The 233,328-nt window shown below is 34.4% G+C and overlaps 17 protein-coding genes, 5 long non-coding RNA genes, 1 other non-coding gene and 1 pseudogene across 36 annotated transcripts; 18 read left to right on the forward strand and 6 right to left on the reverse strand.

Annotated features, from left to right (window-relative positions):
• Positions 1 to 2,730: 2,730 nt before the first annotated feature.
• Positions 2,731 to 3,971, forward strand: LOC149743340 (uncharacterized). The gene is made up of 4 exons (XR_016385143.1): positions 2,731 to 2,861; positions 2,916 to 3,051; positions 3,446 to 3,502; positions 3,875 to 3,971. It is a non-coding gene; the product is annotated as an uncharacterized LOC149743340 (long non-coding RNA).
• Positions 3,972 to 5,172: 1,201 nt separating this feature from the next.
• On the reverse strand, positions 5,173 to 6,702 carry LOC149743341 (uncharacterized). The gene is made up of 2 exons (XM_089879432.1): positions 5,644 to 6,702; positions 5,173 to 5,288 (listed from the first exon to the last, which is right to left on the reverse strand). The coding sequence occupies exons 1-2, from the start codon at positions 6,537 to 6,539 to the stop codon at positions 5,282 to 5,284; spliced, it is 903 nt and encodes a 300-aa protein (XP_089735558.1). The 5' UTR covers positions 6,540 to 6,702; the 3' UTR covers positions 5,173 to 5,281.
• A 381-nt stretch (positions 6,703 to 7,083) lies between these two features.
• On the forward strand, positions 7,084 to 9,905 carry LOC149743342 (uncharacterized). Its single transcript, XR_016384865.1, has 4 exons — positions 7,084 to 8,148; positions 8,216 to 8,274; positions 8,329 to 8,364; positions 8,703 to 9,905. It is a non-coding gene; the product is annotated as an uncharacterized LOC149743342 (long non-coding RNA).
• A 347-nt stretch (positions 9,906 to 10,252) lies between these two features.
• Positions 10,253 to 16,696, reverse strand: LOC149743343 (magnesium transporter MRS2 homolog, mitochondrial-like). Its single transcript, XM_089875997.1, has 12 exons — positions 16,447 to 16,696; positions 16,309 to 16,367; positions 16,194 to 16,230; positions 15,908 to 16,020; positions 14,745 to 14,936; positions 13,867 to 13,997; positions 13,348 to 13,461; positions 12,760 to 12,919; positions 12,164 to 12,246; positions 11,744 to 11,861; positions 11,176 to 11,295; positions 10,253 to 10,606 (listed from the first exon to the last, which is right to left on the reverse strand). The coding sequence occupies exons 1-12, from the start codon at positions 16,511 to 16,513 to the stop codon at positions 10,334 to 10,336; spliced, it is 1,467 nt and encodes a 488-aa protein (XP_089732123.1). The 5' UTR covers positions 16,514 to 16,696; the 3' UTR covers positions 10,253 to 10,333.
• Positions 16,697 to 16,915: 219 nt separating this feature from the next.
• On the forward strand, positions 16,916 to 26,846 carry LOC149743344 (uncharacterized). 6 transcript variants are annotated; one of them, XR_016384853.1, is made up of 22 exons: positions 16,916 to 17,071; positions 17,343 to 17,474; positions 18,247 to 18,503; positions 18,560 to 18,652; positions 18,997 to 19,160; positions 19,298 to 19,383; positions 19,635 to 19,732; positions 20,026 to 20,141; positions 20,549 to 20,598; positions 20,675 to 20,798; positions 21,815 to 21,845; positions 22,155 to 22,202; positions 22,605 to 22,655; positions 23,093 to 23,129; positions 23,461 to 23,497; positions 23,909 to 23,959; positions 24,408 to 24,458; positions 24,870 to 24,909; positions 25,403 to 25,480; positions 25,964 to 26,002; positions 26,197 to 26,238; positions 26,591 to 26,846. XR_016384853.1 is itself a non-coding variant. In XM_089876024.1 (11 exons), the coding sequence occupies exons 2-10, from the start codon at positions 17,372 to 17,374 to the stop codon at positions 20,776 to 20,778; spliced, it is 1,071 nt and encodes a 356-aa protein (XP_089732150.1). In that variant the 5' UTR covers positions 16,916 to 17,071; positions 17,343 to 17,371; the 3' UTR covers positions 20,779 to 20,798; positions 21,029 to 21,308. The 6 variants fall into 6 exon arrangements, 2 of the variants coding, with proteins under 2 accessions (XP_089732150.1, XP_089732134.1); XR_016384854.1 differs by lacking the exon at positions 22,605 to 22,655; XR_016384855.1 differs by lacking the exon at positions 21,815 to 21,845.
• On the reverse strand, positions 26,646 to 35,065 carry LOC149743345 (lysosomal cobalamin transport escort protein LMBD1-like). The gene is made up of 16 exons (XM_089875965.1): positions 34,876 to 35,065; positions 34,114 to 34,290; positions 33,529 to 33,589; positions 33,163 to 33,257; positions 32,696 to 32,763; positions 31,651 to 31,742; positions 31,214 to 31,287; positions 30,957 to 31,085; positions 30,328 to 30,480; positions 29,814 to 29,878; positions 29,231 to 29,333; positions 28,640 to 28,744; positions 28,117 to 28,260; positions 27,548 to 27,632; positions 27,193 to 27,296; positions 26,646 to 26,845 (listed from the first exon to the last, which is right to left on the reverse strand). The coding sequence occupies exons 1-16, from the start codon at positions 34,933 to 34,935 to the stop codon at positions 26,735 to 26,737; spliced, it is 1,626 nt and encodes a 541-aa protein (XP_089732091.1). The 5' UTR covers positions 34,936 to 35,065; the 3' UTR covers positions 26,646 to 26,734.
• Positions 35,066 to 36,336: 1,271 nt separating this feature from the next.
• Positions 36,337 to 56,271, forward strand: LOC149743346 (dual oxidase 2-like). Its single transcript, XM_089876147.1, has 31 exons — positions 36,337 to 36,455; positions 37,360 to 37,440; positions 38,967 to 39,128; positions 39,460 to 39,782; positions 40,138 to 40,279; positions 41,951 to 42,117; positions 43,499 to 43,574; positions 44,925 to 45,036; positions 45,437 to 45,515; positions 45,725 to 45,880; positions 46,432 to 46,545; positions 46,858 to 47,036; positions 47,381 to 47,505; positions 47,836 to 47,982; positions 48,305 to 48,456; positions 48,911 to 49,072; positions 49,339 to 49,524; positions 49,840 to 50,047; positions 50,238 to 50,331; positions 50,658 to 50,833; positions 50,892 to 50,958; positions 51,325 to 51,500; positions 51,820 to 52,050; positions 52,250 to 52,433; positions 52,838 to 52,961; positions 53,360 to 53,539; positions 53,851 to 54,009; positions 54,567 to 54,725; positions 54,971 to 55,126; positions 55,494 to 55,622; positions 56,009 to 56,271. The coding sequence occupies exons 1-31, from the start codon at positions 36,374 to 36,376 to the stop codon at positions 56,129 to 56,131; spliced, it is 4,611 nt and encodes a 1,536-aa protein (XP_089732273.1). The 5' UTR covers positions 36,337 to 36,373; the 3' UTR covers positions 56,132 to 56,271.
• Positions 43,007 to 43,096, forward strand: Trnai-uau (transfer RNA isoleucine (anticodon UAU)). Its single transcript is given in 2 exon segments — positions 43,007 to 43,044; positions 43,061 to 43,096. It is a non-coding gene; the product is annotated as a tRNA-Ile (tRNA).
• Positions 56,156 to 62,908, forward strand: LOC149743348 (D-2-hydroxyglutarate dehydrogenase, mitochondrial-like). The gene is made up of 11 exons (XM_089875977.1): positions 56,156 to 56,645; positions 57,338 to 57,476; positions 57,765 to 57,848; positions 57,906 to 58,008; positions 58,684 to 58,877; positions 59,471 to 59,639; positions 60,166 to 60,342; positions 60,763 to 60,872; positions 61,211 to 61,376; positions 61,764 to 61,893; positions 62,436 to 62,908. Exons 1-11 carry the CDS (start codon positions 56,440 to 56,442, stop codon positions 62,563 to 62,565), a joined length of 1,608 nt encoding a protein of 535 aa, XP_089732103.1. The 5' UTR covers positions 56,156 to 56,439; the 3' UTR covers positions 62,566 to 62,908.
• Positions 62,909 to 63,026: 118 nt separating this feature from the next.
• On the forward strand, positions 63,027 to 66,935 carry LOC149743349 (microfibril-associated glycoprotein 4-like). Its single transcript, XM_089876054.1, has 6 exons — positions 63,027 to 63,977; positions 64,251 to 64,381; positions 64,764 to 64,860; positions 64,992 to 65,088; positions 65,141 to 65,208; positions 65,818 to 66,935. The coding sequence occupies exons 1-6, from the start codon at positions 63,665 to 63,667 to the stop codon at positions 66,102 to 66,104; spliced, it is 993 nt and encodes a 330-aa protein (XP_089732180.1). The 5' UTR covers positions 63,027 to 63,664; the 3' UTR covers positions 66,105 to 66,935.
• A 3,322-nt stretch (positions 66,936 to 70,257) lies between these two features.
• LOC149743350 (uncharacterized) lies at positions 70,258 to 97,157 on the forward strand. 2 transcript variants are annotated; one of them, XR_016384844.1, is made up of 16 exons: positions 70,258 to 73,748; positions 83,003 to 83,471; positions 85,696 to 85,783; positions 87,257 to 87,431; positions 88,488 to 88,620; positions 89,237 to 89,309; positions 89,638 to 90,188; positions 90,488 to 92,303; positions 92,530 to 92,863; positions 93,164 to 93,484; positions 93,754 to 93,904; positions 94,383 to 94,509; positions 95,047 to 95,134; positions 95,613 to 95,834; positions 96,308 to 96,389; positions 96,713 to 97,157. XR_016384844.1 is itself a non-coding variant. In XM_089875912.1 (16 exons), exons 1-16 carry the CDS (start codon positions 72,525 to 72,527, stop codon positions 96,717 to 96,719), a joined length of 5,871 nt encoding a protein of 1,956 aa, XP_089732038.1. In that variant the 5' UTR covers positions 70,259 to 72,524; the 3' UTR covers positions 96,720 to 97,157. The 2 variants fall into 2 exon arrangements, 1 of the variants encoding a protein (XP_089732038.1); XM_089875912.1 differs by having other exon boundaries at positions 70,259 to 73,748; positions 95,047 to 95,144.
• A 339-nt stretch (positions 97,158 to 97,496) lies between these two features.
• On the reverse strand, positions 97,497 to 101,688 carry LOC149743351 (peroxisomal membrane protein PEX16-like). Its single transcript, XM_089876042.1, has 8 exons — positions 101,442 to 101,688; positions 101,284 to 101,368; positions 100,668 to 100,804; positions 100,265 to 100,345; positions 99,930 to 100,038; positions 99,338 to 99,523; positions 98,756 to 98,960; positions 97,497 to 98,097 (listed from the first exon to the last, which is right to left on the reverse strand). The coding sequence occupies exons 1-8, from the start codon at positions 101,547 to 101,549 to the stop codon at positions 97,971 to 97,973; spliced, it is 1,038 nt and encodes a 345-aa protein (XP_089732168.1). The 5' UTR covers positions 101,550 to 101,688; the 3' UTR covers positions 97,497 to 97,970.
• A 119-nt stretch (positions 101,689 to 101,807) lies between these two features.
• LOC149743352 (cancer-related nucleoside-triphosphatase homolog) lies at positions 101,808 to 103,055 on the forward strand. The gene has a single exon (XM_089876090.1). The coding sequence runs from the start codon at positions 102,086 to 102,088 to the stop codon at positions 102,665 to 102,667; it is 582 nt and encodes a 193-aa protein (XP_089732216.1). The 5' UTR covers positions 101,808 to 102,085; the 3' UTR covers positions 102,668 to 103,055.
• Positions 103,048 to 124,889, forward strand: LOC149743353 (huntingtin-interacting protein 1-like). 3 transcript variants are annotated; one of them, XM_089875929.1, is made up of 25 exons: positions 103,048 to 103,190; positions 105,034 to 105,097; positions 106,348 to 106,490; positions 106,764 to 106,820; positions 107,505 to 107,582; positions 108,086 to 108,162; positions 109,124 to 109,185; positions 109,949 to 110,089; positions 110,467 to 110,600; positions 111,436 to 111,546; positions 113,474 to 113,650; positions 115,549 to 115,732; positions 115,990 to 116,078; positions 116,658 to 116,832; positions 117,137 to 117,310; positions 117,842 to 117,949; positions 118,408 to 118,455; positions 120,254 to 120,384; positions 120,756 to 120,925; positions 121,092 to 121,185; positions 121,556 to 121,656; positions 122,107 to 122,212; positions 122,561 to 122,752; positions 123,179 to 123,307; positions 123,468 to 124,889. In XM_089875929.1, the coding sequence occupies exons 1-25, from the start codon at positions 103,125 to 103,127 to the stop codon at positions 123,555 to 123,557; spliced, it is 2,901 nt and encodes a 966-aa protein (XP_089732055.1). In that variant the 5' UTR covers positions 103,048 to 103,124; the 3' UTR covers positions 123,558 to 124,889. The 3 variants fall into 3 exon arrangements, with proteins under 3 accessions (XP_089732055.1, XP_089732047.1, XP_089732065.1); XM_089875921.1 differs by lacking the exon at positions 103,048 to 103,190 and adding an exon at positions 104,397 to 104,552; XM_089875939.1 differs by lacking the exons at positions 103,048 to 103,190; positions 118,408 to 118,455 and adding an exon at positions 104,397 to 104,552.
• A 1,079-nt stretch (positions 124,890 to 125,968) lies between these two features.
• LOC149743354 (lysozyme g-like) lies at positions 125,969 to 127,622 on the forward strand. The gene is made up of 3 exons (XM_089876102.1): positions 125,969 to 126,267; positions 126,557 to 126,636; positions 127,204 to 127,622. Exons 1-3 carry the CDS (start codon positions 126,099 to 126,101, stop codon positions 127,516 to 127,518), a joined length of 564 nt encoding a protein of 187 aa, XP_089732228.1. The 5' UTR covers positions 125,969 to 126,098; the 3' UTR covers positions 127,519 to 127,622.
• Positions 127,623 to 127,915: 293 nt separating this feature from the next.
• Positions 127,916 to 128,974, reverse strand: LOC149743355 (uncharacterized). Its single transcript, XR_016384862.1, has 4 exons — positions 128,920 to 128,974; positions 128,729 to 128,817; positions 128,117 to 128,148; positions 127,916 to 128,032 (listed from the first exon to the last, which is right to left on the reverse strand). It is a non-coding gene; the product is annotated as an uncharacterized LOC149743355 (long non-coding RNA).
• Positions 128,975 to 131,049: 2,075 nt separating this feature from the next.
• LOC149743356 (complement C3-like) lies at positions 131,050 to 160,511 on the forward strand. 4 transcript variants are annotated; one of them, XM_089875914.1, is made up of 49 exons: positions 131,050 to 131,191; positions 131,520 to 131,722; positions 131,964 to 132,062; positions 132,581 to 133,325; positions 133,961 to 134,104; positions 134,698 to 134,806; positions 135,145 to 135,234; positions 135,479 to 135,636; positions 136,336 to 136,423; positions 136,632 to 136,763; positions 137,013 to 137,058; positions 137,533 to 137,626; positions 137,929 to 138,037; positions 138,262 to 138,394; positions 138,643 to 138,767; positions 139,411 to 139,471; positions 139,896 to 139,978; positions 140,664 to 140,768; positions 141,125 to 141,217; positions 141,587 to 141,775; positions 141,964 to 142,027; positions 142,490 to 142,650; positions 143,177 to 143,297; positions 144,026 to 144,191; positions 144,727 to 144,813; positions 145,402 to 145,428; positions 145,814 to 146,164; positions 146,677 to 146,768; positions 147,270 to 147,415; positions 148,136 to 148,187; positions 148,489 to 148,664; positions 149,486 to 149,621; positions 149,963 to 150,035; positions 150,350 to 150,486; positions 151,062 to 151,146; positions 151,546 to 151,705; positions 152,008 to 152,249; positions 152,855 to 153,039; positions 153,884 to 154,029; positions 154,484 to 154,661; positions 155,133 to 155,278; positions 156,024 to 156,153; positions 156,683 to 156,837; positions 157,195 to 157,319; positions 157,704 to 157,814; positions 158,448 to 158,548; positions 158,928 to 159,040; positions 159,488 to 159,573; positions 160,201 to 160,511. In XM_089875914.1, the coding sequence occupies exons 4-49, from the start codon at positions 133,249 to 133,251 to the stop codon at positions 160,427 to 160,429; spliced, it is 5,817 nt and encodes a 1,938-aa protein (XP_089732040.1). In that variant the 5' UTR covers positions 131,050 to 131,191; positions 131,520 to 131,722; positions 131,964 to 132,062; positions 132,581 to 133,248; the 3' UTR covers positions 160,430 to 160,511. The 4 variants fall into 4 exon arrangements, with proteins under 4 accessions (XP_089732040.1, XP_089732039.1, XP_089732042.1 ...); XM_089875913.1 differs by having other exon boundaries at positions 132,002 to 132,062; XM_089875916.1 differs by having other exon boundaries at positions 131,520 to 132,062.
• Positions 160,512 to 160,641: 130 nt separating this feature from the next.
• LOC149743357 (uncharacterized) lies at positions 160,642 to 167,336 on the forward strand. Its single transcript, XM_089876077.1, has 6 exons — positions 160,642 to 162,653; positions 163,333 to 163,374; positions 163,430 to 163,588; positions 164,361 to 166,238; positions 166,518 to 166,647; positions 167,186 to 167,336. The coding sequence occupies exons 1-4, from the start codon at positions 162,504 to 162,506 to the stop codon at positions 164,601 to 164,603; spliced, it is 594 nt and encodes a 197-aa protein (XP_089732203.1). The 5' UTR covers positions 160,642 to 162,503; the 3' UTR covers positions 164,604 to 166,238; positions 166,518 to 166,647; positions 167,186 to 167,336.
• A 154-nt stretch (positions 167,337 to 167,490) lies between these two features.
• Positions 167,491 to 174,279, forward strand: LOC149743358 (apoptosis inhibitor 5-like). The gene is made up of 12 exons (XM_089875989.1): positions 167,491 to 168,396; positions 168,790 to 169,117; positions 169,540 to 169,736; positions 170,411 to 170,572; positions 170,844 to 170,951; positions 171,334 to 171,447; positions 172,020 to 172,198; positions 172,447 to 172,600; positions 172,956 to 173,021; positions 173,095 to 173,117; positions 173,434 to 173,537; positions 173,734 to 174,279. Exons 1-12 carry the CDS (start codon positions 168,325 to 168,327, stop codon positions 173,802 to 173,804), a joined length of 1,578 nt encoding a protein of 525 aa, XP_089732115.1. The 5' UTR covers positions 167,491 to 168,324; the 3' UTR covers positions 173,805 to 174,279.
• Positions 174,280 to 174,832: 553 nt separating this feature from the next.
• LOC149743359 (deoxycytidine kinase 2 pseudogene) lies at positions 174,833 to 176,621 on the forward strand (annotated as a pseudogene). The gene has a single exon (XR_016384859.1). The product of XR_016384859.1 is annotated as a deoxycytidine kinase 2 pseudogene (transcript).
• Positions 176,620 to 216,396, forward strand: LOC149743360 (E3 ubiquitin-protein ligase MIB1-like). Its single transcript, XM_089875918.1, has 28 exons — positions 176,620 to 176,805; positions 177,428 to 177,569; positions 177,970 to 178,141; positions 178,969 to 179,098; positions 179,469 to 179,640; positions 180,383 to 180,516; positions 181,169 to 181,245; positions 181,706 to 181,802; positions 182,141 to 182,230; positions 183,359 to 183,425; positions 183,799 to 183,864; positions 186,273 to 186,406; positions 186,869 to 186,976; positions 187,453 to 187,531; positions 188,297 to 188,415; positions 189,037 to 189,188; positions 201,468 to 201,600; positions 202,050 to 202,136; positions 205,535 to 205,669; positions 210,504 to 210,679; positions 211,210 to 211,350; positions 211,626 to 211,724; positions 212,202 to 212,343; positions 212,882 to 213,007; positions 213,527 to 213,605; positions 214,232 to 214,347; positions 214,997 to 215,197; positions 216,084 to 216,396. The coding sequence occupies exons 1-28, from the start codon at positions 176,689 to 176,691 to the stop codon at positions 216,222 to 216,224; spliced, it is 3,432 nt and encodes a 1,143-aa protein (XP_089732044.1). The 5' UTR covers positions 176,620 to 176,688; the 3' UTR covers positions 216,225 to 216,396.
• On the forward strand, positions 183,875 to 185,197 carry LOC149743361 (uncharacterized). Its single transcript, XR_016384864.1, has 2 exons — positions 183,875 to 184,615; positions 184,876 to 185,197. It is a non-coding gene; the product is annotated as an uncharacterized LOC149743361 (long non-coding RNA).
• On the reverse strand, positions 184,794 to 185,439 carry LOC149743362 (uncharacterized). Of its 2 annotated transcripts, none has more exons than XR_016384861.1 (3): positions 185,300 to 185,439; positions 185,146 to 185,221; positions 184,794 to 184,927 (listed from the first exon to the last, which is right to left on the reverse strand). It is a non-coding gene; the product is annotated as an uncharacterized LOC149743362 (long non-coding RNA). The 2 variants fall into 2 exon arrangements; XR_016384860.1 differs by having other exon boundaries at positions 185,140 to 185,221.
• On the forward strand, positions 205,752 to 210,021 carry LOC149743363 (uncharacterized). The gene has a single exon (XM_089875953.1). It carries the CDS (start codon positions 206,610 to 206,612, stop codon positions 209,517 to 209,519), a length of 2,910 nt encoding a protein of 969 aa, XP_089732079.1. The 5' UTR covers positions 205,752 to 206,609; the 3' UTR covers positions 209,520 to 210,021.
• Positions 216,397 to 233,328: the final 16,932 nt, after the last annotated feature.

The raw sequence follows: 233,328 nt of genomic DNA on the forward strand, positions 1-233,328 counted from the left end.
TTTGGATCTAGTTTTTATTGTGATGTTAAACAAGTTCAGTTTGTTACTTGTTTTAAAATTGGTTAGTCGTCCTTTACTCTGCATCCCGTTCCACGCTTCTCAACGCACCGCGTTTTCCGCTCCTAGGGGTAATTATTGTTTGCGCTTCTTTGCCCGTTTGCGGCAATAGAATCTCAATTCGCAGGAATAGTTTCTAGAGGTAGCGGTATTTTTCTCACGGCTTTCTGTACCCTGTATCTGTGTTTCTGTATACTGTAATATGAATGAGATTTATAAAAGTTATTTTAATTTTATTGCTTTTGTTAATAGAAATTTAAGTTTATGGCAGTTATATGTTTGTTTTACAAACGAACTTTTGATTACTAATGAACTGTAGTGAATCCCGCTGCTTACAACGAGAAATTGTGGTGCCTTTAATTATAAGTACCGCGCGCGCCGTCTTGTGAACCGCATTCCTACGTTTCTCGTTTTAGTTCTGTTTGCCACGTTACTCGGTTTCCTTGTGTTGCTTCCAGTTGTATACTGTATTTAAGTTGGTGTATGCATTTTTTTTGATTGCTTTTAACTTTTTAAGTTTGTTTTCACATTTAGTAGGAAAGGGGAAGATGGGACACCCTTTCAATATATTTTCTCGTCCCATCAGGTAGTAAACAAAGAACTTTCAAAGAATCATATAACTGTATTCTGACGGCTTCTTTAGACCGCTGTTTATTGTTTAAAACACGATCAGGATATTTGGATATTATGTGCCAAAGGTGTCCCATCTTTCCCCACCTTACTATATAACTCAGCATTCAAATTGAGCATCTAATTATTATGCTTTTTAAAATTAGTGAAAAAATGCCTTTGCCGTGCACTATGTTGGACCGTGAGAATACTGTCGAATAGTATTGTAACATTTGATTTTATATGATCTTCAAATGGCTTTTAGTATTTCTGTGTTTAGGTAATATGTGATCGAAGGACTGCCATTAGATCAGTGGTTTTTAAACTTTTTTGTATGCTTCACTCTTTTAACAAAGATTCTTATTGGATTTACCCCAAAAATGTAATATGACGCTCGTTTATTAAAAAGCGAAAACTACTAATTACACCAGTTATATTAATGCGACGAATGTGCTACCTTTTTGGCAACGAGTTGTTAAATGTCTTGTAAAGTACCATAATTGGCACAATTTTTCTGTTCCGACTGATATGGATTTTGATAGGTGGCTCATTTACCCTCTAAATACGAGAATTTACCCCCAGGGGTAAATTGACCCCAGTTTAAGAAACCCTTCATTAGATAATATTGATAAATTTTGTTGATTATTTTACCAATCTGTTTCCTAACTGAAACGATCACGTGATGCCTCAATTGATAACTTCCCGCGATGTTTCTGACTAACCACATTGTAGTTAAAATCTGCGTTTCAGATTACTTTATTAATTCACATAGTAAGCATTTATAAATATAAACTGTTGAATTAATGAATGTAACTTAATTATCCTCGCTTGGTGGGCCAACAAGAGTCGTTATACCACAGGTGTTTTTTCATATACCTCGTGCACTCTTCGAGTTATGGTGTAACTTTGTGGCTATACATTTAAGTCTCGCTGGCAATTTGTACAGCTTTGCTGCGTAGAGAATCACCTATGTAAAGCTCGCGTTAATTGGTAACACGTGTTGTAATCTATATACATATTGACAAAAATTATAAAGTATATAGTAGGGTGGGGAAAACAGGACACTTTGTTAGACAAGACTAGCGGTAATTTTAGGGTGGGGAAGATGGGACACTTTGTTAGACGATACTTTTTTATTTTATTTTTACGGCCCTCATAATGATAATCAGAATAACAATGTTCCAGAATTATTTAACACCCGTAATATATAACGACTTGCTGTTTCCTCATGAAGCGAGGTTACACAAGTTACATAAATTAAACCAAAGTTTACAAAAATAGTTATAAAACCTCACTGTGTGAATTAACAAAGCAATCTAAAATGTGGACTTAATTACAATGTGGTTAGTCAGAAACATCGCGGGAAGTTATCCATTGAGGCATCACGTGATCGTTTCAGTTAGAATGAAACAGACCTTTCTGAACTTTCTTATTAAAAGCAAAACACTCATACAAACACATAAGAAAAGTTATTTTGATTAGGAATAATAAACTACCGTGTCATCAAACCCGTCAAATGTTTATAATTTTTGTCAATAGAAAGATTGCAATATGTGTTAGTAACGTATAGAAGTGTGGGGGAAGATGGGACACCTTTTCTTTCTATTTTCTCGTCCTATTTGGTATAGACAAAGAACATTCAAAGAATTATAAACCACATCCTCCAACTCTTATAAACCACTAAAAATTGTTTAAAACACGATCAGGATAATTGGATATTACGTGCTAAAGGTGTCCCATCTTCTGCCACTATACTATAAAGCTCTATGTAAGTGATTTTCTACTCAGCCAAGTTGTACAATAAAAAAGCACAAATTGTCAGCTAAATAAATAACATTTATTGTATTTTTTCAACCCGTTATCAAACTGTAATCTGTTGTAAACTTTTCGATCCAAAAATCATTTAATTGAGCTTGTGTAACTGAATGCAACCACAATGGTGCATTTTTTTGAAACAGAATAATCAGTAATAGTTATCATATCAATATTATCTAATGGCAGCCCTAAGATCACATATTGCCGGAGCACAAAAAAACTAAATGCCATATGCCGATATCATTTCAGGAAAAAACAGAACTAGTTCTGCTTAAATAAAAGCGTTTCGGAAATGTTTACGCGTTTAATAACAACAACGCTCGTTATAAAAGGCGATGAGTCCTGGCGAGAAAATATCTCTTTCTTCAGAAAGCAACAAAGTGAGTGGTTGGTTTGTTTCACTTGTGCATTGTGACAAATATTTGTTTCTGCAGATGAATAAGTCAGCGCTTCTCCTCTTGCTTGTCATCGGAATTGTATTGATTGTATCTCCGAATGCAGATACGGGTGTTTTAGCTGCAAGTACTCGTCGTCGTAGACGTTGGGTTTATGGCCATAAGGTTCAAAGCGGTGAGCATAATAAGATGATAGTGTATTTGACTAGAACGCTTAAAAGCTTCACTGCAAATGTCAATGTTAAATAGGCATTTATCATAACCTTCTATATATACTAGTTAAAACCTGCAAACCAATGCTGCAATTCATATGTATAGTAAAGTGGAGGAAGATGGGACACCTTTTCATTCTTTTTTTTAGTTTCGTTTGATAGTAAACAAAAAATGTTCAAAAAATTATTAAACCGTTTCCTCACGACTCCAATATACCGTTGTTTTAAACACGATTAGAACATTTGGATATAATATGTGCTAATTGTCCCACCTTCTTCCTCATTGCTATAAGTTTGTTTCACAAATCACTTTTTTAAATGAAAGAATATTAATTTTATCTCCTATTGCGGATACAGGTGCTCCAGTCACTCGTCGTCGTAGACGTTGGGTTTATGGCCATAAAGATCAAAATGGTGAGCATAATAAGATGATGGTGTGCGCAAGTGTTTGACTAATACGCTAAAAGCTTCACTAAAAATGTCAATGTTAAATAAGCATTGATCATTACCCTTATATACTTTTACACGATTGTTTCTATATATTGGTTATAACTTGCAAACGAATGTTGCAAACCGTAGACCAAAAAGGAAAATGACAATTACTTAACTGTAAAGGGTTACGCCATATGTTTGTTTCGCAAATCACATATTCGAATGAAAGAAACAACAAACATTATGCTCATGCCCCACAGTTTACGGCTGTTTTTTTTGTAATTCGTGAGAATAACGTAAACAGCGTAAACGTAACTCCTCTATCTTAATTCATGACACTTTCCACCATTTCAGTTCAAGAATTGATGGAAGACCAAATAAATCGACAATAGTCAAACGACTTGAAATGCCCAATACTTGCTGTCAATATCAATAAAACAAGATAAAAATATACATGTCTTTTTTGTTTTAAGCAATCTACAGTAGGGTGGGGTAAATGGGACTGGGGGTAAGACGGGATTTTTTAAAATCCCTTTTTAGGGTACCAATCTGATGTTGGACAAAAACAAATGTTATAGTATTGTTTGAAAGTATTCTTATAGCCCAACAAAGTGCGCGGCGGTTACTGTTGTTAAGTATTAAAATTCGGTGTTGAACAAATGCAGCATTTTTTCAATGGCTAAAAAAACATAGAAATGAGATGCTCATTTTGAATGCCCGCTGAATCATAATAAAACTTTCGAAATTTTGTAGCTTGCAAGTTTGAATCTCAGTTTGAATTTGACTCATAAAAACTAGTGTTAGTTTTGTCAGAAAAACTGAGATGCGTTATAGGCAATATGTGCTTCAGTGTCCCGTCTTCCCCACTGTGCTATACATCTCGTGCCTTATGTTGATTTTACCATCTTACGAGTTGTGCCACCTTACGAGTTACCAAGTATGTTACTTTGTAGGTGATTATTTTTTTGTGTATTTTAGATTTTTTATGTGTGCCTGATAAATTTGACAGCCCATTAGTGTCCACTGGGTTAGAGCAATAGGGTTAGGGGTAAGATTGAAAACAAAATGAAACTGTTTGGTTGCGTCTAGTTTCATGTGTGTACGAATGTATATACGGTATATAGTTTCGCTTTCCTAACCTTTTTCTTGTAGATTCGTTCTCGATTAAATGAATGAATGAATTCATTCCATCCATTCATTTTTTTTAGAATGGACAGATGGATGGATAGTGTTTTAAACGCCGCCCGCGTCCTCGTCCTTTTTTGTAACAGTTGCCTTGACTTTAGATTTAGTGTGTATGCTTAGTTCTGCAGCCTGATATTCGTCCTAGGCTTTTCATCATGTATTTTTCCTATTTCAAATGTATATGGTAGGCTGGGAGTAGACGGGACACCTTTAGCACATAATATCGAAATAGTAGGATGCGTGAAGATAGGACATCTTTTCATTCAAGTTTCTCGTCCAAATTGCTCGTAAACAAAGAACATTCTTATAATTATAAAACCATTTTCCCACGACTTCCATATAGACCGTTGTTAATTTTAAAACACGATCAGGTTATTTAGATATTATGTGCTAAAGCTAAGGTGTCCTATCTTCCCCCACAGTATACTATATATCTGTATATTCTAGTTTGCAATAAAACAACCCAGTAAGCCGAAAAACGACTTTATTTTTGAAATGCAACTCTGATTACGAAGTAATGTGTAAAAGAAGCTGTGGTCGTTGTCTATGGTTGTTTCCAGCAATTCAACACGGAGCTTACTTGCTGTTGTGAATAAAAATTGCAGTTAAAATCTAAAATTAAATGAATTGATAAAACGTTATCCTCTCGTAACTGCGGGGAACCTACAGACACTATAACACAGTTGTTCTGTTTCATACACTATGCCCGTCCACGAGTTTTGTAACTTGCGAGTGATTGTTATTTTTATTATTGCTTTGACAATATGGACACCTTAGATGTATAATAATGAATTGGAGCAATTGCCGTTAAGTGTCTTGCTAAAGGGCACATATGCCCAAAACGATAGCAGCCTAGACCCTCTGGCAAGAAATGGTTCCCCACTTGCCTAAACGCCAGATAATTTAATAGTCTGGAACACTAATAATTATAACATTACCTTTGCTTTAGTTGTCCCTTGATGCACCCCTTGCATCGAATCATCATGAAATCATTAACCGGGAGATTGCTTTCGCTACTTTCCTCTGCAATTTCATCCGGCTGTTGCTCGTCTTGATTTTTCATCTGATTATCGTACCAGCTATGGGGTTCACTGTTGTCGTACCATTCGTGGCCTTTAGCATCGTACCAGCTGTGGGGCTCACTGCTGTCGTACCATTCGTGGCCTTTAGCATCGTACCAGCTGTGGGGCTCACTGTTATCGTACCATTCGTGGCCTTTAGCATCGTACCAGCTGTGGGGCTCACTGTTGTCGTACCATTCGTGGCCTTTAGCATCGTACCAGCTATGGGGCTCACTGTTGTCGTACCATTCGTGGCCTTTAGCATCGTACCAGCTGTGGGGCTCACTGTTGTCGTACCATTCGTGGCCTTTAGCATCGTACCAGCTGTGGGGCTCACTGTTGTCGTACCATTCGTGGCCTTTAGCATCGTACCAGCTATGGGGCTCACTGTTGTCGTACCATTCGTGGCCTTTAGCATCGTACCAGCTGTGGGGTTCACTGTTGTCGTACCATTCGTGGCCTTTAGCATCGTACCAGCTGTGGGGCTCACTGTTGTCGTACCATTCGTGGCCTTTAGCATCGTACCAGCTGTGGGGCTCACTGTTGTCGTACCATTCGTGGCCTTTAGCATCGTACCAGCTGTGGGGCTCACTGTTGTCGTACCATTCGTGGCCTTTAGCATCGTACCAGCTGTGGGGCTCACTGTTGTCGTACCATTCGCGGCCTTTAGCATCGTACCAGCTGTGGGGCTCGTTTTGTCCCCCTTTTTTCATTGCGGCTGAGCTGACATAGCCAACCACCAGGCAGAGAACTATCAACATTTGATTTACCATCGTGTCTGTTTATCTGTTGGTAACTCAACCGCTGTGCCGGCCTTTATATACATTTTTCCTTGGCACAAATCTAATTCAGCAATTTCATTTCCGAAAGCGTTTGTAGAATTAGTTGTTCATTTTATTTTGTTCAATTCTTCATTGATATTATTCGAACCATACAAATAATTCATGGAGTATAGCTATTGTTTCTTTTAATGATGCATAACTACGGCAATTGTGTCATTCCGGACGTTTCGATACTTTCGGCTAGTTTGGAGCGAAAGCATTGTATGAATATTAATTAAAACAAAACCACAATATTCCCATATATTTGCGTGCGTCATTGTAACATGATACTCAATTGAATTCGAACTATCAAAGAAGTTTCGCCTTTCTATACCAGCAGAATTTATTTTAATTTTGTTATTTTAATTTAATTATGTAATAAGAATAAAAATCAGGATATTTTTGACAATTTTTTTGACAAGAATTATAAAACCGTATCCCCACGACTTCTATAGACCGTTGGTAATTGTCTAAAACACGATTGGGATGTTTAGATATTATGTGCTAAGTGTGTCCCATATTACCCCACCGTATTATAAAACTTGAAAAGGATTACAAAGGCATGAATAACTCAATGACACTGATATTAAATGTAAAACAGATCCCTTTGTAGTTAAATGCCTTCCGGTATAATACCTCATCCGTACAGAATAGAAACAATGTTAAAACTAACTTCGCGCCTAAAACGACAATCCGAAATCTCGAATCGCTGTGAACTTAGTTTGTTACGTCACAATGTTAAGCTGACGTCACAATATTCCAGCTATTCAATCCTCGAAGCTGATTGGTCAGATTGCTCACGTGACTGACGCCTTGCACCAGCTGATTACGCCCGCCTTGATTGCTCGGCGCATAAACCGCTTCTTTAAGAAAGCTAGTTACACGTTTCAGTTCAGATTCAGTTGGTTCCAAACCAGGGTACAAGTCAGAAGGTTTGAAGAATATTTCTTGCAAGACTTTAGTTAAGTATTATTTCATTGCATTAATATTATATTATATATCACAATATGTACTGTATTATATTATAGCTTTTTCTACTATATAATAAACATTAATGTAATAGCTGTTTCATATATCATAATATAATGATACAAGTTCTGTGCCTGCGGTATTGCGTTTTAAGTTTAGATTATGCATTTTGTTTTCGGAATCGCGACGGTTCTATATTACGTCACTCCCGACGTTAAAACGCAATATCTCGATTCGCAATCGCTGCGGTTTGTTACGTCACAATCCAACACAATCGTTTACATTTCGCTGTCTTCCGCTCGAAGTTACGTCATTAGTTTCGCGTTACGTCATAGCTGATCCGCACGAGTTGGTTCTACGCGTTCGTTTCGCGATGTTTTTTTTTCATGGGGCCCCATGCGCGTTTTGCGTCGCTACCAGGCACATTACTTGTTTATTCTTATTATATTTGCGCTATGAGCGCGAAGCAAGAAGATCAAGGAATCGGTAAAGTATAAATCACAATTGGCATTATTACGTACATAAGCTCTTTTCTAGAAACTTCAACTGTGACGTCACGAAGTGGTGGTGACGTAACAGAAGAACCCACTTCGTAAGTTCATTTTTTCGTCACAATTTTCAGAATGCGTTGAATGGAATTTAAAGTTCGAGTTTTACAGATCCTGGTATGTGACGTCACAGAGGATCAAGCGAGCCGTGGCACGAAGGAAAAATTAAGGTAATTATGACGTAATAATTTAAAAACTGTTAATTAATGTTTTCATTGCCACAGAAGAGTTCGAATAAAGCTCCAGTGGAAACGCGCAAGGTATTGTATATTATCATGGTTTATAATTTTATACGATAATTTTAGGGTCAATTTTATTGTAGAATAAACGTATGTGAAATTAGTTAACTGTTTGACTGTTATATAAACAGTACAACGGCGTACTGGAGATATAGTAGAGTGAAAAAATATTCTTATTGTGTTTTAAACAATTAACAACGGTCTGTGGGAGTCGTCAGGATGCGGTTTTATAATTCTTTAAATGTTTTTGGTTTACTACTAAATGGGACGATAAAATATTGTCCCATCTTTCCCCACTCTAGTACAGGCCGTGCTATTATACGTAAATTACCTGTGACGTAACTATTCTACCTTTGCAGACGAAAAACAAAGACGAAGGCGCCGATAATGGATACACGGTTTGAGAGTTATATGCATGAATTGTGGGTTACTTGTATGTGTGTATGTGTGTCTTGTCTGCGCTGCTGTATTCCTATTCTGCTGGGTCTAATGTTGCCGGTTATTTTTAGTCAGTCACTACTATAGTGCATTTTGCATGTCACTGAAATATATGCAATGAAACTATAGAGAACATCTTGCTGGATCGGATTTTGTTGTTGTACAAATCTTTAAGCGATTTCGTAATTTTCTGATCGCTTGGTAAGAACGCTATGTTGGTACACAATTACTCGAGTAATATTAACACGCAGTATAATATGCGCATAAATAAGATAGTAGCCTTTTTAAAATAATTTAATATAAATTTTCCCACGTCTAATTTATATATTAAAACGTCCTGTAGTGCGATTGGGACGATGGCCACGTCACAATTACGCTACGACGTCGATACGGTGGGTCAGAGCATTGTCCTGACCCTGCGTTCGGTGCGGTTACGTCAGTATTGATTGAGTTACGTCACGGTCAGGTTGTTGCGTAGAGGTCGCCGCCAGTGATGCTACGCTAGATATTTAGGTCACTGTCAACGCGGTTCGCTACAGCCTGATTTAGTTTCTTAACGATCGATGTGGTGCGTAACATCCGGACGTTATTATATTGTGTGAAGATATGACGAGAGTATCGCGGTACCAACATGGCGACATTCAATACAGTGTACACTGCAGATGATTATCCTTCAGGATTTGAACTATAATTCCTTTGTATATGTTTCAATGATTATGTCCGCGTTAATTAGTTTTTGACCATGTCCCCTTTTTGAATGATTGAGCTGTTGTGTTTGTTGCATGTTTGGCACATGTATGTCGCTGCACTCGTTGTACTATTTTTGTCTTTTTGGTAGTGTGTTATTTCATGCACATTATCTATGTGGGTCGTTGTATTATTTTTGTCAATATGGTTTGTTTTACCTTGCCTGAGTATGGCAAGGGGTTTCTCACCAGAGTAGAAACCCACTACCATTGGCTGGGGGCTTGTCGTGCCGTAGTGGCTTTCCACCAACGCCAGCCACATAAATATGAAGGTATTTTAATCCTATTTCCATTTTTCAGAAGCTTCAATAAAAGTCATCACATTTAGTTTGTTGTCGAACTACTTCGTACTGTTGCAAAATAAAATACCAAAGTAACTTTTCTACTTTATGGCTTACTGGTATCGGTATCAGAATCTTGATATGTCATAGAAAAGTGACGTCAGACCTACATACGTCACTTTAAAGAATGACGTCATTTTGTTTAGTTCTGCATACGTCACTTTAAAAAATGACGTCATTACGGCATTTTGTTTAGTTGTTTGTTATGGCTAATACAATTCCTATGCGAAAGTTTACTTTTTACCGGTGTGACCAGCATAAAATTTCGACTTTTTTATTTTAAAATGTGTCTTGGTTTTTATCATTTTTTTATAATGTAACGTGCCCATTCATTAGAGCTCAACTCTCTTGTTATGTCTGATTTTATTTCAGTTTTAAAACCACTTAGCCATACCGTTATTTTATTAACTTATAAGAAAAAGAAAAGAATGAACAATATAAATAAATAACTTTCACTTTACTTTATCACGAATAGCAATGGTAATATTTAACATGGTTCTTATCATGATTTAACAACCCATGTGTTCCTAAGGGCTTCATGCGCTTGGCCAGCAGTTTTCTGTGCAGTTCGTTATTACCATGTGCTTGAAGTTTGTTGTTTTGAAGGGATTGAAAATCTTGAAGTTTGTTGTTTTGATGGGATTGAAAATTTAAAACGCTTGTGTCATCTTTTATAGGTGGGGTATGGTTAGTTGATGACTTTGTTCCATTTCCGCCCTTTGTACCAGATGGGCCACCCTATATCATATAAAGCGTATTTCATCAAGGGGTGTTCAGACCTTAATATTTTAAACTAGACTATGTAGTGTTCTTTGCTAATGACATTGGTAGTAACTTGTAAGCAGGCACGGTGTGGTATGTGAAACAGAACACCCAAGTTATAACCACTGTAAGTGGCTTACCATTCGAGGATAAATCAGTTGCATTTAAAATAAGTGCCACAAAATCAAACACCTATTTTGTATCCACAATATGTCTGGCGCAGTGTCACAGTTAGTTAGCGTGCCAGTCGCTAACACTAACGGGTCCAAGACTCGTCAGTCGTCACTGTTACCACTGTGGGCGTTCTTGAGCAAGACACTTAACGGTAATTTCTCTAACCCAGTGATCACTAATGGGTTGTTTAAATAGTGAGCCAAACAATATATATCAAAAACAATCACCCACAAGGAACATACATGGTAACATTGCCAAGAGGTGTATGAAAAAGAGCATGGGTGTTATAACTACTGTCTTTTTCCAGTCACGCTATAACACTGTCTAATTTTGGGAAAGTAAGTTAAATTTATTATCCAGACATGACTCACTTTTGTCACTGACGAGGAGCCTCTTAGTGGAGCATCCCGAAGTTTACGGAGCAACATCCTCCAAAAGATCCCGGCTCCGGCGAACATTAATCCTGATACAGCCCAGAATGCAGTAGGATTCTGTAAGTTTAAATTTTGTTACTAAGATACTTTGGTGCATAGACTCCATGTGACTATATACTCTAGGGTCTAGTATGGTGTAAAGCCATCAGGCCTTAACAATATATACTAGGTGTGAAGTTTTAATGCTCCTACTATTTAACATTGTTTATTTCAACCCAGTGGTCAATTAATGGGTTGTCAAAACTGTCAGTCATAGAGAAAACAAGCCAAAAAAACAACCACCAACAAAGTTGGACATGTAAATAAGAAATAAATCATCACCCACAAAGTTACATATAGTAAGCGGACTCTAAACGCAAGCAATACCAACTGTTGGTTCCCCAGACACAAACGGCTAAATAAGTTACATTCATTAATTCAAATTGAGCATGTATAATAGAGCGGGGAAGATGGAACGCTTTCTTTACCTTACAATATCAATATATTATTAGTTTCTGTTACTCACTTCTTCTAGTGAAGAATCCAAGTTCATCCCAAAAGCCATCCCCAGCATCCCGAAGAGCGTGCAAGAGAACATTCCCATCGTGAGTTGTAACTCCAAACGCAGAAGCAAATTTCGATGGCTGGTATGAAAAATATAAAACTGTCAATGATAGTCATAATTTTGGCCATAATAGGCCAATTCTGAAAAAATACCATGATCCATTGTGTGCCACATTGCGGGTCTGAATTTTTAAGTTTTGTTTTTTTGCTGGTACCACACATCATAAAGCAGGCTTTCCTTTAGCGGCATTGTAATATGTGCATAGATATGGTTATAGGGGCTTATAGGTGTTTTGCAACTGGCAATAGTTTCAAACCTCTTGATCTAATCCAACATAACAAAGCAAAATATTCAACAGTTAAGTTAATTAAAATTAATCACCTGTCCAGGTTAATTAAAATTGCAGTGTTGGAATTATCTATTGCTTCCTTCAACTCAGCTACTTTGTTACCAATTTCTTCTCCCTTTAGGTAATGCATGGGATATGAGGTATGCAAAGTTTCTCAACAATATGCAGAACAGAAAGCATGAGTTTTTAATTAATAGAATGAGAAGCATAATAGCAGAATCTTTGTTAAGTTTTAATATTTTTAAAATCGAAAAGTTAAGATTTTTTAGAGCATATACTTTTTAATATTACTTGAATTTTTTGTAATTTACATTTATTGCAGTAAGATGTATAATACTGTGGGGGAAAATGGTACACCTTTCCATTTTTATTTCTCGTTCTATTTGATAGTAAACAAAAACATTCAAAAAATTATAAAACCGGAACTCCACGATTCTCTAGACTGTTGTTAATTGTTAAAAACATGATTAGGATATTTAGATATTATGTCGTGAAGGTGTCCCATCTTACCCCTTCAAACTATGTATAAAACAACCACTTGCAGCACCACGGCATTCAAAAATGGTTTATTACTACTGTAGCAATCCTAACATACTGCTACATAAACAACCATTTAAAACATATTTACGCTTCTTAAAAAAGTATCCAATAAAGTTTCCATTTCATCTTGTAGATTGATTTTATATTTGTGGTGAATTTCCCTCATGGCTGCACCGCTGTGTCGCAAAGACACGTTGGAATTTTCCTTATTTATTGCCGAAGAAAAAATAAAGGCATCGTACATTGACCTATAGGGGTATGTTTTTATAATAGATTAGTTAAAGCTCTTGGGGGCCGTTAAAATGCAACATTTGAAACATATAGTACTGTGGGTAAGATGGGACACATTTAGGATATAAAATCAAAATATCCTGACCGAGTTTTTTAAACATTTAACAACGGTCTATAGGAATTGTGAGGATACGGTTTTATAATTATTTAAATGTTCTTTGTTTACTACCTCTTGGGGTGGAAAAATAGAATGAAAAGGTTTCCATCTTTCCCCCACTTTACTATATGTAGGGTAGTTAAGTATTATTGTAAAAAAGTCTAAATACTATTTTAAATGCCTGGAAATGGGTGTTTCTGAAGAATGATCAAATATATACAGGGTTTAGGAGTTTGTACTTTATTTTGATGCAACTAAAAGACCCCCAAAGTTACGTCCATGCATTACCGGGTCTCGCCCTCTCCTACAGTGATGCACAAATCCCGAATATCATCATCACAATCAAGTATTTCTTCCAGTGTTGCGCAATACTCTCGAACAATAGTGGCAAAAGCATTTAACCTGCAATTAAAGGGAGAATAATTTTTGTTCTAAGTGGTCAAAAATGAATGAGGGCTTCAGTAAAAAATGCCCATGTATAGGCATAGCCAAATTGGCCTGCATAGTAATGCTGGGTGTATACGTTATCACGGTAAGGACACGTTCGGGCCTAAATCTCAGTTCCCATGGCCTGCTACGCTGCAGGCCTCACCCACATAGAATAAATGAAAGGGAAAATGGTTCCAAGTTATGCTGCAGGACCTTATTGTAGAATATAATTACAACTGACCAAATTTAAACTGTTAAAACGATCTAACAATACCCTGGAAAAGGTAGTTTAAAATTCCTAACAATTTTTTATTTAGATTTATCTATAAGTTGCAGCCAGAAAAAAAAGAATTATTTAATAGATAACACTAACAGTACCTTGTGCTGTGGTTAAGCAATATATGAACCAGGGATCTGTCAACACCAAACTGAGCAGGGTCTGTAAGTGTTGTGAGCAATCTCTGTATGTCAGGTTCAAGTTGGGATAACTTGGTTGTTAAACTGTTTATCTGAATAAAAAAAAAGTTTAGCGGTAAATTCATGACTTAGTACGAAAAAATTGATATTACATTACATAGCTAGTGTAACGTCTACTAAAACATAACATAATCCTTTAAGATCAAATTAATTAAAACAATAAAGATAAGAGAATTAGCTGCAAAATGACCACCGTTAAAAACTTAAAATATTTAAAAATTAGCAAGCAATCCTTTATTTAGGATTTTTCATAGAATTGTAATGAATAATCACTGATAAATTGTAATTTATCATTAAATTAGTGTATTGTGTATCCCTGTCCTGTGCTTAATGTTTGAGTGGTAATTATCTTTTTAATGAATGAATGAATGAAGCAACTTACTTTATCCTCGCGTGGCCAGAAATCGACAGTCGTTATCACACGGGTTTAACACCTCCTGCCAGCTTACGAGTTACCATGTATGTTACTTTGTGGGTAATTATTTTTTTGTTGATTCTTTTTCATTTTTTTATGTTTGGCTGATAATTTGGACAACCCATTAGTGACCAATAGGTTGGAGCAATTGTCGTTAAGTGTCTTGCCCAAGCACACATACACCCACAATGGTAGCAGCGTCGAGTCTTGAACCCATTACCTCTGGGTTACAGGCAGGCGCGCTAACCAGTGTGCCACGGGGCCGGACAATAATTTTTCTACCTTGGGTTATTAAAACTAAGGCACCTATGTTTATCATACATGCGTTTTATAATACAACACATGCAACTATTGATCATCTTACATTGAATGTAAATACAGCTTCCAAGACTCTGTATTCAAAAGGTAGATTAGTTGTGTAGAGTGTGGAGCCAGTTATTAGTGCAGGAAGGTTGTTCCATAGCTTTGTAAATATTTCATTTTCAGGAGAAACGTCTGAGTGGAGAGGGGGGTCAATCAGAAGCACGGCGTCTGTGCAAATTATTGCTTTGAGGTTCTGAATAAAAACAACAGATGGTAAAAGTTTAAAAACTTTAAAATTTAACAAAACTGTTTGAAGTAAAATTTATAATTTTTTTTGGGCAGGGTAAAATTGTAAATGAAAGTATGCGAAAGGTATATATTATGTGTTTATGTAGATATGTACAAATTGTTTTCAGGTTTTGTAAATAAAAGAGAACAAATTTTAGCCAATGAAAATTATGCAACTTGTATTAAGTATATGATATTGCTATTTAACAGCATAGAATATAACCAACAGAACAGTGTTAAGGTGGTTGTATACAGTATCCGAAATCCGTCCATTTTGTCTGTTTTGTTCGAATTTCGCTGCCGCATGCAGAACTCGGAAATGGGTTTGCATACAACTTCGCAAGCGAATTCGAACGCCGGATATTGTGTACACCTTTAACATTTCATTTTAAAGTATGTAAACCAAGTTATGTTCAGTTAAACAAAAAGAAAAATGATAGGTTGCAACAAGTTTTACTAAAGTTATACTATATAAATAAATAAACATAACTTGCCTTATTCTCGCATGGCTGGAAAACAACAGTCGTTATTACACACTGGACTGCAGAGTATGGCAGGTGCACGCGAGATTTTTTTACAGACTATTGGTGATGCACGACACAATTTGTCCCACGCGCGCCAAATAATTAAACAAAGAAAAAAATAGGAATAAATTAAGTAGGATTTCCTAACGTGGCTTGAAAATGTACATGCTTTGCACACAGATTTTTAATGATAGCACGCGCCACGCGAAAAATAACCGTCTTGCACGCGCAAGATCTCGTCAGGAACTGCCATACTTTGCAGACTGGATTACACAGGTGTTCTGTTTCATACACTTTGTTCTAACTTACGAATTACCATGTATGCAACTTTGTAGTTTAATTGTAATTGTTTTTTCATATATAAAATTTTTTTAATACAATAGATATAAATGTAAAACGAAAATGTAACCACCTGAAATCGAACAACTATCTTCTTATTACGCACTGCTACCATATTGACGTGCTGAAATCTTAGGTCTCTTACTGTTAACCCAAGCTCATGGTATAAGGAGGATTTTGTTACTTCTGTAATTATAAGTTATGTTATTGAAAAAACAATAGGAATTTGTGAAAATAAATGGAGATTTAATTTAACAGTAACATTCAATTTTAAAATCCTTTCTTTATTTGTATTCACAAATTTGGGGCAAAGCGGTAAAACAAAACACAATAATATAGGTCCAAGTAGTTCAACTCACCAAATGAACTTCGATTTCCATTTAAATCCACAGAAAACTGTAAAACAAAAATTTGTTTGAAGCAACTAAAATTCTATTCTATAGGATCTAGATAATGAAGAAAGACAAAACTTACTATTTTAAACTTGGGAATTTTAGTTGATACCATCTTCTTCTGTGAAATGCCACCTTTGCCTAAATATAACACCTTTTACCATTAAAGCAATGGGGAATAGTATGTTTTTAAAAGAAAATTTACTGTAATAAAGCTTACCCGTATTAAAACGTCTAAAACCAGCGGAAATAATACCATGTATTCTCCATCTGGAATAAGTAAACATGGCACATGAGCATTAAATTAAATATGATGTTAAAAATGGGGTAAAGCCTTTTCTTTTCTTTGAGAAACGGATATGGATTGGCAAATTTTGTCAACATTACAAAAAACGCTCTTCCACATTTGGGGAATACCCGTTAGATAAAAATCGCCGATTTTATCACAGTGTTTCCCAACCTATATATTAGAATAATCTTTTAAATCTGTTGTAGCATATTTCACGTAAAAAGTTGATACAGAAAACAAATAAATGATCACGTTTTTAGAGCACCAATGTTGATTTTTATTTTTTTTAAGTAAACAAGTAAAAATAATAAAAAATACCTTTTTCTTAAAAAAAACAATCATTTAAAATAAAAAAATGCACTAAAATTGTAATTTAATTAAAATTACTCCAAAATTTAATAAAATACATGCTAAACTTTTAAGTGAGCGGTAAGTTTGTCGTAATGGGCGGAGGAACATGTATTTAACACGTGATCAAATGGCGCGACCATCCGCAGTTCCTCGTGGCTCACTTCATTTGAAAGAAGCTGTCACCGTAGTTGTTGGGTTTTCTGCGGTGAGTTCATTTTATTTATTCTTGTGAATTTTTAACGGTATTGCCTCGAGAAATTGAGTTTTTTTTATCTGGGGAGTAATGAATATCTTGCTTTAAAAGTGTTCCGTATGTCTAACTGATATTACTAGTTCATAATTACTTTGGAAAACGTATTGGCCATTCGTATCGAAATTTTACTTTGAAAATGCCCCAAAACACCCGTGTCTTATGAACCTAACAGTATCTTATTGTTTTTTCTTAATTCGTTTGTTAGGGTTATTCTATTTTTCAGCTATAAAGTGAAATCGTTACAAAAAGAAAATGACCGACTTACCAGTTGATTCGAAATATTTGCCCGAATTAATGGCCGAGAAAGATAGCATTGACCCTTCGTTTGTTCATGCTGTTCGTTTAATATCTTCTGGTTAGTAAATGTTACTTTTACAAAAAGTTTTTAGTGCTAGTGAAGAATCCTGTTGGCTATTTTAAAGTTGATGTCATTTAGTGTAATGGAATGTGTATGGTGCATAATAAATCTTCAATTTGCGCAAGGTTGTGGATATTTTGATTAATTCAACCACAATCGATATTTAACCATATCTTAAAAATAGGTAGCCACACCCAATAATTGACCAAGAGAGTTTCAACTAACCAACTTTTGGTCGGGTACCTCAAAATGCTTTTTTAAATGTGGTCAAAAAACTATTCTTCTACACAAAATACAAATTTGCAAATAAGTCAATGTTTTGCTCAAAAGTTTAAAACATCTTGTACAACACAAAAAGGAGGGCCTGAGTTTTTACCCCAAATAAGTGAAGGGGTGGTGGGAAATTGGGTAAAAATTGTTTTTACCCTCTAAACTATTTTTGAATAGTTTTCCTCTACTAGTTTTCAACCACTCCCCTTAGCCCATGGGGGTTTAAGCAAGTGCATTGTTTTCCTCCGTCCCTCTTTTTTAGTAATCAGTTTCCCTTTCTTCCTACGTCCCTCCTTTTAGTGTTGTCCAAATTTTCAAAGAATTGGCTTTTTGCAAAAACAAGCGACACATGAAGTTGCTGTAAGCGCGTTCCTTTGTCCTCCGCTTAAAAAAAAAATACCACTAAGCTAAATAAAACTGTTTCATAGTAATGGAACAAGATTATATTAAACAAAAATTCACCAGTTAAGTTTTACTTGTATTCCCATAACTTCTACAGAAATTGAAAAGATTAAAAACCCACCCCCACCTGCCAAACCATCAAACAACTCCAATGACCCGAAAATGTTCAATATTTACGACGACAAATACCCCAAAGTGGAATGCAATATTCGAATCCCTGTTAACGAGTTTCCTCGTGTCAATTTTATCGGGCGATTAATCGGACCCGGGGGTTCAACGTTAAAGGGAATCCAGGAAGTCACAAATACTAGAATCGCGATTCTGGGCAAAGGGTCATTACGGGATAAGAAAAAGGTATAAAAACTAATGATTCTGTAAAAGGCACTTTCTTAATATTTTTTTAATTGAAGGCTGAAGAATTAGCAAACAGCAGCGATGTAAAATACAACCATCTAAAATATCCTCTCCATGTAAGGATTAGTGCAATAGGATCTGTTGATCAGGTAAGCCAGTATTTGTAATTAGTTTGTTTTAGATCTGTTAATTAAAAACTGTAATTGTTCTTTTTTTTGTATACAGTTCATACTGGTCCACACACCTAGCAGTAATCTATTTTTCCCCAAAAATCTGCTTAATTTTGCTATTTTTAAGAAAATCCACGCAAGTTGTTTGTAATTAAGCTTACTGACACATTAAATAATCAAAACAATCGCTTAATAACATGAAATACAATCTTCCGCACAAAAAAAAACTGATTATCCAGTCTGCTTAGTAACCTGGAGTTCTGCTAAACCCTGAAAAAAATACCTTGGATGTTCATCAATTTAACCAATATTATTGTCCATAGGCTTACATGAGCATCGGGCGAGCATGTTCCGAGGTTTCCAAACTCCTCATGGTAGAAGATGAGGATGAATACATCGCGGCTGGAGCAGCAGCCATGTTGCAAGCAAGAGGAGGAGCAGTTGGAGTTGGAGGAGGGATGCGCGGAGCAGGAAGAGGAGCTCCACGGTAAGTTGACATAAAACTTACACAGAAAGTGCCACAAAGTTGTGGTAACTCGTAAGTGGGCATGAGGTGATGCCTGTCGGTTGTATCAGTTCCTCCATATAGAATATAAACATTTTGTTTGATTGTTGAATTTCTAGTGGTGTTCGAGGTGGAGGAAGAGGGGCTCCTCGTGGATCACCATCTGGAAGTAGAGGATCATCAAGGGGTGGAAGAGGAGCACGGGGTAATGTTTTGGTTGTTTAATAACATTTGTTTTTTTGGTATAAACATGCATTAAAAGTTACACAGGATGTCTATTCTGAGGCTCTTCTAATGTTATGCACATAATTTGAAATATTTTATCCAAGTTTCAGCTATTTATGAACCAAATTATGAAACCTAAAAGTTATTTACCTTCTTCACACTTCCGTAAGCTTTCAGATTATAATATAACAATTGTATAGGTATAATAATTATTCCAATGTATTATAACAGGTGGTACACGAGGTGGCATGAGAGGTGCAGCCAGGGGTGCGGTAGCTTCAAGATTTCCAAAGGCACAAATTCAAGCTGCTGATTCTTATGTTAATCAGGTATATTTCTTCAAAATTCTAAGATTTAAGCTAAATCTGCCCAAGCTTTTTAATTTTAATTTGTTAGTTTAAAAAATCAATGCCGGTTTAGAAATTTTAGAACCTTTTTAAGTTTTTCCAATTGGAATTAAATTAAATACATGGCAAAGGTACATTCTAGTTAAAGTAGTGTTTTACATAAATTTTTTGGTTTTCAAATCAGTTGTTTTTTTCTCATGTATACATTATTTATTTAAATAATGATTGGTTTTTATGAGTTTTTGGTTAAATTTGTATTGCTTTTTAATTCACAGGCATTAGAATACGCAGAAGCTGGTTATGACGTATACAGTGAATATGCTGAAGCTGCTGCTTATGATCCGTATGGTCAAGCTACTGAAGAAGCTTATAATGAATCATATGCTGATGGGTAAGATTAATGTTTGTATAATACGGAGGGGGGAGCCATTTTATTAGATTTTCTTGTCGCATTTGTTGATAAACAAGGAATTATAAAGAACGAATTATTATATTTTACAACTCGTATAGACCGTTGTTAATTGTTTAAAACATCATCTGGAAACTTGGATATGGGTGTTAAGGTGTCCCATCTCCCCCCACCTTACTATGTTGGATAAGCATATAGGATTCCATGTTGGCTGTTATGTGCCAAGCTATGGCCAGAAATGTGCGAGAACAATTTTCTCTCTGAACCATTGTATAGTTTATATAATAAGCTATTCTTACTGATATGAGAGAAACAATTATCTAAACATATTTCATTAAAATCACAGTCAATGTAAGTAACTAATGCCTTTTTTTATTATCCAATTACAGTGCGTATGGTGTAACAGATTCCTACGATGCATATACCTTTGCTGATTATGGTAAGTTGTACTGCTTTAATTTATATGTTTTTTTTAGTTTCCGAAAGTTTTTTGAACCATTTTTTTTAATTTTTAGAATCTTATGGAAATGGGGCAGAGTCGTACGTGCCAGCCAAACCAGCATACCGGGGTAAAATACGGGGGGGTGCTCGTGGTAGAGGGGCAGGAAAGCCATATTGAGACTTGCCTTGATGATTCAGGCAAGGAATTATTCTTAATGCACTCATGTCTGTAGCATCTGAGTAAGCTGGAAAATTCAAACCTTTATAAACATTGCGTATTTGAAGACAATTGTCCGTGAACTGCTAAGATTTAAACTTGTGAAAATTTCATCCTAAAACTTGAACGCTTAAAAAAACTTAAATTGTTAATATTTTAATGTGTAGTATAGCAATTAATGCATTTTAAAACTTACTGTTTTCTTTTTCAGTATAAACTGACGCATATGGGAGCTAATGTTGAAACCCTTAGCATATTAACTAACCCTATAATCATCAAAAACTCAAATTCAGGCAAAAATATTTCTCAAAAAACTACGCACTGCCAGTAAAATATAAAGAACCCATGCGAATGGTAGCATTTTAAATAAGGAAAACTATCAATAAAAACTGAAACAGCAATCTTCAAAGTTAAAAACTGTCAATAACGTCATTTTGAAAAGCGTTTTGTATTATTATCTAAATGTTGTAAATAAAAAAGCTTTTATAATATTTGTTTCACTCCTGAACACAATTATGAAAAAGACTCCACTTACAAAATCGGAAACAAAAAAGATTTTAAAAAATGGTGACAACCTTCAATTGAAACAACAAAACCTCATCTTTATGGTAACTAGTTGTAAAGGGCAGCAGATAAAACATTTATAGCAAACACTAAAAAAAGGTAAAGTCTTAATGTTGGTATTTGTACATTACGGATTTTGAAATAAATTTCTAAAAAACTTCCGTCACCTAAGTTGTATTTAATCTTGAATCAAAATGGTTTAAATCTCAATAAAATATTAAATAAGTTTTTAATCCAGTCAAATTGTTAATGTAGAATATAAAATTTATAGTTTATACTGTTTTTTACTCTGTTCTGTATTGGATTTGTAATGAAACAGTTTTTTCCATGTGTTTTGTATTAGTTTAATACTCTTACCGTTCTGTATTGTATTTATTTCCAATAAATGTTTTCTAATTCTACATTAATACTCAAATTTCATTCTTTTCGTTAGGTTTTCTCAACCAAGCTGCAAAACATACAAAGTAAGTTCTGTTTCGTTATCTTACTACTCAATCCATCTATGATGAAAACCTTCTTTCCCCGTCTTAAACAAAACTGATGAAAATCAATTATTTTAAGCTCAACTAAACTGAGGTGGCTTTTATTTTTAATGGTGGCCAAACCATTGCTTTAGATTTTGCTATTTAGTTCTGTTATGTTGAATTTATCATTCAAAAAATCAAGCCTCGTGTTAGGTACATTATAATAAAGCAAATTTGGCCACTACTGTTTTAACAAATCAACATAAAATGGGTGTTTTCATTCAACTAATTTCTAACATTATTTAACAGATTAATGCTAGCGGTTCTGTAGAGAAAGAAACTGCCCATCCATGCAAGGTAATATTGAATTTAATATATTTACCTTTGACTACTCGTTGCTTTCAATGATGAAAAACTTTCTTTCCCCGTCTTAGAAACAAACTGCTGATAATTTATTATTATAAGCTCAACTAACTGAGGAAGCAACACTAATATATATAACCCAGTGATTAAAACCCAATGACCAAATTGAAAGCGATAAATTGTTAACTTTTTGACTAACAAGAATAGTTCCATAATTTCATTATTAGTTTTTAAACATTCTCGAGTCTTGGCTGACTTTAGAATACATAAAATTGTTTAAAGTATATAAAGTTAACGAAAATCTTGTAATTGAGTTTAAAAATAATAGAAATTCTATGTTTTGTAGTTAACTTCCATTAGTGTGTTTCTCAACTAATTTCCAACTTTATTCAACAGTTGCAGCAATGTTAGCAGTTTTGTAAAGAAACAAACGTCCATCTGTCCAAGGTAACATTAAATTCAAACATTGATTTCTTTAACTTTTTGACTACTCGTTGCTTTCAATGATGAAAAACTTTCTTTCCCCGTCTTAGAAACAAACTGCTGATAATTTGTTATTATAAGCTTAACTAACTGAGGAAGCAACACTAATATATTTAACCCAGTGATCAAATTCAAAGCAAATTTTTTCCTATCTTTTCACCTTAACTGGTGCTTTTTAAACATTTTTTTCTTTTGGAAAGTAATCACTTAACCAAATTTTAAAAACTAATTCAATTTTACCCAAATCCTTTTATAAATTATTGTTTTTTTTAAGGGCAAAAGTTTTTCAATATTCTTGTTTATTTTTATACTTTGAATTTATTGGGTTATTTGACATGGTATAATCACACATAAGTTTGTTCATGTAAGGACATTTAACTAATCTACTCATTGCAATTTAGAGAGAAAGTTCAAGTTCAAGCTTATTGGGACTCAAAGGTAACTGTAATTTAAAAAACTAAAAATAAAAAATAACCTGTGTGTTCTTCTGTCTAATTTTTAAAAAAAGTTGTGTTCTATTATTTTCTGCATCATCTGATAACCAAAAACTTGTTTCATTAAGTTTTTTGGGCACATTGATGCCATAAAGAGTGAGAGTGACAAATTAGGGGGCATTTTATGTTTCCTCATATCGTCTTTCATACATTTAACCAAGTTGTCTCCTTTTATGCTAATATGGGTTTAAAAGTTGAATTGTAGCTGTTTAATCTAGAAACTAATTTCAAATTTACGCTGATTTTTAAAGTAATATTAGAAATGACATTTTCAGATTTCCAGATTTGAGCGGCAGAAACCACAAGAAACAAGTACGTTTATGTTATAATTTTTATCATATAGTACTGTGGGGTAAGATAGAACACCTTTAGTAACTTAATATTTGAATATCCTGATCTTGTTTTAAACAATTAACATCGGTCTATGGTAGTCCTAAGGACAGAGTTATATAAATTTTAAAATGTTCATGGTGAGAAAATATACTAAGAAATAAAATGGAATGAGAAAATTTAAATGAAAAGGTGAAATGAGATGAGAAAATATACTGAAACGGTGTCCCATCTTACCCCACCCCTACTGCAATATTTGAAATGATGAAAACTTAACTCTCTCACTGAGCATTCAATGAAGATGACTAGAGTCGCTGATCAAATTATTTCACCTCGTTAAATTAATACAAACTAGTATTAATTGCATATAATAAATTATACGTTGTTTTGCAGGTGGTATAATATTGAAGTTTGATTTTGGACAGAGAATCGAAATCTAGAATGGTATGTTTTAATGTAGAGTTGTTTATTTTTAGAATTACAAGTTAAAAAGCAGTGGTTCTTTACTAGAAATATACCTATTGTAAAAAATTGGGGTGTATTTTCAAAATTTTGACTATCTTTATAAAATTTGACAAGTTTAATGCACTTGTAAAGTATGTTTATACAAAATTTTGTTTAGTTCTGATTTAAATTCTAAAAATTGCTACTGAGCAAACATTAAAAATGGAATGGTATAGAAGTTTAGGAACCGTTGCTCCATATTAAATACATATGTAACACCAATCATTATATCATGTATGTTATAATTAAAATATTTGAAATGATGAAAACTAACTCTCTCACTGAGCATTCAGTGAAGATGACTAGAGTCGCTGATTAAAATTTTTGCCATGTTGATATAAACTAGTGTTAATTGCTGCATTTATTCTAAATTTCTAAAAAATTTCAGATAGCAGAGCTAGAAATGAGAAACTTCAAAGCAAGTTTAATATATGGATAGGTATGCGGAGTTACTTATATTTAAAATTGTGTTATATAATATATAACCAGTATTTCATACACTATTTATACAGTAGGGCAAAGAAAGTGGGACGCCTTTTTATCATATTTTGTCATCCTATTTGGTCGTAAACAAAGAACATTCATAGAATTATAAAACTGTATCCTAACGGTTCCCATAGACTATTGGTAATTGTTTAAAGCATGATCAGAATATTTAAATATGTGCTAAAGGTGTCCTATCTATCCCCACCATATATTAAATACAAACCACAATGATGAACCTATCCTAAGCTCAACAGGACAGACCATGTAATGGTGATACCCATTTCTTCATTCTGAGTGGTTAATGTTTAACATATAATTAATGATTTTACTCCTAGGATTTTTTGAAACCCTTTCTTTTTTACAGATGCAATCCGTCTTCATTTTGGTGTCACTATAATTAAAAGGTATGTATACCATTAATAAGTGCGAATTTATCAAAACTGTGTTTTTTGGTAATGATTTAAAAGTGGCATACCAACGAAAATTTGTAAATAGATAGTTGCTCAAATGTAATCTAAAGATACCACCCAAGTTTCAAAAACGAAACTCCTAATGAAAAAAGTGCGTGTAAAAAAACCTGCTGGATTAAAAATAATTTGGTCATCCAAAAATGCATGAAATTTCAAAAATGTACTTTGGTTAATATTTGAGCATTTCTATTAATACACAAATTTTGATTTTTCTTGTTGGTATGCCACTTTTTTATTACAGCTTACTAATGCATTATCCACTGCTATATATTAAATACAAACCACAATGATGAACCTATCCTAAGCTCAACAGGACAGACCATATAATGGTGATACCCATTTCTTCATTCTGAGTGGTTTATTAAATTTTTAATATTTTTAAATTTTTTTCGAGCTGAATTTTTTTTAAAAAAAGCTTCTTTTACAGACAGACTCAGACTCAGTTCTTTAAGTGAACTTTATTTATGAAAACACTTGAAAAATGTGGTCCTTCTTTAGTTCAAAGGTATGTACGTTTCTATTCTATGTGGGTAAGGTCCCATGGCATTTTCGGGTAGGATTGACCCATTATCCCTGGTATTACATTAGTACAGAATAAAAGCTCCCAAACCAAGCATATAGGATTCCATGTTGGCTGTTATGTGCCAAGCTATGGCCAGAAATGTGCGAGAACAATTTTCTCTCTGAACCATTGTGTAGTTTATATAATAAGCTATTCTTACTGATATGAGAGAAACAATTTATGCCACAGTTGGCCCATTTGCCCCAAAAATAAAAAACAGAAAAATTACCCAATTTATAGCTCTGGAAAACAATTACCTAAAAGTTATGCCGGAGTTGTCTATTTCCCGGAATAAAAAAAATCCATTTTTTTACACAGTTTTTCTGTGATATTAAGTTAATACTGCCCAAGATTTATGCCAGAGTTGGCATGTTTTCCCAAATAAAAAACATTACTGAGTTAATTACTCCTAATTTTCTAACACAGATTTTCGGTCACGTGATGGTGATTTTCTCTTTGTTAAAGGTATGTATTTTAATGTTTATATTTCTATCCAACTATTTGATTGCTTTGATGAAAATTGACTTGCCCTGTCTTACTGTATGTATGACGAGACCTAACGATTGATACTCATTTATTCTGAGCATTTTTACATCACTGATAAACTACCATTACTGGAATATACGAAAACCTCACAAAAATGTTGTTTTTTTTCACAGAAATGAGCATCTGTGTAATTTCAGAACTGTTTGAAAAAAAAGGTAAGTTTTATAATATCAGGATGGAGGAAGATGGGACACCGTTTAATTTTGTTTGTTCCTCCCATTTATTAGTAAACAAAAAAATGTTTAAAAAAGATTATACAACCTTATTCTAACGACTCCGTTAATTGTATAAATACGATCTGGTGATTGGGTATTATGTTGTAAAGGTGTCCCATCTTATTCCACCCTACTATATTTTTTATACATTGGTTAAGTTTCTTATGATGACATTTTGCACTACGACATTTATGTATGACGAACTTGGGAAATAATCTGAAGAAACTTAAATATGTTGTATCAAAGCAAATTTTCATTAACCTTAAAAATATTCACCGTACTTATGTTACAGGTTTTATAATCTTCAAAGGTTAAACTTCTCGATGATAAAAGAAATACACTGTACATGAAATGGCCAATTTTATTGACATTAAAACATCGACATTAAAACGTGCAACTTTTTATGACTGAATAAAATTCCACAAAATATTTTGTTTTAACTTTGAACCAAGTGTTCTTGGCTTTCACTTCGCATTTGATTCAGTAAATTCTCGGCTGCTGTTTTCCGGAATCGGACGACCGAGACAAAAAAGCCAATTACAAATACCTGCAAGACGGAGAAATCTTTCATTAAATTATTTGTCCTAGCGTGGACCGGTAAATTTTTATAAACAAATTTTTGGCCTGGTCGACTTTTAATGAAAATGTAATTATGAAAAAAATGTAGGTAACTTTGCTGCTGTCTTTTGATATCTTGCAGTTACTGATATAAAATAGTAATATATCTGGCGAACTACCACTGGTGTATATAGGATAGAATTAAAGTATACCAATGGCTTGCTTTTGTCATGGTAGTTTTCATTGCATGCCTATTAGCAAATACAATCTTTTTGGGGTATAATTATTTTCACTTGGGTAAGATTTTTGGTATCTTTGCACTAATAAGTTACATACCAAAACTAAAAGCCAGTTGCTAGAGTAGAAAACCGCACCAAACACCCACATTCTGTAGAAGAATTTGACTTGAAATGACATGAACCTTGTCATTGTACACTCATCTAAAAAAGATAGAATAATTAAAACAACTTGTTATCTATCGGTGACATAGCACAGAGCTCTAACCTATTTGTCACAAAGTTACGTAAATGGTAAGTTGGAAGCGGGCACGAGATGTATGAAACGGAACACTGGTGTTATAAAGACTGTTGTTTTGCAACCACACAAGAACAAAGTAAGTTGCATTCATTCATATTTTTACACTTAATAGTGAAAAAACAGTTTTTACAACAGCCCCTGAACAACTAGTAACCTGCTGGTGATTCCAAGGTACATGGCTTCAAAGAGTTCAATGAGTTTTCCATTGCAACAGTCGTCCAATTAAGCTGGGTTTCAACCTGAAAAGGGATTGGTTTATTGTATTGAGTAAATAAATATAACTTACTTTGTTCTCGCGTGGTCGGAAAATGACAGTCGTTAAACATGGGTGTTCTGTTTCATACACCTCGTGCCAGCTTACAAGTTACCAAGTATGTTACTTTGTGGGAGATTATTCTAACCAACTGTGCTACAGCGTCAGAATAAGTCTACATGGTGGTGTAAACATATTGGTACGGAAGTTCAGTAATTTTTAAGAGGTTCGAAAATCCTATTTAGCTATATTGGACAATGTGTCATGTGGGGCTTACTCTTTGTGAATCTACATTTCCCAAACACCAGTTTTTTTACCTCTAATGTTATATAAGAATGTGACTTATTTATTGTACCTCAAACACCAGTTTTTTACGTCTAAAAATTGTGACTTATTTAATGTGGTGGAGTAACAGCAATCCTTATAATGTTTCTTCATTGCAAATACCCAAGCAACAAATGCATATTCACCTGATAAGTTTGTGTTCCGTACATTGCATACTGTGGTGCAATAGAATACACCAAAGATATAGAATACATGACCACAGTAGCAAATATAAAACTGCTGTATAACAGAGCATGGGGAAGGGTGTTGTTCTTTCTTAAACTGTGAACCTGCAGATATGAATTTGTAACAAAAAACAAATTATACAAATAACTTTCTTTCAACTAAATGTAAATTGTTTTTACTGTAAGCGTGTTTTAACAGCTGTTGTTTTGTCGCTATGTCCTGTGTTTTTGTTACAATATATGTAAATATTCGCTACCGTAATCGAACAGACGAAAAAAGTTATATATAGTAAGGTTGGGGAAGATGGGACACTTTTAGCACATAACATCCTCATCGTGTTTTAAACAAATGACAACAGTCTATGGGAGCCGTGAGAATACGATTTTATAACTCTTTGAATGTTCTTTGTTTACTACCAAAAGGGACCAAAAAATAGAATACAGTGTTCCATCCTTCCCCTTCTTCTTATATATTATAACTCACCCTTATCCAGAAAAACCACAGACCGAGATGCTTCATACCAACCATGGTACTAAATGCAAAGTAAAACAGAATCCCTCCAAGTAAGACATAGTGAATTGGAAAAGCCTTGTGAAAATAGCATTATATTAAATGTGACTTATTCATTCTCGCATGGCCAGGCAATGATAGTCGTTATAATAATAAAGAGTGTTTTGTTCCTGCTTACAAGTTACCGTACATGTAAGTTTGTGTGTGATCGTTTTGTTTAAATTTTTCATTATTCTATGTATGGCTACATTTTAGACAACCCATCAGTGATGGTTGGAGCAAAGTATCTTGCTCATGGACACATAAGCCCTCAATGGAAACAACAGCAACAAGCCTCGAACCCGTATCCTGCAGTTTAGAGGCGAGCGCTCTAAACTTATAGAAATTATTTACTTTACTTAGTCTCCACAGATATCATATCACATTATGAGTTCTACAATTTGTCTGAAACAAAAAAAATCCCTAAAAAATATTCACTCACTAAGTAACATACATGGTAACTCGTAAGCTGGCATGAGGTGTTACTTTTAATCTATAGACAAGTTACTTTTAATCTATACTTACCCCATGACATAGCAGCAACAACTCATATACAGGATTAGGGACAATGTATTTATCAGCTAGGTATCCAGTGTTGCTTCCATATGAAGATATCCATCGATTTATGCTGGTAAAGGTAGTTGGCAAAAAAGTAATGAAAAAACACTATATGTGTGAGGTTTTATGGTATCTAAGGAACCTGAGATTTAGGCCAAATGGGGCAGGCCAAGATATATTGTGTTTAGGTTATGGGAAATGCCATGGGTCCTGGGGTTTAAGCCATGGGAAGTGGGGTTTGGCCAGGTAGGACATGCCAAGTGACATGGGGCCAGACTTGGCCCAAACAGTATAAAAAAAGAGGTGGTCTTAAAAAACATACTTAAAAACTACTTTTTGGTTTGATTATTAGTTTATTTTGAACATTGCCAACTTTTTAAAATTTTAGAACTAAATACAAATTAATTCAATAATAATCACTTTTAAGATAATGTTTTCGATAAAATAGTTTAATATTTTTATATTTTAGGCATATATACAAAGAAATATGATTGCCTTGCTGACTACTTATAAACTGGACACATGTGTGCAGTGTGTTTATACAACTTACTTGGTTAATACAATTGTGACAATGATCAGCCATGAGAACAGACAAAGGACGACTCCGGTTGTAATCTGAAAAGAGTTAAGTATGCTGTCATTGTGGGCGTATGTGTCCTTAGACACTTAACAACAATTGCTCCAAGCCAGTGGTCATTAATGGGTTGTCCAAATTGTCAGCCATACATGAACAAAATAAAAAAATCCAAAAACATAATCATCCACAAAGTAACTTATATGGTAAATTGCAAGCTGACAAGATGTGTATAAAACATAACACCCATGTTTAACGACTGCTGTTTTTTGGTCCCGAAAGTTACTTTCATTCAAGTATTTAAATTTTTAATATAAATGGTTAAAAGAGTGTTCGATTTAGACAACCCATTAATGACCAATAGGTTGTCTTGCCTAAGGACACATAGGACCGCAACAGTAGCTGCGACGTGCTTTAAACCCATAACCATTGTACCACTACAATATATCAGACATCATGGTATAATGGCAACAGACATTGTGTATCATACTTGCAACGGTCGTAAAAGAATGTTCAATCTCGTCCAACAAGAATAACTTCGATGTCGTAAGTTCTCACTCTCCATTTGAAGCTGATTAAGTTGGTTGGAATAAAAACAAATTCTTTGCTCGTCGTTTTCGCTGACATTTCTGTTTTCTTGATGCTGGTAAAAAAATGACATATTTATCCATAAAATGACATATCTATCCATGGTATGACATATTTATCCATAAAATGACATATTTATTCATGTTAGTGACGTGCAAGTTGCCCAGTGGTTACAGGTTCAAGGCTTGACACTGCTACCATTGCGGGCGTATGTGTCCTTGGACAAGACAACAGCTTACATATCTAAATACACACGCCCACAATAGTAGCATCACTTGGCGTTGAACCCGATATCCTTAGGTTGTGGCACAAGCACCCTAACAAACTAGACATATTTGCTATTATTGGCAAAAAACAATATTATGTACATATATCTTTAAAAAGGGAACTCTAAAGACCATTGTTTTTTTTCTGCTAATTCGTATTATTTTTTTAAATTTTTTTTAATGTTTTTTTAGGTAATAATATAAACTAAACTTCCAAAAATTTTTAAAAATCTGAAATTTAAAAATGTTTGTTTATTTCATATACCGCTTGATCTGAAATATCTTCGATCTGTTGATTTATTTGTGCAAGAGATTCCTCTATGCCTTGTTGCTCTCTATCATCATTAGGACGCCCTTTAACTAAATTAACAGGCAGGATTGCCATTCCAAATGCCTGGAAAATTATTTAGAATTAGAATATTTGGATATTATGTGGTAAAGGTGTCCGATCTTACCCCGCCCTACTATATATTATACAGTGAATATTGTTATAGCATATATTGTTATATACAAGCAACTTACAGTGTATATTATGCAGTGAATCATCCCGATCAATAAAACACAATTTATTGCCGAAATCAAACCATCTTCAATTTCTTGGAGAATAAAAAGAAAATGTCAGTGAAATTTGGTAAGTAGTCCCCTTTTCATATTTATGTATGAATGTCAACTATTTATCCTCACATGGCAGGGTAACGACATACGTTGTTACCATAGGTGACCTCTTTCATACACCTTGTGCTTGCTTATAAAATGAAAAACTTCAAAACAAAATATAATTGCCAAAAAAATAATTTTTTACTATTAAAAAAATTAAATACATTTTAAACAATTAGTAAATTTTCAAAACAAAATATCAAAACAGTTCAAATATTAGAACTTGCAGAAAAGTATTTTAGTGGCTCCAGGTCTGTTTTTATATAGAGGCATAGAGCTGGTAAAATAGCATACAAACATACTGCGATATGGTAAATCCAGTTGTCCGATCAAGTTCAATTGTTTGTATGTATTTGTGTCGCTTGCTGGAATACTTCCCATTGAATATGCTATGCTGTAAGATCATTGAGAATTTGAATAATATAATAGGGTGAAAAATAACTAATAAAAGTATAAAGTTAATCATTCATTTTTTATTCATGAGAAAACCTGTATATAGTAGGGTGGGGAAAATGGGACACTTTTCATTTTATTTTCTCGCCCATTTGGTAGTAAACAAAGAACATTCAAAGAATTATAAAACCGTATCCTAATGACTTCCATAGACCGTAGTTAATTGTTTAAAACACGATTAGGATATTCGTATTGTGTCCCATCTTACTCCACCCTAATATATACAGTAAATGTTTGTACTTGAATGAATAAATATAACTTGTTTACCCTTGCGTGACAGGGCAACAACAGTCGGGCAAGAGGTGTATAAAAACTAAATACCCTTGAGTGTTTCAGTAAATAGAGTAACTTATTTATGTATTTACCCACGCATGGCTGGCCAAGGATAGTCGTTATAACACGGGTGTTTAGTCTCATACACCGCTTATGAATGTGTAACTTTGTGCGAGATTATTTTTGAATATTTTTTGTTTTTATGTATGAGTGTCAATTTGGACAAGCTATACCTAACAACTGTTGTTTTACCGTTACTACCCGTCTTTTCGCTTTTTATCAACTCTCTTGTTCTTCGTTATCGTGACCGAAGAGACCAAATAAATTTTATTCATTCAAAAAAAAAAACTTACACTGTAATAACCAAAAGCTTCTGAAACAGTGTATCATGGCACCTACCTTAAAAACCAAAACCATCAATATATACCAAGAAGGCATGGAATATTACAAGGTATATTATGTAAAATAAAAGTTCAAGCTTTTTAATTTAGTTTCCACAAAACAGAAACCGAAAATCTATGTTTTACCCAAACAAAAATAAAAATTCAGAAAACAACAATAGAGATTCTGGTATAAAAAAAACATAATATTATTTTTAATAGTTTTAAACAGATGATTTACCTGACAATGATAATAGCCACCAGTACCACCATAGGAAACAACGAACACATAAGACCCCGAAAAATATTCTGAAAATAAAAATTCTGTGGTAATTATTCAGGGGCAGATACAAGGGGGGGTCACAGGGGGACCTGAGATTTGGTCCAGAGGTGGCCCATCACCCCTACTACCAAACTGCTACAACCTAATAGCGACCACCGGGTTCAAGCAATGTCTGTGCAGTATCTTTCTCAAAGACAAGTACGTCGACAATGGTAGCAGCGAAGAAACTTGAACCCATAACCTATGGGTTATTATGCAGGCACACTAACCAACTGTGCTATGGCGCCGGTCTGTTCTATACGACCACAATGGTAGCAGTAACATGCTTCGGACCCGGTACCCTTAGGTTACAATGCAAGCACCTAACAACTAAGTTATACTTCTTTCTAAAATGTAAAAAATTATTCGAGTATTATTTTACTTACCCATCTAGAAGATTCAGCTGTCCTAATAGCTTGGTATGAAAAATAAGTTATTGGGAAAATGATGACCAACAACAACAGCAACAAGCCATAAACACCTGAGATACAAAAATATGTTAACAGATAAACCACATATGGCATCTTAGTTTTACATTTCAAAAAAAAAAAATTTTAAATGATGGAAAATCGAAAAATATAAAATTTTGTATTTTTTAAAAAAATTATAGAAACTAATATTTTTTAAAATCTAGCAAAATCGAAAATGCATTGAATTTTTATTATTTTATGCACAAAAAGTTAGAGAGTGTAAAAATTGGTTTCAAACAGTTGGCATACAGATAGAAAACTAACTAGGTAAAATTTGTTTACCATAATAAGTAAACAGCAGCATCTCTTCCATTTTTGCAATAGATTGATTTGTAGCCCATGCCTGTAACAAATTTAAGTGATTAAAGTTGAAAACAAATCAGATTTATTAAAAAATTAAAAAAGAAATTGGTAAAAAAATTCGGCCCAAGAATTGGTACACATAAAAATTAAAATGAATGCAAATTATATTGCATTAGTTAACATTGCTTTGGTTTTATTTAAAAAAACTAACGGTACAGAAGTTCTAACTTACTGTACCGTTTTTTTTTAACAGGGCGTACATTTTATGAATAATAATATGCCTTGAAGAGACACTTTATATTTTAATTTAGTTTGTCTCTTTTTTGTAGTAATAACAAAGGAGGGTAAGATTTATAATAAAAAATGACACTGGCGAAAAATTCTCTGGTACATTACAGATTAGGCTGGTGGGAAGTGTCAGAATTTGGGTTAGGGGTCAGTGGTTATAGGGTTTACTATTTCAGTGTTAGTGGTTAGGGGTAAGCACATAGCATAGCGAAGGGGAAGGATTCTTTACTTGCCCTAAAAAACCGAGCGACATACAAGCTTGAAACATACTTATACCTGTTTAATGCCCATGTTTGATTTAGTCGAGGAGACGAAAAATATGTCAGTTAAGATCAGAACTACAAGCAGGATGGGTATAGTAGTTAGTAGGGCAAAAGCCACTCCACACACTATCGAACATCTGGCACTGCTAAGGTGATACACATAGTAGGAGATAGAAAGGACCAGAACAACCTGTAGAATTTAAAATATATAGAAAGTAACCGAAAATATATAAAAATTTAAAAATATAGTGAAACACATAGTATGAGCTAGGATATGAAAAGTACTAGAACAAAATGTAGAATTAAAAATATATAGAATGGAAAATATAAAAATTGGAAAAATATAATGATACACATAAGAGATAGAAAGTACTAAAACAAGCTGTATAATTTAAAATAGAGATTTATTGGACATTCAGACAATGTGGCACAGTGGATAGCCTGTCTATAACACGGAGGTAATGGGTTCAAGGTATGTTGATGCTATTATTGTGAACTTATGTTGTTTTTTTGGTAACAACTCAGCAATTGTTTCAACTCAGTGGTCACTAATGGGTTGTCCAAATTATCAGCCACACATAAAACAAAAAAAAAACTCTTAAAAAATTACTCTTAAAGTTACACACATGGCAACTCGTAAGCGAGCTCGAGGTGTATGGAACAGAACACATGTGGTATAACAACTATCGACCTATCGTTGCCCCGTCGCGCGAGGGTAAATACATAAATAAGTTACAACTTTCATCGAAAGATTTAAAACACAGTAAATACTTACCGTTGCGACAACGGGAAACGGTAACCATATAGCTAGTGAATTTTGCCAAGGAATATCCATCTTACGTCATACCGTTACAACTTATTCCAACACAATTACTCACTTGACTGTTTAACAAGTAATATGTACACAAAGTAACAAATATTGAAAAACAGTTCTTTGTTTGTTTGTTTTTTGTTTCGGGGAAATCACCCATCTCGTATCTCTTGTACTGTATAGATATCTAAATTGTTATGAGTGGTATTCGCATTTTGTTGGTTAAGTCAGCAATTAATCACTGTGTAATGTTCCTTAACAAATATTTTGTACATTATTAAGCTGCCTTCGATGTCTTACAATTAATTTCATTCATACAATACATTCTATTTATAACAAGAAAGCCAAGCTATAATGAGTGGACACGTATTAAACTAATCTCAATAAAACAAACCAGAAATAACTAACAGTCTAACAGAGCAAGTTTTAATTGCCATTAGTGGTGGAAGAGCGGTATTTAAAATGCATTTATACACGTATTATAATTCATGAAACTTATGATGTATGAGGATTAAGTGATTGGTAAAGAATATATGTAAATACGCTTTGTACAACTTCTGCATGTGTTGGCTTGTACACTTACACTAGCTAATCTTGTCTTTACCAAAAAACGTTTGTTTTGGAGAATTTGACTAAATATAACCCTGCAGTAATTAGGTACTGAAAACTGTGGCCTCCGTATGAATTGGTAATAATAAACCTATATTACCACCTACGTGCTCAATAATAACTACTATATTAAACATAGATATATGGAAACTCGTATAAACGTGCACAACGCCCTGCCTGTCATCCCTCGCCATCTACTTATTTACGTCATGAGGTTTCTCCTGAATTATGTAACCACTAGAACAAATACTGACTCCAGAGAATCCTTACTCAGAGGAATCCGAACTGAGCAACCGCCGGTATATTTGCATATAAAACACTAGAGAAAAAATGCAACGGTATAAAAAGCGAAAAAAATCATACTCTGTATTATAAGATTTATAAAGTCTATACGCTCTATATGCTTTACGATCTTAAGAGCCGCTAAGCGCTTAGGCTTTTTGAAACCTATACGCTATTTTAACCATTAAAATCTAAAAAATAAGATATTTCAGTCTGGCTTATAGACTATGTCTGGGTTTTTATTATTGAGTTTTAAGGTGCAAATAATTCCTTCTGACTCGTTGCTTTTTGATTTTTTTCCTTTTTTTAGATAGTAAACGCTCCGCGTTATTTTATTTTATCGGATAACTTTTTTAGTATAGTTTTATCAACGGAAATTTTAAAAATTGCTTGTGCCCTAAACTAGTGCGGTTTAAATAAATCGAGTATGATGGTTCTAAATATAGTTAATATAGTAACCGGATATTATTTATATAAACCTGGCCATCATAGTCATTTACAAGCACCTTATTTTAAAAGCAATAATTTGTTTATAGATATCTTTTATTTTGAGGTTATCACGAAACAGAGTATGAGTACTTTGCGTTTTAAAACTACAGTCTGGAACATCTTTACCACAGCGCTGTTGATTTGCACGGTTTACGGCACTGGAGGTAAGAAATAATAATATAGTAGGGTGGGGGAAGATGGGAAACCTTTTTATTCTGTTTTCTCGTCCCATTTGGTAGGAAAAAAGAACATTTAAAGAATTATAAAAGTATAGTCTCACGACTTCCAAATCGTTTTTATTGCTTGAAATATGATTCGGATACTTGGTTATTATGTCCTAAAAGTGCAAAAATTTAGCGTAAATATCAAGAGCGATGTTATGCGTAACCGAGAAAAATCATGTCCATAACAATATTTAGTCTGCGGGATATCTCGCACAAAATGGCTTCCTCAGTCACTTATTCAAAAAGAATCACTTAACTGTTATTTAACTTAACTTTATTTGTCCGCTGAGTGCAATACTTCACATGTTGCTGATAAACGACAATAACTTGAATATTTTCTCACTAACGGCAATAAAAGTTGCAAAAACACATAATTCTTGCGTATTACAGAGAACCATATAATAGAGCCAATACCTTAACGTTACGCGGCATGTTAATTATATTTTATCTTCGAATACAACACCAAAAATAAGAATAGATTAGGAAATACTGAAAGTGATAAGGAAACAAAAAAACAGCATTTGTTAACACGGAAGGAATACATTCTTTATAAAAATCTTTTAACGAACGTTATCAGTTTTAAAAACAATACCGCTGTAGATAAACTATAGAGAAGCATTACTTATAAAGTAGTTTGGAATAAGACGGGACACCGTTAGCACATAATATCCAAATATCCTGATCGTGTTTTAAACAATTAACAACGGTCTATTGGAGTCGTGAGGATACGGTTTTATAATTCCTTAAATATTCTTTGTTTATTACCAAATAGGATAGAATAAAAGGTTGTCCCATCTTTCCCACCCTACTATATGTTCTTTATATATGTATTTATAAATAACAGGACGAGCGGCCGACAGTAAAGAATACCCGAGTTTTAATGGATGGTACAACAACCTTGCTAATCCTTCATCAGGTGCAACAGGTAAAAACAGATTTCACTTAAAATACCCATAAAAATATTAATTGTTTCATTTGTGGCTTTGTATGCGGTTATGTAAAAAAACGTATTTTTTGTAAAAAATGCATAGTTTTGGCTTTCATAAACGATATATAGGAATATTTTTTTACGCGACAAATATTACAACAGACAAAATATTTCGTTAAAACTTAGCAAATATAAGGAAAATAATAAAACAATGAAAAACACGCTTAATATATGTAATGCATTAAGTCACGCACAAAAAATTTTTTTTTTCACGAAATTTTTCGTTGCTTGTAATTTTGTCACCGGTTATTTTGCATACGGAACCAATCCAGTAACATTTTACGTTAAATATCGAATATTTCCGGATATACTTTTACAATACCTTTAAAATTACTGTTAAGTCAGCGTATATTCCATTTTCTCTTATTCCTATACATTTCATTAAGCTTCTAAAATAAATAAAGTACAATATTTCACTATTTGTCTTTCACGTTACGACACTGTGTTGACAGTTCTAATTAACCTTGTTGCATCATTCTATTACATCTCAATACTATACATGTAGTACTGTGGGAGAAGATGGGACACCTTGAGCACGTAATATCCAAATATCCTGAGCGTTCTTTAAACAATTAATAACGGTCCATGAAAGTCGTAAGGATATGGTTTTATAATTCTTAGAATGTTTTTTGTTTACTAAAAAATCGGACAAAAAAATGAAATGAAAAGGTGTCCCATCTTACCCCACCCTACCATGCAATAAATCATGACTGTACTAACGATAAATGACAAACAGGGTAAATCCTGTCTCTTTCTTCTACATAAATCTTACTACTTTAAATTAAACACTAGTCAGAAAAACAAAAGCTATGGGGAACTATTATGGCACTGGCGTTATACATTTGCATAAATACACATTCAATCCTACCTTACATTACTTTTCGTGGAACACGAACTCGTGCGCAAGAAAATACTTAGAAATTATTTGCATTGCTCTTACGACGTATAGCGAATCTTTTTTTCTATTTTAATTTGTATGTCGCGCAACTATCTTATGTTTGGACTTTGGTACAGCCTGCAGAGAAAAGACCTCAGACGAGACATCGCTTTATGGCAACCGTTATGACAGCAACAGCAGCGTTTGCTTTTTGTTACGCCGATTAATATGGCTTCCATAACTGTGAAATATACGCTCGCCTAATTTAATTCCCTGTGGAAGTCAAACAGAGATGACTGTTAAACTCTTGGTCTTTAATATATTAAAGTTTAATAATATTTAAGCAAACGTTTCGGCGTCCGTCCTATACCATATTATGTTACCGCATGTGCTAAAAAAACGTTTCACTTTTGTCATATTACATTTACTCGTGAGTGAAAACATAACGGTAAAAACCCGATTTGTTTGCCTTTTATATGATTAACGTTTAACTCGCTTTGTTGGAAAGTTAAAGCACAATAAATAAAGGCTCCTATGACGTGTGTGCTTCGTCCCATATACAATATAACTGTTTCTTTCTTTACAGAAACCGCGCTCACGCGTCGCCTGAAATCTCATTATGAAGATGGGGTGTATGCACCTTCCGGCTCTGGGCGCCCAAACCCACGAACGTTAAGCGTTGAAATCGCCAGCGGTCCATCCGGCCTTCATTCGTATGATAACAAAACTACATTGTTCGTCTATTTTGGTAAGTATTGTGGTAGGGTGGGGTAAGACGGACCCAGTATAAGTACAGAATATCTAAATATCCTGATCATGTTTAAAACGATTAACAACGGCCTATAGGAGTCGTGAGGATACGGATTTTTTATATTCTTTGAGTGTTCTTTCTTTACTACCAAATGGGATGTAAAAAAAGATTGAAAATGTGTCCCATATTCCCCCTCCATACCATTATTAACAATAAAGTAGTTTTATAATCCTCTCTACCAGACGAAAATATAGCATGCAGAACGAAATAAATTTTAAATTCTGAACTTGAAAAAACAAAATGTTTTACAACTTGAATTACACGGCAGGGCAACACATCATTAAAGAAATAGTTGAAAACTCCCGGCAAGGTTGCCCGCCCGAGTATTTCTGGATACCGGTGCCTGAAGGGGACGAAATATTTGACCCTCGGGGCGACGGAAACATCCGTTTACCGTACCATCGTTCACCCTACATAGCTTCGAACACCGGGTACACTCCTAACCACCCTAGAGACCAGCTAAACGAAGTAACTTCGTTTCTTGACGGAGATAGCATATACGGGTCCACTAAAGCATGGTCTGGAGAACTTAGACTCCGCAAACAAGATTGTCCTGAGAGATTGTTTACTTCCAATATATTTGCAAGCAAGGTAAAGTGATGGTCTCAATATATGTGTGAAAAACTGGTCTTAATTTATAAAAATAAAAAAATTTTCTTACAGATTTTTTGGGACTTTTGCGCCACGTTATAGTGACTTAATTGGTTGCCATATTTTTTACGTACATCTTGAATCCTATGCTTTTTACACCTCTTGACTGAAATCATAAAATGATATATATGTTCATGATTTTTTTACTGTTTTGTTGAACTTTTAAAAATATGAAAATTTGTCAAAACTAAAATTTGTCAAAACTAAAATTTGTCAAACTATAAAAATTTGTCAAAACTTTTAAATTTGTCAAAACTAAAAAAATTACTGTTTTGTTAAAAATTTTGTTTTGCAGAAGAACCCGACAGATTGTAGAGGCGAGTTGAGATCAGCGGACGATGATGGAAAACTGCCGATGCGAAATACTATCGGCCTTCCACTCCAAAATCCGGTTGTTCCGGTGTACCACGAATTGAGGAACGCGAAAAGACTCTTCGGTAAATATTTTAATTACTTGAATAAATAAATAAATGTGATTTGTTTTATCCTCGCGTGCCCGGAAAACGACAGTCGTTAAACACGGGTGTTCTGTTTCATACTCCTCGTGGCAGCTTACGAGTTACCGTGTATGTTACAACCCTTTGGTAAACGGTTTTAATTGATGTTTCGTTTGTTTTTTGAGTTATTACGACTGTTACTTAAATTAATCCATACTACATTACGACTGTTACTTCATTTATTTAGTACCATGGGGTAAAACGGGACAAGCACATTAATATCCAAATAGCACATAATACCCAAATATCCGAATTGTGTTTTAAACAAAAATTAACAACGGTCTATGGGAATCGTTGGTATACGGTTTTATAACTTTTTGTTTATAAAAATGGAGCGAAAAGTTGTGCCATTTTCCCCACTATATATTATATTTGAATATAACAGTCGTAATATTGAACGTGGGTGATTTCGACTTCCCAAGCTTTTTTCTCTTTGTTTGCCGCACGTAGCCATCTATTCCCAGCGTAATTCCGCCTCCACATATGACATATTTAATGTACATATATAGGCCTTGCTCCAATGTATCAGTGTCGCAAGTAGTTATACGGAATAAACTGTATGCATTTACACTCGATGTTAGAATGCAAACACAGAGTATTTGTTCGTCTTTCCTTGAAACCAAACCCAATGCACGGTATCGCACGTACACAACAAATTCACATTTCCTTTTTATTTAAGCAAATAGAAACTCGGAAATATTAAGAAAAAGTTAATAATTCACCTTCGGACAGTTCTACGAATTTCAAAACGCCTGTGTTTTACCGCATAGGGAACTTTTATCCCGAGATTCGAAGTATTGGTTCATATACTTGCTTAACAAACCTCCTAAACTAATATACATATTGTTAAGTTAGACCGATAGCGGTCATTCTATGTTAACTTATCGTTTCGTCTTGATATTTGTTTTTTGGCGCGTGGCAAATAGTAGTTATAGCGCGCTTACGTCTGACCTTCATGAATATATGAATGTAACTTCCTTTATCCTCGCGTGGCCGAAAAACGACAGTCGTTATAACCCGCGGGTGTTTTGTTTCATACACCTCGTGCCAGCTTACGAGTTACCATTTAGGTTACTGTGAATATTTTTTTTTTATATTTTGTCTGACAATTTAGACAACACATTAGTGACCGCTGGGTTAGAGCAACTGTCATTAAGTATTTTGACCAAGGACATAAGACTCGCTGCTACTAAGGGCGTATGTCTCTTTGAGCTAAGCGCTTACGGGCAATTGCTCCAACCCAATGTTTCATTATGAGTTAACTAAATCATCGGCCATACATTAAAAATTTCCATCAAATAATCACCCACAAGTTACATGTATGTGGTAACTCAGAATAGATAGCAATGTATGAATACATATGTTCTTATAATGATGACTATCCATGCCCCGCCACGCGAGTTATGGTACTGTAGGGTAAGATGGGCACATAATATCCAAATATCCTGATCATGTTTTGACAATTAACAACGGTCTATGGAAATCTAGAGAATATGGTTTTATGATTCTTTGAACGTTCCTTGTTTACTACCAAATGGGACAAAAAACTAAGTAGGTGTCCCATCTTCCCCAGTCTACTCGATATATTTTATTTCAACACACTTGTTTCAGCTACGGGCAGTCGCACCGGTAACGAAAATCCGTTTCTCCTTACGATCGGTGTCACGTGGTTTCGGCACCATAATTGGTTGGCACGGCAACTAAGGGACAACAACCCTGATTGGTCAGATGAGCACGTGTTTATGGAGTCCAGAATTCGTAACATTGCGACTTACCAGGTGATTTTAGAACAATATTGTGGATTTGTTTGGGAATTAAACACGACGAATGTTTGAGTAAATGTAACTTATATATTGTCGCGTGGCGGGGCAACGACCGTCGTTATAACGCGGGCGGTCCTGTTTCATACACCTCGTATACGCTTACGAGGTACCCCCTATGGAACTACATAGCTTAGAAACCAATAAACTGTGCAATAATAAAGTAATGGCGTGGTTCTGTTTGGAAATCAAACACGACGTCTAGGCGAACGAGTGTGACATATTTATCCTCGCGTGGCGGGGCAACGACAGTTGTTATAACACGGATGTTTGGTTTCATGCAATTAACGTGACCGCTTACACGAGTTACCATATATGTAACTTTGTGAACTTTTTTTTCGGAAAAGCAAGATTTTTTGTGTTTTTATTGGTTTTTATAATTTAGACAGCCCATAAGGGACCACTAAGTTGGTGCAATTGCAGTTAAGTGTCTGCTTAATGACAATCACACACACAAATGGCGACAGCGTCGAGCCCGGAAAAAACTTATTTTGTTTGGAAATAAAACATGACGTAATCCGCCTACGCAATGACTTAATGACATTATGACGTAATCAGACCACGGAACCAAATCAAACATAACGTAATTGCTCACACAATATGTAAGTACTTGTTGTCGCAATAAAAAATCCTTTAATTACTCGTTATAGGACGTTTTAATTTTAGTTTTAATATATTTTACTTGGAAATTAATAAAAATTATATATTTTGAAACGTTTGTTTGCTCGTTTTTTGGTGCATTTTAACCTTTCGATTTTCTCACAACAAAGATGAATGTAACGACTGCGCATTTTTTTTAATAGTCAACAGTTTTGTAATCGTCAGAATGCTTTATCAACTGTCGGTAGCTTCAGTGGCGCAATCCGTTAGCGCGCCGTACTTATATAACAGTATCGGAGACATGCGGAGGTTGTGAGTTCGAGCTTCACCTGGAGCACTCTTTTGTCCGGCTTTGTGGAATAAAATAGTCTAGCCTAAAGTTAAGGGGTTGTAGACTTGACGCTACTACCATGTTGGGCGTGTGTGTCCTTGGGTAAGACACTTAATACTGGCAATTATTTCACCCTAAAATAACCACCGACAAAGTTACATATAGTAGGGTGAGAGAAAATGGGACACATTTTTATTCTATCGTCCTATTTGGTATTAAACAAAAAACATTGAAAGAATTATAAACAAAACGTATCTTCACGACTTCCAAAGACCGTTGTTAATTGCTTAAAACACGATCAGAATATTTGGATTTTATGTGTTAAAGGTGTCCCGTCTTTCCCCGCCCTATTATATGTGATATCTCGTAAGCAGGACGAAGTGTTAATATTTTTAATGCTCTTCACAGAAAGTATTCTTTTACGAGTGGTTGCCCATCTTACTCGGGTCTTGTCCTTCGTGTGAAGAAATACCAAGATACACGGGTAGGAGATTAAGTGTTTTTTAAGCACGTTAGTGGTCATATAGATTCTTTTTCGTCGAACAGTTGTTCTTGTTGTTGTTGTTGTTTTTTTGGACGACTTTTTTCCGCACTTACCTCAATTTTCAATTCCTAGCATTTATTCTTTATTCTCTTGATTGAAATCAAACCATAATATATATTTATAATTTTTAGACTGAATTTTCAGATTTAAAACCGCACGATGAGCGATTAATTAACGATTACTTTCCTCATGCACTTTACATAGCGGAAACACTGTCTGGCAGTTTGGCGGGAAACAACGGCAAGTGTTTTATCCACACAACGATTCACGACTGAATCAAACAATTAGCATTTAAGTGGGGACGCATTAAATGCACTACTCTTATACCGTATTATCATTAATCGTAATTGAAACATTATTTTTAATTCAACATCATATGATTAATATTAACTTCTAACATTACCTAATTACTGCGTGATTACGGTTTGTCAAAATTCATGAAAACAAACGTTTTTAAGCGACGACAACGTTAACTTGTGTAAGTTTACAGTAAACACATGGTACAGGAGTTGTACAAAGCGTATTTACACATATTCTTTACCAATCACTCAATTCTCATACGTCAGTTTCATTAGTTATACTACATGCGTAAATACATTCTGCCTACTGCTCCACAGTCACCAATGTCGACTAGAACCCGTTTTGTTGGTTACTTCAGATTTGTTTTGATCGAGCCCAGTCGACCGTTGTAGTAAAAGGATTAATTAATACAGCAGGGTGGGGGTAGATGGAACACCTCTTCATTTTGTTTTCTCTTTTTATTTAGTAGTAAACAAAGAACATTTAATGAATTATAAAACCGTATCTTCACGACTTCCACAGACCGTTGTTAATTGTTTAAAACACGATCCAGCTATTTGGATATTATGTATTAAAGGTGTCCCATCTTTCCCGACTCTACTATATTATGGTAATTAATTTAAAACGTGCTCATTCATTAGATCTGTGATCTCTTGTATTAAACACTTTTACTCAAGTTTAGTTCTCTTTGCTGTTTTAACAATCTGTTCTTCGTTACTGTATTCGAAGAGATAAATACATTTTATGGCATACTTACTTAAAACAAAATTACTTTTTTACTTTATTAAACATTGTTTTTTTAAATTATTAAACATAAATGGCTTGTTTTTGTCTACTAGGTGTAGCGACCACGCTTATTTTCTTCCAAATAAATTTAAATACGTTTTTAACTGTAAGCGTGTTTTAACAGTGGTTGTTTTGTGGCTATACATCCTGTCTTTTCGTTTAAAATAATTTAAAGTTCCTATTATTCCTTTTTTAAATGGACAGGTTATCATGCGTCAGTGCCCGTGGGAGTAAGCAACGTGTTTCAAAGTGCTGCCATGAACTACCTTGATACCATGGTACCACCGGGAGGTTTTATTCCGAAAACTTTCGACAGGTTCGTTTTGGAAGCCTCCATGTTATATGGGCCTAGTAGTCAAATTTGGGACGGGGGAAAATGGGACGCCTTTCTATTTGCTTATCCCATTTGGTAGTAAATAAAGAACATTCAAAAAATTATAACCAGACCGGCCATTATTATCTCATAGACCGTTGTTAATTGTTTAAAGTACAATCAGGATATTTGGATATTATGTGCTAAAGGTGTCCCATCTTACCCCAAACTACGTAAAAATAAAGTTGCCTCTGATTTTTACACCCAGTGTATAAAACAACATGATATTATACTTTGATCGCGACGTTTTCCCCATATATGTTATAAAATCCCAGTTTTATTAAAACCGAGTATGCGCTCTTTATAAATACCCCACTCGGTAATTCCCCATTTTTCTTTCCAGTTCAAAACATGGTTGTAACTCCAGCAACTCGGACGAGATGGATAAATGGAGAACCTGCAACACGTATTGGAATTCCGACGTGAGAAATTGTCTCTTTTTTAACTGAATTAACTAAATACCTCTAATCTTGGCTTCCGCTTTAAACAATTTAACTGTAAGTGTGTTTTAGCAACTGTTGTTTTGTCACTATATCCTGGCTTTTTATTTTAAAATATTTCTAAATCTTTGGTTTTTATAATCTAAGAGACAAATAAAATTATTATTACTAATATACCACTTTTCTATTAGGAATTATTTGAGAATGCTACCCCGTTTAATATCATGTATGGTATGATGGGTCAGATGGCGGAATCTGAGGATCACATTATATCCGAAGATCTTCGAAATTCCTTTCACAGTTCAATGGAGTTTTCAAGAACTGACAAAGTTGCAACAATTATACAGGTAAATCCACAAAGTTCTACTCTATGAGGGTAAGGTCTCATGGCGTGGCACGCTATAGGTCCTAGGATTCAAGCCAGGACTGGCTCATTACCCAAACACCTGTGGTGCTACCGCATGGAAAACCAACAAAGTTGCTTGTGTGGTAATTTGGGCACACAGTATGTATAACAGAACACTTTTGTTATACATACTGTCGTTGCCCTGACATGTGAGGATAAATAAGTTACATTCATTCAACCCTAATGAAGTCCTACAAATGGGTGATAGAACGTTAAATCAAATTCAAAGTTTTAAAGACCTAAGGAGTGTAAAACGACTATATGATACAAATAGAGTGGAAAACCAGGAAATAATAGTAATTGGGCTTAAAAAAGTTGCGACAATTATACAGGTAGACCCACAGAGTTAGATATGTGGTATCATGTAAGCAGGCCCAAGGTGAGGAAAAACAGAACAGCCGTGTTATAACGACTGTCATTATCATGGTTTTTTAATTGTTCAGATATATTGTATTTGTATTTATATTAGGTTTAATATTTTTGTATATTTAGAGGGGAAGAGACCATGGTCTACCAGATTACAATACTGCAAGAGAAGATTTGGGGTTAAAGAAGAAAGAAACTATCAGAGATATCAACCCAGACCTGTTTAAAAAAGATGAAAAAGTGAGTGTAAAAAAGGAGAAAAGGATCTTATAGTTTGACCCAGTTTGCCTTATATTTAACATGTAACTATAGTGTATATGTTGTGTTCAAAATTTTGAAGACTTTTTTTATTTTTTGTATCTGATGGACAAAATTAAAAGCAAGAATTTAAATTTCCCTAAATTTTTTTCCTGAAAATAATTTAAAGAAATTTGTAATGTATACAATACACCTTTCAATATTTCGGAAGCCTTTTATAATTTTGAGGTCACAACTCGTTTACTAAATTATTTTTTCATTTTTTTAAATATTTAAAAAAATCTTTGATTTCAGCTTCTTGAAAGATTGCATTCTCTTCATGGGGGATCTCCCAGTAACATGGATATCTATGTGGGCGGTATGCTTGAGAGCAAAGATGGAAGACCGGGTGAACTTTTCCGATCCATTATCCTTGAGCAAATGGTCAGGTTGCGAGACGGGGATCGATTCTGGTTCGAAAACTTGAATAATGGGTGAGAACGTGAGATGTTTAGATAATTTTCATTATTCTTTTTGGCTTTTTGGTCTTGTTGTCTTAAGATGACGGCTACTTTTTGGTCTTTTTCGGTTTATTACCAACTACAGTACTGCAGATAATTCAAAGCTTTTAGAAGGATTGTGAAAAGTAGTTTTGACAGAATTATAGCTTAAATATTAATACTCTATGCTCTCCTTATTTCTAAAGTCTGTCATTATTTTTTAGGTATAAATAACGTCTTTACTCTTATGAACATAGTATTGGAAGAGATGAATAAGAAATTGATTTTATGATAAGCTTCTTAAAACACTATATATTTTACTTTTGTTTCTCACTAAGGTTGTTCACTGTTGACCAAGTTAACGGCATCTTTAACGTAACTTTCCTTGATGTTTTGTTACGAACCTACCCGGAGCTAAATCTTGCTGGAAACACAGCTTTCAATCCTTTTATTTGGAGTGAAGGTAGATGCGGTTGTAGTTTTTAGTTTTATTTCTACTTTTTTTTCCTTTTTTTCTATTTTTAGTTTGACATTTGTTCAGGTTTACCTTTTGTTTTTGTTATTTCTCCAACTTACTGTTTCATTTTTTTTCTGTTACCTTTTTTAGTTTTACCTTTTTTAAGTTTTAATGTTTTTGGTTATACTTTAAAATTGTGTTTGCTGTTTATGCTGATGATAAATGGCAAGTGGGCTTAACTTATTAACTTTGTAGTAGTTGCAGAAAACAAAAAATATGCTTAAGTCAAACCTCAACACTATTTTAATGCCATTTTTACAAAGGTTTTATTTACAGAGAGCAACAAGCATATATGTAGGCAGCCATACCAGATGACAGGGGATAACATGACATCATGCACTACAATGCAACGACAGGATGATTTCAATCACAACCAAATATCATTTCTTGCTATCTTTTGTGGAGTTGTGTTTTTCGCAATTGGTAATTATTTTAAAATTAGAAAATGTTGAACAAATTTATTATGTGTGATAAAGTTAAGTTAAATGTGTGATATATTTGATAAAACTAACATATTATTTTGTCTTTTTCTCATTAAGTTAAAAGCAATATCTTGTGAAACATTATCTTGATAAAAAATATTAGTATTTCTTATTTTCTAAATTACAAAATCAAAAAAATACGAAATAATTGTTTATAAAATTTGGTCTTTTCAAAAATTACCAAACACCTTAAAATGTTTGTTTTTGTGGGATATTTTGGTTTTGATCTATGAATTACATTTATTTTGATTTTCTTTTATTAGCCTGTGTCATCTTTATGATATATGTTGGATCTTGGAAAGAGGACAAAAGAAACAAAGAAAAGATAAAAACAACATCCACTTATTCTGAACAAGATGCATTTACAGCAAAAGAAATTCTTGGAAGAAAAAGGCACCAGCGTAAAGATGTGCAGGTACAATTTGCATTTACGTACTGTGACATATGAGACATAAAAAGTGTTACTACAGATGTAACCTTGCGGTAATTATTTTTTTTACATGTGCCTAACAGTTCATGTCAGCCATAATGTTACTTTGTGGGTGATTATTTGGGGAGATATTTTTTTATATTTGGGTAAATATTTAGACAACCCTTAATTTTCGACTGGATTGAAGAAACTGCCATTCAGTATCTTACCCAAGAATACACACACCCACAATGGTAGCAGCTTCAAGCTTGTGCGATAGACTGTTACATATGTTTGCTTCAAGCTTGTGCGGCAGACTGTTACATATGTTTGTATAATAAACCCTCTATAAAGTTCAGACTGATATACTTGCATTTAGGAAACTAACACTTCATTTGACCTTCAGAAAAATACCATAATTTTTGTCAGTTTTCTGTGAAAATTCTGACATATTTTTCAGGTTGTCCTTGGACCAGAACGAGATATACAAGTTATCACACAGGAAAATAACACAACTCATATTACTCATATAACTGAAAGTGAAGAGGTGGTTATAATGTACACAGACTCTGGAAAAAGGAAAAAGATGTTGTTGAGATGCGGGAAAAGAACTTATGACTTGGTTCGTGAAACTTTACACGCATATACGCCATGAAAGATTATTGTTTTTGTAAATTTTTACTCATATAAAATTTTATACATATTTTTGAGGGGGGATTTTGTTTAATATTTATTTAAATTCTGAAGCTTATTGAGAAAAGTATTTGAAATATTGTAGATAAAAAATTTCACCACTTTTTTGTTTAAGTCACATTTGTGTCACATTTAATTCTTCAAGGAGCTGTATTGTCAAAATGATGAAACCAACTATTTTCCCCCTTTTTACAGATTCTTGCATTTACTGGATCATCAGAACGCGACATATTTCTAACAAAGCTTCGTTTATTTTTCAAACAAAATCATATATTTTGGAAGGAAAGAGCAATCCATGAGAAACATTTCTTTGAGGAAGCAAACACAAAAGACGAACGAGACACTGAGTTATCAAACTTTTACCAAGCTGTTATTGCACAAGTGAGTTTCTTTTGAAATAGCAATTATAATTTTGTTGTTATAACACGAATGTTCTGTTTCGTAGTACACCTTGTGCCAGCTTATGATTTTCCAAGTATGCCACTTTGTGGGTGATAATTTTTTGTAAGGCTGGTAATTTAGAAAACCCACTAGTGACCACTGGGTTGGAGCAATTGTCGGTAAGTGTTCAGCCCAAGAACACATACGGCAGCGGCGAGCCTTGAACACATTACCTCTGGTTTTTTGTTTGTTTTTTAAAAAGAAAAACTCTGGGTAACAGGTAGGTCCATGGCGCTAACTTCTGTTTTCTTGCAGTCAATGAAAATGGAGTTTGGGATTCAAATCTCTAGTTTTACTGAAAACCTGGTTGATATCAAGTTAAGCCAAGAAGAATTTGCTTCTCTTCTTCAAATGAAATCCTCTTCTTTGTTTGTTCAACATATCTTTACCACGGCGGACGACGATCAAGATGGATTTATTTCTTTCCATGACTTCAGAAAGATCATTGTCTTGTTTGTGAAAGGTATTTCTGGGTGTTGGCAACCAAATATTGTTTTTTTTTAGTTTTTGAATGTTTAAAATGGTTTCCATCTTTTTGTTTCTTTCCAATTTTTTCATTTCTGATTTAATTTTTTATTTTCTTGTTATTTTTTCACAATTTTTTTCTTTTTTTGGTAAAATGCTAAATCATAAATATGTATTAAAAATTTTAGGATCACCAAATGAGAAGTTAAGATTACTTTTTGATATGTTTGATTTAAACCAAAACGGATCTTTGACGAAACAACAGTTTAAAGAAATGTTTGTGTAAGTTTCTACTGCAAAGTTATTATTGTCAGTTTATTTATGTATAATGTCTAATTCAAAAAGTTTTTAATTTTTGCTGTTCAAGAAGATAAAATTCCTAAAAAAAATGTAATGTTAGTACAGTGTTTTCTGTATTTTTGTTGGTCTTATTAATGTTAATGACTGTTTTAGTCATATTTTATTCAATAAACCTACATTTGTTATTTCTTTTTATTTCCTTTTCTTCAATTAATAATTTTGAGTTGATTTATTTCCCTCTAAGTTATAATTATTTCCTAATTTCCTATTGGTAAAAGTAACAATTAAGCTACTATACATCTCATTAGGTGCTTGGCTGACACTTATCAGAGCACTGTAGATCAAAATGTTCTTGAAAACGTGTTGAGCAAAATAGTCCCTCCAAAAAATGATGAAGAAATTCAGTATCTTAACTTTGACGACTTTAAGAAGCTGATGGATTTACCAGAAATGGATGAAGCTATGCTGAACTTAACTGCACCAGGTAGGGTAATATTGCTTTTAGGTCAGAATTACAGATTCTCAAATGTTTATATTTATAGGAAAAAATAAGAAAAGTTTAGCAAAATCTTCTAAGAATGAGCGGCCCAATAGAGGAAATTTTATCCAGTAAGTTAGACTTATTTTGTGCATTTTCACCAAGATTTAATTTTATTCTTTGACATACAAACCATTAACAACAATAACTACTCACACGTGGTGACCCGTGAGCGGGAATAATGTGTATTAAACAGAACAGCCGAGGGTCAAGGTATTGTAAGAAATAATCACCCACAAAGTTACATATGTGGCAACTTCTAAGCGGGCAGAAGGTGCGCATACTTGGTAACTTGTAAACGGACACAAGGTATATCAAATAAAACCGCTGGGTTATAATTTCTGTCATTGCTCCACCATGCGAAGATAAATATGTTACACTCAATCATTCTTTAATACTTAATAATCCATTTTTATCAGACATATTAATTCATCTAGATCACCAAATGTTTCTACTGTGGAAAATGTGATGCCAGATGTCTATTTTCAAAATAGCAGTAAATTCCGTCTTGCATACCGTGCCATTAGAAGATTGTTTGAATGTTATGCACTCCACATATTCTGGACTTCATTATATATTTGGATCACAATCGGGGTCTTTCTTTGGGCATTCAGTAAGACAATATTGTTTTTTGTTGTTTTATAGTTTTTTTTAGTTTAACTGTTCATTAAACCTACATCACTACTTTTTTAATAAAATGGTTCCTGTCAAAAAAGTTACCAAAAATATTTATTTAAAAAGATTTCCATTTCAGAATTACAACTTTTTTTAAAGATTTTTTACCATTTCGAAAATACTAAAAAAATTATAATTTTTGATAAAAAAAAAAAATTCCAGTTTTATTTTCAAAGCAACAAAAAATTTTTACCATTTCAAAAATATTAAAAAATTGTCATTATAATAATAAAATGAAATTTCCAACTTTTCTTCAGATTCAGTTCGAAGCAATAAAGCAGCTGGACTTGGAGTTATTGCTGGTAATGCCCTTCCACTTGCAAGAGCATCTGCAGCAGCTTTGATGTTCAATATATCAACCCTTTTACTGACAATGTGCAAAAACATTTTAACTTTTTTAAGAGAAACTCAGCTTCATTTGTATATTCCTTTTGATGCAGCTGTTGCATTTCATAAGCTAGTAGCATGGATGGCACTCTTTTTCACTGGTAAGAATAACTTTTAAAACTGTATGTAAAAAATATATTTGTTATTTTTTTATTCCTACCAAATAATAATAATAACAATACAATAATAATAATAACAACTTCATTTGCTCCTGAGATTTTATAATTTTTAAACGAAAAGACGGATATAGCGACAAACAATTCTTATTAATAATAATTTAAAGCTTATGCATTTTTACAGCTTTACATATCATAGCCCATGGAATCAACTTTTATTCAATCCAAACTCAAACTCCATCAGATCTTCTCTGTTTGTTCAGAGACCTCTGGTTTCCCAGTGATTACCGACCTACTTTTGTGTTCTGGTGTTTGCAAACATTGACTGGCAACACTGGTGTATTACTGACTGTCATATTTATTGTCATGTGAGTTTAAACTTGTTTTAAACAAAAAATATTTAAACTGTGTTTTTAATAAAGTATCAAGTATATATAATAAATAAAAAATACACTTTAATTAAAAAAATTCAATTTGTTGTTAAAATAAGCATAGAAAACGCTACTCTATGCAATAACATTCTAAAACTGAAACAATTAATTTTTGAAAGAATTCTTATTGAAAAAAAGGCTTAATGTAACTTTATCGCATATTATCCAAATATCCTGATTATGTTTTAAACAATTAACAACGGTCAATGGAAGTCAAGGGGATATGGTTTTGTAATTCTTTGAAAGTTCTTTGTTTACTACCAAATGGGACTAGAAAATAGAATGAAAAGTGTCCCATCCTCCCTCACCCTACTATATAACTTTATATGTTTAATTCATAGGTATGTATTTTCTCTTGACTACCCCAGACAAGTGATGTTCAATTGGTTTCAATGGATTCATTTCTTTGGTTATATCTCAGTTTACTTTTTCACTGTACTTCATGGAAGTGGAATGCTCATTCAGGTACAATTCCTTTGTCCAACACAAAATTTTTATTTCTATTTATATAACTTTGCGGGTGATTTTTTGGATTTTTTTATGCATGCTCGATAATTTCGACAACCCATTAGTAACCACTGGGCTGGAGCAATTGCCCTTTGGTATCTTGCCCAAGCACACATACGCCTCTGGGTTAGAGGCAGGTGCATCAACCACAGCAATTTTATATTGAATTTTTTTTATGGAGTTGAAAGTCAACAAACTTAATTATAATTTGTAACACACATGATTTAAACTGTTTATGTATGGGGAGGGGCATGTTTTTATCAAGATAAACGAATTTAAATTAAAAATATTACTATTTTTTTGATTTAATTCAAAGTTTTTCAATAGTTTTGTAAATTAGTGGCTTATTATTTCAGATACCCAGTTTCTATTACTATTTTCTGGTGCCGGCCATTTTGTATACATTTGACAAGCTGTACAGTGTGTATAGAAAGAAGCTTCAATTGCCTGTTATAAAAGCTGAAATCCTGCCTTCAGATGTTGTATATTTGGAGTTTGTAAGACCTTCTGATTTTTACTACAAGGCTGGCCAATGGGTAATTCTATTTTTAGATTTTATTGAACCTACTCCTTAAATTTTGGTTTAAGAAAATAATCACTAATTGCTTTAACCCAGTAGTATTTCACAAAATTTGTTCTATGTCTGTACCTTTAGCACTTAATTTTCAAATATCCTGATTGTGTTTTAAATAACTAACAATAGCCTACGAGAGTAGTGAGGATGCAGTTTTTTATTTCTTTGAATGTTCTTTGTTTACTACTGAATCATATGACAAAATGGAATAAAAAGATGTCTTATCTTTCTCCACCAAACTATATTACTATTAACACAGAAATATATATGTAGGTACGTATTGCATGCGTTGGATTGTCAAAATGGGAATACCATCCATTTACACTATCCTCTTCACCTGATGAAGAAACTCTTCAGCTTCATATAAGAGCTGTTGGGCCTTGGACAAGAAACATTCGCAATATTTACAAAGAAGGGGAACCTTATCCAAAGGTAAAAGAAGATCCCAACATGTTTTTAAAATTGCATGTAAAAAATAATTTTTTAATTTGTTTTTCTACCAAAATGTTTCTCTTAATATTTTTGGACAATTTTTTGGGTGGTACTTGTTTCAATATTTACAGGGAGAAAAGAAATGCTTTATATTAGTTCCCTTAACCAATAATTCACCAAAACATAAATTCTACTACCATTGTGGTGTATGTGTTCTTGGGCAAGACACTTGATAAAAATTCCAATTAACTGTTTTCCTATGGGTTGTCTAAATAGTAAGTCAAACATTAAAAAATAGAAAAATAACAAGAAAAAATATAAATAAATAAAGTTACAAATACGAAAACTTGTTGTCCGCTACGTGAGGATGTTGTAGTGTATGTGTGCTTGGGCAAGATACTTTATAAAAACTACTCTAAACTGTCAGCCGTACAGTTCAAAAAAAGAAAAATAGTAAGAAAAACTAATCACTAATATAGTTACAAATAGGAAAACTCGTTGCCCACCACTTGAAGATAAATAACTTACATTCTTTTATTTGTTATTCATTTCTACAGCTTTATGTGGATGGGCCATTTGGTGAAGGCCATCAGGATTGGTATAAATATGAAGTAGCAGTGTTAGTTGGGGGTGGTATTGGTGTCACTCCATTTGCATCTATTCTAAAAGATCTTGTCAATAAATCTACTGTTGGGGTTGGCATTCCATGCAAATCTGTAAGTTTAGTATTTAGAAATGTTAATACTGCTGGTTTACAAAATATATATGCTTGTTTATCCTAACATTTTGCTTATATTTGCATTTAAAAGTTGCACTGATTTGGTATGGGCTCTTATTGCTGTGGGCAGAAACTTTTATAATTCTACTTGTATGCATTCAATGGGCAAACAGTTATCTAGTGTTAAATTAACCCATCTAAATATGTTTTAATATGTAGTGATAAAATGTATCCACTATATAGGTGTATTTTTTGTGGGTTGCTCGTGACCAAAGGCAGTACGAATGGTTATTGGATATCATTGAAGAAACGGAAAAAAATGATGCTTTAGGAATTCTAAGCACTCACATATTTATTACCCAAATACCAAATAAATTTGATCTCAGGACAACTATGCTTGTAAGTTAACTATATTGTGGTATTTGAGAGCTGCGGTTATGGGCTCTAAGCTACATCCCATTACTCATAGTGTGTTATGTCTTAGGAACTTTACCAAACCAGTTACCAAATCTGTAAATTTGTTGGTGATTGCTTTTTTTTATAAATGTCTATTTGGCACTCATAGTCATAAGTAACTAACAGACTGAAGCAATTAAAAATATTTTTAAAAAGAAAACATATATATTGCAATAGTGGCAGCATTGAGCCTCGAACCTGGTATACAATGGTAAAAAAACAAGCGTTTTTATCACTATGCTATGGCGCCAGATAGTTAAGTTACATTTTTATTTTTGGCGCATATTCAGTCAAATTTTCCTTTTTGCAGTATGTTTGTGAACAACACTTCAAAAAAGTATCAGAAAAATCAATGTTCACTGGTTTGAATGCTGTCACACACTTTGGGAGACCTAACTTTCCTGACTTTTTTAAGACACTGTCATGGAAGCATTCTGAAGTAAGTAACAGGAATTTTACTGTGTGTCTTGTTTATATGAATGTTTAATAAATAATTGTAACTTGCTTTATCCTCGCGTAGCCGGAAAACGACAGTTGTTGTATTGGGGGTGTTTTGTTTTAAGTACCCCGTGCCAGCTTACAAGTCACTATGTATGTAACTTCGTGGGTGATTATTTTTAGGAATTTTATGCATGAGGGACAGTTTAGACAAGCCATGAGTGACCACCGAGTTGAAGCAATTGTTGCTAGGGGCTTTCCCAAGGAAACATATGCCCACACTGGTAGCACAACAAGCCCTGAACTCATACCCCCTGAATTAACTCATAACGGGTGCTAACCAACTGTGCCACAGCACGGAGTTTATTAACCTTTGTGTTGTAACAGGTAAAAAAGATTGGTGTTTTCAGCTGTGGTCCCCCATCAATGACAGAGAGTGTTGAATCTGCCTGTTTAAAAGCCAACAAACACAAGGGCCCGATGTATGCCCATCACTTTGAAAATTTTTAACTAGTGCCATGAGAGTATTGTCTTTTATTTGAACACGCGTTTTTTTTATGTAATTTTGGTTATGCTGTGAGTGTGAGCACTTTCTTCATTTGGTTAATAATTCACACATTTTTTGCAATAAAACTGTATTTGTATCAAAATGATACGTTTTATACATTATCGTTCAAGAAAGCGCCTTATTTCAGTATAGAAAACTGTCGAACAGTTTCGTAAACCGCTTTTCTATTGCTTGCATTAAAGTCGAAACCTTTGTGATCGTTAAAATGTTTCTGTGAAATACGAACTTCTTTACTAGGGAAATAACCGCTATGAAAATGTGTTTGTTTTGTTTTTTTTGTTTGTTAATAACAGCAAATAAAAAATTCAAACTTAGGTATTTTAAAAATAAAATGAACTTAGCACGCAGTTTTACTGCGTTAAATAAACTGCTTGGTTTTGTCCAAATATCTCGAACGTGTGTTGCGCAATCTCATTCACAACCCGCTCTTACAGCAGAAACTTACAACGTAAAAAGGTAACTGACTGAAATTCTCTGGTTTCCATAACGTGCTTGCCGTGGTAACTGAACCATATAGAACCTCATTTTAATACAATACTTATCAGTCTACTGTACAAGAAATGTTTATATAACAAAGATCTGCAGCCATTTGTTTTTTTTGTGATCACAAATGACCTTTACTTTAAATTGTTTTGGGATCCTAAAGCATTGACCATGAATTGGGGACTATACTTGTATTATATGGCATAGCGGTATCACCAATTTTTGGGGTATAGGCGAAAAATTGTTGGGGTATAGGCCAAAACAACTCAGCCCTTTTACAGATATCCCAGTTTGTCAGTCTGCAGAATATGGCAGTTTCTGACAAACAAGACCACTATTTTTACCTCTGCCTAAAGCACATAGTTTATTAAACCGCACCAAAAAACCCAACAGTATTTGATTAATTGGCGTGTGTGGGACAAATTATGGCATGCATAGCAGCAGCAGTTATTCTGCAGACTGGGTAATTTATGTAAACCTATATAATGTACATGTTGTGAGTTTTCTCACATTTTTAAATGAATAAACGTAAATAATGTAACTTGCTTTATCCTCGCGTGGCCAAAAACGACAGTTGTTATCACATGGGTTTAACACCTCGTGCCAGCTTACAAGTTACCATGTATGTTACTTTGTGGGTATTTTGCAATAATTTTTGTTATCAGGGGAAATTACTCAACTGCAAATGCATCTGACTTGGATGCTTTCAGAAATATAGTGGGTGATAACAATGTGGTCACTGAAGCAAGTGAATTACAAGGCAATAATGTTGACTGGATAAAAACTGTAAGAGGACAAAGCAAAGTAAGTTTAACTCTACTAACTTATAATTACTAGACTTCCTTTTTAATAATTTTTTGATTTTTCTTTTTAAAATACCATTCTTTTGATTATTTTCATTTGCACTGTTTAAGTTTTCTATAGATTTTATTATGCATTTTAACAGGTCTTTTTATTTCGGTTTTATAACGTATTTTATCGAATGTTAATTTAATTTTTAATATATCTGCATATGATTAATTGGATAAAACCTCTACACGTTTGACATTTATGCTATTCACTTTTTTCATCCTATAAAATCAATTCTTTCAGGTTCTTTTAAAACCAAAGACAACTACGGAAGTTTCCAGAATATTAAAACACTGCAATGAACGAAAACTAGCAGTTTGTCCTCAGGTTTAGTGTTGATCTTTTAACATTTTACTCTATATATTTATTGTGTAAAAATTTTAGGGTGGAAACACTGGTCTAGTTGGAGGCAGTGTACCTGTGTTCGATGAAATAATTTTGTCAACTCAAAGAATGAATGAAGTTATTTCTGTTGACCCATTTTCAGGTAAATATATGTATGTTTTATTTTTTCTGGAAATAACTTTTTGTATATATTATACATTTATATGTATATATATTTTTTTTAAAGCACCTGACTCTTAAGCAGAAGATACTAGGTTTTAAGCTCAATGCTGATACTAAAGAGGCGGAAGGTGTATAAAACATAATGTGCTTATACTTTTAAAAAATTTTCCTTAAAGACAGGGTAATTTGCAGCGTTTATTTTTTAATAAGAAAGATTGAATGTTCTGCTTTCCAAACATTCCCAACTTTTAAAAAACTATACGTCTGTGAATGAATGAATGTAACTTGCTTTATCCTCGAGTGGCTGGAAAATAACAGTTCTTAAACACAAGTGTTCTGTTTTATACACCTCGTGCCAGCATAGAAGTTACCATAAATGTTACTTTGTGAGTGATTATTTTTTATGAATTTTTCATTTTAATATTTATGACTGAAAAATTGGACAACCCATTAATGACCACTAGGTGGAAGCAATTGCCATTAAGTGTATTGCCCAAGAACACATAAGCCCACAAGAATAAAAATTGCGAGCCTTGAACCGATTATGTCTGGGTTAGAAACAAGCTCGCTCACAACTTTGCCACGGCACCGGACATACACCTCATGCATGTCAGCTTATGAATTACCATATATATTACTTTAGTAAATGTTGCAGGAGTTATGGTGTGCCAAGCTGGGTGTATTCTTGAAAAGGCGAATCAAGATTTACTGAAGCACGATCTGATTGTTCCTCTTGATTTGGGAGCGAAAGGAAGTTGTCATCTTGGAGGAAACATCTCCACTAATGCGGGAGGACTTCGATTACTAAGATACGGATCACTCAGAGGAAGTGTGCTGGGTGTGGAAGCGGTATGTTTTGTAGTTCTTTTTTCGGTATATTTTGAACCTTTTATGCGGTATGTTTTGTACCTTTTTCTCATCTGCACTTTTAAATAAATGAATGTAACTTGCTTTATCTTCGCAAAGCTGGAAAACGATAGTCAGTATAACACAGGTGTTCATACACCATGCCCCAGCTTACGAGTTACCATGTATGTTACGAGTTACCATGTATGTTACGAGTTACCATGTATGTTACTGTGGATATTTATAGGCAGACGTGCTAACCAGTAACTGCTTTGTCGTGGTGCCGGGCCACTGCAAATCACCAACCAATTCTCGTAGCCCCCTCTTCAATTAAATACCAAAACCTTCCTATTTAAATTTAAAGTAATCCTGCACCCCTAGAAACAGTTCTCACACCACTGGTTAAAAAGTCCTGTTTTAATCTACATGGGTCAGGTCCTGCGGCATGACATGCCATGAAATCTGAGATTTAGGCCAGAACTGGCCCATTTTACTCAAAGTTGACCCATTACACTCATAAGTATACTCTACGTGATGATAAAGCAAGTTACATTCAAATTGTAATCTTGTACTATTCATTTCTGTTTTGTTTCAAGGTTCTAGCCGACGGTACTGTGCTTGACTGTCTGTCCAAGCTTCGTAAAGATAACACAGGTTACGATATAAAACAACTCATGATTGGGTCAGAAGGAACGCTTGGGTTCGTCACTGCTGTTTCCATTCTCTGCCCACAAAAACCTAAATCTGTTAACGTGGTGTTTTTAGGTAAATACTTAATTGCAATAAATGCGGCTACATCCAATTTATCAGCTATACATAAAAAAAATATATTCACTCACAAAGTAATATACATGGTAACTCATAAGCTGGCACAAGGTGTCTGAACAGCTGTGTTATAACGACTGTCGTTTTCAAGCCACCCAAAGATAAAGCAAGTTACATTTACCTGTTACATTTAATTACTATGAATGCGTCTTAACCAGAGTGTACATGTTCGAGGCTGAATGTTGCTACCATTGTGGGCGTTTGTGTCCATTTGAAAGACCTTTAACAGCATATACTTAGACCTAGTTCCCTTATCACATTATGTGTTGACTAAATTAAGTAAATTCATTATAAAAAACAATTAAAAAATTCTCCAAAAAAAAAAGTACAAAATCCTAAATCTTACATATTTGATATTTTGGTAACTTGTTTGCATAAGGTGTGATAAATAGAATGGAACATCCCTGTTATAACCACTGTCTATGCCCTGCTATGTGAGAACAAATATTTTACACTTTTTTCACAGGTGTGGATAAGTTTGAAGACTTACTTTTGTTACTGAGAAAAGCTAAGCAGGATCTTGGGGAAATTCTTTCAGCTGTTGAGTTTGTGGATTCCGATTGCATTGGACTTGTTGGAAAGCATCTAAAGTTGGTGAATCCAATAGGAAAGTATGAATTCTACATGCTCATTGAAACATCAGGTATAAATAAAAGAGACACCATATGTTAAAAACATATAGTAGGGTGGGAAAAGATGAAACACATTTTCATTCTATTTTCTTGTCCCATTTGGTAGTAAATAATGAAAGTATAAAAAAATTGTAAATGGTTTTACAAATTTCTCATTAAATGATTAATTGGTTGCTTGTGGTTTGAATATATAAGCGGTCATACATTTGTACAGGTATGACAGCTTTATATATAAAGAACTAAAAAAGTTCTCCCCCCCCCCTCCCAAAGAACTAAATGAATATATCACAAAAAAAAACTAAATAAATAATTTATAAAAAAGGAAAAATTTCTTAAGTATTTATATATTTTTTTAAATTAAAACTAAATACATACTTCAAAACAAATACAAAAACACATAGAATTAATTAGACTATATGTTTACATCACAGGTTCCAACAGTCAACATGATGAGGAAAAACTTTCATCATTTGTTGAAGATATTATAACATCACAGTTAGCTAAAGATGGTACTATTGCAACTGACTTTAACAAAATGCAGGTAAACCCTAATTAAACTTTATAAATTTTATTTAACTGTTTATATTATAGCCATAAACAGCACAAAAATTGTCTTGTTACTATTTATTGGCTAATATAGTAGAGTGGAGCAAGATGGGACACCTTTTTATTCCATTTTCTCATCCAATTTGGTAGTAAACAAAGAACATTCAAAGAATTATAAAACCGTATCCTCACAACTTCCATAGACCATTGTTAATTGTTTAAAACACGATCAGAATATTTAGATATTATGTGCTAAAGGTGTCCCATCTTCCCCCACCGTCTTATAAAATTTATGTTATGTTAAACTTCTTCAATTTCTTTTATCTCCTCTAGTCCATATGGAAACTGAGAGAAAGTGTGGCTGAAGCTTTGACACACGATGGATATACTTTTAAATACGACGTGTCCTTACCTGCCCATGTTATGTATGATATGGTACACGACACAAGGAAACATCTGAAGGGATTGTATAACTCTGTTGTGGGCTACGGACATTTAGGTGAGCACAGAACCTATGTTTTATTCTGTTTAAAATACGGCACCGTGGCAAAGTGGTTAGCGCGTCAGTCTTTAACCCAGAGGTAATGGGTTCAATGCTCGTCGCTGCTACCATTGTGGGTATCGTGTCCATAGGCAAGGGGATTAACGACATTTGCTCTAACCCGATGGTGACTAATGGATTGTCCAAATTATCAGCACATCCGCACCTCTTAAGTACTTAGCCAGCCTACGAGAGCCCACATATCTAACTTTGTGGTTGATTGTTTTTTTTCTGTGTGACTGACTGAAAATTTGAACAACTTTGTGCCAGCTTACGAGTTACCATACTACAAATACAACTTAGCTTAGCAGGTAATTGTTTTTTGATGTATTTTTATTTCCCTAGGTGATGGTAACCTTCATTTGAACGTGACATGTCCTGAATATAACAAAACCATCGCATCGGCAATTGAACCTTTTGTTTACGAATGGACAGCTAAGCACAATGGTAGTATAAGTGCTGAACATGGTTTAGGGTAAGTATATGTTGAATGAATGAATGTAACTTTTTATCCACGCATGGCGGGGCAATTAAAGTCGTTATAGGGCGTTAGTTATACCATTGGTTTTCTGGTTTTATACAGCTCGTGTTCCCTTACGAGTTACCAATGTAACTGTGCAGGTGACTTTTTTGTTTACAAGGATTGTGTAATACTCCATGCACAGGATGTATCCAGCCATCAAGCATGATTTCATGCACAGGATGTATCCAGCCATCAAGCATGATTTCTAGAATAGCTTGTAATGGGAGGAGTTAGCGCACATGTATCTATCTCAGAGTTTGGGTTCAAGGCTCGATACTGCTATTATTGTGGGCGTATGTGTTCTTGCACAAGACACTTAAGGCAAATTGCTCCAACACAGTTGTCGTTAAGTGTCATGTCCTACTATACATACGCCAACAATGGTAGCAGCGACGAGCCTTGTACCCATTCTTTCTGCATTAGAAACAGGCACGCTAACCCCTATGCCCTGACGTCGGGCTTTTCTGCCATCTCCCATAGTTTAAAATTTACAGGTTTAAGAAGAGAAACTACATCTCATACACAAAGAGCAAAGAATCGATAAATTTTATGATGAAAATTAAGCAAATGTTTGATCCAAACATGATTTTAAACCCGTATAAGACGCTTCCGGACAAGTTGTAATATTTTGGTTCTATTTTATGTGGGTGAGATCCTACAGCGTGGCACGGGGTCCTAGGATTTAGGCCAAGATTGGCCCATTATCCCAGTATTTTGGTTAAATTATTGTTTAAAAAGTAATTAGTAAGCTGTGATTTTGATTAGGTGAATGGTTAATCTTGCTTTAAATTATGTTTAGTGTACTTTTAGTATTAAATTCGTTGTGCAGCAGTTAAAAGACATTGTACACTAACAAGATGTTGTTTAATTTTTAATTATTGCATTGTTTTATGTTAAAATTTTGAACTGATGCCATTTTATCGCTGTGTTCTCGCAAAATATGCAAATTATAATTATGATCAAGTTACTTCACCACTGCTGTGGCGATAGGTCTTAGTGTGGAGTTGTACATCAATGTTCTGTTCTATATGGGTAAGGTCCGACAACCGGGCACGTCAAGGGTGCTGGGATTTTTTAAGCTGAGTTTTCTCATGACCTAACTTATATATTTGACAGCTTCGACGCTTCGAGAAACGGATTTATATTTTTCACCGCCACAAGTTCATGTGACCATTATTTTCCAAGTAATATCGACGTTAATATAGAGCACAGAATAGAACGTCACAAATGACGTTCTTCCTTTTAGTTCAAATCAGAACTTTCTTGATAAACAAGCGTCAGTAAACTGACGCCTTTGAAAACCAGTTTAACTAGGTGTGTTCAACCGATACTTTATTATAATATTGAATATGATGGTTCAACATGAATTGGCGATCACTGGCTTGGTTTTGGTCGTAATATTGGACAGCTCATGTAAGTGTTTTTGTATATTGTTGTTAAAAGTTTTTTTTGACAATTTTTATGACATAAAGAGTAAAAATTGTTTTTTAACGTATTTATACATCAGCATTGGGGTGGGAGAAGACGAGACACCTGTAGCACATAATATCCAAACATCCTGATCGTGTTTTAAACAATTAACAACGGTCTATGGGAGTCGTGAAAATTCGGTTTTATAATTCTTTGAATGTTCTTTGTTTACTACCAAATAGGACGAAAAAATTGAACGTAAAGGTGTCCCGTCTCCCGCACCCCACTAAACCGTATTGCGCAATAAAAGCATATGCCTGCTTATTACTATTTTAAGAGATCTATATTAACAGATGCCTATTTCAATGGGAGTCAAGTTATAACAACGTCTTCTGCGACAAATCGAGACACGTTAGTCGTTCACTACAACATGTGTTTGAATTCGGAACCTTTTCGTGTACTTTCATCTGTTCAGGCTGGAGACCAAAACTCATCGTTAAAACTCAACGCTACTGTAACTGAGGTACTGCCAAGTGCTTTTCGTGTTGTATTGGAAAGAACCGATGGAATGCCTGGATGGGATTTGAACTCTGTAACCATTATATGGACCCTCTATATGAAATCAGGTCGGCTAACTAACTTTAACTAAAATACGCGCCAATAACCAACGGTGGCAAAACCGATAGTAAGGGTGGGGGGATGGGACACCTTTAGCATATAATATCGAAATATCATGATCGTGTTTTAAGCAAAACGCAACAAATTATGTGAGTTGCTAAGATACGGTTTTATAATTCCTTGAATGATCTTTGTTTACTACCAAATGGGATGAGAAAATATAATAAAAGGGTGTCCCATTTCCCCTAACTACACGTTCAGTTTGTTCTACAACGCATTAGACATACAAAATTGCCAAGATCTATACGAAGTCGGCGAGAGGAAAAGTGGAATTTATAAAGTTTATTTGGAAGGAAGCGAAGCAGAAGTTAAAGTATTTTGCGACATGGAAACAGATGGGGGTGGTTGGACGGTAATTAATGATATGTTACTAATTTGTAATAATTTCGATCTCCAAATGTTTTATAAGGTTTCCGGTCGTATTAGAACAGGGTATCAAGGTTCTGTCACTACTACCATTGTAGACGTGAAAGGCTTTGCAAGATACTTAACAGCAATTGCTCCAAAGTGGTTACTAATAGGTTGTCTAAATTGTCAGCCACACAGAAAATATTCACCCACAAAGTTACATACGTGGTAACTCGTAAGCTGGCACGAGTTGTATGAAACAGAACACCCGTGTTATATAACGAACGTCGTTTTCTGCTCACATAGAATAAAGCAAGGTATACATTAAATATTTTTAAAATGTCACAGATTCTGGTAAAATTCCCAATCTCTAATACTGTTCACAGGTTTTTCAGCGTAGAACTGACGGTTCTTTGTCTTTTGACCGAAATTGGTCTCAGTATACAGCAGGATTTGGTAACCTCAACGCAGAATTTTGGTTGGGTAGGTTTCTGTGCTCTTGAAACGCATCCCAAAAAATAAATTCCTAATTTTGCCTTTAAACCAATTTCCTACATTTTCTAAAAAAAAATAATTTTCTATTTCTTTATTTTTTATACATTATTTTATCGCAGGACTTGATTTCCTTGAGTTTTCAACAGAAAAGGGGAATTTGGAGCTGCGTATTGATATGACGGGTTGCCTAAATAAGAAGAAATACGCTCAATACACGTAATGTACTTGTGTTCTATGTTGTAAACACTGACAAAATGTTTTTTGACAGATCGTTCAAAATTGGTGGTCCGCCAACGTACAAACTATTTCTTTCCGGATTTACCGGCTCTGTTGCGTGTAAGTAATTTGAATAAGTGTGTGTATAACAGTTGCCTCTGGATACAGGCTAAACAATAATAATGTATAGTAGGGTGGGAAAGATAGGACACCTTTTCATTCTATTTTCTCGTCCCACTTGGTAGTAAACAAAGAACATTAAAAGGAATTATAAAACTGTATCCTCACAACTCCCATAGACTGTTTTTAATTGTTTAGAACATGATTAGAATATTTAAATATTGTGCAAAAGGTGCCCTATCTTACCTCACCCTACTATAAAAGAATTAACTTTATTTGTCTCTTCGATTACGGTGGCAGAGATTTTGAAATATTTCAAACGAATAGACTGAAGCGACAAAACAACAATTGTTAAAACACGCTTACAGTTAAAAACATGTTAACATTTAAGAAAATAAGCACGGTCGCTGCATTTATTACCAGACAAACGAGCCATTTAATTATAAATGTTGCCAAAAAAGAAATGTATAATGAAACTGTTTATTGTGCCCGCCAAAGCGAGATAAATAAACTAAAACAAACATACATTTAACTAAATATTTTTAGTGACCTTAAAGCGAGAATAAATAACTTAAAACAATTCATTCGTTTTACCCCAATATTTTTCAGTCGACGCGCTCGGTTTTCACAATGAATATACTTTCTCTACATTCGACCATAAAAGCAGTGCAGATACTCGCAACTGTACCGAGACATACCAGGCAGGCTGGTGGTTCAAAGATTGTTCTCATGCGAACCTGAATGGCATTTACAAACCATGTGAAGTTTCCTCGATGGTTCTCAACTGGTTTCATTTTGACCGGAGACAGTGGTGGTTGGGATTAAAATACGTTGAGATGAAATTTCGGCCGAAATTGTTGCCGAAATCAGAAGCAACATTTTTTTTTGATAAATGACTGAATAAATGAGTGAATGAATGAATGCCTGAAAGAATGCGTAAACATAAATGAATAAATAAATAAATAAGATGAACGTAAGATAAACGAATGGGTTAAAAAATAAAAAAATGAACGTCTAAAAGAATGAATAAATGAATGAATGAATGAATGAATGAATGAATGAATGAATGAATGAATGAATGAATGAATGAATGAATGAATGAATGAATGAATGAATGAATGAATGATAAGGAATATACAGTAGGGTGGGGGAAGATGGGACACCTTTTAACTCTATTTTCTTGTCTCATTTAGTAGTAAACAAAGAACATTCAAAAAATTATAAAACTATATCCTCCCGACTTCCATTGAGCGTTGTTAATTGTTTGAAACACAATCATGATATTTGAATATTATATGCTAAAAATGTCCCATCTTCCCCCACACTACTATATTTCTACGTATTTATTTTTCTTAATGACTTCAATGTTTTCAAACTGAGAACAAACAACAGCATTGATAGTATTTGGTTTTATTTGACTTTTAAAACGACTTTCTTGGGCTGCTCAAAATAATTTGTCGTACCTGTATATTACACATATACCGCATTAGGGAGGTAGTAAAAACATTGGTAATAAACGCAGAAATTGCCGGAATTGTATTATCATTGTGCATGCCTAAAGTATTGTCTAAAATCTAGCCCCGCAATAGTAAAAGTTAGCTTTCGCCCTGTTTAATTTGTATTGCTCCTTTGCGCCACCTAATGGTAGTTTCTTCCTACGATTGCGGGCTTGTTTCGATTAGATTACTTAATGCCAATAGTTACTTTCTCATGTCAACCTACGCGCAAACCAAACTATAAATAAAGCTTAGGCAGCTGAAGGCAAAGCGGTTTGTACAGGGTCTATTACCGTCACGCTAGGTATAGTAGTGTAGGGAAAGATGGGACACCTTTAGCACATAATATCCAAATATAGAGAAAATGTAACGAAATATGCCCCATCTCCCCCCACCCCATATATTAAGACTTTAGTTGCACAAGTTTAAGTTGATATATTTACGCTGTAGCTACGTGACTCCATTACAACTTAGGCGCTAACGGTATCCTATCTTACGCCAGAGTAATATAGTAGGGTGGGGATGACGGGACGTCTTTAAACATAATATTTAAATATTGTGATCGTGTTTTAAACAATTGACAACGGTCTATGGAAGCCGTGAGAATACGGTTTTTTAATTCTTTAAATGTTCTTTGTTTATACTGCCAAATTGGAAAAAAACAGAATGGCAATGCGTCCCATCTTCCCCCACCCTACTATATATTCTGCAGCTACATTCAAAAGAATTTTAAATTTTGAAGAACAAGAGTATGTAGTTACGCAATGCTGAAAGCAGGTTTTATCATAATTATCTTATTAACCTGAAGAGCCACTGCATTCCAGGCATCCAGGTTGTTTACAAATCACCTTAAATACTAATTAGTCAAACTCATACATCGTGAACCACTTGGCTGATAACTGGTAAATAGGATTTGTTTAAATTGCGTCGACCATCAGGCAAAGAAACTCATTTTCGTTGTTTAAATCAAACAAAACCCTACCACGCCGCAGGTTGCTTAATCATTACGCATGCGCTCTGCTTTTCCTGTCAGCGCGTGCGTGTTTAGACTATTATTCATCAAGCGTTGTATAAATCGTTAATCTGCGCAGGATTGGCGTTTTACGATTCGATCACGTTGTTCTTAGTCACAGAGCGCGGTCTGTGGTGATAGAAACACGCCGTGCTTGTTATTTCTTTTTTCCTTAATACGATCCATCGATATAACCTGTTGCGGTTTTATTAATACGGTGTTCGACATGATTATTCTATTGAACTGCGGCGTAGGTAAACAATAAAAATAGAATCTGCGCTTTATGAAGTGCCTACGGTCCCTTTAATTTGGCCCCACCTTCTAATTAAAACCACTGGTAGTTTATTTTCAGCATTTCAATGGGGGAACGAAGCCCAAATATTTGCGCGAGCTTGCGCCACCGTTAAAATGTCAAACGCGTTCGCGCAAAGCAATAATCTAAAGCCGCAAATTTTCTCCTTTCGCTGATTAAACCGCAAAGGTTGAGAAATTTTCGGACAAAACTGGAAACGTGGAAAGCCATACATCATTTTCAGCGGCGAAAGGCTGTTTATTTTATAGGTAAACACCACAAACCCGATCCCGATCGTGAAAGGGGCGTCTATTTACCGTCCGCACAATATTACTCTCGCGGCATACATATACCGCGACATGCCAGGATCTATATAGTTTGCCGGATAAGGCGCCTCGTAACCCGGGCGCCACCGCATGTGAAGGCAGGCTTTTACGGAGATTGCCGAGGAGTGTGACGGACCAGGCGCAGGTAACACTATCCTTTCAACCGCGTAAACACCTGTTTCAGTTCCCATCAATCGCCATTCCAGCTTACGAATAATCCAGTCATATATCACAAATTGCTGGGAACGTAAAACGGAAATTTTCGAAAGGTCGATTGTACATTTATTGCTCTATCGCTAATATGCATACGATATTTACTATATTATCTGTATTTGATTGTCATAAATTGCGGAGAACGTAAAACAGATACTTTAAAAAGGGCGACTGTACATTTATATTGCCCTATCGCTAATGTGTATACGACGTTTACTGTAATATCTGTATTTGATTTTGGCAATGATCGGTGTTGTATTTCATGATGATATATCTGCCTAATCTCCGCCGCTGTTGACTTCGTATACATTGAGTCGGCCAGCCAGCAATAAAGTTTACGAGAGGAGAAAGTCGCAGGTTTTACGACACCGTTGTAAATGAAAGTTAGCGCCCGTGGTAAAAACGTAGCGACGTACTTAGTCATTGTTCTATACCTCATAAAGCAATACTCCTATCCCATTGCTCGAGAGCGAAATCCTAATTGCCTCGCTCTTCAAAGGTGACTGCGGTTCCATGTTTTCGTTCAAACTAAACCTAATCAGATTGGGGGTTTGCCAAGTGTTTACGGCCAATATCGCGCGGCCTCGGAGCTGGAAATTGACGAAAAACAAAGTTTATCCGAAGACTTGAAAATGCAAAGGCGCGTGACGCCCTGGCAAGATGTCAAAAGCAACATGTCCACTTAGGAGATTTACTAACGTAGCTATTTCGGAACAGACAGTCGTGTAAGGACTATAAGCGGTGCAGAGACGACTGAAATCGTTAGAAACACTTCGAGTGCTAAAACGTGCTTGTAAAATACCGACCTGGTTATACTTATAATTTAGTAGAAAAGACTGTTGTTTTGCAGCGCGTTACTTAGAAACGTAATATGGCACACTCCTAATTGACTGCTCGTTTTTGCATGTGCAAGCTGCATTATCTCATAAAGTTCAATTCGTAAAGATGGGTTTTGATTTAGCGCATGGCTGTATGCGTTTGTGTGTACAGCGCTGACCTTTCCGACCGTGGTCCAATCTTTGACAACATGGCTTATCGCTTTCGGGCCCGATTAGCCGGTAAGCTTAGCCGAGCAGGCCGGGCTTTGTTTACCGACAGCAAGCGAAAAATTTGAACAAGTATTCGGTTCATCGGCTTCGTTTATTATCAAACACGGAGACGGCAATAAATTGGGACGGGAAGTAGCCAAGGAAAGAGTGTTTTTCACTAGCTTTTTGGACGGGCTTGGTTTACTTGTCTTCCTGTACATTTTTTCGTTACTAACATAGGTAAAAACGGGTTTTTATGCAGTTTATATTTCGTACATTGTAAGTTAGCCGATATGGTAGAAATAAAACTTTACTTTTTTGTTGTTTTTACAGTCGCCAAGGTTAACTATACTACACCAGCGAGTTTGGACACTCTAAATGGGCGAATTTGGGAAGCAGTTTTAAGAACAACACCAACAATTTGATGGGTGCGATAAGATGCAAGCTTTCGGCCGTAGGTAATGAAGGGTTAGAGCGTCAGAACCGTTCCGCCGCGAAAATGATTATAATTTGTAATCTGCGAGCGCTGCCGGAGAGTCAGCGCTGTCGAGCGAGAGGCAATAAAACCGGCCAGGAGATAGCACGAGATTAGGTTTAGAGCAAAACGCGTAAGAGAAAGAAAGAGAAAAAGCAAAAGAGGAGATCGATTTCGTCTGGCGAGGCAAGCTTTTCACAAAGCGTGTTGCTGTCTGCGCAGTACTAGCTGGAAGGTACAGTTGGCCAGAACAACCGAGCTGCTGGTTTGTGATTCGTAAGGGAGTATATGCAGTTTGTGTTAGCAAGCTAATGCCTGTACTGTTTTGTACGTGCATTGTGTCTCAGAATGTCAGCAGTTACGTCATAAAAGAATTAGACAAAGGGTTTTGTTAGGTAATATTAACTGCGTCAGATTGAAATAACGTGTTTGTTATGTCGCAATTTCTCGGTTAGCCAGAAAAGCTACATAGTTTTAAGTTCTTAGGGAAACGAAATGTATACTTTTATGTAACTTCGCGTTATTTTGATACTTTATCGCGAAAATTCAGATGCAGTTGTAGAGATGTCAGTATTAGATACGTTGTAGGCAGTATTTACTTTGCTAAAACTGTAAAATTAATGTACATTTTGTTAAATCGGCCTTTAGAAAGAATTTTAACGACGGTAAATTTGCGAGGCACCGCCGACTCAGAAGCGGTCGAAGCCGGCAGAAAACGTACGTCGAAGTCGGCATTCAAACTATTGTCTTGGATATACGTTTTAAAGCTTCTAGTACATCGAATACAGTTTTATAAAAGTGTATTTAAGTATTTTGAAAGTATAATGGTATACCTTATCCAGTTAAGTATGTTGCTTTTAAACAATTGTAAATCTACTGAAATTACGAAATTGTTACAATTAAAGTTTAATCGTATATGGGTATTTTTATAATGTTGTGAAATATTTTTTTACCAATAAGTTATGTGTTTGAAAGTGCAGTCGTTCTGCTACAAAAAACTACAAAAACTGCGTGTTTTTGCTAATTTTACCAATCTCATTTTAGCTCAGCGCGTGCGCTCTGCGGCAAACAGACCCTAGAATCCCCGCCAGTTCTTAAAATTGTCCCGAGACTTCGAGTTTATTATTAACCGTTATAAAAAGACCGACAGAGTAGGTTCCTGCATATTACTACGAAAGTGGGTTATAGATACACGACATATCCGCACCTTTTGTGTGTGAATACATTGTTATAACTTCGCTTTGTGGCCCAGGCGACAGTGTAATTGTTGATCCAATTATTTCTTAGACGCGACCACTTCATTTCTTTATTCGTCGATTGTGGCTGCTGGATGTTTTTGTTACCTCGGTACTGGTAATTGGAGCGTGCGCTGCGTTGCCTGTGACGCCTCAATGAATGCATTGTGACTCAGTGTGACCTCACAATACCATATGTAGTTCCCTGACGCGTCACAATAGACTGTCGACAACGGTTTCAGGGAAATTTTGATCTTTAATCTGCTTAAGTTTTCTTTTGATAAAGTTGCAGTGATTTAATGCTTAATCCTCATAAACCGACGTTAAGCCTCAAACATGTGAGATGTGACCAGATTTGCAATCTTAAACGCACAAAGCAATAACCCCTGTGTACTTCGGTTTTAGTCCCCGCCAACTGGTCCTGTCCTGCAAAACGCGAATCGCTCATACATATAGTAAGATGGGAAAAAAACGAGACACATTTTCATTCTACTCTCGCGTCCCATTTGATAGTAAACAAAGAATTATAAAACCGTATCCTCACGACTTCAATATACCGTTGTTAATTGTTTAAAACACGATCCGAATATTCCCACCTTTCCCAGCTCTTTCTATGTTGACTATACCCACGTTTCCCGCGTAATCGTTTAAAAGGTCACCCGAAAGTTAATTTGCTTTATTACCATGAGGTGAAGCTAAATTCTCTGTCTATTATAAACCAACGTGAGTTGCGATTCCCGGACGTAATTGCTACGCGTAACAAGCAGTCACATTAGCTGCTATATATAGACATCCTCTCGACGTGCCAAACGAGTCGTTAGGTCCTTGTTGTGCTCCGGTATGCTTACCATGCGCAAATTATACCATTTAATGCATTTGCAATATAACAGCCTCTTTACAATGGAGTTGTTTATTTTATTGACGGGCGTTGACAATTTCATTTCGTCGTTCGACCTTTCGTTCCCGCTTAAATGGATCAAACCAATATGTACATGTTTAACAAGTTACGTTGGCTGTTAAGTGGCTTTACATATGTTTACTTTGGCCTCCGTCGCAGTGAAATACAAGCAACCACGGCACATTGGTAATTATTAACAGGCGCTTAATAGCTTTGCCTGTCAAACTAAGCAGTATGTCAACACTTTAACCCCCGGCTTGCCTCCCGCAGATCAGACATATGTTAGGCACACTGTGACGGATAGAGCATTGAGATAGCAACCTCAGCGGACTCGTAACAAGATGTCATCAGAAGCAATTCTGACGTCTCAAAGGACAGCCGGGTCGCCAACTACTAAGTCGATTTTCTCGCCTTCGAGCGATAAAGACAGCGAGGAGCGCACCGACGCGAAAATCGATGCCAGCAATCGTGATGACGTCAGTTCCGGCGATGACGACTGGAACGACGACTTCGGCAAACTCGTCATCGACCTGGAGACTGAAAATGATGGCGAAAAGGCCAGCAAAGAGTCGTCTCGCCAACAAATCAAGAACAACAATAACAATAATAGTTCCGGCGGAAGCCCTTGCACCGGAAAAGTTTCAAACAATGAGAAATTAAGTTCGAACCAGGCAAAGGGCGCTTTAAAAAACTTAATCGTACAGAGTTCTGCTTCAGGTGTTGGAAAAAGCGTCAAAAGTAAACCCAAGAAAAAGTCATCTAGCAAGCACCATGGTTCAGCTGCTAGCTCTAGAACCTCGTCGCCTACGGCGCCGAATTCTGAGCTTACGGGCCAGGTTCAAAGTAAGAGCAGTCACGCTTGCGCTGCCTCCGATTCTCGGTCATCGGGTCTCGGTTCAACGGCTCCGCGGGCTTCGAACTCTCCCGACGAGGCAAGCGGCAAGAAAAAGTCGTCGAAGTCTGGGCGCAGCCACCACAAAAAGCACAAACACAGTTCGGAGAAAAACGAGGCGAAAGCAGACGGCGAAAAAAGTAAATCAAAATCAAAGCACTCAAGCTGCACAAACTCTCCCACAAGCTCTGGCAGTCACTACCTATCCAACCACGTGACCAACACAAGCGCATCCCTCTCTGTGAGCAACAAACCGCAAAGTTATCATCGCAGCGCCTCGCCCAGTATAAGCGCGATTTCCACTCCGTCGTCGTGCGCTTCAAAATTTCCGCACATGCCGCAGTCCAGAACCCCAGTCCGTACCCCCCTTGCCCCTGCAGCTACCGCCGGGGTGAAACTATCTACAAATGATAAGGACTCTTCAGAAAGCTGTCACTCCCAGCACAGCCGCAAAAAGCACAGAAAAGGTCTGTCTGGTAGCGGTCTTACGTCACTTGGCAGTTGCCTTCAATCCAGCACAGTCGTGACTTCTCATCCGCGCGCTGATGCAAGCGCAGTGGATCCACCCCAGTTCCGATCGTTTGGCAATTCAGGAAAGCGTGACAGGAATGCTCAGTCACACTCAAATACAGCCGGCGAAGGAACCGGCCCGAAGAAAATGAAGCTGGAAATGGTATGTGACTTTTATTCTTTTTATATACGTTGTGTGTGGTGTAATCCATGTTTTTTTCAAGCAAGTACCATCAAATGGCGGTGCGCCGATTCACATAGGCGAATTATACCGATTTCTTTGTGGTTTTCAAAGAAAGCACTTATGATGTTATTTAAACAAAAGGCAGAGTTTAGGCCTGACGCTTCGCTTTCATTTCGCTGTTTCGACCGCGCACAAAAGGCCATTGTGAGTGCATTGTGGTAGTCCTCACAGCGCTATAATAGGGCAAACCCGCGCGCCCGATACTCGTGGGCGCTGTTCCTGTTATGTGACTAAGCCGGAGATATACGCAGCGCTCTGTGCCGCAGATAGATTACTGTCAACATGCCCAGCCTATTTGCGGCTAACAGGATAGGAACGTGATTTGACATAGCAATGGCCCATACCGCGTATACCACGCTTGAAGAATCACTTCTACAATAAATATATGACGTGTTTACCTTTCTCATTCTAGCATGTGGTTTACAGCGTTCCGAATTCCATTTGTTGTCTGATTAGGCTAACCCGGCTATGGCACGTTGATTGAAATTTACCATCGCAGTACTTTACACTTTCTTCGTCTTTAAAAAGGAAGTGTTCTATGTCTGGCCAGACTGGGCCATAAACTATGCGAAAGAGAAAGGAGAGAGACGGTGCTGTTTACTGTGCGCTATCGTCTGCGCGTACTGTTTAAACGGCAAACAGCCGAGCTTAAAGTGCTGGTTACCGTGCACGGTGAGCCAGCCATTATCGAGAAATCTTTAACTGCACTCTGGGGAGTGTGGTTGTTAGTTCGAACTTCACACGTCCTATAGTTAAAGAATGTCGAAACCCAGGTCTGCGGTAAAAAGTAACAACCTGAATCGCTCAGCCCGGTAATAATGCTCGAACGAAAGTTTTTTTGCTATTAAATATCGGGTTTTGATCTTAAAATTCTACGGTACTTATTCCTATAATAGGGTTCTTCTTGTGTTGTAATTTAATAGGATAGTACTTGTTTCCGAAAACCTAATGGTAGACGTTTGAAAACCAGTGAAAGCATTGTTAAATAAATCTGTTTTTTTACTTTTTTTCCCTGACGCAATGTCTGTCAGGTGTCCCATTACCAGCTGCATGGTAGCTTAGATTATGTCTCGTTTTGTCTGCAAAAGAACAAGTCAATATTTAAGCTCGTCATTGTTCAAACAACAGCGCTTGATTAAAATCGGAACCAACTGCGCCCCCCATAGTGTAATTATGTACAGGTCATTGGACGAAGCTGACTTTTATTGAGCCGACTTTATTGTCGGGTCGAAGGCTAATTGCCGCTGCGCCCGTCGTTCTCTTTTTACCTCGCAAAGCCTGGTGCCAATGACCCGAACTTTGGCACTTATTCTCTGTAACTAGCTCTTGTGTTCACGTCAGTTTCCAGTGTTTCCAGATGCTTTTCGGGTGTTTTCTTGAAATGTTGTTTAAAACCATTTATGTTAAAATATTAGTTATATGTAAAATATAAATTCTAAAAATTTTAAATTGTTTTTTTAAAATGACACTTAAATTTTTAAAAGCCTAAATTTTAAAACCACTTAAATTCTAAAAATGTGAAAAATAGTACTTAACCCTTTGGGGACGAGATATATTTTAACAAATTTTCATTTTTGACCCACTGTCACATATTGCTCTCTAGCGACACAGGTGTTTGTGCTGGCGAAATAAGATCAATTAGACTTTTGTTCTTTGGAAAAATTGCTACAAGATTGTATTTTGATTTTTTTGATGACGTCATCAGAAATCTTGTATTTATGTGTAATTTGGGTTTTTAGGTAAAAAATACATAAGGAATCTAGTGCAAAGTTGATTCCTGGTTTGTTTACTACCTAACTAAAATGATTGTTTGAATTAGTGACGTCAAAGGGGTCAATTACGTCACTTATAACCTGATGACGTCATTTTTTGAAAGTTCATTTTCGCTAAAATCGTAACAAAACTTGCCAAAACCGATTTATTATGAATGTAAAGGTAGAAACAACATGCAGAAGCAAAATGAAGTTAGATTATACACACAAAAACATAATTTATGTAAAAATTGCTTCAGAATATCTAAAAAACTTGCAAAAACAGCTGACATAGCCGTTTTTACGCAAAACCACATTTTTAACTGGTAACTTAGACGGGGAAGCCCCAGAGCAACATAGAGATCAAATAAAATCGCTTTTATTGGACAGAATGACGTTAAAACCTTGATTTTTGGGCAGAATATAGACCATCTTCTTAAAAAATACATTACGGTTTTCAAATCAAGTTTGGTAAAAACTTTTAAATGCTATGATGCCTTTTTCAAACGTTATATTGGTGGATAATTCCTTCCTCTTTCAAATAAAACCAACTGTAAGAAATTTTACCTACTATAAACAAAATTATGAACTTTTATGTAAACACCTGTTTCAAAATGCATATTTGCACTACTCGTCCCTAAGGAGTTAAATGTAAAATGACACTTTAAAATTTTGAAATTGTTCATTCTCATTTTTGAGTTATGTCAACACCGCTCATACTGAATTTACTGTTTGGGTTTTTAATGTCGTCAAACAGAAAGCTTTAGTGGCAAATAATGCGACCATTAATCACCCCTGTGCGATAAACAGCGCGTCGTTAGGGCCAGCCCACTCATTAATGGCGACTTTATTTAAGCATACGTCTATTAGGACTGAAATGTTTATAATGTCTGATAGCCCTCGACCCCTATTTAATCTCTAATGAAGCTTAAATGTCGTAAGCCAGTTTTACATAGGAATGTGTGTGTTGCAAATACGGAAGGGTCATGCGCCGCATTCTCCTACAAGTGTCCAACGCAATTTCTCACAGCATTCCAAGTAACTGATTCGAACCTTTTGTGTTTTTTTACGTCCACTCGGATTCATGAGCGTCCATCGACAACGTTTTGAACGCGCCACGGAAATCTATTGTTCGTGGATTTGGCCCCGTAATCCCGATCCTTAATCACCTCTTTGGTCGAACGATACGGGAACCATGGTCGGCGGATCTCTCTTCTCCACTAGATTATCCCCTCGATTTCGCTCGCTCCCACTCCGCTCCTTGTTTACTCTCTTTCATTCTCTCTGCTGTCGCTCCGCACATACGCGACTAATCCATTAGCGAAACGAAGATTGAGATAACGATCCGTCGTTCAAGCCAACGCTCTTACGCTGCCCGGATGGGTCTTGTACCAAAATAAACTCGACGCCGCCCGATGATTTAACCATGAAATACGCGGCTCTGGTTTTACAACGAGCTGCCAAAAGTACACTATGAATCACATGTAATGCTTTACAGAAAACGAAATTGACCGCAAGATTACTGTGAGTGCATGTATGCAAGATAAAAGTTTATGCCGGCAAAAAAACGAACCTTCTTTTCCTGTAGCATTATTACCTTTTATTTGGGAAATAGGCTGATCTTTGCACCATCGCCACTGTATGCTTATTTTAAGACACGTTTGTGAGGCAGGCTACTTGTTTATGCATTTCTAACTGGATACTCCTGGGGTTAGGCGCCTATGCATGTATGTAGTTGTATTGGCTAAAAGCGTTTCCTTTTCGTTGCTTGTTTTCCATAAAAATCAGCTGCGGAAAGCGAAAAAACCGCGGCGAATTTAAGTCAACAAATCCAACAACCTACAGTCTGGTGTCAAGAGGTTACAACCTGTCACCGAAACAATATAACCGAATTAACATTCCAACTTCGGGCTCGACGCCAAGTGCGCCGTGTAACCGGAATCCTGCTTAACCCAATTACAAGTGAACATACGATTTGAGACAAAAGCCGATTCAGGTTCAGATCAACCTAGGCCAATGCTAAGTCCGCGCTCCGGTGTACCAAAAAAACGTCAGTCTGAGCCGCCATTGTACTAGTGGCACTCGTGCCATCCAAAACGACAAGCCGACAGGGCAATCTTTAATGGATTCTCCGTGTGTACGCAGCTATCGTGTTGCGATTAATTATTTACGAAATGTCGAGCCGGGGTCTTGACACTGAATGTAATTCTCTGCATTCTTGCTGCCCCTGTACCAGAGTTAGCTGTCCCAACGCCAATTTAGCGTTGTCTAAACAAAGAACAATCGCATTTTCCAAAAATAATTCCACCCATCCCTAGGTATAGCTATACAATCGAGCAAGTCAGCAAAGGCGCACTGTGAATTCAGGTTTACGAGTGTTTTGATTCTGCTACAGCTGAAAACACTTTCCTAAGAACCGCCATTCAGCGCTGGTAAGCAGATTTCAAGTTGAAAACCGAGCCAGCTATCGTGTAATTCCCTCTTTGCGATAACCTATCGCACCGCGATAATCCATCGCGGGCATATGCCATCCATCCCCGTCACCAGCACCAGAACACCGTCTAGTAAACCCACCACGCTCGTTCCGCCAGCGACCCAAGGCATTTCCCAAATAGATTTCCACCCGGTTTAAAATCGAAGTCCCATCTTCGCTTTTAGTTCAGCTCAGACCCGATTTACGCCGACACCCGATGTATATGCTTCAGGACTACCAGCAACTCTTCGTTTCTGATCGAGCTAATCCTGTCTTTATCCGACATTAAAAACGCGTGATGCTTCTTTACTGCGGCCTGACACTCATATGCAATCACGGCAGATTTCCTTCTGTTCCATTTATCGATAATTGCGCACATGCTAAAGTCAATATGACAGGTGTTCTTTTTCGTTTTATTTAAGCAACGTTAATACGTTTTAGCGTATTTATACCAATCAGCACCTTTTTGTGGGAAAAATGTCCTTTTTATACCGATCTATTTTTTGACAAAATTTAAAAAAAAACAGCATATCCACTATCGGATCTAAGATAATTTTTTTTCCGGTCGCCCATTTTCTCAAATTGTACATTAGGTATTTTAACCTTTACAAACGGGCCCAGATAGTGGCAAGATGACCGAGCACTTCGCTGTGCCGTGGAAATTACTTTCGTCGTGGTAGCAGGGATGTTCATGTCCCTGATCTTAGATAAGCCGTTGCCTGTCGCGGTCGATCTTTATCAATGTACATCTTGAAGGTTGAAAGCTGCAACAGCCTCGGTACACCATTGCTTTAAACTTAAAGCAACTGTGGTCCGTTTCTTACTGTTTTCAGATCCAGCGGCACCGGTCGCATAAAAGACTTAAATGGGCTTTCCGGGTATTGGGGTAATGGGCTAAATCAGGCATAAATCCCAGGTCCTTGACAAAGGACATTATCCCCAATGAATGGAATCATTAGAGGCGTAATTTTAATGTAGTCACCACAGGCGTGGATTTTAATGTGTCAGCATTAGCAGTGACGGTTTCATTGCTAATCAACGTGCCATTTCTCACGCGCCCTGGAACCCAAGCCATTGTTTCACTTTTTGTGCGAAACCTCGATGACCCTCGACATCTATACCACATGTGGCGTAAAAAGTACGAACAGTTCCCTGGTCAGCAAGTGACGAAACACAAATTTCCTGTAACCCGATCCCAGTTCGTTGGTTGCGATTCGTCACTTTATTGTCATATCGGCACCTCTGCGTCCATCGGCCCGAGTGCCAGCGCCAGCGGCCCGTTAATAATGCAAACCTATGTTTATCTTTACTTGGATCGGCGCAATTAGACGACGAGTACCGCGTTGACGAGAAAACGACCTCCGTCTGCCGCGACGCTTTCAATTATGACGTAACAATGCCCGACCCTCGCAGTTTGTTTATTAAATCGCGGTCGAAAGCGGATGTTTTGTTGACTCGCGAATCGTGGGTTTCTTTGCCACAAACATGTTTTAAATAGCTGAAGAGTGTGCGGAACTCTACTGAACGTCATGAAAAAATTGTTTGAATGATAATGATCAAGATAAATGTGGTTCTTGAAATGTTTTACAATTGTTATTCTTTCTTTCTGCCATACGGACTACTGTGTATTTAGATTACCATAAAGAAGCCCAGGGAACATTTCAAGTCCCAACTACGGTAGCAACACATATCGCTTGGCAAATGCCTTTATCTAACCATATGCGTCGCTATAATCAACTTAAGTACTTTTGAGCCATTCCCATTTTCGCTGCGCCGTATTTAGAAATAGAGAGATCCATTTCGGAGTACTGTGTCCTGAACAAACAAACATAGTACCGTCAGCTCTCGGGCCTTCAGTGGTTTGTTTCACTTGGCTCACTGCCAGCAGGCTTCGGCGCGGTGAGCGGCTGATTAATGAATGCGTTGTGATGAAACGCTGGGGATTATAGGGACTTAGTACGGACACAATCTCCATTTGTTGTGGATTACGACGCACCCCGCCGTCGGCTAATCCCCTTTCAGGTCGAAGTATTTGAGGAGAGTAGTAGGACGGATATTTGGAAATGTGGCCATGTTTATTAAGGGCCAATTCCCAACCATGGTTTCCGCAACCCATACTCGACTATTAATAGAAAGCCGCAGATTTTTAACGCTGGCAATTTAAGCAAGGCCTTAATTGAACCCGGCCCTAATCTTAACCTTTGCATTATGTTGTACTGTAATCCGCTACCATGCCGATCTTTAACCTTTTAAAGGCCAGCTGGATAATATCGGCTTTTGTCGCTGTTCGGAATTTATCCTCCCGGTCGTGACTTAACTAGTGAGAATTCGTACAGGTCGATGCGTATCCACTGAGCCGTGTTATGGCGGAAATACCGTATTGACTTTCGGCGGCAACGAAGTATAGGTCGCCACACCGTAACTCTTCGGTGCTTTCAAGTACGCCAATTGTATACTGTTACCATGTATGCGCCCGTTGAGTGCCCTCGAATAAGCCTGTCAGCGCACTTTGCTGTGAGATGCCATCATGAGCAGTAAAAACAAAGCGCCGTGTTGCTCTGACGAGTGGTTATTTTGCTTAGTAGTTAAAGCTTCCGTGGTCGAGTGGCATTTTGATGATGAAAGAATGAATGATGCGTCACAGGCCTATATGTAATAAACCGACCCCCTTCTGCGAGGAGCGATTACGCTGACAAAAGTGGCATTAGTATATTGAGCATCTTGCCAGAGAATCCGGACACCTGGGACAGATTTCGGTTGCGCTTGCTGCTGAGCTTGTGTGACGTCTCCTGGGTATTGCTCTCTCATCATTGTGTTTGCTCCTCCTGGCTTTCTCTTCTTTATCGCAGCGCCGCGCCCTATCATTTCCTCTGTTTGCCCGCCTGATTCACATCGCTTCGTCGTGGATTAAGTGGCCGTGTAACGAGAGCGGCGCGAGTACGAGTGCGCGGATCGAATTCTAGAGGCCTGTTGACACAATAGAAGCTCTCACGCAGCCCGTAAAAGCCGCTGCTATATTTACAGTGGGATCTGTACCGGGTGCCCTGCCACCCCTTTACGAACGCTGGGCGCCTCTATAAAGCAATCGTAAATCTGGAGTCCGGCCTTTGTGACGAGCAGCGACAGACAATGCCCGATAAAGGTTCTCATTGTGGCGAACGGCGTGACGTGCGACTTGCCCGCGGACAGAAAATTAATCCTATGAACTGTAACCGAGATTGATCGAATAACAGTGCTCTACAAAATCGTTTCGAGCGACCAAAAATAACATCGTCGCCTGTTTTAAATTGAGTTCGAAAACCGCATTTGCGGCTTAGCACCATGGTTTAAACTTCGCTGATACTTGGCATTGGTTTGAGCGATAAATCCGGTGTCAACTCAAAACACTGGTTCAATTGAGCCCCTGTCTCATAAGGCCGGTATTTGTACGCCCATCAAAGTTAAGTCCTAGGGGAAATCTAAAAGGATTCAATTCATAGCAATTGCTTTGAACGGCGCAGTCGGCAGCCAAGTCACACCATTCATTATCGGCATGCTGTGCTCATTAATGCACCTATGGACTGGCTGAGCTGCTGCGTTAATTCGTCGCAGACAGCAGTTTCGAGCATGTTTGTGGCATCTGCGTACACCGCAGTTCACTTACCGTGCACACCTTGCCAGTCTGCGGGCGAACCAAGATTGTCGCCGTATAAGGAACAACGGCTGCCGGTAAACATGTCCCTTGGCTCGGATAAAAACGTGCGTGTTTGGATAAATCGAGACCAGAACCCGTTGTGACAACACAGATCTTATGCGCGTAGAAACTGCTCCGCGGACGCCAACTTTTAATTAGCGTTCGCGCCAGAAAAGTGTTTATCACGATTTGCTAGAGTAAACAGACATGCTGCTTCAGAGAAGCGTTCGGTCACTGTACACGTTAATGATCTAGTACGCGCAGCACGTTTTACAAACGTTAATTACCTTCTGTTAGTAAATGTTTGGTTTTGGGCTGGGAGTTGGTTGGTTTACATTCTCTCTCTGCGTTGTATTTCCCCTGGCTCTACCGACCGCTATGTTGTGAAGAATTTATCATGGCAGACGTGACTGGGTCGGTTCACTCCGGTTGAAACCAGTATTAAGTGACTGGAAAGGTCGATGGCATGTTTGGTGTAGCGCCAAGAGGGCGGCCTCTTGCGAAATTAGACTTAGTAGCTCCGTGTCTTTTGCTGCCAGCGCTTTTTTCGTGCGGTTTTGGTTGATGGCTTTCAAACCGTAAACACGACACCCGGAACCCTTTTAAAGCGCCTTTACGGTAATTGGGCACGCGTTTATGCTATAAATCGTATCACCGCTCATTAGATACGCTTCACCCTTAACTGAAAGGTCCCGGCCCGACGCCGAAGCAAACAGTGAACGTGCTCGACGTAAACTGGATTAGACCGGCTTAAACGGGTTACAGGTAATCCGATTTACTGTTTATTTTTCGCGCCCAAAACAGAACGTTTTAAGAAGAAACACTGCGGCGGCGCAACGCTGTAACACCGCTTACTCGGTAACTAAGCGCTACTTTGCCCAGTCCCGCTTAAACAGCAATGTTAAAGGCGTCAAGCAAACAATACATCGTCATAGCGGAAGGTCGGCCCTCCAAATCGATCGGTTCGCATGCTATTTGAATTGTAGCGGCACCATTACCACGATAGTGCCGGTTCGTGCCATCGATCGATTGAGTTTTGCTTTAGTAAGGCAGGCCTCATGTACTCGTTTTAGGTTCCCCGCGCGAGAAAAACGCTCACGAGTCATTGGTTTTCTGCTTCGTTGTTACACTAGTGATGACTGCGATCAATAGATCGTTGCAATGAAGTAAAATCGTTGCGGTTCTACTCATTAGTTACAACAACTTTACCGTACATTATGTTTGGCTTATATTTTTATATTCTTCTGTGTAATAATAAAACTATTATTCTACGCAGGATACCAAGAGTTTATCAAAGGACGAAAACCGTTCAAAGACTTCAGCCAATATACCAAGCCCTTGCCACGAGGCCAACACAAAACTCCCGTCCCCAAAAACTGCGACTTCCCCGGGAAATGCGACTCTGATTCCCGCCACGTTCGAAACGAAGCCCGGCATGAAAGCCAGCGACCGTTTCGCCGCCTCTTCCGCCACCGTTTCCCCGCCTGTTTTCGCACCGTCCAGTATTTTCGCCACGTCAATAGCCAAGTTCGGCGACACGCATACTTCGCCTGTCTGGTCATCGGGCAGCGGTAACAGCCACGCTGAAGAATCAAGAAAGAAACCTCAAACTTCACAACGGTCTGTGGGAACGTTGACACTAACAGCAGATGTTGGCGTTATGACAGAGCCAGACGCCCTGGGTCCGTGTGAGCCAGGCACAAGTGTACACTTGGACGGAATAGTATGGCACGAAACAGACACAGGTAACCTGCCTGCCTTAATAAGTAAAACATAGTAATTTGTTAACCCTTTGGCCTATTACCATCAGTATAGAGTGACACCATATGCCCAACATATTTTGGAAATGTAAAAAATCAATGGCTTTATAGAAATAGTCGCCCAGCATGCCCAGTATTGTATTGCCCCAGCTTTTATACGAAGCTGAAAACGAAGAAACGCCCCTTCCTTTATTAAAGCGGTTGAATTGAATTGAATCCAATCGGCTTTAACAAATCTCCAAGTCATCCGTCTTTCTTGAGATGTGACCGAGCAAATCTCCTTCGCGTTAAATTACTATGACTAATAGGTGGGCTTAGGTGTGGACAGTGCGCAAACAGCCGCTCGTTTTAGCCAATATTTGTCCGAACCAAGACAGAGTAGCTGTCCAGGGGGCATCGGACGTTCAAATAATTTTCCCCGACCCAGCAGCGGGAAGTCGCCGCCGGCCACGGTCAAAGGTCTCGATGTGTTTACGATCGCATCAGATACCAATAATGTCAGCTTATGGGATTCGTCTGAAATGACAGTGCGCGACCGAGTGTAATTACCGTTGTTCCGCACTTTTGCATGGCAGGTGTTCCAAAAGTATTTCGTAATTAATTCATCCGCACTTGTAGGAGATTAAACTTAGACCAGCAACGCTCAATTATATTCAAACGAAATTCATGTTTAAGCAAACTACCAAAGCTGCGACTAATTGTACGCCAAACCCAACTGTACGAAGTAGCGTACAAATACAAATATGTTATAAGGCGAGAGAACTGAAGAAATAACAAATCGATTTTCAAAGCACGAACAAAACCCGTTTTCACGCGATTCGTTTTCGTTGCGGTTGCGAAACCTCTATAGCTAGCGTTGTGTTTAGATAAGGCGACCTCGCTCTCAAGGTCTGGTCCGCCAGCCTCGACTTCGGTTACATGTTCTGCGAAATTTGGCAGCGAGATCAGGCCAACAGCAATCTGGGCTTGTCGGATTGGTCGCGCTCTTTGCGAGGATTGGGCTTCATGTTTCTTCATGAAGTCGCCGCACCGACCATAATAGGCGCCGAAACTGGGGCGGCAGGGCATGCAGGCCCTCCATGGGATTTTGTGCACTGCTTTAAGCAGTAAAACTTAAAATTAATGAGTTAGATTTGTTACATACTGAATGTGCGACTAGAATTTCCCTTGCTTGTGATTATGTTACTAGATATGTAGCGTGCCGCAATATGACCGCATAGTTTTTATATTTATCGGATTGACCCGACACTGTGTGTGTGTGTCAACGTCAGCAAAATAAACATCTATCCACTTGACTTGGCTTCAAGAGTTGGGCGACGCCCGAGTTGGCTTAATGACGGTAACGGCTGTAGTAGCCAGGCTTATTCAACAACGCCCGAGCTCGTTATCGCTCGCGGTTTTCGCTGAACAGTCTCCCATTGAACAGGCATTGTCATGAAAAAGACCAGCGCTTTCGGCCGTGCTCGTTAAAGCGCCCCATTCGTCAACTGAGTAAATCACCACAGCAAATCGGTTTCATTCTCCACCGTGGTTGTTGCCTAACAGGATTCCAGCGAAGCTTGGTGGCACGGAAAGCACTCGCCGTGTTCTTTTCGGGCCAAGACCCAGCTATTTCCGACGCCTGTGCTTTCAGGCGAACAAAGCAACACCGCGAAAGTGGGTCTCACAGACGCAACTCGCCTCCCACGGAATTAGAAGTCAAGCCGCGTGAACCTGCCCCCAATACCAACCTTATTCGAGTGCAGCCAGTCGTCAAGTTACGGGCCGCGGCCAACTAACGCGTAACAAACAACTCGACCTAAGAGGCCTCAGGCGGTCAGGTTAAAGCGCGGATCGACTTGCCAATTTCGAAGCAACCATATCTCTTATTTGGGCACGCTGCCAAACCTACGCCTCTTAATTCGATGGAATGTGTTTAAACAGTCGTTCGCTGCGCTAACTTCTGAAGCAGCTTAACGTTTATCGATCAACTAATCCCTTACGTCCGCGCAACAGTGTAATAATATTTACTTTCTCCCTACAGATTGATTGTGTGGAAAACGGGAATTCCAATTCGTGTTAGGTTAAATTAAAGCAGTCTGCTGTTTTTGTGTAACGCTACAGCCATATAACTACCGTGTTCTCGGTCATTTTCCTTTTTTAGCATAACAATCTATTATATTAAATCTTAAAACCGGTATCTTTACCCAGTGCTGCCATTATTTTTCAGGCGTACTCGTAGTGAACGTGACCTGGCGAAACCGCACCTATATGGGAACACTGCTAGACGCAACGAAGCACGACTGGGCCCCTCCTAGGTAAGATTGACAGCTAAGTTTACACTGTGACCCGATACGTGAAATTCGCTCATTACGGCAGAAGTGTCATCTGTATACCAACCAAAGCAACTGATTCGTTCCATCTATTACTTCGTCTATAATTATGTGTGCACTATAAAGATATAAGGCATTATTTTCCTGCCACTTAACGGGAATTTAGTGTGTTTTATATAAAGTACTTTTATATAGTAGGCCAGTAGGGGGAGTAAGATGGAACACCTTTTTATGTTTTTCGTTCAATTTAGTAGTAAACAAAGAACATTAAAAGATTTATAAAACCGAATTCTAACGACTCCCATAGACGTTGTTAATTGTTTAAAACACGATCAGGATATTAGGATATTATGTGCTAAAGGTGTCCCGTCTTCCCCCCACCCTACATGACAGTATTTTCTCCCTATGCGTTCAACTGCTCCGCATTTCGCTTATGTCCCTGCCAAGTCTCAACCCCCCACCATTAACGTAGCCGTGCTAGTTGCAGCTAATTGCGTTTATTTGTCCGGTCGCTGTCAGATAAGCTTGATCTGCGCCCGGGCAAGTTATAATCCCCCCGGCCCACTCTCTCGGCCTTTGTAAGCTACTGAATATATACACGCATACGCCGAGTGTTGTTACTAGATCCTACCCGAGATAAAGTCGTTCGCGCGGCCGGCTCAGAGCAGTGGTGCGGGACGACCCGGAACAGCTCGCGCGAAATTGATCTTCGTTCGTTGACGTCGATTTTCGTGGTCGTACGCTCGATAGATCAAAGTCTGCCGCCCCTACTTCCCCCTCGCGATTTTCTTCCTTGGAATTTAACGTCTGTTCGGCTAGTCCTTGCGTAATAAAACTGCTTTCTTGTATTTTGTAAATGACCTTGCGTTTTTTTATCCGTATGTCTGTTTAGTGCAGTTTTGTATAAAAGATTTATATATCAAAAATAACGTTAATCGATGAGAAACACTAGTAATTAACTGGTGTAATTCGATGTCTTGACCTTTTGAGTGTGATTACAGACAGGTAGTATAAGTCGTTTCTCTCCTGCTGACTTTCCACAAAAACAGCTTATTTTCGTTCAAATTCCGCGGCTGCGTCGCCCAATTTCTGTCACCGCGTTTCACGCCGTTTCGACAGCTCGCCTTCGAGCGACAAAACGAGAGAGGCAAAGAAAAAAGGCAACTCCACTTCCCAGCCACTGCTGGCACGAACTGCTTAACCTCATTATAGAGTTGCCGACTGATTCCTCGTCTCCCGACCCTCGATCAAAGCGCACTCGAAATAGTAGAAATCCCTGCGCCGCATCCTTGCCAGACCACACACTGGTTGTTTTCGGTTGCCGCCGACTCGTATAGCTTTTAACCAACACGGCCACGAGTGTTTTCAAATTGAACTGGCGTCTCGTCGGCCACCTGTACTACCACGAACACATTTTCATTACTGCAACAACATCTAATCCCACTTCGCCACTCCCAGGTTTTCAGATTCCGATCTTGACATCGAACTTCGTGGTAAGAACGGGAGACCGAAACGTCAGCGGGGAACCACCGGCGATTCTACGTCATCAAGAAAAGGTCGTAGTCGTGGAAACCAGGCACTTGCTGATGACGTCAAAGGAAGTCCGTCTACCGCCGCCAAGCGGCGCGGAAAGGTAACCAAAAATAAATTGATTCAAATCCTTCGAATACAGTGACAAGTTCAAATTAATAAACATCAAATATAAGAGGATTAAAAGCAAAACGACAGTCGTTAAAACATACTTCTGGGTAAAAACAACTACTTGAGTTAAAATGTCAAATAAAACGTGGCTGCTAAACCAACTAAAGATAACGATCTTTCATCGATTCGTAGACTTTATTTGATTTTTTACAAACCATGATTTAAACACTGTAGTCCTAGATACAAAGTCGTATACATTTTCTATTCAATGCTGCGTTTTATGTCACCAGTGTTCGACCGTATCCGGTGCGTTAATGTCAATATAATTATAAGTGAAAAATTGCGGCAATTGGGTGGGGAGATTAAAACGCGCTTTATTATTGTGAAAATGTCGCGCAGTGGCAGCCGGATTAAATCGAACAAAAAACGATCTGCCTCCGACAGCTCGTTTCTGAAACGTAATTGGAAGTACGCCTGTGGCTGGCTGCAAAGCAATAATCGATAAAACACTGATGCCTTGGCCCGCTCTCCGCACTCAGCCGCTATAAGTGGCTTTTTAATCTGCTCCGACACGTCCGAGCGTTCTCTAGCGATTGAAAAGCAAGCGAACCACGCGCGCAAGCCTTAACTAACGATGACAGCAGAAACATAGTCTCTTAGGCTACATTTTACGTAATTGCTCCGCCGCACGACCTTAATCTGTTTGGACGCATAACCGCCACGTCAGAACCGTTTTAAGTGTCACTGTCTGCCTACGCTAAACCCAAACGCATTAGCTCTTTGGTCTGTACTTCGTCTTCAAGTCGAAATCACGGTTTTTGTCAAGTGTCGTTTAACAGTACAAATAGTTAACGAAATTCGTCTACACTTGACATTGGTTGGATGAAAACACAATTCCTTTAGAATAAACTACACTTGACGTTAGGTTGACTGAAAAAAACAAACAATTTCTTTATAAATAAATTATTAGATTTTTTGCAAAATTTGTTTTATTTTCTTAACCTAAAATATTCCCTTTTTTTCTGATCAGTAATTTATTTTTCTTTAGAATTCCGAATCGGAATCATTAAACGATGACGTCAGCACATCGCGTTCGGCGTCAAAACGTGCGCGTGTGGTGCCCTCTCGCGGTGCAAGTAACAGCAGCGTGCAACAAGACAGAGGGACCAACGGTTCAAACGGTAAGAAAAACTTTGAAATTAAAATATTATTTAAAAAATTTAATTGCATTTGAGCACAACTTCTTTTATTTTGTGGTTTACCAGTATTTAAAATTAAAAAAAGTATTAATAATTTTTAAATTAAATTTGTAAAATTAATTTTAAATTTTGTAAAAAATTGGCAAGGTTAGTTTTAAATTTAAAATGCTAATTTAACTCCTAAGACTCTGCCGGAGGTGTATGAAACAGAACACCCATGTTAATAAAACGATTGTCCTTGTCCTGCCATGTGAGGATTCATTAGTTGCATTTATTCATTTATTCATATGCAAACTAATATTCATAAAATTAGTTTAATACAGTAGTTAAATACATGTAAAGTTACAGACCAGCGTGTTTACTGTATCAGATCATCAGTAGGGTGGGGAAAAATGGGACACCTTTTTTATTCTATTTTCGTCTCATTTAGTAGCAAACAAAAACACTCAAAGAATTATAAACCATTTCCTCTCGACTCCATAGACGTTGTTAATTGTTTAAAACACGATCAAGATATTTGGATATTATGTGCAAAAGGTGTCCCATCTTTCCCCAACCCTTTACTATGTAATTAATCTAAACGTTGTTTGTTATACAGGAAGTGAATCTTCAACCTGTTCATCACCAGTCTTTATTGATTGCCCTCACCCGAAATGTAATAAGAGATATAAGTAAGTAATAAACTCTTAAACTTTTCTTTGCTTTAGTAAATAATGTCTATTTTGTTGTGTTTGATAACAACAGCATTTATTCAATTTTGTTAGTTTTATATTAATACATTCTTGAAATTTATTTTGAAGACAGAGTTAAAATGTTTGGTATGTGAAAAAAATATGTAAAAATACATATATTATATGTTTGGTTGCTTTTTAATTCATCTTTTAATACATTCTCCTGCATTGAATTTGAAGACACTGTTAAAATGTTTGTTTTGTGAAAAAATATTTAAAAGTACATATTTATGTTTGGTTGCTTTTTTATTCACATTTCATCCCCCAGACACATCAATGGATTGAAATACCATCAAGCACACGCTCACCTTGACTTTGAAAACGTGAAGGAAGAATCCGAGATGAAGGAAGATGCGGAAACAAAGGACAGTGAAGCGGGATCAACTGTTTCTTCTCGGGAGGACACAGAGTCAAAAACCTCAGACTCGGAAGCGGCCTTAAAAGAACCAACAACAAAACCTTCATCTTCTATCGTCGACGTTGCCATGGAAACGCCGCTTACTGACTCTGTGGCCCCATCTGGTGACCAAACTAAAGTTACATTTATGACAATTGACGCTGCAGTTAACGAAATCGAGCGAGCGAATATAGAAGCAGGGGCTGTGTCATGCCAGGAACCATTCAAGTTCCCAAGCGAAGTTATCCCACAAATAGTTCCTGTACCTGCTGACCCCCTCCCAACTACCCACGTTATACCACCCCACACAACTACAACTTCTGTACCAAGCGAGTTAAATCAATCTAACGTATCAAGCTTGTCGACCACTTCACTCAGTACTTCATATGCTGATAGTATGCAGAACAATGTATCTAAACCAAGTAAGTACAAATACCATCACCATAACAATTTTTTTTGAAACCTGGGTTCTCTTTACACAATATATCATTTGGAAAGGATAACTCGCATGATTGGAAAATGACAGTCGTTTGACGGGACACCTTTAGCGTGTATTATCTAAATATCTTAAGTTTTACACAATTAACAACGGTGTATGGGAGTAATGCATATGCGGTTTTATAATTCTTTGGAAGTTCTTTGTTTACTACCAAATGGAAAAAAAATAGAAAGAAAAGTTGTCCCATTTTCCACACAGTACTATTTAACTATTTTAATTTAGGTGCACAGCTGTATCCCGTTGTACCCCCATCCATACCCCAACCTCAAGAGCCTGGCGCAGGGGATAGTGAAATTGCTCTTGCAGTTAAAGCCTTGCTACAAACCCAGGATTCCCAGGATGATCTACCAGGCTTAACAGCTCCATACAGCCAGGATTCTCCCCCTCCAACTCTATCCCTTGTCTCCAGGTCTGCCCCAACTGCAATGCAAAACCACATGGAGACTACACAGAGTTTTTCAAGCGCATACCCCCGTCAGCCTTCCTCAGTATACCCAGGAACCGCTATGTACCCCAGGTCACCAGCTTCGGACGAAGTCCCGATTTCTTCTCAGAGCTTGCGCAGCCACTTGTTGGCCACAATGACTACACAAAACGGACATCCATTTGAGTCTGTTACCACACCAGTATCTAATGCCCCTACATCTAGCATGCCTCGGTCTGTACCTCAGAGTGTGCCGCAAGATACTATAACGAACACTACGTCACCCAGCAGTGTTCAGCTGCCAGGAACAAAGGAACATTTCCTACCCACAGCCCCACCCCACCCAAGCACCCACACGGGTAACAAAATGGCTAAAGGAAAAACAGTCCCAATACCAGTGGACCCCAATCACGGGTTGATGATTTCACCCACTAACCCACACGGAGGATCACCCGGCAATCAACCAAACTCTGCCAAGAAAGTGAAAAAAAGTAAAAAGAAACCAGATGGTCGTCCCACTGGTGCATCCGACTGCGAAAGCACGAGGAGCACAGAGGGCCCATATTCAGTGAAACAAGAAACGCATTCGAACCAGGACGGTCAAAATGCTCCACCGGGTTTCCCTGCCAACGGAGCAGCAGCAGTACTTAATAACTTGGCTACATCATACCAAAATGACCAGCAAAAGATACAGCAGACCACTCCAAGGTCAGAACAGGTAACTGGTTCGTCTCAAATGGTCATCAAATCTGAACCCGGTGTTCGTTTCCCGCCTTCACAACATTTCAACCAACACCCTGGAATGTCGATGCAAAATGGGAGAAAACTGCCTGGCATAGTGATGCCTTCTTCCTCTGTGAGTGGCGGACAGTTCACAAATAACATCACAGTCACGGGTACCTTCCATCCCCACCCTGACCCACACAAACCCCAGACAGCGGTATCCGCCCAGGCGCAAGATCGCCAGCGGACAGCTCGTGTCTCACCCTCTCCTTCATCGAGCAACCGCAACAATAACAACAAGTTACCGGGTAAGGAACAAGCTGAAGCCAAGGCCAGAGTCCCTGCCGTACATCAAGAGCATTCACAACCAACAAACCTAAGTGATATTTCGGCCCCGGATTCTACAATGAACCACCGTCCAAAATACTCAAGCGCCAAAAGCCCAGCCAACATTACCAGCCAACCGAAGGACCGACAAGCAGAGATTTCCACAATGGGAAAGTTCCAGGATAAAATGATCAGCACAATAGAAAGTGCTTATGCTGGTTCAAGACCAACTCCAAGAAGCAAGGCCAGCACCCCACAACTGGAGGTGCCGAGACCTGAACCGAACACTGTCCGTTCAAGGCCTTGTACACCGAAAGAACAAAGACCAATGTATGAGGATTCCCGGCCAAAACCTCCAGTGGCAAGTCCTGTCGTGCCCAGACCAAGGCTACCCCTTGATAGTGTTCAACCAATACCCAGAGCTCCTGGAAGCCCAAAACTGCCAGTTGATTTACAGCAGTTAAACCAGCGCGGTCCATACTTACAATCAATATATAACTACCCACTGCAAAATTATGGTTTCGTGGACGGATATCAAGCATTATTGGACCCAGTTGCAGTAAGGTAAGATCCCTATCCTATGTTTTTATTGAGTGTATGAGTCATGAACAAAATTTTAGGTCACTATTACTAAACATTATGTAAAGTAAGACTTGTAAAATAAAGGTATTTTGTTCAATTCAAATTTCTGTAAAACCATGGAAAATAGAAGTTTTTTTTTACTTCGAATTTTTGTAAAACCATGTAAAATATAACCTTTTTGTTCAATTCAATTTTCTGTACTTTTCAGGCAACAGCAGCAATACATGGAATACCTCAGTGAGATGCAGAAACAACAGCTGCATCACCTGCAACAACAACAGCACATACAACAAGTACAACAGCAAGCTCATTTTCAACAACAACAACAGCAGGCACAACAGGCGCAAATGCAAGCGGAAAAGAAAAACCGAAAACCCCTTGAGCCCCACCCACCCAAGATTGCCCCCAAGGTGGAAGTAGCCCCGATTAAACCCACCCCACAAAACCCTGCAACATCCTTGTCAGAAAAAGGGGGTCCATGGGTTGGGGGTCCCCATATGAAGAGGCATTCAACAGGCTCAATTTCTCCTCTTCAAAACCATGTAAGTAAAAACTGTTAAAATGTTCATGACAGCTCCAATGTATGAGACAGTATAGAGAAATATAAGAAAAAGTGTTTGGGACATATGTATAAGTATGTATAAGACAATGTTCTTTATATGTATCATACAGTATAGAGAAAGTGAAAAAATTCAAAATTGTGTAAGTAAAAAGACATTAAAATACAGTATACTCTTATCATTTTTGGGCTTTCTTATTATTAAATTTTTAAAAAGTGTGTAAGACTAAGAAATGTAATGTTATCAATGCTGTGTAACTGACTTTATCAAATCCTTTCACAGATCCCTAAAGAAAAGCCCCACGGCCCTCCACAACCCCACCACCCCTCACCCACTGTGCTTCACCCTCGTTATAAATCCCCACAGCCGAGTTCTCACCCCCAAATCTCGCACACCACCCCAACCCATAACCGTTCCCACTCTGTGACGGTGAACCCCCTTGCTGGGGTGAGTGGGTCACCTTCCTTACCCCAACCCCACCCACGCTCTGAAATACAAGAGCGGACAAGGCGCTTGGAGCCCCCACCTCGGGATGAAGGCAAGATTCCGATTAGAAAACCTGCAACCCCCACTTCTCGTAGCGGCGATGGTAGTCCTGAAAAGGTAAAATAATAAAATATCCATTTTTAAAAACAATATTTAAAACATAAGTGCTGCTGATAAATTAAATTCCGAATCATCTTTCAGTGCAATAAATTATTTCCAAAAAGGATATTTGAAATTTTTGTTTCGAATTTTCAAAAACAATGAAAGTTTGTTTAACACCCATGAAAAACTTAACTCTGTACAAAACCCGTTTTAAATTATTTTCCATATCTTTTTTTATTTGCTCTCACCTTAAATCGAAATCCAACAATATATTTTTCTGTCAGATGAAAGATGGCCACCCTGCTTCACTGTATAGATCCCATGTAGAAAGTCCAGGCCACCTACAATACTACGCTGCAGCTCAATACCAACAAGTGTTTGATCCATCTAGACCAAGCTACAGACTCCCCTACAGTGTGCATGGCCTTCCACCAGGTTGGTAACTTAAACATTTAAATGTAAAGGACCTTCTAACGCAGAGGTTCTTAAACTTTGAGACATGTAAGAAGGGGGATGCGAAAAAATAAACATCGAAAAAAAACACACAAAAAAGTGGGCACAAGTGTTTATTTGGATCTTGAACAAAAGGTGTACCTTAAAAAGTTAAGAACCCCCGTTCTCGCAATTGGTCTGGCAGTTCTCAAGTTCATAAACAAGTGTTTAATTTAAAAAAACAATCAATTTTCAGAACATCTGTTTCCCACTTGTAATACATCTGGCAAGGACAACATATTTCTTCAAAAATACATAGTTCCTTTTTTTGTGAAATCCACTATTTTGTCTATAACTTCTTTATTTCTATAAATTATCCATTTCTGCCACAATTAACATTGTTAGAAATACAATTTTATTTGTAATTTATGAATTAACATTTGTTTGCCAATTTATCAAGTTTTCTTATTTTTTTACCCAGGTACCCCCATAGGCACCCCCATATTTCCTGCCCAAGCACAGTGGGGACCTCAGCACCCAGCAATGGGTAAGCACTCCCCTGGTCCTGTCAAGCAAGCAGCAAGGGATATACCTCCAAATGCTCCAAGGTAAAACTCATGATTGAATAAGTGTAACTTCGCATGGCCCGAAAACGACAGTTGTTACAACACGGGTCTTCTGTTTCGTACACTTCGTCCCAGATTACAAGTTACCACGAATGTAACTTACTTTATTCTTGCGTGACCCAAAAAGACAGTCGTTATAACATGGGTGTTTTCTTTCATACACCTTGTGCCAGCTTACCAGTTACTGCTTATAATATTTGATTGAGTTTAGCATCATTTCTATTCTATATGGGTGAGATCTTAACAGCAAAAATGTTATGGGATCTGGAATTTGTGCCAGAGATGTTTTTTACCCTATCATTTACTATTAGCCCATTCAGTAAAATAGGTGGGTACTTCTGGGTTAACATCAAAAGAATGTTGTAAGAGTCACCCAAAAAAATATCTGGGTATTAAAATACTTTGACCAGCATTTAGAAGAACCATAATAAGACAGTTTAAAACCAGTAAGCTATTGTATTTATTCTAAAAACAGCAAAAAAAATATAAAACAAATTAAAAAACTAAAACTTTAAACAGATCACCAAGAGAAGACCACCCCCAAAGGGGCCGACCTGAAACAAAAGGACGAGAAAACTTTGTTCATAATTCCTCCAAAGAAAGAAGAGTAAGAGAAGGTGGTTTTATCTTAGCTTGATATTTTGCTTCATTTTCAATCTAAATCTGCTTAAACTTAAATGAATTTCACACATTTAAATGTCACTTCCTTGAATAAATGAACGAACAAATTTCACAACTTATAGTTACACCATATAACAAACTAATCTGAATATCCCTTTAACTTCTATAAATGAATGTCACATATTTTTTTTCGTGGTGGGACAACTTTTTAACAACCAACGAAAGTGTTCGATTCCATCTATTTTAACAGTTTTTCTCATTACGTAATGCATTGAAGATTTGTGTGTTAGGCAATTACTATTTACCACAAATGGGAAATTATTTTTAACATTACCCAGGAAAAAGTAAAGACACAAAAAGGAAATTAGTTTAACATTATTCCTGTTTAACATTACTTTTTAATTTTTTTTTTTTTAAATTATCTTTTAACACCGTTTTTTTTAACATTATTTTTACCATTACAGTCCCCCCAATACCTCGGAAATTGAGTCGCAGCCCTGACCCGAAGTCTGCACGCCATCAAGCCCCCACCCCTTTAGAAAAGCCAAGTAGAAGCCATACACCCAACAGTAACCCCGACCGAGCCCCCTCCCCACCCACACAGCGACACTTACACACCCATCATCATATACATGAAGGGGTAACCCCCTATCACCCCATTATACCCCAGCATTATGGATACCCTGGTAAGTTGTCATCTATTTTGTGATATATGAATAAATGAATAATTTATCTTCACATGGCCGGAAAATGAAAGTCGTTATAACATGGGTGTTCTGTTTCATACACCTTGTGCCAGCTTACAAGTTACCATGTATGTAACTTTGTGGGTGAATAAGTTATTATGTAGCTTTATGGCAAAGTGGTTATTGCGTCTGCCTGTAACATAGCGGTTACGGGTTCAGGGCTTGCAGTTGCTACCATTAAGGGCTTGAATAGGTTATATTTATTCATTCTCTGACTGGAAAAACAAGCTTTTGGTTATTAACCAATATAGCTAAATCTTGTATAAATGAATATTATTTTTTATCCCCACGTGGCAGGAACACTTTTTTGATAATAAATGCATGTTATTTTTTCTTGTATAAAAGTGTGTAACCTTTTTTTTCTTTTTTTATTATTCAATTTAAATTTACATAATCCTGTATTGTTTCTTCAGCACCAATTGCTGCACAACCTGTTATAGCTGCAAACACTGAGGCAATGGCTGCTGGATATCCAGGACAATTTCCCTCAAAAAGGTAAACAATATTTAAAAAAAATAAAAGGACTTCACTTTTATAATTTCTTGAGTACAAACAATCATTGGAAAATAAACAATTATAATTTATAATAAAAAAATAAAATGACTTTTATAGATCTTTGTGTGTAAATTTTCATTGGTAATATCTTGCCCTCAAAAAACGTAAACAATTTTAGTAACAAATAAAAACAACTTTAAAGTTCTTTGTGTACAAATAATTACTTGTAATACTTAGCACTCAAAAAGGTAAACAATTTTAATAATAAGTAAAACAATTTTGTATCTTCTTGTGCGCAAATAATCATTGTTAATATTTTGCAGGGATTAACTGGTGGTGTGTGGCTGCAATTGAACACATGTTGTGTGTTTGAATTTTGTTTCAACTTCTTACTTTTTGACTGAGTTCTCTTTTATCGTTCCGACCAGTTCAAGATGTATTTCATTCCACTTGTGCCACTTCGGCGCCAGTGAGACCTCTTTTTCGAGACTTCTTTTTCTTGTTGTAGTTAACTTAGAAATCTAACCTAGGAGGATATAAATGGTTTTCTTCTTCAAACCGAAAAAATGCTAATCCAGGCCAACGTACTGATTGCTGCTTACGATTTGTGAATTAATCTTTCTAGTTTTCCATTTTGTACAAGAATTATTTCTTGTTCTGAATGTAACGTTTTTCATTTTACGAATGCTCGTGTTTTGTATCTGCTGTTTTGCACTGTGTTTAATCTCCATGGCTGCGGCAAATATAAAACGTCAAGCAAATGGTCAATTTTTAACCTGATTGAAATACTTCAGGCAATGTTCTGGGCATAAAACCTGATTGAAATACTTCAGGCAATGTTCTGGGCATAAAGAAGTTCAAGAATATTTTTAATGTCTGAAACGCAGAGTTTCTAAGCATAAATTATTTGGTTGAGGAAACTTTTTTAAAATTCTTGTCACTTTTATAAAATTCATTTACCTATTCACCACATTGCTCAGTGCATTGTAAACATTTAAATGGGAACTGGGATTTTTTAAAACCTGATTGTCACAACTCTAAAGTTGTAGGGGCATTGCACCAAAGAAAGTAAAAAACAGATATTTTTACGATGCATATGCAGCACTGTTCAGTTTAGAATCTCTACTGTTTATTTGAAATTTACATGTAAAAGCAGAATTAAAAAAACACATGATAGAGAAAAGTAAGAAAAGGTTGGAAATTGATGAACGAGTGAAAATTATTGAACATGTACAAGAAAACAATGTACAAGAGTACAATTCTATCTTTAGGATTCCACATATCAAAACTGCAACCGATGAATTAGTAAGAAATTAAGGCAGTAGAAAATAATGATTGCTAAATTATAACAAAAATTTTCTTTGCCTTTTTCATGATTACGTTCAAGTTTTTAATCCATCAGTTTTGTGAATACGCATTCCAAGAAACATGTTCAGGTTGTAAAAGATTCATGATGTGAGAGTTTTGTTTGATCTTTAAATAGAAAAAAGGCAATATTTCAATACATTGAAGCCGGGTTTGATGATCAACCATCAGTGGCGCACAGTTCAAAGTAAAAACAGGAAACACTATTTGTACAGTTCAATCACTCCATGTGTAGAAATACACCCTCTGCCACGCAGGCAAGTATTTACTAAGAGGTTGAACCACATAATGAGCTAACGGCAAGTGTTCGGAGAGATAATGCAGAATTTTGTGTATTCTTGGCCTGCAAGAAAAAAAGTCTGCGTTATATATTGTCAATAAAAGCCCAAAAAGCATATTGTTTATTTTATTTAAAATATCTATAATTTTTTATTTTCAAAATATATATATTTTTTATACACAAAACCAGTCTTTAGTTTTGCACACAAAACCAGTCTTTAGTTTTGCATTTTTTACATGAAAATTACATTGTACACTGCAGAACATAACAGCTTCTGAATTATGCAAACAAAGTGCAGGAATCATAACGGACCAATATCAGCCATATAACACATTAACAAATAAGTTAATATATAACCAACCATACCCTCGATAGTGCAACCTGAATGTATTTGAAAATTTTCAATAATTAAAACTTTAGAAAGATTAAGTATATATATGTTTAAATATATATATATATATTTACAGGTTTAAAAAATAAATATATTCTATAAAATCGCCTACAAGTTAGAAATGTGGTAACCCCTAATGGGCACAAGGTGTGTGAAACAGAACACTCATGTTATAATGATGGTCGTTGCCCCTTCACGCAAGAATAAATAAGTTACATTTACCACAAAGTTACGAAGGGGAGTGTGAAACAAAAAACTTGCCTTTGCCCTCCAGGGTAGAAAAATGAATAAAATTTATTATTTAAAATTCACAACTCAAACCGAACTAACCCAGTTGTTTTTTCATACACAGGCGATCTTAGTAGATATACAATTAGGTTTGCATATCTCCTTCGTAATTCCTGCTTCTCCTGTGGATTGTATGGCCTTTCACTTTTGTGATCACGTTGAATAAGAGCATGTGATGACGTGTCAACAACAAGAGCTGCCAACCACGGTAGAAGGGATTTTGTTCCAAACACACCAGTGCTAAGTACTGTTGTATGTGTTGTTAAGGTAGAAAATCTTTTAGTTGGTGACATAGCATGTTTTCGCTCATCTTTTTTTAAATTTAATTTTCGACACGACTGTCTGGGTTTTTTTCCAAAAAAATACACAGCGGGTATCAGTGAGACCTAAATAACTTTTTAAGACCAAAATTTGTACTGGTTATCAGCTAAAATAAGTGGTATTATACTTAATATGCTGATTAACACGAGCATTGGTTCATGCACATATTATGATAAGCAGAGTTACACCCTGGAAATTTCAAGGCAAACCTGCCTACCCTGCCACCCCAGGTATGTTGCCTTTGCCTAACTGTTACCATAGCATTAACCCCAACCAATATAGACTGTGCTGTATAAAGGATACAATGAAGCATGGGTCTGATTATGTGAAGGCACTCCCCAATTTTTTCCCGTTTGTTCAAGGACGATGGATAGAGGTTCCAACAGTTCATGTTCTCTGGTTTAGGACTTTCCCATTTGCTGTAGGAAGAGCTCAAGGTCGCCATCTGGTGGCCAGTTCTTCTTCCAATGTAAATGTTTTCATTTTCATCTGGTAATAATATAACATTGTTCATTAAAAACAATATTTGTCGCTGCTTCTATTGTGGGCATATGTATCCCTTGGGCAAGACACTTAATGGAAATTGCTCCAACCCAGTGGTCACTAATGGGTTGTTCAAATTATCAGCCTTACAAAAAAAATTGAAAATAATAATCAAGTAACATACATGGTAACTGGTAAGCTGTAAATAAGTAGCAAGATTATCCTTTTCTTTCAGGAAATCAATTGGAATATTTGCTAGTGGTGCATCAACTTTAAAATTAACGGTGGACAAAAGTCAGAAAAAGGACGCAAAAAATACAAAGTTTGACAAAAAGGTGAGTGATACAAATATAAAGTTCTCTCTGTGCCACTGTATGCAAGGTATTATTTTATGTTTATGTATACAAATCACCTGAGTTGGTAGCTTGGGTGGCAATGTTTGTCTTGTTGATCATTGTAACCAGTGCAGGAGACTGTAGACCAGAATCAAACATGTAGAGAAGGAGGCATCGCAGTATTGTCTGTAAATAAACAATTATGGAATGAAGGTAACTTACTTTATCCTCGCGTGGCTAGAAAATGACAGTTGTTATAACTCGGGTGTTCATAGACACAGTGACCACTTGGTTGGAGTAATTGCCGTTAAGTGTCTTGCCCAAGAAAAAAAAAACGACCACAATGGTAGCAACGACGAGCCTTGAACCCATTTTCTGGCTGCATCAGTATGTCATTTAATATGAAGCTAACCTTTATTATTGTGATGACAACAATGACTGCCCATCTTGCCCCAGACCCACCAAGCCTCCCAGCGGATAACTCAAGAAATGCCTGAAACAACAGATTTACAGTTTCAGTTTGTTATTTCGGCAGGTCTATACATTTAAAATTTTTAGATATATATATATATTTATTAATATATATTTGAAGTGTTTACAAAAATTTATATATATTTAAAATTTTGGAATGTAATGTGGAATATAATGAATTGGTGAATAAAAAAACATATTTTTAAATAAATGTTGATAAGTTTTATCTTCTATACAGAACAATTGAAAAACATGGGCAACAGATAAACAGGATTGAGCCCGAAGAAAATGAACTTTTTTGTTATTCTGCAAAAATAGTACTTGATAGCAATTAAAGCACACACCTGCGAAAACTCCACAACAGTAAGTGCTTGCTTCAATTTGGCAACAAACTTATTCTCATCAGTTTGTGAAATTAAATTTCGTGTCTTCAGTAAAATTTTTGTGTTGGCGTATGCGAACAGGTTGCATGCTGAAGTAACTGAAAGCAATGCATGAAGTATTAGTTCCATTTTGATGCTACTCGAGATGGCATTCTCGGCTATTGACTAAATTAGTCGCCTGCTTAAATTCAATTTTGCTTTTTTAGTCAACCGGCTAACTTTTGTAATAAGTAATGCACAGAAACTTAAAATGCTGATGCCGACCACAGACTAAGTTTTAGTCGGCCCACTTAAACAACTCTGTAACCAACAGTTACTATGACTGACTAGTTTAGAGGGTAGCCGAGAATACCAAACCTGGTGTACATAATAATCAGTGCATGTTATAAAGTGACACAGTTCACAGCCAGGTGCAAACAACCCATTGCATTGTGTGTTATTCTCACAAAATTTTGCAGAAGAAAATTAGGATTAAACGGCAGTAACACCAATGTGTGTTAAGGTATATATGCAGCAATATCTTGGTCAAAACTACAATTTGCAATATATTTGTTCAAAATTATGTGAAAACACGTACTTAGCTCCGAAATGAAGATTGAATTGTCATAGTTTTTAGAGAGTGCTTCGAACAAGTATGATGATGTTTTCACGGTTTTCTCAATCTGAAGTAAATATTTATAATTGTGTTTGGTGCTAAATGCTTTTAAGTATTTTCTACATGAAAAAAACGCCTACCTGGTCTACCATTTCTGGGTTTTGTGAGACAAAATTCACGTACGCTTGTTTTATCTCCATTAAATTTTCATTTAGCCTGTCCCGAGCCGATTTCAAAATGTCAGACATATTTGTATCTTTAACGTACTTACACTGCAACAAAAAGTGAGTGTGCAATGTATATACTACGGATAATATTGCCCAATACTCGTGTTTTGATTGCAAACTGCAACACAACTTTCAGCCGCCAATTCCAAAACTCATTGTAGAACCGCGGCAGTCAACCGGAAAGTAAACAACAATAGAAATGTGTAAAATATTTTGAAAAATATAAAACGTAGTAAATACTATGGTAAAATCTTATTAGATTGATGCTTTACGCTAGGTATTGGCAAAACAAATGTCTAGAAAGCAGGTGGTAAGTTTAATACCAAACTATCCAGCGAAAACAGTTTGCACAAAAGTGTGGTTCATTTGATATTATATTTCGCACAACAATGACGTCTAGATTCATAAAAGAAATCATCCGTGTCTCGGTATTTGCGAAATTCCCCCACTCCTAATTCAAACGTACTGCTTGAAATCAGCGGTCGGTTTCAGAGCTATAAAAGCTGTAGCTCGGTCGTGTTTCTAATTTAGACCAAGCGCGAACTTCCAAACAAAGGATGGCGGTGCGACCGACGCATGTTTTTCTCACTGGTCCGCCAGGCGTCGGTAAAACAACGCTCGTGAGGCAACTAAAAGATTCTTTATTATCATGCTGTCCAATAAGGGGATTTTACACTGAAGAAATAAGACAAGGCGGACGCCGAATTGGTTTTGACGTAGTATTAGTAAACGGAAATCGATGTCCGTTAGCACGAATCGAAGAAGACCGTTTTCCATCTTCATACAAAAAGCGGCCAAAAGTTGGGAAATACAGTGTTTATATTGACGAATTCGAGCAACAAGTTTTGTCAGAATTGAAAAAACCTCAAACCGATGATGTAAAATCGATTTTTGTTTTGGATGAAATCGGTAAAATGGAATTGTTCAGTTCAAAATTTAAAACTGAGGTTATGAAGGTATTTGAAAGCAAGGGAACTGTTATTCTGGGAACTATCCCAGTCAAAAAAGGCTCTGGTATTCTTTTTGTCGAGAATATTCGCAGAAGAGAGGATGTAAAATTATTCGAAGTATCGTTTGCTAATAGAAACCGTTTGTTTGAAGACATTTTAAATTCATTAAAAAGCATAAATGAAATATAATAATTTAAACAACACATTTCATTTTAAATTTAGTGTATAACAGCTATGTATAGGTATAGCTTTGGTGTTCCCCGCATAATACTCTTCTTTTTTCTTTTCTCATGGTGGTTTTGTTATTCTCCTAAGTTAAATGTTAAGTTTTAGGTTTTCATGTACCTTTGCAAAGTTTCATTTAAGTAATTAAATACTTTATCAATTTCTTGCCACATGCTGACATGGCAGACGAAACGTTTCTTTAAAAATTCATTTATATAAATCTTTAGGTAATTCTTAATTTTTTTTTTCAAATATTAAAATCGGTCTATCCAGTATCCAAAAATCACTTACTGGTTAGCTTAAAAGGTGTTTTTATTTATAATTTACTTACTTATACACCCACTGTCACAGATTCACTGTTATGGTAATTTCTTTGTAATTTTTTCCAACTTTTCCCCGTTGTGCGGATTAACTCATCAAGATGAACATGCTCAGAAGAGGACCTCCAAGTCTGGATGCTGAGAGAGAATCATTTGAAAAAACTCAGGTATCTATTTGTCAAATTTAAAGTTGCATTTTTGTGCGGAGAATATTTTTGCTCAAATTTTTGCATGAAATATGTATATATATATTAAATATGTTGCATTGATTTATTATAGGTATAAAAATACCCAGTTCTGGGTATTTTATGTTTTGTAGTTGCAATTGTTCAAATGAGTAAAACTAAGGTACCCTGTCTGTTAGGGTAGTGGCCAATGGGTCAACTCTGGCCTAAATTCCGGATCTCATTGTGTGCTTTAGTAACTTACCCACATAAAATAAAAGGTTGTGCATTCACAATAACAGAGTTTAAATTGCTGTGTTAGTGTATTTATTTGTGATGTGTTATAAAGTAGCTAGTAGTAACTACTAACTTCTAAAGTCTTAATTACGTCGTAAAAGTTCTGACTGTTAGCGCAGTACCTTTACAGTTGTGTGTTATTTGATACCGGTATCCTGTGTTAATTTGTAGTCAAACATTCCTTGTTTTTAATTAACATACTAATATCTAACAATAGCCTAAAGAAATACAAACTTTTGGCAGGCGTTTTATTATTACAACATTATATAAAAAGCTAGCTCAGTCATAATAATAATAACAACAGGCTAATAGACATTTAGTATTTGTACTTACTCTGCAGTCCTGTTTTACTAGCTCCTTAGAGTCTTTTTATGACATTATATTATTTGAACTATGTAGATTGCTCATCTTTAATTTGAAATGTAAATAAAACAATGCAAAGTTACAGGACATTTTTCAGTGTATGCCACTTACTAGCATTTGCATAGTCTCTGTATTTCTTATGAGGTAACAGTATTACGCGTTTCCTGTCTGCATCCTGCCTCTCTCTTCCTTTCTATGGCTATACAGCTATGCATCATAGTAATTGTGCTGATTATTAGAACTAGTCACAACATTGCTTTTAATCAGATTTTGAGTCAGATTGTTAATAACGAAAGGAAAAATTTGCTGTACTGTTTTCATTGAAATAACAGGAGAGTTTAAGATTAAGTCCCAAATGTTTTGTGTTAAATTTGCGGAATTTAATACAAAAACATTTATATGTAGTATGTGTACCTGTTCATTATAAGTTAGAAAATATGTATCTTCATATAGCAGAGCAGATGGTTTGGTAGCTACAGCAATGATAAGGGTTAAAAAATTAGTAAATTTCCAATGCTTTAAAGAGTTCAGTCTTTCTCATTTGTTTGTAATGTTAAAAATGTCGGTTTAGTTGTCTGTATTGATTATTAGGAAATTTGTTGAATAAAATAAACATTAAAAATGAGAAAAGCAGCTTCTATGGATGAGCTGCGGGAAAAATCTTCTCATTCTTCCCGATATCTTCTGGTTCCTAGAGAGGATATTGTAGGACTTTTTTAGATTCTAACAGTTTAATGAGAAAGTATCCGTTTTATAGGTTTAATTTTATTTTAGTATTATCCAGGTTATGTAATATGTATGGTTATTTATCAACATAAAGGTGTAATGCGAATTTTTAATAAAATACAGTAGTAGGGTAGGCTATTTTTAATAAAATATACAGTATTTATAATGGTAGTAGGGTAGGAAATTTTTAATAAAATAGACGGTGTTTATAATATTGTTAAAATCAGGTATATTTCTATTCGTCAAACTTAGGAAACCTCTTTGGTTAATGTGGTGAATGCAATGTACTTTGGCTTTGCTTGTTTGTATAGGCACCTTTAAAACACTCTGTTTGTAGGTGTTAAAACTGAGATTTTAAAGTATAGGATGTCACCCCTGTTTTAAAAGTTGAGGAGACATGCTACCCTTGAAGTTACGCCTTTGCCGGTAACCATTATTTACATTTGTTAATTTATTGCAGATGATGAGCATACAGAAAGCAATAAACACTATGGAATGTGCAGCAAAGGAAAAACATGTTCGAAGTATGTTTGTCGATGTTTATTTTGTTTATTTGTAGTGCTTCTGGTAAAGCAACATGTTTGTTTTTTTTAGTTTCCTGAATTTTTTTGTAACTGAAGCTATGTATACCTAATTTACTTAACCTAGGTATCAATAGGCGAAATCCTTTAAAATGCAGGGCAGGCAGAGGTAGTGAGACTCGCATTTTTTGAAGCAAATTTGGTTCTAATGTTTACTGGATACTGATTAATACAATACCTGGATAGGCATGCCTACCCTGCCACCCTAGGCTTCGCGGCAGTGAATATTTCTACATATATATCTATTATCAATAATAAATGATTTGATTATTCATTTTCTGATCAATTTGAATAAGTATTGGATCCAAAAATCACTGCCTGTGTTTTCTTTACACCAGTATAAGCTGCACATAAACAGTCACGATTATCGATATTGAATTATTTTCAAATCTAATCAAATCCTACTTGGATTGAATAATTTATTCGGCAGCCAGGTGCAAAATTTTCAGTCATATTGTTGTTTTAAGAAATAAATAACATTTTGGACTTGCAGTCTGTTAACAAATGTAAAATAAATGGTGAAAACTGAAATATTAAATAAGCTAATACAAAGTTTTTGGAATTGGAATAAGCTAATACAAAGTTTTTGACCATGCTACTATTTTAGATTTTTTTTAATTATCATATTAGAAATACAATTTGTATATTTTTGTTTACTGAAACTGACCTGGGTGTTGGGAAATGTTACTACAATAAGAAGCTACAAAATAATTGCTTTCTGCCACACAAAAATTGCTGTGGTACTAACCGCTCAATCAACATGTATTTACTGCATTCTGTTTTGCCGATGTATTATTTCTCATTCTCAAAAAGTTGGTTATTTGAAAATGCATATTTAAACTTTTTAGGAATGATATAACACCTGCAAAAACAGAATGCTAAAAAATGCAGCAGTGGTAGCTCCCCATGTCAATTGTGTTGCTCTGATGAATTTTATGGGGTTTTGGGGTTATGTACCTAAATGTATGCACAAGTTATTAAAAAAATTAAACTTTTTGAGAATAATATTACATCTGCAAAAGTTGAGTGCTGTAAAATACAGTAGGGGGGCTGCACTTCTTCATTGGACTTTGAATTTCATTGAACTGTGGGGATGTGGGGTTAAGTACCATCTCTCCCCCTATCTTACCTGTTGTGCTTTCCCTGTTTACCTCATCCATACATAATAGAATAACTTACATCATTCTCTGCAGATGCTATATTGGGTACTTACCAAGAAAAAGGAGGACAAATGTTCTGGCATGTGGTTCGTCGCTTACCTCTTTCAACCCAGTCTATTGTTGCTTGGAAATTCTGTCATGTTCTTCATAAAGTATTACGAGATGGCCACCCCAAGGTAAATGGTTTAATGACTTTTTTGCCTTGTTAATTCTATTCCGTACAGGTGAGGTCCTAAAGGACCTGGGATTTAGGCCAGTTTTGGCCCATTACTTCGAAACCTTTGTACCTTCATAGTGAAATACTTGCAATAAATGGGACAAATGCCAACCACATAAAACAACTTTTTTTTTATTTATCAGCACCCTTGCAGTTGATATACATTAAAAAAATCCTTTCAATATAATATATTGCTTACAAATTTCCCAATATTTGATGTTTTATTTCACAGGTTTTAAAAGATTCTATTAAATATAAACAACAATTAAAAGATCTGGGCAGAAACTGGGTAAGGAAATATATAATATATCTTATTATGCGACTTTAAACAAAACTTTCACTAAATTTTTATCAAAATATTCTATTTGTCCCACATACCAGTATTCTTTAAAGAAACATTTAAATATTGTAGTGTTAAACACATTGTAGTGTTATAGGTTTATATCCTACTGTATGTAGTGTAATAGTGTATTCTGTATTGTGTTTATTTTCTTTTTGATGTAAAGTTTGTCCTTGAATGATTGCTAGAGAATACACAGAGTTAGGTTACTATATTTACATAGCAGTATTTTGGTATGTATAGGAGGAATGTATGTATAATGTGTTTTATACTAACGGGACATCTTTTGCATGGAATATATTATATTCTTATAGTGAACGGGACATCTTTTGCATGGAATATCATAATATCCTGATAGTGTTTTAAACAAATAAAGACAGTGTATTGGATTCGTAAGGGATACAGTTTTATAATTCTTTGAAGTTCTTTGTTTACTACCAAATTGGACGAAAAAATAAAATGAAAAGGTCTCCCTTCTTACCCCACCCTACTATACGTATTAATGTTCAAAATTGTTGAAAATGACATAATATATAGCTAGCTGCTACTAATACTATACCATATTCCCTATGATATTAATAGGCCCTTCCATTATTACCAAGCCACCCTTAATAATATTGTTAATTCCCTCAGGGACAAACACAGGGCTACGGACGATTGATAGGTTGTTATTTAAAATGTTTGACTTCAAGAATGGACTTTCATTCCAAGGTAAGACGCCCTTTTCTCTATTTGATTTTGCCTCTTAACAAACAAGTCTTAGTTTAACCATACAGGTATAACACAAGGTTTACAGTGGGCGGGAACTGTATACACCTGGACCTGGTTCATGTTTTATTGTAAACTTCTGTTTCTTACTTTAACTGAAAATCACAGCCAATAAAAGGACATAGTAGTTTAACCACACAGATAAAACACAAGCTGTACAGTGGGTGGGAACAGTATACAGCTTGCTCATCTTTTAATGTTATGTGTCTTATGTGTTACTGGTAGAACTTCAAATCATAACCTAAGTAACATCTTCATTTCATTAGCAAAGTCCTTTTAAATTTTATTTAGAAAAAGGTAGTTATACCTTTACTTTTTAGTAAACATTCCCATTTTAGTAAAGTTTAATATTTTTTAGTATATATATATATATATATATATATATACTAAAAAAATTTTAGTTTCTATATTATATACTAATAGGCTATTTTTTTCTCCTTTTTTAGTATCCATCTTTTCCTGGAAGTTTGTCATTATCTGACGAAGAATTGGAAAATATCGGCAAGCTCGACATCAACACTTTGTAAGTGATAGTTTCATTATGATGTCATAATGCGTGCTGGTCATGCAATTACTACATGCCGTAATTTGACTGCAGACTTATTAATGGTTGATTACAAATTACTTCATGTTCTAATTATATAGTAGTGTGGGGAAAGATGGGAACTTTTCATTCAATTTTCTTGTCCCATTTGGTAGTAAACAAAGAACATTCAAAGAATTATAAAAACGGTATCCTTACGACTCGTATAGACCAATGTTAATTGTTTAAAACACGTTCAAGATATTTGGATATTATGTGCTGACGGTGTCCCATTTTTCCCATTCTACTATATAAAGGGTAGATAAAACTAGTAAGCTTTTTGTACCTTCTAACCATGTCATTTAACATATACCTTATTTGGTTTAACCTTAAGTTATTTTATAGTTTAATGGTTTTCAATGGATAAATACTAACAGACTGTCATGTTTTATATATATGTAAGAATTAATAGGGAGAGATATTAATAATTGCTTTTTATATTTGAAATTTAATAAAAGCGGCTATCTTGTTTTAAAATTTTATTTTCTGTTTGATTGTTTTTGTAACAGCAGGTTTTAGAATCTGTGCCAGGAAAAAAATCAAAATTAGCTATTTTTGTGGTGGCATATTTTTAATCTATTTCATTAAAAATATTACTAAAAGTAAACTTTCAACCTGCCGTAAAAGTAGTAATTTAAAGACCAGATTTATTAATTTCTAATGGTAGTTAATAGCTGTAAGAGAAACATATACCTAATTAAAACTTTTCTTTGTTAGTTGTTTTTCACACTCAAACCACCATTGTAACTTAAGTTAAAATATCACGGTTAATTTAAACTGTAGGGGTAACAGGCCAACCGTGGTCTTAATATCAGTTCCACTGGCGTGTCACGCTGTAGGACCCCACCCAAATAGAATGGTTTGAATTGTAAAGGTCTAACCTCGCTTTACATTTCACCAGTTTTGAATTGAGCGTTGATATCCTTGACTGCATCGATGTTTTAATGGACCTCCAACAAACAAGTATGTTAAACTCATTTTTATGTATTTCACATTTTTAATTCAAAACTGCTGTTTAAATGAAAGGATACGTAACAACTAATAACCCTACATTCTCAATCTTTGTATAAATACTAAAATAGTAATCAATCTATTTGTTTCAAATTTTACTGAGAAAAACAAAGGCTCATATTTTGTATGTTATATTCAATGAGACTGATTTTTTACAGTTATCTAATATAAGTTATTTTAAACTAGCAGTAATTTAATAATACTAGGTTATAAATTTAAATTTCATCACACATTTTCCGTTACTGAGTTAAATTTAAACTTTAAAAAATTTAGGTTTCTTACATATAGGTTTCACAATTTCCAACTGGTAGTAAACTATTAATATAATACAGTGGGGGGGAGACAGCACGGACACCTTTAGCTCGTAATATGCAAATATCCTGTTCAACTTTTTAACAAATAATAAATCTTTATAGCTTTTTGTTTACTAGCAAACAGAACAAGAAAATAGATCAAAAAGGTGTCCCATCTTTCCCACCCCTGTTCAACTTTCCTGTTCAACTTTTTAACAAATAATAATAATTCTTTATAGGTTTTTGTTTACTAGCAAACGGAACAAGAAAATAGAACAAAAATGTGTTCCATTTTTCCCACCCTACTATGTCTAAGAGATTGTAAAACCAGTAGTCTGATTATTTCCCTTAATTCCATTCCATCAACAAAACTAAAGTCCATACCTTATCCACCACTTGCTCATACGAACTTGTTATTTCAGTCTTCAGCACTCTGGATATGTCAAAGGCAGTTTCAATGACTGGACCTGGCCAATGTAGATTAGCGCCTTGTATCTTAGTTATTCTTGATTCAAGTCAACTCTATGATTACACAGTGAAGTTATTATTCAAACTACATGCCTGTAAGTGTTATGTATAATGTACAATGTGTCGTGGAATATGTCACATATTTTATCATGAATTTTATTTTTTTATACTTTAAACTGATTTTATGGGTTTAAGCAATTACACTTTTATTATTGGACATGTTTTCAAGTAGTTTTTACACATAGTGTGTTTTTTAACAACTGTCGATTTTCTGCTATTTCACTTTGATGTTTTAATTGATCTTATCTTCGTTGCTGTATTCTAAAAGATATATAAATTGAATTTATGTTGTACAAGAGAAAATTAAAAACTAGTACTAATAAGTAGTCTACAGTTTAAAAGTCGTCTTAAAAACTTTATTTTCATTTCTCTGTAAAATTTACTATAAATTGCATGAAATATCATTTTTCAGGTTTACCCGCTGACACATTAAGTGGCCACAGACACAGATTTAAGGAATGCCATGCCAGGTTAAAGAAGTTTTATTACATCTGTAGCAATCTGCAATATTTCAAAAGACTGATTCAAGTCCCACTGATGCCAGATGTAAGATAATTTCGATTTTATCGTGGTGACAATTTGTTTAAATCATTTCTTTATCCAAAAAAAGGCACTTTAATTATTAAAAAAAGGACTTTAAAAATTGAAAAAAAATTGAAATTAAAAAAAAATAGTTTAAAAAATAACACTTAAATTTTTGAAAAACAAGTACTTTGAAAATTTTGATTTTAACCTGTATTTCAAACCCTGTAGTTCGGTTTATTTTCTGGGACCAAGATTCTGTTAAACATATTTCTATCTATGAATATTTTATTACCGCTTCCAAGAGGTTTCGAAGATGCAATGGCAAACCATATTGAATATTTATTCTATTTAAAATTTCAAAAGCAAAAACTGAAATCCAATTGAACAGCTAGTACAATTTTAATTAAACAGTCTTTGTAAGCGAATAGTACCGGGTTTAAAACTCGATGCTGCTACAGTTGTAGGCAAAAGTATAATGAAAATACTTTTATCAGTAATAACAACTTCAACCCAGTGGTCATATTCTATATGGGTAAGGTACTTGTTAGGAACCTCGGATTTAGGCCAGATTTAGCCCATTACCCCAACACCCAGGCTACTATATAGGTTATCCATGAGACTTAATGTGACTTGTGCTTGACTGGACAACAGTCACAAAAAGTTTCTAAGGCTTGTGTTATGATATTAGTGGCGGTATTTAATGAGTCACTTGTTAAATTATTGAATGACATTGACCAAGACATTCCGATTATTATTATTACGTTACGTGTATGAAATTATATGTTTCACAATATAACCCTGTGTTATAATCCAAGCCTTTCCATGAGTTAATAAATACATGTCGATTTTTTCACAGAAAATGCCGGATTTTCTCATCCAATCAGACGGAAGCCACGAACTGGGACCAATCAGAGTCCTTCCTGAGGAAGAAAACCACGTTGATAGGTCGCCCTCTCCTGAACCTGAGGTTCGTAAAAATGCATCGTGTCCGATCGTTTAGAGCAGGAGTGTTCAAATAAATTCTGCCGCGATCCACCACAGCCAAACCTGACAACATGATGAATCACTAACTATGAACATTAAACATATTCAAGATGTTTTACAACACGCCCCCCTGGTTAACGGTATCTGTATTATTGCGATTAACGCATTAATGCGATCAACGCAAAAACGAAATAAAACAACCGTTTGGTTTACGTTTCGTTAGTGGTTTAGCCCTATATTTACCACGTTTTTCTTAGCCAGGTAGACTGTTTGTTACGTAATAGTAGGGATTCACACGTGGATTCATTGCATCATAATAGGGATTATTTGAACTGGCAATTAATTATGACATAATAGCAAAACTTATAGATTATATGTAGGATATTTGAAACAGGCTTGAATGTTAAGCACATGCGTCGTATTTTAGTTCTTTTTTCAAGACTACATTGAAAGATCCACACAAACAGTTGAAATGATCCGTATCTGGATCGCGATCCGCCATTTGAACATTACTGGTTTAGAGAACTAAATCCAAGAAAACCATAATCCTTGTCCAAATTATCAGCCACACATAAAATAAAAATGAAAAAGTTCAAAAAAATAATCACCCACAATAGGCCACAAAGTAACATACATGGTAACTCGTATGCTGGCACAAGGTGTATGAAACATAACATCCCTGTGATAATGACTGTTCCGGCCACGGAAGGATAAAGCAAGTCACATTCATTCGTTTAAAGAAAATTTATCCAAAAATTAATCAAAGAAATCCGTAATAAAAAAAATCATTAATTTTTTATATATACCAACGCCATACCAACGAAAAATGAAAATTTGTATATAGATGCCTAAATGTGACCTGAAGGTACCATCAAAGTTCCCCAAAACGATACAGTTTCTAAAAAATCTTGTGAAAAAAAAACGGCTGAAGTAAAAATAAATCGGCTGTTTCGACATCGCATTGGATTTCCCATAAGAAAAAAATTCACTCAACTTTAACCGTTTCTAGTTTCTAAACTACTGAAGAAAACTCAAGTTTTGTTTTGGATTTGGTATAATAAATGCTTCTTCTTTGTGAATATATAAAAAAAAAATCAAAAAAATCTTTATAATGTTTTAATTTTTCATTGAACCTAACTACATACCAGATTATGCTGAATCAGCAATTTTCCAAATCTAATATTTAACACGAACAACTGAAATATTCTTAAAGAAGAAGCATTCATTATACCAAATCAGAAATAAAATTTGAATTTTCTTCAGTAGGCTATTTTAGAAACTAGAAACGATTAAAGTTGAGAAAAATTTTTTTTTTAATGGGAATTCCCATGCATTCGACACGGCCAATTTTTTTTCCCCAGTGGTTGAATTTGCAGTTTTAAATCTTATTCTGTCAAAATATTTTGAAACTTCGTTGGTGGCTTTAGATCACATTTGAGCATATCTATCAATACACAAATTTGATTTTTCGTTGGCATGCCCCTTTTATTTATAGGGTATTTTTAATTCATTCACTCATTGTAATTTGTTTATTAACCATATTTCTGCAATTCAATGTATTAAAATATTTCAATTATTTTATTCTTAATATATTAAAACAACAAGCTAATTCAATAAATTATTACGTTAAAATAACAACCATACTTCAATCATTATTTAAAAAAAATCATTTATTTATTTAATATATAGTAGGGTGGAGGAAGATGGGACACCTGTTCATTCTATTTTCTTGCCCAATTTGGTAGTAACAAAGAACATTCAAAGAATTATAAAACCGTATCTTCACAACTCCCATAGACCTTTGTTAATTGTTTAAAACACGATTAGTATATTTGGATATTATGTGCTAAAGGTGCCCCATCCTCCCCCCCCCCCTACTATACTAAAAAAAATGTATTTATATTTTACAGGTGGCAGTTGCACCACTGATAGATACAAACTTTGACGAGTTATTTGGTGAATCTGACGCCACATTCAGTTTCAATGGGACCTCCACCCCCCAACCTGACCCCAGGGACGTAGAGATACATATGCTGAAGTTGGAAATCGAACGACTGAAAGCTGAAATCGAACTCATGCAAAGTGAAGTAAGTTGGTAGGATTTTTCTGTGGGAATTGGCCAATCCTGGCCTAAATCCTAGCCCTAGGGCCCATGGCATTGTAGCTCGATATGTGTATTCCTAAAGATGTTCATTGCCTCATTAACCCTTTAACTGCCGCTTATTTTTTCAAAATTTTTAATTTTTGACCAGGTATCCTCTAATTGGATTTTGTAGCCAAACTATAGCAGTTAGAGCAAAACATGCTATAGAAAGTTTGAAGAGTATAAAATTCTCTTTAACTTCATATTTTTAATTTTTTGATGACGTCATCAAAATAACGATGACGTCATAATGAATTTTTCAATATAGAATATTTCAGGAATGAACAAAAATATCCAAAAGTAATGCATTGCAAACTTAATCAGTATCAAATTATCTTTCTTTTGATGTATAAAATGTACCTCTAGCATGTTCATACAGGTAAAAATCTCATAAAGAGCCATTGGCGTCATACTTTCGAACCTCATAATGATGGTGCTATTGGTGCTGTTGACAAACTTATTGTTTTCAGTGAATAAAGTAAATTGTGGTCTGTTGTATTCATCAATGAGGCTCTAGAAAACACAAATTCAATGACAAAACAAAGTAAATAACAAAGCTTTGAAACATCAAACATAGTTTGAAATGTCCTCAGGATGATTCCCTTGATTTTCATTGAAAGGAAGTAAAGTTTCCTCACTTGAATATCCTATAGGTCCTATTCCTGCTGAATACAACATCAAATCTCGTTCAAAACATAATATGTATATTTTTTTTTACCCATAAACTTTAGTACAAATATCATAAAAAGTAGTCAGGCAAAATAGTCATAAATTTTTGAAATTTTTAATTTTCAAACAGATTTGCTTATTCTGGACATATAAACCACACTAATTAGAGTAATACCAGCTAATTCAACAAATAAAAGCAAAGAAAATGCAAGCCTATATGTCCCAGTGTCCATTTGAGCTACTTTGTACAAAAATTCTGTTATAGTACCCCTACAATGAGTTTTCAAAGCTAAAAATGCTTTGCGAAGCCTAAACAACGCTTGAATTCAAGGGGAATCCCCTACTGCAACTCCGAATTGGCGCGAACAGGAGATTACAGCAAAATTGGGGACATAACTAAAGGAAAATGGCTAAATTTGGCTAAAAATCTTCAAAAACTTTGACAAAACAATACTCAAAATGTTTAAATACGTTGATATATTTTTTATTGCTGAAATCAAAAGGAAATTGCTTCCTCTTTCAAATGAAACCAAATTTGGGATCGATAATGGAGAATTGACCACAGAATCGCCGTTTAAGTGACGTGTGGTCCCAGAGCGACTTTAGTCGCCTTGGGCAGTTAAAGAGTTAAAAAATAAAGTTTTTACTAGTTGTTATATTAACCAATGTAACAGTGTAAATCAGTTGGTATATTCAGCCATGGGTCCTAGGACCCACATAAAATAGATAGTGTCATTAGGGTTTTTTTTATCTTTTTTTCATTCTATATAGGTAAGGTCCTGTAAGTCCCAATCTTTTTTTTATTCTATATGGGTAAGGTCCTATAGCCACCAAACTTTTTTTATTTTCTATGGGTAAGGTCCATAGGCACCAAACTTTTTAAAATGTAGGGGAGGCAGGGATAGTGTTTACTGATTAATGAAGTGTAGAAAGTCAAGCCTACCCTTGCCACCCCAGGTTTGGCAGCTGGGGGTTCCACGGCATGGTTCAAAGATTGCCAAAGTTATATAAATGCAAAATTTTGAATATTTCTACGATGACAAATTCATGGTACTTGCAAAAAGCCGTTTTTGAATTTTGAAGGCCTAAGTAAAAAAGTGTTTAAAATTAAAAAACAAACAAATTTTTTTTTTTTAATTTTTTAATTAATTTTTTTTTTAATGTTTTCCGCAGCATTCCAGCGAAGTCCGGAGCTTGCTGGACAGGATCAAGATTCTTCAGCAAGAGCTGGAGGAGAGTCGACTAATGTCGAAAGATGCTTCGGATGAACTGAGCAAGATCAGGAAGCAAGCAGAGGTTGCGGAACAACAAGCAGAGTCGGCCGTCAAAGCTCAGAGTCTTCTACATGATATTGAGAGTAAGTGATTTAGGTGTGTGTGTGTTTGTGATGTATTTATGTATTTTTACTGTCAATTTTACTGTCATATAATTTAACAATTTACTGGCCAATCATATTCTAAACACACTTTTACACAAAACTAATGTGTACAGCAAATAGTGGTTACTTTTCACAGGGTTAGATTTTAATGGTACACATACACATTACCCATGTTTTGGATCGGTTTTGTTTCTCTCATTTGTGAATGAGTAAACTTGAACGTTTTTTTGTTACAGAAAGAGCAGCTGGCAATGAAGAAATGTATAAAAAGTTAAAAGAGAAGCATCTAGCTTTGGTGAAGGACCATGCAGCTTTACTAAGGAAGGTGAATAGGAATTTTGTGTTAAATATGATATTAATTTATTTTTAAATATTTTTAACATGATAAGCTTTTTTTGTTAACGTAATTATAAAAAATTCGGTAAAAAAACAGTGTAACTACAGTTGTTTTAAAACACGATGGGAAATTCATACATATACAGCATTAAAAACCTGCCATTTGTATAGTAAGGTGGGGAGGGGAGAGATTTGGCCATTTTGTAAGAAACAAAGAACATTTAAAAAATTATAAAACTGTATCCTCAAGACTCCCATAGACTGTTGTTAATTGTTTAAAACAGGATCAGAATCTTTGGATATTATGTGCTAAAAGAGTCCCCCTTTCCCCACCCTAGTGTACCTAAATCACTGGGGTATCCCACAAGCTATTTTCTTCCAACTATCAATATCTGACACATTGGTTAGCACGCTTTATTGTAGCCCAGATGATCCCTGATGATGTCTCGCATATGGCAGACGAAACAACGGCACTTTAATATCATAAAACGAAAAATTGCCAGAAGATCTACTTCAAACTTATCCAAACTGTTTTATTCCAAATTTTATCGTGACATTTTATCTCCAGAATGCCGATACACGAAAGCAAGCAGATACTTTACAACAAAGTGCTGGCGAGATTGAAAGTGACCGCTCACGCTTGCTTGCTGATGTGGATCGTCTTACTTCTATGGTGGAAGGCCAGAAGATGAGTTTAAGTGAAGAGGAAAGGAGGAGGAAAGAGGAGAGAGAGCGGATTCTCGGTGAGAGGACGTTTTGTGTCTTTAATTATAAGTTACAGCTTTTTATTATATATGGATGATGCCTTATGGCAAAGAACTCGAATGTAGGCTAGATTTTTGCCCAATGAACATAAACTCCCAAATAGGTGACAATAATAAGGGTGAAATATCAAATATACATCGAATTTTTAATTCTTTTTATAAATTCGTGTACAAAATATAAAACCTGGGTATAAAATTTGAAAACTGTGTATAAAGCATAATAACTTTGTGTAAAATGTTAAACTATTTCAAAATTGACCTAACCTCGGAATTTTTTATCCAGCTATGGCAGCAGAAGAAGCAGGTCACATGATCAAGATTGCGATTGAATCGCTCGACAGCGACATGAGTGGCAGTCGAACATGCAGTGCATCGTCACTCATGCGTATCGTCGAACGGACCAATCAGAGCTTGGATCGTTTGGACAAAGATTCAAAGTCTTTCGAAGAATCGCAAGGTATTTTGCAGTGTTGCCAGTGTTTTTAAAATAAATTGGGATACACTGCAGTAGTTTTCAATATTTAGTATACGTTCAGTTAGTGGCGCAGCTAGAAAAAAATGGGTGGGGTTTTTTTAATTTTTTTTTAATTAATTTATTTTGAGGGGAGTCGCGACACCCTAAACCCCCTGGCTGCGCCACTGCATACAGTGTTTGTACATATTCCTTTAGCTTTAATAACTTTAAATTATTTTTTTCTCAAGATTTATTAATTATCTTTATATGGTAGCCTAACCTAAGTTCTAAGCAATTTTTTAGCCGAAAGATCAAAAATATATCAAAAAAATTGTGATTAAATTTTAGGCGCTTTTGATAAAAACAGAAAAATTACATATCTTTGGTAAAAACTATTTTAGAATAAAAAATTAAAACTGTTTCAGGATAAAAAATTAATTTTTTTTGCTAATTTACAAAGCCTAAAAATACATTTTCTCTTGTTTAAAAATAAACTACTTTGAATTGGTACTAATTTCATCTTATTTTGAACAGAAATTGATGGAATCGTTCAGTCTGTGTCTGGATTTGGTCATTGGATGGCACAGACGATAGAAAGTGGTGGTGCGACTTGTAACATGGCACCTGAGAGCCAGGGTGAAGGTAATTGATTGTATAGATTCAGTTTATCTGTGTTGTTGTTGTTAATGATTTGTATTGTGTTTTTTTAGCATGGTAGAAACTGCATTTGTTATAACTGTTTTTTGCAAAAAATATATTTTTTTGCAGATTTTTCTTTATAAATGTTATGTGCACCTTCAATTTTATATTAACTTTCACTATTAAATTTTTTTGTGCAAAATAGTTAGTTTTTGCAATTTTTTTTTCAAATAATATAGATTTATTTTCAAATAATACATACAGCTCGAATTTTATTAAACTTTTATTTCCTAGTTATGTTATTTTAAAATGTTCTATTCCACTAACAAGTATTTTGCAATGTCTTATTTCATTCTGTATTCATATTGCCAGTAGTTGCTTTTTAAGGCAATAGATCCGCTTAAAGTAACTTATTAGGTAGTTTTACTTAACATATTCATTGTCAATTTCACGCTTACTAGTATCTAGCCCCACAAAATGGCGGAATCATTTATTTGACACAGTTATGGGTAAGTTGTTTATATAACAAGCCAGAAACACCATGATTAACAGTTGGCACAGCTAGCCCTTTTTAAACCCTTGCAAAAGGAAGGTTGAAATAAACCTTAGCGCCATGCCACAGTGGTTAGATTGCCTGCCTGTAGCCAAGTAAAAATGTCCAGGTTGGTTACTGCTACCATTGTGGGCGTATGTGTCCTTGGGCAAGAAACTTAACAGCAATTGCTCTAACCTGTTTAATTTTATGGGTTATCTAAATTGTCAGCCTTCTATACCCCCCAAAATCAGTATGGTCTCACAAATTTACATGTGTGGTGATCACAAGTGGGCATGGGGTGTATGAAAGAACACCTTTATAATAAGACCCCGCCATGCGAGGATAAAACAAATTTCATGTGTTCATTTATTATTGAGTTGAGAAATTTTGGAAAAAAATAGTAAAATGATGAAAAAAATCATTTTTGCAAAACATGGAAAAAATATTACAAAAAACGTTTTAAAAAAAATGAAAAAAAGCATAAAAAAATATTTTTGGAAAAAAAAGAAAAAAATCATGAAATTAGCATCTAGCTGTGCCACTGCTACTAACTGATACAAATAACAAATTAACCGCCATCTGTAACAAAAACTTTGTGGCATTTTTATGATTCTTGCTGACAACAATTCTTCCATATACTTGAAACTAATGGATTGGCAATGGGTGTAATAAGCCAAACGCATTTTTTAATATAATATAATTAATTATGTGATATTTATTACAATTATCTCAATTTCTTAAACTTGAATTATTTGGACAAGTTAAATAAATTTAAAAAAAAACTGTAATCTTTGTTCTTGAAATTCAATTTCTTTGGGTGAACTAATTACTGCTGTATCATATTTTGCAATTTTCGATTTAAGCTTTTTGAAGTAAACATTACAAAACAAAACAGTTAATATCAACATATTTTTGTTTTTTTTTCATTTTCAAAAAGAATTCTGTTTCTTTTTCGTTTCTTTTTTTGTTTTCAAAATTCTGTTGTTTTTTTTTCTCACTACCGAATCCCATAACTGACCAAACTTCATAAAATAACAAATTACATATTTAAATTTATCATGTAATACCCAAACCCAAAATTTCTTTAATTTTCATTTTAATCAGAATCTTGTGTTTTATAATCCATTACATGATTTTAGTTGAACGTTTAAAAATATATGTTTAAAAAAATCAAAGTTATTGTATTTAAATAAAATAAATATAGTTTAAATACGACTTAGCTGTTACTAGTTTGCTACAAAATCTGTTAAAACGTATTATAAGAATGAGATAATATTTTTGGCATTTTTTCTGAGACTTTGGTAGTGCTTATTTAATTAAAAAACTAGTAAGAAAAATCTAGTTTATTTTAAATTGAAAAGTCACTATTTCTAGCATTTGCATCCAGTAGCTATTAATATGGCTACACTTTATATAAAATAGAGTGGGGAAGATGGGACACTTTTCATTTCATCTTCTTGTTCCATTCGATAGTTAACAAAGAACAGTCAAAGAATTATAAAATCACATCCTCACGACTCCCTTAGACCATTGTTAATTGTTTAAAACACAATCAGGATACTTGCATATTATGAGCTAAAGGTGTCCCGTCTCCCCCTATCCTACTATATATGGATATTTATTTTATCATAGCAGTGTATTCATATATAAATACTTTACTTTATCTTGTGAACAGTTATACTACCACACACCCCAACACAGCATGCTATGTTACTTTAATTTGTATTTTTGAACCTAAATCTATTATGTTTGAAAACACATTATATCTACAGCTTTGCAAAAAGCCTGCAGGAGTTGTGGGGAAGAAACTCTAGCATTTCTTGATGATCTGAAAACGCCAAGCAAAACATCTGACAGCAAAACTACGAGAGAAAAACTGGACATGATAATGAGCACGGCCAAAGTGAGTATGATGGTAGGGTGTGGGAAGATGGGACACCTTGTCGTTCTATTTCTCGTCCCATTTGGTAGTAAACAAAGAACATTCAAAGAATTACAAAACCATATCCCCACGAATCTCATACACCGTTGGTAATTATTTAAAACCTGATCAGTATTTGGATATATGTGATTTATTTCCTTTTTTTTAATGTCTTATTGTGAATTATTCCACAACGGAACTAAAAAAACATAAAGTTAAAAAATAACATTAAAAAAAATAAGAAGAAGCTTGAAAATAAACATTAAAAAAAATTGTAAAACATAAAAATTTCTTTAAAAAAAATAAAAATCACATTATAATTTTAAAAAAAAACAACAATTGCTTTCCTCCAGGAGCTGCTCCCAAAGATGAGCGATGTAAGAGGAGGAGATCTTCATGATCTCGTGGAGCAGGAGATGGCATCGACCACTCAAGCTGTCGAGCAAGCGGCTGAGCGCATAGAGGCGTTGCTCAATGAGGCGCGACAACGAGACACAGGGGTCAACTTAGAGGTCAACGAAAGGTAATTGGTGTTTTATTAAATATATTTTATCAAAAAAACAAACAATATATTTTTATCAAAAAAAAAAGAAAATTGCGAGTGAAAACTGAAAATTCCTAAAATACACTTAAAAAAAACAAAAAAAACAAAAATCTTTGCTGAAAACTAAATATTCCTATATCCCTAGGATCCTGGATTCATGCACAGAGCTGATGAAATTCATTCAGATCCTCATTTCTTCCTCTAAGGATCTTCAGCGAGAAATTGTTGAGCAAGGAAGAGTAAGTTTTGGTGTAAATGATGAGACCATTTATTTTATTATTCATTTTTTTCATGTACTTTTTTTATTGTTTTATATTTAGTTTTTATTAATTTTTTTTCATTTTTTTTATTTAGTTTTATATTTTCTATTTTCAATTATTTTTTTTATTTACTTTTTTGTTTAGTTTTTATATTTAGTTCTTACACAGTTTTTTTATTTTGTATTCATATATTTTTTTTTTATTTGTTTATTTTTTTTATTACATTTTATTTTTACTTAGCTTTCAGATACTTTTTAGTCAAATTTAAGTATACTGCACCAAACATTCGGAACCATTTTTTTTTTGACTTAATAATAATCAAAAACATTTAAAAGTAAATATCACACAGGGTGCTTCATCAACCACAGAGTTTTACATGAAGAATTCTCGTTGGACAGAAGGTTTAATATCGGCTGCTAAAGCTGTTGGTTGGGGGGCTACTATGCTAACGTAAGTGCAGCAATATTAATGTTAGCTTATATATAAATTATTAAACTTTTTATGGTAGTAATAATTCACACATGTTTGTATGTTAGCTTGTTTTAGTATTTTAAAAAACGGACTTTTTTATCATTTTACAAACTTGTAATTTTTTTAAAAAGTTTGTCACTTTTTAAAAATCTGTTACTTTTTTACAAGTCTGTTACTTTTTTACAAGTCTGTTACTTTTTACAATTCTGTCACTTTTTCTAGTCTTGTCACTTTTTTTTACAAATTAGTTATCATTTACAAGTCTGTCATTTTTTTCTTTATTTCTTTTTCATTTTTTTTGTCTGTTTCCGCCGTACTCCTTTTTCTGTCTGTCTCTTCTGTTACTGGTAAAAAAATTCTGTGATTTAGGTAATTTGATTAAAAGTGATTACTGTTTAGTTCTTCAATTAAACATGATTTACTTCTCAGAGACGCAGCTGACTTAGTGATCCAGGGTGATGGAAAATTTGAGGAGCTGATGGTTTGTTCGCATGAAATATCGGCGTCCACTGCACAACTTGTGGCAGCTTCAAGGGTGATTTATTATTAATATTTTAATGCGGAAAAGCGCTTCAGATTTTTGTAATTTTTTTTCATTTTTACACAACTGTTTTTTAATTTTATTTTATGCAACTAAATTTCAACATTTTTAAATGTTGTAGTCAACGGTAAAACTTGGTCTAGAAATTTATAATACCTGATATACTGTAAAAAATCTTACAATATATTAAAAGTATATTAAGAACATTTTACTGAAGTGTGCGCAAAAATTCGCAAAAAATATAAATTTTACTACATAAAAATCAACAAAAAAAGAAACCATTAAAAAAACACCAATTATTTTTTTTCCTAGTAAAACGTATATCTGTTATTTTTTTGTTAGGTAAAAGCTGGCAAAAACAGCACAAAGTTGAAAACTTTGCAAAGTGCTTCACGCAATGTGAACGGAGCCACAGCAAAAGTAGTTGCTTCCACGAATGCAGGGAGAAGACAACTGGATGAAGTGTCCGAGTCTTTGGAAGGTTTGGCGTCTGTCACTTTAACACAGATCAAAAGAAAAGAAATGGATTCTCAGGTTTAATTTCTATTTAATTTTTTTGGTACTGCTTTTATTACAGTTGTTATAACACGGGTGTTCTCTTTCATGCACTTTGTGCTCACTTAGAAGTTACCATGTATGTTACTTTTTGGTTAAATTTGCTTCAAAGTGTTCAAAACATGATCAGGAAATATGGGATTTAGGTCCTTCACTCCTTATGGCATCTTACCCCACAGTATCATAATATAGTAAGGTGGAATAAGATAGAACACCTTTAACACATAAAATCTAAATATCCTGATTGTGTTTTAAACAATTAACAACGGTCTATTGGAGTCGTGAGGATATGATTTTATAATTCTTTGATTGTTCTTTGTTTACTACTAAATGGGCAGAAAATAGAAGAAAAGGTGGCCCATAGTCCCCCGACTTTACTACATAGTAACTTTTTGGGTAAACCAGGTGAAAGTGTTGGAATTGGAACAAGCATTACAACAAGAACGAGTGAAACTTGGAACACTGAGGAAGAAACATTACGAGCTCGCTGGAGCAAAAGATGAGGAGGAAGAAGAAGAGACTCCCATTCCTCCTGTGAGTCGAATTGACATAAAATATATTTAATTAGTATAGCATGCATCACTAAAGAACCTCACCCATATAAAAATTAAAAATGAAAAATTTATTATTAAAAAAAAAAGTTTTTTTATTTAATTTTTTTTTTTTTTTAAAGTGTTGTTGTTTTTGTTTGTAGGTAGAAAACAGCAACAACAACAACAACGTGCCTACCAAACCCCCACTAGCACAAAAACCAGTAATACCGCCCAAACCAGTGGAAACGTAAAAAGAAAATGAATTTATAAGAAATGCAGTGCAATTTGTAATCTAACTCTTACTTTTATGTTAGGACGCGGATTTTTTTTCGTACGTTTTTCCGTGTGCACTTTTTTTGTATTTGATTTACGAGTGTACGGTAAAAGCTGAGGTGTTGGTTGTTTTTTTGCGAGAGTGCTCTTACTGTTGCATTTTCCTGATAGCTGTAGTGAAAAGGAACGCAACTGCAGAGCTCACGGCATTTGTACATTTTTTACACAAACTGTTGTCTTTTTAATGTAAAACACTTTTTCGTCAAAGAAAAAAATCTTCGCATAATCTTTTTTAACAAAAAAATTCTTTGCAAAATATTTTGCAGAGAACTAAAAATATTTTGTCGAAGAACAAAATTTTTCCCGATAAGCAAAATCCCGCTTTTTAAACCTATCTTATAAAATCTGCCTTTTCAAAATAATTCGATTCAAATTTTTTTCGTAACAACTTTCACTGCGAATTTATCTTCCTGTTTCGTGTCTTTGCTAGAGTGTATCTTCTCTGTTGGTTAAAAAATAGCTTTTATTTTCATGTATGTTAGTTTATTAGAACTTTAATAATCATCGTGTATTTTAAACCATTTCGCATCATTTCTGTACAAGATAAAAATCTCCTGTTTTATATAGTAGGGTGGGGTAGATGAGACACCTTTAACACATAATATCCAAATATCCTAATCGTGTTTTAAACAATTAACAACGGTCTATTGGAGTCGTGAGGGTACAGTTTTATAATTCTTTGAATGTTTTTTGTTTACTACCAAATGGGATGAAAAAATTTAAAAAGTGTCCCATCTTTCCCATCCTACTATACTACGGTATAATAGCCTATATAGTAGGGTGGGGTAAGATGGGCCATGTTTTTATTCTATTTCTCGTTCATTCGGTAGTAAACAAAGAATATTTACAGAACTAAAATACTCTGGTTCCACGACTCTAAAAATGCGCTGTTAATTGTTTAAAACGCGATTATGAAATATGGGATTTAGGCGCTAACGGTATTCCATCTTACCCTACAGTGCTATATATATATTCTAGTAGGCCGTTATATCCCGCTGTTAGTATACCGTATACTATACTGCTGTGTTTACAGCTTCCATTTCGATGCTTTGCCCATATTGGCCCACAAAGATATATTTCAATTTTTTCGCAGTAATATTCTCTTTCAGGTTTTTTTTAATGCAAAAGGGTGCTGGTGTAAAAAGCGAACTTTTGGCCGCAGTTTCGTCAAGTTTTCCCCACGCTTCATTCTATCTATGTAGATAACAGCATCTCTTAACACAGTACACAATAACACATGAAACTTTGTATCTATTTGTGTTCTGTCACTATAAACGCGTTTATTTAAGGTGTTAAAGATCGAATGTACCTTATTTATCCTCGCGTGGCCGAAAAACGACAGTCGTTATACCACAGATGTTCTGTTCCATACTCCTCGACCCAGCTTACGAGTTACCAAGTATGTTACTTTGTAGGTGATTATCTGTAGGTTAGGGATAAGATGGTCCATGTTTTCATTCTATTTTATCGCCCGTTTTTTCATTCTATTTTATCGCCGTTTGATAGAAAAAAAAGAATATTTACAGGAATATAGTAGGATGGGGGAAGATGGGACACCTTCGGCGCATAATATCCGAATATCCTGATCGTGTTTTAAACAGTTAACAACGGTCTGGGAGTCTTGAGCATATAGTTTTATAATTCTTTGAAAGTTCCTTGTTTACTACCACATTTGACGGGAAAATAGAGTTAAAATGTGTCCCAACTTCCCCCATCACCCTACTATATATAAAAGTATCCTCACGACTCTAAAAGACGATTTTGAAATATGGAGTATACCGTATTCAGCCTATATTTAATATCTGTATACATCTTACCCCACAGTATTATAGGATAGGAATACACGAGAAATTGCTGAGGTCCTGCAACAATAAGCGAATCCAATCAGTTTTAAGAAGGCTTGGCATTGCCGATCACTTAAGCAGATAAAAAGAAATTAAACATGGACCCAAAGGTTAGTTAAATGAGATATTATTTTAACGGTGACGTTTTTTACTGTCAGATTTTTTAGCATTTCACTGTAATTTGGTTTTTAAGCTTTTTTTATCTAGTATTACAATATGATTTAAAATATTAGGAAGTTTTTAAATGGAGGAAATTTATTCTGTTTCTTCGGTCACGATAACAAAGATCTGAACCCCAATATACCGTTGTTAATTGTTTAAAACACGATCAGAATATTTAGATATTATGTGCTAAAGGTGTGCCATTTTACCCCACAGTACTTTACCTGTTTAGTAAAATCTAGGTTAAATACAACATGTCGCCGACAATGTAATGTCACTGAATAAGAAGACTCTTTGTAAAGCGATTCATTGAAAAGAAGCTATTTACTCGAAGCTTGGTAAAAAAACCTTCCTTTGTTTGGCAGCATTGTTCTCTTACCGGTAACCGTTTTATTTAAATATAGAAGCAACCAGTATACAGTCTAGTTAGGTTAGTACAGTGTGTAAGACTACATGATGAGCAGTTGTTTTAGTGTTTCAAGTTTACTTTTACTAGTATTAGTTTTTTGCAATGGCGACTCGTTTCAAAATCCGAAAGACGATGTGGACGAGCTGTTAAAGTTAAGATCCAGTATTTGCTACGCAGCTGAAAAAGCAGGTGTGCCGTCAGCGTTGCTTGCAGGTAAAAAATGCTTTCTTTGTTTTAAAGTATAGTAGAGTGGGGGAAGATGGGACGAATTTAGCACGGAATATCCAAATATCCTGATCGTGTTTTAAACAATTAACAACGGTCTATGGGAGTTGTGAGGATACAGTTTAATATTCCTTTTAATGTTCTTTGTTTAATACCAAATGGGACAAGAAAATAGAATAAAAAGGTGTCTCATCTTCCCCCCCTACTATATTCCATTATTAATTAAGTGTGTAAAAAACTTTAGATTAAGGGGTTTAAGTTGTATGCGTGATCTCAGGTATCATCAGTCGTGTAAGCGGGGCCGGTAGAATGCTGAACGAGAATGGCTACGGGCAACATGGATATGGTGTGATGCAGGTATACAGCAACTTTTAAATATATAGTAGGGTGGGGGAAGACAGGACACATTTAGCACATAATATACAAATATCCTGACCGTGTTTTCAATAATTAACAACGGTCTATGGGAGTCGTGAGGATATAGTTTTATGATTCTTTGTACTACTAAACGGGACGAGAAAATGGAGTTAAAAGATGTCCCATCTTCCCCCACCCTACTATACTACAAAATTACCTCTTTTTGTTATTTTCTTGCAACAATGCTTTACGTTTAGGTGTTTAGAATGTTCATAACAACTTAAACATAATCATCCACAAAGTTACATACGTGGTAATTCATAAGCGGGCAGAGGTGTATGAAACAGAATACCTGCGTTATAACGATTGCCGTTGCCCGACACGCCAGTATAAAGTAAGTTACATTTATTTATTTAGTGTAAGCTAATATCTACATTTAAATGAATGTAATGTAACTCGCTTTATCTTTGCGTTACCGGAAAGCGACAATGGTTATAACACGGGTTTTCATACACCTTGTGCAAGCTTACGAGTTACCACGTATGTTGCATTTTCATGTATTTATAGATTGCTGAAAAACACGGTGCCGACACAAAGTTCGGGCCTTTTTCAAGAGATCACATTTTACAAGGCGCACAAATTCTCCACGACCTAATGCATTCCATACATGAAAAACACCCAGGAATCATGATGGACCAACAATTTCGAGGCGGAATATTGGCCTACCGAGTTGGTGTGGAAAATCTAAGGCCGCCCGATCTAATTCATTCGGATATGCCGGAACAGCAATATGCGAATGACATTCTCAGGCGGACATCGTTCTTTGAACAACAAGGGTTTGGGAGAAAAGAATGCACAAACATTCAGCATGAGGATCTTTAAGTTAGAACAATTACACTTCTGGTGTGTAGTTTTCATGTTTGGTTTTGGTCTGATGATGTTTGGTCGTAGTTTTCAATAAATTGGAGCAAATTAAATTAACAGTATATAGGTATGCGTGTAGAGGGGTGTGGGAAGACAAAAAGACACATTTAGCACATAATATCCAAACATCACGTGTTTTAAACAATTACCAACGGTCTATAGTAGTCGTGAGATTTATAACTCTTTAAATCTTCATTGTTTACTGCCAAACGGGACAAGAAAATAGAGTGAAAACTGTCCTGTTATCTTCCCCGACCCTACTAATATATGAAAATTATTTATCCTCGCGTGACGGGCAACGACAGCCGTTTTACTCAAGGCTACGCATTTCATACTGTTATATTAAGACAAGTAATTATGCTCGTTAATATTTGAGTTTATTAATTTCTCAATTCAACGAATTAGTTGTCTTCTTGACGTTCGTAATAGGAATAACGATCGTTTTCCTGAGCATCTTCATCTTCGAAAGATTCTTAAATAAATAAAAAAGAGTTAGAAAAAATATAAGGAGACCAGACATTTAGTTTAGTTTGAGAAAACTAAAAATCCCACTTACTCATAACCTTTTCGGCGTCTCCGTAATAGCGTCTAATAAAATACAAAAAGGCATAAAAATGATTCTATTGAATAATGTTATATGAATTAATGTAACTTGCTTTATCCTCCCGTGGGGAAATAGACAGTCGTTATCACACGGGTTTAACACCTCGTGCCAGCTTACGAGTTACCATGTATGTTACTTACAGCCATGTCATATAGTAGGCTGGGGGATAATGGTATATCTTTTCGTTCTATTTTCTCGTCCCATTTGGTAGTAAACAAAGAACATTCAAAGAATTACAAAACCATATCCCCACGACTTCCATTGACCGTTGTTAATTGTTTAAACCACGATCAGGATATTTGGATATTACGTGCTAAAGGTGACCCATCTACCCCTACAGTACTCTATATTTAAACTAGTTTAAAAGGCTCCTGTCCTCGTACACCACCGCACCGCAGTCGGACGAGCCGAACTACAACATGCATAGCTCTGCTGTGATTTAAGTATATAAGCAATGTATATATAATTCATTATACAAGCTTTAAATTTAAATGATAAAATGGGAATTCCCACCCTAAGAACACCAAACTATTGCATATTTATATAAACACGTAAAAAAAGAACCTGCGACAGCGACGACGGCGCCAAAAGCCTGTAACATCAGTGACAACCAGGAGTCCGATGATCAGCAGAATAAAAAGAGTCTTGTTCATCTGTAGAAACAAAACACACGTTAACATTAGATACCATGTTGCTACACTCGACCACAGATAAGAGAGGCCACTGGCAACTCTCTCATTTGTGACTTGACCGACCTTGTAAATTTGATTCCTTCAACTTGCAAGTGGTGAAAACTGTGTATCTTGCAGCGCTTATATAACGAACTAAAGGATGTTTTGTTTCTTGTGTCGTGACAATTTACTTTTCTATTTTCCTGTTTTCAAGTTTCTGAAGAGTTTTATCCTTTGTCACGTTTCGGATTCAAAATTTCCGCCCGCTTTTATGGTAAGGCTGCAAAACAACTTTTGCAAAACAGCAAAGAGCTCGTAGCTTTTTGCCACTGCTTCAAAAGATACCATTACCGTAGCTGGATCAATAAAGCGTAGAACTAATTTACAGGTACGATTTTCTATGTATATAAAAGTTAAGTTTATACCCATTCAACAGGACACAAACCATGATAACTGTTAAAATGTAAATGTAAAAAGTGTTTTTGCAATAAAGCTTTTACCATTTTTAACTATCATGCATAAATATTGTTGTTTTGCTAATATTTTTTGTCCTTTCATAAGTATATTCAAAATTTAATAAGTATATTTAAAATTTTACCTATCTATTGGGACAAAATAAAGTTGGATTATATATAGGCTATATATAAATATATTTATTTGTTGGTTCATTTTAGTTTTATTTTAATTTATTGGATCTTGGGTTCTCTTCTTTACAGCTTGCACCTGTTTGAAAAGAAATCTTTCAAGAAAAAACTTCTCATAATAAAAAGGTCTGATAGGAAGTTCAATTACATGATTTAATGTAATTTTTGCGTGACATTTCAGTAATTCTGAATTTAAGCTGGGACTTGCCCATCATCCAACACCCAGGGTGCTACCACATTCCTTATCAGATGTTCATATATAATGCTTGTCTAAGGTAAATGACAAGCAATAAGTCCACATAAAGTGTATGAATGTAACTTATTTATGCTCGCCTGGCAAGAAAACGGAAGTTTTTTAACACTAGTGTTCTGTTTCATACACACTGTGTCAGCTTACGAGTTACCATGTATGTTGCTTTGTGGGTGAATGTTTTTTCTGTATTGCTGACAATTTAGACAACTAAATTTGTAATTTAATAATTTACCAAAAGTTTTCGCCTTTCATTTGTTATTCAGATAGCACGGCTTGGTTCAAAATTTATACTTTTCTGCAGTTACTGTCTTCGTGACACAGGAGGTTATTGACTGCAACGATAAACCTATACAGGAAAGAAGGTGTCCGGTTGCTTTTTCAATGTCGGGATCATTTTATAACTTCCTTAGTCGTGACTTTAAGTTTGAAAGTTTCATTTGCTAGCCTCGGATGAACCTATGATTAGTAAACAGTCACACCCCGTAGACACACATCCAAGTTACTATCCAATCAAAATGCTTCTTATGCAACTGATGCCACATAAGAAGTGATATAGTAGGGCTGGGGAAGATGGAAACCTTTTCGTTCTATTTTCTCGTCCCATTTGGTAGTAAACAAAGAACATTCAAAGAATTACAAAACCATATCCCCACGACTTCCATTGACCGTTGTTAATTGTTTAAACCACGATCAGGATATTTGGATATTACGTGCTAAAGGTGACCCATCTACCCCTACAGTACTCTATATTTAAACTAGTTTAAAAGGCTCCTGTCCTCGTACACCACCGCACCGCAGTCGGACGAGCCGAACTACAACATGCATAGCTCTGCTGTGATTTAAGTATATAAGCAATGTATATATAATTCATTATACAAGCTTTAAATTTAAATGATAAAATGGGAATTCCCACCCTAAGAACACCAAACTATTGCATATTTATATAAACACGTAAAAAAAGAACCTGCGACAGCGACGACGGCGCCAAAAGCCTGTAACATCAGTGACAACCAGGAGTCCGATGATCAGCAGAATAAAAAGAGTCTTGTTCATCTGTAGAAACAAAACACACGTTAACATTAGATACCATGTTGCTACACTCGACCACAGATAAGAGAGGCCACTGGCAACTCTCTCATTTGTGACTTGACCGACCTTGTAAATTTGATTCCTTCAACTTGCAAGTGGTGAAAACTGTGTATCTTGCAGCGCTTATATAACGAACTAAAGGATGTTTTGTTTCTTGTGTCGTGACAATTTACTTTTCTATTTTCCTGTTTTCAAGTTTCTGAAGAGTTTTATCCTTTGTCACGTTTCGGATTCAAAATTTCCGCCCGCTTTTATGGTAAGGCTGCAAAACAACTTTTGCAAAACAGCAAAGAGCTCGTAGCTTTTTGCCACTGCTTCAAAAGATACCATTACCGTAGCTGGATCAATAAAGCGTAGAACTAATTTACAGGTACGATTTTCTATGTATATAAAAGTTAAGTTTATACCCATTCAACAGGACACAAACCATGATAACTGTTAAAATGTAAATGTAAAAAGTGTTTTTGCAATAAAGCTTTTACCATTTTTAACTATCATGCATAAATATTGTTGTTTTGCTAATATTTTTTGTCCTTTCATAAGTATATTCAAAATTTAATAAGTATATTTAAAATTTTACCTATCTATTGGGACAAAATAAAGTTGGATTATATATAGGCTATATATAAATATATTTATTTGTTGGTTCATTTTAGTTTTATTTTAATTTATTGGATCTTGGGTTCTCTTCTTTACAGCTTGCACCTGTTTGAAAAGAAATCTTTCAAGAAAAAACTTCTCATAATAAAAAGGTCTGATAGGAAGTTCAATTACATGATTTAATGTAATTTTTGCGTGACATTTCAGTAATTCTGAATTTAAGCTGGGACTTGCCCATCATCCAACACCCAGGGTGCTACCACATTCCTTATCAGATGTTCATATATAATGCTTGTCTAAGGTAAATGACAAGCAATAAGTCCACATAAAGTGTATGAATGTAACTTATTTATGCTCGCCTGGCAAGAAAACGGAAGTTTTTTAACACTAGTGTTCTGTTTCATACACACTGTGTCAGCTTACGAGTTACCATGTATGTTGCTTTGTGGGTGAATGTTTTTTCTGTATTGCTGACAATTTAGACAACTAAATTTGTAATTTAATAATTTACCAAAAGTTTTCGCCTTTCATTTGTTATTCAGATAGCACGGCTTGGTTCAAAATTTATACTTTTCTGCAGTTACTGTCTTCGTGACACAGGAGGTTATTGACTGCAACGATAAACCTATACAGGAAAGAAGGTGTCCGGTTGCTTTTTCAATGTCGGGATCATTTTATAACTTCCTTAGTCGTGACTTTAAGTTTGAAAGTTTCATTTGCTAGCCTCGGATGAACCTATGATTAGTAAACAGTCACACCCCGTAGACACACATCCAAGTTACTATCCAATCAAAATGCTTCTTATGCAACTGATGCCACATAAGAAGTGATATAGTAGGGCTGGGGAAGATGGAAACCTTTTCGTTCTATTTTCTCCTACCATTTGGTAGTAAACAAAGAACATTCAAAGAATTATAAAACTGTATCCTCACAACTTTCATAGAACGTTGTTAATGGTATAAAACACGACCAGGATGTTTGGAATTTTGGATACTATGTGCTAAAGGTGTCTCTTACCCACTATACTATATGATGCCTTTCAGGGAATATTCTACACATTTTCAGCTTTTGTAATACTTAAATTTTTAAAAATCTAAAAACATTTTAAAAGGTATTTATTCAATTTTAGTAATATTTGATTTTCTAATTTTATTTTCAGGCATTTATTTGGATTCCACATTTACTAAATTTTGTCAAGTTATTCTACATAATCAGTTTTAATAATGGGACAAAAGAAGATTTCAATCCTACAATTCACTAAAAAAGTTAGCAATCAATTGGATGAATGTAACTTGCATTATCCTGGCATGGCCAGAAATTGACAGTTGTTATAACACTGTTGTTCAAACACCTTATGTCAGCCTATGAGTTACCATGCTTGTAACTTAAATCTGAGCTAGAGGCAGGCGCAAACTACTTTTGCCAAACTTAGTTGAGGTAAAATGGATTGCAAAAATATAAACCACAGAAATTGTCGATTTTCAATTGTTGGCTTGATTCTCAATGGATAATGTTGCTCTACAAAACACAATATCCACAAATGGAATGTGGTTTATAAAAAAGCTGGTTGGTTTATGTTCAAATGAGGTGATTTCCACAAAATTCTACGAAGCAAAGACAACAACAAGAATGACTAACACGCTATACTGCCCCAGGCTACAATAAGCTGTCTTCCATTTAAGCTCACTTGATCTTGTTATTACCGAAACTTGCTAAATTTCGAAAAGTTCAGCTCTTTTTCGACAACTTGCTAAATTTCGAAAAATTTAGCTTTTTTTCCACAAGTTCATCATTTAGTTGGAAACAGTGGAAACAAAGTTGAGTATTATGAAGCCAGCAGTGATTTGCATCATTTTTCTCTGTATTGGTCTCGGGCATGGATTAAGCTTGATACTGCCCTGGAGGTAAGCATAGTCCACATATTGTTTTTATTTTAATAATATTTAAGGCGACATAGTTAAAATGCAGTTATATTCATGTGTGAAACATACATAACTTTCGACTATTAATGTTTAAATGCTGTATAATTTGGCCCTGCTTGTTTATATAGAGACTTTAGCAGGGTAGAAACTGTGTTAAGGTTTGGTATTTGGGTGTAATAACTAATATACCGTATGTTACATATAATTAAAAAATTAAGATGTTTAAATATCAAATTTTAGCCTAATATTATATATAGTAGGATGGGGGAAAATGGTACAAATTTAACACATTACATCCAATTATTCTGATCGTGTTTTAAACAACTAACAACGGTCTATGGGAGTCGTGAGGATACGGTTTCATAACTCTTTGACTGTTTTTGCCGAATGGGACGAGAAAATAGTATATGAAGGTGTCCCATCTTCCCCTGCCCCAGTACATGAAAGAATCCTAAAATTATATACCTCTATCAAACTACCTTATATTATATATATATGAAGTAAAATAAACTGCTCATATATTTTTTTTATTTATTTTTTATATTTTCTTACATGCATGTTTTTTTATATATTTTCTTATATTTATATATATATATATATATATGTTTATTTTATAGAAGGGTTCCAGTTCCACAATTTTCCTTTCCTCGCCTTCAAGTCTCACTTCCAGTTATCCGACCGTCAGTTTTTCGGCCTTTACCAACCATAAGTCGTCCGACATTTAGTCCAAGAACCACAGCCGCTCCATTGTTAAGTAGGGGGTGAGTGGTAAATATTTAAATAAGGTGGATAGATAATAATGTGTTTAGAGTCTGCCACCTATGTTCTTTGTATGTGTATATTTACGCCATGTATTGCGAACTGTAAAACGAGGTGATTTTACGTCACTCTCGAGCCTGCATTTTGTTCTGTTTGTATGTTTTTATCTGATGCAGTAGCACAGTTGGTTAGCCCTCCTGCCTATAACTCAGAGGTAATGGGTTCGAGGCTCGTCTCTGCTACCACTGTAGCGTATGTGTCTTTAGGCAAGGGACATAACAGCAATTGCTCAAACCCAGTGGTCACTAATGGGTTGAAAAAATTATCAGCAACACGTAAAAAAAAACTAAAAAAACATTCACAAACAAAGTAACATACATGGCAACTCGTAAGCTGGCACAAGGTGTATGAAACAGAACACCCATGTTTAACAATTGTCGTTTTCTGACCACGCGAGGATAAAGCAAGTTACATTCATTTAATTATCTTAATATTTGTGAACAATTGCTAATGTTTCAATAAATTTTCACTGAAATAAGATTTTCCTATTAGCCGGTGGAAAATTCCAAGTTTCTAACTATGAGTTACGTTACAGCCAAGGGCATACTCTCATAGTTCCGAAAGCGTTTAAAGTGGGCATAAGATCAACAGTTATCCTGAACCTGTATGGATATACTTCAGCAACTGTTTCTGCCTACGTTACGGTAACTAAGTTATTGTGTTTATTGCTCAAAGTTTCTTATTGAGTGTGCAGCACAGTGGTTTAGTTCCTGCCTTTAACATAGAAGTTACAGGTTCTAGGCTTGTCACTGCTATCATTTTGGGCTAATGCGTCCTCGGAAAGGACACTTAACAGTAATTGCTCACACCTAGTGATTCCTTATGGTTTGTCATGTGTCGGCCATACATAAAAATATAAGAATTCTCCAAAAATAATCACCCACAAAAATTTGAACCAGAACCCTGTGTTATACGACCGTTTTTGTCCTGCAATGTGAGGATTAAACATTTATTTTTATTTATTTATTTTTCGTTCATTCAGGATCCTGGGCGACGCAGCATATTTGCTCAAGTTCCTGCAAGAACACTTACTGCATCTCAGCGCAACAGTCCAATACAATTTCAATTTCAGGTTAATAGTGGCAGACAGAATTGATTTTATTACGTGAACAAATCAATTTATCCTTATCATCAGAAAATGGGTAAAGAACTATATTTTAAGACCGAAACATTAAAAAAAAAGAAAAAAAAACATTTATTTTTTTGGGGGGGCAATGCCAACAAAACAATATGTTCTATCTTATTGGCTTACCCAAAACTCTCAGGTTTGGTAAGTCAATGTATTGTAAAGTTAATATTAGTATATTGTACGGTAGATAACTGAGCAAGACATCGTTTCGAAAAATATTGGAAGAAAAGTTGAAGTTGTTATATCTTGCGTAAGAGCTACATTCACTTTCACAAAAAGGGTTCAAGTTTTGATTGACAGAAATAGTGGTTACCTGTTTGTGCAGACTGATCGTCCTATATACAGGTAATATTTGTGGTTATGTATGTATGTATGTATGTAACTTACTTTATTCTTCTGTGGCTGGGAAACGACAGTCGTTATATGAGTATTCTGTTTCATGCTCCTTGTGCCAGCCTACGAGTTACCATGTATGTGTTGCTTTGTGGGTGATTAATTTTTTTTTATGTATGGCTGATAACTTGGACAACCAATTGGGGACCACTGGGTTGGAGCAATTGCCGTTAAGTGGCTCTATAACATAAATAGGCAAACTTTGGCCTCAAAGGCTACATCTCCCAGAGTTTAATTATGGTTGTCTAAATGTTTAGCTATACTTTACAAAATAATCATCCAAAAATTTTGCATACATGGTAACAAAAGCAGGTAGAGGTGTATGAAATAAACAACCCGTGTTATAACGACTGTAGTCTCCATTTCCCAACATGATAAAAAAAGTTAAACTCATTTATACTTATTTCTTTAACATTCAATAATTAATAGACCTGTTTTTTAATTAAACACTAGTAAATAAAATTTGGTATTAATAAATAAATTGGGTCAATGTTAAAAGGTCAAATTAAACATTAATTAGTCAAGGTGACTGATTACCCTCTGAAAAAAATAAGCCCTTGTAACTTAATTTACATTAAAAAAATAAATATAACATACAATATTAAACTTTCGTTTAAATATAATACATAAATAAAACATTTCCACTTGCAGACCAAATGAGCGAGTGGAAATCCGCACTTATCCCCTCCAGCAAGATATGTCCCCAGAAAAAAATGCAATGGTTCAAGTTATCGTAAAGGTAAGGGCGTGTACGCTCTAAATACAAGTACTGTTATAATAACCAGTTTCTAAGCATATTATCATATTCGAGCATGAAAAATACTTCTGTCATATCATTATTTAAATTCATGGACTCTAATGTTTGTTTTTAACTGCAGTCTAAAACTCTTCGAATATATTTTGGCTTGGGTTTTTCTTTTCATTAATTACATGTTATAACAATGCAGACCCCAGATGGTATTGGAGTGAATAAAGTAGAACGACAATTACCAGCGTCTGGTTTTATTGACACAACTTTTCATGTAGCCGAACACCCTATGTTTGGGACTTGGTTTGTACAAGCAAAATATGTTTCAAAGGTAAAATAAAACATAAATTTTTCATGAATTTTCAAAAAAATATATTTATACTACTATGGGGTAAGATTGGTCACCTTTAGCACATATTATTCTCTTTTTACTACCAAATTGGACGAGAAAATAGAATTAAAGAGTGTCCCATATTCCCCACCGTACTATATATGTTCCCAAGATTAATATGAAGTGATATTAATTGAGGTCTTTGCAGCTTACATTATTTTAAATGTAAACTTATTATCATATGCACAGGCGTTTACCACAACTGCTGAAGCAACTTTTGCTGTGCGAAAATACGGTATGTATAATTATATGAATATAGTAAATTTAATATAGTAGAAAAAATAAATTTATGGTTTAAACATCAAATGTCCATTAAAATATAATATAATACGTTTATTATATATATACCTGAAGAAACAAGAATAATAACTACTGTATTCATAGGCACCTAACATTGGTATGCAAGGTATGCGTATACACCCCGATAATAAATCAGAGTACCCATGAGTACCCAGTATAAATGCATGAACAATTTAATTGCCTATCTCACAAACATGTGTTAAAATAAACAATATACAGTGATGATAGTGAAATGTCAGTATATTTCCCAAATAAAAACTAATAATGTGGCGAGAAAAAGTGTTCATGCTTTTACCGGATAAATTTGTATCTTTTAAAACTTATGGTACCTTGACTCTTCAAAAGTTACAAGCCTATGAATAACATATATATATATATATTAACCTTTTTGCTTTTAACCCTCAAACAGTTGTTCCTACATTCAACGTTCAACTTGAATTAGAAAGAAACTACATACTGATCAGTGATTCACATATTACAGGGAAAATTATGGCAAATTATAGGTAATTTTTGTATAGTATAATACGTATATAGTAGGATGGGGGAAGACAGGACACTTTTAGCAGATAATTTTCAAATATCCTGTCTGTGTCGTGGGGATATGGTTTATAATTCTTTGAATGTTCTTTGTTTACTACCAAATGGGACGAGAAAATAGAGTGAAAAGGTGTTCCATCTTCTCCCACCATACTGCATCTGTTTTTTTTTCTGACATTTTTTACGTAAACAGATTTTTCCCTCTTTAGTTCCAAATACTAATTTAAGTTCAGTTTTAATTAAAACTAATAAATTTATCTGATTTTAGTTACGGGTTGCCCGTGAGCGGAAATTATTTTCTTTCTATGAAACTAAAGCGGTCACAGAATGGGGAACCCCAGGAGTTTTACAAAATGCCAGGAAATGGCACTCTTAAAGTAAGGGATATATAATCTATGGTAGTTAAGCCAGTATAACAAATCTAGACTTTCTAATCTTTTTGAGTGCGTTATTCGCCACATCAATTTTCGTTAAATAAAAAAAAATATTTTTTTTTGTCAAATATAAAACTTTTTTTATTTGAATAAAAAAACATAATTTTTTGTTGTAAAAAAAGATAATTTTTTGTTGAATAGAAAAATACTTTTTTTTTATCTTTCAGGCCGTTTTCAGAGATGGTATTCAACGTTTTAATGTCTCGGTCAATTTATTGCTGAACATTTTAAATCCGGGTGAAACAATTGCTGATTTAGCTGAGATGGGTGCAACGTTCTGTGTTGAAGCTACTGTGAACTGTAAGTTTTATATACAAGCAGTTTCAATTTTCAATATCCTCTATTCTACTTGGCTGAAGTCCTGCAGCTGGCCACGCCATGGGACCTGAGATTTAGGCCAAAGAGGGCTCGTTACCATAAAGGTCTAGGCCTCACAAGATTTTCCGACCACGGAGAATAAAGCAAGTTACATTCAATAATTCATTCATGGTTATAACCAGTCTTGAATACCTATTTTCCTATTATGTTAACTTGATTTTTTTTCACAGCAAGAGCAGATTCAATTATGGAATCTGATGTGACAGCAGATCTCCAGTTTCTTAAATCTCCTTTCATAATAGATACATCCATTACATCAAAATATTACATTCCTCCAGTTGCATATACCTTACAAGTTAGTCCATATGCATATGCCTCTGTAATGTATATATAAGCCTTTATATACAGCTGGTAGTATACTATAATATATAATACTTGTCGTGGCAAAGTGGTTTGCACGCCCGCCTATAACAGATTATGGGTTCAAGGCTCGTCGATGCTATTGTAATGATGTGTTCGTATGGTACTTTACTGTTTTATATTTTCGTGATCTTTATGTTTTGCGTGAACCGTTGTGTTTTTAAGAGTCAATCGCATGGTTTAGTTAAGTGACATTCAGTTTCCCCTTGGTTGTGTTATCGCGTGCACGGGCGGATTGGCAACACAAGATATAAAACGTTACACTATCATTGTGGGCGTATGGGTCCGTGGCCAAGACATTTAACAGTAATTGCTTCAACCCAGTGGTCACTATAATTATCAGTTATCCATAAAAAAATAAACAAATCAACCACAAAGTAACACACATGGTAACTCGTAAACAAGCACAAGGTGTATGAAACAAAAACATACATGTTATAACATAAAGGACCTCACTCACATAGAATAGGACTGCAATTGTAGGTAGTAATTTTATCACTTTCAAAGTAATCCCCCTGCCACGATAAAAAGTCCATTCATTCATTTAGCTACCATTATATAATGTATTATATTTGCAGGGCATAGTTACGGATGCAATTTCCTTAACTCCAAAGCAAGATATACGAATCCGCATATCAGGTAAACCACTATAATACTCAAAATATTTTTTTTTCATCCTAAAAAGTTGACTGGTCTTGAACTATAGGTGTAATGTTATATAGGTGTAATGCCTGAGGTGGCATGTCTCCCAAATTTTGAAACAGGGATGATATAATATCTTATGTTACCCTAGTTTTAACCTTAATACAACTTATACACTGCTGTGTTACTTTGTAAGTGATTATTTTTTTAGATTGTTTCATTTTTTCATATATGGCTGATAGTTTGGACAACCTATTAGTGACCACTGGGTTAGAGCAATTGTTGTTGTTAAGTGTATACGCCCACAATCGAGCCCAAAATCGTTGTGTATCGGGATCCACAATTTGAGTAGCACATCACTATACCAACAGCATGTAGAATGTTGTAGCATTACTTTTTTACACCACACCTTCTGTTACAGTTGCTAGTTCGACTTATACCACGACCACCAACTCGAACGGAAAATTCGTTACTGCATTCAGTTTAGTAGGAAACGGAAATCAGGTAGAAATATTAATTTATGGATTAAATTATGTGCGCCAATGGCCTATCTTGACAAAATAACCTACAAATGTCAGAAACTGTTTTATTCCAAATCTTTCTAACTTAAATCTATCTGCCTGCCAGATGTTGTCTTTTAAAAGAGCCTCACCTGGCTCAAAAGCCTTTCCTACCTGTGCCTTGCGGCCCTAGGTACATGGGGTGTAGGTCAAAGTTGGTCTAATACACTTTTTGCGTGGTAACTATTATGCATGTAAGTACTTGCATAATTACTTACCGGTACAAAGTTAGCACACATACCGTCATAGCCGTGTTATCTGCTGTAGGAGGTTGGTTGTTACTTGTATTATTTGTGTAAAGAAAAGTATGGCGGAAGTACAGTTTCACTTTTAACAGCCCAATTTTGTTTTTTTTTTAGTTAGTAGTAGCACCATAAGTAGTAGCAACCATAAGTATCAAAAAGTATATTATAAACATGATTTAGCAATATTGCGCTAAAATAAGCTTACGCAATGTTAATACCCGCATACACCGATGACCATGCAAAATAACGCAGTTAAAAATTACAAAATGTCTTTTAAAGCCATTATCAAATTACAAAATGATTTATTCGAATCACTATTGGCATAAACATTTTACCTAGCAAATAGGGGTATTAATAAATAACTTTTTGTTAATATAATTTTAGGTGGTTCGTATTCAAACTTTAGATCCTGATATAAGCAATGAGCAGCAGGCACGAGTTAATTTGACCATTCAACCATATAGGTCTCCATCCTCAAGTTATTTGCAGGTATTTTTGTCATGGTATATAGTATACTCATAGTGTGTTATAATAAAAATAACTTATTTGTCTCTTCGATTACGGTAGCAGTTTTCAATGTGGACCCCAATTTTAAACCAGCTCTTAAACTGCTGTTAAGTTTTTTTTACACACAAGCAGAGCCAAATTATTCAGTCAACACATTAATCAATGAGGCTTCTTTATGTTTAATGACTATAAAATAAGTAAAACTATGTTTAACAATGTCTCTCTGGATTTTACTTAAAACTGTAAAAATCATGACCCCTATTGCAACTATGCAAAACGGATTTCCATTCTTGACCTCAAAGTATAATGAATAAAATAAAATTATATTTTATTTCAAGATACTGGCTTCTAGACACACTGTAACAGTTAGAAGAATGTTTCAGTTAACGTTTACCTTTGGCTCAAGCAGACCAACTGACATTCGATATTACGTAAGTTAGTAACAATTTATGTAACAAAATACTCATAATTCCAATGTCATGTGAATGCAACTTACGTGTATCCTTGTGTGGCCGGAAAACAGTCGTTATAACAATGGTGTACACCACGTGCCAGCTTACGAGTTATCATGTATGTTATTATTTTTTAGGGATTTTTTTTGTATGGCTGATAATTTGGACAACCCATTAGTGACCACTGGGTTGGAGAAATTGTTGTTAAGTGTCTTCCCAAGAACACATACACCTACAACAGTATACTGCATTGTTTTCGAACTAGTCTTCGCTTTTCAATACCACAGTTAAGAAAACACCTGCGGGTATTCTGTAAACATTTCTAATTTTATTCTATGTGTTTACCAGGTTGTTGCTCGGGGCGGTATCGTGCTATCAAGTGTCGTGCGCCTGACACCACTGAATCGGCAAAAAACCATAAATGTGTGGCCTACTCAGGCCATGGTTCCATTCGCAAGGGTCGTGGCTTATTATTTTAAAGACAATGAGGTGGTGTCCGGGTCACTCTGGTTCGATGTGGTTGACCAATGCAAAAGAGTGAGTGTAAAAATAGCATTATATGTTTACACGGGCATACGGTTTTTTTTTGCACAAAATTTAGGGTGACATTGCTAAAATGTAGTTACACTCATAGCGGCATACTTTTTGAAATATTAAGGTACTTATAAGTTTTAAAAGGTGCTACGTTTTTATAGCACCAGTTCCTAAATTATATTTTCTTGCAGGAATTGTCAATTGAAGTTGCCCCACTTGTTACACCTGGTGCAACTTTCCCAATTAGAATAACAGGTAACATAAACAAATACCATTCTGTTGGTTTAGGGAATGCGCTGTGTAACAATTTCAAATTTCATAAGTGATGTTTTTTCAAATTTTAAATTTTAGTTTCAATTTTGATTTCAAAAAACTTTTAATTTGATAAGTGATATGCCAAATCTGGCCTGAATCCTAGGTTCTCGACAAGAACCTCGCCCTATAGAATATAGTTGCAACTATAGTTAATAATTTATCACTTTTAAACAAAACTATTGCTACCATTGTGTGGGGATGTGTCCTTGGGCAAAACACTTAACAGCAATTGCTCTAATCCAGTGGTCACTAATTAATTGTCCAAATTATCAGCCATACATAAAAAAATAAAATAATAAGCATCACCCACAAAGTAACATACACAAAGTAACGCTTAATAATAAACAGATTTTACTAAATAACAGTATAGACTTAATAAATAATAATACCGATTTTTTTTAGGTGCACCACACGCGCTGGTAAGCGTCTCAGGCGTGGATAAAGCAGCGTATTACTTATACAATGGAAGTCGTTTGACACGGGACGTCATGTTTAAAAGGATGGAGTCACATGACCAAGGTTGCGTCAGAAATGGTGGGGAAGATTGGAATCATGTGTTTATGGTATGACAATTTTTCTGTTTATGTATGTGTAAAGTTGGGACTGTGGGGTAAGATGGGATATTGTTGATGCTGTTTATGTATTGTACTGTGGGGTAAAATGGGATACGGTGAGGCTATTTATGTATTGTATTGTGGGCTAAGATGGGATACGGTAGAGCTGTTAATGAATTGTACTGTGGGGTAAGATGGGATATGGGATGGCTGTTTATGTATCGTGTCAAAAACCTATTTGGCGAACAATATTGATCATAGGCTTTATTTAACTTAAAAGAAATGTTTCAGTAAAACACATAAGAAAGACTAAGACAACAGTAAGACTAAAACAAGTAGATAGAATTATACGAGAAAACACAGAAAATGTTAACCACGGGCTTTGGTTATATAATTCTGTAAATATTCTTTGTTTAATATCAACATATGAAGCTGTTTGTGTTCAACTATTGCATGAATAAAACACCAGTGTTTTAATTTTAAAGTTTGCCTACCATGCGAGGATTAATATTTTTATTCATTCTTTTTTTCACAGGGTGCTGGGCTAAGCTTGTACACATCAGAACAAAACCCCACAATCGTAGATTCCTTGAACTGCGATAGAAACAGCAGAAATAAAAGGAATGTTGAGCTTGAAGACTCAGTGTTGTTAACATGTGAGAAATGTTAAATACTTTGTTTCCATTAAAAGTTTAACTTGAAAATAATTAAACAAAAGGTTTGTTTGTCTGCTAGGTGAAGCGACTATGCTTTTTTTTCTAGATAACTATGTTTTTACTGTGACCGTGTTGTTTTGTCGCTTTATCCTGTCTTTTTGTTTAAAATATTTCTAAATCTAATAGTTTTCTACCGTAATCGTAGAGACAAATAAAAGTTATTTTTATTATTATTATGCAGCTAATACTTTTGGGGCCAACTCTGGTCTAATTTATATTCCATGCCTTTTCATAGGAATAGGTTGGACATATTTTGAATAAAATGAATGTAACTTTCTTATCCTTACCAAGCAGGGAAACGACAGCTGGTATGATACAGGTGTTCTGTTTCCTACACTTTTTGCCCACCTACAAGTTACCATATAGTAGGGTGGGGGAAGACACCTTTAGCACATATTATCTAAATATCTTGTTTATTGAATAGTTAACAACGTCGGTGGGAGTTGTGAGGATACGGTTTTGTAATTCTTTGAATGTTCTTTGTTTACTACAAAATAGGAGAAGAAAATAAAAGGAAACGGTTTCCTGTCTTCCTGCACCCTACTATATATGTAACTGTTAATTAACACATGCCCACAATCTTAAGAGCATCGAACTCATAAACTCTGGTCTAGAGGCAGGCACACTAACCACTTTTCCACGGCGTTGGTCTAATTAATTTTTTACAGCATTGAATCGAAAGTTACAGCAATGCCGGCGTGATGGTAAACGTGACGCGTTTGTGAATGAAACTTGCGAAATGCGAACTGCAAGATGTGGTATTAACTATGGTGACCAGTACCCTGGTTGCTGTGAGGTGTTTCACCAATCCTGTGTTCAAGCTTCACTTCAGAAGTAGGTGGACTAAATAACATACAGTTTTATGCCGAAAAAGAAAACAATTTAAAAAAAATGTAAAAAAAAAATATTAGAGTTTTTTTAACAAATTTAAAATTTTTTTAAAATCAGCTTTTGTTTATTTGTGGCTAATAACAAATGCACTCATTGGCAATTGCTTCAATCTTGTGGTTTCTTACGAGTTTTTTAAATTTTCAGCTTTGCATTAAATATCAAAAACAAAAATATTTAAAGCAGACACGTGTATGAAACATTTGTGTTATAGCAACTGTCATTTCCCCACCATACGAGGATAAATAAGTTACATTCTTTTTTCCCAGGCATTTTTATTTATTAGTTTGAACATAATAACTGTCCTATTAATAAATTTTGTAATTTGGCATATCTGTAGCTGTTAAAACCGACTATGTTTAAAAATAATAATCTCTAACCAAAATATTTTTAGGTAATCAATAAAATTGCTTTTAGATTTCAAAAATTTCTTTAGCACATTAATTTAAAAAAAAAATTTACTTAGCGAAATTTTTTGCAGTTCTGGTAACGAAGGTGAAGCAGAAGCAAGCGTGGCTCAAAAACGAGCTTCGTTTCAGGGAGATTCGTCTCCATTTGCTGTCGAAGTGTAAGTGATTCATATTAACATTCGGGGTGTATTAAACCTTTATCGAAAAATATTTAAAAATTTTCCAGTTTTTACTGACTTTCGTATAGCTCTCTATCAACACAGGTGTTAGTGCTAGTGAAAAACAATTAATTGTACATTTATTCTTTGGAAAAATTGCTACAAGACTGTATTTTGATTTTTTGATGACGTCATTAAATTTTTAACAACGTGATCAGAAAACTTGTATCTATGTGTTCTCGTCCCCAAAGGGTTAAAGTAGCTCAGTAATTTGAATTTTTTTTCATCCGGATTTTGTGTGAGAAATATTACAACTTGATAAAATAAATTTTTATTTTTCTATTTGAATAATGACAGCGGAGATCAAAAATTAACAACATAAAAAGTAAATCTTCTGCAAAATTAATTTAACCAAAATTTCTGTATACATTAAATTCCCAATATATATTTAAAAAAATCAAATTTCTGATTACATATTAAATTCTGAATAAATACATGAAAAATTTAAACTTCTGAATTCACAATGAATTTTTGTTCATATATTTATATTTAACATCCTTTTTTAAGCTTTTTGTTTTTTTGTTACAGAGAACAGCCAGAGGGGACAATTCTTAGGTAAGCCTATTTCAGTTATGTCAACTATATGATCATTTTTATTTACTACATATTGTACAGTGGAGAAGGTGGGACACCTTTTTATTCAACTTTATTGGCTTATTTGATAGTAAACATAGAACATTTAAAGAATTATAAAACCGCATTCTCACGACGATCGTTGTTAATTAGGAATCCCCACATTTCATACAACGCTGTCGGACCTCACCCGCATAGAATAGAACTCTAACTGTCTTAGTATTTTTTTCAAAGAATTATAAAACCGCATTCTCACGACTCCCTTAGATCATTGTTAATTAGGAATCCCCACATTTCATACAACGCTGTCGGACCTCACTCGCATAGAATAGAACTCTAACTGTCTTAATTTTTTTTACATTTTTAGCCAAGTAAGCCGACCAGCAGTTCAATCCCTTGGACAATCTTTGGCTCCAACACGCCTTCCCGTCTTTGCTGTACAAGCCGCTCGTCCTCCATTTTTAGCTATGGCCCACACATTTTTAGGTATGGCCCCACAACCTATGGCCCACAGATTTGTCCCTAATCCGTTTATTCTGTCCTCGAGACCAACACCGCCAGCAACAACAACAACTACAACAACAACTACGACGACAACAACAACAACTACAACAACAACAATGAGCACGACAACTGCCACGTTGCCACCTGTAGTGAACAACCCTGGGCGTGAAAGATCAAATTTCCAAGAACGCTTATCGTGGCCGACGATCAGAATGTAAGAAAAATTTAAAAATAAAAAATAAAAATTTTACATTGAGAGTAACTGATAAATTTAACTATTATGTGTTTACTTCAATTTTTACAGCAAGCACAGGATTTATATACATTAGGCCTAAAATTTAAAACCTGACAAAGAAAGTCCAGTATTTTTTTCTAAATTTAATTATTTTGTGTTTACATCAAGACACAAGATTTAGCCCTGATTTGGTTCATTAGGCTCTCTAAAAGCCAAACAGAAAACTTTTTTTTAACTATTTTGTTTTTTAATTTAAAAGTCCTTTTTTTAATTTTAACCATTTAAAAAAAAATAATTAAGGTGGCTGTACACAGTATCCGGAATTCGTCTGTTTTGTCCAGATTGCGCTGCCGCATGCGGAATTTGAAAATGAGTTTGCAAACGACTTCGCAAGTGAATTCGAACGCGGATACTGTGTACAGCCACCTTTACTGTGTTTTTTTTATTTTGACTATTTTGTTTTCTTTATTCTTAATATTGTCTTTTTGCAGTCGACCGAATGGTCATATAACTTCTTATAAGACAGCTCGGGATAGCATCACTACTTTTGTTGTTGGTGCAGTTGGTATGCAGGACTCGCCAGGTGAGCAGATTGTTTTCAAAAGGTTTGGTTAGTTATAGTAATACATATTTTAATATGGGTAGCCCAGTAGAGTATTTAAAAGTTATGCAGAAAACTTGAATATGAGAATAAAACTGTCTTTATAATATAAAAAAAAACACATTTATATTTAAAATGTCAATTTTTTGTGTATACTTTAAAAAAACATCATTCGTAAAAAACACATTTTTAATTATTACATCTAGTTCAACGCATTATGAGCACAAAACTGACAACTGCAGGAGATCTATTCACACTTATAATACACCTGGCAGCAACAACATATACATAATACATTAGTAGTTATAGTAAGAAAAAATTATAATTGAAAGATTTTTTTGTAGAGTTTTGTTGAAAAATAAGTATTTTTGTAGCGTTCCCTTTGCATATTCTTTCTCCTAACTGTTAAAAATAAAAAAAAAAAAAAAAATAAAATAAAAATTTGCACATCACTTTGGACTCAAAATAATGTTTAAATTTCAGATGGATTTTGCATTGCACCAACGAAAGAGATGAAAGTTTTCAAAGACGTTTTCGTGCAAATTAATCTTCCGTATTCGATCCGTAAATTGGAACAAGCTCAATTGAAAATAACAATATTTAACTACAATGCACAAAACAACTACACGGTAAGCAAACTAATGAATATAAGTCCTATCAAAGCAAAAATATAATAATACACCAAGTTGAAAAGAAAATATTTATTATAATAATTTTTTTTATTGAAAATATTTATTAAAATTCATACCCAAAGTTAAAAGGTGTTTAAACTCATACGAGGATAAAAAATGATGCGAAAAACGCATGTTTGACTGCGAAGCGGTGTCGCGGCACCAGCACAAAGGACTTAAATGGGCTTTCCGGGTGTTGGGGTAATGAGCCAAATCTGGCCTAAATCCCAGGTCCTTGACAAAGACCTCACCCACATAGAATAAAAAATACCTAACTAATATCACTGACGATAATTTCTGAACATTAAACAAATATTTGAATAAAAGATCCATGATGTCATTTAGGCAAAATATATATCTTTTAATATACAATTTGTTGGACTTAATTTTGTCTGTTGGATAAATCACCTGATCCTGGTCTGTATTTCTTTACATAAGAATCAACTTACTCTATAAGCATCAGATCAGGGATAGACTCAAAGATTTTATTATAGTTAATCTGACATACCTTAATATAGAGAAATAAATAAATTCTCCTGAAACAATGAATTATATATCGCAAACATTTTTTTTTACAAAAAGCAAACAGTTTTTTTTTTTACAAAAACCTGTGCTACTGCATTTCATGCATGGTAACATTAAAAGGTTGTAAAAAGTCAAATATCCATTTAATTACAGTTGCGACTTCATGCTAAAACAGATGACACATTTTGTACAACATTTAAATCAGGTAACAGCATATAGTATTTAGATTTGGTCATGGGCATAAAAATCCTCTAAAAGTTTGAAATATTTAAATCTGTGATCCAAAAAAAATCCAAATTTTTTTTTTTGATTTCAAAAGTTATTTCTTATGATATTTTTTTATGATTTTGTATTGGTAAAAAAGTAGATTTTTTTCAGCAAAAAAGATAACTTTCATTTTAAGAAACCAAAAAAAGTGGATTTTTTTAAAATTAAATAAACTTTCATTTTTAGGGGACATAGAAAGTAGATTTTTTCAGCAAAAATGATAAAACTTTTATTTTAAGGGACATGGGCTCAGCTTGGGACGTTTAATATTGAAGCTGGTGGTTTTGCATCTGCGCCATTGACAGTTATACCACTACTAATACCTTTAACTGGGAGGTCACCAATTCAACTTAAAGTAGTTAACGACCAAACCAATGTAATTCAGGATTCCATTAGAAGGGAAGTACTAATAGAGGTATGTGTTTGTGTACTGTTTACAAAAGCAAATTAAATGCATGTAACTTGCTTTATTCTCGCTGGTGAGGAACTACAGTCGTTATAACAGGGTGTTCTTTTTCATACACCTCGTGCCACCTTACAAATTTTTTTTTTAACTATTGTGTCACTGATTTTATTTTTCAGCCACTGACGTTTAACTCAAAACTTAATAGCTCCAAGGATTTATGCAGATTAAGTTTTAACACCATTTATTATCTCATGAACGATTGTAACTTATTTATCCTCGCATTATGGGGCAATGACAGTGGTTATAAGTTATAACATGGGTGTTTTGTTTCATACACCTCATGCCCGATTACGAGTTACCACGTATGTTCTTTTGTGAGTGATTACATTTTTTTACTTTTGTTTATTTATGACTGATAATTTAGGCAACATATTACTGATCACTGGGTTAAAACCACAAAGCAACAGAATTAATGACCGACGCCGTGGTATAGTGGTTAGCGCGCCTGCCTGTAACCCAGAGGTAATGGGTTTAAGGCTCGACGCTGCTACCATTGTAGGCGTATGTGTCCTTGGGCAAGACACTTAACGGCAATTGCTCCAACCCAGTGGTCACTAATTAGTTGTCCAAATTATCAGCCATACATAAAAAAATGAAAAAAATCAAAAAAAAAATCACCTGCAAAGTAACATACATGGTAACTCGTAAGCTGGCACGAGGTGTTAAACCCGTGTTATAGCGACTGTCGTTTTCCGGACACGCGAGGATAAAGTAAGTTACATTCATTACATATATTCATGTTAACATATTATTATCCATTAAATTTTCAGCCAGCTGGTGAAATGAAGGATACGTATAATAGCTACCCTATAGACCTGAGCACAGGAAACCAAAGCATTGAGATTGGACTTAATTTTCCGGAGCAAATAAATCTGGAATCAAGAAAGTGCTGGATTTATGCTTATGGTATGTAACTCAATGAATGAATAAATGTAACTTGCTTATCCTCGTGTGGCAGGAAAGTGAAGTTTGTATAACGCATGTGTTTTGTTTTATACACCTCATGCCAGCTTACAGGTTACCAAGTATGTTACTTTGTGGGTGATTAGTGACTACCGGGTTGGAAAAAAAATGTTGTAACGACTGTTGTTTACCGGCCATGTGATGATAAAGCAAGTTACGTTCATTTAAATTAGTGACTGGACCAAGATTGCCCTTTCTTTTGTACTGCATAAAAAATACCTTCATCAAGCTAAGAGCCTGGTGGGGTGCTGAACTATATTTAATGTTTTCATATTTGATTACAGCAAGTTACATGGGGCCGAGCATTGAGGTGAATCAAATTACACAAGAACCTCGAAGCATTGCAAGTATTTTTAGGTAAGGCTATTAGGCTAATAACATAATGCCCATTATTTATTTCAAAACAAATTGCTTTATCCTCGCATGGCGGGAAACGACAATTGTTATAAAACTGGTGTTCTGTTTATACACCTCGTGTCAGCTTACCAGTTACAAGTATGTTACTTTGTGGGTGATTATTTTTTTTTTTTTTCAAATTAATTCGTATTTTTAATACAATTTCTTTTTAAATTTCTAAATACTTTTATTTTGTAGTATCTTTGTTTGTCTAAATTTAAATTAAGTATTAGTAATGGCTTGTGTGTAAATAATGTAACACATATCTTGTGCAGGCAACCTTACGGATGTGGGGAACAAAGCATGTTGGTTACTGGACCAAATGTATACGCTCATATGTTCCTTGTTACAACGGGGAAAATGGCGCCTGGTTCAATACGTTATGAACAATCTATTAGACGAATGGAGGATGGTTTGTAGTTTTTTTAATTCTAATTTTTTTTTTTTTTTATTATTGCTAATGTACCTCAGGCACATATGCTTAAATGAATGGAACCTGCTTTATCTTTAAACGAAACATTTTTAGGGATTTTTTTAGGGGTATTACTAAAGTATCTCAGCACACATTAGTGAAGAATGAATGAATGTAATTTGCTTTATCTCCACATGGCCGGGGAACGACAATCGTTAAACACAGGTGTTCTGTTTCATACACCTCGTGCCCGCTTAAATTAATTTTTTAAAACTTTTTTTAAGGGTAAAATTTAAAAAATATTGTTTGAGAATAGAATCTCAAAAAACTGTTTTAGCAGTCACTCAAATACAAGCATACATCACTATAAAACCAAGCTTACAGCATATAAAAAAAATAAAAAAAATCCTAAAAAATAATCACCAACAAAGTAACATACATGGTTACTTGTAAGCTGGCACAAGGTGTATGAAACAGAACACTTGTGTTATAAAACTATTGCTTTCAGGCCACGTGAGGGTAAAGTAAGTAACATTCATTTATACCCACTATCCTAACTATGACCAACCTCCCAGGTTTCAACCAACAGATGAGGTACAGAAGTGACTTAGTTGGAAAGAGAGCTTGGTCAGTGTTTTCACATTACAGACCGAGCACTTGGTAAGATTTGCTTTGATTACCCATATATTTTTCTTTGGGTGTTTTTGCCAGTTATGAACAATTTTTAACTGGCACAGGTACCATTTTTTAAAACAAATTTCTTTCGGCATGAAAACAACTATAGAGAAAATTAGATTCATGGTAACTGGTAAGCAGGCATGAGGTGTATGAAACAAAACACCTGTTTTATAACGACTGTCGTTTTTGTGACTTGCAAGGATAAAGCAATTTAGATTCATATGTTTTCCCTACAAGGACAACGCTCTAAAACTTTTTCTTTCTAAGCGAAAATTTTAGGACAAAATAATTTTTTTTTTCTACAAACCTAAATGCTGTAAAACCCTTTTCTTTCTGCACGAAAATTTCAAGAAAAAATAAATCATTTTTTTTTCTTAAAAGGCTTAATGCCTATGTGGACAGAGTCTTCATACAAGCACAGGTTTACTTCACAGAGATGGATTTGACCCCAGTTTGTCGATCACTGCAGTGGTTGGTAGGTGAGCAACATCAGGAAGGCTATTTCTTGGAAAGATCGCCGGTTATTCACAGAGAAATGCATGTGAGAAAATTAAAAAATAATAAACAAAAAAAATTAACAAAAAAAATGATATAGTAAATTTTTTTCCAACGTAGTTTAGTGACAATTTTAAAAAGTTGCTAAAATAATAATAATTTGACATATCTCATTTTAAAATGAATGTAATTTTTTTAAACATATAAAAAAATATTTTAAAAAAGAAAAATTTATTTTAGTGAATAAATTTTTTTATTAAAAATTAAAATGAAAAAAAAAATTGTTTTAATTAATTTTTTTTATAAATTTGTATTAAAAATAAAAAAATAAAACTATATTTGTTACAGGGTGCAGTTGGAGGGCGATATTCACTCACAGCCTATGTACTTGTTACACTGATTGAAGCACAGAGAATCAATTGCAGCGGAGTAAACCAACAGATCCAACAGTCACGAGATAAAGCGATAAATTATTTGCGAAATAATCGCAACCATCCAGCTTTCCAAAGACCGTACGGACTTTCTATATTAACATATGCGATGGCTCTGCATGACCAGTCTTCTGCCTTTACAATTGAATTAAATCAAAGGTAATATTGTTTCTCGATTCATAAGTCATAGCAGCCGCCATCTTGGATATTTTTCTGCCTGTTGTCGTATAGGTACAAATCTGCCTCTTAAATCTCGGCGTATTTTTTTGTACAAAGGGTTGATAAAATTATTGATTTAGGAATTAGACGATTAATCAAATACCACGACGGAAGATTTTTTCTCAGTCCTCTCGTGGCCAATGCCATTGCCATGTTAAAAAGTCAATATATTAAAGGTCCAAGTACTAAAAATGTGAAATAGATATTCCGGCATTTTTTTGTGATCCTAAAGGGCCACCGTTTCATCTGACATATGCTGAGATATTCTTAGGTGTTCTGTGAGTGCAAACATTAACTAAAACACCTTTTTCATTATAATGCACCTGGGCTACAGACTTTGGCTCTAGCCAAACGGTTATGAGTACAAGTCCCGACACTGTTACCATTGTGGGGGTATGCGTCCTTGGACAATTGCTCCAACCCAGTGGTCACTTATAGGTTATCTGAATATACATTAAAAAAAAGTCAAAATTTTTCAAATATATTTAAACACACTTATAATACACCCCGCGGCAACAAAACTTAAATAAATATTAAATTCTCAGACTTCTCGGTTTTCAACAATTAGATGACAACTCCTACGTCCATTGGCAAGCCCATAGCCACAGTGATATACAAGGGACAGACACGCACGATTATTGGTACGTGAGGAGACCACAAGCAATAGACGTTGAAACATCAGCTTATGCTCTCCTTGCACAAGTTAAACTGGCAAGCAGCAACAACAACGGTATATTTTATTTATTTTTAGGAAAATTTAAAACAAAAATTTTTATGGAAACTCTATTACTAAGAATGTAATGAGAATTAGAATTTTATAAATTCTTGTTTGGGGCAATGGCAATTGTTATAAAACAGCAGCAAAATTATTATTTTTAAATAAAAAAGGTACAACAACAGTATTTTTCATTTATTTTTTTTAAATTTAAGATTTTTTTATGGAAATCCCATTACAGCTAAGAATTGGACTTTTTATGTATTTTTGTTCAAAGCAATTGCAGTTGTTATAAAACGGCGACACAGCAATGGTATTTTTCAGTTATTTTTAGGAAATTTAAGAAAGTATTTATTTTTTATGGAAATCCTATTACAACTAAGAGTTGAATTTTTTTATATATTCTTGTTCGAGGCAACGGCAATTGTTATAAAAAACGCCAGCAACAACGATATTTTTCATTTTTAAATAATACTATTTTTATGGAAATCCTATTACAGCTAAGAAGTACATTGTGTATGGTTTATGAATAACCATGTGTGTTAATTGAAGGAAAGAATGTAACTTGCTTTATTTAGGGCAATGAAATTGGGTGTTTCATACACCTCGTGCCAGCTTATGGGTTACTAAGTATGCTACTTTGTGGGTGAATATTTTTTTGGACTTTGTTAATTTTTTATATGTATGACTGATAATTTGGATAACGCATCCGTGACCACTGGATTGGAGCAATTGTCGTTAAGTACCTGTTACTTAGCGTGTGAAATATTTGGTTTTAATGTGTGGCTGCGACTTTAAAGTACTCATTAGTGCCTACTGCTTTGGAAAATTGCTGTTAAGTGTCTTGCTTTTTGTTCAGTACAACAATCTGACCTTGATACCACAAGATCTATTGCTTTATGGTTGATCAGTCAACGTAACGAAGCTGGTGCTTTTAGATCGACGCAAGACACAGTGGTTGGATTACAAGCTCTTGCTGAATACATGGCCTGGGTCAGCCAAGTGGTCAGTACACAATATATTAACTTATTTTCCTATTACTTAAAAAAAATTTTTAAACATTTTTTGAACAATTGAGATGAAAATTGCATTATACATATAGTAGGTTGGGGTAAGACGGGACACCTTAAGCAAATAGTACCCAATATCCTGATCCTGTTTTTAACAATTACCAATGGTATATAGGGGTCGTGAGGATATGGTTATGTAATTATTTAAATGTTTTTTGAGAACTGCTAAATGGTCTGAGAAAATAGAATGAAACAGTGTCTCATCTTTTCCCACCCTACTATATATCAATTTTGTTTCAAACCTTGCTCCAACCCATTCATAGGCTGGCAAAAAGTGTTTTTATAATGATCGTCATTTTCGGCCACCAATGATAAAGCAGGTTACATTCATTCATTCATTCATTCATTTATAAAAAATTATTAACATTCAATTTCCATTTCCAACATAGCAACCTCAATCTGCTGATGTCAATATAAGAATACAATTGCGTGGACCGCCTAACGTAGCATGGAGTCCTTCAGGTGACCATATCATGAACTTAGATGGTCAGAATGTTGGTTTCCGTACAGAAGTAGAGGTACCAGCACATATCATTGGACGTGGCAATATTAGAGCACATATATCTGGTATTATATATTTTTTTAATCGTAAATGGCTTGTTTTTTGTCTGCTAGGTGTAGCGACCGTGTTTTTTTCACATTTAATGTAAATGTTTTTTAACTGTAAGCGTCTTTTAACTTGGTAGGTATCTTTTTTACCCATTTTTTTAATCAAACATGGCTTGTTGTTTGTCTGCTAGGTGTAGCGGTCAAACATTATTAATTAAATGTAAATATTTTTTTAACTGTAAGTATCTTTTAACCTAGTGGGTTTCTTTTTTATTTATTTTTACTTTGTTTAATCGTATTTTCTTCCAATTAAATGTAAATATATTTTTAACTGTAAGCGTGTTTTACGGACCGTTGTTTTTGTTGTTATATTCTGTCTTTTCGTTTTAAATATTTTTTTTCTTTTTGTTATTTAATATCAGTTCTAATCATGAAATTATGAAATAAATACAATAAATATGAAATAAATGCAATGAAAAATTAACACAGGAAGTGGCGAAGGCATAATCTCCAACCGATGTATCTACCGAACATCATCTGCTGAAGGTGCTTGCCATTTCAACATCAACCATACAGTAGATTTTGTTCCTTCACCTGATGGTAGGGTGGCTGAGGAATTGCCAGTTAAGCTTCGGGTAAATGTTTGGTAGATATAGTAATGTGGGCAGTGGCGCAGCCAGGGAGGTTTAGGGGGTCGCGACCCTCCCTTTTAAACCAAAAAAAAAAAATTTATAGGAAAAATATTTAAAAAAAAAAAGTTAAAAAAAACAATTTTTTGAAAGTTTTTTGATTAAAACCCCCCTTCCTTATTTTTTTCTGGCTGCGCCACTGACTGTGGGGTAAGATAGGACACATTATCGAAATATCCTGATCGTGTTTACAACTGTCTGCGGGAGTTGTGAAAATATGGTTTTGTAAAAAAATATTTGATATATATATTACTGAGGGCTTTGTGGGGTAAGATGGACACCTTTAGCACACAGTATCCAAATCCCGATCGTGTTTTAAACATTTAACAACAGTCTATAGGAGTTGTGAGGATACGGTTTTATAATTCTTTGAAAGTGCTTTTTTAGATTTGACAGTACTTATGTGTTATTGTGTGTGGGTATGGAACCAAAATGTTATCCTTTAATTTTCTTAAACAATGATCCTAAAATCTCATTTCAACAATCATCCAATTTCATGAACACCGGAAATCAGGGCTAGATTGACAGAATTTATCATATGATTTTTTTTCCAAATTATTAAAATATTTTTCTCTATTATTAAAAAAATATTTTCTCCCATTATTAAAAAAACGATTTTTTCCTATTATTAAAAAAAAACGTTTTCTTTCCCAATTTTAAATATTATAATTTTTCATCTATTACTTTTTAGTTAACAATATCCAAACAAGTGGGTTCCCCTACTGAGGCTTCTATAGTTGAAGTTAATCTGATGTCAGGATTTTCTGTCGTCGAAAACGACCTGCAGCGAATGGCAATTTCCGAGGCAGTAGATGGATTGGGTAAGATTAAGTTAGCTAATGTGTCCCACGCCTGGCACAGCTGGTTCACGTCTGTCTCTAACCCAGAGGTAATGGGTTTAGGGCTTTTATCTGCCACCATTGTGGGCGCATGTGTCCTTGGGCAAGAGGCTTAATGGCAGTGGATTGTCTAAAGTATCAGCCATAAATATAGTGAAACACGATTATTCTGTTTCATGCACCCTATGCCCGCTTCAAGTTACCACATATGTAACTTTGTAAGAGAATATTTTTGTGGAATTTATTTTGTTTTTATTTATGGCTGACAATTTTGACAACACATTAGTGGCCACTGGGTTAGAGCAATTGCTGTTTAAGTGTCTTGCCCAAGAACACATACGTCTACAATGGTAGCAGCGATGAGCCTACAAAATGTATGGCTGACATAATACAAAATGTATGGAAAATGTATGGTTTTATGTATGGCTGACAAATTTGACAACACATAATGAGCATATAAAACATATTATATGAATTTTTTTTAACAAAGTTTTTTTTATGTCTCATACAGTTGACCGATATGAAATTACGAGCAGTAAAGTTGTTTTATATCTGAGAAGAATTGGAGCTGAACCGACCACATTGTCGTTCCGTATGCGACAAACTGTGGTGGTATCAAAACCACAACCAGCGAAAATTAACGTGTACGATTATTATGAGCCATCGGTAAGAAATAAAGAATAAATGTGATGTAGGGGTAACCTTTTTAGTTTTTCACAAAACCTGGGGTGACAGTATTAAAATTTATTTATTCTTTATTGTCGTCAAACATAGGAAACCGCATTAAATAATGTGTTCAATGTAATTAAATTATAATTCAAATAGTATAACTGTTTAGCGTGATTTTTGTACCTAATGCCTGCTTACAAAAAAATTTAAACTTAAAAATCTAAAAAAAATACGGTAATTTTTACACCTCGTGCCATTTATAAATCCCCCTATAATAATTGATGGTTATAAATCTAAACACTGTGATTTTGACACTCCCTCCCCACTTACAAATTCCTACATACATATTTTTAGATAAGTTGTGGAATATTTTATTCCTTACCTGGTGAAGTGGACCGGTTACGAACAACTCAAGCGTGCACAAGCGGTAACACAAACGAGTTGTGTAAATGTGCTGAAGGTTCATGTCCTGTTTGCAGGTATATGTTGCTTTATAAGGTAATGGGCCAATCCTGGCCTAAATCTCCTTTGCCCGGAATACAGGTATAAAGGAATGTAAGTTACTTTATCCTCTTGTGGCTGGAAAACTGCAGTTGTTATAACAAGGGTGTTCATACACCTCGTGCCAGCTTACGAGTTGCCATGTGTGTTACTTTGTGAGTGATTATTTTGGGGGGATTTTCGTTTTTTGCATGGCTAAAAATTTGGACAACCCATTAGTCACCACTGGGCTTGAGTAATTGCCATCAATTATTTTGCCCATGGCACACATGTCCACAATATTAGCATAAGTTGTATATAGACAACAAAATGTTAATTTGTTGACCTAATGCTATCTTTTTTGTTTTGTTTGTTTTTTTTAGAACACGTGAAGAGCAACTACACAACACAACTTGTCTTGGAAGTAGTGGCCAAGACTGTTTAATATGCCAGGGTGGCTCGTGTGAGAATATGTACAGAAAAGCTTGTACAAGGTTTGCTGGCTGTATAGTAAAGATTAAATTATATTAAAATTATAAATTAAAAAAAAGTAAAAAAAATATTAAAAATTTCTTAAAAATACGTAAACAAATTAGTCTGCAAAAAGTTGATGTCAAAAAAATTTACAAGAACTGATATTTATGCATAAAAATTTAACCAAGATTTTTTAAACCAATGTTTCGTCTGGCCTGCTAGGGTTGGTCAGGGTTAAAAATATTTATTTTTATTAACGATTAAAATCTTCAGTTTCTTTTTATGACAGATTCAAAAAAGTTAAACACAGTTTTTTTTTACTAGAACTATTTCTTTTAGTTGTTAGTGTGTAGTACCAATTGTTATTGCAGCACAATTGAGTTTTTTTACCATAAAACTTGTTTCTATCATTATGTTATGCCTGGCAGCGGCAGCATGAAAAAAGACTTTTTATTTAGTAAATTATTGCGTTTCTATTTTCTTGTTTATTTAAGTTTTTTTACCAGAAAACGTATTTCTATTAATATGTTATGCCTAACAGCAACAAAAAATGGCATTTTATTTAGTAAATTGTTGTGTTGAGTTATATTTTCTTGTTTATTTTATGACAGACACACCTGTTTATTATTAAAAACTGCCATTTAATTTTGCAGCAACTACGTTTACATTGCCACAGTAACAAGCCAACCAAGAGATGCTTGGACACCCGGGTACACGAGTTTCTCAGTTCGTGTGGATGAGGTCATTAAAGAAGGTATGAAACACTTTATAGTTTTACAGTTAGGGATGTGCCGAGCCAAGCTCAAAATCTGGAATCCGGCCTCCTTTTTTGACACTCAGCTCTCGGCCTCTAAATTGGCCCAGTGATGATCATCCTTAATTACAGTCATGGGGGCCAAACTTTTGAAGTGTCAAGGTGCCTATAAATTAAAAAAAATAAAAGGTTATGACGGCGAAAGCAGGGGAACTGCCGTTAAGAGTCTTGCCGAAGACACATACGCCCACAATGATAGCAGTGACGAGTCTTGAACCCATTACCTCTGTATTATAGGCAGATGTGCTAACCACTTTGCCACAGCCCGTAGAATATTTATTCTTTAGTGAAAATGTTAATACAAGTCTTTACCTTGAAGGTAATGATGAAATCAGTGTTGACCGTAACCGCATTCGGCAGTTTACCACAAGGAAAGAATGTTATGAAAAATGTAAAGACCCCGTTTTAGCTGGACCTGATCGTTCTGAAGAGGTTTGGAAACACCCTGTTATTTTTTATGCATTTTCTTGTATCAGGCATTTGGATGCAACAGCCATACTTTACACTCTTTATCCATAGTGAATGAATGAAATTTATTTCGTCTTTTCGGTCACGATAGCGAAAAACAAAAGAGTTTCCAAAAGCGAAAAGACGGGTAGTAACGGTAAAACAACGGTTGTTAAAACATGCTTATTGATAAAAAAGAAAGAAGTAATGTTTTGGATAAAAGGCGTGACCGTTAAGATACAGTGTAGAAATTTTGTAAAGAACATTTAATTAAACATATTATAGTTCTAATTGGAATAAAAGTGTGCGTAAGGAGACCAGTGCTTTAGCAACTATTATTTTGCTGTTGATCACCTTCTCTTCATTCTTTAAATAAAAAAACATTTATAAAAAAGTGATAAACTTTATAAAAATGTTGTTTGCCTCACTCAGAGTCAACGATATTTGAAACCAAACATGAAAATTTTGTTGATGAGCAATTTCCTTGACTTCAGTATGGATAGATCTGGACATGTGAGGTATAGTTATACAATGAATGTATGAATGTAACTTACTTTATCCTCTCGTGGCTGGAAAAGCCAGTCGTTATAACACAAGTGTTCTGTTTTATACACCTCGTGCCAGCTTACGAGTTACCATGTATGTTACTTTGTGGGTGATTATTTTTGGGGGGATTTTTTTATGTACGGTTAAGAATTTGGACAACTCTTTAATGACCACTGAATTTGGAGCATTTGCTGTTAAGTGTCTTGCCCAAGGACACATACACCCACAATGGTAGCAGCGACGAGCCTTGAACCCATTACCGCTGGGTTACTGGCAGGCGCGCTGACCTCTTTGTCAGGGTGCCAGACTAATTGTTCTCAGTGTCTGGCCACAGTGGTTAGAGCACTTGTCTCTAGACCAGAGGAGATGGGTTCGAGGCCATAAGTGACTACTGGTTTGGATCAATTGTTCTGTCCCAATAACACATAAGTCCAGAATAGTAGCAGCGGTAAACCTTGAACCTATTACCCCTGGTTAAAAGCAGACGTGTTAACCACTGCCAGCACAGAGCTGTACAATTAACTGTTTTTGTTTTCTTTACAATAAAGCTGTTTTTTTCGGACGTTTTACAAGAAACTGTTTTTAATATTTTTATGCAGACATGATTACCAAATGGGCGAAGGAACGACCGTAGAACGAATAATACCGGACTCCAAATGTGTGCAAATTCGCGCACGAGTTGCGTTACCAAAATTCCAGTGCGAAAATCCGAATTTTCCTCGCAACCCGAACAGACAAGCTAAATGTGACAAAATGATGAAAATGAAAACTTCTTGTGATAACATGGATAGATTAAAGAATCAAGTACAGCAAGGCTGTGACAAATAAAGATATTTGTGTTTCCTGCTTCTTATACGGTGCTATTATACACTGCTTTTAGTTTGTTAATACAAAAAAGCGCAGCATAAAAGGAATGAATGAATTTAACTTGTTTATCTTCGCGTGGCGCAACGGCAGTCGTTATAACACACATGTTCTTACCATACGCCTCGTATCTGCGAGTTACCACGCGTAATAGTACTATGAAAATGGGAATCCGGGATACCTTTGGCACCTAAAACCCATAATTTATGACCGTTTTTAACAATTAACATCGCTCTTTAAGAAGCGCGGGTCTACGGTGACATAATTTTAACATATAGTAGGGTGGGGGAAGACGGGACACCTTTAGCACATAATCTCCAAAAATCCTGATCGTGTTTTAAACAATTAACAACGCTTTATGAGAGTCGTGAGGAAACGGTTTATTAATTTCTATTAAAATGTTTTTTGTTTACTACCAAACGGGCAAGAAATGAAATGAAAAGGTGTCCCATCTTCTCCCTCTTCTAATGTTGAATTTTAAAATCGCTTCGTAGAGTTCGCTTTGTCAAAGCGTTTTTGGCTTCTCAACTCTTCGTTGGTTTGTGGTGTAGTTTTCGGCGCGGTTTACGAGTTACCACGAATAACTTTGTGGGTGATATCTCTCCCGATATAAGTAGGGACACGGGCCGTGGTAGGGACACTATGCATGGTAGGTTTTTGTAACTTTGGATTTAGAACTTGTAATAATGTAATGTCGTATTGCATGTCGTTTTTTTTTTGAAAGGCGAAAGAATCATGCGCTGAAGAGAAGCCAGAGAAATGCATGACAGGTCACAGCAACACCCATCATTAGTTGCAGACGTCGCCACCATACGGCAAATTTTAAACGAATAACCTCCATGTATTTACTCGCTAGATGGTTACAGAAATCGTATGAATATAGGGGATTCCCCTACAACGAATAATATTAATTCAGGCGTCGGTCAAGTGCTTTTAACCAAATTGCTTTTTATTGAATAATTGGTATTGTGACGTCACCAAGATTGATTATGACGTCAATAAAACCACGACGCGTTTACCTTTGGGAGATGCCTTACCTAAACCCTACCTTGAAACGACTTATAAAGAGAAGTTTTACATTAAACCAAAGTTAAACGTGCAACTTTATTTATAATGGGGTGGGGAAAATGGGACACCTTTTTATTTTGTTTTCCCGTCCCATTTGATAGTAAACATAGAAAATACAACGAATTACAAAACCGTATACTCACGACTCTCATAAACCGTTGTTAATTGTTCAAAACACGATCAAGATATTTGGGTATTATAATAGCTAAAAGTGTCCCATCTTCCCACACCCTACTACACCAACACAATATTTATAAAATACACCGCGTACATTCTTTCCACAGCTTAATAATTCAAAGCATTTGTTGCTCGTCTGGTTTTGCACATGATCAAATATAATGCTGGTCACTCGGCGCCGTGGGCTTTTCTACGTCAAAGCTTCGCATGCTTTTTTCGGTAAATTTAAAATGTCAGACTTGGGTATTTATGCGTTCGTTCGCGTGGTTGGGGTTCGAGATAGAAGGAAAAAGATGTTTAGTTTTCCCCCGAGCGTAGCCTATGTAAAATGCGTGATTTTATACGTAATAAACGAATGCAGTTCTGGTAATATTAGATATAGGTAAAGGTTAATATATTAATTTCAGATATCTTCAGATGAATTTAAATGTTCTGATAATTTCAGATATAGGTCAACGGTAATATAGTAGGGTGGGAAAAGGTGGGACACCTTTAGCACAGAATATCCAAATATCCTGATCGTGTTTTAAACAATTAACAACAATATATGAAAGTTGTGAGGATACGATTTTTTAATTAAGTGTATTTTCTTTGTTTACTACCAAATGTAACGAAAAAAACAGAATACTAAGGTGTCTCATCTTACCCCACCCTTTTAGTATATAATATTTTCACTGTTTTCGGATGATTTCAAATGTTCTGATAATTTCAGATATAGGTAAAAGCTAACAACGTGAAATGAACTATTTGTTTAAATTCAAAGCATGAATGTTGGGTTAAAAGCTACAGCAATATGTTGAGAAATTTCATCGCATGCTTTTGTATGTTCAGTCTACCTGCGGTATTTGCTGGGGGTTGCATAAGGGGGGGCGTTGGGGTCGAGGGGTTGCGCCGAAAGCTATTGGTCCAAGGGCGCCACCTGCGGATAATGGAACGAACTTCGGTAAAAAATATTTTATCATAGTAGGATGGGAGAGGACGGGGCACTTTTGAAACTTAATGGGCATACAAACGAAAAATCTAAATTTGTGTATTGATAGATATGCTTAAATGTGACCTAAAGCTATCATCAAAGTTTATCATATACAAAACAGCTTTTTAAAAAAATGAGTTTCAAAACCACTGAAGTAAAAAAAAATGGCCGTCGCGCAATGCATGGGATTTCCCATTAGAAAAATATCACTCAACTTTAATGGTTTGTAGTTTTTTAAATTACTGAAGAAAATTCAAATTTTATTTCTGATTTGGTATATTGAATGCTTCTATTTCAAAACTTGTCGAAACGGTCGATTGTTTTACTTAAGCGGTTTTTTACGCGACTTTTTTAGAAGCCGTATTGTTTTGTCAAACTTTGATGGTACCTTTAGGTTACATTTAAGCATATCTATCCATATACAATTTTTTAGTTTTCGTTGCCCATCAAATATACAAATATCCTGATTGTGGTTTAAACAATTAACAACGGTCTATATTGGAGTCGTGAGAATTAAGTTTTATAGATCTTTAAATGTTCTTCGTTTACTACCAAACGGGACGGGAAAATAGAATAAAATGGTGTCCCATCTTCTCCCACCCTATACTCTATATTTACAAATAAATTTCTAATAAAACATTCCTTTTAGACATCGGATGTCAGTTGCAGTTTCCAAATCCCATGGCCGCAGGTAATTTAATTGAATATTGTTTAAATTAAGAAATAATAACCAATATACTAAACAGGAAAATACATTCGATGACGTCAGCCATATTAAAGAAACTGCGTTACACCTCAGAATTGGGATCCTATTATTACGTAGTTACACGTCATCATGTGGGGGGTCCGAGCGGCTTCGTCAGTTTGTTGCTCACCTACAGGAATATTATATGCGGATAAATATGGTAAGATATACAGTAGGATTTTTAAACAATTGAGATAAAAATTGCAGCATGCATATAGTAGGGCGGAGGAGATGGGAAACGGTTTTATAATTCTTTGAATGTTCTTTGTTTACTAACAAATGAAAAGAAAAAATAGAACGAAAAGGTGTCCCATCTTCACCCACCCTAATATACTAACAATGCCTAACAGACATATATAGTAGGGTGGGATAATATGGGACGCTTTATTATTCCAGTTCTCCTATTAGGTGGTAAACAAAAAAACATTCAAAGAATTATAAAATCGTATCCTCACGGCTGTCATAGACCGTTGTTGATTGTTTAAAACACGTTCAGGATATTTTGATATTATGTGCTAAATGCGTTCTATCTTAACCTGTAGTACTCTATAACATATGCAGTTTCTACCATGCTAAAATGAACTAATAAATGCATCTAATTTAGGCTTAAACTAACAACAGCAACACAGTACACAGATAAACTGAGTCTATACAACCAATCATAATAGTTTAAGATCAGGATATATAAAATCCCTTCTATATAATCAGGTGGGGAAAGATGGGACACCTTTAGAACATAATATTTAAATATCCTGATCGTGTTTTAAACGAAAATATAATAAGAAGGTGCCCAATCTTCCCCTACCCTACTATATAGTAGGACAGGGGAAGATGGGACACCTTTAGCACATAATATCCAAATATCCTGACCCCCGCCTTACTATATATATTAACAATGTTGAACAGAAATATATAAACCTACCCACTTACAGATGGTCGCATGCCAGGGCTCGACGCAAAGCCAAACAAGTTTCATCAATTCGAGAACTTTCCCGTCATCTTGTATTGTGTTTGTTCATGATTATATTCTCGCATTGTTACGTCACTATTCCCCTCGACCCCGGGTCGCGCGTTCTTCGACAAGACGAAGACGTCATAAAGGCTTGCTTCTTTATAAGCGTCACATTGGACGGTGTGACGTCACACCGTTAAGTGTGACGTCACAAACTAAGTAAAGCTAGCTTTTTTTTTTTCAAAGTTCTCGTACACCTAACTGTGACGTTTGTTCGTAAGCTTTAACGTAATATATACGATTGTGACGTCACTGTGTCGAGATTTTCACAAAAAGAACATTTAATAATTATTATGTAACATAGAACAATGTAGTTATTATACATTAATTATTATATATACACTATTATAATATGAATTATACCCGATTATTTCCCAAATTTATTAAATTTATTAAATTTATCCGATTAGCGAAAGAGAATCAATTAAAATACCTTCGCCTATAATTAAGGTTAAATTTGATGACTCATTTTTTAAAATGTCACGTTAAGACGTTAACGCCGACATGAAATATATTTTCGTCTTACACCCGCCTAAGACGTCCATTTTCCATTACCACGAATTTCCTTACCGCCGCAGGCCGTCGGCAACCTTTTCATATTTAGATGAAAGGTCCCATTCCCCACAACGTTAACGTACAAACGTGACAGTTCCGACATGCATTCGACGCGCGACCTTTTCTTGTTTATTTTAAATATTTTTGAACTATCATGACAATCGACTTTCGTGACATCGTAATCAACCCCCACCTCGAAAAATGAATATTTTTATCCATTTTTAATGAATGTTCTGAAACAATCAGTTACTATACACGCATTGTGACGTCACAGAGAAGGTGGCGTATACGTCATTGAATATTCTTCCTGTGACCTTTGTTTGACCCCTTAATAGGAAGTTTCGTATAGTGAAGACGTCGAACCACTATCACATCTTTTTACGTCATCGTGACCTAATTTTGCTGTGATACGTCATACAGCGCTTATAAACGTACTCCGGTTGTTGGGAGTTAGGGGTATAATTGGTTAAAAGTGGTGTCATTGGAATACGGTCACACTTCTGTAAATATTCTTTGTTTACTACCACGTTAAAGGGAAAAGGGGAAACACATACCATCTTACCCAAACCAGCATTAAAGTGGAGTGAGGGAAGATGGGACACGTTTTCATTCTATATTTTTCCATCCTATTTGGTAGTAAACAAAGAACTTTCGAATAATTGCAAAACCGTATCCTCACGAATCTCATAGACCGTTGATAATTGTTTAAAACACGATCAGGATACTTGGGTGTTGTGTACCAAAGGTGTCTCGTCTCTTCCCAACCTACTATATAAACTTATGTCATATATATACTGTTATGCATTTGCTTTGACTTCTATAGCTTCGAAACTCCCCGGTAATGATGTTCTATCAAAAAATATTAATTTATCAGCATCGAGTTAAAAAATTAGTCAAACAATGGACTAATTCTATAAAGAATTTGTATTTTTCTATAAATATTTGGCTTACTTTGGCCAAAATTTTAGCACGTGCCGCTGTTTTGTGTTTGTAACTAAATAAATATTTTACCAAAAATTTGTTTATGTTACGCCATATGCAACTGATAAGGAAATCACGGAAAATGATGAAAATTAATTAAAGCATCCTATAAAAAAATGCAGTACGTATACGTGTCATATGTTTCCGTTGGCGTGTGCGGCAGAGCGGCCTGTTGTGTAGCAAAAGGGAAAAAAGTTCGGAAAATGATATTCTCGTTAAAATCTTATCTTTGTATTATTCCTAGAAGCTCAAGCTTTAAAAGGTACGTAATATTGTAGTTCTATTTTAGTATATCATAGGGTGGAAGAGATTGGACACCTTTTCATTATATTTTCTCGTTCTATTTGGTAGTAAACAAAGAACATTTAAAAAATACAAAAAATTAACCTCGCAACTCCTATATAAACCGTTGTTAATTGTTTAAAAAACGATTAGGATATTTTAATATTATGTGCTAAACGTGTCCCATCTCACCTCACAGTGCAGTATATTAGGAAATGCTATATATTTTTAACTACCTTATTTTTGCTTTCGTTTTAAGATGAACAAGTCACTTATCTTTGCTGTTGTAATTATTGCTTTGTTGTTGGCTGATGCTGAAGCGGGCAGAAACTTTTGGAGGCGAAGAGTGTGGGGGGGTTGGAACCAAGCAAAGGCTGCAACAGTACAAGGTCAGTGTTTGTATATATATTTGCTCAATATGTAGTAGGGTGGGGGAAGAAGAGACACTCTCGGCATAAAATATCCACATATCTTGATCATTTTTTAAACATTTAACAACAGTTTATGAGTCGTGAGGATACGGTTTTATATTTCTTTATTTTGGGGGATCTCCCATAAAAGTTGCCCTTGGATCGCATTTTTTGAATTTTAATGGATCGCTTGTAGAAGTAATTTCTAAGAGTCCCGGAACACAAATGTAAAGTATAGCTAAAGAAACATCGTGTATATGAATGAATAAATGAATGAATGTAACTTACTTTATCTTCGCGTGGCCGGTAAACGACAGTCGTTAAACACCACGGGTCACGGGTGTTCTGTTTCATACACCTCATGCCAGCTTTAGAGTCACTATAGGTTGATATGTTTGCGTTTAAATTGTACAAAGCACTGGTATTTAACTTCTTGCTATTTTGCCGGTGGTTTACCTCCGTAAACTGAACTATTAGTTATGATTATCCTTATTATACAATAATAATCTGTTTACAGATGATGACTTCCTTCCCTTGATAAACGACGAAGCAGCAGAAAATTTGGAAGTCACAAAATAACTTGTCGCTTTTTTGGCTTTGCACTTTTTCTATCTCGATAATGTGTTGTTGCATGGCCTACTCAATACACGACCACGAGTTACCATGTATGTTACTTTGTGGGTAATTTTTTTTTTTTTTTTTTTTCAATTTTTTTAATTTTTGATGTATGGCTGATAATTTGGACAACTCATTATTGATCACTGGGTTAAGCAATTTTCCTTTAGCGTCTTGCCCAATGACACATACGCCCAGAATGGTAGCAGTGACGAGTCTTAAACCCTTTTATTCTGTGTTAGAGGCAGGCGCGCTAACTACTTTTCAGGGTGGGCGGGTATATGACAATTTACGTGCTCAAAAACATGTCCTATCTTACCCCAACATAAAACTCTCTGCCGCAGGGAAAAACTTGATAAACACTCGCATTTGCTTTTGTATTATGCAAAGTAAAAAAAATGATGTAGTAACTGTAACATTATAGCATATACGTATTACTTAACAGTCTTCGATTCACATTTATATTACTCCCCGATTTAGGATGCAGCTTATTTTAAGATATTTATGAACCTCTAGAATAAGCGCGTTTTCGTCGCAACTCAGGCGCGACACTGGTAGTTAGTTAGTTAATTGTGTTGAAATAAAATGTTTGATTTACTTTGCTCAGTCTGTTACGTAAACGTCGTTTGCATATTTGCCGTGGACAGTATGTCATCAGGTAGTTTTCGCTTTACGCAAACCTTAATTTTCAACCATAAAATGTTGTATAGCACTGTAAATTCTGCAATCGCAACACGTTTTTTGCGCATTTTTAAAGTTAATTTTCGACACGAACTTTCGAGTTTTTTAAAAAAAGTTAGACAGCGGGTATCAGTGAAACCCAAGGAACATTTTTAGACCAATGGTTCAATTGGGCAAAAGTTAACGGATTACTCTTTTTAACGATTTATCATAGCGCAAATATATAAATATCTGTTTCTAACTAATGTAAAATATTTTTCAAGCATATCTTAAGCTTTGCAATACTTTCGATTTTCTCATTGATATATTTATAATTTTGATCTGCTTTGAATAAAGTTCTCATCTTACGATATATTTACTATGTCTGTTGATGTCGAACAATTATACAAGAGCTTTGGTGTACTGGCAGATGCCAAAGACAATGCAAAAGAGGTAGACTGAATTTTGTGTATATATATATATATATGGTATTTTAAATGTGGACCTAAATGTTTTTAAGTGTGTTTTACTATTGTATGCTGTTTCAAATGTTTAGAAATTAAAGTCATATACAGTAAGAGTAATAATTTGTTTAGCCTGTTCCACTTTTGCTGTGTTGTTTAAAACAAACGGTGTTTAAGCTTTTTTTTATTTGTAAAGCCGAAGTCCTGTCGTACATTCTGCAAGCAAAATCGGTATATTTTGGTGAATGACAATGTAATCCTATAAATCTGAGGTAATAGGCCGGTCCTGGCCTAAAACCTAGAACCCATGACGTGCCACACTGCAGGTACTCACCCATATAGAATAGAACTGTATAAATCACTCCTTAATTTTGTTCCACAGCACCCAGAAGCATACAAAACAATTTTAAAAGGTGTTGAAGGCACATCAGCTGCAAAGCGACTTTCCGCGCAATTCACATCCAGATTTTTTAAGCATTTTCCCGATTTATCTGAATCTGCTATCAATGCCTTGCTTGATCTTTGTGAGGATGATGATCCTTCTATAAGAAAAGCAGCAATAAAGGAGCTTCCCAACTTATGTAAAAGTAGCAAAGAGCACGTTTCTAGACTTTCTGATGTTTTGGTTCAGCTGTTGGTCTCAGAAGAGTCGTCCGAAGTAAGCGCTGTCAATTCAGCCCTGAATGGTTTATTCACATTAGATTCAAAAGGTAAAAACAAGAGTTTTGTTGGTTAGATAATTTAACTCCCTGAGGCATGAGGTAATGAGGTGTTAAACTAAATAATTTTCAACTTTTATTTGTTTCGTAAAAGTGTCTTGTAAGGAGCTTTTCTTACAAAAAAAATATTTTTTTTTGTTTTAGCTTAATAAAAATAATTTTATATAAGTAAAAATATTTCTAAAAACAATCACCCACAAAGTGATATTTGTGAACTAATGGGTTGTCAAAATCAATTGTACAAAAAGTCACAAAAGTTTTAAAAATAAATGCCCAGATAGTTACATTCGGGGGAACTCAAAAGCTATCACGGAGTGTATGAAACAGAACACCTGTGTTATAACGACTGTCGCTTTCGACCTCGCGGATAAAGCAAGTTGCATTCATTCAAATAAATATATTCTTTGTTACAGGAACTCTCACAGGTGTTTTGTCCCAAATTTTAAGCGGAGATGATGAGGTTCGCGAGAAAGCCATCACCTACTTATGCACACGGCTTAAATCGTGCAGTGAAGCGGACATGAGCAAGGAAACAGAGGAATACGTGTTGGAGCAGTTGAAGAAAGTTCTAGAAGACGTCACTGGTGGTGAATTTCAAAAGCTAATGCAGGTATAGAGTAAAAAAGATAGTGCGTTAATGTCACGCACTGTTTTTACTTTGAAATTATAATAAGCATGCTACTATGCATAATATAAAATTTCAAATTCGTGAGATTTAAATATTCTGTAATATGCATTCCTAAGTGCAACAGACATTTACCTACCACCCAGTCAGGCACTAGGGATGTGCCGAGCCTGAACTCAAAAGCTTGTGTTCGAGCGTCTCCTTTTGAATGCTTAGCAATCTGCTGGTAATTGTGTCAAGTGCTCGACTTGGCGCTTGTGTCGAGCTTTACTTTGAAACTCGACATTCGGCGAGTCACAGCTTTTACAACTTCGGCACATCCCTATCAGGCGCGTAATCAAACTACAGGAAATTGTTCCTGATCAGACAAACTATAGATCCCATGCTCTTACTTTAAATGAGCAAAACACATTTGTGATAGTTTATAAAGCATATTTGCAGTGCTTGTTTCATAGGTAACTTTTACTTATTATTGGCAAATAAACTTTTCTCTCTTTTTTACATTTAATTTTTAAAATATCAATATCAATATAGTAGGCCTATATGATTTTTTAAAATTGATATTATTTACTATTATCCTTATGGACATAATTAATATTTAATTTGGAACAAATATATATATGTATATGAATTTAATTTAATCAACACCACTTTTACAGGCATTATCTGGTCTACACCATCTACAGACAATACAGGGCAGACAACAACTCGTTAATATAATCGCTGATCAATTGAAACTGGACCAGGATTTTGACCCAAAAGACACAGACTCGTTAAACAGAATTAGTCAATGCATTAGCATGGCTTTGCCTCTTTGTTCGGTAAACAGTTAAACAACTATATTTATTTATGAATATTTTTTATGTAACCCTAAAAAAATACATGAAAAAATAAAAAGTTCTATTTTTGATATATATATTTAAAAAATACAAAAAAAAGAAAGATTGATGCATTTCTGACTTAGACTACATGTATAGCAATTCAATTCTTTAAAATATTTTAACAATATAAAACAAAAATGAAAAACGGACACATAATTGACTTAGACTACTTTTGTAGTAATTAAATTCTTTGAAATATTTTACTTTGCAGAGAAATGTTCATTCTTCCCCATTCATAAACTACATGTGCCAGAAGGTACTTCCACAACTTTCACTTATAGGTTGTAGTGAAGCTGTTAATGGAGATTCAAAGCCAGAGGTATGTATTACACACTTGGAATGAATGTCATGGAAAATGTTTGGTTTTCCTGAAAATTCACCTAATCTATGTAATTAGGAAAAAACGCGAATAGCTTTTGTATAAATAAATTATTTTGAAAAAAAATATTTTAAACATATTTAAAAAAAAATTATTTAAAATAAAGGACAAAAAGTTTATCTAATTTGGAAAATATCGCGAACAGCTGGCTTGTATAAAGAAATTATTTTCTGAAATTATTTTAGAAAAGAAATTATTTTAGACAAAAATCCTCGCAAAAAAATTGAGCCAAAAAAATTTTTACACATAAAGCAAATTTTGAAATCTGGTATATTGTATTACGCTTGAATGAATAAATTATTTTTCTATTGGTTTCTGACAGGTCAATCAACCAGACCTGAAGTTAGAAATACTCAAGGAATTATCGGATCTGTGTGCTCACTGTGGTGCAACTGAAATTCAAGATAGCATTCAACCATTGTTTCAATCACTCGTGGTAAGTTTCACTTCATTACACAAAAAATAGGCAAACAAATACAGGAATTAACCACAAAGTAACATACATGGTAACTCAAAAGCGGGCACGGGGTGTTTGGAACCAAACATCCATGTTATAATGGCTGTCTTTGCCCCGTCACGCGAGGATAAATAAGTTAAATTTGCCAACAAAGTAACATACATAGTAACTCGTAACGACACACACGTGTTTAACAAGTGGTGTTTTCCTGTCACGCAAGGATAAAATAAGTTACATTCATTCAGGTTTGAGGCTAGATGCCGCTTCCATTGTGGGCATATCTGTTTTTGAGAAAAATACTAAAGAAAATTGCTTCAACCTAGTGGTCTCTCATGGGTTGTCTAAATTATCAACTACACTTTCCAAAAAAAAAATTACTCACAAAGTTATATATAAATATATAATATGAGGTAGTTCATAAGCAAGTACGTGGTGTGTGGAACAGAACAGCTGTGTTATAATGACTACCCCATCACACAAGGATAAATAGTTTCTTTCATTCATTCAAATAAGTTACTCAATAACATGAATTTAAAATTATGAAATTGCAGGACTTCATGCCTCTTCCACCCACGGATGAAAGTGAGGATGGTTCCAGCGCTCCTAAACCTAAACTTCATTTTTCCTATGTTGAGTGCCTCATGCACTCATTCCATCAGCTCGGCAGGCACAACAGCGATTTTTTCACGTCAGAAGAAGCAGCAGCAAAACTGAAAGACTTCAGAATAAGGTGGTTGTTTAGAAAAACAGCATTTTGGTCTTGTTGTAGCACTGTATTTGCCCAACAGTTAACTTTAGTGTAATCATATGCACCAAACCTGGGGTGCAGGGTGGGCAGGCCTACCCTGGAATTTTTCTCAGTGCATTTATTAGTAAACAAACTCATGCGCCTCGTTTACTTAAAAAGTAGGGTGCACCAAATCCAAGGATCCGTGCACACCAGTTGAACAGCAGTGAAATCTAATGCTTTTTTTGCAGACTGCAATACTTTGCACGTGGAGTACAAGTTTATATCAAAGAATTAAAAACCTCGCTTGCTGGAAAGTCACCAACTGAGCTACGGACAGAGAAAGAAAACCAAATCAAGCTTGTTGCTCTTAAGACCTGTAACAACATCAATACATTAATCAGGGTAAGTGGTTATGTGTATATTTATGTTATTTCAATTTCCCTAGCCCTTTTTTAATATATAGTAGGGTGGGGGAAACGGGGAAGATGGGACACCTTTTCATTTTTTTCCTGTCCCATTTGGTAGTAAACAAAGAACATTCAAATAATTATAAAATTGTATCCTTATGCCGCCGTAGATTTTTTGAAAAAATAACAATGGTTTAATATTTTTTACTATGTACTGGTCTGGTAATGATTATCCTAGTAAACCAAAGTTTTGCTTTTGTTAACGTTTTTTTTTCAATTAGCATTACTATTCAAAGATTTTATAACCATTAGCTTTGTTTGTTTTAAAAGGCTTAATATTTATTTCTTAGGATTTATTTCACAATCCACCTGCATACAAAGCGTCAATTAATGTGTCATGGAAAAAAACAACAGCGGTAAGAACTTTTTTAAACTTTTTTTTAATTTTTAAACTTGAAACAAAAATTAAAATCTCATTTTACTTTATAGGCACCCAAGGCAAGTCCTGCGAAGTAAGTGTTTTCACTATTAATAATTTTTTTTATTTATGTATGTTAATGATGATCAAAAAAGCCGTCTGATTTGAACGTAGAATAAATAACTGGGAATTTTGTTAACAAATTGTGATATTTAAAAAAATGAACATAAATTAAAAAAATATTTTTTTTACAAAATAAAAAAAATGGCATGTTACAAAACTCCCAGCTATTTAACTTATTATGTCAATGATCAATCTTTCGAAGCGAAATATCTGAAACATCTTAACCGATCACCTGTTACTTTAACAGCGATTTTTTGTTTTGTACTTAAAGTTTTTTTAACATTTAGACCACAGAAGAGACCAAGTACTGGCGGGAATGACAATGATGACAAAAAGAAAGAACGTACTTTGTACCGAACACCTAGTGGGAAGTACAGCTCTAACATTAGTCGTAAGTTGTATGGTTATAAGATGTATGGTATAAATGTATTAATGTTATGTATCCTCCCAAGTTGAGGAAAATAAGTTGTTATAACCACGTATGTAAATTTGTAAAGGACTTTTTATTTTTCTCTTTGACTGACATTATGTACAGCCCACAGGCACTGGATTATAGCAATTATTACTTAAATCTGCCTTATTTTCAGCTGGCAGAGGTGGTTATAGCAACAAGAGAGGTGGAAGAAAATGGGGTGGCGGTCGTGGCCAGTATTATTAAAACCTTCAACAACATATAAAAGAACATTTTACCACAATCTTCTGAAAAAATGGCAAAACTGAGGCAAATGAAAAATTTTTACAAAGCTGGAAGTTATTTTTAGAAAAAAAAGCGAAGAAACAAATTTTTCCAAACAAAGGCCACATACCACGTCAACATTGTCGCTTGCCAGTTTAATCAATGTCCTAATCTATCCAATGTTGGCAATTAGTTGGAGAGATGAATACTGATTCTCCTGTTAAATACTGTACAGTAGTCTAGCTGAAGCAACCTTAGATACCCCCCAAGTTTACAAGTACCCCCGCCCATACTAATGCTATGTTAATGACCAGTGCTGTTTGGAAGTTTACAAGTACATCCATTATGATAACATTTTTTAGTTCTCATTAGAATAAAGCATGAACATTTTTCAATTTTTACAGCAGAATTTAAAGTTAAATTAAATAGTAAAATAATATGAAGTTAAAAAAGAAAATTGTTTTAATGGATAAGGTGTAACACTCCTAACTGAACTGGTAATTACTTTGCAATACCCCACTTCTGTCTTATTTGGAAATGTGTACCCGTGTATTGGACCTGCTCCTTGAAAACCATCTGGAAGTGAATGTCGATACCAAGGTAAGTGTCTTTGTTGAAATAAATATTGTTTTTAGATTCGATTCATTAGAAGATTATGAAGAAGAACAAAGACACAATCTCTTGAGCGCGGGTACACTTTCCAAACTATGGTAAACCGGTCCAAATTCCCTAATTTGCGTTACGTATGTCTAAATGAAATAAAACAGTTTTAAAAAATGTGTTGTTGTGGAAAAATGTATTTTTTAGAGTTCTGGGTAATGACAACAACGATTAGGGTAAAAAGAAGAAATTTTGGATTCAATTTAGTCAAAGGATAAATTAAATTCCGTTTATACTGTTCAAAATGGAATTCAAGTATAATGAATTAGGTTTAAAACGGTGTAACTTCTTTCTATATTTAATCGTGTACTATGATTTAATTCTTATCTTGAAGTCAAATTTCAAATGCGGAATTTGTAGCGGGAACATCTGGCGCCACCTTTTGACAAACATTATTTCCCCGCGCTTGGTTTATTTACGTCCAACGTATTTCGTGAAAAGCTTATTGCTTGTTAGCTCTTTTTAAATTTTTCGTTAGATTGTAAGATACTAGCGTGTTGTACCCGTTGTGAAGTTGAATAATACAGTTATCAAAAATATGCAGTCTGCCAAAAAGTTGTGTCAAAAGATGAACGGCAAAAAGATTGCGGTGGAAGGGAATATTGCTGCTGGCAAGTCTACGTTTACGAAACTCCTTGAGTTCGAAACGCCAGAATGGAAAACAATCCCAGAGCCCTTGTCGAAATGGACGAATGTAAATATGGATGATGTATTAACAACCTCACAGAAAAGTGGTGGAAACCTTCTAGATTTGTTTTACAGCGACCCACAACGATACGCATACACTTTCGAGTCGTTTACGTTTATTTCTCGCGCAAAAGACGCATGTCGATATCGGAATTTTCACCCTGGAGTAAACCCTGTGCAATTTTTTGAGCGCTCGGTGTACAGCAGTAAGTATGCCTTTGCTCAAAATTCGTTTGAAAGTGGCTTGTTAACAGAAACTGAATGGAACATGTATAAAGACTGGAGCTCGTACCTTATAAAAATGTCACCCGACCTAAAACTAGACGGCATAATATATCTCCGGGCAGACCCTGAGGTTTGCTTCAACCGTATGCTGAAAAGAGCTCGGCAGGAAGAAGGAGGTGTCTCACTTGAATATCTAAAGTGCCTGCATGAAAAACACGAAGCGTGGCTGTACCGTAAAGAAATCAACATTGACGAAAGCCTGGAAGGAGTACCAGTCCTAATTCTCGACTGCAATGCCGAATTTGAATCTGAGCCGAAACAGTGGTCTCAGTTGATGGAGCAAGTTAAAAAATTCGTTGCAACTTCAGGAAACCCACATAAAGATGATCAAATTTTTTACAATCAAGATCCAGTTGATCAAGAAATGAACGAATGTACTTCGGATCTTGAATACTAAGAAAATCAAGATTTTATGTTTCCAAAATGTTTGGTTTTACTTTTGTGTGAAAGACTTTTATTTCTTAGATCATAATCTAGTCTGCGAAATATGGCAGTTCCTGACGAAATCTTTTGTGTGACAGTCATTTTTTCCCGCACACGCTTCCAAATTTTAAAATATCCAAAACACATACATTTTTAAGTCATAATAGAAAGTCCCACTTAATTTGATTATGATTCGATTCTTTGTTTAATTAATTGTCATTCGTCGGACAAATTATGGCATGCATAACCAAAAGTTTGTGAACAAAATCGCACGTTTACCTGCTATACTCTGCAGACTTACTAAATCATAACAATTTACTTCAAGTTGTTTTAAGAATGCTTGTATCTGCGAAAGAGTATCATCTTACCTCAATGATGTAACAAGTTATTCCTGAAAAAAGGTTCAATTTTAAAATTTTTCACTACTAGTCGCACTATTGCGCAGGAACAAATTTTTTGTCTAGGTTTGTCATACTATCAATGAAGCAATCATAGTGAATATGAACAGCATTATTATTTGTAAAATACACATATCTATCTATATCTATGTTTTAATTTTTCGGCCAAGAGTTTTTACATTCCCAAATGACTGTGTGTGTCGCATACATTTTGTTGGTGGACCAATATATTAGTTTTGTTTATAAGCTAATCCTTTTTTTAGGTTTATACATTTTACCAATACTCAATTTTTAACAATACCGTATTTCAATGCTTCATAACTTTGTGCTGTTTCTTGAATTTTAGCATTAGTTTAATAGCAAAGTAGATAAAGAAATATGTAAAAGTAGTCTATACATTACAAAAAAACTACATGGCCTCAAATACGTCATCTAATGTGAACATTTCTGCAAGAAGTGCCAGCAGTTCATATCAGCAGGGAGTTGGTTCACGTGTTGTGAGGGGACCTGACTGGAAATGGGGCCGACAGGTATTCAAATGCCTCTTGTTCATATCTTGTTAGGTTAAAAATAGTTCCTAGGGCCTAGGTTCCACCATTGTGAGTGTATATTGTGTTTTGGGCAAGATATCTTAAGCAGATTTTTCAATTCATTGGTAACCAATGGGTTGTTTGAATAATCATTCATGCAAAAAAAAAAAAAACACCCACCAAGTTACACGCAGGGTAGCTCTTAAGCTGGCATGATGTGTATGAGACAAAACACCTGTGTTACAACGCCTGTCGTTTTCCGGCCACGCGAGGATACAGCAAGATATATTCATTCAAAATCATTTAAATATATGATTATATTTCCTGTACAATATTTTATCCTGTTGCGTCTTACGTAAGTTGTGTGTCATTTCTCATGATCTATGTCTCATGATGCATGTTGCATATTTCGGCGCCTATGTTATTAAGCCAACGTTGTTTCATGTTTGTATTCAGTGGTGCAGCCAAATAAAAATAGAGGGTGAGGTTTTAATTTATTAAAAAATTAGGTCTGGTGGTTTGACTTATAAAAAAATTGGAAAATGGATTGTGGCTCACAAAACCCCAGGTTGAACCACTGTTTGTAATTTCTATTTTGCCTAACATACTTTGTACTTTACAGGATGGTGGGGAAGGTCATGTTGGGACTGTCAGATGTTTTGAAAGCTCTGAAGAAGTAGTTATTGTTTGGGACAATGGAACTGCAGCCAACTACAGATGTAGCGGACAATATGATCTAAGAATTCTTGATAGTGCAGCTTCTGGTACATTTTTAAATATATATAACATAGCAATTTTTAAAAAGAGCGAGTAAATTTGTATACCATAGAAAATAAAAAATGTGTTGTTTTATTCTGATTTCCATTTTTATTATGATATATTTTTGAGAGGATTTCAGAAAAAAAAACAGTTCTGTATCATTTCATACTGTTCTATAACTTTATTCTGTATTGAGAGGTCCTATACTGAAGCTTACAAGGGTGTATCAGATTTAAGCCAGAGTTGGCTCATTACCCCAAACCGAAAGCCAATAAGACAGCCTAACTATGTTTATTACCAGATTTATAAAGCATGGCTCGATGGCTGTATTTCCGTAAGTTAAATACTCAAAGTCCCATCCCAATAAGCTATCCTTACTACTGTTCTAACTGGTTTTTATTACAGGTTTGAAGCATAATGGTTCAATGTGTGATACATGTCGCTTGCAACCAATTTTCGGGATTCGTTGGAAATGTGCGGAGTGTCATAACTATGATCTCTGCTCTGCGTGTTACCATGCCGACAAGCACCATCTTCGTCATCGCTTTTACCGGATCGTCACTCCAGATGGAGAAAGGTTGATAAATAAATAAAATGTTGAATGAATGAATGTATGTAACTTGCTTTATCCTCGCGTGGTCGGAAAACGACAGTTGTTATAACACAGGTAGGGATGCACATTACAGAATAATTAGGTATTCTAGGATATCCTAGAATACTTTATTTCGAATCTAGAATTTTGAATCTTTTTATATTTATTGGAAAAAATAATTTTACCCAAATAAGTCAGTTTATAGACTCTTTCATAGCAGCCTTGTTGCATCATGAGCTGTAAAAACTAAAATTATCAAAAATTGTTTTTGCGTCACGAAACGTATAGCAGGCTATGTAAAGACGATGCAAAACGTTTACTCTCGAAAGTCCCACAAGCACAAAATAATTTTTTTTAAAATTATTAAGTTTCTAAAATTGTTAATATAGTTTATGAGGTGACGTGTGATGACGTCATTAAACAGAATACCGAATCCCGTAACTAGATTCGAAATTCTGTAATGTGCATCCCTAAACGCAGGTGTTCTGTTTCATACACCTCGTGCCAGCTTACGAGTTACCATGTGTATGTTACTTGGTGGATGATTATTTTTTTTTTTACCTAGCCTTGGGATTTTTTATGAGCTTGTAAAAGCTTATCTGGTATAAAAACGTAGTGTATTCGGTTTTCATCTGCCATACCCATACTTTATGAGGGAATCATATTCAGTAGCAGAAATACCAGAATAAAAATATCATTTTTTACAGGGTATTGATGGTAAAAAAACATAGTGTATTTTATGCGTTTTATCTGCCATCCTTTATTAGGAAATCATATTAAGTAAAACAGAATAAAAATATCATCTTCTGCAGGGTATTAATGGAGTCGCGAAGGAAGAGCAAGAAAATCAGTTCACGTGGTATCTTCCCTGGTGCTCGTGTTGTAAGAGGAGTTGATTGGCAGTGGGAAGATCAAGATGGCGGAAACGGGAGGAAGGGAAAGGTATAGGATGTTGGAATAAAATTAACGCAGTGGTTGGTGCACCTGCCTCTAGCCCAGAGGTTCTGGGTTTACGGCTCGGTGCTGCCATTGTGGGAAAAAAAGTGTGTTCAAAGAAAACTTAACTTAACAGTTATAAAGTGAAACAGTTATTAACAGTTATTTAACTCCGATTAAAATATTTTTAAAAAAAGTTTTTTTTTTCATATTTTTACATTAAAATAAAAGCATTTTTTGTATTTTCATATTAAAATAAAAACATTTTTTTTCATCTTCTGTATTTTCACTTTTATTTTTTTATTCTTTTACATTGTTTTAAGTTTTTTTTGGTGCCAATTATTCTACATGGCTTATAAAACAAGCAACTTTACAGATCACTAAAATTCAAGACTGGACATCTCAGCACTTACGAAGTGCTGCGTACGTTTTATGGGATGTTGGTGCCAAGAATTTATACAGAGTTGGATTCGAAGGAATGATGGATCTAAAGATCGTGACTGATGCTAAAGGACCTTCATTTTATAGAGACCATCTGCCCTGCCTTGGTAAGACTAAAATCACAACAATCATGGCCAATAGTGCAGCAAGGGGATTTATGGGGGTTGCGACCCCCCCCCCTACTTACTAATCCCCCAGACCTCAGATAAGGGGCTTTCACGGTCTCTAGCCCTCCCCCTCTTTAAAAATATTTTTTTGGTAAAAAAATCCTCTTAAAACTTTTTTTAGATTTTAACACCCCCCTCTTACTTTTTATGTCTATGTCACTGATTATAACATTAGCATTCCCTCATAAATATTTTTATCTTTTTATTTCTGTTGTTTTAATTTTTCGTTACTGTGACCTAAGGGGTAACATGCAAATCCTAGGACCCATGGTGTGCCACACTATTGGACCTCAAACATACAATTCTTTGACCGAAAAGTCAAAATAAAGTCATTTAGGCATTCAATCTTAGCAGTTAGTACCACCACTCTGACTGGCATAAAACATAAATGTAATTCTTTAACTGTCACATAATGTTTGTAGGGCAAATGGTCACGCATTCATTGGTATAGGTTTTATACATCCGTTTTCCATAGGCGTTGTAACAACTTTTATTTTACCCATGTTTCCCTGCTCCTTGCTTTTGTAAACTTTTTCTACCTTCGTTAACGTGACCACGGGGTAACATGCCAATCCCGGTCTAGGTCCTAGGACCCATGGCATGCCACGCTGCGGGGCCTCACCCACGTACAATTCTGTGACCGAAAAGACAAAATTAACTCATTTATTCAATCAAAATGTAGGTCAGTTGAATGGCCAGCCATCATTACCAGTGACTGAGTTCCAGTTAAACGATCAAGTCAACATCGACCTTTACCTTGAAATTGTTCAATCCCTTCAGCACGGACATGGTGGATGGACAGAAGGAATGTTTGAGGTAAATAATTGATGAATATTGACTGTTGAATTTATTGTACTTGGCCCGTTATGGTTAGTGTTGTTCTTCGTTATGCTAGCATTGAAGCCATTTGTTTAGACAGAAGGAATATTTTGAATTAAATAATAAACAATTATTGTATATAGGTACAGCCCTGTATTGTTACCGTTAGTAAAAACGAATGCAGCTTGCTTTATCCTCCCGTGGATGGAAAAAGACAGTTGTTATAACGATTGTTTTGTTTCATAATTGTGCCCTTGCATAGCCCTGTTTACGTTAGCATTGAAGCTATTTTCATTACAATTGCCACTATCACTATTCAATGCCACATGGTATATTATGCAATGAGGGTGCTATTGCTTCTATTATAGTTTACCATGGTTAAGTGTTATGTATAGGTGTCTTTCCATTAACATTCCTTTTGCAGTGTCAACAATCAACATGGTTATTGTAGTATGACAAATTTATTCATAATAATTGATGAATGAATATTTATTTTTGCTGGCAGTAGTGCAGCCAGAGAAAAACAAAGGAAAACGTTTTTTTTTTTTTTTCTAAATACGATTGTCACAGCACATAACTAAGTCTAAACCCCCTGGCTGGGTCACTGCTTACCCGTATAAAATATTTTACCTGAGACAATTAATTACAGACATTAGGAACCACTGGCACAGTCTGTGGAATAGATGAGGATCATGACATTGTTGTGTCGTATTCAAGTGGGAATAGGTAAGAAGAGGATGGATAGTTAATTTGTGCATTGGTGCTTTATCCTCATGTGGTGGGAAAATTACAGTCGTTATAACACAGATGTTTTGTTTCATTAACACAGTGTCCACTTGATTGTTTCCTCTGCATGGACAATTTACTAATTTAGACAACCAACTGGGACCACTGGGATGTGACAATTTTAAGTCGTTTAGTGTCTTACCCAAGGACATACTAGTCTCACAATGGTAGCAGCGACAAGCCTTGAACCAATACCCTCTAAATTAGAGGCCACAGAACCAGCGTAAAGTAAACATACCATGATTGACGTACGTGAAGCAGGCTTGGTTCTGGGGGAAATCGGTCCTAAATCCTAGATCCTGTGTAGGACCTTACTTTACCCATGTACAATATAATAAAATAAACTTAAATAATTATGCAGATATATGCTACCAGTGCATTGACATCTACACTTTTTTAGATGGACTTTCAACCCTGCAGTTCTTACCAAAGTAACAGGCGCTGATGCTACAGTAGTGGGCAGCAGTGGTAACTCACCAAGTGAACCTAAATTCGAGGTAAAATTTTTAGTAAAATCTAGTTAAAACAAAGCTAACACTCAAGATTTTTGGACTTGTGAAACCTCAAACCTTATTATTGATGCGGCCAATGCTATATACTTGTCTCTGAAAACGACATTCATTATAACACGGGTGTTCTGTTGTGCCTGCTTATGAGTTACTATGTATTTTACTTTGTGGGTAAACATTTTTTGGGAGATTTTTTTTTTTGGCTGATAATTTGGACAACCCATTAGTAACCATACACACATACAATGAAAATGGCGTAGGTCACTGACTGTTAACACATTATCACCTAATATATTCCAAACATTACTTTATACTTTACTTAATAGGTTGGAGACCTGGTTCAAATATCATCTCATGTTGAACATGTTAAAACATTACAAAGGGGGCATGGAGAATGGTCAGAGTCCATGCTAGCAGTAAGTCTTTATTTATTTCTTACTTTATTAAACTTATTAAAGTACACATATTAATATATCTATGTTTAAGCCTTTGTTTTTAAAGCTTCCTTTTAACAAATTTTATATATTGTTTCTACCCTATTCAGAATCCATAAAACCTATACCAATGAATGCATAACCATTTGCCCTACAAACATTATGTGACAGTTAAAGAATTACGTTTATGTTTTATGCCAGTCAGAGTGGTGGTGCTAACTGCTAAGATTAAAAGACTAAATGACTTTATTTTGACTTTTTGGTCACAGAATTGTATGTTTGAGGTCTAATAGTGTGGCACACCATGGGTCCTAGGATTTGCATGTTACCCCTTAGGTCACAGTAACGAAAAATTAAAGCAGTAAGGCTTTATTTATATATTCCTTTTTTTGCATTTACTGAAATACACATGTAAGTTTAGTTTATCTAAGGCTTTGTTTTTGAAGACTACTTTTAACTTATATTTTAATTTTACCCAATTCCTAGTCCTACCCATAAATAGGCTGTTTCTTTATAATTATTCCTGCATTGTACCCATTTATAATCTTTTCCCATCTATATGGAACTGGAAGGGTGGAAAGATATGACACTTTTTCAACTTATTTTCTCCTCCCATTTGGTAGTAAACAAAGAAAACGCAGAGAATTATAAAACCATATCCTCCCATTGACCGTTGTTAATTGTTTAAAACACGATCAGGATATTTGGATACTGTGTGCTAAATCTGCTAAAGGTCTTCCCCACCCACCTATATATAACCAGTGGTGCAGCCGAAAAAAAAATAAGGGGAGGGTTTTAATCAAAAACTTTTCAAAAACATTTTTTTAAAATTTTTTTAAAACAATTTTTTTGGGGGGTTCAAAAGGGGGGGGGTCACGACCCCCGAAACCCCCCTGGCTGCACCACTGCATATAACTATGCCTACCCATTTATAACCTACTACTACCCTGCTGTCCATATATATAACCTTTTTCTACCTACAGAAAATTCTTTCAGCTCCTATATATATGTCTGCCCACAAATAACTTTTTCCACCAATCTATAACCTTTACCCACAGGTATAACTGTTTTAGCTATTTATAACCAAGTATTCCCACCCATACCTTGCAGGCAGTTGGTAAAGTTGGTCGTGTACAACAAGTATATCGGGACAGCGATGTCAAAGTTGATGTTTCAGGTAAGAAATTCAGAACTAAAGTCTTCCTATTTGGATGATTATTGCCTCCAACCAAGAGGTAATGGGTACAAGGCTCGTTGTTGCTACCATTGTGGGCATATGTGGTCTTGGGCAAGACACAGACACTTAAAGGCAATTGGTCCAACCCAATGGTCACTAATAGGTTGTCAAATTATTGGCCACACATAAAAAAATACCGAAAAAATAACCACCCACAAAGTAGCTTACTTGGTAACTGGAAAGCTGGCACGAGGTGTAGGAAACAAAACAATCTAACGACTGTCTTTTTCTACACATTCATTCAGTTATTTTTTAGTTTGGTATAATAAATAAAAAGTTAGTATTTGTTTTAATTGGTTCTTGTTCTTTAAAGGCACATCATGGATATTTAACCCTTTACTACTAAGCAAGATTGACCAAGGACAAGCAAGGTCTGGAGGTTAGTTACCTGATTTAGTTTTCTAAGCTAAAAAAAGTCATTCATATCACATAGTTTATGGGTTCAAGGCTCATTGCTGCTACCATTGTGGCTGTATGTGTCCTTGGGCAATTGCCCCAACCCAGTGGTATTAATTTTCTAAATTGCCATCGACACATTAAAGAGTCTGGACCACGCTCATACAAGTTGGTTTTAATTGAAAATTTACACTTAATAAATACTATCTGTGGTATTTTTTTGTGAAAAAAATATTTAGTTTGGCCAAAAAAACGTTTTAAAAAGTGCCAAAAAATTCGCCTATTGTTGCGTCACTCGCGGGCACTATGACGAAAACTACGTCACGATCTTTTCTAATCGATCAGCTGATTTAGGCTTTGCTGTTTGCAGCAAAACAGAGTGTACCGTCGACATAGCATTTTCTGTTACTTTTAAATTAAGAAATATACGTAGGTAATGCCGTGGCCTGATTTTAGTTTAAAATTAATATTTTTTAAAATTGTTTGTAAGTGTATTACAGTATTACGCTATTTAAATTTGTCAGTTAACAATAATGTAAAAGTGTCAGTGTGTGATGTATAGTCAGATAGAAGTATTTCATCTGATGAAGTGACATAAGCGAAGATCCTAGTCCACTAGCAATAGGTATTGAGCCTTTCCAGTTTGAACCTGTACTTCCCGCAAGTGTTGGGGAAGTAGACAGGCCAAGACCATGGAAAATAAGTGAAGCTGAGCAAATCAACAACACAATTTGGTGGGTTGACCAAGAATAGCATTTATTAAAAAAATGTGACATTTAATAAGTCTGTTGGTTAAAGTGTTGCACTGTCTTTTTTCCTGAATTGGTTGAAATTTGTGTAAACAGATATGTGTTGGACATATAATATTCTTGACTGAGACCGGAGCATGGAATACAAATTTAGTGAAATCAATTTACTCTAGTCTAGTATTTATTGTTGGCCTTCATACCAAAAAGTTGGTCAATCACATGTTTATGGCATTTATTTTGTTTAGATAGTATCGCCACACAGCTGATCAGAACTTTGTTCGATAGGTACGGGAATGACTGGAAAAGGAAAACAGAAAGGTTCAACATTATAGTGACAGTTCAACATTATAGTGACAAAGAATTTTTCATCATTCAGTTTTGAATGGTCTTGTTTCATACAAAATGTGATTCATGCAAGAGTTATGTTGTTTTAAATTAAGTACATTTAACATTACAGGAAATACATATTTAAGTATTGGATTATTTTCATTGTTTTGAAAAAAGAATACTTGTACCAGATGGTGGATCTGTTCTTCTGCGCTCTCCAAATACATGCTGCTTACTTGATCTGAACAAGTTTCCTTGCATATCCTAATTAGAACATATCGATATCATAGTAAAGCGATCTGAAGTAAAATGTGCACTACAAATATGAGATGACCAGCATACCAATGTAATGTTGCTTGCTTTTTTTCTAAGCCCCACTCTTCCTTTTGAAAATGAAAACACACACATATCTATATTATATACACTTATCGCTTTACAGTCATTCTTGTCTTGCTATTTTAAACACAGCACCTATCAGGCATGATTACTCGGCTTATGGTAAACTCCTATATGGTAACTTTAAATACAGATATAAATATAGTCTATGCCATATAGGGAAGAAACAAAAAGAATTTAAAATCTGAACCCTAGAAAGTCACGAAAACTAATTCTCCACTAAGCTTGGTAGGCTATTTTGTTTGGTTGTACACTGATCCCTAGGAAATAGCTTCCAATAAGTTGCTGAAGCCATAGGTATTGTTAATACCTTAAAAAACGTTTTGATTTGCTTATCTATCAAAATTGCACCAATAAACGATAAACCGCTGATAGGCCGGGTTTTCCCCATAAACAAAATATTGCATTGTGACGTCACAGTGCCCGCGAGTGACGTGTTTTACAACTTTGAAATTTGATTTTTTAAACGTTCATAACTTTTAAATTAAAGCGAATTTTCACAAACTGGCTGTGAATTTAGCATCAGTAGACATAAAACTTTATTCTTATGCAAAAAACTGCGCAACCATGAGAACCGTGGGCCGGACTCTTTAATAAAAGTATAGAATTAATAATCACCCACAAAGTTACTTACTTGGAAACTCATAAGCGGGCATGAGGTGTATGAAACAGAACACCTGTGTTATAAGACTTCCCGCCACACGATAATAGCTATGTAACATAATTTGTTCTTTCTGCTGGCGAAGATCCAGTTAATGAACGAGGACCTGTGTATTTTGTGTAATTAAGACAGCTATTGATATACTTGTATGCCCTATGACGTTATAATTTGGTTCACGACTTGAACTTATTGTCAGCTGTTAACCAAATACGTTCGATTTGCATTTGTTTATTTCAGAATTGTATTCATTTATTTCAGAAAACTTGTCTTTGCTGCTGAAAAAGTTGTTTGAGTCTCAAGTTTCGGGCGACATCAATGAAGAATTAGTGAAAGCCGCAGGTTCTGGCGACGTACAGAAGTGTGAGGAGATCCTGCAACGACCGGATGCGAGCGTGAGTGTTATGTTGTTATTGTTGTTAGGCGTTTGTTTTTGATTGCCAAATTTTTTCTTTGATTTTGATTGCTGCATGCTTCAATAACTAAGATCCTAGAGTGAGTTTTTACTATTTATTTTGCACTGATAATTTGTTTGTAACAGCTCTATTCTATATGGGTGAGGTCCCTCAGTCAAATTTGAACTGTGAATATAGTAGGGTGCGGGAAGATGGGACACAGTTTCATTTTTCGTTCCATTTGGTAGTAAACAAAAAACAATCAAATAATTATCCTAACGATTCTCATAGACTGTTTGATCAGAATATTTGGATATTATGGGCTAAAGGTGTCCCATATTTCCCCACAGTACTATATAACTTATTTATCCTTAGACCTGCTAACCAATTTTGTGTGCCAACCATATTTATATTTAGACATGCTAACCATATTTTTCCTTTTATAAAAAAATCCTTTTTTAGGTTAACGGCCAATTTGCGGGTCACACAGCAATGCAAGCTGCTTGTTTAAACGGACATCTTGACGTGGTGTCGTGTTTGATACAACATGATGCTGACCTTGAAATTGAGGTGAGAAAGTTATATTAAGTTCTTTATGGGTGAGGTCAGTGGCTCACCCAGAACCGTGGGGGTCAGTACCGCACCCAGGCAAAAATAAGGGGGTGGTCTAATCTAAAAAAATATTAAGAGGGAAAGTTTTAATTTACAAAAAAAAATATATATATGTATATTTATTTAAACCAGGGGTTGTGACCCTCGAACAGCTGGCCCTGTCACTAGGTAAAGTGCTTGAGGGCATGCGATTTAGGTCAGGTTTTGGGTAATGTTCAGTTTGCACTAAATACAACAAAATAACCGTTTAAATGACCACAGAGGAAATACAAATAAAAACTATAGCTTGTTTTAACAACTGTTGCTGTTGATTCCCTTCTCTTCGTTTTTTTACATAACATGGATTTCACTATCGTTTTGGTAGAGATGAATAAAAATTGAGTTTTATTTGTAATTTATGTTAATATTTTAAATTTATTTTAATATTTCTACAGGACAAAGATGGAAACCGAGCTATTCATCATTCAGCATTTGTAGATGAAGCTGGAGTAGTGGAACTACTTGTTCGTGAAGGTAATGTCTCTATATTAGCATAATTGGTGACATAGTGGACAGCACCTTATAACCCAGAGGTACTGGGTTCGATGCTCATCGCTGTAGGATGTTTTCTGGCCCTTCAGGATAATACAATTATACCCTTTTTGCATGGTAAAAAGTTAATGCGAATAACGATCCGCATTAACTCGTCATATGATAACTCGCTTACCGCGTTATTTTGCATGGTCATTGGTTTATGCGCGTATCAACAGTGAGTTAGCCTATTTTAGCGCAATATTGCTAAATCTAGTTTATAAAATAGGTTTTGATGCTTTATGGTGCTATTACGAAATAAAAACTGTAAAAATAATATCCGTAAAGGTATTTCTCTTAAAAGTGAAACGGTAGTACCACAATACTTTTCTTTACTCGCATAATGCGAGTAACAACCAACCTTCTACAGCAGATGACACGCTTATGACGTTATGCGTGTTAACTTTGTTTTAGTGAGTAAATATGCGAGTACTTACGCGCATAAAAGTGACCATGCAAAAAGGGTATTAGTGGAATTTTTACAATAGTATATCTGGCGCCGTGGATATGGCACCTGCTTATGACACGGAGGTACTGGGTTCAATGCTCATCGCTGCTGTATGTGTTCTTGGGCAAAACATTTTACAGCAATTGCTTCAACCCAGTGGTCACTGATGGGTTGTCTAAATTATCATCCACTCAAAAAACTACCATTCACAAAATACCAGCACAGTTTTTACTCCTATATATTAATAAACGATCATGCAGGATGTGATGCAAATGCCCGTAATAAACGACGCCAGACAGCCTTGCATATTGCTGTAAATCGTGGCCACGTATGGGTGGTGCAGACTCTGCTTGAGCTTGGCTGTCATGCTAGTTTACAGGTGAACATTTTGTTTCCATAAACTTTATTTTTTTAAAAATATTTTATAATAAAAATAGCAAGGTCATAGTCTTTTTGATTAACTTTTGTATCAAACTTTTTAACAGGTATAATAAATTTATTATTAGTAACTTTTATAATAGGTGTTTATGGTTCATATTTATTAAACAATTATAAAACTGTATTCTTACGCCTCCCATAGACCGTTGTTAATTGTTTAAAACAAGATTACGATATTTAGATATTATGTGGTAAAGGTGGCCCGTTTTCCCCACACTACTATATATATATGTTAGAATTTTTGTGCTGTATGAAACTGACTTTTAAAAATTGTTTTTACTAATGTTATCAGATTAGACAGCACAAAAATTCTAACATATATATATAGTAGTGTGGGGAAAACGGGACACTTAGCAAATAATATCCAACTATCCCAATCGTGTTTTAAACAATTAACAATGGTCTATGGGAGTCGTGAGAATATGGTTTAATAATTCTTATAAAAAATTATATAAATATATATTAATAATATATGCTATATTTTTTGTTTTTAAAAGTTATATGTATATATAAACGTTATATTTTTTTGCAATCTAAAATTGCTTATACTAATGTGATCCAGGATGCAGAAGGTGACACTCCCCTTCATGATGCCATATTAAAGAAGAGGGATGACATGTTAACTTTCTTGTTGGATGCTCATGCTGATGTCACCGTTACCAACAACAACGGGTTCAACGTATTACATCACGCTTCTCTACGTGGAAACCCAAGGTAAATGGTGTTTCTATGTATATAAAAGTAAATGGTGTTTTTATGAATACCTTCGCTTACATACTAAGGTGAGGGGTAACATTAGTTTAGAATATGTTTGGGGGTAATTATTTTTTATATAAAGTTTTTTATTTATATATGGGATAAAAGAAAAACTTCAGGGTAAAATATGTGTATTTATGGTGGCAGTAACATTATTTATTTATATATATAAAAAAATTATATAGATAGAATAAAAAAAAAACAGTAGTTTAGAAATTGTGTATTTATGGTGCAGGTAAAATTAGTTTCGAATATTTTTATTCAGGCAGGAATGTATTTAGTGGGTTATAGATATAGGTAGCCTCAAGCCTTTTGTTTGTGAATAGTAAACCATAAAGTAAACATGGTTTACTTTACTGTACATCTGGTTTTCATTCGCGCGAGAAGAAAAGTTTTAAAATAGAGAAAAAAAGGTTTAAAACGCTCCCGCCACATTGCGAATTCTCGGATACGCCCTTGTCATCAACCTTTTATAGCTTTAAAGTTGAACATTTAATCTGGGTAAGGAGAATATTGTTGCGCAGTATGTGTGCACATTGGCCACGAAACTTTGCAAATCTAAACATAACTTGGCATGACGAGATATCTGTGTAGATTATATGTTATGACATCAACAGTAAAACTTGCTTCTGTGCAAAACCCGCTTTCGCGTCTGGGTATATCGTTCCTTAGTAAATAACTAAACGTTTTCTTAAAATAGTATATTTTACACACGCAAATAAATGCATTTCCTGGTTTTATAACTCAAATGACTTGTTTGTTACTAAAATATACATGAAGTTGTTTTTGACTTATTTTGTCATACAGTTTATAATACAAAGTGTGTCTGTGCCACCCTGGGGTTTATATTTCAGTATGTGAGTAATCCAAACTTGGTCGCATGTTACAATTCTATATTAAGTACATTGCTAACTAGAGGTTGAGGCCATTACTTATCTTCTTTCCAATCTTTTCCACTTCTGCTGAGTAATGTTATCTGTTCGCTGTTAAAAATATTCAGTTATGTTAAGTGTGCAGACGTCATTAATGTAGTCTGCTCATGATCACCAATTGTCTTTTGTGACAGAACTTCTATCGTCTGTCAGTGTGTCTGATTGGTTTAGAATTGTGCAACTTATTTATTCTTGTGTGATTGGGCAACAAACGTCACCATTTAGTTAAAACGCTCCAAACTTTACATTTTGAGATTCAATCATGTTTTGCATTTTTTTCTGTACGAGATTTATTTTTTTAAATGTTTGTATAAAACAGAATATCAGTGTGTGTCTGATTGGTAGGGAATCTTGTAACTTATTTGTCTTTGTGTGAGCAGCATATCTTTATTGCTAAACACCATGCCATATATAGTAGGGTGGTGGAAGACGGGACACCTTTAGCACATAATATCCAAATATCCTGACCATGTTTTAAACAAAAGAAGTCGTGAGGATACGGTTTTATAGTCGTGAGGATACGGTTTTATAATTCTTTGAATGTTCTTTGTTTACTACCAAATGGGATGAGAAAATAGAATGTCTCGTTTCCCTCATCTACTGTACACAGTACTAGTCATGTTTACGGCGCTTATTTTTGTATAAAACTGGTGTATGAAAAAAAGTTTCTAACTTCATTTTAAAACAAAATGTCGGGCAGTGTTAAACGCGAGATTGAACAAGATTAAACCATGAATTATAATAATCCATCAAAAGTAAATAAAATTTGAGTTCTGCAAGCGCCACCTATAATTACAGCGCAAATATTTATATATTTATTGCAATTTTTTTTATTTTTAAAAGCAGTGAATTGTTTAGACCTGTAGCGGCTTATCTATCGCATTAGTGACATTCATAAATGGTCTGAAACAAAATGGAGAATTATAATCCTGATGTCTAACATAATGTATTGCCTGCTATTAGTGTGTTTACTTAGCTCTTGAATGTTGAATATATTTTTTAATTATGCTATTTGAATGTAGCACATGTAAAAGGTGTTTTTTGTTTCATTATTTTGCTTTAACCAGTTTTGAAAAGGTTTAAATATGATTGCTTTCACAAAGTGCTATCAGTGTGGTTATTTATCTGTTGAATATTTTTTTTAATATGGTGTGTTAACCTGTTTAAGTTTTTTTGTAATTTTTGTTCTATTATTTTGCCTTAACCAGTTTTGGAAAGGTTTAAATATCCATGTTCACAAGTCTCAGTGGAATTGTAAAGTCACTGGTGCTAATTTAGCGGTGTAGATCTATTTTTGGAACCATCACCTGCGCTCCATTTTTGGATTGAGGCTGCTGTATGGTTGCTGCCAGTTGTGCTGCGATACATATGATCAGTTGCTATTTAGATCTCTAATTATCTAATGCTTATTACTGAGCTATTAATAGATAAGGTGGTATGTCTATCATGTTGTGCTAGAAAGAGGTACTTATGCAAATTCTATTTTTTTCTTTACGTATAAACTTTAAACCAAATGTAACTTCACTACATTGGTGTTAAATGTTTTTTCTTTACTGCAAATTTTTATTACATTTGTTTAAATAGGTTATTATTTATTTGCAATATTTTAACTAACAAAAATAACATTTACACTAAAAAATTACACAACATGAAGCAATCTTGCCAGTTTCATCTTTTTGACCATCTAAAAAAAATAGATTCATTATTTATCCTTGCTGGATGCAATTCTTTGTGTGAAGAAATTTTAATTTCTATTTACAAATTATAAATTTCAACTTAGCTTTTTTGTAGCTTGAAAATGCGGCTTTGGTTTTCTTTTGGTGTCTTCTGTCCAACTATCCTTTTTTTTTAAACTTAAATTCAAAATATCCTACTCAGTTCATTTTCCTAACTTTTCCTGGGGATAGAAAAGAAAGAAAATGAGAAATTTTTAATAGACAAGGGATTTTTAACAAAGTATTTAAAAGGAAAAGCAGAGAAAGGAAATAAAGTTGAGCAAAGTTATTTGGGTTGAAGGGGAAACAAAGAGCAGATAGAGGGGTTAGTGGCAAGAATTATAAGTTAATATAAAATAAATATTGGTCAGTGTATATTTGTTAAGGTGGTAGTAAAGTTATAATTATCTGTGTATTTTATATGAAGGGTATATATGGTCAAATTTGAATAAAATTGTTAGTACAGAAATCCGGCTTATAACTTTAAATTAAATAAAAGAAAGTAATATATATATATGGTACAGCCGCATAGTTTTCACAAAAGTAATATAAGTTATATTAAAATGTATTATAAAAATAAAAACTAGTATATCTTAAATTTTTTTCATGGAAAAGTAGATATCTGTTCTCTTCAAAGTAGCCTATGCAATAAGTTAAGACGCATTTAAAGTTTAAAGACTTTGTAGAAAAAGAGAAAAAATATGGATTAATTTGTTTATATTTTAAAGTAAAAATAGAAAATTAAAAGAAGAAAGTCTTTTAGGGGTTATTTTAGCACTGAAGAAGGAAAACAGTTAAAAGGAAAGGTTGCTTGAAAGGAAAGAAAACAGATAAAAAGAAAGGAATTAGTATTAGAGAAAAAAAAAGGAGTAAGGAAAAGAGAAAATATGTAAAAAAAGAAAGGAGAGATAATGAAAAATATGTGATAATGATTAAAAAAACTTAAATAAATAACAAAAGAGAAGAGAAACTGAATAAGACTAGAAAAAGAAAGAGAAAGAAATGAAAGGGAAAAGCAAAAGAGTTTGTAGTGAAAAGTAGCAGTTTTAACATTTTTTTAAGAAGGTTGGGAAAAAGATTACATGATAGGAAATAATTTTGTATGAAATATAGGAATAGAGAAATGTGAAAAAGATGTAATTGAGTAAAGGAACAAAGAAGGTGAAAGTTATTAGAAAGATAACAGAATGAGAATAAAGCAAAGGAAAGAGGAGTAAACAGATTTCTAGTAAGGTAAAAAAATGATAAGATTTGTTTTAAATGATAAGATTTTTTTTTAAATGATAAGATTTTTTTGGAAAAATGGTAAGATTAAAAAAAAAATAATCAGATTTTTTTTTTTAAATAATTTTTTTTTTAAATGGTAAGATTTAGAAAAAAATGGTAAGATTTTTTTTTTAAATAATATGATTTTTTTAAAAAAATGATTAGGTTTTTTTTAAAAAAAATGATTAGGTTTTTTTTTAAAAAAAAAGATTGTTAAAAAAAAGGAAAGATTTAAAAAAAAATAGTAAGATTTTTTTTAATGATAAGATGTTTTTAAAAAAATGATAAGATTTTTTTAAAAAAAATAATAAGATTCTTTTTTAAAAGTGATAAGATTTAAAAAAAATAATGATAAGATTTTTGATAACACATTATTAAATGACAGAGGAAAGGAAAGAAATTATGTTCAGAATGTAAAATAGAGGATGGAAGATAAGAAGTAAGCAAAAGTTTTTTTTATAAAAAAAATGGAGGATTTTGTAATTATGAAAGTAGAAGACTAAAAAAGAGTAAAACTTGGTAAAGTTAGAGAAAAAAAGAGAAAATAAAAAGAAGAGAAAAGAGAAAAAGATGAAAGCAAGCAGCAAGCTGAGAAACAACAAGCGGAAAGTTTTTGGGAAATAATTTTAGGAAGTGTAAAAAACAAAAAAGGAAAAAAGAAAGGTGTAGAATTTTTAGTTAAAAAAAGTAGGGGAGGAAAAGGGGAAGAGAATTAAGAAAAGTTTTTTAGAAAAGTAAAGAAAGTTTTTTAGAAAAAAAGGAAGAAAAAAGCAAGTTTTTTTTAGAAAAGTTAAAGGAATAAACAAAAGTTTTTTAAAGAAAGTTAAAGATAAAGAAAAAGGGAAATATACCTTAAGGGTTAAAAATTTTACTAACAGTAAAGACTAAGAACGAAGAGGAAAATTGGGAGTAGAGTAAGAGGTGTAGCTGTTTTAGACAGAGTATATGGGTTAGCTGAAAGGAGGTATTGAGTGAAAGTAAAAGAACAAAGTAATAAATAGAGAAAAATAGAATGTTTTTTTTTTAAGTGTGAAATGAGATGAAAGAAAGATTTAAGAGTAATAAAAGAGTTTTAGTGGTGAAGAAAAGTAAGAGAAGTAGAAAAGCCATTTTATCAAGATTAAAAAACAAGCAAAAAGTAAAGTTATTAAAAGTAGAACCATAGGGAGTGGTAGCAGAAAAGGATAGAGAAGTGTTAAGCAAAAGAGAAAGATAGAAAGCTGTTATATTGTAAAGTAAGAAAAGGGTTGAGAGGAATAAAAGAAGAAATTTAGAGGAAAAGAAAGGTTTTTAAGTAGAATAGTTAGGGTAAAGTTTTTTAAGTGAAAGTTTTAATTTAAAATGAAATAATTTAAAGAAAGTAATAGAAAAAAGAATTTTTTAGGATAGTTAAAGAATAAAGATTTTTATAAAAACAGTATTTAAAAAAAGAAAGTACTTTAGAAGGGTAAAGTAAAGAAAGCTTTTTAGAGAAAGTTAAAGAAAGTTTTTAGAGAAAATAATAGAATTAAGGAAGTTTTAAACAAAAGTTTTCTAGAGAAAGTAAAGAGCAAATAAAGTAATGGAATAAAGAAAGTTTTTTTTACAGAAAAATAGAAAGGTTAAAAGTAAAGCAAGAAAGTTTTTAGAGAGAGTAGAAAAGTAAACGTTTTTAGATAAAGTTGTAGAGTGTATTTATCATTAAGTTGAAAAGGTGAAGGAGAAGAGGACAAAGAGAGTAGGTTTTATCAAATAGAAAAGGAAGTATAGAGAAGGCAGAAGTTAATTAGAAGAGAGAAGTTTTCAGGAAAAGACGAAATAGAAAGTAAGAAGATAGGATTTTTGAGGATAAATTAGGGAAAGAAAGGGAATTTGGTAAAGATTTTAAAGAAAGTGATCATTAAATTAAAAAGGTAAAGGAGAAGAAGAATAGACAAAGAGAGTAAGTTTTATCAAATAGAAAAAAAAGTGTAGAGAAAGCAAGAAAGTTAATTGGAAAAGAGGAGATTTTAGGAAGAAAAGAAATAAGAAGTAAGAAAATAAAGTTTTTCAAGATAAATTAGAGGAAGAAAAGGAATTTGGTAAAGATAATAAAAAGGGATCATTAAATTTAAAAGGTAAAGGAGAAAAAAAATAGACAGAGGAAGTAGGATTTATCAAGTAGAAAAGGAAGTGTATAGTAGGCAGAATTTAATTGGAAAAGAGGAGATTTTAGGAAAGGAAAAAGTAGGAAGTAAGAAGATGAGATTTTTAAAGATAAGATAGGGGAAGCAAAGGAATTTGGTAAAGATTTTAAAGAAAGTCTATTAAAAAGTGGGAAAGAAGAAAAACAGAAAAGTAGTTTAATGTTTTTTGGAAAAGTAAGAAAGTGTTAAAAGAATAAAGATAAGAAAGTGGAAAAGTAGGAACAGATTAAAGTGCTGGGATAAGTCAATAGAAGACTTAAGAAAGAGGAAGATAAAAGAAAACAGAAAGTAATTTTAGAAATAGAAAAGAGGAAGATGTAATTTGGGAATAAATTAACAAAGTTTTGGTAAAGATTTTAGAGCAAAATTATTAAAAATTATATTAAAGTGGGAAAAATGTATTAATTAAAATAATGTTTTAATGTTTTTTTTTGGAAAAAAAATGTAATACTTTTATAAAGATAGTGATAAAGGAGGAAGCAACTTTAAATAGAAGACATAAGAAGAAGCTAAAAATAACCTAAAGTGTCCTAAAAGAGTCAATTAACAGTAAATATTTAATTGTAGAATGCTAAATGTATGGATTAAAAGGGAAAATCTATATGAAAAATTTAGTATAGGAGGGAAATGGAAACATGTAACAATTTAACATTATTAATGTTTTGAAATGCATACAAAGCAATAAAAAATATTTTTATAGATTTTACAGCTATATTTTAAAAGTTTATTAAAAGTAAATACAAGCAGATTGCCAGACACTAAGGTGTTAACATCTTAAACACTAAAAAAATGAAGATAAAAATTAAACTTCCTTATATAGGTCTGCTGAAAATGAAAATACCATTAAACACTTTTACTTATCTAAAAAATATATATGATATATAAAAAAAATATGTAGATTTTACTAAAAATGAAAAATAACTAGGTCTGACTACTGAGAATGTGCATAAAAAATAAAAATATGCAGATTTTTCTTAAAATGAAATAAAACTATTTCCGACTACTGAGCGTTTTCAAAAACTGAAACAAAGCAATGTGTGTGCGTGGTAGCAGCAGCTGGTTGAAGGGGACCAAACCATGGACTAAAACCGAAAGGTTTGATTCCACTTTACCAACGACCGACACCCGCAATGTTTTCTAATATAAAACCTGTATATAACTGTATAAAACTTGTATATACGGTTTAAAACGTGTATATACGTTATAAAACGTGTATATACGTTATAAAACGTGTATATACGGTATAAAACGTGTATATACTGTATAAAACCTATATATCTCTTATAAATTTCTCTTGTTGAAAATTCGCCGCCTGCCACGCATACTTCTTTACATTCCATATAAGTTGCCGGAACTGCAATTGAAATGTCAGCCACGGTATTCTTAGTCTATGAAGATGTAAAGAAGTAGGTGAGACAGACTCGAAATAACTTTTCAGAGCACCACCTTCCCTCGCACTGTACCGAAACTAACGAACTAATTAAATACGAATTCTGCATACAACCTTACTTCGCATTCCTGATCAGTGAACAGGCTACTCCTGCTTATCCCATTGGGAACTACTGTCGGTTCCATTCTTTAACAGCTGCTAGCGCCCTGTTATAACTCCATATGCGCAGAAACTCAGCTGTTTTGCTTTAGACGAAGTATTTTACGATCTAGAGCGATTTCTAAAGTCAGGAATTTTCTTATCTCTGCACGCCTGGAAAGAACCGCCCGTTTTCACCACACACACCAACCAGGCGATTTTTCTTAACCAGGAATTCTGCCTCACAATTCTTACGCCAGACTAATCTGCGGAATCTCTATCGTGGATTAAATGGGCGCTGTGACGAAGAACATCGTCCATTTAGTGGTGCAGCCAACGAAACTTATTGCATAGGGCAGTTTTCCGCCCTAGGCTAGTGACGCAGCAGTGTTTTTAAGCGTGAACCGCTCCGTAACTTAAAACACAACCTCAACTTTAACATTACCTTAATTTTTATTAGTTTATTTCTAACCGTAACCTACTATAACGCTGGACGTAGTTATACTGAAGACAGTACACTGCAAAGATAGAACCGAGAATGATGTCTCTTGGAATACCACGACGGCTTATATAGCGCTCTGGTCAGCGGCTGCGTTTTTCGCCGCTTCGTCCTTTAGCACCTTTAAGAACGTCGTCACTTAGCTGTATTCAACGTTTGTGAGATTCAGCTGCTATTACGCAACTGCATTCCCCGCCCCCTCTGCGAGTGTTGCCGCAGAGCTGGAAATTATTTCACGCCGAATTGTAACGACTGCGATAAAGTGTTAACTTGAATTTTGACTCCAAATAGGTGTTGACTGAAATTTTTCCTTAGGTTTTACATTGTGCTAACGGACCAGGTTATTTTCCCGACTGTTCCCTTTAAAAGCGTTGACTGTTCGATTTTCCACTGGGAAATACCATATATTTCGTGTTGTCGATTTTACTGAGTAAAACTCGTTTTACATCTTGCCATAATACGGTCTGCACCACACGGTACCAGTCGTCCGTATCACCCATCACATTGAACAGTCACTATGCACGCCCGTCCAACTGGTTCCTGACTCATGCACCACGAACGCTGTTATTGTTTCTCGGTAGTGGCATGCAAAGATAAAGCCAAAAAAGTATCCGTAAATTTTGTCAATGACCAATGACCTATAGAATTCGTCCCATAGAACCATTTTGTTTATTTATGTTTGGGTCTGGGTTTCGCTTTAAATTTTGGCGCCGCCTATCAATCACCGCGCACCGTTGCCTAGTAAGGGTGAACCCGCAGTAGAGACGAGGGATCTTAGCAAACGTGCATCACTGCAGGTTGTCACAACCTCATACGGCTTTGACGCTCTCTGCATGTGGCGCTCAGCTGTTGCTTGCCGTTCTATATCGAGACGTGACTCGGAATGCCTACCATTAACAAGACGCTGAGATTAGCTTATCGGCGAGGACGGTGCTTAGGCGAAAGTGAATCACTGATTATTGATACAACTCAAACAATATAACTCTGGTCAACCAAAACTTGTAAATGATTCACGCTGACATTCAAACCGAATTCTACAATCTTTCAAATGTAAACACCACATAACAAGTTTTGACCTTTTGCGGTTTAGGCAGTTTCTCCATTATATTTAGGCGTTACTAATAATCCAAACGAACATTGGTTTTCGCATATGTTTATAATTAAAAACCCCTTCAACCCATGCCTTTATAAATTAAAGCGGTTTAATTATTTATTTGTTTTGACAGTTTTGTGGCTGAAGAAATTTCTCCGTTATAGAATCAAAACTTTAACAGTTTAACTGAATCGTTTATATTTATAACGACTTGTCTGTTACGCGTGTTTTCTGTGTTGAGTGGTGGGTTCATTTTACATCTGATGCCCAAGCCATTAACAAAATCATCGAAAAGCCGGTGCCTTAAACCAGCGCATGTTTAGGCCACTTGGTCACACATAGTGTATGGGTATGCCCACAGATTTAATACAGAGTGTATATAGTGGGGTGGGGGAAGATTGAACACCTTTTTATTCTATTATTTTCTCCCTTTTTTCGTACCAAACAAAGAACATTCAAAGAATTATAAAAATGTACTTTTACGACTCCAATAGACCGTTGTTAATTGCTTAAAACACGATCAGGATATTTGGATACCACATGTTAAAAGTCTCCTGTCTTACCCCACCCTATTATATAATTAATTATGGTATTCGAACCCACGCCATCAAAAACACTGGCGCATAAAACCAGCGCCGTAGACCACTCAGCAGCAACACAACTCCTCGATTCTGAATGCCAATCATTTAAAAGTATGTTGCGACGACCCAGTACTATCCGGTCACCTCTTAAGCTTATCTGCGCCGGTTAATTGTATATCACAGTTATCCTCTGCCCTAAGCATCCGCGCCGTGGGAACTGGACATTACATTTAAGTACTGCATAAAGTACTGTGTGTCTTTATCAAAAAGTTGTGATCGGTTGACAAATAGTTATCTTTTTCACGTTTTCCGTTCCCTGGTTATCGGCTAAACATTAATTGCTTTCTATGGGCGTAACGTTTAATCGCCTATGCTGACATCGTGATATGTCACCCTAAATTTTGAAACATGGCTGGTATCGTAGTGTCATATGCTTACTAGTGATGCTAAACTTAAAATGTAAAGGGTTTTTCAGAAGTACTCGGGGCCGGTAGTCCAGATTTTTAAGGTTAAAACAACTTCAATATTTGCATTAACTTTGAACGTTAATCATTTCTGACGTCGCCTACTGTAATAAGGGTGGTAAAATCGTAGTTAATATCGAGGGTACCTGCTTTTGAAACAGAGCCAAAGCCATTATATAGTAAGGTGGGGGAAGATGGGACACCTTTAACTCTACTTTCTCGTCCGATTTAGTAGTAAACAAAGAATATTCAGGGAAATAAAAAACCGTATCCTCACGACTCTCATAGACCGTTGGTAATTGTTTAAACCACGATCAGGATATTTGGATGTTACGTGCTCAAGGTGTCCCATCTTACCCTACACTACTATATGTTTCAGGGCTCAAGTTTCCCCTTAAAATAACGTTTACTTGCTTGTAGGTGCCTATAATAACAAATAGAGCCAAAGTATATTGTATTCGCCCCATTAACCAACGAGGTGTCCTATGTTTACGACAATTCGTGTAACTATATTTAAACAATTTTCCCCGGATTTTACAAAACAATTCGTCGCATACGTTGCTTTCTAAATTCGGGCAAAAATCCGGTTTTGTCCAACGCTTCCGAAAAACCGCTGCAAAAATATGCAATATATTAACTTTCTCATTTGCAAAGTAAACACACGACGGTACGTCTTACGCACCGAAACCGCATTGACCTTTTCATTGTTTATTGGTTGCATTGAAAAATTCGTAACATGCAAGCGCAGTCAAAGAACGATTGTAGAATTTTAATCTATTTGCGTTGTATCTCGCTGCCATGCGAGCGGCGCATGCAACTACGGCGTCTGCCCGCAGGCCTAAGTCGTCGCCCACGCTTCACAATTACAAGAATTTAAGGTAGCGGCAGTGGTCATACACTGGTTCACGCAAGGCCTAGTTACACACATACACAGTAACCTCGCCGTTGCACGAGCCTGTGCGTTTATATAATGCCGCAGGATTTAATCGTCTTTCCATATTTAACGTTACTAGTTCCCACTTTTTTTGCAATATTGACGAAAATATTTGTTTCCAAGCCAAGATTTTTACTGGACTATGGGTTAAAATATTTTGTCTCGTGTATCTCGCATCTTTGTTTAATGTGCGTGCGCAGTAGCAGAATCCCCTTTAATGCGTATTAGCTGCTTGCCCACGTTTCAACCTTTGGCATTAAACAAAGGACTGGTAATTTTGCTAAAGTTAAATATGAGTATATATCGAGGGCAAAAACGCATTTCTAATTTTAGCGTAACCGAGAATTGTTTATGGTGTACATAACCTATGCAGACAATTAGACAAATACTATATTTTTAAAACTGTTTTTTTGCAATAATCTTTATTTTCATGCATAAACGTTGCTTTTACCTTGCCGCTCTAAGCGAAAAAGATATTTCATATAACTTAATTTCTTATTCGTTGGATTTGATTTTGTATGTTACGGGTTTCGTAGCGGTTAATTTGTTACGAGAATCGTTTAACGATATATCATATAAGAATCGAGCACTATTTTAGAGCTAGGCTTACCATTTTACCACAATTTTCACAATTAACATTTTAATAATTTGGTGCTACGAAAATGTAACAGCAGACTCTGTTATTAGTTAGAGATATAGTAGGTTGGGGGAAGACGGGACACCTTTTCATTCTATTTTCTCGTTCCAATCGGTAGTAAGCCAAGAACATTCAAAGAATTATAAAACCGTATCCTCACGACTCCCATAGACCGTTGTTAATTGTTCAAAGCACAATCAGGATGTTTAAATATTATGTGATAAAGGTGTCCCGTCTTCCCCCACTCTACTGTATATATTTCGCCTAAATGGCATCATCAATCTTTTTAAAAATATTTAATGTTGTTTTTTTTTACTAATCACGCATCGTTGAACTATATAAGCACCAGATCAGGGTTAATTCACGGAATTTATTGAAACCAGTAACAACATGTTAAGTTTAAATACAACTTCTATTTTACAGCGCGATGTGCATATTGTTGAACAAGCTCACACGGCCTTGGATTGTTGACGAAAAGAAGGACGACGGTTACACTGCCCTTCATCTTGCTGCACTTAATAATCACCTGGAAGTCGCGGAATTACTTGTGAAGTTGGTAAGAAAAGTTCAATACAGTAGGGTGGGGGAGACGGGACACTTTATGCCATAATATCTAAATATCCTGGTAGTGTTTTAAACAATTCACAACGGTCTATAGAAGTCGTGAGGATACGGTTTTATAATTCTTTGAATGTTCTTTGTTTGATACCGAATGAGACGAGAAAATAGAATGTAAAGGTGTCCCAAATTTATTACTAAATTACAACCAATTAATATTAATTTTAACTGTATGCCTACCAGCCTACATTGCCACGCGAATCTTTATTTATTATTTTTTTACAAAACACAAGTACGAAATATCACACAAAATATCAATACGAAATAATAATTGTACACAACGATTGCTTCATTCAATAGCTAAATAATTCAGTCAATACTTAATGTATATATATATATATATATATATATATAAATATATATATATACTACACATCTTACTTACAGGGCCACGCGAATCTGGATATTCAGAACGTGAACCAGCAAACACCACTCCACCTAGCGGTAGAGAGACAACACACACAAATAGTGCGGGTAAGTGGGGAGTTATTTTTTTTGGTATTTAAAAAAATATTTTTCGGTGTTTTAAATATATTGTTTTCCGAGTCGTTATTATTTTGAATGTACTTTCTTTTAATAAAAGATATGGGAGGCTATTACTATATATATATATATTACCATATACACTTTTTATTTATATTTGCACTGCAACGTCAACAAATCCAAAAGTTACCGATTACTGTGCTACTAACGGGTTTCTGACGGCAGTTTACTTGACTCGCAAGCGTTAGAATCATTAATTATTAATTAATTGGACGATTTTTTACACTATGGTTTATAAGACATACCAAGCTTAATCATTAATTACGCATTGTGGGTTATAATATGGTTTATAATTTCCGTCTAAACTAATCGCGTCTAATTTTAATTTTTTAGGTGCTTGAATAAAATTTTGTCGGTAGATTTTGACCGCAAACCTTCTTTAATAAGGAAAGCACGCGATTTTAGTCGTCCGACCAAATGTGAAAATTGCATAATAAAATTTTGAGTCAGTACGCCATTTGTGGTGACTGCATGCAGCTACGTTTTTTTACAAAAGTAAAAAGACGAGAGAAGTTACGATAAGACGACAGTCGTTTAAACCCGCATATGGATGAAACAAAAGTACAAAACTTATTTGAAAAATATTTTTGTCATTGTATTATTCTCAAACGTAAAAATTCTGTAACTAAATTTTAGTCGGACAACTAAAAATACATTGTAACGTTAGGCCTATAGCGACACCCGACTTACTAACTTTAATTGGTAGACGAGAATGGTCAGAATACCACTCAAAACACAAGTTTGGGTAGTAGTAACATTAAAATATAGTTTGAATTTCGAACGATCTTCTGTGGTTGATTGTATATACACAACAACTATTGTTTTGTGGTCGAGTAATTTGTACGCCATTTGTGGCTACTCAAAGTGTAACTATTGTAAGATTTAGTTATTATGTGTTCAGCTAATAATATTGTTGTTAACTCCTACTTCATGCAACTACATTTTTTAAAAACGGCAATCGTTATAACACGCCTAAGGTGGCTGTACACACTACCCGGAATTCGTCCGTTTTGTCCGTTTTGTCCGTTTTGTCCGTTTTGTCTGGATTTCGCTGCCGCGGAAATGGGGTTGCATGCGACTTCGCAAGCGAATTCGTATGCCGGAGACTGTGTACAGTCACCTTTATGGATAAAATAAAGTACAAAACTTATTCGAGCAATATTTTGTCATTGTATCATTCTCGCTTTATCCAACATGTATTTGCCCTGTTGCGTACAATATGTCCTGACTTGTACTTTATAAGTTCTCGGTAATTATTATTTTCCATTAGTGACCACTTGATTGGAGCAATTATCGTTAAGTGTTTTGCACAAGCATACACGCCATCTATGATAACGGTATCGAAATTGGCCGCGTATCTTTCTATACCGAAATATATGTGCCCTAATTACTTTATTTGTATCTTCGATTACGGTAGCGAAGATTTAGAAATATTTAAAACAAAAAGACCGAATATAGCGACAAAACAACAGTTGTTAAAACACGCTTACAGTTAAAAACATATTGACATTTTACGAAAAATCGTAATAAATTTTTAAAATAAAACAACCATGGGGTATGGTATATGCTTTGCTAAGGGTATCCATCTTACCCACAGTACAACATGTCGTGCAAATGCTAGTATTACAAATACATCATTTCAATATAAGATACTTGTACAAAGCAGATGTACTCCAGTGGTTTATGGATTTCCAATCACGTCTTCTAACCGTGAAATTATTCGAACTGCGTTAAAATCAATACTTGTTCGCTTAGACGTACAAGAAAAACTGGACCGTTTCCCAGGAGTATTAAAATCCGACAGTTTTTAAATAAAACCTAGAATGGCAGAATTCAAAAGAAAAAAAAAAGTTTTAAAAATCCAAAATAAATTACAAAAGTTGAATAAAAAACGTTGAATCAAATGAATAAGCGTTGTAACGAAAAGTTATTTGTACTTTTATTTCTTTTAAATCGTGTATCACATAAAAAATCGTGTAGAATGAAATATTTGTATTTATTTTCTTTAATATAGTAGGGTGGGGGAAGATGGGACACCTTTAACACGTGATATCCAAATGTCTTGAACGGGTTTTAAACATTTTACAACGGCCTTTAGGAGTCCTGGAAATACGGTTTTATATTTCTTTAAATGTTCTTTGTTTACTATCAAATGCGACGAGAAAATAAAATGAAAAGGTGTCCCATCTTCCCCCACCCTACTATACAGTAAGAAATTACAGACTAATTAAAATGTTTAAAACAGGAAAACTTTCAAGTCATTTTTATTTCTTCTAAATCGTGTATAACTTAAAATATTATATTTTTTATCTATTTCCTCTTATACAGTAACGAATATAAAATTAAATCGAAATAATTACCAAAAAACAAGTTTTCAATCATTTTTATTTCTTGTAATCCTGTATAGCATAAACTAAATCATGTAGAACAGTATATTTCTTATGTATTTTCTCCAATACAGCAGTCGGGATTTACAAATTAATTGAAAAAATAAACACAAGACAGTTAAAAGCAAAACCACAGTCGTGGGAACATGATACTTGGTGAAACTACTCGAGTAAAAGCGTCAAATAAAAGCGTGGGAGTAAACCTACAGTCTACATCTACACCATTAGCACATTCATATTTTAAACCATGTTGTGCTTTTCTCTATACAAATAAATTTTCTATATTTATACTTATCGGTAAATAAAGTTTTAATTAAAAATCTTTCCATATCTTCGAAAACGTGCATTACTTTGTATGTATAATAATAAAAAAAAAAACACTCTGCTGTAAATGAATGTAACATGCTTTATCCTCGCGTGGCCCGCGGAAAATGACGGCCGTTATAACCGGGTGTTCATAATACACCTCGTGTTAGATTACGAGTTACCATGTGTGTTACTTTGTATAGGTGATTATTTTTTAAGATTTTTATTTTTTAATGGCTGATAGTTTGGACAACCAATTAGTGCACCAAAGAATAGCCCTATACTGTTACCAAACATACCGGTAGAATATAACGGTCTAATTACATATTTCTATTTCTTCGAATACGTGAACTACTCTGTTCGTATATTAAACAACACGCTGTAAATGAATGCAACTTGCTTTGTCCTCGCGTCGCCCGGGAAACGACTGTCATTATAGATGGCTATTTTACGTGTTATCTTACGAGTTACCATGTATGTTACTTTGTGGGTGCTCATTTGGGGGAATTGTTTTTACTTTTTAAAATTATTGCTGGAAATTTGGACACCCCATTAGTGTTGACAAAGAAATGCCCTAGACGCCTAACCAACATATTAGCAGTATAAAGTCTTATTTAAACTCTTTGTTAAATACAGCTTCTTGTGAGAGAAGGTGCATGCGTCAACTTGACCGATAAAGACGGGGATTCCCCACTGCACGAAGCATTACGTCATCACACGCTGTGGCAGTTGCGCACCTTGCAGGACAAACATGACGTCACAGTGGGAAAGGTAAGCGAATCGTGTGTTCTTTACTTTTACATTTAGACTGTATACACTTATATGCTCGTATGAGAAGGTTTTATACCATATAGAGTACTTATATCCATATGCGCATAATTATACGTGTCGCAGGTTCATTCATTAAGCGGCGTTGGTGTTACGGTAATGGGGCAAATCTGGCTTAAATATTATGGTGTTTGTCTAACTTCATATTGAACTCATAACACACTCGAAGCACACGTAAACCGCGTTCATTCATTTAGAGGCATACATAGGCATACGATACGGAGTTTGCGTTAGGACTTTGGCCTTAAGTCTTCGACTATGACCGCAACCACATAGAATAGGACCAGATATTCACTTTGGAGTTTCCAAACGTCTCGAGTGCGGTAATCCGCCGCACCAGATAAAATACGGTGGCCCATTTACGTTAGCTAACATATGCCGTTGGGCTGCACCTCTCCCTCATGCAAAATGCATGCGATCGCCGTTTCGTTGCTCTCACTTTTCTCCGCGCTTTCTCTTTCTTTCTCCCGGCGGTCGGCGCACGGAAAATATTGATCGCGAAATGAGCAAGTGGACGGTAATAAGAAGGGTACAGCTATGCTGAGTGCGCAGTATATAGGCAGCGTGTTTATACGAAAGGAAAGCGGTTTAAATGAGTCAGTTGTAGGCTTGTAGCAAATTATATACAACGCCGTTCAGAGTTGTGCATATATGGGTTTAAGCGGTATATTGAAATACGTTTGGGCGAAGGTCGATTTTCACGCTAATCAAGATAAGACCTAAAACGTATTCCGTGGTTATGTTGTGTAATAGGTTGTAAATGTCATGTGTATATTATATGGTGTAACCGCATATACCATGTTTAAAGTTCTTTTATCGGAAACTGGTAGAATTAATGCAACGGATGCTGCTGTCATGTTATTGAATAGGATATACAACATACATGTTCTGGTCCAACACAAGCGTTAGCATGGCGGACACGACCATGCACTCGTGTTCTTGCGTTAGTGGTTGCCGGTGCTCGACACTGAACAAAGACACGGTGGATATGACGGCACGAAGCACAGACGGGACGATTGTTACTTACTCGAAAGATACAGACGAGGTGAAGTCACGCCCAGGCAGCCCGAAGATGGGAAAAGTTCGTTCGAATGTGACTAAACCAACGACCTCCGAATCCGATAATATAGCTGGGTGTTCTTTATTTAAATCTAAACCTGCTGTAGGAGGTAGGGTTAAAGAAGGTACGGCTTTTCATGTCCTGCAGCCGCACTCGCACAAGCGGCATTACCAGCAACATATGCTGGACCATTTCACGTCGCAAGATTTTCTCCGCAAGCAGGAGCGCCTTCCTCGTCGAGCAGTGTGGACTGAACTAGCACCTGTAACGACAGTTTGCGAATACAAAGACACAAACTTTCTCACACAGACGACCTCCGAGGAGCAGCGACGAGCAAGTCACCCCCAAACTCGCCCCACCTCTTCGCGTGGTCGGTTGGGCCGCTTCACGCAAGAAAGCAGAGACGGCATTTTTACCACCGGCCACTTTGCCGCCGACCCCCAAATGGAATTACTACACAAAGGCACTGTGTTGAATATAGACAATATAAAATTAAAAAACGAAATCGACCAAAAATCTGCGAAACCTATAACCCTTGTTAGTTCAATTTACCAAGGAAACACTGGGACCAAAACGCGTCGTGCTGCAGATGCACGAAAGCACGATTGCTCATTTTATCGAGGAAAACCTACCCGACACAAATTTCACAAAAGCTTGGTGATGAATTATCCAAAGTTTGGACAACCTTTGCAAAATCGTGGAGGTTACTGCCAGACAAGTAAAACTAGAGGCAAAAATAGAAGATCAATTGCATCTCTCACTGAAATGCAGCAAATGGTAAACGTCACGCTCGTTGATGTTGCCACACAAACTTATTCATTAACTGAAAACATAGAAACAGTAAAACCTACAACAGATTATGTTGTCCCTACCAGCACGGGGCTCAGTTTTGAGCTTTCCGACATTCAGAATTCTTCGTTCTCTGCTAGCAGCACGCCTCTCACATCACCTACGTCATCTGCATCTGAACTGCTAGCCGATGAACCTATATTTGAAAAAAAAGAAGATTTCCCTGAATGTGCTGTCCAACAAGAGCGCGTCAAACCAATTACTTCGAAACAAGAGTTAAAGCAACGAATGTCGAAGAACCGAAAAGACATGCAGAGCTTGCGTTCGTACGTGTTTTCTTTGGAAACGCATCACCCGGAGCTAAAACTTCCATTTTTAGCAGTTCTTAACGAGCTGGAGCAAGTGTCTGCTGAAGGGTACGAACTTTATGATGAGTTTGACGACTTTCCCAACGAGGATAGAATCGAAGTGATGCGACTAAGTAAAGAAGTTCGGGCGTACAAACGAGCGTGCAAAGTGCTCGAATACCAAGTTCGTAAATTTGAGCAGCGGCCAGAGAACTGCGACGACGAAATAGGACGGCTCGCAGACGAGGTTAAACTAAGTCGACACGTTGCCGTATCTTTGCATTACGAACTACAAGCCGCTGAAAAGAAGTTACAAAAGTTGCTATCCGAAAACGAAGACTGTAGAGTGAAGGTAATTGGTGCTGAGACCAGAATAGAAGTCTTAGAAAAAGAAGACCGTCGTCTTAGAAATGCTGTTGACCAATTAAGCTTACATGCGTCTTCTACTACGACCAGTTGCGATGTTCTTGAATTTGATAAAAATTCGATACGAGAGCTGAAAATAAAGCTTCAGTTCAAAGAGGAAGAGATTAAGTCCGTTCTGTTGAGACTTGCCCGGACAGAAAAAGAGGTTGAAAAATACAAAGAACATCACGGAAAGTGTAAAGTAGCGACAGCCACTTCAGGCGAGGGGGAAAAAACGGAAGGCTTTGTACAGCACAGCGAACTAAAGCTTAAATTGAATGATGATCAAGCCACTGCTCTGGGACGGCGGGTTATTGCACTGGAACTGGAAAACGAAAGTTTAGGAAAACAACTGAGAGATGCCCTGGATAGGAGCAGTGATACTTCGAGAAGACCGAGTTCGAGTGATCTTCAGTTCTTGGAGGACGAAGTGGAAGTACTCCGGAACGCGGTACATGATCTGGAAGATGAAAACTTCATCTTGAAGACTCGTCTGGTTGAGCTGAAACATCAACTTTCTCAAAAAAGCGACGAACTAGAAAAAGAGAAGTCTCGGAAAACGTCACCACTGAAAGAAGGAGAACCTTCAATATCCGAAGAAACATTAAGCGAGCATACGATTTCAAACCGGGATTTTAACACTAGCTCTTTGAACATCGCACCGAGATACATGGCTATTGACGAAGGAACGCAGACTTTTCCACCTGCCCCTAAAAGCCTTCCCAGTCCATCTCCAGTGAAAGAAACCTTCAGTGAAAGCCGATCTTTGGTTCAAGAGATCTCTTACATTCTCAGCCACACGGAAAACGTGGAAGAGGTTGTGTGTGAACTGCGGCAACTGGCGCTCGCAACCCGCCATCTGCTCAACCAATCTCCGTGCCGACAAAGACAACAACCCCAAGAATTCCAATCGAGTTTGAAACTTGTCGTCGCTGACTCTGTACTCCAGCCAGTGGATATTTCGGATGATGAAAACGAAGACGAAGAAATAGAGTTTAAAGTTGGAGCGACACCGACAGCTCCATTGATAGCTCCACATCAAGTCACAGAATTTTCCACAAGCCCCAATCCCGATTTCCGTGTTCACGATTACATAGTAACATCATTGATTGTGTACATACTAGTTACCACCTTACCCATCTTAACTTCTTTCAAATTATTATTTCTTTTGATTCTGTTCTTCATTGTGTAACTCCCACTGTTGGCCTCACCTTTAGAAAATTTAACAAGTTACTTTTTAATCGGTGCTTTTAGTTTTTCCAAGTAACACCACAAGTTACCTATTTTCCTGCAATTGTCCTGAATTAGTGTATAGTAGGTTGGGGTAAGATGGTACTTTTTAAAACCTCGTTTATCATCCTATTTGGTAGTAAACAAATTATTCCCAGAATTTTATAACTGTATTATTATGACTGTAAAAAGCTTGTTAAAATTATAAACACAATTTAAAACATTGGACATTATGTACTAATGGGTCGAATGGGATAAGTACACATTGAAATTTATGCCATCTTACCCCATAGTACTATTAGCTTTACCTGTTCATATAGGTGTTGTTGTTATTTTGCCAAATTCTCTCAACGTGCTTTCCTGTTTTAACTCTTAATTATCTGTAAAACAACTGGTTTTCATTTTAGGCTACGTCTGTATGAACATATCACCCAAATTTCATGTTTATCTTCTGTTAGGTAAAATTAGGTTTAAATAAAACATTGCCATGCAGCCTGGTATTCTTAATCATCACGTTGTGGTAATAAGTCGCTTATTTTCCTGGTTAAGTCATGTAACGGAGGAGGTAGGCGAAAGGTACATGTGGTGGCTGTTTCATTAAAACGTATTCGTATTGTTGTTGTCACTAAGTGAATGAATGTGCTTATTGCTTTTTTAATTTTTTTTCAATTTTATTTCTATTTTTTTGTAAAAATGTTTTTCTCATGTTTTTTTGTACATTTTTTTACTTATTTTTTTCCAAGGTTTTTACTGTATATTTAGTGAATTTCCACCACTTAGCGAGTTAAAAATAAAAAATAACGAGTTTAAAATAAAAAATAATGTGAACATACATTTGCCCATGTTCACTTGCTACCCATATGGTAACCACCAAAATATCAAACACAACTGTAGTAGTGCATTAAACCATCATTTATGTTTAAATAAAACCCCTTTTTTTTTTCAGGTTCTCATGGGCATTGGCGGGCAGGGTGCCGACCGACACAGTAGCGCTTCTATTGCTCAATTCCTTGCGGCGAACGGTGCCGATTTAAACTTGAAAAACAAAGATCAACACAATCCACTGGATCTTTGTCCGGATCCCAACCTGTGCAAGTCACTCGTTAAAGCAAGCGCAGAATCGTAAGTCTTTCCTGAGAGTTTTTAAGCCATTTTAATTTTTGTGTGTTTTTTAACACAAATTAATTTTTAAATGGGTGTTTTTTTAGCTTTAGCTTAATTTAATTAAAAGCCAGTTTAATCTGAGTTAAATGTCATTTCAGTGCAATCTAATTTTAAAATAAGTGTTGTTTTTTTTTCGCAAAATCTAATTTTTAAATTACTTTTGTTTTAGCAAAATTAAGTTTTTAAATTTCTGTTTTTATAGCAAGATCTACATTTAAATTTCTGGTTTTTAGGCACAATTTAATTTTTAAATAAGTGTTTATTGAGCACAATCTAGTTTTAAATGGTAAAGTTTTGTTGCTAGGACACTATTTATCCATCTCAGTCCCAGAAATTTTCATGAATCGAGCCCCTCAAAAATGTTTTTAAAAATAACATAAATTGGTAAAACTTATCATAATTTCCATAAATCCTCCCCCCCCCAAAAAAATAATAAATTTACTAAAAAAATATTTTAAAAAATTATTTAACAAGTTCTGACTTGCCAGAAATCACCCGAAACTTCCAAATCGTCATTCATCCGTTCTCTCCCCTCCTTCCACCTCAACCAACCAAAACTCATCGTTTTCTCTTCATTCAACCAATGTTACACAGGATGAAGCTACTGGTTCATCATCACTAGACGACAGGTGATTCATATTTTATTTTTTTGTGTTTTTTTATGGAAATCGTGTGTGGAGATACTGGGGAAGACGGGACACCTTTTTCACTCAATTTTTTCGTCTCTTTTGGTAGAAAACAAAGAACATTTAAAGAAATATAAAAACATATCCTTACGACTCGCATTGAGGGTTGTTAATTGTTTAAAACACGATTAGGAATTAGGATGTTTGGATATTATGTGCTAAAGGTGTACCATGTTACCCCGCAGACTTAAATCTTAACAACTTATATTTCTCTTCAGTTCAAACCCACCCCCACCCTGCAATAATGACGTAACAATCAACTCTGTGACATCAATGGCTGATTTACGAGGCGGGAATTTGTTGGAAAACTTACCCAGGTGTGGAATGATAGTTTAAATTTTCTAAAATCCCTTGTTTTACATTTCAATACTTAACTATTTTAATTTCGTAAAACTGGTTTACATTCTGGTACACATGCTTACCGGAATAAATTAAAATAAATTTTTCTTGTGTATAAAATAATCACCTATAATGTTACATACATGATAAGCGGCACGAGGTGAATGAAACAGAACACCGGTGTCGGCTCTTTCTTCATCTTGCCTTAACAAAACAATGTAACTTTCATCCATAACAAGTTTTACATTTTAAAACACTGTATGACGCAATTTTTTCGGCCAAATATTTTTACAAACATTTTTTGTTAGAAATATTTTACAGAGATTTTTTTCTCGTAAAATTTGTTACCAAATTTTTTTTTTATTATAAAATATTTTATCAACATTTTTTGTCATAAATTTTTTACCAACTTTTTTTCTCATAATTGTTTTTATTTTTTACCCAATGAACCACAGATCGGAGCCACTCTCCCCAATGAACAATGCTAAGTCGAAGAAATCTACATCTCGGGGGAATTCCCCTAATCCGAGCACAGTCCAATCGATTACTGAACCATGGAAAATAAATAATCAACATCCAGAATTAAATGAATGCATGGTAAAAATCTCATTTGGTGAATTTTTTATAGGAATTTTTGTAAAATTTATATGAATGAATGAAATTTATTTTGTCCTAAAATAACACAGATTGGAAAAGTTTCCTAAATGAAAAGACAGGTAGTAACGATAAAACAACAATTGTTAAAACACGCTTATTGATAAAACAGTAAAAAAGTAGAGTTTTGGAGAATAAATATTTGCATCGACCTAGCTTCTTTTTTCCAACTAAATGTAAATATGTTTTTCCCTGTGTTTTAACGACTGCCGTTAAGTCGCAACTTGTTGTCTTTTACTTTTAGCTTTTTCTTTATCTTCGTTATAGTAAAGAAGAGACAAATAAATGTTATTGAGCACGTAAACGGTCATAAAGATTAATCTTATGCCAATTAGTTTAATACGTGCTCACTCATTAAAGCTTAGTTCTCTTATTTTTATTTTACTCATATGATCTTGGGGTGATTGGCCAAATGTGGCATAAATCCCAGCGCCTTGACAAGGACCTCACCCACATAGTATAACACCCCATATTATCGCAGATATGTTCCGACTCTCCCCGTGATACGATTCTTGAGCCTTGTGGCCACTCGCTGGCGTGCGCGAGCTGCAGTGACCGAATCAAAAAGTGTCTGCTGTGCAAGGAGACCGTTACCTCTAAACAAGTGGTAACATTTTATTTTTATGTACAATTAAAATAAATCTTGTTTATTCTTGCGAGGTGGGGCAGTCGTTAAAACACAGGTGTTCGCCCAAACCTCTTTTCCCTGGCGCTGGACTGCTATACTAATCAAGCCAAAAAAATGTACTTTTTAGTCCGAAGCGTAAAACAAAACATTTTAACTGGTTATAAATGTCAATGGCTGCATACCAGTATATTTCAGATGAATGTAAGAAAATGAATGTAACTTAGTTTAGCCTGTCCTGGTCAAAAAATGATAGACTCAATAACATGGGTGTTCTGTTTCATACACCTCATGCCAGCTTACAAGTTACCACAAATGTTACTCTGTGGGTGACTAATTTTTTTTGTATGTGACTAACAATTTAGACAACCCATTAGTGACCACTGGGTTGTAGCAATTTCCCGTTTTTTGCCCAAGGACAAATAAGTGTGGTAATAAACATAGATGGCTGCTTACCAGTAAAATTTAGATACTTTCCCGTTTCATTTTACTTTAATACAGGTTGAGGAATGTTGTGTATGCTCCGATAAACAATCGTCCGTTGTTTTCAAACCATGTGGTCACATATGCGCCTGCCAAGGTTAGTTCATGAACGTATAGTGTAGTAGAGTGGGGAAATATGGAACACCTTTCATTCTATTTTCTCATATGGGACACCTTTCATTCCATCTTTCTCAGGGTGGGGAAGATGGGACCTTTTTAGCTCTATTTTCTCGTTCCATTTGGTAGTACACAAAAAGTAGTAGACTCCCATATAGACCATTGTTAATTGTTTAAAACACGATTGGGATATTTTGATTTTATGTGCTAAAGGTGTCTCATTTTACCCCACAGTAGTATTTATTATAAGTGTAAAAGAGATCTTCAGGAAATCGTTTTTTGTTCTTTAAGATCAATTTAACATTTCCTTTATAAGTTTGGGTTCTTAAAAAATACAAAACAAAAATTGCCAGAAGGTCCCTTTCATACTTATAATTAGTTCATGTACTTGGTGTGTGGGGTAAGATGGAATGCCGCCTATCTTCTATACTTCCTATTATGTTTTAAACAATTAAAAGTATTCTTTTAAAGAGTGGGCTGCGTGTATATAATATTGTTTGTTTATTACTAAAAGGGCCTATAAAGCGAAATAAATATCCCAAATTGCCCCAGCCTACTGTCCCATTTTGCTTGCTTTACCATACATCTTATAAACCCTAATTTCAGCTTGTTCGAATCTAATGAAGAAATGCATTCGTTGTCGTGAACCAATCGAATCCAAACTCCCTTTCACTGAATGCTGTGGTGTTGTTACAAGAACACCTTCACCTAAATCTCCACAAGTAAGTTACATAACTTAATTTGGTTTTTCAAACATGGTAACTTTTGCATTAACAAATCTTTTGACCCATGATCCTATGACATGCCACGCTGTGGGACCTCACCCGTATAGAATAGAACAAAATGATTATTTTTTTGGTGATTTTTTTCTTTTTTTATGTGTGGCTGATAATTTGGACAATCTATTAGTGACCACTGGGTTGGAGCAATTGCAGTGAAGTGTTTTGCTCAAGAACACATAAGCCCAAAATGGTAGCAGCGAAGAACCCTATACCAATTACCTCTGGGTTACAGGCAGCGCACAAACCAACTGCGCTGATAACCACTGGGTTGGAGCAATTGCTGTTAAATGTCCACCATAGACAGACTTTGCTGAAAAAACCACTACAATGTTTCTTTTAAAGTTGTAGTTAGACCTGTTTAGAATAAACAACTAAATAGTTAATATGAGGCAAGAGAAAAGGAAAAGGGAAAAATAAATGGAAATGATTGGGAAGGGACGACACTATATAACTAAATAAATATTTTACAAAAAAAAATGCAAAACATGATTTAATCTCAAAATGTCTGCAGCGTTTTAACTAAATGATGAAATGTTATACAATATGAACTAAAAAACAATGATAACTTAACAATTTTTATTATTTACAGCTGACCGCTATGACACAAAACTCACTAACAGCTACTGAAAACAACTTCACGTCAACAGTAAGCAACCTTAATGTTACGACGCCCGGAAATTCTCACAACAATCGCCACCAAAACATGGCCAATCATTTGTCCAAGGACAGTCGTAACAGTGAAGCTGAAATTCGTAAGTTGCAACAACAACTGCAGGATATTAAAGAACAGGTACAAAAATTTTGTTAATTTTCAAAAAATGTAGCAAATTTAATAAATGTAACTTGCGTTATCCTTGCGTGATGGGGAAACGGCAGTCATTATAACACGGATGTTCTGTTGCCCCCTATGAGTTACAATGTATGTAACTTATTTAATATGGCGGGCAGTTACATTCGTTATAACATAGGTGTTCGGTTTCATACACCTCGTGCAAGCTTACGAGTTATCATTTATGCATTTATGCAAATATGAGTTCTAATTTTTATTTGGATTTTTTATTAACTTAAATGTCTATACTGTTCTTTTTATACACCTCGTGCCCGCTTACGAGTTACCACTTATGCAAATATGAGTTCTAATTTTTATTTGGATTTATTTATTAAATTAAATGTCTATACTGTTCTTTTTATACACCTCGTGCCCGCTTACAAGTTACCATTTACGTAAATATGGGTTCTAATTTTTTATGGGATATTTTGTAACTTGTGTGTCCATCTTAACCTTCATATGGTTTAAAATCAATTTTGCTGTAACTTGTCTTACTATAACACAACCGATTGGAAAATTATTTGGATCATTGGTTTAGCTTTGTTTGGAGTCTGTAACCGCGTGTTCCTGAATTATAAATAGTGAGCAATAACAGAGACAAGTCAAGTCTAAATAGCAATAACAGACATTACTATTTAACGAGTCTACATACTAGTTCTTAAAGTATAACGAAACAAAACATTAAAAAACAATTAGATTTGGTGTTAAAGCAGATGTTTATGATTTTTTTCCAGTTATTTCCAGTTTTACCGTTACTAACCGGCTTTTCGCTTTTGTAAACTCGCTTGTTCTTCATAAACGTGACCGAAAAGACGAAATAAATTTTATTCATTCACTTTTATTTTAGGTAATGTGTCCAGTTTGTATGGACAGAATAAAGAACATGATTTTCCTTTGTGGTCATGGTACGTGTCAGCTTTGCGGAGATAGAATGACAGAGTGTCCAATATGCAGAAAACCCGTTGAGAAAAGAATCTTGTTGTATTGAAAAATTCATTGCACTTTTATGTTTTTTTTATTTTTTGTGTGTCAGTATTGCTGGTGTTTTGAAGCTTTTGATTCGTCATAGCAGATATTTTTGAAGCTTTGAATTATGTTTATGCATGATACTACAAGTTTTTCGTTTTGTCAAAATACAATGTTTAAATGCTCTTTAAAAATACGACAATAACATAAACGGTTTAAAAGAGATGTTACCATCATAAAATATACATGGGAAATCTTAAAAAATCTCATGTAAAAAATCTTGTGTATCCATATATTTCATTTTTTCTCTCCCATATACATAAGAAAGAAAAATGCCTAAATATAGTTGAAAAAAATGAAGGATCTTATCGTTTAATTTTCAATTTTTCTCTCTCATTAAAAAATTGAATGAAAAAATGAAAATTCTCGTGTATCCATGAGAAAAATTGAAAATTGAATAAAAAAAATGAAAATTGTCGTGTATCCGTATACATGAAAAATATTAAAAATTGAATGAAAAAAATGAAAATTCTCGTGTATCCGTATACATGAGAAAAATTGAAAAATGAATAAAAAAATGAAAATTCTCGTGTATCCGTTTTTTCGTATACATGTGAAAACTTGAAAATTGAATGAAAAAAATGCAAATTCTCATGTATCCGTATAGATAAGAAAAATTGAAAAATTATTGTAAAGAATAAAAAAATTCTCGTGTATCCGTATACATGAGAAAAAATTAAAAAATAAATGTAAAAAAATGAAAATTCTCGTGTATCCATGAGAAAAATTGAAAAATGAATGAAGAAAAATAAAAATTCTTGTGTATGTGAAAAAACTGAAAATTGAATGAAAAAAATGAAAATTCTTGTGTATCCATGAGAAAAATTGAAAAATGAATGAAGAAAAATAAAAATTCTTGTGTATGTGAAAAAACTGAAAATTGAATGAAAAAAATGAAAATTCTTGTGTATCCGTATACATGAGAAAAATTAAAAAAATGAATGAAAAAAATGAAAATTCTCGTGTATCCGTATACATGAGAAAAATTGAAAAATGAATGAAAAAAAATGAAAATTCTCGTGTATCCGTATACATGTGAAAAAATTGAAAATTGAATAAAAAAAATGAAAATTCTCGTGTATCCGTATACATGAGAAAAATTGAAAAATGAATGAAAAAAAAAGTAAAAAATGAAAATTCTCGTGTATCCGTATACATGAGAAAAATTGAAAAATGAATGAAAAAAAATAAAAAATTCTCGTGGATCCGTATATATGAGAAAAATGAGTGTATCCGTATACATGAGAAAAAATTAAAAATTGAATGAAAAAAATGAAAATTCTCGTGTATCCGTATACATGAGAAAAATTGAAAAATGAATGAAAAAAAATAAAAATTCTCGTGTCCGTTTACATGTGAAAAATTGAAAAATGAATGAAATAAAATGAAAATTCTCGTGTATCCGTATACATGAGAAAAAGTGAAAAATGAATAAAAAAAATGAAAATTCTCGTGTATCCGTATACATGAGAAAAATTGAAAAATGAATGAAATAAAATGAAAATTTTCGTGTATCCGTATACATGAGAAAAATTGAAAATTGAATGAAAAAAATGAAAATTCTCGTGTATCCGTATACATGAAAATAAGTGAAAAATGAATGAAAAAAATGAAAATTCTCCTGTATCCGTATACATGAAAAAAAGTGAAAAATGAATGAAAAAAATGAAAATTCTCGTGTAAACGTATACATGAGAAAAATTGAAAAATGAATGAAAAAAATGAAAATTCTCGTGTATCCGTATACATGTGAAAAATTGAAAAATGAATGAAATAAAATGAAAATTCTCGTGTATCCGTATACATGAGAAAAATTGAAAATTGAATGAAAAAAATGAAAATTCTTGTGTATCCGTATACATGAGAAAAAGTGAAAATTGAATGAAAAAAATGAAAATTCTCGTGTATCCGTATACATGAGAAAAATTGAAAAATGAATGAAAAAAATGAAAATTCTCGTGTATCCGTATACATGAGAAAAATTAAAAATTGAATGAAAAAAATGAAAATTCTCGTGTATCCGTATACATGAAAAAAAGTGAAAAATGAATGAAAAAAATGAAAATTCTCGTGTATCCGTATACATGAAAATAAGTGAAAAATGAATGAAAAAAATGAAAATTCTCGTGTATCCGTATACATGTGAAAAATTGAAAAATGAATGAAATAAAATGAAAATTCTCGTGTATCCGTATACATGAGAAAAATTGAAAATTGAATGAAAAAAATGAAAATTCTCGTGTATCCGTATATATGAGAAAAATGAGTGTATCCGTATACATGAGAAAAAATTAAAAATTGAATGAAAAAAATGAAAATTCTCGTGTATCCGTATACATGAGAAAAATTGAAAAATGAATGAAAAAAAATAAAAATTCTCGTGTCCGTATACATGTGAAAAATTGAAAAATGAATGAAATAAAATGAAAATTCTCGTGTATCCGTATACATGAGAAAAAGTGAAAAATGAATAAAAAAAATGAAAATTCTCGTGTATCCGTATACAGAAGAAAAATTGAAAAATGAATGAAAAAAATGAAAATTCTCGTGTATACATGTGAAAAATTGAAAATTGAATGAAAAAAATGAAAATTCTCGTGTATCCGTATACATGAGAAAAATTGAAAAATGAATGAAAAATGAATGAAAAAAATGAAAATTCTCGTGTATCCGTATACATGAGAAAAATTGAAAAATGAATGAAAAAAATGAAAATTCTCGTGTCCGTATACATGTGAAAAATTGAAAAATGAATGAAATAAAATGAAAATTCTTGTGTATCCGTATACATGAGAAAAAGTGAAAAATGAATGAAAAAAAATGAAAATTCTCGTGTATCCGTATACATGTGAAAAATTTAAAAATGAATGAAAAAAAATGAAAATTCTCGTGTATCCGTATACATGTGAAAAATTGAAAAATGAATGAAATAAAATGAAAATTCTCGTGTATCCGTATACATGAGAAAAATTGAAAATTGAATGAAAAAAATGAAAATTCTCGTGTATCCGTATACATGTGAAAAATTGAAAAATGAATGAAAAAAATGAAAATTCTCGTGTATCCGTATACATGAGAAAAATTGAAAAATGAATGAAAAAAAATGAAAATTCTCGTGTATCCGTATACATGAGAAAAATTGAAAAATGAATGAAATAAAATGAAAATTCTCGTGTATCCGTATACATGAGAAAAATTGAAAAATGAATGAAAAAAAAAGTAAAAAAATGAAAATTCTTGTGTATCCGTATACATGAGAAAAAGTGAAAAATGAATAAAAAAAATGAAGATTCTCGTGTATCCGTATACATGAGAAAAATTGGAAAATAAATGTAAAAAAATGAAAATTCACGTGTATCCGTATACATGAGAAAAATTGAAAAATGAATGAAGAAAAATGAAAATTCTCGTGTATCCGTATACATGTGAAAAATTGGAAAATGATTGAAAAAAATGAAAATTCTCGTGTATCCGTTATACATGTGAAAAATTGAAAAATGAATGAAAAAAAAAGTAAAAAATGAAAATTCTCGTGTATCCGTATACATGAGAAAAATTGAAAAATGAATGAAAAAAAATAAAAAATTCTCGTGTATCCGTATATATGAGAAAAATGAGTGTATCCGTATACATGAGAAAAAATTAAAAATTGAATGAAAAAAATGAAAATTCTCGTGTATCCGTATACATGAGAAAAATTGAAAAATGAATGAAAAAAAATAAAAATTCTCGTGTCCGTATACATGTGAAAAATTGAAAAATGAATGAAATAAAATGAAAATTCTCGTGTATCCGTATACATGAGAAAAATTGAAAAATGAATGAAAAAAATGAAAATTCTCGTGTATCCGTATACAGAAGAAAAATTGAAAAATGAATGAAAAAAATGAAAATTCTCGTGTATCCGTATACATGTGAAAAATTGAAAATTGAATGAAAAAAATGAAAATTCTCGTGTATCCGTATACATGAGAAAAATTGAAAAATGAATGAAAAATGAATGAAAAAAATGAAAATTCTCGTGTATCCGTATACATGAGAAAAATTGAAAAATGAATGAAAAAAATGAAAATTCTCGTGTCCGTATACATGTGAAAAATTGAAAAATGAATGAAATAAAATGAAAATTCTCGTGTATCCGTATACATGAGAAAAAGTGAAAAATGAATAAAAAAAATGAAAATTCTCGTGTATCCGTATACATGTGAAAAATTGAAAATTGAATGAAAAAAATGAAAATTCTCGTGTATCCGTATACATGAGAAAAAGTGAAAAATGAATGAAAAAAAAGTGAAAAATGAATGAAAAAAATGAAAATTCTCGTGTCCGTATACATGTGAAAAATTGAAAAATGAATGAAATAAAATGAAAATTCTTGTGTATCCGTATACATGAGAAAAATTGAAAATTGAATGAAAAAAATGAAAATTCTCGTGTATCCGTATACAGAAGAAAAATTGAAAAATGAATGAAAAAAATGAAAATTCTCGTGTATCCGTATACATGAAAAAAAGTGAAAAATGAATGAAAAAAATGAAAATTCTCGTGTATCCGTATACATGAGAAAAATTGAAAAATGAATGAAAAAAAATAAAAATTCTCGTGTCCGTATACATGTGAAAAATTGAAAAATGAATGAAATAAAATGAAAATTCTCGTGTATCCGTATACATGAGAAAAAGTGAAAAATGAATAAAAAAAATGAAAATTCTCGTGTATCCGTATACAGAAGAAAAATTGAAAAATGAATGAAAAAAATGAAAATTCTCGTGTATCCGTATACATGTGAAAAATTGAAAATTGAATGAAAAAAATGAAAATTCTCGTGTATCCGTATACATGAGAAAAATTGAAAAATGAATGAAAAATGAATGAAAAAAATGAAAATTCTCGTGTATCCGTATACATGAGAAAAATTGAAAAATGAATGAAAAAAATGAAAATTCTCGTGTCCGTATACATGTGAAAAATTGAAAAATGAATGAAATAAAATGAAAATTCTCGTGTATCCGTATACATGAGAAAAAGTGAAAAATGAATAAAAAAAATGAAAATTCTCGTGTATCCGTATACATGTGAAAAATTGAAAATTGAATGAAAAAAATGAAAATTCTCGTGTATCCGTATACATGAGAAAAAGTGAAAAATGAATGAAAAAAAAGTGAAAAATGAATGAAAAAAATGAAAATTCTCGTGTCCGTATACATGTGAAAAATTGAAAAATGAATGAAATAAAATGAAAATTCTTGTGTATCCGTATACATGAGAAAAATTGAAAATTGAATGAAAAAAATGAAAATTCTCGTGTATCCGTATACAGAAGAAAAATTGAAAAATGAATGAAAAAAATGAAAATTCTCGTGTATCCGTATACATGAAAAAAAGTGAAAAATGAATGAAAAAAATGAAAATTCTCGTGTATCCGTATACATGAGAAAAAGTGAAAAATGAATGAAAAAAATGAAAATTCTCGTGTATCCGTATACATGAGAAAAATTGAAAAATGAATGAAAAAAAATGAAAATTCTCGTGTATCCGTATACATGTTAAAAATTGAAAAATTGCATGAAAAAAATGAATGAAAAAAATGAAAATTCTCGTGTATCCGTATACATGTGAAAAATTGACAAATGAGCGAAAAAAAATGAAAATTCTCGTGTATCCGTATACATGTGAAAAATTGAAAAATGAATGAAAAAAATGAAAATTCTCGTGTATCCTTCGTATACATGTGAAAAATTGAAAAATGAATGAAAAAAATGAAATTTCTCGTGTATCCGTATACATGAGCAAAAGTGAAAAATGAATGAAAAAAATGAAAATTCTCGTGTATCCGTATACATGTGAAAAATTGAAAAATGAATGAAATAAAATGAAAATTCTCGTGTATCCGTATACATGAAAAAAAGTGAAAAATGAATGAAAAAAATGAAAATTCTCGTGTATCCGTATACATGAAAAAAAGTGAAAAATGAATGAAAAAAATGAAAATTCTCGTGTAAACGTATACATGAGAAAAAGTGAAAAATGAATGAAAAAAATGAAAGTTCTCGTGTATCCGTATACATGGGAAAAATTGAAAAATGAATGAAAAAAATGAAAATTCTCGTGTATCCGTATACATGTGAAAAATTGAAAAATGAATGAAAATTCTCGTGTATCCGTATACATGAGAAAAATTGAAAAATGAATGAAATAAAATGAAAATTCTCGTGTATCCGTATACATGAGAAAAATTGAAAATTGAATGAAAAAAATGAAAATTCTCGTGTATCCGTATACATGAAAATAAGTGAAAAATGAATGAAAAAAATGAAAATTCTCGTGTATCCGTATACATGAAAAAAAGTGAAAAATGAATGAAAAAAATGAAAATTCTCGTGTAAACGTATACATGAGAAAAAGTGAAAAATGAATGAAAAAAATGAAAATTCTCGTGTAAACGTATACATGAGAAAAAGTGAAAATTGAATGAAAAAAATGAAAATTCACGTGTATCCGTATACATGAGAAAAATTGAAAATTGAATGAAAAAAATGAAAATTCTCGTGTATCCGTATACATGTGAAAAATTGAAAAATGAATGAAAAAAATTAAAATTCTCGTGTATCCGTATACATGAGAAAAATTGAAAAATGAATGAAATAAAATGAAAATTCTCGTGTATCCGTATACATGAAAATAAGTGAAAAATGAATGAAAGAAATGAAAATTCTCGTGTATCCGTATACATGAGAAAAATTGAAAAATAAATGAAATAAAATGAAAATTCTTGTGTATCCTTATACATGAGAAAAAGTGAAAAATGAATGAAAAAAATGAAAATTCTCGTGTATCCGTATACATGAGAAAAATTGAAAAATAAATGAAATAAAATGAAAATTCTTGTGTATCCTTATACATGAGAAAAAGTGAAAAATGAATAAAAAAAATGAAAATTCTCGTGTATCCGTATACATAGGAAAAATTGAAAAATGAATGAAAAAAATGAAAATTCTCGTGTATCCGTATACATGAAAAAAATTGAAAAATGAATGAAAAAAATGAAAATTCTCGTGTATCCGTATACATGTGAAAAATTGAAAAATGAATGAAAAAAATGAAAATTCTCGTGTATCCGTATACATGAGAAAAATTGAAAAATGAATGAAAAAAAATGAAAATTCTCGTGTATCCGTATACATGTGAAAAATTGAAAATTGAATGAAAAAAATGAAAATTCTCGTGTATCCGTATACATGAGAAAAATTGAAAAATGAATGAAAAAAAAAGTAAAAAAATGAAAATTCTCGTGTATCCGTATACATGAGAAAAATTGAAAAATGAATGAAAAAAAATAAAAATTCTCGTGTATCCGTATATATGAGAAAAATGAGTGTATCCGTATACATAAGAAAAAATTAAAAATTGAATGAAAAAAATGAAAATTCTCGTGTATCCGTATACATGAGAAAAATTGAAAAATGAATGAAAAAAATAAAAATTCTCGTGTATCCGTATACATGAGAAAAAGTGAAAAATGAATGAAAAAAATGAAAATTCTCGTGTATCCGTATACATGTGGAAAATTGAAAAATGAATGAAAAAGATGAAAATTCTCGTTTATCCGTATACATGAGAAAAATTGAAAAATGAATGAAATAAAATGAAAATTCTCGTGTATCCGTATACATGAGAAAAATTGAAAAATGAATGAAATAAAATGAAAATTCTCGTGTATCCGTATACATGAGAATAATTGAAAAATGAATGAAAAAAATGAAAATTCTCGTGTATCCGTATACATGAAAAAAAGTGAAAAATGAATGAAAAAAATGAAAATTCACGTGTATCCGTATACATGAAAAAAGTGAAAAATGAATGAAAAAAAATGAAAATTCTCGTGTATCCGTATACATGAAAAAAAGTGAAAAATGAATGAAAAAAATGAAAATTCTCGTGTATCCGTATACATGAAAAAAAGTGAAAAATGAATGAAAAAAATGAAAATTCTCGTGTATCCGTATACATGTGAAAAATTGAAAAATGAATGAAAAAAATGAAAATTCTCGTGTATCCGTATACATGAAAAAAAGTGAAAAATGAATGAAAAAGATGAAAATTCTCGTGTATCCGTATACATGAAAAAAAGTGAAAAATGAATGAAAAAAATGAAAATTCTCGTGTATCCGTATACATAAGAAAAATTGAAAATTGAATGAAAAAATGAAAATTCTCGTGTATCCGTATACATGAGCAAAAGTGAAAAATGAATGAAAAAAATGAAAATTCTCGTGTATCCGTATACATGTGAAAAATTGAAAAATGAATGAAATAAAATGAAAATTCTCGTGTATCCGTATACATGAAAAAAAGTGAAAAATGAATGAAAAAAATGAAAATTCTCGTGTATCCGTATACATGAAAAAAAGTGAAAAATGAATGAAAAAAATGAAAATTCTCGTGTAAACGTATACATGAGAAAAAGTGAAAAATGAATGAAAAAATAGAAAATTCTCGTGTATCCGTATACATGGGAAAAATTGAAAAATGAATGAAATAAAATGAAAATTCTCGTGTATCCGTATACATGTGAAAAATTGAAAAATGAATGAAAAAAATGAAAATTCTCGTGTATCCGTATACATGAGAAAAATTGAAAAATGAATGAAAAAAAATGAAAATTTTCGTGTATCCGTATACATGAGAAAAAAAATTGAAAATTGAATGAAAAAAATGAAAATTCTCGTGTATCCGTATACATGAGAAAAAGTGAAAAATGAATGAAAAAAATGAAAATTCTCGTGTATCCGTATACATGAAAAAAAGTGAAAAATGAATGAAAAAAATGAAAATTCTCGTGTAAACGTATACATGAGAAAAAGTGAAAAATGAATGAAAAAAATGAAAATTCTCGTGTAAACGTATACATGAGAAAAAGTGAAAATTGAATGAAAAAAATGAAAATTCTCGTGTATCCGTATACATGAGAAAAATTGAAAAATGAATGAAAAAAATGAAAATTCTCGTGTATCCGTATACATGTGAAAAATTGAAAAATGAATGAAAAAAATTAAAATTCTCGTGTATCCGTATACATGAAAAAAAGTGAAAAATGAATGAAAAAAATGAAAATTCTCGTGTATCCGTATACATGAAAAAAAGTGAAAAATGAATGAAAAAAATGAAAATTCTCGTGTAAACGTATACATGAGAAAAAGTGAAAAATGAATGAAAAAAATGAAAATTCTCGTGTAAACGTATACATGAGAAAAAGTGAAAATTGAATGAAAAAAATGAAAATTCTCGTGTATCCGTATACATGAGAAAAATTGAAAAATGAATGAAAAAAATGAAAATTCTCGTGTATCCGTATACATGTGAAAAATTGAAAAATGAATGAAAAAAATTAAAATTCTCGTGTATCCGTATACATGAGAAAAATTGAAAAATGAATGAAATAAAATGAAAATTCTCGTGTATCCGTATACATGAGAAAAAGTGAAAAATGAATGAAAAAAATGAAAATTCTCGTGTCCGTATACATGTGAAAAATTGAAAAATGAATGAAATAAAATGAAAATTCTCGTGTATCCGTATACATGAGAAAAATTGAAAATTGAATGAAAAAAATGAAAATTCTCGTGTATCCGTATACATGTGAAAAATTGAAAAATGAATGAAAAAAATGAAAATTCTCGTGTATACGTATACATGAGAAAAATTGAAAAATAAATGAAATAAAATGAAAATTCTTGTGTATCCTTATACATGAGAAAAAGTGAAAAATGAATAAAAAAAATGAAAATTCTCGTGTATCCGTATACATAGGAAAAATTGAAAAATGAATGAAAAAAATGAAAATTCTCGTGTATCCGTATACATGAAAAAAAGTGAAAAATGAATGAAAAAAATGAAAATTCTCGTGTATGAATGAAAAAAATGAAAATTCTCGTGTATCCGTATACATGTGAAAAATTGAAAAATGAATGAAAAAAATGAAAATTCTCGTGTATCCGTATACATGAGAAAAATTGAAAAATGAATGAAAAAAAATGAAAATTCTCGTGTATCCGTATACATGTGAAAAATTGAAAATTGAATGAAAAAAATGAAAATTCTCGTGTATCCGTATACATGAGAAAAATTGAAAAATGAATGAAAAAAAAAGTAAAAAAATGAAAATTCTTGTGTATCCGTATACATGAGAAAAATTGAAAAATGAATGAAAAAAAATAAAAATTCTCGTGTATCCGTATATATGCGAAAATTGAGTGTATCCGTATACAAAAGAAAAAATTAAAAATTGAATGAAAAAAATGATAATTCTCGTGTATCCGTATACATGAGAAAAATTGAAAAATGAATGAAAAAAATAAAAATTCTCGTGTATCCGTATACATGAGAAAAAGTGAAAAATGAATGAAAAAAAATGAAAATTCTCGTGTATCCGTATACAGAAGAAAAATTGAAAAATGAATGAAAAAAATGAAAATTCTCGTGTATCCGTATACATGTGGAAAATTGAAAAATGAATGAAAAAGATGAAAATTCTCGTTTATCCGTATACATGAGAAAAATTGAAAAATGAATGAAATAAAATGAAAATTCTCGTGTATCCGTATACATGAGAAAAATTGAAAAATGAATGAAAAAAATGAAAATTCTCGTGTATCCGTATACATGTGGAAAATTGAAAAATGAATGAAAAAGATGAAAATTCTCGTTTATCCGTATACATGAGAAAAATTGAAAAATGAATGAAATAAAATGAAAATTCTCGTGTATCCGTATACATGAGAAAAATTGAAAAATGAATGAAATAAAATGAAAATTCTTGTGTATCCGTATACATGAGAATAATTGAAAAATGAATGAAAAAAATGAAAATTCTCGTGTATCCGTATACATGAAAAAAAGTGAAAAATGAATGAAAAAAATGAAAATTCACGTGTATCCGTATACATGAAAAAAGTGAAAAATAAATGAAAAAAAATGAAAATTCTTGTGTATCCGTATACATGAAAAAAAGTGAAAAATGAATGAAAAAAATGAAAATTCTCGTGTATCCGTATACATGAAAAAAAGTGAAAAATGAATGAAAAAAATGAAAATTCTCGTGTATCCGTATACATGTGAAAAATTGAAAAATGAATGAAAAAAATGAAAATTCTCGTGTATCCGTATACATGAAAAAAAGTGAAAAATGAATGAAAAAAATGAAAATTCTCGTGTATCCGTATACATGAAAAAAAGTGAAAAATGAATGAAAAAAATGAAAATTCTCGTGTATCCGTATACATGAGAAAAAGTGAAAAATGAATGAAAAAAATGAAAATTCTCGTGTATCCGTATACATGAGAAAAATTGAAAAATGAATGAAAAAAAATGAAAATTCTCGTGTATCATTATACATGTTAAAAATTGAAAATTGAATGAAAAAAATGAAAATTCTCGTGTATCCGTATACATGAGAAAAATTGAAAAATAAATGAAAAATGAATGAAAAAAATGAAAATTCTCGTGTATCCGTATACATGTGAAAAATTGAAAAATGAATGAAAAAAAATGAAAATTCTCGTGTATCCGTATACATGTGAAAAATTGAAAAATGAATGAAAAAAATGAAAATTCTCGTGTATCCGTATACATGAGAAAAATTGAAAAATGAATGAAAAAAATGAAAATTCTCGTGTATCCGTATACATGAGCAAAAGTGAAAAATGAATGAAAAAAATGAAAATTCTCGTGTATCCGTATACATGTGAAAAATTGAAAAATGAATGAAATAAAATGAAAAAAAATGAATGAAATAAAATGAAAATTCTCGTGTATCCGTATACATGAGAAAAATTGAAAATTGAATGAAAAAAATGAAAATTCTCGTGTATCCGTATACATGTAAAAAATTGAAAAATGAATGAAAAAAATGAAAATTCTCCTGTATCCGTATACATGAGAAAAATTGAAAAATGAATGAAATAAAATGAAAATTCTCGTGTATCCGTATACATGAGAAAAATTGAAAATTGAATGAAAAAAATGAAAATTCTCGTGTATCCGTATACATGAAAAAAAGTGAAAAATGAATGAAAAAAATGAAAATTCTCGTGTATCCGTATACATGAAAAAAAGTGAAAAATGAATGAAAAAAATGAAAATTCTCGTGTAAACGTATACATGAGAAAAAGTGAAAAATGAATGAAAAAAATGAAAATTCTCGTGTATCCGTATACATGAGAAAAATTGAAAAATGAATGAAAAAAATGAAAATTCTCGTGTATCCGTATACATGTGAAAAATTGAAAAATGAATGAAAAAAATGAAAATTCTCGTGTATCCGTATACATGAGAAAAATTGAAAAATGAATGAAATAAAATGAAAATTCTCGTGTATCCGTATACATGAGAAAAATTGAAAATTGAATGAAAAAAAATGAAAATTCTCGTGTATCCGTATACATGAAATAAAGTGAAAAATGAATGAAAAAAATGAAAATTCTCGTGTATCCGTATACATGAAAATAAGTGAAAAATGAATGAAAAAAATGAAAATTCTCGTGTATCCGTATACATGAAAAAAAGTGAAAAATGAATGAAAAAAATGAAAATTCTCGTGTAAACGTATACATGAGAAAAATTGAAAAATGAATGAAAAAAATGAAAATTCTCGTGTATCCGTATACATGTGAAAAATTGAAAAATGAATGAAATAAAATGAAAATTCTCGTGTATCCGTATACATGAGAAAAATTGAAAATTGAATGAAAAAAATGAAAATTCTCGTGTATCCGTATACATGAGAAAAAGTGAAAATTGAATGAAAAAAATGAAAATTCTCGTGTATCCGTATACATGAGAAAAATTTAAAAATGAATGAAAAAAATGAAAATTCTCGTGTATCCGTATACATGAGAAAAATTGAAAATTGAATGAAAAAAATGAAAATTCTCGTGTATCCGTATACATGAAAAAAAGTGAAAAATGAATGAAAAAAATGAAAATTCTCGTATACATGAAAATAAGTGAAAAATGAATGAAAAAAATGAAAATTCTCGTGTATCCGTATACATGTGAAAAATTGAAAAATGAATGAAATAAAATGAAAATTCTCGTGTATCCGTATACATGAGAAAAATTGAAAATTGAATGAAAAAAATGAAAATTCTCGTGTATCCGTATACATGTGAAAAATTGAAAAATGAATGAAAAAAATGAAAATTCTCGTGTATCCGTATACATGAGAAAAATTGAAAAATGAATGAAATAAAATGAAAATTCTCGTGTATCCGTATACATGAGAAAAATTGAAAATTGAATGAAAAAAATGAAAATTCTCGTGTATCCGTATACATGAAAAAAAGTGAAAAATGAATGAAAAAAATGAAAATTCTCGTGTAAACGTATACATGAGAAAAAGTGAAAAATGAATGAAAAAAATGAAAATTCTCGTGTATCCGTATACATGAGAAAAATTGAAAAATGAATGAAAAAAATGAAAATTCTCGTGTATACGTATACATGTGAAAAATTGAAAAATGAATGAAAAAAATGAAAATTCTCGTGTATCCGTATACATGAGAAAAATTGAAAAATGAATGAAATAAAATGAAAATTCTCGTGTATCCGTATACATGAGAAAAATTGAAAATTGAATGAAAAAAATGAAAATTCTCGTGTATCCGTATACATGAAAAAAAGTGAAAAATGAATGAAAAAAATGAAAATTCTCGTGTATCCGTATACATGAAAATAAGTGAAAAATGAATGAAAAAAATGAAAATTCTCGTGTATCCGTATACATGAAAAAAAGTGAAAAATGAATGAAAAAAATGAAAATTCTCGTGTAAACGTATACATGAGAAAAAGTGAAAATTGAATGAAAAAAATGAAAATTCTCGTGTATCCGTATACATGAGAAAAATTGAAAAATGAATGAAAAAAATGAAAATTCTCGTGTATCCGTATACATGTGAAAAATTGAAAAATGAATGAAATAAAATGAAAATTCTCGTGTATCCGTATACATGAGAAAAATTGAAAATTGAATGAAAAAAATGAAAATTCTCGTGTATCCGTATACATGAGAAAAAGTGAAAATTGAATGAAAAAAATGAAAATTCTCGTGTATCCGTATACATGAGAAAAATTGAAAAATGAATGAAAAAAATGAAAATTCTCGTGTATCCGTATACATGAGAAAAATTGAAAATTGAATGAAAAAAATGAAAATTCTCGTGTATCCGTATACATGAAAAAAAGTGAAAAATGAATGAAAAAAATGAAAATTCTCGTGTATCCGTATACATGAAAAAAAGTGAAAAATGAATGAAAAAAATGAAAATTCTCGTGTATCCGTATACATGAGAAAAAGTGAAAAATGAATGAAAAAAATGAAAATTCTCGTGTATCCGTATACATGAGAAAAATTGAAAAATGAATGAAAAATGAATGAAAAAAATGAAAATTCTCGTGTATCCGTATACATGTGAAAAATTGAAAAATGAATGAAAAAAATGAAAATTCTCGTGTATCCGTATACATGTGAAAAATTGAAAAATGAATGAAAAAAATGAAAATTCTTGTGTATCCGTATACATGAGAAAAAGTGAAAAATGAATGAAAAAAAATGAAAATTCTCGTGTATCCGTATACATGTGAAAAATTGAAAAATGAATGAAAAAAAATGAAAATTCTCGTGTATCCGTATACATGTGAAAAATTGAAAAATGAATGAAATAAAATGAAATTTCTCGTGTATCCGTATACATGAGAAAAATTGAAAATTGAATGAAAAAAATGAAAATTCTTGTGTATCCGTATACATGTGAAGAATTGAAAAATGAATGAAAAAAATGAAAATTCTCGTGTATCCGTATACATGAAAAAAAGTGAAAAATGAATAAAAAAAATGAAAATTCTCGTGTATCCGTATACATGAAAAAAAGTGAAAAATGAATAAAAAAAATGAAAATTCTCGTGTATCCGTATACATGAGAAAAATTGGAAAATGTATATCCGTATACATGAGAAAAATTGAAAATTGAATGAAAAAAATGAAAATTCTCGTGTATCCGTATACATGTAAAAAATTGAAAAATGAATGAAAAAAATGAAAATTCTCCTGTATCCGTATACATGAGAAAAATTGAAAAATGAATGAAATAAAATGAAAATTCTCGTGTATCCGTATACATGAGAAAAATTGAAAATTGAATGAAAAAAATGAAAATTCTCGTGTATCCGTATACATGAAAAAAAGTGAAAAATGAATGAAAAAAATGAAAATTCTCGTGTATCCGTATACATGAAAAAAAGTGAAAAATGAATGAAAAAAATGAAAATTCTCGTGTAAACGTATACATGAGAAAAAGTGAAAAATGAATGAAAAAAATGAAAATTCTCGTGTATCCGTATACATGAGAAAAATTGAAAAATGAATGAAAAAAATGAAAATTCTCGTGTATCCGTATACATGTGAAAAATTGAAAAATGAATGAAAAAAATGAAAATTCTCGTGTATCCGTATACATGAGAAAAATTGAAAAATGAATGAAATAAAATGAAAATTCTCGTGTATCCGTATACATGAGAAAAATTGAAAATTGAATGAAAAAAATGAAAATTCTCGTGTATCCGTATACATGAAATAAAGTGAAAAATGAATGAAAAAAATGAAAATTCTCGTGTATCCGTATACATGAAAATAAGTGAAAAATGAATGAAAAAAATGAAAATTCTCGTGTATCCGTATACATGAAAAAAGTGAAAAATGAATGAAAAAAATGAAAATTCTCGTGTAAACGTATACATGAGAAAAATTGAAAAATGAATGAAAAAAATGAAAATTCTCGTGTATCCTTATACATGTGAAAAATTGAAAAATGAATGAAATAAAATGAAAATTCTCGTGTATCCGTATACATGAGAAAATTGAAAATTGAATGAAAAAAATGAAAAATTCTCGTGTATCCGTATACATGAAAAAAGTGAAAAATGAATGAAAAAAATGAAAATTCTCGTGTATCCGTATACATGAAAATAAGTGAAAAATGAATGAAAAAAATGAAAATTCTCGTGTATCCGTATACATGTGAAAAATTGAAAAATGAATGAAATAAAATGAAAATTCTCGTGTATCCGTATACATGAGAAAAATTGAAAATTGAATGAAAAAAATGAAAATTCTCGTGTATCCGTATACATGTGAAAAATTGAAAAATGAATGAAAAAAATGAAAATTCTCGTGTATCCGTATACATGAGAAAAATTGAAAATGAATGAAATAAAATGAAAATTCTCGTGTATCCGTATACATGAGAAAAATTGAAAATTGAATGAAAAAAATGAAAATTCTCGTGTATCCGTATACATGAAAAAAAGTGAAAAATGAATGAAAAAAATGAAAATTCTCGTGTATCCGTATACATGAAAAAAGTGAAAAATGAATGAAAAAAATGAAAATTCTCGTGTAAACGTATACATGAGAAAAAGTGAAAAATGAATGAAAAAAATGAAAATTCTCGTGTATCCGTATACATGAGAAAAATTGAAAATGAATGAAAAAAATGAAAATTCTCGTGTATACGTATACATGTGAAAAATTGAAAATGAATGAAAAAAATGAAAATTCTCGTGTATCCGTATACATGAGAAAAATTGAAAAATGAATGAAATAAAATGAAAATTCTCGTGTATCCGTATACATGAGAAAAATTGAAAATTGAATGAAAAAAATGAAAATTCTCGTGTATCCGTATACATGAAAAAAAGTGAAAAATGAATGAAAAAAATGAAAATTCTCGTGTATCCGTATACATGAAAATAAGTGAAAAATGAATGAAAAAAATGAAAATTCTCGTGTATCCGTATACATGAAAAAAAGTGAAAAATGAATGAAAAAAATGAAAATTCTCGTGTAAACGTATACATGAGAAAAATTGAAAATTGAATGAAAAAAATGAAAATTCTCGTGTATCCGTATACATGAGAAAAATTGAAAATTGAATGAAAAAAATGAAAATTCTTGTGTATCCGTATACATGTGAAGAATTGAAAAATGAATGAAAAAAATGAAAATTCTCGTG

The sequence above is a fragment of the Ciona robusta genome, chromosome 1, assembly GCF_009617815.1.
Source record: "Ciona robusta chromosome 1, ASM961781v2".
In the NCBI taxonomy this organism is placed as follows: Eukaryota; Metazoa; Chordata; class Ascidiacea; order Phlebobranchia; family Cionidae; genus Ciona; species Ciona robusta.

Excerpts from the sequence above, each read along its gene's own strand:
- LOC149743341 (XM_089879432.1), bottom strand. The coding sequence starts at position 6,539 with ATGGTAAATCAAATGTTGATAGTTCTCTGCCTGGTGGTTGGCTATGTC.
- LOC149743343 (XM_089875997.1), bottom strand. The coding sequence starts at position 16,513 with ATGTTTACTTATTCCAGATGGAGAATACATGGTATTATTTCCGCTGGT. Across the intron at positions 16,231-16,308 it reads AAATTCCCAAGTTTAAAATA|TTTTCTGTGGATTTAAATGG; the intron begins GTAAGTTTTGTC and ends TTTGTTTTACAG. Across the intron at positions 12,247-12,759 it reads TGGATACTTTTTTAAGAAGC|GGAGAAGAAATTGGTAACAA; the intron begins GTAAATATGTTT and ends CATTACCTAAAG.
- LOC149743344 (XM_089876008.1), top strand. The coding sequence starts at position 17,372 with ATGACCGACTTACCAGTTGATTCGAAATATTTGCCCGAATTAATGGCC. Across the intron at positions 18,653-18,996 it reads CAATAGGATCTGTTGATCAG|GCTTACATGAGCATCGGGCG; the intron begins GTAAGCCAGTAT and ends TATTGTCCATAG. Across the intron at positions 19,384-19,634 it reads GGGTGGAAGAGGAGCACGGG|GTGGTACACGAGGTGGCATG; the intron begins GTAATGTTTTGG and ends GTATTATAACAG.
- LOC149743345 (XM_089875965.1), bottom strand. The coding sequence starts at position 34,935 with ATGGATATTCCTTGGCAAAATTCACTAGCTATATGGTTACCGTTTCCC. Across the intron at positions 33,590-34,113 it reads CAAACATGGGCATTAAACAG|GCATGGGCTACAAATCAATC; the intron begins GTATAAGTATGT and ends AATTTGTTACAG. Across the intron at positions 28,745-29,230 it reads TGTTGCTGCTATGTCATGGG|GCTTTTCCAATTCACTATGT; the intron begins GTAAGTATAGAT and ends TATTTTCACAAG.
- LOC149743346 (XM_089876147.1), top strand. The coding sequence starts at position 36,374 with ATGAGTACTTTGCGTTTTAAAACTACAGTCTGGAACATCTTTACCACA. Across the intron at positions 45,037-45,436 it reads ATTCCGAAAACTTTCGACAG|TTCAAAACATGGTTGTAACT; the intron begins GTTCGTTTTGGA and ends TTTTCTTTCCAG. Across the intron at positions 52,051-52,249 it reads GATGGCACTCTTTTTCACTG|CTTTACATATCATAGCCCAT; the intron begins GTAAGAATAACT and ends GCATTTTTACAG.
- LOC149743348 (XM_089875977.1), top strand. The coding sequence starts at position 56,440 with ATGAAAATGTGTTTGTTTTGTTTTTTTTGTTTGTTAATAACAGCAAAT. Across the intron at positions 56,646-57,337 it reads GAAACTTACAACGTAAAAAG|GGGAAATTACTCAACTGCAA; the intron begins GTAACTGACTGA and ends TTTTGTTATCAG. Across the intron at positions 58,009-58,683 it reads TTCTGTTGACCCATTTTCAG|GAGTTATGGTGTGCCAAGCT; the intron begins GTAAATATATGT and ends TAAATGTTGCAG.
- LOC149743349 (XM_089876054.1), top strand. The coding sequence starts at position 63,665 with ATGCCTGCTTATTACTATTTTAAGAGATCTATATTAACAGATGCCTAT. Across the intron at positions 63,978-64,250 it reads GACCCTCTATATGAAATCAG|ACATACAAAATTGCCAAGAT; the intron begins GTCGGCTAACTA and ends ACAACGCATTAG. Across the intron at positions 64,382-64,763 it reads CAGATGGGGGTGGTTGGACG|GTTTTTCAGCGTAGAACTGA; the intron begins GTAATTAATGAT and ends TACTGTTCACAG.
- LOC149743350 (XM_089875912.1), top strand. The coding sequence starts at position 72,525 with ATGTCATCAGAAGCAATTCTGACGTCTCAAAGGACAGCCGGGTCGCCA. Across the intron at positions 83,472-85,695 it reads ATGGCACGAAACAGACACAG|GCGTACTCGTAGTGAACGTG; the intron begins GTAACCTGCCTG and ends ATTATTTTTCAG. Across the intron at positions 95,145-95,612 it reads AGAAAGAAGAGTAAGAGAAG|TCCCCCCAATACCTCGGAAA; the intron begins GTGGTTTTATCT and ends TTACCATTACAG.
- LOC149743351 (XM_089876042.1), bottom strand. The coding sequence starts at position 101,549 with ATGTCTGACATTTTGAAATCGGCTCGGGACAGGCTAAATGAAAATTTA. Across the intron at positions 99,524-99,929 it reads CACCCAAGCTACCAACTCAG|ATGAAAATGAAAACATTTAC; the intron begins GTGATTTGTATA and ends TATTATTACCAG. Across the intron at positions 98,098-98,755 it reads GTGTATGAAAAAACAACTGG|GCCAAGAATACACAAAATTC; the intron begins GTTAGTTCGGTT and ends TTTTTCTTGCAG.
- LOC149743352 (XM_089876090.1), top strand. The coding sequence starts at position 102,086 with ATGGCGGTGCGACCGACGCATGTTTTTCTCACTGGTCCGCCAGGCGTC.
- LOC149743353 (XM_089875921.1), top strand. The coding sequence starts at position 104,469 with ATGAGAAAAGCAGCTTCTATGGATGAGCTGCGGGAAAAATCTTCTCAT. Across the intron at positions 108,163-109,123 it reads AAGCTCGACATCAACACTTT|TTTTGAATTGAGCGTTGATA; the intron begins GTAAGTGATAGT and ends ACATTTCACCAG. Across the intron at positions 110,601-111,435 it reads AAGTCCCACTGATGCCAGAT|AAAATGCCGGATTTTCTCAT; the intron begins GTAAGATAATTT and ends ATTTTTTCACAG.
- LOC149743354 (XM_089876102.1), top strand. The coding sequence starts at position 126,099 with ATGATGAGCAGTTGTTTTAGTGTTTCAAGTTTACTTTTACTAGTATTA. Across the intron at positions 126,268-126,556 it reads GCCGTCAGCGTTGCTTGCAG|GTATCATCAGTCGTGTAAGC; the intron begins GTAAAAAATGCT and ends GCGTGATCTCAG. Across the intron at positions 126,637-127,203 it reads ATGGATATGGTGTGATGCAG|ATTGCTGAAAAACACGGTGC; the intron begins GTATACAGCAAC and ends ATGTATTTATAG.
- LOC149743356 (XM_089875916.1), top strand. The coding sequence starts at position 133,249 with ATGAAGCCAGCAGTGATTTGCATCATTTTTCTCTGTATTGGTCTCGGG. Across the intron at positions 134,807-135,144 it reads CTGTTTCTGCCTACGTTACG|GATCCTGGGCGACGCAGCAT; the intron begins GTAACTAAGTTA and ends TCGTTCATTCAG. Across the intron at positions 149,622-149,962 it reads GTGCTGGATTTATGCTTATG|CAAGTTACATGGGGCCGAGC; the intron begins GTATGTAACTCA and ends ATTTGATTACAG.
- LOC149743357 (XM_089876077.1), top strand. The coding sequence starts at position 162,504 with ATGTTGAGAAATTTCATCGCATGCTTTTGTATGTTCAGTCTACCTGCG. Across the intron at positions 162,654-163,332 it reads GGATAATGGAACGAACTTCG|ACATCGGATGTCAGTTGCAG; the intron begins GTAAAAAATATT and ends CATTCCTTTTAG. Across the intron at positions 163,375-163,429 it reads TCCAAATCCCATGGCCGCAG|GAAAATACATTCGATGACGT; the intron begins GTAATTTAATTG and ends TATACTAAACAG.
- LOC149743358 (XM_089875989.1), top strand. The coding sequence starts at position 168,325 with ATGTCTGTTGATGTCGAACAATTATACAAGAGCTTTGGTGTACTGGCA. Across the intron at positions 170,573-170,843 it reads TGGCTTTGCCTCTTTGTTCG|AGAAATGTTCATTCTTCCCC; the intron begins GTAAACAGTTAA and ends TTTACTTTGCAG. Across the intron at positions 172,199-172,446 it reads CTGAAAGACTTCAGAATAAG|ACTGCAATACTTTGCACGTG; the intron begins GTGGTTGTTTAG and ends CTTTTTTTGCAG.
- LOC149743360 (XM_089875918.1), top strand. The coding sequence starts at position 176,689 with ATGGCCTCAAATACGTCATCTAATGTGAACATTTCTGCAAGAAGTGCC. Across the intron at positions 183,426-183,798 it reads TGTCAAAGTTGATGTTTCAG|GCACATCATGGATATTTAAC; the intron begins GTAAGAAATTCA and ends TGTTCTTTAAAG. Across the intron at positions 188,416-189,036 it reads GCTGTCATGCTAGTTTACAG|GATGCAGAAGGTGACACTCC; the intron begins GTGAACATTTTG and ends AATGTGATCCAG.
- LOC149743363 (XM_089875953.1), top strand. The coding sequence starts at position 206,610 with ATGTTCTGGTCCAACACAAGCGTTAGCATGGCGGACACGACCATGCAC.